At 46.5% G+C, this 280,000-nt stretch overlaps 2 protein-coding genes across 5 annotated transcripts in view; one reads left to right on the top strand and one right to left on the bottom strand.

The window, feature by feature from the left end:
- Positions 1–34,426, top strand: part of R3HCC1L (R3H domain and coiled-coil containing 1 like) — a 94,108-nt gene extending 59,682 nt beyond the window's left edge. For 3 of the 4 annotated variants that reach the window (XM_075352234.1, XM_075352235.1, XM_075352236.1), the window contains 2 exons: positions 18,489–18,629; positions 32,676–34,426. In XM_075352234.1, coding sequence (XP_075208349.1) covers positions 18,489–18,629; positions 32,676–32,728 — 194 coding nt within the window. In that variant the 3' untranslated portion in view covers positions 32,729–34,426. The remainder of the gene's footprint in view (positions 1–18,488; positions 18,630–32,675) is intronic. The other variant, XM_075352237.1, reaches the window with a different exon arrangement.
- Positions 34,427–73,441: 39,015 nt separating this feature from the next.
- Positions 73,442–197,526, bottom strand: LOXL4 (lysyl oxidase like 4). The gene is made up of 15 exons (XM_075352238.1): positions 197,459–197,526; positions 178,830–179,147; positions 168,472–168,641; positions 141,704–141,912; positions 120,340–120,378; positions 116,507–116,720; positions 112,791–112,974; positions 102,375–102,529; positions 102,108–102,275; positions 100,487–100,649; positions 99,237–99,480; positions 90,962–91,077; positions 89,444–89,580; positions 78,735–78,846; positions 73,442–74,989 (listed from the first exon to the last, which is right to left on the bottom strand). The coding sequence occupies exons 2-15, from the start codon at positions 179,101–179,103 to the stop codon at positions 74,919–74,921; spliced, it is 2,256 nt and encodes a 751-aa protein (XP_075208353.1). The 5' UTR covers positions 179,104–179,147; positions 197,459–197,526; the 3' UTR covers positions 73,442–74,918.
- Positions 197,527–280,000: the final 82,474 nt, after the last annotated feature.

Raw genomic sequence — 280,000 nt, forward strand, 5'->3', positions numbered from 1 at the left:
CCTGAACGCGTATCGCTCTCGCTTCCTCAGCAGGCTGGAGGCAAGGGTGGTAGTGCGTTCATTCCCTGATCTTAAGATTAAATACCCGTTGTCTATTAATCAGTCGGCCGGTGATGCACGTACGTCATATCAGCGCACGCGCAGTGAACAGCCTCCGGTTGTTATGACAACACCACGCAGCTCTCCAGCCTCAGTGCGCACGCCCAGGGAGAAATCTCCCGATGACGTCAATGCGCATGCGCAACGGGCATAAGGAGGCCGTGGAATGTGTATACTCGGGAAAGGCTGTCAGAGAGCGCGCGCACATACGGGCGCGCATCACCGTATAGCACAGAGAAGGTTCGTACTAATGTATCTAAATTTATCAAGTCCCTAATGGCCCAGTATACCCCGGAATAGATATATGTCCACATGAGGAATTAATTCGCATAAAGAAGAGTACATTGTTGCACCTAGAAAAGACTATCATAAGGTGCGCACATATACAGGTGCGCATCATCCTATAGCACAGAAAGGGTTTGTATAAACATATCCACATGTATCAAGTCCTTACTACCCTAATGTGCCCCAAAATAAATATATGTCCCCATAAAGAATCAATTCACATGAGAAAAAATATTTCTTTGTCGCTCCATTGGGAGACCCAGACAATTGGGTGTATAGCTTCTGCCTCTGGAGGCCACACAAAGTAATTACACTTTAAAAAGTGTAACCCCTCCCCTCTGCTATACACCCTCCCGTGCATCACGGGCCCCTCAGTTTTTTGCTTTGTGTTGAAGGAGGCACACATTCACGCAAGCTCCACGTTTTAGTCAGCAGCAGCTGCTGACTTTATCGGATGGAAGAAAAGAGGGCCCCTATGGGGCCCCCGGCATGCTCCCTTCTCACCCCACTCAGGTCGGCGGTGTTGTTAAGGTTGAGGTACCCATTGCGGGTACACAGGCTGGAGCCACATGCCGCTTTCCTTCCCCATCCCTTAGGGGCTCTGGGGAAGTGGGATCCTATCCGGTCATCCAGACACTGGGACCGGTCTCCCTCCGCAGCCCCTGGGGGAATCTGCCGGACAGGAGACGGAGTATCGTCAGGGACATGGCCCTGCATCCACAGGTACTCTGTGTCCCCGTTGGGACGGCGCATAAAGCACCTTGGGCCCGGACGCTGCAGCGACTGCGGCGGGGATATGGGTCCGGGACTACCGCGCCGACCGTGCACTGCCGGCCGGCCGCGGTTTTAACTTTAGTCCCCGGCTTTTGCGGCCTAGTATTGGATTCTCCCGCCCCCAGGCCTGCCAGTCAGGGAAAAGGGCGGGACGGTCGGTATGACGCCGACAGTGAGGGCTGGAGTACACTGAGCTGTCCTCCGCCCCCCTCACTACTCACGCTGGGGCACCAGATTCCCGCACTTTTGTGACTACGCCCACGCCTCCCTCCTCCTCAGAGAACGCCGTCAGCCATTTTTTCAGCACAGTCTGCGGTGGAGAACTTCTGGCTGCAGCTGAGGGAGACCCGGGGCAGGGAATCTGGTGGCCACACAAGCGGTTGGTAAGCCACACCGGTCTGCCGGTGCTGGACTCCCCAGAGTGCCGAACTGTATATATATATATCCTTTGTATATACATTGGCTGTTTCGGCTGTACTGTAACTTGGGGCTATATATATCCCTCAGTGTTCACGGTGATCCCTTACTGATCTCTTGGAGGACAACAACATGTCGTCTGCAAAGAGCAAGGGTACCAGGGCACAGGCTTTTTTTGCAACCTGTACCTCATGTGCGGCTATGCTACCTGCAGGTTCCACCTACCCTCATTGTGTGCAATGCTCGGCCCCTGTGACACTCACTCAGCCGGAGCCTCACGCACTGGTGGGACCCCCGGCTCAGGTAGAGACACCGGTTCCCACTGTCCAGGTGACAGGGACAGAGTTTGCAGTTTTGGCTGACAAACTGTCTGAGTCGCTTTCACAGTCCATGGCTCAGTCTATGGACAAATGGTCTGCTAAGATACTAGAAGCCTTGCAGTCCAGACCAACAACACAGATGCAGGGCACTGTGAGTTATTCGTCCCCAGGTCCCCCTCAGTTGGCGCAGCAATCTGCTCCTGAGGTGACACATAGGTCCCACGGTGAGGACTCCGACTCGGACCGCAGTCCCAGACCGGTGAAGCGGGCTCGCTGGGGACCTTCCTCCACTTCATCACGCTGCTCAGGGTCTCAGCATGAGGACTCTCTAGTGGATGAAGAGGAAAGCGCAGCTCAGGGCTCAGACCCTGACGGTGCTCTCAATCTAGATACACCTGAAGGGGACGCCATAGTAAATGACCTTATAGCGTCCATCAACCAGGTGCTAGAAATTTCTCCTCCAACTCCAACTGTAGAGGAGGCGGCTTCACAGCAGGAGAAACACCAGTTTCGGTTTCCCAAACGTACACGGAGTGCCTTTGTCGATCACTCTAATTTCAGGGATGCTGTCCAGAAGCACAGAGCATACCCGGACAAGCGTTTTACTAAGCGCCTTAATGACACACGTTATCCCTTCCCCCCGGAAGTAGTGAAGGGTTGGGCTCAGTGTCCAAAAGTGGATCCTCCAGTCTCTAGGCTGGCGGCCAGATCTGTGGTTTCAGTGGCAGATTGCTCATCGCTCAAGGATGCCACTGACAGGCAAATAGAGCTCATGATGAAATCCATCTATGAAGCCATAGGAGCATCTTTGTGTCTCTGACTTCTCAGGCGTCGGCTTTTTCGTCCTACGCCATGAACGCCGTCCTGGACTCGGTGAGCCGTTCAGCGGTAGCATCCGCCAATTTGGTGGCAGTCCGCAGAGCCATGTGGCTACGTGAATGGAAGGCAGACTCTGCCTCCAAGAAATTCTTAACCGGTTTGCCATTTTCTGGCGACCGTTTGTTTGGCGAGCAATTGGACGAAATTATTAAACAATCCAAGGGAAAGGACTCGTCCTTACCCCAGTCTAAACAAAACAAACCTCAACAGCGGAAGTTTCAATCGAGGTTTCAGTCCTTTCGGCCCTCGGCCAAGTCACGTTCCTCCACGTCAAACAGGTCGGAGAAGGGCCAGAGAAACCCTTCTGCATGGCGGTCTAAGGCACGGCCTAAAAAGACCGCCGGAGGCACCGCCACCAAGGCGGCCTCTTCATGACTCTCGGCCTCCCCAAACCGCATCCTCGGTCGGTGGCAGGCTCTCCCGCTTTTGCGACGCCTGGTGGCCACATGTCCAAGACCGATGGGTGAGAGACATTCTGTCTCACGGTTACAGGATAGAGTTCAGCTCTCGTCCTCCAACTCGTTTCTTCACAACATCTCCGCCCCCAGAGCGAGCCGCTGCACTCTTTCAGGCGGTGAATGCGCTGAAGGCAGAAGTGGTGATTCCCGTTCCCCCTCAGGAACATGGTCACGGCTTCTACTCCAACTTGTTCATGGTGCCAAAAAAGGACGGATCTTTCCGTCCCGTTCTAGACCTCAAACTGCTCAACAAGCATGTCAGCACCAGAAGGTTTCGGATGGAATCTCTCCGCTCGGTCATAGCCTCAATGTCACAAGGAGACTTCCTAGCATCGATAGACATCAAGGATGCTTATCTCCATGTGCTGATCGCACCCGAACATCAACGTTTCTTGCGTTTCGCCATTGGGGACGAGCACCTTCAGTTCGTGGCACTGCCATTCGGCTTGGCGACAGCCCCACGGGTCTTCACCAAGATCATGGCAACAGTGGTGGCGGTCCTACACTCTCAGGGCCACTCGGTGATCCCTTACTTAGACGATCTCCTAGTCAAGGCACCCTCCTGGGTGGCTTGCCAGCACAGCCTGACCATTGCCCTGGAGACTCTCCAGAGGTTCGGGTGGATCATCAATTTCCCAAAGTCAAAATTGACACCGACCCAATCCCTGACTTACCTCGGGATGGAGTTTCATACCCTGTCAGCGATAGTGAAGCTTCCGCTGGACAAACAGCGTTCACTACAGACAGGGGTCCAATCTCTTCTTCGGGGTCAGTCACACTCTTTGAGACGCCTTATGCACTTCCTAGGGAAGATGGTGGCAGCAATGGAGGCAGTTCCTTTTGCGCAGTTTCATCTGCGTCCACTTCAGTGGGACATTCTCCGCAAATGGGACAAGAGGTCGACGTCCCTCGACAGGAACGTTTCCCTGTCAAGAGCAGCCAAAACCTCCCTTCAGTGGTGGCTTCTTCCCACTTCTTTGTCGAAGGGAAAATCCTTCCTGCCCCCTTCCTGGGCTGTGGTCACGACAGACGTGAGCCTGTCAGGGTGGGGAGCGGTCTTCCTCCACCACAGGGCTCAGACGACAGACGTGAGCCTGTCAGGGTGGGGAGCGGTCTTCCTCCACCACAGGGCTCAGGGAACCTGGACTCCGACAGAGTCCTCCCTGCAGATCAACGTTCTGGAGATAAGGGTAGTGTATCTAGCCCTAAAAGCGTTCCAGCGGTGGCTGGAGGGCAGGCAGATCCGAATACAGTCGGACAACGCCACGGCGGTTGCATACATCAACCACCAGGGCGGCACACGCAGTCGTCAAGCCTTCCAAGAAGTTCGGCGGATTCTGCTGTGGGCGGAAGCCACAGCCTCCACCATCTCCGCAGTTCACATCCCGGGCGTAGAAAACTGGGAAGCAGACTTTTTCAGTCGCCAGGGCATGGACGCAGGGGAATGGTCTCTTCACCCGGACGTGTTTCAAGAGATCTGTTGCCGCTGGGGAACGCCGGACGTCGATCTAATGGCGTCTCGGCACAACAACAAAGTCCCGGCATTCATGGCACGGTCTCAGGATCACAGGGCGCTGGCGGCAGATGCGTTAGTTCAGGACTGGTCGCAGTTTCGACTACCCTATGTATTTCCGCCTCTGGCACTTCTGCCCAGAGTGTTACGCAAGATCAGGTCCGACTGCAGGCGCGCCATCCTCGTCGCTCCAGACTGGCCGAGGAGGTCGTGGTACCCGGATCTGTGGCACCTCACGGTGGGGCAACCGTGGGCACTCCCAGACCGACCAGACTTGCTGTCTCAAGGGCCATTTTTCCATCTGCGGCCCTCAACCTGACTGTGTGGCCATTGAGTCTTGGCTCCTAGCCTCATCAGGTTTATCTCAAGATGTCATTGCCACCATGAGACAGGCCAGGAAATCAACGTCCGCCAAGATCTACCACAGGACTTGGAAGATCTTCTTAGCCTGGTGCTCGGATATGGGTTTTGCTCCCTGGCCGTTTGCATTGCCCACTTTTCTTTCCTTTCTTCAATCAGGATTGGACAAGGGTTTGTCTCTTGCCTCTCTCAAGGGACAAGTGTCGGCGCTTTCAGTGTTTTTTCAAAAGCGTCTAGCCAGACTCTCGCAGGTCCGCACGTTCCTGCAGGGAGTTTGCCACATAGTCCCACCTTACAAGCGTCCGCTAGAACCCTGGGATCTTAACAAGGTGCTGACGGCTCTCCAGAAGCCACCTTTCGAGCCGATGCGGGAGATCTCTCTATCTCGCCTTTCACAGAAAGTGGCTTTCCTAGTGGCAGTCACTTCACTTAGGAGAGTGTCTGAGCTAGCAGCGCTGTCATGCAAAGTCCCCTTCCTGGTCTTTCACCAGGATAAGGTGGTCCTGCGTCCGGTCCCGGAATTTCTCCCCAAGGTGGTATATCCTCTTTTCATCTCAATCAGGATATCTCCTTGCCTTCTTTTTGCCCTCATCCAGTTCACCAATGTGAAAAGGATTTGCACTTGTTAGACCTCGTGAGAGCACTCAGAATCTACATTTCTCGCACGGCGCCCCTGCGCCGTTCGGATGCGCTCTTTGTCCTTGTCGCTGGCCAGCGTAAGGGGTCTCAGGCTTCCAAGTCAACCTTGGCTAGGTGGATCAAGGAACCGATTCTTGAAGCCTACCGTTCATCGGGGCTTCAGATTCCTTCAGGGCTTAAAGCCCATTCTACCAGGGCCGTAGGCGCGTCCTGGGCTTTGCGGCACCAGGCTACGGCTCAGCAGGTGTGTCAGGCGGCTACCTGGTCGAGTCTGCACACCTTCACTAAACACTATCAGGTGCATGCCTATGCTTCGGCAGAGGCTAGCCTAGGTAGGCAAGTCCTTCAGGCGGCAATTGCCCACCTGTAAGAGGGGGCCGGTTTCCGGCTCTTTTTATCGAGGTATGCTGTTACCCACCCAGGGATTGCTTTTGGACATCCCAATTGTCTGGGTCTCCCAATGGAGCGACAAAGAAGGGAATTTTGTTTACTTACCGTAAATTCCTTTTCTTCTAGCTCCTATTGGGAGACCCAGCACCCGCCCCTGTTCCCTTCGGGCTGTTGTTTTTTTGTGTACACATGTTGTTCATGTTCAATTGTTCTTTGGTTAATGGTTCAGTTCTCCGAACATCCTTCGGATTGAATTTACCTTAGACCAATTTATAAGTTTCCTCCTTCCTGCTTTGGCACCAAAACTGATGGGCCCGTGATGCACGGGAGGGTGTATAGCAGAGGGGAGGGGTTACACTTTTTAAAGTGTAATACTTTGTGTGGCCTCCGGAGGCAGAAGCTATACACCCAATTGTCTGGGTCTCCCAATAGGAGCTAGAAGAAAAGGAATTTACGGTAAGTAAACAAAATTCCCTTCATTGTCTATAAATAAATTGGGTGACTTATGGCTCAATTCCCATTGGACATCAAATATGCCCCATTTAATAAGACATTGTATACATTCAATACATACGGACAAATGGTAATAACATCACATCATGCCCATGTGCATGAACATATGTACATATGTCCATGCAAACAAGGCTCATCAAGGGTTTACAATGTATAAAGAGAACTGTGATGTCATATAGGTCTTGAGTGACAGAAAATTAATTTCATATGAATACATCACATACGACACCCCTATATATATGGGAACCCGGGCGCTTGGACAAGGTCACACACACAGAAAAATCATTATATAATGATTTCAATCAAAGCACATAAATAATACCATTTTTTTGATTATATTTCTATATGTATTTTTTTGTATATATATATATATATATATATATATATATTAGTATTTTTTATTGTTATCATTCATAATTTGTATGTGACCAATAATAGAATACCAGTGAGAATCATATCTCTCAATATCCTAAACACCCAGATTACCGCAGGGAAAGCAAAGGACAATTTTAGTTACCATACAGTAAACTAGATAAGTCACCAAAGACACAACATATTCCTTCAATGAACATAATACTGCCGAGGTATCTTCCTGAGAATAGATGTAAATTCACATGGACCGATGATGTTCCGAGACATCCCAACTTCATAGGGCTGTGCAGACACCGACCCGAACAATAATAATAATAATAACCTTAAGGACATTCTTGTTGACTGTCATTACGTGGCAGAAGTGACCAATCCATTTTTCTCACAACCACCTATGAGGAGGAAAGGCTGCGGTAATCTGGGTGTTTAGGATATTGAGAGATATGATTCTCACTGGTATTCTTTTATTGGTCACATACAAATTATGAATGATAACAATAAAAGATACTAATATATATATATACAAAAAAATACATATAGAAATATAATCAAAAAAATGGTATTATTTATGTGCTTTGATTGAAATCATTATATAATGATTTCTTTCTTTGTGTGTGACCTTGTCCAAGCGCCCGGGTTCCCATATATATATAGGGGTGTCGTATGTGATGTATTCATATGAAATTAATTTTCTGTCACTCAAGACCTATATGACATCACAGTTCTCTTTATACATTGTAAACCCTTGATGAGCCTTGTTTGCATGGACATATGTACATATGTTCATGCACATGGGCATGATGTGATGTTATTACCATTTGTCCGTATGTATTGAATGTATACAATGTCTTATTAAATGGGGCATATTTGATGTCCAATGGGAATTGAGCCATAAGTCACCCAATTTATTTATAGACAATATATTTTTTCTCATGTGAATTGATTCTTTATGGGGACATATATTTATTTTGGGGCACATTAGGGTAGTAAGGACTTGATACATGTGGATATGTTTATACAAACCCTTTCTGTGCTATAGGATGATTCGCACCTGTATATGTGCGCACCTTATGATAGTCTTTTCTAGGTGCAACAATGTACTCTTCTTTATGCGAATTAATTCCTCATGTGGACATATATCTATTCCGGGGTATACTGGGCCATTAGGGACTTGATAAATTTAGATAGATTAGTACGAACCTTCTCTATGCTATACGGTGATGCGCGCCCGTATGTGCGCGCGCTCTCTGACAGCCTTTCCCGAGTATACACATTCCGCGGCCTCCTTATGCCCGTTGCGCATGCGCATTGACGACATCGGGAGATTTCTCCCTGGGCGTGCGCACTGAGGCTGGAGAGCTGCGTGGTGTTGTCATAACAACCGGAGGCTGTTCACTGCGCGTGCGCCGATATGACGTACGTGCATCACCGGCCGACTGATTAATAGACAACGGGTATTTAATCTTATGATCAGGGAATGAACGCACTTCCACCCTTGCCTCCAGCCTGCTGAGGAAGCGAGAGCGATACGCGTTCAGGATTGGGAGCTGCTTTTCTTCCCCCCACAGTTTGGGCCTTTGTCTCTTTCTGTCCATAAATATGGGTAAGCCTTGATATTGTTATGAACTTCTTTACCATCTACATATAGTTTGGCAATTCCCCTTGGACAGGCTTTGAGCTTTACTTTCTCTTTATATGTGCAGCAGATGTGCTAGTTTGGTCCATCAAGGAAGACACCTTGTTACTGAGGCAGATATTTTGTTATTGCTGCTACTATAGATTATGCATATATTTTATATTGCATTTATTGATTAGGGCCCATACATATACTAACGTGGGGGGTGATTGCTGGTAGAAGTCCTCCTTATACCTCTATATATTTTGTTTATTGATGAACAATCACATTTTAGTACGTGTATGTTTTTTCTAAAATTTCAATAAAGATTGTTATACTTTGTGTGATATGTGTATATTTTAGGAGATTCTCCCTGTTTGTTTAAATAATTGAAAATTAAAAAAATGGGAATTAATGGATAGACCCTCCTAAAAATAGACACATATCACACTAAGATATAGGGTCAGTAGAAATGGAGCACTCTATACTTCTAATATGCCATAGTAAAGTGCTGGTGTAGAAACACAAAGTGTATGACTGTTAGTAAACCAATAACAAGGATGTATATGAAGGTTAGCGTAGTAAGGCTAATAGGTGATTGTGTAGTCACTATAGTAGTGCAAGCAAATCAACCGTAGTTGTGCTCAGGCCCCCAGAAGACGCGAGAGGCGAAACAGTGTCAGGGCAGATAGACACATTGGTTCAGTTGATTTGTTTGCACTACTATAGTGACTATACTAATTCCTATTAAGCCCGCTTTACACGCTGCAATGTATCTTACAATGTGTTGGTGAGGTCACGTCGTAAGTGACGCTCATCAGGCATTGTAAGGTACATTGCTGTGTGTGACAGGTACGTGCGATTGCGATTGAACGGTAAAACGTTCATCGCATACACATCGTACTTTTCTCTAGAATTGCACGTCAGGTTGTTCATCGTACCCGGGGTAGCGCACATCGCAGTGCGGCTCCCGGCCCACAATGCGGAAGGAAGGAGGTGGGCGGGATGTTTACGTCCCACTCAGCTCCGCCCCTCCGCTTCTATTGGCTGGCTGCCGCATGACATCGATGCGACGCCGAACGTCCCTCTTACTCCAGGAAGTGGACGTTCGCCGCCCACATCGAGGTCGTATGGAAGGTAAGTATGTGTGACGGGGGTTAATCGATTGTGCGGCACGTTCAACAAATTGAACGTGCCACACATACGATGGCGGCGTTGCAAATCGCATACGATATCGTATGCGAAATTGCAACGTGTAAAGCAGGCTCTAGTCTTACTACGCTGACCTTTATTAACAACCTTGTTGTCCGTTTACTAACAAAGTCATACTGACCCTATACCTTTTGTGTGATGTCTATTTTAAGAAATTCTCCCTCTTCATTCACATTTTTTTAATTTTTAATTATTTAAATAAACAGGGAGAACCTTCTAAAAATACACATACCACACAAAGATATAAGGTCAGTACAAATAGAATTGCAGCAGTCTGTACTTCTTCTAAATGTATGCTGCCGTTTCGCCTCTCGCTTCTTCTGGGGGTGCGAGTAGAACTGCGGTTGATTTGCTTGTACTACAATAGTGACTACACTATTTCCTAGTATATACACCTTTTGTTATCAGTTTACTATAAAAGTCAGACACTTTGTGATTCTACCCCAGCACTTGACTTACAGCTATACTAGGAGTATAGACTTCTCTATTTCTATTTGTACACACCCTATATCTTTGTGTGGCATGTGCCCATTTTTAGGAAGTTTTCCCTGTTTATTCTTTTAATTTTTAACTAAAAATTCTATTTTTATTTAATTAATCTGGGACATGAGTTTTCATATTTTGTCACTAGCCTCACAGTAAGAGTGTCCAATTCTACGCTCTTTCTGTGAGGCTAATGACAGAATAGGAAGACCTGTATGCCAGATTAAAAAATTAAATAAAAATACCGGATTAATGTAATCCTTAGCTCGCACTTGTCTCTGACTGTTAGGCTCCTGGCTTCTGCAGTAGCTCTTCCCCATCGCTCTGCCTGCCAGAGAAGAGTAAGCATGACCTCCCTCTCTGCGATCTAAAAGCATTAGTCAGTGAAAGCAGAATTGGATATGGCGATCGGTGCCCGAAATTAGGATACACAGGATGGTCGGGTCTTCACTGCTAGACAATAGCCCTACAGGATATTCCGCTCGTCCTGCAGCAAGGCCGGCTGCACAATCTCCCGGGGGTATTTAATCCATTATATAATGAATGAACATCTAGTTTTCCTTGCGGGCATTTATTAAATTATAGAGCTAGTCTGTTGGTCACAGTCAATTCACTGTCCGAGCTTTTAGCAGCACTTGTAAGCAAAAGGGAAAACCTCACGCTGAGGAATGAAGAGGAATTCTCCCGGGGCTCCGCATTCGTGAACTCTCTCCATTCTCTCGCTTTCAAAAACTAAAGCCGTTTCCGTGCAACAGTGATCTTGACCTGACTGTGTCCGCTGCTTGGGGAATGCAAAAAACGTCATTCTCCTAGTCAGTCCTGCTCTTTTCACGACCTTTTAAAGAAGCGTGGCAGCAGCGAAACACGCGCGTCTTTACTGCATGTTAAAATTGGGGGAAAGCTGATTCTGGATGATCCTCATCATACATAAATTATACAGTATTTTCCTGGGGCTTTTCTTTTATTTCCCCCTTCTTGTGTTCCTCTGCCCAGCTTGCTGGGTGTAAGTCAAGAATTTGAAAAAAATAATTTGGTTGGGGTCTACTCTGGGGTATCACTAGTGAGGGGAGAACCCGAACTGTAAAGTTCTGGGTCCATGCACAGACCCAAAGCATAGACTTCTCAGGGAAGTTTGTATTACTGTTCACGTTCTGCCACTCGGATAAAAAACAAAAATTAAACAAAAGTTAAAGGAAAGCAAATTGGGCATTAGAGTAGGACAGTTAGGGGTACTTTGCACGTTGCGACATTGCTACTGCGATATCGTCGGGGTCAAATCGCAAGTGACGCACATCCGGCGCCAGTAACGATGTTGCAACGTGTAAAGTCTAGATGCGCCGATAAGCAATCGCAAAAGCGTCGTAAATCGGTGATCTGTGTAGTGTCGGACATTTCCATAATGTCGCACCGATGTTGTTCCTTGTTCCTGCGGCAGCAGACATCGCTGTGTGTGAAGCCTCAGGAGCGAGGAGCATCTCCTTACCTACCTCCACCGGCTATGCGGAAGGAAGGAGGTGGGTGGGATGTTTACGTCCCGCTCATCTCCGCCCCTCCGCTTCTATTGGCCGCCTGCCGTGTGACGTCACTGTGACGCTGCACGACCCGCCTCCTTATGAAGGAGGTGGGTCGCAGGCCAGAGCGACGTCGCAGAGCAGGTAAGTGCATGTGAAGCTGCCGTAACGATAATGTTCGCTACAGCAGCTATCACTAGATATCGCATCTGCGACGCGGGCGGGTACTATCGCGCTCGGCATCGCTAGCATCGGCTAGCAATGTCGCAGCGTGCAAAGTACCCCTGACACTTACAAAGTCTCCAGCCCGGCTGCCACACTGCTTCCGGGTCCACTCATTAACCTTCATGAATATGCGCCGCTTCCCCCGCCCACCCTCTGTGACAACGTCTGTGGTTGCAGTCAGACTGTCTGCTTTATCTGTGTTGGGTATCAATATAGGGGGGACCCTATGCCATTTATTCAAATTATTTCATTTATTTTAAACTCCACAAACAATCAAAGAATCCGGCTGTGTGTCTGCAACCAATCGCAGACGCTGTCACAGAGGGTGGGCGTGGGAAGCAGTGAATATGCATGATAGTTAATGAGTGGACCCGGAAGCAGTGTGACTTTTAGTATAGCTGTCCTGCTCTAACCCCATTTTACTTACTTTAATAGCCACCTAGCTCTTACTAACATCATTTTATAGCACTAAAGTTCGGTTTCCCATAGACTTATATGGGGTTCGGCGTGCAGGCTCATTTTCGGGTTCAAGTCTGGACCCGAACAAGACTTTTCTTTTAAAGGGCCTGACCACTACTGTGACATACAGCGGAAGCAGCAGGTAGCCGGAGATGCTCAGTTCTGATGCTGCTCAGTCTTCTGGTAGCGGCTGTGGCCGGGTACCACACATCCACCTCCCATTCTACTCAATAGGAGGCAGATGTGCAGTACACGGCCACGGCTGCTATCAGAAGACGGAGCAGCTCCGGAGCTGAGCATTTCCGGCTGCCTGCTGTCACCGCCGGGACCAAAAACAGCTGATTGGCGGGAGTGCAGGGTGTCGAACCCGGCCGATCAGACATTGATGACCTAGCCTTAGGATAGACCATCAATGTCAAAGTAGTGGACAAACGCTGCAAGTCCAGTCAGACTCACCAAACCCGAACATCTGCAGATTCGCCCATCTCTAGTTATCACAATAAAGCAGCCCCTGCTGCCCTTTTAGGAGGTTCTGTCTTTTTGCCATAAATATGTATTTATTTATTTTACCTGGTGTAAGTGGCGCTTTTTTCCTGAATCTGGCTTTCTTCTCCTTTTGTGTTCCTGCTCCTTTTTCCTCCTGAGATACGTTCCCCTCTTCTTTGTTATGAATCTAGTTTTGTTATCCAAGTGGGCGTGGTTTTCTACTTTTTTTTGTGGGCGTCTTCTTCAAGCTCACACCCAGCTGGCTAATATATTAGATTTATATACAAGGAAGAGAGGACATTTCTCAGGAACAGAGAGTAGTAGGACCAGAAGAGAGACACAACTTTGGATACTGGAGAACAGCGGTGTTTTACACCAGGTTTAAAAAAAAAAGTATTATATGGCAATTGACAGATCTTCTTTAACACTTCCCTCTGTGAGTCAGGACTCAACAAGCCGCTTCCATCATGGCAGACTTATGGCTGTTTATTTGAATGGTCAATGTCGAGATGTGTGGTTTCATTTGCAGGACTCCGGTCCATCCTCCAGACTTGTAGTCTCTGACCCCTAGATGTCAGGCTCGCAAATCTATGACCTTCCGGATCCCCAGCACGGCTTTCGATTTAGCCAGGCTGGTGCAAAGTCGTCTTTGTGTCACACCACTCCGCAATGATGGCATTACGTGTCTCAGCTAATCAAAAGCTGCACCGGAGATTCCAGAAACTAAGGGATTTGGGAACCTCACAGCCAGAGACTACTGATTGGACCGGAGTCCCACTAATTGATCCACCCAACTCTGCCGATATGTAATAATCATTTGTTCCTGCAGTAGTTACTAACCATGTCATCTTATACCCTCACCCACTATTCTGTCCCCCATCAGTCTTGAATAAGAGAATATCTGCTTTAATTTAGTACTTTTATGGTATCTCTGACATGACAACTGAAAGGACTCTGCAAATAGTAAAATTGATAAGAAATTTCCCAATTGTGGTAGTTTAGGATCAAACAAATTCTATTGTTTCTCCATGGTAACAGACTACAAGCAAACCCTTTGTAGTCTGATTCAGCTTTTTCCCTTACTCGCAGGTAGTTGGTGAACAGATTTAACTCCTCTAAACTGCAGAGATCATTACATAGGTGATACAGGTTGCATGAGGAGGAATTCAAGGTTTAACTCCTCTCATGAGGTTAATGAAAATGCTTAGTGGGTGGTATCTTTATGTGCAACGGTCTGGGCTTTCTCAACCGAAAACTCTACAAACCCCCTATTCTTTGCTCAGACATCCACTAATTAGACCATTACAGCTGTTGCTTGGGAGAAAAGGGGAGGAGTTGAGGAACTTTAAGTGCAAGGAGGCGGAGACACTGCGTCTAAAGGGACTGCCCCCGAGGTACTTGGAATCTCAGGGCATTGATATGTGTCAGCTGTTGCCCCCATCACCTTTTATATAGTGTTGTAGTGGCGTCCATGCTGCTGACAAACGGTATCAGATTTACAGATGAGTAAGCAAGAAGTAGTGTGTGACTGCCGGATTAGACACCGCAGGGTGTTAGTAGTCTGGTTATATTTATTCACTAGCTGTACTACCCGGCTTTGCTCGGGTTAATAACTGCTGTTAACAAAATAGAATGTATTAACAAAAATGTATTCTGCACACAAACACCACAAAACAAATAGAAATGTAATTATTAAAAGGCAAAAACTAAGCTAATAGAAGCATTTCACAACATATATTTCAACACCACAGATATTCCACACAGATTTAACTACACTGGCCAAGTAATGTGTTCCCGGTCTGTCTCTTTCCCGGTCTGTCTCTTCCCGGTCTGTCTCTTTCCCGGTCTGTCTCTTTCCCGGTCTGTCTCTTTCCCGGTCTGTCTCTTTCCCGGTCTGTCTCTTTCCCGGTCTGTCTCTTTCCCGGTCTGTCTCTTTCCCGGTCTGTCTCTTTCCCGGTCTGTCTCTTTCCCGGTCTGTCTCTTTCCCGGTCTGTCTCTTTCCCGGTCTGTCTCTTTCCCGGTCTGTCTCTTTCCCGGTCTGTCTCTTTCCCGGTCTGTCTCTTTCCCGGTCTGTCTCTTTCCCGGTCTGTCTCTTTCCCGGTCTGTCTCTTTCCCGGTCTGTCTCTTTCCCGGTCTGTCTCTTTCCCGGTCTGTCTCTTTCCCGGTCTGTCTCTTTCCCGGTCTGTCTCTTTCCCGGTCTGTCTCTTTCCCGGTCTGTCTCTGTCTCCCGTGTCTCTTTCCCGGTCTGTCTCTTTCCCGGTCTGTCTCTTTCCCGGTCTGTCTCTTTCCCGGTCTGTCTCTTTCCCCGTCTGTCTCTTTCCCCGTCTGTCTCTTTCCCCGTCTGTCTCTTTCCCGGTCTGTCTCTTTCCCGTCTGTCTCTTTCCCCGTCTGTCTCTTTCCCCGTCTGTCTCTTTCCCCGTCTGTCTCTTTCCCCGTCTGTCTCTTTCCCCGTCTGTCTCTTTCCCCGTCTGTCTCTTTCCCCGTCTGTCTCTTTCCCCGTCTGTCTCTTTCCCCGTCTGTCTCTTTCCCCGTCTGTCTCTTTCCCCGTCTGTCTCTTTCCCCGTCTGTCTCTTTCCCCGTCTGTCTCTTTCCCCGTCTGTCTCTTTCCCCGTCTGTCTCTTTCCCCGTCTGTCTCTTTCCCCGTCTGTCTCTTTCCCCGTCTGTCTCTTTCCCCGTCTGTCTCTTTCCCCGTCTGTCTCTTTCCCCGTCTGTCTCTTTCCCCGTCTGTCTCTTTCCCCGTCTGTCTCTTTCCCCGTCTGTCTCTTTCCCCGTCTGTCTCTTTCCCCGTCTGTCTCTTTCCCCGTCTGTCTCTTTCCCCGTCTGTCTCTTTCCCCGTCTGTCTCTTTCCCCGTCTGTCTCTTTCCCCGTCTGTCTCTTTCCCCGTCTGTCTCTTTCCCCGTCTGTCTCTTTCCCCGTCTGTCTCTTTCCCCGTCTGTCTCTTTCCCCGTCTGTCTCTTTCCCCGTCTGTCTCTTTCCCCGTCTGTCTCTTTCCCCGTCTGTCTCTTTCCCCGTCTGTCTCTTTCCCCGTCTGTCTCTTTCCCCGTCTGTCTCTTTCCCCGTCTGTCTCTTTCCCCGTCTGTCTCTTTCCCCGTCTGTCTCTTTCCCCGTCTGTCTCTTTCCCCGTCTGTCTCTTTCCCCGTCTGTCTCTTTCCCCGTCTGTCTCTTTCCCCGTCTGTCTCTTTCCCCGTCTGTCTCTTTCCCCGTCTGTCTCTTTCCCCGTCTGTCTCTTTCCCCGTCTGTCTCTTTCCCCGTCTGTCTCTTTCCCCGTCTGTCTCTTTCCCCGTCTGTCTCTTTCCCCGTCTGTCTCTTTCCCCGTCTGTCTCTTTCCCCGTCTGTCTCTTTCCCCGTCTGTCTCTTTCCCCGTCTGTCTCTTTCCCCGTCTGTCTCTTTCCCCGTCTGTCTCTTTCCCCGTCTGTCTCTTTCCCCGTCTGTCTCTTTCCCCGTCTGTCTCTTTCCCCGTCTGTCTCTTTCCCCGTCTGTCTCTTTCCCCGTCTGTCTCTTTCCCCGTCTGTCTCTTTCCCCGTCTGTCTCTTTCCCCGTCTGTCTCTTTCCCCGTCTGTCTCTTTCCCCGTCTGTCTCTTTCCCCGTCTGTCTCTTTCCCCGTCTGTCTCTTTCCCCGTCTGTCTCTTTCCCCGTCTGTCTCTTTCCCCGTCTGTCTCTTTCCCCGTCTGTCTCTTTCCCCGTCTGTCTCTTTCCCCGTCTGTCTCTTTCCCCGTCTGTCTCTTTCCCCGTCTGTCTCTTTCCCCGTCTGTCTCTTTCCCCGTCTGTCTCTTTCCCCGTCTGTCTCTTTCCCCGTCTGTCTCTTTCCCCGTCTGTCTCTTTCCCCGTCTGTCTCTTTCCCCGTCTGTCTCTTTCCCCGTCTGTCTCTTTCCCCGTCTGTCTCTTTCCCCGTCTGTCTCTTTCCCCGTCTGTCTCTTTCCCCGTCTGTCTCTTTCCCCGTCTGTCTCTTTCCCCGTCTGTCTCTTTCCCCGTCTGTCTCTTTCCCCGTCTGTCTCTTTCCCCGTCTGTCTCTTTCCCCGTCTGTCTCTTTCCCCGTCTGTCTCTTTCCCCGTCTGTCTCTTTCCCCGTCTGTCTCTTTCCCCGTCTGTCTCTTTCCCCGTCTGTCTCTTTCCCCGTCTGTCTCTTTCCCCGTCTGTCTCTTTCCCCGTCTGTCTCTTTCCCCGTCTGTCTCTTTCCCCGTCTGTCTCTTTCCCCGTCTGTCTCTTTCCCCGTCTGTCTCTTTCCCCGTCTGTCTCTTTCCCCGTCTGTCTCTCTTTCCCCGTCTGTCTCTCTTTCCCCGTCTGTCTCTCTTTCCCCGTCTGTCTCTCTTTCCCCGTCTGTCTCTCTTTCCCCGTCTGTCTCTCTTTCCCCGTCTGTCTCTCTTTCCCCGTCTGTCTCTCTTTCCCCGTCTGTCTCTCTTTCCCCGTCTGTCTCTCTTTCCCCGTCTGTCTCTCTTTCCCCGTCTGTCTCTCTTTCCCCGTCTGTCTCTCTTTCCCCGTCTGTCTCTCTTTCCCCGTCTGTCTCTCTTTCCCCGTCTGTCTCTCTTTCCCCGTCTGTCTCTCTTTCCCCGTCTGTCTCTCTTTCCCCGTCTGTCTCTCTTTCCCCGTCTGTCCCTTTCCCCGTCTGTCCCTTTCCCCGTCTGTCCCTTTCCCTCTTTCCATATGTCTGTTTCTTACCCTGTCAGTCTGTCTCTTTCCCTGGCTGCATTGTGACACGCCAACATTCCATATAAGGGCGTGGCTGCGCATTCTTCTGAAGTTTTGGCTTCACTGTGGCTCCCAGCTCCATTCGCTTTAATGGAGGCAGGTTGTTTGGTGATTAACTGAAAAGCGCGGGGTTAAAATTTCCCCTCAAAACATAGCCTATGACGCCCTCCGGGTCCAGAAGCGTGAGTGTGCAAAATTTTGTGGCTGTAGCTGCGACGGTGCAGATGCCAATCCCGGACACACACACACTCAGCTTTATATATTAGATTTATATCCTGGTTCCATGGAGATGCATATTTTTTCATTGAAGCTGTATACACAAAATAGATTTTTTTTTTTTTTTATTAATTTTTCAGAATGGAAGGGATAATAAAGACTCGATTGTGATTATGGACCCTCACACTCGTTTTTATGACTATTTTTTTTTTTTTTGTTCCCTTCCAGAAACTAGCTGGTTCATTTTTTCTGATCTTTTTATTACTCCTTTGTGCTCGGGGTTTGACCCAATTATCATTCATTTTATCGCTGGATCCATAATTATCGTTCCTTAACGATACGCCGTTTTTCATTACCCAGCGAGCAGTCCGCCTGCAATTATCTCAAGTGTTACAGTAATTGCCCGACGTCTGACGAGTCTTGTATCGGTCAGGAACGAGAGCTACAAATCTGCTCGGGGTGGGCGATGGGGGGAGGGAAATTAGGATCCGAGCCGGGATATTTGCAGCAGTGGCAATTTTGTTGTTGTGCAAAATCTTGTACTTTTTTTTTCTTCTTCTTTTGTTCTTGTGTGACTTAGACTTTCTGCAGCCCGCTAAAGACCGTCCAGAAACGTCTGCGGTTCTTGCAAGGAGACTGGTGATTAGTGCCTTGGGAGTGCGAAGTACCCAAAGCCGGGCCGAAAGGGAGGCTGATCGCAAGAAACTCCAGGAAGCCAGAGGTGAGAGGAAGCAATTACATTGTGCAGAGTCTTCGGTTTGGTCGGATTTTGCCGTTAACAGCGGCCGAATCTGTCAAACTGTATTAAGTGGCACAATCTTCTCGCTGCATATGGACAAGTGCTTATCTCTCCTCCTCCTCCTCTGCCGGGAGACGAGCAAGGTCTACTACAAGGATCGTGACATCGCCGCCATTCTGCAATCAGGCGCAGCCTGACATTAAAACAATGGGGACCATTTCAGGAGACCCTGCATCCGAAATAGAAAAATGTGAAGCCACTAATTGCACAAAGAGTTTTATAGCGAAGTTCAAGTGTAAAGTTTAGTGCATTATTACGTAATATTCCGGACGGGTCCAAACTTGGTCTCTTATACAGGAAATCATCCATTATGGTGACCGTAGGTTGCGTCCCCCAGTTTTCGACATTCTCCAATGGCTTATAAATGGGCAAAGAGTGTTGTGCCAATGAGGGTCTGTTCACAATCTTTATGGTTCAATATAGATGACAGAGGAAATCGGGTTTATGCCGCGCTAAAAACCACTGATGCCGGTATATTAAAAAAATCCTTTTTTATTTAACAATCCTACGCGTTTCAGAGACATTGCTCGTCCCCTTCTTCAGGAAAAAAGAAATCATCAATGTTTTTAGCGCGGCATAAACCCGCTTTCCTCTGTCATCTATATTGAACCACGTCACCCACGGGGCCGCTGCTGAACCACGCGGACACTCACATATGCGCATAAGGGGTTGTGGCTGGCACAACCACACCAGGTAAGTGTACCTCTCTTTATATTACCAACCATCATATTGGGTAAGACCCTATTGCGCCTTTTGTTCCCATCTCCAGCTCCCACAACCTTTATGGGCATAGGGAAAAAAATGGCTGAATTTTTTACTTTTGTAAGCAAACGATTTTGGGCAGAGCTTTTATAGAAGTTTTTAGTGATGCTCATACATTTGGTTGTATTACGACTCAGCTATATTATAGCACCTATGGACGTCTAATAGGTCACGTTAAATTGCAAATATACCTTATATTTTATACTGAGGTTTTTCTCTGCTTTGTAACAAGGAGGGGAGCGGTTAAAGAGGACCAACCACCAGGATTTTCGTATATAAACTAAAGCCAGTGCTATACTGCCGCTATCAGGCTGATTCTATATATACCTTTAGTTGTGAGATCGGATGTATAGTGTCTGAAATACAGGTAAGTAAAGTTTGTGAAATGCACTGTTATTTGATTGATAGGTGCTGCAGAATATCTAATAGGTGGGTCGGGTTTTGCTAGTACTTCCTGCCCCTGTCTGTCCTTCTTCCCCCCTGTCTCTGTTAGTACAGGGGGAGGAAGGACAGACAGGGGCAGGAATAACTAGCAAAACCCGACCCACCTATTAGATATTCTGTTGCACCTATCAATCAAATAAAAGTGTATTTCACAACTTTACTTGCCTGTATTTCTGAAACTATACATTCGATCTCACAATTAAAGGGTGCTTTACACGCTGCGACATCGCTAACGATATATCGTCGGGATCACAGTGTTTGTGACGCACATCCGGCGTCGTTAGCGACATCGCAAGAATTGTAACACCTCTGAGCGACCTAAAACGATCGCAAAAAAGGTAAAAATCGTTGGTATTGGAGAGGTCGCGCCAACACCAAAAATCGTTGACAGGTGAGCAGCGAGGTTGTTTGTCGTTCCTGCGGCAGTACACATCGCTATGTGTGACACCGCAGGAACGAGGAAACTCACCGTACCTGCGTCCCGCCAGCAATGAGGAAGGAAGGAGGTGGGCGGGATATTCGGCCCGCTCATCTCCGCCCCTCATCTGCTATTGGGCGGCCACTTAGTGACGTCGCTATGACGCCGAACGAACCGCCCCCTTAGAAAGGAGGCGGTTCGCCGGTCACAGCGACGTCGCTAGGCAGGTAAGTAGTGTGACGGGTGTAAGCGATGTTGTGCGACACAGGCAGCGATTTGCCCGTGTTGCACAACCGACAGGGGCGGGTACGCTCGCTAGCGATATCGCAGCGTGTAAAGTACCCTTTAAGGTGTATATATAAAATCAGCATAATGGTGCCAAAATTGCACTGGCAATTTTTTTATTTTTTTTTAATGTCCACTTCAATATTGTCTGGAGGGTTCCTTTTTAACTTTTAGTTTTTTAAAGGGATTGTCTGGTGAAAATGGGAATCTTGTTGATTGGCAAGAAACCAAACGCTGGGACTGGCATCAATCGCTGAACGGTGAACTTTTCTTCCCGTTAGAATTGGGCATCAATGTGCGAGAATCATTCCCTATGGGGGCGGCCTCAGCTTTTTCTGGCCGCCCCATAGAGAAAAGGTGGAGCTGGCGGTCGGGCATCCAAACTTGCGCTCCATTTTTGGGACGAGGAAGTTTCCGTTCCTCCGATTTGGTGCCGGTCCTAGCAGAACACGCACCGATAAACAAGGTATCGCCAATTCTACAGATAGGTAACAACTTTTTTTTTCACTGGACATAACATCCTTTGTGTTCCCCTTTTTGGGGACTTTGATTCCGGCAGCACAGCTAGTCTGGCTGGGTAGCCGTGTGCCTGGAGAATACATATAACTGTGATCCGTAGCATGCGTGTAAGCCATACGCTGACTTGATGGCGGCGTTCTTTTCAGTCTGAGTGGCTGCACGCTTTGTGCTCTTGGCCTTATTTCGCCTCGCTGCTGTTATGAACTTGTCATTGTGACTGTCACATGTGCTGAAAAGCTGTGAAACCTTGACAGTTTCAGCTTTCCGAGGAATAAAAGGAGAAAATGAACATTGTGCTAAAGTGTATTTTTCTTAGAGGAAATATGTTCGTAGATTATTGTTTTTATTCTTATTACCAGTGGTAAAGGCTTTAGAGCAGATTATTGCTTGACAGCGCCGTGCTCCTAATTCATTATTCATTACGTCTGTGCGCTGTTTACTGGCTCCGTGCGCCTTGTTGTTTAATACGGAGGCATCCCCTTATTATCAGTGCCCTGATATCTGCACATAATGCGGACCCTGTCAATTCCTATCTTATCTGTGTGTCTTTAATTATATCTTTTACTCGCTCCATCCAGCGCATACAAAACAGCTTTGTAAGCGATGAGGAACTTAGGCAGCCATTTTTATGTCTGAGAGGCAGCTTTCTTCAACAGCAACCTTCCCTCTCATTCGTTATCTGAAGTGGAAATGGAGAATTCTCTATGTGGCTGCCAGAAAAAGCCCTTGACAGTCCTCTAGAAAATAAATGGAGCAGCAGTCATGCATAAACACTGTGGCTCCATTATTTCAACACCACCATGTTTTCACCAGAAAACTACTTTAAAGAAGCGCTCCAGTCAGTTTTTATCCTCCTAATATATTGCAATCATCACATTATATACCACTGTCTAGTTACAATTTTGCCCTTCTCCCCTCACTGTCTAACAATTGCTCATTTTACACTTCTCCCCAATTAATTCTTCTTTTTTCCAGTAGGTCTATTTTTCCCTTGTCAGATCTTTAAACTCGTCAAGAGCTGTATATTGACTAAAAGGGCCACTTAATATGGAGGTTATGGTGATCTCCTAAAACGAGCCACTCCTTGGCTAGGTCCTTCCTGGAGGGATATCTGGCTATTTTCCGTGTCGAGACTCCTAACAGAGACTCCACAGAACGTTTTGATTTGCATACTTCCCAGGGGGCAATGCACCTAGGATTTCACTGTGTTGAGTGCCTTTGCTGGCTACCGGCAGTGTTTTCTCTGGCTGGTCTCCCTGAGATCAGTGATTGTTTTGTCTTGCTGGTCTACTAGGCATTGCTCCCACCTGGCCAAAATCCTACTCCACACTCATGAGGGGCAATACCCCGAAACAGCTGTCTGTGGATGGATACCTGGCCTTGGTATTTCCCTTGTCATATCTTTAAACTCGTCAAGAGCTGGATATTGATTAAAAGGGCCACTTAATATGGTGGTTATGGTGGTCTCCTAAAACGAGCCACTCCTTGGCTAGGTCCTTCCCGGAGGGATATCTGGCTATTTTCCGTGTCGAGACTCCTAACAGAGGCTCCATGGACCTTTTTGATGTCCATTAGGTCTATGACATCCTATGATTAAAAACAGACTAGCAGAATCCTTCTAAGCTCTATGTAGAACAGTTTTTTTTCCTACATAAATCATAATTAGAATTAAAAATATAGGTCATTGAAAAAACACTTTGTAGTTCTAATGATGACTCATGCAGAGATAAAAAAAAAAAAAAAAAGACTTCTTGTTTCTACATAACTTAAAGGATTCAGTTATTCATGATTTTGTTGCTGGTGACATGTTATATTTTGCAAAGTTCTCTAATGAGCTGTATTCTTATATGAAAATTTAAATAAAACATTGAAAAGAGAAGGATTCAGTGAGTCTGTTTTTAATCATGTGATGTCTTATGCATAATGGAAAAGAGAAGAATTAACTGGGTAGAAAAGTAAAATGAGCAAAAAGTACACAGTGCTATATAATATGACTGCAATATATTACAAAGATAAAAACTTTGATGGTAATGCTTTTTCAACTCCCTTTCTATGGTTAAGGATCCGATGACCTGTCCTGTCCAGCGACTGACAGCCTTCCCTGCTTGACATACAAAGATAACGGTCAATCCCGAAGTACGCCCTGTATGTCAAACAGGGAAGTGGGAAAGTGGGGAACTCCACCCGCTCATAGGAAGGAGCACAGGACTCCACTGCTGTCAATCACTAAGAAGAACCGCCCACTGGACTCCTAAATAAAAATTAAATGAGTCACAGCTGCAATACCATAAGCAAAAAAAAAAATGGACAGAAAAATGACCTTATTGTATTTCGGACAACCTTTAAGGTAAATTCACATGTTCCATAACTTTATACCACTGTGCCATTCATCCTCATGAAGCATATCTAAATCCATGTATTTGTCAACCAAACGGCACTTTGAGGACTGGATAAATATCTTGCGTGTGTGAATTCACCCTAATGTTCCAGCATGGAGACGTGGAGTCCTGTGCTCCTTCCTATAAGCGGGTGGAGTTCCCCAGTAATGGTTTCCTGGGCTTTTAAATATATTATGGTCCAGAACCAGGTGGCACATTATGGAACAATTTCCCTGTCACTCTTCATCGTGCAATGATTGCAGTGAGTAGATATTTTTATATGATGGTGAATGTGCCTGCTGCTCCATACCACTCCGGCCCACGTCTGTATCTCCCAAGGGAGAATGGATCTGTGCACTGAATACTTTATTGTTGATTAGCTTTCTAAATGTGAAATTCAGCATCTTTCTAAGTAGCCCTCATTACCTACCATTTTGCTGCTGCAGAGTGTATAAGTCCTTCACCCAGTTGATTTGCAGAATCTGACACAAATCCATCAGAGCTCTGATTTTTGGCTCTTTCCGCTCTTCGCCTGCCTTCTGTCAGTAATAGAAATAGTAGCAGAGAGGGGGGGAGAGGAGGTTGTACATCACAGTTCAGAAAGGAGAAAAGCATCCAAGGCCAGAGATAGGGAGGGAAAACACATGAGATGTAGAAGGAGTAATCACTGCAGGATAGAAGCTGTGCTGATACATAGTGAAGACAGAGCTCACATCCAGACTGTATTACTGAGAGAGACACTCCCAGAAGAAAATTGTCTAATACTCTGAGCAAATTGTAACCTGCATATTAGCATGTCAAGAATGAAGACTGCAGACTTTATTTAATTAAATGTAACCACAACTGATGTAAAAACTAATGTCCTATGTCAAAGCTGTCCAACAAGTGAGTTAGCCCTGTTATTTGTCAGTCGCACTAGTAAGGGCCTCTGCTATAAAAATAAATACAAAGCTTGTTTTAATGCAGTTAGAATAATTTAGAACGGATCGACCTGCGAGCAACAAAAGATGTTCTTTAGAGCAATTATTTAATCACGTGTAGTGAAGTGTAACCGTGAACTAGCAGAACTGATTATTCTTCACACACGCAGGAAGAGAAATCATATATGACACTAAATTAAGTATTCAAGGAGAATGTCTGATAGCAAAACTTTCCCTATTCTATGGCAGCACTTAATATCCAAAGACCAGATGCATGAGTAAGGTGCGGATTTCCTTCCCGCTGTATCTTTATAGCACGATTATAGTCCAGAGGTCTCAAAACTCTTGAGTGTAAGTATTCACACCCTGTGGACTTGTACTCTCCCCTGCTGGTGTTTTTACCATTTTTACAGCATGAGACCCCTACACATCCCATGCACATAAAAAGAACAAACAAATCGCTTATACTTACCTAATCCCGATTCCCGGCACTGCAGCCTCCGTATCTTCTTCTATGGCGGGCCTGCAGAGGCAATGCAATGACATGATGTCCAATAGCGGTCTGCGGTTTAGGAGACGCACAGTGATAGAGGATGAAGCAAAAGCTCTGTCCTCCTATCACTGACTGACTGGTGTCGGCATCATATGACATATATGATGTAAATGCCGCTGTTCTCCTGAATCAGATGTTTTTCTATTGTTCCTGTGCCTCTCTGTTCCTCTGATACGGCCCCTTTTCTTCCTTGTATATAGATGTAGTCTTTTGTTCCTGTGCCTCTCTGTTCCTCTGATATGGCCCCTTTTCTTCCTTGTATATAGATGTAGTCTTTTGTTCCTGCGCCTCTCTGTTTCTCTGATACGGCCCCTTTTGTTCCTTGTATATAGATGTAGCCTTTTGTTCCTGCGCCTCTCTGTTCCTCTGATACAGCCCCTTTTCTTCCCTGTATATAGATGTAGTCTTTTGTTCTTGTGCCTCTCTGTTCCTCTGATACAACCCCTTTTCTTCCTTGTATATAGATGTAGTCTTTTGTTCCTGTGCCTCTCTGTTCCTCTGATACAGCCCCTTTTCTTCCCTGTATATAGATGTAGTCTTTTGTTCCTGTGCCTCTCTGTTCCTCTGATACGGCCCCTTTTCTTCCTTGTATATAGATGTAGTCTTTTGTTCCTGTGCCTCTCTGTTCCTCTGATACTGCCCCTTTTCCTCCCTGTATATAGATGTAGTCTTTTGTTCCTGTGCCTCTCTGTTCCTCTGATACAGCCCCTTTTCTTCCTTGTATATAGATGTAGTCTTTTGTTCCTGCGCCTCTCTGTTCCTCTGATATGGCCCCTTTTCTTCCCTGTATATAGATGTAGTCTTTTTTGTTCCTGCGCCTCTCTGTTCCTCTGTACGGCCCCTTTTCTTCCTTGTATATAGATGTAGTCTTTTGTTCCTGCGCCTCTCTGTTCCTCTGATACGGCCCCTTTTCTTCCCTGTATATAGATGTAGTCTTTTGTTCCTGTGCCTCTCTGTTCCTCTGATACAGCCCCTTTTCTTCCTTGTATATAGATGTAGTCTTTTGTTCCTGTGCCTCTCTGTTCCTCTGATACGGCCCCTTTTCTTCCCTGTATATAGATGTAGTCTTTTGTTCCTGTGCCTCTCTGTTCCTCTGATATGGCCCCTTTTCTTCCTTGTATATAGATGTAGTCTTTCTTTGTCGCTCCTAATTGGGAGACCCAGACAATTGGGTGTATAGCTATTGCCTCCGGAGGCCACACAAAGTATTACACTTAAAAGTGTAAGGCCCCTCCCCTTCTGGCTATACACCCCCCGTGGGATCACGGGCTGATCAGTTTTCAAGCTTTGTGCGAAGGAGGTCAGACATGCACGCATAGCTCCACTGTTTAGTCAGCAGCAGCTGCTGACTATGTCGGATGGAAGAAAAGAGGGCACATACTAGGGCCCCCAGCATGCTCCCTTCTCACCCCACTTTGTGTCGGCGGTGTTTGTTAAGGTTGAGGTACCCATTGCGGGTACGGAGGCTGGAGCCCACATGCTGCTTCCTTCCCCATCCCCCTTGGGGCTCTGGGTGAAGTGGGATTTTACCGGTCTCCAGGCACTGAGGCCGTGCTCCATCCACAGCTCCTGTGAATCGGCTGGACATGGAGCGGAGTATCTTCAGGGACATGGCCCTGCTACGTTGAGGTACTCGGTGTCCCCGTGGGGACCGCGCGCAGACACACGGCAGCACTGCTGGGTCTGTTAGTGCGCCAGCGGCGCTGCCCGCATTAGTGCCATCGCACACCACAGCGTAGCTGGGTGTGTTAGAGTATTGGGGGACTACCGCGCTAACCGCCGCTGCCATTTTTATTCAGGCGCGGCTGGGACTTGTGGTGCGCCGGGGACTTCCGCGCCGACCAGGGCTTATATGCCGGCCGCGCTTATCACTGGAGTCCCCGGCTTGTGCGGCCTAGTCTCACTTCGTTACCGCCCACAGGCCTGCCAGTCAGGGTAGGGGCGTGACGCTGCACAGCACGGCAGCGCTGAGAGCTGGGGTATGTTTTGCATACTCCACCCCTCTCACTGTCTGCACTGTGAAACCGGATTCCCGCACTTTCTCAGGCACGCCCACGGCCTCCTCCTCTACACAGGACGCTGGCAGCCATTCATGTCAGTTTTTTTCTGTAGCAAGAAAACAGACAAATTTGGGAAGACCCTGGCAGGGATTCGGATAGTCACATAACCGCTGTGAGCAGGCGTTATGCAGCACCTGTAGTGCTGACTCCACTAGTGCCGAAGTGCACATATATATATATGCTTATACGCCATACTTTGCACTGTTTGGTCGCACTTTTGTATATACCCTCCTTGATTGTTCGGAGGAGATTACAGCATATTGTCGGTGTAAAACAGGGGTGCAGAAGCACATGTTTTCTATGCAGCCTGTACAGCATGTACGGCTATACGGCCGGCAAGTTACATAGACCCCCATTGTATTCAACTCAGCGGAGTCTCTGATAATGGTCCAGGTGACGGGGACGGAGTCTGCAGTATTTACTGACAGATTTTCTGAGACTATGGCTATGATACTAGAAGCCTTGCAGTCCAGACAGGTCTCTCAGACCATGGGCACTGTTGAATCATCGCTCCCTGGTTCCCCTCAGTTGGAACAACTGCGAGCTCCGGGGGTGCCACGGGCACCCCAGAGTGACGGCTCTGACACGGACGACAGTCCCAGACGGCCTAAGCGAGCTCACTATGAGCGGCCATCGACTTCATCACACTGGAGGATCCCAGCAGGAGGACTCTCGGTGTGATGAGGCGGAAGTAGCTGCTCAGAATTCTGATCCTGAGACCGCTCTCAATCTCGATATACCTGATAGTGACGCCATAGTGAATGATCTTATAGCGTCCATCAATAAAATGTTGGATATTTCTCCCCCAGCTCCTCCAGTGGAGGAGTCAGCTTCACAGAAGGAGAAATTCCTTTTCAGGTATTCCAAGCGTAAACTTTTCTGGACCACTCTGACTTTAGAGAGGCAGTCCAGAAACACCACGCTTATCCAGATAAGCGCTTCTCCAAAGGACCCGGTGTCCCAAGGGGCACCCTCCAATCTCCAGGCTTGCGGCTAGATCCATAGTTGCAGTGCAAGATGGAGCTGCTCTTAAAGATGCCACTGACAGACGGATGGATCTCTGGTCGGAATCCATCTAGGAGACTACGACACGCCGTTGGCTCCAGCCTTCGCAGCCGTAGGGGCACTCCAAGCTATTTCAGCTTGTCTTACACAGATTGACACGGTCACACGTACATCTGTTCCACAGGTGGCATCCTTAACCTCTCAAATGTCTGCATTTGCGTCTTACGCGATTAATGCTGTACTAGACTCTACAAGCCGTACGGTAGTGGCGTCCGCTAACTCCGCGTTTTTACGTAGAGCTTGGTCGTTAAGTGAATGGAAGGCAGATTCTGCTTCCAAAAAAGTGCTTAACCAATTTGCCTTTTTCTGGTAACCGACTGTTTGGTGAGCGTTTGGATGAAATCTTTAAACAGTAAGGATTCATCCTTACCTCAGCCCAGACAACACAAACCCCAACACAGTGGTGCTCTGCTCAGGGAGTTTCTCCCTAGCCATTTGCAGCGCCTATTTTCTTTCCTTCCTGCAATCTGGGTTGGAAAAAAGGTTTGTCGCTCAGCTCCCTTAAAGGACAAGTCTCAGCGCTATCTGTATGGTTCAGAAACGCCTAACACAGCTTCCTCAGGTGCGCACGTTCCTGCAGAGGGTTTGTCATATCGTTCCCCCTTACAAGCGGCCGTTGGAGCCCTGGGATCTGAACAAGGTTCTAGTTGCTCTCCAGAAGCCGCCTTTCGGACCTATGAGGGATGTTTCCCTTCTCGTCTTTCACAGAAAGTGGCCTTTCTAGTATCGGTCACGTCTCTTCGGAGAGTGTCCGAGCTAGCAGCGCTGTCATGCAAAATCTCCCTTCCTGGTCTTTCACCAGGACAAGGTAGTTCGGCGTCCACTTCTGGAATTTCTCCCTAAGGTGGTATCCCACTTTCATCTCAATCAAGATATCACCTTACCTTCTTGGTGTCCTCATCCAGTCCATCAATTTGAAGAATGCATCTATTGGATCTGGCGAGAGCACTCAGGATCTACATTTCCCGCACGGCGCCCCTGCGCCGCTCGGATGCACTCTTGGTCTTTGTCGCTGGTCAGCGTAAAAGGTCGCAAGCTTCCAAATCCACCCTGACTCGGTGGATCAAGGAACCAATTCTTGAAACCTACCGTTCTGCTGGGCTCCCGGTTCCCTCAGGGCTGAAGGCCCATTCTACCAGAGCCGTGGGTGCGTCCTGGGCATTACGGCACCAGGATACGGCTCAGCAGGTGTGCCAGGCACCTACCTGGTCAAGTTTACACATTTTTACCAGGCATTATCAGGTGCATACCTACGCTTCGGCAGAAGCCAGCCTAGGTAGACAAGTCCTCCAAGCGGCGATTGCCCGCCTGTAGGAAAGGGCTGTTTGACGGCCCTATCACGAGGTAGTCTTTTACCCACCCAGGGACTGCTTTTGGACGTCCCAATTGTCTGGGTCTCCCAATTAGGAGCGACAAAGAAGAAGGGAATTTTGTTACTTACCGTAAATTCCTTTTCTTCTAGCTCCAATTGGGAGACCCAGCACCCGCCCTGTTTTTATTAGGGTTTTTTGGGTTTTCGGGTACACATGTTGTTCATGTGGAATGGTTTCAGTTCTCCGATGTTTCTTCGGATTGATTTGGTTTTTAAACCAGTTATTGGCTTTCCTCCTTCTTGCTTTTGCACTAAAACTGATCAGCCCGTGATCCCACGGGGGGTGTATAGCCAGAAGGGGAGGGGCCTTACACTTTTAAGTGTAATACTTTGTGTGGCCTCCGGAGGCAATAGCTATACACCCAATTGTCTGGGTCTCCCAATTGGAGCTAGAAGAAAAGGAATTTACGGTAAGTAACAAAATTCCCTTCTTTGTTCCTGTGCCTCTGTTCCTCTAATACGGCCCCTTTTCTTCCTTGTATATAGATGTAGTCTTTTGTTCCTGTGCCTCTCTGTTCCTCTGTACGGCCCCTTTTCTTCCTTGTATATAGATGTAGTCTTTTGTTCCTGCGCCTCTCTGTTCCTCTGATACAACCCCTTTTCTTCCTTGTATATAGATGTAGTCTTTTGTTCCTGTGCCTCTCTGTTCCTCTGATACAGCCCCTTTTCTTCCCTGTATATAGATGTAGTCTTTTGTTCCTGTGCCTCTCTGTTCCTCTGATACAGCCACTTTTTCTTCCTTGTATATAGATGTAGTCTTTTGTTCCTGTGCCTCTCTGTTCCTCTGTACGGCCCCTTTTCTTCCCTGTATATAGATGTAGTCTTTTGTTCCTGTGCCTCTGATACGACCCCTCTTTTTCCTGTATATAAGTCTAGTCTTAGTCTCCAACTGGGTGTGGTCATAAAGAACCTCCACAGTAGAATGGAGGACCACACCCACTTGATAACAAAACTAGATATACAAACAAAGAACGGGCCATATCTCCGTAATGGAGAAGCGCAAGAACAAATGAAAAATAGTGCCGGAATCAGGAGAACAGCGGGATTTTCACCTGCTAACAAATAAAATGTGTTTCCTAGTCTTTTGTAGCAGCGGAGGCTTTGGCTGCTCAGTCACCGGAGATCACACATGCCTGCTACCTCTGCACCCCTTGTATCTAGACTAGAGGAGATGTTTATATATAAGGCTGCTTTCACACTACGTCTTTTTAACATGCGTCCTGAACGTTTTTTTGCTGCAAAAGCGGATCCTGCTGTTACAGCAAAAAATGCATGCAAACGCATGTGTTACGTTGCAGGATCCGGTCACTGGATGTTTAGGGGCGGGCATTGGAGTCATGTGATCGGGAGTGAGGGGAACTTAAACGTGCCAGACTGGGAGCTGGCATCTGACAGCTGCGAGGCTCGTAACCAAGGTAAACATCGGGTATACTTGCTTGGATACCCGATATTTACTTTGGTTACGAGCGTCTGCAGCTGCTAGGAGCCGGGCTCCCTGCACACATTACCAACGTAAACATCGGGTAACTAAGATAAGTGGTTACCCGATATTTACCTTGGTTACGAGTGTCCGCAGCTCTCAGGTGGGAGAGAGGGAGGGGGAGAGACAGAGAGAGAGGGAGGAGAGAGATAGACTGATCACGGAGGCTGGTTTCTGGGCATGCTCAGTAGAGCAAGCAGGATCCTGCCTATCAGCATGCCAGCGTTCACATGCGTTTGCGTGCAGTATAGTCAGGATCCAGCAATTTGCAGAAGTTGGATGCAGCTCAAAAACGCTACAAGTAGCGTTTTTGAAAGATGTTAAAAAACTGCAAGTCGCTGGATCCTCACTAACGCACGCAAACGCAGGTGAACGCATGTTAACGCAAGTCCATTGCAAATGCATTGAAATGAAAACGCATTTGCACTGGATCCGTTTCTGCGTTAAAAAAACGTTCAGGACGCATGTTAGGCTGCTTTCACACTACGTCTTTTTAACATGCGTCCTGAACGTTTTTTTAACGCAGAAACGGATCCAGTGCAAATGCGTTTTCATTGCAATGCATTTGCAAAGGACTCGCGTTAACATGCGTTCACCTGCGTTTGCGTGCGTTATAGTGAGGATCCAGCGACTTGCAGTTTTTTAACATCTTTCAAAAACGCTACTTGTAGCGTTTTTGAGCTGCGTCCAACTTCTGCAAATTGCTGGATCCTGACTATACTGCACGCAAACGCATGTGAACGCTGGCGTGCTGATAGACAGGATCCTGCTTGCTCTACTGAGCATGCCCAGAACCCAGCCTCCGTGATCAGTCTATCTCTCTCCTCCCTCTGTCTCTCTCCCCCTCTCTCTCCTCCCTCTGTCTCTCTCCCCCTCTCTCTCCTCCCTCTGTCTCTCTCCCCCTCTCTCTCCTCCCTCTGTCTCTCTCCCCCTCTCTCTCCTCCCTCTGTCTCTCTCCCCCTCTCTCTCCTCCCTCTGTCTCTCTCCCCCTCTCTCTCCTCCCTCTGTCTCTCTCCCCCTCTCTCTCTGTCTCTCCCCCTCCCTCTCCTGTCTCACTCTCTCCCACCTCAGACCTGCGGACACTCGTAACCAAGGTAAATATCGGGTAACCACTTCTCTTAGTTACCCGATATTTACGTTGGTTACGTGTGCAGGGAGCCCGGCTCCTAGCAGCTGCAGACGCTTGTAACCAAAGTAAATATCGGGTATCCAAGCAAGTTACCCGATGTTTACCTTGGTTACGAGCCTCGCAGCTGTCAGATGCCGGCTCCCAGTCTGGCACGTTTAGTTCCCATCACTCCCGATCACATGACTCCAATGCCCGCCCCTAAACATCCAGTGACAGGATCCTGCAAAGTAACACATGCGTTTGCATGCATTTTTTGCTGTAAAAGCAGGATCCGCTTTTGCAGCAAAAAAACGTTCAGGACGCATGTTAAAAAGACGTAGTGTGAAAGCAGCCTAAAAAAGACGTAGTGTGAAAGCAGCCTAACCCTGGACGGATGCAAAAATTACACCCAGGACAACAGTCTTTGCTGCGTACAAAGAACAAGACAAGACTCCTAAATGGAAGGAGTTTATTCGAAAACGATGCCTTTCAGTATATCACATAAGTTTAGGACCCTTTTGAAGAATGTGAGTAAAGGTAGAAAGAAAGGAGCCATGTTGTGTATATATCTGACAGAAGTTATTTTATTTCTTTGTTCTTACAGTGCGAAAGAATCTAGAAGCAAAACAGCGGGAAGATGCCTGGGAAGGAAGGTGAAGGTGTGTGAGCGCAGCAGGGGGCGCGACAAGTCTCTGTACCATGGGGAAGAGGCCAGGACGTTGGCTGGGGACGATACACACCGGTGACCTGTTTTTATTCTCCGCCAGCCGAGCAGAGGGATTTATAAAGAGTTTGTCTTACAGAACAGACACTTGAAATTGTGTCACGCACTTAATAGTCGAGCCTGAAGGGGAAAGATGAACCTACCGAGATCATCCTGGATGGGGGTCGGATAAGAAAGAAGAAAAATATTACGATTTTTGGGAAAACAAAAGCGTTCTGATCCCATTATTTGAATGTTTCAATTTCTAATGTGATAAAGCTTATTTCTATCTGATGAATTGGAGTCTTAAAACTTCAATTTGTCCCAACGACAACACTTCCTGCCCCTATGCAGTTCATTGTTGTCAAAGGCACACTGGACCGCATACCGGAATTTCTAGTTCTTATTTCCTAAATGTATGTTAAGAAAAATAAATTTATTTTTGTCTAGGATGATCGCTTGAGGTCGGGGTACTTATGATGACACTGAATGGACATGAGCTGGAAGTGTTGTCATAGGGACAGATGGTCGATCTTTTCAAAATCCGAAAACTCTTCTCAGGAATAAAACATTTTTGTTTTAGAATTCTTATGTTCACATATTTTGTTTTTTTTGCATCAGTTTAAAAAGAAAAAATATATATATACTGTAGCATGAAAATATTCTCATTCGCTGCATGCACATTTGTGTTTGGGTGTCTTGCTCCCCGGCCTGCCCCTAACTACCTTGAATGAAACCTTAGAGAAAGGCCAGGTTCTCACGAATGTAACTCGCTGTATACGAAACGCGCGCCTCGCTGTATACGAAACGCGCGCCTCGCTGTATACGAAACGCGCGTCTCCTGACTCCATACGTGGCTATAAGACTGTCAGGTCAGGAGACCCGCGATTCAGGAGATCAGTCCAGGCACCATGGCCTGTATACCAACCGGGATATACGGTTGTTGGAACCCAACTAAAATAGGAAACATTTCCAAAAAAGTCCTTTTTGGTTGGTTTCCCTTTTATTTATTTATTTATTTATTTTTTTCCCCGGAGTTGGAGTCGACTTTTATTTTTGGTAATTAAAGGGGTTGTCCTGTTTTAAAGTCTATATTTACCACCATAAACTTTTTTTTTTTTTAATGTCTCAAAGAATTTAGCATTCATTAATTTTTGGGGTCTTTTTGTGTCTGCAGGTCCTTTGCATATCTATACATTTCCACGGTCACAGACTACAAAATACACTACATAGTCTGATCCTTTAGTCATTCTTTTTTTTCCCTTGCTCCGCTATTAGTTTGTTGTTTTTTTTTTTTTTTCTTTTCATTAATACACTTTTGTACTTACGGTAAGCAAAAAATAGAGGACTAATTCCAGGGAGCACAGTGTTTCTCTCTTGCCATGAAGTTGCATACAAGTGCATAGGTTCTGTAAACACTAAATGGTATTGAGTAATCAATGCAAAATCTCCGTATTTTTCATCGTAATGGTTGGGAGTTAGAAACATATGATTGTGAAAGTGGACAAACCCTTTAAAATAAGAAATCCAGGAGAAGGTGCAAATAAGCTAAGATTATAAATAAGTCCTTTCTTGTCCCATGGTTTCCCATTGTTCCCAGTTTGCAGTGGTGCTGTGCTGCTGTGGCCAGTAATGGTTTTAAGCAGTCGTAAGTCCGTACTAGTAATGAGCGGGCACTACCATGCTCGGGTGCTCAGTGCTCATAACTAGTGATGAGTGAGCACTACCATGCTCGGGTGCTCAGTACTCGTAACTAGTGATGAGTGGGCACTACCATGCTCAGGTGCTCAGTACTCGTAACTAGTGATGAGTGAGCACTACCATGCTCAGGTGCTTAGTACTCGTAACTAGTGATGAGCGAGCACTACCATGCTCAGGTGCTCAGTACTCGTAACTAGTGATGAGTGGGCACTACCATGCTCAGGTGCTCAGTACTCGTAACTAGTGATGAGTGAGCACTACCATGCTCAGGTGCTTAGTACTCGTAACTAGTGATGAGCGGGCACTACCATGCTCGAATTTTGTTATGCTTTGGATGCTCTGATGGAGTTTACTCAAATACCCAAATATAATGGAAGTCAAGGGGAACTCGAGCATTTTTGTTTGCGTTCCCCATTGTCTTGCATTATACTTGGGTACTTGAGTCGTGACCATCCAAGCGTTCAACTGCTTGTTACGAATACAGAGCACCTGAGCATGGTAGTACTTGCTCATCACTAGTTATGAGTACTGAGCACCCGAGCATGGTAGTGGCCGCTCATCACTAGTTACGAGTACTGAGCACCTGAGCATGTTAGTGCCTGTTCATCACTAGTTACGAGTACTGAGCACCCGAGCATGGCAGTGCCCGCTCATCACTAGTTACCAATACTGAGCACCTGCGCATGGTAGTGCCCGCTCATCACTAGTTACCAGTACTGAGCATGGTAGTGCCCGTTCATCACTAGTTACGAGTACTGAGCACCCGAGCATGGTAGTGGCCGCTCATCACTAGTTACGAGTACTGAGCACCTGAGCATGTTAGTGCCTGTTCATCACTAGTTATGAGTACTGAGCACCCGAGCATGGTAGTGCCCGCTCATCACTAGTTACCAGTACTGAGCATGGTAGTGCCCGTTCATCACTAGTTACGAGTACTGAGCACCCGAGCATGGTAGTGCCCGCTCATCACTAGTTACCAATACTGAGCACCTGCGCATGGTAGTGCCCACTCATCACTAGTTACCAGTACTGAGCATGGTAGTGCCCGTTCATCACTAGTTACGAGTACTGAGCACCCGAGCATGGTAGTGCCCGCTCATCACTAGTTACCAGTACAAAGCACCCGAGCATGGTAGTGCCCGCTCATCACTAGTTACGAGTACTGAGCACCCGAGCATGGTAGTGCCCGCTCATCACTAGTTACGAGTACCGAACACCCGAGCATGGTAGTGCCCACTCATCACTAGTTACGAGTACTGAACACCTGAGCATGGTAGTGCTCACTCATCACTAGTTAAGAGTACTGAGCACCCGAGCATGGTAGTGCCCACTCATCACTAGTTACCAGTACTGATCACCCGAGCATGGTAGTGCCCGCTCATCACTAGTTACGAGTACTGAACACCTGAGCATGGTAGTGCCCACTCATCACTAGTTACCAGTACTGATCACCCGAGCATGGTAGTGCCCGCTCATCACTAGTTACGAGTACTGAACACCTGAGCATGGTAGTGCTCACTCATCACTAGTTACGAGTACTGAGCACCCGAGCATGGTAGTGCCCGCTCATCACTAGTTACGAGTACTGAACACCCGAGCATGGTAGTGCCCACTCATCACTAGTTACGAGTACTGAACACCTGAGCATGGTAGTGCTCACTCATCACTAGTTACGAGTACTGAGCACCCGAGCATGGTAGTGCCCACTCATCACTAGTTACCAGTACTGAGCACCCGAGCATGGTAGTGCCCGCTCATCACTAGTTACGAGTACTGAGCACCCGAGCATGGTAGTGCTCACTCATCACTAGTTACGAGTACTGAGCACCCGAGCATGGTAGTGCCCACTCATCACTAGTTACCAGTACTGAGCACCCGAGCATGGTAGTGCTCGCTCATCACTAGTTACGAGTACTGAGCACCCGAGCATGGTAGTGCTCACTCATCACTAGTTACGAGTACTGAGCACCCGAGCATGGTAGTGCTCACTCATCACTAGTTATGAGCACCTAAGCACACGGAGCAGGGGGGCTTAAAGGGTAAGTATAGGATTATTTATTAGGAGAACAACCCCTTTAATTTTCAAATATCAAAGTGTAACCTTATTAAGAATTTTTGGTGAGTTAAGGACAAACAGGGGGACCGAATTCTCAAACCCGTGTGCATAAAGCCTTAGCACTGGAATCTGCAATGTATCGGACTTTACACTTTTGCTGCTTGTTGAAGTTTCTTTTATGAATCTGACCAAAGATCCGTTTTATGTTATTTTTTTTGTTTGTGTCAATCTTTGATGTTAATGCAATTTGTCAGGTAATCTTTGTGTTTTTTGATCTGCAGTGGAGTAGTAAGTTCTGCACATTTTCCTAATGTCATAAAATGTGTTGGTTATTGGGGGGGATCCAGCGTAACATTCAAGTGATAAATGACTGACTTTCTACAGGGAGTAATTATAATGAGGAGGAATCAGTGAAGTGAGAATTATTCCTCATTTAGCACAGTAAACAGCCGCCGTATGTGGCACGTGCCTGACCCGAAGCAAAATACTGCACTCGCCTCCTGCGCTCTCGAATATGTGCGATTAACATTTTTATATGGAGCCGTTTTTAACAAGTTTTATTCTGGGAGCACATTGGGGCAAAAAAAACCCTCAAAACTTAAAAGGGGTGGTCCGATGAGGACTTTCATACTCCCCTTTCGGCACCCAACATGGGTCCAATGCAGGCTCTTCCGGAAGAGATGCCTACTCCATCCATAAGTCATCAGGACCGCTGCAGCCTGTGATTGGCTGCAGTGGTATGGTGACTATAAGAGTGCACAAAAGACTATTAATTTAGACCATTGCTTAATTTTACATTTTAAAACATCACATCTGGATAATAGCCCATTGTCGCAGCCAGTTTATAGCTCACTAGTCGAAATTGTGCATCCGCACAGGTGACATTTCAGCAGCTAAAAGTGAAGGATATTTAGTGCTGATTTTTAGGGCAAATTTCCTTTTTAAAATGAGACTTCAACAGATGGCTACGCGAACACTCATCTTCCCCCGGGCTAGCAATTTTCTCTTCCACTTCCTATTGTTTCCTGAAAATAATACAGCATTGAAAAGGGCTTTATAATATATAATATAATGATATAATAAATCTGGAAAAGGAAAAAATAGAACAATTGCACTGAGATGTCTCTAATGCGGGATCTGATCGTTCAGAAAGTCTCTAAAACTGGCACAAAACGGCAATAAAATGCAGAATCCAGTAAAACACCCAAAGGTGAGACTGAACAGAGAGGAGAATGAGGCTTTATTTCCCGATTTTATGTATATTTCACTGGCCGTTTGATAACTCAGCCCTTTCATACTGGATTAAAGGAGTTTTACTATACAGCAAAGTTGGTTTAAACTCCATAGACCCTCAAACATTAGTGCCACGAACGTCCAAGTATATAAAGTGCAACTCTCTTCAAGGGGCTGTCTTATAATGGGCCTAAGGGGCATCAACTTTTGTTCTTGTGATCACTGGAGCCTCTCCCGTCAGACTTCCTACGTTCCAAGCCGTGACATGTTTTGGTTGGAGTACCCCTTTAAAGAGTACCTGTCACCAGTTTTTTACTTATTTTATTCCCTGTGATTTCCTGAGTAATCCATTTTATTTATTTTTAAATCCGTCATACGGTTCAAAAGATGTGAGCCTTTTGTTATTGCTGATTTTTGTGTTTACCAAGAGGGCGTAGCTCACAATTATATAGAGTAGCCTAAAGACACGCACCTAGGGAGTCCTGTGTGCGGCGGTCCCAGGGAGTCCTGTGTTCGGCGGTCCCAGGGAGTCCTGTGTGCGACGTTCCCAGGGAGTCCTGTGTGCGACGTTCCCAGGGAGTCCTGTGTGCGACGTTCCCAGGGAGTCCTGTGTGCGACGTTCCCAGGGAGTCCTGTGTGCGACGTTCCCAGGGAGTCCTGTGTGCGACGTTCCCAGGGAGTCCTGTGTGCGACGTTCCCAGGGAGTCCTGTGTGCGACGTTCCCAGGGAGTCCTGTGTGCGACGGTCTCAGGGAGACCTGTGTGCGACGGTCTCAGGGAGACCTGCGTTCGACGGTCTCAGGGAGACCTGCGTGCGACGGTCTCAGGGAGACCTGCGTGCGACGGTCTCAGGGAGACCTGCGTGCGACGGTCTCAGGGAGACCTGCGTGCGACGGTCCCAGGGAGTCCTGCGTGCGGCGGCCCCATGGAGCCCTGCGTGCGGCGGCCCCATGGAGCCCTGCGTGCGGCGGCCCCATGGAGCCCTGCGTGCGGCGGCCCCATGGAGTCTTGCGTGCGGCGGCCCCATGGAGTCCTGCGTGCGGCGGCCCCATGGAGTCCTGCGTGCGGCGGCCCCATGGAGTCCTGCGTGCGGCGGCCCCATGGAGTCCTGCGTGCGGCGGCCCCATGGAGTCCTGCGTGCGGCGACCCCATGGAGTCTTGCGTGCGGCTGTCCCAGGGAGTACTGCGTGCGGCGGCCCCCGGGAATCCTGCGTGCGACGGCCCTCCTTCCCCCTCGGGAATCCTGTGTGCGACGTCCCTTCTTTCACCCTCGGGAATCCTGTGAGCAACGCCCCCTCGGGAGTCCTGTGTGCAACGGCCTCATGGAGTCCTGTGAGCGGTGGCCCCAGGGAGTCCTGTGAGCAACGTCCCCCCCAGGAATCCTGTGAGCAACTGCCCCAGGCAATCCTGTGAGCCACACCCCGAAAATCCTGTGAGCGACCTCAAACCCCCCCTCCCTTAGGAATCCTGTGAGGGAGTCCAGAGACCATAAAATTGTGTGTTAGCATGTAACAAAAAAGCCAGTATATCTGAAAATTTATGGTAAGTTAAAAAAAAAAAAAGAAGAGAAAATAAGAGCAAAAGCCGGCCATTTTTAACCTGTAAATACTCAGAAAAATAACTTAGAAGTACAAGTGTATAAGGTTAAGGCAAAAAAACTTTTAAAATACAATACTTTATTAATAAGTCTTAAAAGGGAAGACTTATTAATAAAGTATTGTATTTTAGAAGTTTTTTTGCCTTAACCTTATACCATTTTTAACCTGGTGACAATTGATGTATCTCATTGAACTATTTAAGCAGGGGCGTGAGCGTCAATAGCCCCTCCAATACTCTCCCTATGTCTATAAAACATAAAAGACCTTTAATGTGCTCCTGGATAATGTTTTTCTTTTTAGGTTTTTTTTTTATATTTTTGCAGTTTTATTTAGTGTTAATTTCTCCCGCCACGTGCTAGATCAGCCGTCACTTGGATGGAGTTTGTCAGGATTGACCGCTCTTAATTATCAGACTCCTATCTAATAAGGTGATCCTATAATATGGTACCACTATTGTGATCCCAAGGCAACTGGAACTGGAAAAATGCAAATAAAACCATTCACAAAATGCACAAAAAGTCTATATTTTCCAATATTTGTGGGGGTTTTTTTCCATTTTCTCTAGTACTTTGTAGCCACATCTTTCCTTAGTAATTTATGGTATATCTTCTGTTATAGCTCCTGGAAATGTATAAATAAATTGACAACGGGGCGTTACATTCCCTTAGTCAGTGGGGTGGGGTGATCTCACTCCTGAGTTGAGTGCCACAATTGCATTGTTAGTGCCCATGCATAATGAGGAGCGGAGACCACCATAAAATAGCCCATATCCTGAAGAGAGGTTGGAATACATTATTGGATTCTAACAATAAGACTTAGTATTTCTACTTTTCTCCTAGAAAATGAAATGGTCTGGGGGAAAGTAGAGGGGAAATATACCCCTGCAAGGGGGAGTAGAGGGGAAATATACCCCTGCAAGGGGGAGTGGATGGGGAAATATACCCCTGCAAGGGCGAGTGGATGGGGAAATATACCCCTGCAAGGGGAGTGGATGGGGAAATATACCCCTGCAAGGAGGAGTGGATGGGGAAATATACCTCTGCAAGGGGGAGTGGAGGGGAAATATACCCCTGCAAGGAGGAGTGGATGGGGAAATATACCCCTGCAAGGGGGAGTGGAAGGGGAAATATACCCCTGCAAAGGGAAATGGAGGGGAAATATACCCCTGTAAGGGGGAGTGGAGGGGAAATATACCCCTGTAAGGGGGAGTGGAAGGGGAAATATACCCCTGCAAAGGGAAATGGAGGGGAAATATACCCCTGTAAGGGGGAGTGGAGGGGAAATATACCCCTGTAAGGGGGAGTAGAGGGGAAATATACCCCTGCAAGGGGGAGTGGATGGGGAAATATACCCCTGCAAGGGCGAGTGGATGGGGAAATATACCCCTGCAAGGGGGAGTGGAAGGGGAAATATACCTCTGCAAGGGGGAGTGGAGGGGAAATATACCCCTGCAAGGAGGAGTGGATGGGGAAATATACCTCTGCAAGGGGGAGTGGAGGGGAAATATACCCCTGCAAGGAGGAGTGGATGGGGAAATATACCCCTGCAAGGGGGAGTGGAAGGGGAAATATACCCCTGCAAAGGGAAATGGAGGGGAAATATACCCCTGTAAGGGGGAGTGGAGGGGAAATATACCCCTGTAAGGGGGAGTGGAGGGGAAATATACCCCTGTAAGTCCCTCCCTGAGTAACTTGGGAGCAACTAACTTTCTAAATTTCACAGTATCTTAAAACTTGGACATTTGATCTTCTACCCAGCTTTTTTAGGCTATGTGCGCACGTTGCGTACTAGCCCTGCAGAAATTTCTGCAGCGATCTGAAGAGCACACGTGCGTCACTTCTTAGAATGCAGCGCTTCGGGCAGCAGCTGAAGCGCTGCGCTCTAAGACGCCATGTGCGCACGGCCCCTTCACAATCTCCATAGACTGTGCAGGGGACGCAGGACGCATGCAGTTACGCTGCGCTACAAAGCGCAGCGTAACTGCATGAATTACGCACACGTGCGCACATAGCCTATTAGGCTGCATTGATATCGTGTTTTTTTTTTTTTTCCATGGTAGTAATGTACCTTTTTTGGTGTGATTTTCAAAAATCGCAACACAAATTGAGGTTTTACCTTGACCGTGGCAAAACAAAAAACTAAACACATTGAGGCTACAATTTGTGAAAACCTCTTTATCCTTATACGAGACCCTCTTAGTATAGAGGAGGCGGGGGCTTAATGCTGTTATTACGTCTTCTCTGCACACTCGGGGTCTTCATGTAGATTTGTAATGTTTTGTTTCTATTTCCCTGTTGGATACTTTTGAGCATTTTAGTGTATGGTATAAGATATGTAAACATTTCTCAAATTTGCAAATGTTTTATATATTTTTGTTTTATTTTTATAAAGGGTGTAACATTTACTGTTGTTATACAGATTTATTGTTTTTTTTTATTAAATTATCATTTAAAAAAAGTTTTTGAAAATGTTCCTTGTATTGTTTTTAACTTAAGAATAAACTGATGTTATAAAAATGTGTCGTCCAAAACTTTTTTGCGTACTGAAAGTGAAACTGCCCATGCTGCTTTTTCCTAGTTGCTCACATCTGTAACTGTTAGTACACAACCTGTTGAAAAGCAGAGTCTTGCTACCCTCATACCCCGCACAAGGTAAAACTGCTTTTGGTGCACATTAACAGCCTAATATTTAAAGGACCTGCCCGAATTCTATGCTCTGTAGCTTGCCATCAACTATTTTTGAGGGGGTAGTTCCTTTCATCAGCATTCTGCCTGCATTATATGTTCAGGAACATCATCTCTCTTCCAGCACTATATGTGCAGGAGCGTCATCTCTCTTCCAGCGCCATATATGTAGGAACGTCATTTCTCTTCCAGCACTATATGTGTAGGAACTTCATTCCTCTTCCAGCACTATATGTACAGGAACGTCGTCTCTTTTCTTGCACTATACATGCAGGAGCGTCATTTCTTTTCCAGCACTATATGTGCAGGAATGTAATTTGTCTTCCAGCACTATATGTGCAGGAACATCATTTTGCTTCCATCACTATAGCACTATATATGCAGGAGCGTCATCTCTCTTCCAGCACTATATGTGTAGGAACTTCATTCCTCTTCCAGGACTATGTGCAAGAACGTCCTTTCTCTTCCAGCACTATATGTGCAGGAACGTAATTTCGCTTCTAGCACTATATGCAGGAACATTATTTGTCTTCCAGCACTATATGTGCAGGAACATCATTTCGCTTCCAGTACTATATGTGCAGGAACATCATTTCGCTTCCAGTACTATATGTGCAGGAACATAATTTGTCTTCCAGCACTATAGCATTATATGTGCACGAACGTCCTTTCTCTTCCAGCACTATATGTGTAGGAACATCATTTCGCTTCCAGTACTATATGTGCAGGAATATCATTTGTCTTCCAGCACTATAGCACTATATGTGCACGAACGTCCTTTCTCTTCCAGCACTATATGTGCAGGAACGTAATTTCGCTTCTAGCACTATCTGCAGGAACGTTATTTGTCTTCTAGCACTATATGTGCAGGAACGTCATTTTGCTTCCATCACTATAGCACTATATATGCAGGAGCGTCATCTCTCTTCCAGCACTATATATGCAGGAGTGTCATCTCTCTTCCAGCACTATATGTGTAGGAACTTCATTCCTCTTCCAGAACCATGTGCAAGAACGTCCTTTCTCTTTCAGCACTATATGTGCAGGAACGTCATTTTGCTTCCAGCACTATATGTGCAGGAACCGGATTTCTCTTCCAACACTAAGTGCAGGAATAGCATTCCTTTCATCTACCAGCATGCATTGTACATGCCATAGATTTGCCTTCTCTGAACAGAAAGGCTTTCTCTGCTTTGTTTGCACTTTGACCAAGGGGAGAAGAGCAACAGACCCAGAAAGACCTGCTCCGCTTCCTGTAGAGAAAAAAGTGCGAAGAAGGGATCCGGTAAAGATAGAAAATGATGAGAGTGCGAGTATTAAAATATGATCTTTATTGTGCTTTATTTAAAATACTTATAAATATCAAACACTAAATGATGTTAGAACATGCAGCCCGTCCTGGCATTTCCAGGGTGGTCCGTTGTAATTGAGGAAGATCATGCAAGGGAAGATAGCGGAGGTCCCCTATATAGCCAGTATATTACTCAAACCCTTTTATTCTGTAAGGCGTATGGACCGGAATTTTGTTTTCTTTTCTGTTTTTATAACTTGTATATTTTTTTTTTTTTATTCTTGTTTTTATGATACTTTTTCTTATTGAATCATCATCCGATATTTTTTGGTCATGTGTCTACACCTGGACCCTCTTAATATTCCCCAAAGTGCCGATTATAATACTACACACACCGGTCACCTATAGATTCTACACCTTGCTTTTCCGTTTCCTACATATAAACCTTTATCCATCACTACATAGTAAGACGTCGTGTGAAATTGCTTTCTTTCATCAGTTTAATTCTGTTTCCCAAGGTATATCCAATATAATTAATGCATTGCGGTGAGCTTCATTTTCTGCTTAAAAAGCAAACGCCTAAAGGACCCCGTTGATCAAAAATCGGCTCCTTTTTTTTTTTTTTTTATTTTAAAGTGACTGATCATGCTACAAGTTAGGAAAATGACTATTTATATTCTGGAAGAGTAAATATTATAGCTGAAAAGATGAATACATCAAAAAGTCTTCCCCAGTAATAAAATATCCACACCCCGGCATCGTAATCACAGGTTTTCGAATAAATCTGAATTCCGAAAAGAAAAAAAGGTCAGATCTATTTCTGGGTTTAACACCTTCCCACCAAGGACATTTTTTTTTTAATTTTTTTTTATTTTAAATTTTGGTAAAACATACAGTTCTGCTCAAAAATGTACATACCCTGGCAGATTTTTTTTTGTTTCTTGGCCTTTTTTTTCACAGAATATGAATGATAAAAAAGACCAACTTTTTCCACTCATGGTTAGTGGTTGGGTGAAGCCATTTATTGTCAAACTACTGTGTTTTTCTCTTTTTAAATTATGACAATCACAAACATCCAAATGACCCTGATCACATACTCTGGTGATTTTGGCCTGATAACATCCAGGAAGTTGACACAAATGGGTTTGAATGGCTAAGGGCCGTTTCACACATCCGACTTTTCGCGGATTGCCGGATCCGACGCACTCCAGTACAGTGTGATACAGTACGACAATCTCCGGTTACATGTGGTCATATGACTGGAGCATGTGACCCGAAAGCTGCTGCTCTGCCATTGTTCTGTATCACACTGTACTGGAGTGCGTCGGATCCGGCAATCCAGCAAAATGTCCGATGTGTGAAATGGCCTTATTAAAGGTGACATCCTCACCTGTGACCTGTTTGCTTGTAATCAGTGTGTGTGCATAAAAGATGAGTGAGTTTCTGGGATCTAGAAAGACTCTTGCATATTTTATCCAGTCACTTACATTTCTGGATTGTGAGTCATGAGGAAAGCAAAGAATTGTCAACGGATTTACAGGAAAAGATAGTTGAACTGTATGAAACAGGAAAGGGATACAAACAGATATCCAAGGAATTGATAATGCCAGTCAGCAGTGTTTAAAACTGTGATTAGTAAAAGGAAAATCAGGGGCTCTGTAAAAAATCAAACCATGATCAGGTAGACCAACAAAAATTTCATCCACAACTGCCAGGAAAATTGTTCGGGATGCAATGAAAAACCCACAAGTAACTTCAGCTGAAATACAGGACTCACTGAAAACTAGCGATGTGGCCGTTTCAAGATACACAATAAGGAGGCACTTGAAGTAAAATGGGCTGCATGGGCGAGTCGCCAGAAGAAAGCCCTAACTGAACAAATGCACAAATTATCTCACCTACAATACGCCAAACAGCACAGAGACAAGCCTCCAAACTTCTGGAACAAGGTAATTTGGAGTGATGAGATCAAAAGCTAACTTTTTGGCCACAACCATAAACGTTACATTTGGAGAGGTGTCAACAAGGCCTATGATGAAGGGAAAACCATTCCTACTGTAAAGCACGGAGGTGGATCGCTGATTATGTGGGGATGTGAGCTACAAAGGCACAGGAAACTTGGTCAGAGTTGAAGGAAAGAAGAATGGAACACGTTATCAGCAAATTTGCACTCATCAGCCCAGAAGCTGCGCGTGGGACGTACCTGGACATTCCAACAAGACAATAATTCAAAACACAAGGCCAAGTCGACCTGTCTTTGGCTACAGCAGAACAAAGTGAAGGTTCTGCAGTGGCCATCTCAGTCTCCTGACCTCAATATCATTGAGCCACTCTGGGGAGAACACAAGCGCCCAGTTCATGCAAGAAAGCCCAGGAATTTACAGGAACTGGAGGCTTTTTGCCAAGAAGAATGGGCAGCTTTACCATCTGAGAAAATAAAGAGCCTCATTCACAACTACCACAAAAGACTTAAAAGCTGTCATTGATGTTAGAGGGGGCAATACACGGTGTTAACAACTGGGGTATGTGAACTTCTCATCAGGGTCATTTGGATGTTTTTGGTTGCCATTATGATTTAAAAAAGAGAAAACACAGTAGTTTGACAATAAATGGCTTCACCCAACCACTAACCAGGAGTGGAAAAAAGATTGTGTTATCATTCATAGTCTCTGGAAAAAGGGCAAAAAAGCAAAATATCTGCCGGGGTATGTAAACTTTTGAGCACTACTGTACCAGACCCCATTGCATTCGGTTACGGCCGCGCATATTAGACTTGCTGCGGCAATCTCCACCCTGCTTTTTCCGTTTGGACCTCATTATTCTTAATCTTACGTGTTGGCGCTGAGATACCTGGTAATTCTGCCTAAATGACTTTCTGCTAGAAAACACAATTTTTATTTTAATGTTTAATTCCATAAATTAACAATTCTAATTACGAGCAAAATAAATGTACTAAATATACCCATACGTGAGTGATGATTGCGGGAGATGATTGATGCCCTTTATAAAGAAGTAAGTTAAGCGTAAACTTTCTTCTCTTTGTATGAGATGAATATGAAATTGACAAGGCATAAAAATGATTCTCGGTTGTATTTAGTAATTGCCGCGCGCCCACTTGCCTGTACATCACACCATTCAGAAGAACGGCAGAGCTCTAGGTAGATGGATGAAGTGACAAAACACTTTTGCCTGTCGTGCCCTCCTCCGTCACTCCACCCTCGTCGCCTCCTCCTCTCACATGTTCTACCTAGAGGAAAGCTTTGCAGTTTAAAATAATTGTATTATGTTATTTTTTTTCTGTCTTGGTGGGTAGGAGGCAGTGAGCATGATCTGCAATGTGCAGAGGTTATTTTACAGGGAGGGTGAGGAGGGAGGTGGAGCTGAAGTTACCATCAATAATCAATGGTGGATCCGGTGTTATTTGCATCCAATTCTATAGTGGAGATTTATCACTTATTGTAATCGCGCTCTGTAATGAGATGAACTACTGACCCTGCCCCAAGAACAAGCAAAATGACAAAGCAGCGTTTGCCTATTTATCAATGTGGGAAAAAATGCAATATTTTTTTTTATTATTCTATGCAACAATGTGTAAATATAAACAGTTATTTTAAAAAATTTTGGTAATCTTTTAACAAAAATAATCTCAGAATTTGTTGCCTTTTTTTTTTACCATTTAAAACTTTTTTCATAATCTTCACAGATTTTTTTTTTTATTTTTTTCCCTACATAATGCCGCCATAGCTCATTATAGTCAAAATAATGCCTCCAAATAAAATGCAGCATCCAAACAATACCCACATAATACTGATATACAGAACCCCCAAAAATAGTCTTTAAACGTGCTAAAGGAACATAGTGAATGTAGAGCTGCATCCCTGCACTCCTCGCTCTCCCTCCATGCAGGGACATGTTCTCAACTTCTCACTGACTGCCGCGGCCAGCTCTCTCCACGCTGCCCAGCGTCCCCACAGCTCCTCATGTGGCTTCTCTCTGCCGCCCCCTCCCAGGGCTTGTGTGTGTGTGTTTGTCACAGGTCCTCCAGGAGTGCTCCTAGGACATGCGTGCACTGCAGTCTTCCTCTTAAAGGGCCAGCGCGCTACTCCTAGGAAGTGCCTTATTGCTGAGAGGCACTGGATGCTTAAGGCACGCACCCACTAGGGGAGGTGCCTGTTCATCGTCTTCAGTTAGATATGTTCTGTCTAGCTAGTTGTCAGGTCACCTGTCAGTCCTGTCTTGTTTGTCCTGTCCTGCCTGTACCAGGTCCCAGTCCGGTCTGCCCTGTTGGCACCTGGTTCCAGTAATGTCCTGCCTGTTCCAGGTCCCAGTACTGTCCTGCCTGTTGACCCCTGGTTCCAGTCCTGTCCTGCCTGTTCCTGGTCCCAGTCCATCCTGCCTGTTGGAACCTGGTTCCAGTCCTGTCCAGCCTGTACCTGGTCCCAGCCTGTCCTGTCCTGCCTGTACCTGCTATCAGCCCGTTTTGTCCTGTGGATACCTGCTACCTGTTCATCCTGCCTTGTTTGTACTAGTGACTGTGTCCATCCTGCCGTGCCATCTCCCTCAGCCACACCGGCGGTCCTAGCCTTGCTAGTGACTTTGCCAGTCCTGTCCTGCCTTCACCTGCTACCAGCCCATCCTGTCCTGTTGATACCTGCTACCTGTCCGTTTTGCCCTGTTTGTACTAGTGCCAGTGTCCATCCTGGCTGTGCCATCTGCCTCAGCCACTTCGGTGGTCCCAGCTTTACTAGTGACTCTGCCAGTCCATCCTGCCTGTGCTGTCTGCCTCAGCTGCCCTGGTGGTCCCTGTCTACACTTGATACTCAGCCTGTCTGCTCCTGTGTCCACCCCTGCCCTGGGGGCAGCTATCACAGTTCTGGTTTCTTTACCTCACTAAATGGTAAGCCTGGGGTTTCCCTATGGTCCAGTTGGTCCACTTTGGCTCACCTCAGTACCATCTCTGGCAGGGGCATTACACTGAGCGAATTACACTTCTCTATCCGATGGAGGAGTCTGGGTTTGGTGATTCCAGTAGAGCGTTCCCCGTCGGACTGCATTGTGCCCACTGTACCCTTAGGTCATGGGGGGATAATACTATGGGCTTGTTTTTCAGGGGTTGGTCTTGGTTACTTAGTTCTAGTGAAGTTGAAATCTTATTTCATTAGCACAAGACGTTCCAGATTTGTCGGAATACTTTGAGAAGGTCCTTTTCTGTTCCCAATAACTGTGCCCAGTGATCAAGCGCAATTCAGACATGGTTGGTGGAAGAACATGACAGCCGCACAGAGCCCGGACCTTAGCTCCATCCAACAACAAGAAAGAAAACTGTGAGTCCGACATCCACCCAACATCATTGTCACCTCAAAAAATGCTCTTCTGGATGAAGGGGCAAAAATTCCCTCAGCCACCTCAAAAATATTGTAGAAACTCTTCTTAGAAGAGCGTTGGAACACCCAATTTTGGGTCAAATTTGCTTTGCACTAAAGGTAAAATGTAAAAGATTATAAAACAGGGTATATACGGAACAAGGTGTTTTTGCAGAATCATTCCAAGGTAATAATGTTGTCATTTTTAGATGTACGTTTGGTCGTTGGCTGCACTTCAGAGCCGGACAAAAAAAAGTTGCATTCCTGCTTGTTGAGGTGTGAATAGTTTCTGTACAAGGCCCCTGTGTCACGTCGGCTTCTGGAACCGGTGCCCTATTTGAGGAATGAAGATTATTTAAACTATGTGTAGACACCTGAAATGGTTACCACAACCCGGACTAAAAACTGGTTGACTTTTCCCCATTTGAAGCCGAGTTTCCTGCCAGCACATTTATTAGCCGTTCCCAGTAACTAAAGTCTACATTGAAGAGCTGCCTAAACCAACTTGTCTCTTCTGCTTCCCTCTGCCAAAAAAAATCTATATCTATGTCCGCGGAGAACGGAATGTATTTCTAGTGTCTGCTCAGACGCTTTCAATTACTTATTTTTGTATTTCGGATTTTTTGTGATATTTTTCTGTAAAGTTCGACGTGGTATTTGTAGACGTTAAAGCAAAGTCATAGTTTTTGGAAATGTTTTCATTGCTTTCTCTTAGGAAAAATATTTGTGTTCGTTGCAAAAATGTTAATATGACAGATGTCGAGTATATAGCGTCAGTATATTTCCGATCTCTCTCCTGCAGGTGGTATCGGGTCCATATTAGTAGGAATGACTGCAGAAGTTTCCAACAGATTTTTTTTTCCTAGAGAAATAAGTATTTATACGATTACAAATTAATTTAGATGTAATATTAATTTTTTTATTTTTATTTTTTTTTTTTAACGGACTGTAGGCAACTTCACTGGCGGGCAAACTCCATTCATAAGTGATCATTGAGCTGATAACGATCATCACTGACAGCTGCAACTACATGCACCGTTAGCGAGGTCATGTCTAAAGGCTGCTTTAAACACTACGACATCGCTAAAGCAATCTCGTTGGGTCACGGAATTTGTGACGCACATCCGGTCGCTTTAGCGATGTCTTTGCGTGTGTGCACCTATGAGCGATTTTGAATCGTCGCAAAAACGGTCAAAATCGCTCATCGGTGACATGGGGGTCCATTCTCGAATATCGTTGCTGCTGCAGTAGCGATGTAGTTCCTCGTTGCTGCAGCACCACACATCGCTCCGTGTGACACCGCAGGAACGAGGAACCTCTCCTTACCTGCGTCCCGCCCGCAATGAGGAAGGAAGGAGGTGGGCGGGATGTAACGTCCCGCTCATCTCCGCCCCTCCGCTTCTATTGGGCGGCCGCTGTGACGCCGCACGGACCGCCCCCTTAGAAAGGAGGCGGATCGCCGGTCACAGCGACGTCGCTAGGCAGGTAAGTATGTGTGACGGGTCTGGGCGATGTTGTGCGCCACGGGCAGCGATTTGCCCGTGTCGCACAACCGATGGGGGCGGGTACCCACGCTAGCGATATTGGTACCGATATCGCAGCGTATAAAGTGGCCTTAACTCATAATGCAGTGCTATCAACTGTATTTAAAGGGAACCTGTCACCAGTTTTTTCACTATTAAACTAAAAGTATCACCTTCTGCAGCTCCTGGGCTGCATTCTATGACCCGACTTCCCTTGCAGACCCCAAAAATAACTTTAGAAAATCTAACCGCCACGTATGCCAATTACCTGATCTAGTTAGTCGGATGGGATGGGTGTCCTCTTTTTCGGCTCCTGTCCCCCCTCCTGCCGCCGTTCGCTGTCCTCCTTTCTTGAGTGACATGGATGACGCCTCCGTCATCATACACGTTGCTCTTTCGAATCTCGCGCCTGTGCAAAGTTATGTCCGCTCACGCAGGTGCGGTTCGCTCTGCCATATCGCGGGCAGAGCAGAAAACATAGTTGACCTCGCGCACGCCGGTGAGCTAAATGCTTAGGCATGAGGATTAGGTCGGGTACGAGGATGACGCAGTGATGCCTAGCACAGCGCCGACCATAATCTCGCGCCTGCGCAAATGGCTCACCAACGCGTGCGAGGGCAACTATGTTTCCTGCTCTGCCCGCAATATGGCAAAGCAAACTGCGCCTGCACGAGCGGACATGACTCTGCACAGGTGCGAGATTTGAAAGCGCAACGTGGATGATGACGGAGGCGTCATCCACGGCAATCAAGAAAGGAGGACGGCGAACAGCGGCAGGAGGGGGGACAGGAGTCGAAAAAGAGGACACCCATCCAACTAGATCAGGTAATTAGCATACGTGGCGGTTAGATTTCATAAAGTTATTTTTGGGGTCTGCAAGGGGAGTCAGGGAACAAGGTGCCCCTTCACAGAATGCAGCCCAGGAGCTGCAGAAGGTGACACTTTTAGTTTAATAGTGAAAAAAATGGTGACAGATTCCCTTTAATAAGTGTTAAACACATCGCCAATTTTCTAGTAAATATATTTCTAAAAGTTCTATTGTCATGAATTTCTCACCAGATGTCAGTAATGACCCATCCAATCCACACAGGCAAAGAAATCCAATCATTGATGTCCATAAATTAAGTTGTGTGATAATGAGAAATGACACAGGGAAAAAGTACTGCAAGAGATGTGCAAAAAGCCATGGAACGGCAAGACACCAACTGAAATCTATCAGAAATAAGAAAGCAATAATATCAGCTGATTCAACTGATGGCTAGAGAAAGGTGTCTCATTACCAAGATGCCACACAAGCAACATCTCATGATAGGTAAAACTAATGAGCTTTCTCAAGGCTATCACAACCTTCTTTGGCAAAACATACTGACAGAATTGGATACAGAAGAATTTCTAAACTACTGAAGGTTTTTGAAGGGGCCATAATCCAGAAGGGGAAAGAGCAAAATTTCACCATAAACCAGTCACGACCAAGTGCCCCAAGCAAGATGTCAGACAGAGGAGTGAAAGAATTATCAGAAGAGTTGTCCAAGAGCCAAGAACCACCTGTGTGGAACTACAGAATGACATGGAAACAGCAGGTACAATTGATTCAAAGAAAGCCATAAGTAATGAACTCAAGCTCCATGGCCTGTATGCACGCTTCTGTATGCACACTTCTGTGTGCAATCTCACCACGCAAGCCTCCATTGCTGAGAAAAAAGCATGATCAAAGTGGCTTTAGAGCTTGCTCAACAACATGTAGACAAGGTCTGCGAAATACTGGGAGAATATAGTCTGGTCAGATGAGACCAAAATTTAACTCTTTGGTTGCCATAATACTATGTTTGGAGGCCAAAAGGCAAAGCGTCCCTGAAACACCAAATACAGTAAAGTGTGGAGATGAGAACATCATGGTGTGGGGCTGTGTTTCAGCATACGGCACTGGCAAACGTCATATGACTGAAGGAAAGATGAATGGACAAATATACCTAGACATTCTTGATACAAATCTGCTGCCATCTAGCAGGATGATCAACTGGTTGCAGAGAAAGAAAATAAATCTGCTACAATGGCCTTCATAGAAGGAGCCAAGGACCTGCATGAGGTGAAGAGGGGTTTGTGTGGAAGAATGTGCCAAAATTACACCTGAGCAATGCAGGTGTCGACTAGTGTCTCCATACAGAAGGCTTCTTCAATAGTGATGGGTGAACCCGAACTGTAAAGTTCGGGGTCCCTAATGGATATCTAATGTACGTACATGGACCTCAAGTACAGACCTGTCAGGGAAACCTGTGTAATAGTTTCGATTTGGTCACCGAATAACAAAATGAAAAGGAAAAAGAAAATAAGGAATAAAGTAGGAACGCTATACTTAGAGTCTCCCAGGCAGCTGTTACACTACTTTTGGGTCCGCTCATTAACCCTCATACATATTCACTGCTTCCCCCACCCAACATCAGTCCCAGTGGGTGATTGGTTGCAGTCAGACCGTGCCTCCACCCTGTGTCAGCATCTGTGATTGGTTGGAATCACACATGCCGTCTTGCGTCTCTATAGTGGTGTAAAATTAAATAAATTAATTAAAAAATTGGCATAGGGTCCCACCATATTGTGATATACAGCGCAGATGAAGCCTACGACTACAAGCAGCAGAACCCAGCTGTATGCTTATCTTGGTTGTGTATCAAAACAAGAGGGACCCCATGCAGCTTTTTTTTTTTAATTTTAAATAAATAATTAAAAAAAAATTGTGCAGTTCCCCCCATTCCCCCTACAATTTTGATACCCAGCCATGAAAAAGCCAACAGATAGGGGTTGGTATTCTCAGCACGGGGAGGCCCATGTTTTTTGCCCCCCCCCCCAGCCTAAAAATAGCAGCCTGCAACCACCAAGAATTGTGGCATCCATTAGATGTGACAATTTCGGCCCTCTAGCCACTGCATCCTGATTGCAAAGCGTCACAATGGGGACTCTAGGGGGACCATGGGTAAGACTGCCCCTGGTTCCAACTTCTATGGGGGCATCCTACATATGATTCAATGCAATTTTCATTCATTTCTAACAATTGCTTTTACCACAGCTAGGTATAGTATTAAGGCTGGTGGTAGAGTAAAACAGGTTCCAAGAATGCAACGACGCAGTAATGGTGACTCAGTTGTGACAAGTATTTATTTTACAGAAGTAAAGAGTAATGCAGGCACCATGTAAATGACTTTCAGGAGGCAGATGAACACAACCTCAGTAGTAAATAAAACCTAAATGTGAGATTTTATATACAGCTATTGAAAACTCTACAGGTATTAACTAGTGTTACCCAACCCCGGCCTCTCAATCTGGGAAACGTCTGTGTCACTCCCAACTGATCCCCACTTCCCTCTACCTAGATGGGTCATTAGTACAAGGAATAACACAATAAGTCGGCATACAAGGCCTCACAAGGCTATGGTACAATTTGGTAAGATGGCAGTCCAATTCTAGTTAGTAACTCTCTTCATTTTAGTACCGTGCATCTGAACAGCAAGTAACGGCTCACTCGACTCTTCTATCTTATGGATCCAGTAATAGGCGTCTGGTCTTCAGTACCTGATGTGAAGTCTGGTTCTTGGTGTTTGGTCTTCGATGCTTGACCTGCGAATTCTGGACCTCAGTATCTGGTATTCGGTGCTTGTCTGGCGAAGTCTGGTCTTGATATCTGGTCTTTGGTGCTTGACCGGTGAAGTCTGATTCTCTGTATCTACCGTAGTCTTTGGTACTTGACTTGCAAAGTCTGGTTCTCTCTAGGTGCAGATCACTTTAAAGTACTTCTACAGCAGTACGGGCCATGAGGCCACTCTTTCTCAAATGTCTGTCTCAACTCAAGTCTGAAGGCTGCTTCACATGCAGCGACATCGCTAGCGATATCGCTCGTGAAAGTACCCGCCCCCGTTGTTTGTGCGTCACGGGCAAATCGCTGCCCGTGGCGCACAATATCGCTGGTACCCATCACACGTACTTACCTTCCTAGCGACGTCGCTGTGGCCGGCGAACAACCTCTTTTCTTTCTAAGGGGGGCGGTTCGTGCGGCGTCACAGGGACGTCATACGGCAGGCGTCCAATAGAATCCGATAGGGGTGGAGAGCAGCCGCATGAAAGTCACGCCCACCTCGTTGCCGGAGGACGCAGGTACGTTGTTGTTAGTCGTTCCTGGGGTGTCACACGTAGCGATGTGTGCTGCCTCAGGAACGACGAACAACCTGCGTCCTGAACCAGCAACAATTTTATGGAAATGAACGACGTGTCAACAATCAACAATAAGGTGAGTATTTTTGATCGTTAGCGATCACTCCTACGTGTCACACGCAACAACATCGCTAACGAGGCCGAATGTGCGTTAGGAATTCCGTGACCCCAACGACATCTCGTTAGCGACATCGTTGCGTGTAAAGGGGGCTTTAAGACTGCTTTACACGCAGCAACATCACTAACGATGTCGCTAACTATCGCACCCACCCCCGTCGTTTGTGCATCACGGGCAAATCGCTGCTATCACTAGTAGGAGTCACAAGCACTTACCTTCCTAACGACATCGCTATGGCCAGCGAACAATCCCTTCTTCAAGGGGGAGGTTCGTGCGGCATCACAGCGACGTCACACAGCCGGCGACCAATAGAATCCGAGGGGCGGAGAGCAGCCGCATGAACGACACCCCCACCTCGTTGCCGGAGGACGCATGAACACTGTTGTTTGTTGTTCTCGGGGTGTCACACGTAGCGATGTGTGCTGCCTCAGGAACGACGAACAACCAGCATCCACAACGAGCAACGACATTTTGAAAATAAACGACGTGTCAACATACAACGATTAGGTGAGTATTTCTGATCGTTAGCGGTGGCTCGAAGGTGTTACACGCAACGATGTCGCTAACGACGCTGGATGTGCGTCACGTATTCCGTGACCCCGACGACATATCGTTAGATATGTCGTTGCGTGTAAAGCTGCCTTTAGACCCAACTCCTTCCCTTCTTGAACATCCTGGCCATTTAGATTGGACAACTGCACCACAACCATCACCTGACCCATGGTCTTCCCCAAATTCTTTCCTTGAGTAGCACACCCTTTGTTCTTCAGTTCCTGTCTGCATGGTGCAACCAGCAGATGGTGACATTTGCTTGCAGATACTATGGGGCAGAGGCGTATCTAGGGGGGGCTGGCGGGACACGTGCCCTGGGCGCAGTGTCAGGGGGGGCGCTGTCGGGCTGCCTGATGCATCACTCTGAGTCTCCCCAGCGCCTGGGGCGGTGATGTATGCTGCCGCCCTGCGGCCGAGTTCCAGGGCCCGCAGCGCTGATGCCGGAAGCTGCAGGCTCTTAGATTCACACCTGAATGCAGCCTTCACCGCTGTGTAGGGGTTAAGTTTGTCTGTGGGCAGACCTAGCACGCACCGTGCACTGCCCTGCCATCCCACAGATGAAGGTAGATGATAGAATGTATGGGCTCCGTCCAGGTATGACTTAATTTGTCATGAAGCTGGTCACGCCCATTACCTGGAAGGAGCCCATACATTGTAGGCTCAACGCACAGAGGAAGAAAGGAGCAGCCGAGCTGTATATCCTGTCACTTCCAGTGCTGTATACCCCGCAGAACTGTCTGTCCCCTGACCCCAGTGCTGAATAGCACCCCAGAACTGTCTGTTCCCCTGACCCCAGTGCTGTATACCCTCAGAACTGTTTGTCCTCCACTCTAGTGCTGTATACCCTCAGAGCTGTTTGTCCTCCACCCCAGTGCTGTATACCCTCAGAGCTGTTTGTCCTCCACCCCAGTGCTGTATACCTCCCAGAGCTGTTTATCCCTCACCCCAGTGCTGTATGTCGCCCACTCCAGTGCAGTATACCACCCAAGAGCTGTATACTCCCAGAGCTGTATCTCTCTCCAACCCAGTGCTGTATACCCCCAGAGTTGTTTGTCACCCCACTCCAGTGCTGTATACCCCCCAAAACTATATACCTCCTCAGATCTGAATGCCCCCCTCTAGAGCTGTATGCCCCCTCTGGAGTGGTATGTCGTCCCCCCCCCCCCCCCCATTGCTGTATGTCCCCAGCCTCCCCTGTGATTTATATACAGCAGTGTCAGTGTGCTCTGTGTGTGGCTATGTCTTTTAGTCATGGCCACCAATCAGCGCGGCACACAGCAACATGCTCAGGTGGAGCTGGATGGGAGATAAGCGGGGGAGGTGGGTGAGGCTGCTGCCGGCTTCCCCATATTAATATCTGTAATGTGTCTGTGTGCATGTATGATGTGTATCTGTGTATGTCAGTGTGTATGACGGCGTATAGATTTATCTCTGTTTATATGTATTTTTGTGAATTTGTCTTTAAATATGTATGTATGCCTGTATGTGTACATATTTGTGTATGTGCGTGTCTATGTGAGGATGGGGCCCATTGAGACTCACCCATCGCCCACAAAAACCTGGAGCTGGCCCTGCCTGCAGCTGCATTTTGCCGCCCCCGTAGTGGGAGCCGGTTATTCTCTGAGTCCGGCTGTCAAGGAAAGGGGATAGCATGAAAGGATAGTGTGAAGCCATAGAAAGGAGGGGGAGTGTGATGAGGGGCACAGTATAAAGACTGGGCAGTATAAGGGGACATAGTGTAGAGGACAGTGTGAAGAGACAGTATGGAAAGTAGAAGGCACTGTGGAGGGCATGTACCATAAGAGGGACTGTGTGTGCGTCATGTTTTGTGCAAAGAATACAGTGAGGGGCCATTATTTATTCAGGGGCATAGCGTAAGGCAATGTTTTTATATGAGAGTGTTATAATCATTCTGCTATTTTTAATGGTATCATGCCAAGATGTTCTGCAAAGAGCGAAGAAGATAGAAGTCTGCAGAGATGAGCTGTGGATGTGAAAAGTCATCATGGCGTCTAGACAAGATGACTCTGATCAGAGACAGCATCATCTATAAGGTACCTGAATGTAAATGTTTATTTGTGATACTGACTAATTCTCATCATTAGGCATCAGTCCCACTTGTGCATTGCTTCCCATGCAAGATCATCAGATGCAATACATTGCTTTCCATGCAAGATCATCAGATGCAATATGACCGTCGATTCAGGCTTTGCTGCGAGCGTGAGCCGAGTGTCATGCAACTGTGATCCGATCTTGTGATCGGATCACAGCTGCGGACAAGACGAAGGAAGGGAGTAATTTCTCCCTTCTCCACGTCCTCTCTTCGTACATTGTACTGCACTCTGATTACATCCAAGTGCATTGCGATGTTTCACACGCTCCCGTAGACTTGTATGGGTGTGTGAGCTGAGAATCTCTGACACTTGCAGCATGCTGCAATTCTTTTCTCATGCCAATATATCATGCAAAATCAATTGCAGATTGACACTCGATGTTTTATCAGATTGCACTCGTCCGTGCAAAACGCAAGTGGAACTGAGGCCTTACAGTAGTTCCTGTATGGTCCACAGTCTGATGATGACTGTTAATTCCAAAGTATCTACTTACCATTGTTAAAAGGAAACTGTCACCAGGTTTTTATGCTCCCATCTGAGAGCAGCATAATGTAGAGACAGACCCTGATTCCAGTGATGTCACTTACTGGGTTGTTTGCTGTCATTTTGATAAAATCAATGTTTCTCTGCTGCTGATCTAGCAGTTATACCGAGCTGATGAATATGCTGGTCTACCTGGCAGCATGCCAAGCAGTCCTGTAATGATAATCTACTGCTGATTAAACAGTGATTTTTATCAAAACTACACTAAGCAGTACAGTAAGTGACACACTGCTAGAATCAGGATCTCTACCCCTACTTTATGCTGCTCTCAGATAAGGTGTTAAAATCCTGGTGACAGATTGCCTTTAAGGATGTATTGGAAGTTGTAGATTCCTACAATAGAAATATCTGTGTCTGACCTGACATTACAATTGATGTACCATGCTTGTGGTTCTGATGATGTATTTCTTTACTGAAGAGGGTTTTGATGCTGTTTCTGAACTGGTGGGGTTATATTGAAGTATTTCTGTACTGCTGGTGGTTGTGATGAATTTCTGTACTGCTGGTGGTTGTGATGCCGTGTTTCTGTATTGATGGGGGTTCTAATTATGTATTTCTGTACCTCTGGTGGTGCTGTTACTAGTTCTGATCCTGTACACAAGTAGCAATACATAAATTGTGAGATTTGACAACCCCTTTACTTAGAATTCGGCTATACTGTTTAATTTTATAAGTAAAGTCTTGTCCAGGTTTGAGGTGAAAGTTTCCAGTCTCTCTAGGTGACTGCAGGCTTCTGAATTCTCACAGCTTGCACTGCACATTTTTAGGATTCTCCGGTGGCATTGGCAAGAAGGGACGGTCATGTGAGCGAAAGTATGAGATTTTTATATTTCTGGCCACATTCTGATTTCACGTGTCCGGCCTTATGCGGGTTTCACATGGTACGATCTATCGTGCGATTGCACGAGCAATCGTACCCGCCCCCGTCATTTGTGCGCCACGGGCAATTAATTGCCCATGACGCACAAAGTTGTACTTACCTGCTGAGCGACCTGGCTGTGGGCGGCGAACATCCACTTCCTGAAGGGGGAGGGACGTTTGACCTCACAGCGACGTCACACAGCGGCCGGCCAATAGAAGCGGAGGGGCGGAGATGAGCGGGATGTAAACATCCCGCCCACCTCCTTCCTTCCGCATATCCGGCGGGAGCCGCGGGACGCAGGTAAGCTGTGTTCATCGTTCCCGGGGTGTCACACGGAGCGATGTGTGCTGCCCCGGTTTCGATGAACAACCGGCGCCATTAAAAATAAACAATTTTTTAAAAATAAGCGACGAGTACATGACTCACGATTTGTGAGCGATTCTGCGTCGCTCGGAGGTGTCACACGAAACGACGTTGCAAGCGATGCCGGATGTGCGTCACGAAATCCGTGACCCCGACGATGCATCGCGCGATAGCTCGTCTCGTGTGACGCCCGCATAACTCAATTCATTTTTATTGAGTGAGGCCATACATATCTAGTTGGCACGTTACCACATGTATTTAAATCCCATACTTGCAGTTTCGTGACCTCCCACTCTCACCGCCGGCACCAGAGAATCCTGACAGTGTGCAGTGTGAGAATTCAGAAGTCTACAGTCACATAGAGTGACACACAGTGACTGCAGATTTTTATCTCAAACCTGGAGAAGCCCTTTACTTAGAAAATTAAACAGTGTAGCCCAATCCTAACAGCATGTAATATACTCCCTGTCAGGATTCAGCTCTGCTTGTTGGTTCCAGCAGATCACACATGGCCTCTCCATTCATATGTGATTTTCATACTTGCATGAGACAATTAGCTTTTCTTCCTATGTTTCTCTTTCAACATTGAGAGAATTATTAAGAGCAGCTCGTCATCACGTGACTAAGTGTACAAATCACATATGAATAATTGGTCACATGGGGGGGCGCCAAATTGAATTCTTGCCCCGGGTGCCGGAAAGCCTAGATACACCTCTGCTATGGGGTGTAGGATGCATGTATATTCTGGCTGCCATCCCCATACATTTGGGTTAGGGATATGGTAATAAAACAGTTACATTACCCAATAATGAACTGGAGGAAGGGAACATCCGACCACAGGTTAGAGGGCACAGAGTACTTGAATTGCGCCACACGATAGCAAACATACACTAAGCCACTAATTTGAATGTATCTAAGAGTAAGGATGTGAATAACAGGAAATGGAGAAGCTAAACAGGAAAGTGATGTAGAATACATAACTGCATAATAAGTATCGACACTCCCAGCATCCACCCAGCTAAGCCACATCCCCTAAACAAGTCTTTGTTCCAAAAGTGAAATCTCATATCCTAAGAACTTTTTGGCAGGCCGGAAGACATAAATTCTATCCTTTCTTTAACAGTTACTGTACGATTATATAATGGAGGCGTCGAGAATTGTCATGAGGTGTCTCTTCCAGATTTAAGAAGTGTCCTCTACTTCCCCTTCCTTCTCTTTTGGTTATAATTAACGGTCCACACAAACTTTTTGTCCTTTTTGAAGTTTACATTATAGAACGTTTCCTAATGATATTTTTGTGGTTTTATAAATATGTACATATGCCACGGATATGCCGGGGATGGTAATTTCGAGCTGAACCCCAATGAGGTGGTCACTGCTTGTTGTGTATGTTTTAATGATAATATTGTGATATCATTAAAGCGTCTTTTGAAGCTTCCTCATTATCCGCAGATCACACAGTCACATATTTAGGTGGGTGTCACAGATAACTCGTGTACATCTCTAAATCCATTTTTTGCTGTGTCTGGTTTTGGTTTTTTGTTTCAACTTCTTCAAACGTTTTTATTTATTATTATTATTTAAGGCTAGCGAAGACCCTGATGTGTAATGTGGTTTTACGCCTCCCTTCAGATATCTTTTGCAAACAATATGACTAAAGGAATAGATACACTTGTTATACCTGGGGCAGTTTGATGAGGCAGAGGATGAGGCGGATTCTCTCCTGCGCCGCACACACTGCATTGTAAGAGGATGGACTGTGGCTGTCGTGTTCCTACAAGTTCCTGAAGACACTAATGGCGTCATTGTATTGATATGTTGTATAATGCCAATGTCTTGTGTCATTTGAATTGTGAAATATTCTATTGTGATGTAGACTTTAATAATAAACAGTATCTCACAAAAAGTGAGTACACCCCTCACATTTTTCTAAATATGTAAAAATGACCAAAATGAGCCCAAAGTGTGAATATTTTGTGTGGCCGCCATTATTTTCAAGCTCTGCCTAACTCTCTTGGGCAATGGAGGTCACTAGAGCATCACAAGAGCCGCTGGATTCTCTTCCATCCTCCATGACGACATCACGGAGCTGGTGGATGTTAGAGAACTTGTGCTCCTTCACCGTCCGTTTGGGGAGGCTCCACAGATGTTCCATAGGGTTTAGGTCTGGAAACGCTTGGCCAGCATTTTTACCCTCCGTTTCTTTAGCTGGCATTGGTTGTCTTGAATGTGCATTGGGATCATTACCAGTGGCGTAACTAGAATTTGATGGAATTTGGTGTAAAATTTGGATCTAGGCTTTCCCCCTGCGCATGTTGGTCAGATGTACGTATACATTTACCGTTGTAACTCATTTAATAACATGCAAGTTGTCCTCACCCCCATTATATAGTAATGCCCTCCATCTTGTTCTGATGTACTAATTTCTTGTCTCCTTCCTGATAAATGAGCCCCCTATTCTGGTAAATGTCCCCCATCCTGGTAAAAATGTCCCTTATCATGGCATATATATTGCCATCCTGGTATATAGCTCCCCCATCCTAGGCTCCTTTCTGGCAAATATGTCCCTCTATCCTGGTAAATGTCGACCCATCCTGGTATGTATAGCCCCACCCTCTTATATATGTCCCCCATCGTAGGCCACATTCTGGTATATATGTCCTCATCCTCGTAAATTTTCCCCATCCTGGGCCCTTCCTGGTATATATGTCCAGTTTCTGGTATATATGTCCTCCTACCGCCTACTGGGCTTCTCCTGGGTACCTTCTGGTATATACTATCCCCCTCATGATATGTCCCCCTCCTGGTAATTTATGTCTTTGTTCTGTCTCTAATGCAAAAAAAAAAAAAAAATCATTGTATTCACCCCTCCCTGACTCCCACGTTGAACAGTTTACTCCTCTGTAGCCAGCGGGCAGTGGCTGGTAGCTTTCATCGGCGTCGATACTATGGCAACAGATCATGTTATTGTCTTGCGCCACCATCATTCACAAGGATGCAGATGAAAGCTGCCACTTCTGTTTGGCTGGCAACATGTATCGCACTGCAGGGACCTGACTGGTATCAGCACTGTGATGCATTTCAGCTGCATGTGCGGTCTCAGATGCACATCCAGGTGAAGCAGGGATCAAACTAATGAATGTGTTCACACTTCCAGCAAAAGTGACAAAATGTGCACTGGGCCTGAGCTCAGGACTTACAATACCAAACAATAGATCCAGGGGGTATCAGATCCAAGGAAATCCTGGCAAGTCCCAAAGAAGTAACGAGTTCTTTGGCGACTGACAGTCACCCAGAAAAGATCACCTCAGGAACAGGATAAGTCATGTTGCAAGCCGATGACACCAGAGATATTTTGCTGGACACAGATCTCCCTTTGGCAGTAATCTCCACTCTCCTGATACTTAGCATTCAGTCTTTATCAGTCCAGGAACCCCTGAGCAGCGCAATGAGAGACGGCCACCATACATCTGTATCCTCCAGGCTTGTGCTGCAAACTCTTCCTTTTCACTTTCATTTTTCTTCCACACAAAATCCTTCATCCAGACTGACCAGAGACCCCTTTGGTGGATAGGAGGAGACACCGTAGAGAGCAAGCCCACACTCTCACACTCCCACCACCATGCTTGACTGTACGCAGGACACTCTTGTCTCGGTCTTCCTCACCTGGTTACCACTACACACGCTTGACACCATGTGAACCAAATAAATTTATCTTGGTCTCATCAGACCACAGGACACGGTTCCAGTAATCCACATACTCGGTCTGCTTGTCATCAGAAAACTGCAGGCTTTCTTGTGAATCATCTTTAGAAGAGGCTTTCTTCTGGGACAACAGCCATGCAGACCAGTTGAATGCAGTGTGCAGCAGTGCATGGTCTGAGCACTGAAAGGCGGACCCCCTCACCCCTTTAACCTTTGCAGCAATGCTGGTAGCACTCATACGTCTATTCTGAAAAGACGACCTCTGGATAGGACGCTGAGCACATGCAACCAACTTCTTTGGTTGACCATGGTAACTCCTTTTCTCATTGGAATCTGTCTTGTTAAACCACTGTATGGTCTTGGCCACCATGCTGCAGGTCAGTTTCGGGGTATTGGCAATCTTTTTATAGCCTCGGCCATCTTTATGTAGAGCAGCAATTCTTTTTTTTTTTTTCCAGATCCTCAAAGAATTCTTTGCCATGAGGAGTCACGTTGAACTTGCACCTACCAGTACGAGAGTGTGAGTGAGTGATCAACTCAAATTTACCACTCTTGCTCCCCATTCAGACATGAGACATTGTAACACTAATGATAGTCACATGAGACCGGGGAGGGCAATGGCTTATTGGGTACAATTTTGCCATTTTAACTTTTGTTGCTAGCGGTTTAGACATTGCTGGCTGTGTGAGTTAAAGTACATCATATTTACACTGTTATACAAGCTGCACACTGACACTGTACATTGTATCACTGGGTCAGAACTTCAGTGTTGTCTCAAGAAACAATAAAATAAAATATTTACAAAAATGTGAGGGATGTACTCACTTTTGTGAGGTACTGTGTATGTAGTAATGATAGGTAATGTGTAAAGTATAATGTGTAGCAGTGGTATAGGTAAGAATGTAATGATAAGGTACGATATTTTGTACGAGGTCTGCCCATCAACAGAAAGCAGGGTGAGAAGTGGTTAAATGCTGGGACTAGCCCACCCTGGAAGGGGTCAGCTGAAAGAGACAGTGACTGTTCATTCTAGTAGAGCCTAGGAACACTTAGTGATCAAACTGGTATTCTGTCGATGGTGAAGCTCACATACAGTGACTGGTTTGAGGCAACGGAGATAAGGAGACAGAAGGTAAGATATCGTGTACATCAAGTGTGCATGGAGACACAGGGTGTGAACAGTGTTGAAACTAGAGACCGAATGAAGTTGCTCATGACTACCACTTCATGCTACTCTATATGAAATATCTGGTCCTGGCTGGGTTTATGGACTTTTGTTGTGCAGGTTGGGAACTCATGTAGGCCCCATACTCCCGCTGACATCAGCTGATCGAGACCAAATGATGACTCGCACTCACAAGAAGACCAACAGTTTACTTCACACAACAATGCTTTACTGTACAGTTCATCCTGTTTCACCATTTTACATTCCAGATAGCGGGAACATATTATTTGGCACATTACAGTTTTACTCAGCATCATCAGACACCATTCAACTTCCCTGTGGGTTGCTTGAATTCTAACTGGGGTCGATTAGGCCTAGTGCAACCCAGGCCAGCGTTATAGTACACAACGCGATGGTCACCTTCCCATCCTGCAGTCCCATGAACAGTCTCCTTAAGGGTTCATCATGACCGGAGTTAAGCTTTGCATTCCAGGGTGTCTGTCGGGAAACTGCGCGGTTGGTAGACTAGGTTCACACCTGAGTTAAGGTTAACTCGGTACCTTGATGGTAAAAGGGTCTGGCCAGTAGTGTCCTGCTGCACCAGTAGAGATCACCCGGTAGCTTGACGGTTAAAGGGCCTGGCTATTTGGGTTCCTCAGACTCCGGCAGTTCCACAACCAGTCTCCTTAAGGGTCCATCATGACCAAAGTAAAGGTTTGCAATCCTGGATGTCTAGTGGGAAACTGCTTGGCTGGTAGACTAGGTTCACACCTCAGTTAAGTTCAGCCTACTACCTTGGTTGGGTAAAGGGCCTGGCCAGTAGTGTCTTGTACCAGTAGAGATCATTCGGTACCTTGTAGTTTAAAGGGCCTGGGTACTAGGGTTCATCTGTGACTACTCCATTCGAGGATCGGTCTCTAGTTACAATAATGTTCACACCTTGTTTCTCCATCCACACTTAAGGTTCATGCTATCTTGCCTCCTGTTTCCTCTCCTTCGTTGGAACAAACCACCCACTGTATGCGACCTTTGCGACCATCTGACTACTGGTCTGTCACGTTTGCTCAATAGGCCTTCACTGGCTCTGCTAGAATGAACCATCACTTTCCCTGTCAGTTGTCCCCTCCCAGGATGGGTTAGTCACAGCAGTTAACTACTTGTGACCCCTCTGTCTATTGCTGGGCATACCTCTTAAAAAACATCTTAGCTCGTCATGACATTCTTGCCTATAACACTGCTATACATTATACCTTACATATCACATATCATTACTACATACACAGTATTACATTCTACATCACAATACAATACATTACAATTCAGAAGACATTCACACTACACAAAATAATACGTTGATGTGATTTGTGTCTTCAGGGTCAGGAACACGACAAGCACAGTCAACAACACGTACAGCTTCACCCCTTAAGAATTAGTAGGTTGTTGTTTTGTTTTTTTCCAATTTTTGGGCTTTACCATATGAGTGCTTGGTATTGGGAGCGCCCTCCAATCGGAACGTTTACCACCCATTCTGTACTGGTGGCCTCAAATTTAGTGACATGTTCCCCTTGAAGAATATTATGGGACTGTTGTACCCTAAATTATGCTTTTTTTTTTTTTTTTAACCATTTTATTCCAGGCAATATTCCTAGTTTTTCCCTCTCTGATTGCTTTCCCAGCTCGGGCATTGCAATAACTGACTTTTCTTTCCAGTTGAACATTAGTCAGAATTACAGAGCAGAATCCTACTCTAGAAAATTGCATCTCCTTGATGAGCAAATTCTAAGCTGAAAAAAAAAATTGATTGAACAAAATCTTACTGTTACCAGGAAAAGAATTGTATAAGTAGGCACGCCGCTACCGATGAGTTCATCATGGAGAAACCTGCCCGGCTCTGACGTTCTTTGACCCTTTCATTCTTCATTCAATAATATTTAAAATCAGTTTATAAAAAAAATATGTTCAAACTGAAATAATTTTTTTTCCTAAATTTCAATTTTTTTTTAATTGGTTCAAATTCTTCTGAGACTCCTTGCCCCAAACACATCTAAACATCATGGTGGACGTGGTCGATAAACCATTGGAGCAGCCTGGTCATTGTATATAAGGAAAAGAAGAACGTAAAGTGAACAGATCTTACTGAGACTCATGGATGTTTAGTCCTATCAGGGACTAAGCTGACCCTTCTATTCCCCACAAACTCCCGCCCTTACAAGGGCTGTCCACAACTGGCCCTGTTGTGACTGACTGGAGAAAAGCGGGCACCTCTACAACCAACGGTGGCTCAACACCGAGCTCATCATCAAACATTGATACCTGGCTGAATAGGGATGAGCTCAGTGTTGAGCCACCATTGGTTTAATGAAAGTAAATTGCATTTTTTTTACCCCCAAAAACATGCATTGTGGATAAAGCAAAACAAAATGAAAAACAAACAAAATTTTTATATATATATATATATATATATATATATATATATATATATATATATATATATATATATATATATATATATATATATATATATATATATATATATATATATATAAAATATTTGCTGCTCAAAAAGATAAAGGGAACACCTTAAAGGAGTTGTCCGACATTAGCTTAACAAAAATGTTTGAGTTTATCTGTGCTGTATTGTCATATAAATCACACCTACATTGTTATTTTTTGTTTTCTAACTTTTGTTCTTCTTGAATTATCCCTTTATTCTCAGCAGTTTCTTGTTTACATTGAGATCCAGCAAACATGACCACTTCCTGTGCTGAACCTCAGTCAGAGCTGTCACCACCCACCCCAGTGTCCAGCCCCACCCCAGTGTCCAGCCTCACCCTCTGCCCGCCCCCTGCACACACATTCCCTGTCAGTATATTCTGCCCCAGCACCTGACCTGGTATCACTACAGCATTGCAAATAACAGCCCCACATCGGGCTCTGCACCGCACACATATGGCTCTGCACCCGCACCCGCACACATATGGCTCTGCACACGCACACATATGGCTCTGCACCGCACACGCACACATATGGCTCTGCACCGCACACATATGGCTCTGTACCGCACACGCACACATATGGCTCTGTACCGCACACATATGGCTCTGCACACGCACAGATATGGCTCTGCACCGCACACGCACACATATGGCTCTGCACCGCAAACGCACACACATGGCTCTGCACATGCACACATATGGCTCTGCACCGCACACGCACACATATGGCTCTGTACCGCACACGCACACATATGGCTCTGTACCGCACACGCACACATATGGCTCTGCACACATATGGCTCTGCACCGCACACGCACACATATGGCTCTGTACCGCACACGCACACATATGGCTCTGTACCGCACACGCACACATATGGCTCTGCACACGCACACATATGGCTCTGCACCGCACACGCACACATATGGCTCTGTACCGCACACATATGGCTCTGCACTGCACACGCACACATATGGCTCTGCACACGCACCCATGGCTCTGCACCGCACACGCACACATATGGCTCTGCACACGCACACATATGGCTCTTCACCGCACACATATGGCTCTGTACCGCACATGCACACATATGGCTCTGCACCGCACACGCACACATATGGTTCTGCACCGCACACATATGGCTCTGTACTGCACACGCACACATATGGCTCTGCACCGCACACATATGGCTCTGCACACGCACACACATGGCTCTGCACATGCACACATATGGCTCTGCACCGTACACGCACACATGGCTCTGCACACGCACACATATGGCTCTGCACACGCACACATGGCTCTGTACCGCACACGCACACATATGGCTCTGCACCGCACACGCACACATATGGCTCTGTACTGCACACATATGGCTCTGCACCGCACACACACACATATGGCTCTGCACACGCACACACATGGCTCTGCACCGCACACATGGCTCTGCACACGCACACATATGGCTCTGCACCGTACACGCACACATGGCTCTGCACACGCACACATATGGCTCTGCACACGCACACATATGGCTCTGCAACCCCCCCCATCCCCATCGGGAACACATGTGGAGTACATACTCACCCGTCCTCTGTCCCCGCCGCTCCTGCACGTTCGTCTGCTGTCTGTGCTCTGAACATATCATCACAGTAGTGACGTCACCGCTGTGCTGAAGAGAGCACAGACAGCCGGAGGGACAGTGATGAGAAGCAGCGCTGCGCTGCTTCTCATCAGCACTTTCAAATGTATCAGCATCGGTGATCTGTGATGCCGGTACATTTGAATGTGCGATCCTGAGCAGGGGGCCCGGTGCTGGAGCTGACACCACGGCAGCCGCCGCCAGGCCCCGCCCCCAGGGCACGGACCCCACAGCAGTGCAGGGGGAGGTTACTGGAGGTGCGGGGGAATGTGTGGGAGGGTGCAGGGAAGGGGGCGGGGCTCATCACACTTTACAGCCCAGCAGGGAGGCGACATGCTGTTCCACATTTGCATGTCAACATGGCCCTACCCATGTTGACATGAAATGACCGGAAGCAGCAAAATCGCGGCAGGAGCGGTCACATGACCGCTCTGAGCCGGGGGAGAGGGGCTGACAGCAGGGCAGGTAAGTGGTCTCTATCTACTTACCTGCCCCAATGTAGCCCAATAGGGTAATAAAAAAAAAATGTCAAAGAAGCCGGATAACCCCTTTAAGCAAGGATTTTGTATTTTGGTGTTCCCTTTATTTTTTGACGTGTGTGTGTGTATATGTGTATATATATATATATATATATATATATATATATATATATATATATATATATATATATATATATATATAGATAGATAGATAGATAGATAGATAGATAGATAGATAGATAGATAATGTGTATATATAATGTTGGTGTTTTTTCTTTTTTCCTAAAATGCATGTATTTTGGGGTATAAATTTTAGCAATTTATTTCCATTGGTAGGCAAAGAGAGACCCCAACATCAATGATGTATCACTTAGATATCTGGGTGCAGCAGTTCCGACACAATCTGTGTTTTTAGATTTAGCAATGCAGCACAGCTGAAAAAGATAAGCCTGCCCACACCAGGCTCTCTATGCACAATGTCTATAGACAGTGAGCTGCTTATCTCAAAAGCGTGTGTTGGATTTTGAAGTATTTTGAGCAATGATAATCTCCATAAGCTAAAACAGTCCTTGCAAGTAAACGACAGCACAGAGTTTGATAAGAGAGGCATTGCTGAAACCTTGTTTAACCCCCTTCAGAAAGCTATCTTTAGATTACATAGTAAAAACCTGCTGACTGATTCCCTTTAAAAATTTTGCACCATTTGCCTTCTGTAGCCTGTGTGTTGCACTGTCTATTGCTGGCTGCAGAATGAGTTACCTGAGAATCTGTCAGTCAGCCCACTGTCTGACAGTTTGTAACTCTTTTTTCTGAGCTCCTCCCAGCTGATTTATGATCACAGATTACTTCAAAGGAGTGAAATAAAGCGCCTGTAAAGCCAAGGGTGCAACATTTGAGTATTTTACTTCAGGATTTGTAAGCCTTGCTCCAGACAAGTGTATAGAATGGGTGCTTCCGACTAGAGGGTAGAAATGGAGGGAAAACAAGCGGGTGGAAATGTGTATTTAAATGATGAGCCCCGCCATGATGCACTGAACGCCTGTACATGGTGTGTACAGTCATTCTGTGCTGACAGAGGCCCTTTAAACTAGTCGTACAGCTGAAGAGGTCCTAGAATAAGAAGAAAAATCATACCTGTCTTGTAATAATCCGATGCCCCTGCCCTGGGAAATAAAGCCATGAAAATTACCCTTGAAGTAGATGGGGGAGGGGTGCTGATGTAGAGCAAGTGGACGGACACGCCACCCATACACTTACAGGTTAATTCACATCTGGCTTCAAAGCTTCATTTCTCTGGACACGCACATCCCATCATTACAAGACGGGTATCATTTATATTGTTCCACTATGAGATATACAGTTATACTTTTTGTTTAAGTAGTAAAAATGTCCTTTAAGGAAACAATGCAGAGGAGCTGAAGGCTGCAATCAAAGCAACTTGGGCTTCCATAACACCTCAGCAGTGCCACAGGCTGATCGCCTCCTGCCACATTGCCGCATTGATGCAGGAATTCATGCAAAAGGACCCGACCAAGTATTGAGGCATTTACTGTACAGACTTTTCAGGAGGCGCCAACATTTCTAAGTGCAAAATCATTTTTTCAGTTGGTCTTATATAATATTATAATTTTCTGAGATAATGACTTTTGAATTTTCATTGGCTGTAAGCCATAATCATCAACATTAACAGAAATAAACATGTGAAATAGATCCCTCTGTGTGTAATGACTCTATCTAATATATAGGAATAGATCCCTCTGTGTGTAATGCCTCTATATAATATATAGGAATAGATCCCTCTGTGTGTAATGACTCTATACAGTCTGTCCACCGCCATTAACTTGAGAACGGCGGCAGCTATAGGCATAGAAGTGGTGTCTAGGTATAGTAAAGTACTTTGTAATTCACTTTTTTTTCTCTATCTCGTTCCGTTTTTGAGATAAAAATGCTAACTCTGTTGTTTTCCACCAGGTGGCGCTATAGGTGGTTTCATTGCGTAGCGCATGGCTACTTTACTATACCTAGACATCACTTCTATGCCTATAGCTGCCATCGTTCTCAAGTTAATGGCGGTGGATAGGGTATGGGTGGACACACTGTCTGTGTGTGTATATGTACAGTACAGACCAAATGTTTGGACACATCTTTTCATCTCTAGAAGAACTGTTAAGAGGAGACTTTGTGCAGCAGGCCTTCATGATAAAATAGCTGCTATGAAACCACTGCTAAGGACAGGCAACAAGCAGAAGAGACTTGTTTAGGCTAAAGAACACAAGGAATGGACATTAGACCAGTGGAAATCTGTGCTTTGGTCTGATGAGTCCAAATGTGAGATCTTTGGATCCAACCACCGTGTCTTTATAGAAAAGGTGAACGGATGGACTCTACATGGCTGGTTCCCACCGTGAAGCATGGAGGAGGAGGTGTGATGGTGACACTGTTGGGAATTTATTCAAAATTGAAGGCATACAGAACGAGCATGGCTACCACAGCATCTTGCATCGGTGTGTTATTCCATCAAGTTTGCATTTAGTTGGACCATCATTTATTTTTCAACAGGACAATGACCCCAAACACACCTCCAGGCTGTGTGAGGGCTATTTGACTAAGAAGGAGAGTGATGGGGTGCTACGCCAGATGATCTGGCCTCCACAGTCACCAGACCTGAACCCAATCGAGATGGTTTGGGGTGAGCTGGACCGCAGAGTGAAAGCAAAAGGGCCAACAAGTGCTAAGCATCTCTGGGAACTCCTTCAAGACTGTTGGAAGACCATTTCCGGTGACTACCTCTTGAAGCTCATCAAGAGAATGCCAAGAGTGTGCAAAGCAGTAATCAAAGCAAAAGGTGGCTACTTTGAAGAACCTAGAATATAAGACATGTTTTCAGTTGTTTCACACTTTTTTGTTAAGTATTTCATTCCACATGTTTTACGGTAATTCATAGTTTTGATGCCTTCAATGTGAATCTACCATTTTCAGAGTCCTGAAAATAAAGAAAACTCTTTAAATGAGAAGGTGTGTGCAAACGTTTGGACTGTACTGTATATAATATACACACACTGTGCAGAATTATCAGGCAAGTTGTATTTTAGAGGATTTTTTTTAATATGGATCAACAACTATGTTCTCAATCGACCCAAAAGACTCATAAATAGCTTAAGCTTAATATTTTTGGAAGTTGGAGTGGTTTTTTTTAGATTTTGCTATCTTAGGAGGATATCTGTTTGTGCAGGTAACTATTACTGTGCAGAATTATTAGGCAACTTAATAAATACCAAATCTATTCCCATCTCACTTGTTTATTTTCACCAGGTAAACCAATATAACTGCACAAAATATAGAAATAAACATTTCTGACATGCAAAAACAAAACCCCAAAAAATTAGTGATCAATATAGCCCCCTTTCTTTCTGATGACACTCAGCAGCCGACCATCCATAGATCCTGTCATTGCTTCATCTGTTTACGATCAACATTGCGTGCAGCAGCCACCACAGCCTCCAGACACTGTTCCCAGAGGTGGACTGTTTCCCTCCCTGTAAATCTCACATTTTATGAGGGACCACAGGTTCTCTATGGGGTTCAGATCAGGTGAACAAGGGGGCCATGTCATTATTTTTTCATCTTTTAGACCTTTACTGGCCAGCCCCGCTGTGGAGTAGTTGAATGCATGTGATGGAGCATTGTCCTGCATGAAAATCATGTTTTTCTTGAACGATACCGAATTCTTCCTGTACCACTGCTTGAAGAAGTTGTCTTCCAGAAACTGGCAGTAGGTCTGGGAGTTGAGCTTCACCCCATCCTCAACCCGAAAAGGTTCCACAAGTTGATCTTTGATGATACCAGCCCATACCAGTGCCCACCTCCACCTTGCTGGCGTCTGAGTCGGAGTGGAGCTCTCTGCCCTTTACTGATCCAGCCTCTGGCCCATCCATCTGGCCCATCAAGAGTCATTCTCATTTCATCAGTCCATAAAACCTTTGAAAAATCAGTCTTAAGATATTTCTTGGCCCAGTCTTGACGTTTTATCTTACGTTTCTTGTTCTAAGGTGGTAGTTTTTCAGCCTTCCTTACCTTGGCCATGTCCCTGAGTATGGCACACCTTGTGCTTTTTGATACTCCAGTAACGTTGCAGCTCTGAAATATGGCCAAACTGGTGGCAAATGGCATCTTGGCAGCTTCACGCTTGATTCTCCTCAATTCATGGGCAGTTATTTTGCGCCTTTTTTGCCCAACACGCTTCTTGTTCGGTGATCACGCTTCAAAAGTTTGGCAATTTCCAGACTGCTACATTCCTCTACAAGACATCTCACAATTTTGGACTTTTCAGAGCCCGTCAAATCTCTCCTCTGACCCATTTTGCCAAAGGAAAGAAAGTTGCCTAATAATTAAGCACCCCTTATATAGGGTGTTGATGTCATTACACCGCACCCCTCCTCATTACAGAGATGCACATCACCTGATTTACGTAGTTGGCTCTCAGCCTATACAGCTTGGAGTAGGACAACATGTATAAAGAGTATCATGTGATCAAAATACTCATTTGCCTAACATTTCTGCACACAGTGTGTGTGTGTATATGTATATGTATATGTGTGTGTATATATATATATATATATATATATATATATATATACCATACTCAGTTTGATGGCTGAAGACTCAAGAGACAATAATCTTTACTTAGAAACTGATTGTCATGTGTGAATGTGGTATTTGTTTTTCTTTGAGGACAGGAAAAGCAGTGAAAAAAAGCAATTACAACGATCCCTTCATTTGTAGAAATCCTTCCGTCATTGCAATAGTGTGTTAACCCCTAAGTAAACTGTTCCTTCGATGCTTTTATGTCTTACAATACAGACGTAGATATGTACCGTAATCATTTGTCAAGTACAAAAGCCGCTCAATCATGGTAATAACTTTGTATAATTTATTTTTTTTCTAGAAACATGATTCATTCTTTGTGAAATAGTCTATGTAATGGTCTTCATCTGCAGATTTTATTAAATAGTTTGGATGAAATTGGATGAATTGTCTACAGGTTTTATGACAAATGCGGACTGCGCCTTTAGGAGAAACTCCGATCATCACAAAATGTTGCACTGGTCACCTCCATGTAGGATACCATCGATGATCTGGTCTGAACACTAAAGACTGGATATACAGGATATATAAATACTACACTTTTGGATTATTTAAAAAGAATGTAAACTCTTATTTTTATTTTTAAGAATTTTGTCCAGAATGTAAAATGATCAAACTTTGCAAATCACTTTATCAGGAGATTTGTCTTTATTCATGTGAAAAAACGATCTCAGTCTATTCAGCTGTATTGATATCAACACATATTTGGAGTACAGATGATGGCAGTGAAAGGTGAAAGGGTCAGCAGTGCGCCTCTCTCCTTCTCCGAGTGTTGTGCTTATCAGAACAATTTCCTGCAGCAGCTTCTTCTCAGAGTTAATGACACACGAATACTGCGCTGAACCTGTCACTGCCATCATCTGTACTCCAGTTCTGATATCAATGCAGCTAGTCCAACTAAAACCTCATTTTTTTATACATGATACAGCCAGGCTCCTTTCTGTTAGGCCTTGCATATTCGAGTCCTGTCCCTGTATGGGCGTCATCTAATAGGCTGCGGGCTTGTGTTTGTGCATCTGCATGTGTGAACAGCGCTCTATGCAAGTCATCAGTGTGAAGTTTTACCATTTAGCATATTTTGGAAGTGTGTGATTTGCTCCTGCACCTTTGATGCCGCCACTTAACGGGGGTTTAGCTGCATCCTGCTAGAGTACTAGTTTTTGGCCCGGGCGATGTTCATTGCTCCCATTCTTTGCTGTAAGTGATATCAATGTGGCAGAAAAACAAACTGGGAAAAGGAGCGCTTTGGAAATTACTTATATCTAATTTTTTGGAGGAAGACAAGTCCCCTAATAAAGTTAATTGCAATAATAGAAAAATATATATATAAAAAGGATTAAAAAAAAAAAAATGCTATTCTTTAAGTCGCATAATGCATAATTTGCAGTCTGAATTTTCCAAAATGTTCTATTCTGAGTAGAGTTTCACTTAATCTGCCCTGAAAAGTAAAGTAATAAAACATTCGGCTGACACATACTCAAACAGTATGGAATGAACATTTTTGATTGCGAAAAATCAGTCATCCTTCAGTTTCAAAGGTAATTTTTTTTGCAAAATGTTTTTTTTAAAAAAAAAAAAAAAATTAATTATTGTGAGCATTCTGCAATACTTGACTGATCCTCTAGATCCATCCCTGTCCCCAGCTCGGTTGCCTTGCTTGTTAATTGCCATGGGGCAAATTCTAAGGGCCCTTATATGATGTGGAGAGACCTGACCTGCCCCCTGTATTTTAGATGGGAACGTTTTTGGGTTCAATCTCTTATATCAAAATGTAATTATCGATTTAGGATGTTTTTCTTCCACATCGGATGCATCTACACAAGATTGTTTGTGAGTCTTTGCTGGTTCTCAAATTCTTCTTCCAGGTCTGTACTGTAGGCATCACCTGACGGGAGAAAAAAAGAAACCGGTGGTGTGCTTTAAGAGGTTTATATAATTTATGTAATACATTTTTTAAAGACCTGTCATCACATCAAAAGAGTACATTTTCTGCTCTTACGTTACTTCTGTGGCCCCCAAATATTCAATTTTTTTTAATATGCCATATGGTTTCATAGATATGAGGTTTTTTTTTATAGTATTTAGTAAGAGGGTGTGTCTCACATGATCCTCTAGGGCGTGGCTAACAGGCTCCTCAGGGGTGTGTCTATAGGCTGCTCTACATAATTATCATGTGGGTAATATACTGCTTGGGCAGTAATATATAATAATAATAATATTTATTCATTTATATAGCGATATTAATTCTACAGCGCTTTACATACATCAGCAACACTGTCCCCATTGGGACTCACAATCTAGAGTCCCTATCTGTATGTCTTATGAGTGTGGGAGAAAACCGGAGAACCCAGAGGAAACCCACGCAAACACGGGGAGAACATACAAACTCCTTGCAGATGGGGTCCTTGGTGGGATATGAACCCAGGACCCCAGCGCTGCAAGACCACTGAGCCACCGTGCTGCCCTTTATGTAATAAACTTTTTAAAGACCTGTCATCACATCAAAAGTGTACATTTTCTGCTCTTACGTTACTTCTGTGGCCCCCAAATATTCAATTTATTTAATATGCCATATGATTTCATAGATATGAGGGTTTTTTTTTATAGTATTTAGTAAGAGGGTGTGTCACAGGATCCTCGGGGGCGTGTCTATAGGCTGCTCTACATAATTATGTGGGTAATATACTGCTTGGGCAGTAATATGTATATAATAATAATATTTATTCATTTATATAGCGCTGTTAATTACACAGCACTTTACATACATTGGCAACACTGTCCCCATTGGTGCTCACAATCTAGAGTCCCTATCTGTATGTCTTATGAGTGTGGGAGGAAACTGGAGAACCCGGAGGAAACCCACGCAAACACGGGGAGAACATACAAACTCCTTGCAGATGGTGTCCTTGGTGGGATTTGAACCCAGGACCCCAGCGCTGCAAGACTGCAGTGCTAACCACTGAGCCACCGTGCTGCCCTTTATGTAATAAACTTTTTAAAGACCTGTCATCACATCAAAAGTGTCCATTTTTTGCTCTAACGTTACTTCTGTGACCCCCAAATATTAATTTTTTTTAATATGCCATATGGTTTCATAGATATGAGTTTTTCCTAGTATTTAGTAAGAGGGTGTGTCTCACAGGATCCTCTAGGGCGTGTCTAACAGGATCCTTGGGGGTGTGTCTATATGCTCTACATAATGATCATGTGGGTAATATACTGCTTGGGCAGTAGACACACTTTGTAGGGTGAAGGACAATAGCACATACAGGTGCTGTGGGGCTCCTAAAGAGACGGGACCTATTAATGATTGGCCTTATTTTAACAGGTGGTGATAAGCTTCTCAGAGATGCGCTATCCAATTTTACCAAGTATATACAAGTCATTAATATGAGATGGGCATAGCAAAAATTTGGCGTGCAGGTGATTAGGAATGTGCCGGTGTCAAGCAGCTGCTTAAAGGGGTCTATTTTTTAACATTGCTGTATTGCTCACTTCCATGTAAAAGTGTCCATAAATGTTAGACAGCGGTTGACTCACCCATTTCGGTAGGACTGGCCGACCACCTAATATGTCTAAGAAAATATGTAATTTGCACCATACTTTATTAATAAATTATCAAGTCTGGTGCATTAAGTGGGGGTTTAATCCCTGGTCCATATCTAAATGGACACCTCCACAGATAGTATAAATCCAGAAAATCCGAGGCACCAAGCGTGATCCTTATAAAAACGTGATCTTTATGCCATAATATTAAAACAAGTCATAACAGTGAGGAGACAAAACAATGTTTCGGCCGTATCTGGCCTTTCTTAAGCCTAATACTGTTACCTCTACAGATGGTGCTGAAGATCATACACAAACTAGATTACTGTATATGTGTAGTGTTAGTTGTTCAAATAACAATGGACGAAAAAAAGAAAAAAAAAAGGATTGGGCATGTTGAACGTGAATATGCCCAATCTTTCAAGAAGTATAACTTAAGAGCATATGCAATGTAGATCAAATAACAAGTGCCAGTTATTCAGATGTCATTCAAATTGAGGAAAAAAGGATTGGGCATGTTCAACTTCTATATGCCCAATCCTTTAAGAAGGATAACTTAATATCATACACAAAGTAGATCACGTAATAGGTGCTAGTTTGAATGACATTCAAATTGAGGAAAATAGGATAGGGCATGTTCAACTTCTATGTGCCCAATCCATAAAGAAGGATACCTTAAGATCATGCGCAAAGTAGATCACATAATATGTGCTAGTTGTTCGGATGACATTCAAATTGAGGAAAGAAGGATTGGGCATATTGAACTTCAATATGCCCAATTCTTCAAGATCATACGTAAAGTTGATCACTTAATATGTACTATGTGTTTGGATGACATTCAAATTGAGGAAAAAAGGATTGGGCATGTTCAACTTCTATATGCCCAATCCTTTAAGAAGGATAACTTAAGATCATACGCAAAGTAGATCACATAATATGTGCTACTTGGTTGGATAACATTCAAATTGAGGAAAACAGGATTGAACATGTTGAACATTAATATGCCCAATCCCTCAAGAAGGATACCTTAAAGGGAACCCGTCACCAGATTTGGCGACTATAAGCTGTGGCCACCACCAGTGAGCTCTTATATACAGTATGTTAGAATGCTGTATATAAGAGCCCAGGCCACTGTGTAGAACGTAAAAATCACATTATAATACTCACCTAAACGGTTGGTACAGTGCAGATGGGTGTCTCCGTTCTCCTGGTGCGGTGTATCCTCTTTCGGCCATCTTTGTCCTCTTTCTTCTGAAGCCAGGGTGCATGACGCATCCTACGTCATGTACACACACCGGTATTGAGGTCCTGAGCAGGGCAGATCAAAGTATTATAGTGCGCCTGCGCGGGACCTCAATGCCACAGCATGAGCATGACTTAGGATGCGTCATGCACCCTTGCTTCAGAAGAAGGAGGACAAAGATGGCCTAAAGAGGAGGCGCCGATACCTGAATACGGAGACACCCATCTGACCCATCTGCAGCGTACCGACCGTTTAGGTGAGTATTATAAAGTCATTTTTAAATTCTACACAGCGGCCTGGGCTCTTATACGAGTATACAGCATTCTAACATACTGTATATAAGATCCCACTAGTGGTGGCCGCAGCTTATAGTCACCAAATCTGGTGACAGGCTCCCTTTAAGACCATATGCAAAGTAGATCAATAAAATATGTGCTAGTTGTTCGGATGATATTCAAATTGAGGAACGAAGGATTGGACATGTTGAACTTTAATATGCTCAATCCTTCAAGAAGGGTACCTTAAGATCATATGTAAAGTAGATCACCTAATATGTGCTGGTTGTTCAAATAACATTCAAATTGAGGAAAGAAGGATTGGACATGTTGAACTTCATTATGCGCAATCATTCAAGAAGGGTACCTTAAGATCATATGTAAAGTAGATCACCTAATATGTGCTAGTTGTTCGGATGACATTCAAATTGAGGAAAGAAGGATTGGACATGTTGAGATGCCTAATCCTTCAAGAAGAATAAGCCTTGACCAGAGCGGATTAAGAATACAACTAATAAAGGTGTAGCCAAGTGTCTCCTGTGCCCAATGTTCACAATCAGCCTTACCTGTGTGACACCCATGCATCCATATACGATGGCCGTCATACTTGCACCGACATCTCATCACGTTATTTCTGAAATCTGATTCTGCTACTTCAAATTTTGGGTTCAACACGACCTATAAATAATGAGGAAGAAGCGTCCGCGGCTCAATATTATTCATTTTACAACATGAGAAATAAAATTCTGCAATCTAATAGACTCGATAGGAATTCCATTCATCCAATCTGCTGGATGCATCGGACAGGCTAATATGGCTGTAAACCTTAGACCCAAGGTCAGCACATACAGTATTCTGTTAATGGGCCCGTTATATATCAAACAGCTGCACAATGAATTGTATCTTTACCCCGGTGACATTGTGGGTAATGACTATAGATTTATGAAGAGTAATGCGGCGCAGGAGACCGGGCCGGGGAGAGAGGGGTTTTGGTCATATTTATTTCATCTAACTTGCAAAGTAACATAAAAAAAAATTCTGGTCTCTATAATAGAAGGTGATTTACCGTCACCCGGGGTACTCAGAATGCATTCTTACAAACAGTCTAGCTTTTTTAGAGAACATCTTTGTACTTTTTGTTGCACCCGCAGCTCGTTTTCTTATATTTGAGTGGATTTCTTTGACCAGTTTGTCATAAATCCATAGCACAGTACCATAATGGCTCATACTGGACCTCTTTGTGCCAACTAAGCCACCACCACCACCACGCTATTCTTTACTTTTTACTGTACAATTCTATATATTTTTGAAGGAGAAGCAAAAAAAACCTTCAACACATTCTGGAGGATGCAATCCCAGGGGGTAGGGGGAGCAGGAAAGTCATACAATGTGCAATCACAAATAATGTGTGACGCTAGGTACAGGGAAGTACCAAGCGAGCAGGTAAAGGCAAAGGAAGGGGGAGATATTCCCCCTTCCTTTACCTTTTTGCTGCTCGCTTGGTACTTCCCTGTACCTAGCGGGAAGCATTATTTGTTATTGCACATTGTATGACTATCCTGCTCCCCCTACCCCCTGGGATTGCATCCTCCAGAATGTGTTGAAGGTTTTTTTTTCACTTCTCCTTAAAAAAATATATAGAATTGTAATGGTGACCTCTGACCAAACCTACTGCTGGTCCCTGGGGTCCCTCACCATCCTAGATAAGTTTCACACCTATGTGCTGAGCTGGATACCTGACCCTAGGTATCCCAAGTGCTGGACCCTAAATAGGGAACAGGTGGGATGAGCTCTTCATCAACCTCACTATACACTAGAGAAGACACAAGGAGGACACAAAGGGAGAAAGTGCATGAACTACTTATCCACAGATGACTCAGGAAGAAGTTCAACAAAGTGTCAGCAACAATACTACAGATGAGAGCAAGACGCCTGCTTGCATCCAAAGCTTGAATTAACTAAATAATATCACCTGCACAAAATGAGGGAAAGTGGGAGTATTTACACACAAAGGGAATACTGAAAATCAGCAGCTGGATGGAAGGAGAGCTCCGCTGGGTCCTAAAGGGAAATAGATGAAAATCCAGCTGGAAAGCTACCTAGTACAATGAATAATAACAGCAGGAACAATAGAAAATCAGGGAGCATTCAGTCAAACGCTGTGACCTTCTATTGTCAGAAACCACATGACTGTCACCCACCCGTGACATAATGTCCATGAGAAATGGAAAAATGCCAAATACTACTAAAATCCCAGTTAAACTTTATGGTGGTATAGTAGATATCCAAGGTAGAAGAAATCTGGTTTAGTGCCACACTGAAATCACGGATTCCAAGGTTAATTTGATTCCTTTATTGTTTATACAGGTCAACGCGTTTCAGAGATATCTCCATCTCCTTCATCAGGACATCAAAGGAACATTGTTCCTGATGAAGGAGATGGAGATATCTCTGAAACGCGTTGACCTGTATAACAATAAAGCAATCAAATTAATCTTGGAATCCGTGATTTTAGCGCGGCACTAAATCCGATTTCTTCTACCTTGGGTATCTATGTTTACTCCTCGGGGCTGCGGCTGATCACCACTTCTACATGTTTATTAAGGAGTTGTGACTGTTTCACAACCCGCAAAGTTTAGTGTGCCTTATCTGATAACTATCAATTTCCATACTGGGTAAGACCCTATTTCGCTTCTCTGTTCCACAGTTATTTTTTCCAGTATGGTATTATAAGCAGATGTTGTGGAGACACGGGGCTCAGAGGGTGCTCTCGTCCACTAAAACCCGCGGCCTTTATAAAGACAGCGTGGCTCAGGGCTCATCCCAACTGAACGCCGGCCTCCCTAACCGTGGGCGTAACACTACTCAGACAACACAGGGTGAGGAAACCACAATAATTAGACTTTATTGGATCCCCAAACAATTAACGGCACATAACACATAACCAGCAAAACACACAAATGTAACAGGCAACAGAGTCTCACCCTTCCGCTGGCTCACCAGGGATTTAGAATGTCCATGCCTCACAGGTTCCAGGGCTACTTACTCCAATCCAGCAGCACCCCGCTTTCGGCGGGCACCCACTGTGACTGGAATAACGCCAGATTTAGGAAGCTGGCTGAGGTCTGCAAAGTCTGTAACAGGTGACTGAACTGTCCCAACCTGAGTGTCCTCCTTAGGTAGTCCTGGTATGATGGTACAATCCTGGCAGCCGGGGTTGAAATCCCTAGACTGTGGATATGGTCTCCAACCGGAACCGGAGACCCTAGATTGAAGCCATAAGATATACTGATCCTCTAGTCAGCTCCAAAGAGCTTAGACTGGATCCATCAGCATCCAACAACAACCTGGTGGCTTAAAGAAGTCCCTTTTATAGCCACAGCCTTCCACTTAGATACACTGAGTCCTCATCGATTGGTTGGACAAGATCGCCTCTCCCATTGGATGAATCTCAAGCTGCATAGACAATGTTCATCCAAAGGATGTCTACAGAAAGACTGAGGGTATACATGTAGTCTGGAAGTCACAGACTAGATAATGGCTACTAAGGTAATTTACATTAGATTAGCAATACACAACTCCATTACAATGAATGCTCAGAGGGGCCTGGCAGACACAATGGTTTAGCAAACATGAGTTAACAAAAACTTCCAAGAGTCTTGTAGAAAGAATGAGGGCTTATCCCCCATCTATACACACAGAAGAACAATAGTCTGGCTGAATTTTAAGAAACTTTAACCCATGCTAGGCATTGGGTGTCCATGTCGTCACAGATGTGTCCAAAAATTATCTGAGGATGTGGATGAGGTATGCCTCCGGCGTATTGTTGTGTGTATACAAAATGGCAAAACAAAATCGATAAATTGCAAGGAAAGAAGGTAGAAAACACAATGGTGAAAATAAAATAATGGGACTAAGACATTATAAATAGAGGATAAGGAGTATATACATGATAACGGGATACGTTACCTAAATTGAGGAGCATCACAAGGGGAAAAAAAATGGCGCTAAAGATGCCAAAGTAAAAAGGGGGAATAACCAGAGATTGTGGTAATGAGGAAGTATCCATAGTAGCAGAGAGAAGTAACAAGAAGGCATGGTGGATGCAAAGTAATATAGGAGGAAGACACCAAGACACCGTATACAAGAGAATAAAGCAAGCAAGTGCTAAGATAAGTGGAATCATTGAATATGTGACATGTAAAACTGTATTACTGTTATATAGACTACACTACTAAAATGAAGGTACTTGGAGAACAAATTGCCAAATTCACAAGAGCCCATCAGCCATGACAAGGTGCATGTTTCTTTGATGGGACCCTAAACCTAATATATATCAGACATGCTTCTCCCAAGCTAAAAACCTAGAAATACAGTACAGACCAAAAGTTTGGACGCACCTTCTCATTCAAAGAGTTTTCAGGACTCTGAAAATTGTAGATTCACATTGAAGGCATCAAAACTATGAATTAAAACATGTGGAATGAAATACTTAAAAAAAGTGTGAAACAGCTGAAAATATGACTTGTATTCTAGCTTCTTCAAAGTAGCCACCTTTTGCTTTGATTACTGCTTTGCACACTCTTGGCATTCTCTTGATGAGCTTCAAGAGGTAGTCACCGGAAATGGTCTTCTAACAGTCTTGCCTTCACTCTGCGGTCCAGCTCACCCCAAACCATCTCGACTCGGTTCAGGTCTGGTGACTGTGGAGACCAGGTCATCTGGCGTAGCACCCCATCACTCTCCTTCTTAGTCAAATAGCCCTTACACAGCCTAGAGGTGTGTTTGGGGCCATTGTCCTATTGAAAAATAAATGATGGTCCAACTAAACGCAAACCGGATGGAATAGCACGCCGCTGCAAGATGCTGTGGTAGCCATGCTGGTTCAGTATGCCTTCAATTTTAAATAAATACCCAACAGTGTCACCAGCAAAGCACCCCCACACCATCACATCGAGTCCTCCATGCTTCACGGTGGGAACCAGACATGTAGAGTCCATCCGTTCACCTTTTCTACAAAGACACGGTGGTTGGATCCAAAGATCTCGAATTTGGACTCATCAGACCAAAGCACAGATTTCCACTGGTCTAATGTCCATTCCTTGTGTTCTTTAGCCCAAACAAGTCTCTTCTGATTGTTGCCTGTCCTTAGCAGTGGTTTCCTAGCAGCTATTTTACCATGAAGGCCTGCTGCACAAAGTCTCCTCTTAACAGTTGTTCTAGAGATGAGAAGGTGTGTCCAAACTTTTGATCTGTACTGTATACAAGACATGTAGGATCCAGCACTAATTAAAAACCGTGAGAATGGTTTAATCATCTGTAGAGTCAATCACTTCTGATCATACGGCTATAAGGTACGCCTTGTTGTGGCTGTTGGGCACATGTGAATTGGTCAATTTGTGCCTTCATTTCATAAATATATTCTATAAAATGCAGTTTACATTTCATATATTTGATGTTTGCTCATATTTTGGTGCTCACAGAGGCGGCTATATTCTTTGGTTTGTACAGTATGCAGTCACAGCAGCTTGCACCTATTCACACTTTCTTTATTCTGTTCGGAGGGGACGGTCAGCTTTTTGTTTTTTTTGTGGCCAGCAGTGCTGACCGTGCTGCGACCAGAGTGTGTAATTGGGTGGGTACCATGGGATATTGTACTGCTGTAGTCAGTGATTGTATATATGTATACTTTGCACAGTGTTTCTCCATTTCATTCTAGCGTCTCTTGCAGATGAAGATCTGGGAGAAGATGTAACTCCGCACTGTGTCGCCAAATTCATGTGTCCTTGTGGATTTTTTTTATCACACCTATCTATTTTCCTTGAGTAAAGAAGATCCTCCACTTTACAAATCGGAGTGAACACAATTTACTAGAATCACGACACAAATGGCACAATCACTGCAACGGAGCGCCCGGATGACCCACTGCATGCGCTGGCTTATAAGTATGTGGCTTTTGAGAAAGTTTTTAAATAAAAGCATATATGTAATGCTGGGGGCGGAAGCAAAGGAGCAAAGACATAACATGGTGGTTTAATGTGGAAAATCAAAGCAACTAGTGCACATTTTGCTCATTCGATGAAGTCTCAATCACCCGAATATTATAAGGGCTCCATATTTAGCCCAATTAGACCCATCTGCTCCTTATTTCTGATGATCAAATGATCGGTGACCAAATCCAGGCTGTGTTATTGAGAGCTGATGGAAGCTGTGATGAACCTCAATGTCTCTCCTGGATTCTCATCAGTCTTCTCTCATAATCTTTCTCAGTCTAATGGGCTCGAAATTTTACCTATAGACGTGTCCACCTTTTCCTTATTCAGAATGTGGAAAGTCTCAAGATGCAAATCGTTACAATAATGTGACAGACTAGAAAACCCCTAGCAAACTTCAATACCCAACACAACCACTGGGTTACTAATCATAGATACTGTGTTTCTCCGAAATTAAGACTGGGGCTTATATTATTTTTTTGTTCCGAAAGATGGGCTAGAGCTTATTCTCAGGGGATGTCTTTTTTTCCCCATGAACAACAATCCACATTTATTTAAATCCATCCATCCTTCCTTCCTTCCCTCCCAGTCAATCAGTCAGTCAATCCTTCCTTCCCAGTCCTGCATACCAGCCTTTCTTCCTTCCTTCCCAGTCCTAAATACCAACCTTCCATCCTTCCTTCCTTCCCAGTCCTGCATACCAGCCTTTCTTCCTTCCTTCCCAGTCCTAAATACCAAGCTTCCATCCTTCCTTTCCTTCCTTCCTTCCTTCCCAGTCCTGCATACCAGCCTTTGCTTCCTTCCTTCCCAGTCCTAAATACCAAGCTTCCATCCTTCCTTTCCTTCCTTCCCTCCTTCCTGTCCTGCATATCAGCTTTTCCTCCTATCTTCCTTCCTTCCGTCCTGTCCTGCATACCAACCTTTCCTCCTTCCTTCCTTCCCAGTCCTGCATACCAGCCTTTCCTCCTTCCTTCCTGTCCTGCATACCAGCCTTTCCTCCTTCCTTCCTGTCCTGCATACAAGCCTTTCCTTCCTTCCTTCCTGTCCTGCATTCCAGCCTTTCCTCCTTCCTTCCTGTCCTGCATTCCAGCCTTTCCTCCTTCCTTCCTGTCCTGCATTCCAGCCTTTCCTCCTTCCTTCCTGTCCTGCATACCAGCCTTTCCTTCTTCCTTCCTGTCCTGCATTCCTGCATTCCAGCCTTCCTTCCTTCTTGTTCTGCATTCCAGCCTTCCTTCCTTCCTGTCCTGCATTCCAGCCTTTCTTCCTTCCTGTCCTGCATTCCAGCCTTCCTTCCTTCCTGTCCTGCATTCCAGCCTTCCCTCTTCCTTCCTTCCTGTCCTGCATTCCAGCCTTCCTTCCTTCCTTCCTGTGCTGCATTCCAGCCTTCCTTCCTTCCTGTCCTGCATACCAGCCTTCCTTCCTGTCCTGCATTCCAGCCTTCCTTCCTTCCTTCCTGTCCTGCATTCCAGCCTTCCTTCCTTCCTTCCTGTCCTGCATTCCAGCCTTTCCTCCTTCCTTCCCAGTCCTGCATACCAGCCTTTCCTTCTTTCCTTCCTTCCTTCCTTCCCTGTCCTGCATACCAGCCTTTCCTTCCTTCCTTCCATCCTGTCCTGCATTCCAGCCTTTCCTCCTTCCTTCCCAGTCCTGCATACCAGCCTTTCCTTCTTTCCTTCCTTCCTTCCTGTCCTGCATTCCAGCCTTTCCTCCTTCCTTCCTTCCTGTCCTGCATTCCAGCCTTTCCTCCTTCCTTCCTGTCCTGCATTCCAGCCTTTCCTCCTTCCTTCCTGTCCTGCATTCCTGCATTCCAGCCTTCCTTCCTTCTTGTCCTGCATTCCAGCCTTCCTTCCTTCCTTCCTGTCCTGCATTCCAGCCTTCCTTCCTTCCTGTCCTGCATTCCAGCCTTCCTTCCTTCCTGTCCTGCATTCCAGCCTTCCTTCCTTCCTGTCCTGCATTCCAGCCTTCCTTCCTTCCTGTCCTGCATTCCAGCCTTCCCTCTTCCTTCCTTCCTTCCTGTCCTGCATTCCAGCCTTCCTTCCTTCCTTCCTGTGCTGCATTCCAGCCTTCCTTCCTTCCTGTCCTGCATTCCAGCCTTCCTTCCTTCCTTCCTGTGCTGCATTCCAGCCTTCCTTCCTTCCTGTCCTGCATACCAGCCTTCCTTCCTTCCTGTCCTGCATTCCAGCCTTCCTTCCTTCCTGTCCTGCATTCCAGCCTTCCTTCCTTCCTGTCCTGCATTCCAGCCTTCCTTCTTTCCTGTCCTGCATTCCAGCCTTCCTTCCTTCCTGTCCTGCATTCCAGCCTTCCTTCCTTCCTGTCCTGCATTCCAGCCTTCCTTCCTTCCTTCCTGTCCTGCATTCCAGTCTTCCCTCCTTCCTTCCTGTCCTGCATTCCAGCCTTCCCTCCTTCCTTCCTGTCCTGCATTCCAGCCTTCCCTCCATCCTTCCTGTCCTGTATTCCAGCCTTCCTTTTTTCCTGTCCTGCATTCCAGCCTTCCCTCCTTCCTTCCTGTCCTGCATTCCAGCCTTCCTTCCTTCCTGTCCTGCATTCCAGCCTTCCTTCCTGTCCTGCATTCCAGCCTTCCCTCCTTCCTTCCTGTCCTGCATTCCAGCCTTCCCTCCTTCCTTCCTGTCCTGCATTCCAGCCTTCCCTCCTTCCTTCCTGTCCTGCATTCCAGCCTTCCCTCCTTCCTTCCTGTCCTGCATTCCAGCCTTCCTTCCTTCCTGTCCTGCATTCCAGCCTTCCCTGCATTCCAGCCTTCCTTCCTTCCTTCCTGTCCTGCATTCCAGCTTTCCCTCCTTCCCTCCTGTCCTGCATTCCAGCCTTCCTTCCTTCCTGTCCTGCATTCCAGCCTTCCCTGCATTCCAGCCTTCCTTCCTTCCTTCCTGTCCTGCATTCCAGCTTTCCCTCCTTCCCTCCTGTCCTGCATTCCAGCCTTCCTTCCTTCATGTCCTGCATTCCAGCCTTCCCTGCATTCCAGCCTTCCTTCCTTCCTGTCCTGCATTCCAGCTTTCCCTCCTTCCCTCCTGTCCTGCATTCCAGCCTTCCCTCCTTCCTTCCTGTCCTGCATTCCAGCCTTCCTTCCTTCCTGTCCTGCATTCCAGCCTTCCTTCCTTCCTGTCCTGCATTCCAGCCTTCCTTCCTTCCTGTCCTGCATTCCAGCCTTCCTTCCTTCCTGTCCTGCATTCCAGCCTTCCTTCCTTCCTGTCCTGCATTCCAGCCTTCCTTCCTTCCTGTCCTGCATTCCAGCCTTCCTTCCTTCCTGTCCTGCATACCAGCCTTTCTTCGGTTCAGTTCTTTTAGACACCATTAAGAGACCTTTGGTCACATGACTGTGAAGTCATCAAAGGTCTTTAAACAATCTTAGCCTCGGAATACAACTGCTGGGGTCTGTAAGAGAGTGGGGACCCTGATAAATTGAACAGTTTGACTCCCCCTAAAGCCGGCCCTGACATTAACTAGGGCTTATTTTTGGAGTAGGGCATATATTTCAAGCAAACTCCAAAAATCCAGTAAAATCACGTTAGGGCTTATTTTCAGGGAAACACGGTACATATAGCGTAAACATCTCCTTATGGAGTATCCAGTTTATTTCAAAGCTTGTGATCTGGGATCTTTTTAGTAAGGAGGAAATGTGCAGTATTATCCATTCATTGCATATTACTGGCATAGCCCCCGACCATCCTGCCATGCTTACACCCTAAACCGATAATTTACAGTCCGCTTCCTTCTATTTCGGAATCATAAAGACCTTAAACTATCTGCAGTCACAATATCTTGGCCGGGAGCCCCTACAATCGCTCGTCAGCAAACAAAGCATGCTACGTTCTGTACAGGACCTGTCACGGTAATGACTGACACAAACAGGCGGCTGCACGCATATTCCTGCATATTAAGTAACCCGCGATATGTCAGTGGAGTCGTCTCATTCCAGGATATTACAAACAGCCTGTAACTTTAAATAGAAAAGACGTGAACATGAAACAAAGTATCTGTCACATTCACAGGATCCAAATTTTATGCTTCGCTTCTCATCGCTAAGACATATGCATAATGAGCCCCACGGATAGAAGCAAGTGCCGACGAAAAGTAGATCAACCAATCTCAAGGTCAGACCTCATGAACATGCAAAAATTATAGTGCCTTGAAAAAGTATTCAACCCCCTAAATACCGTGCCTTACAGAAGTATTCAACTCCCTAAATACTGAACCTTTTAAGAAATGACCCCAATACAGATTGTCCCCAACAGATTTACATTATTCAGTGCCTTTCAAAAGTATGCAACCCCCTAAATTTTGAACCTATTAAGAAATGACCCTAATACAGATTGTCCCCAACAGATTTACATTATACAGTGCCTTTCAAAAGTATGCAACCCCCTAAATATTGAACCTATTAAGAAATGACCCTAATACAGATTGTCCCCAACAGATTTACATTATACAGTGCCTTTCAAAAGTATTCAACCCCCTAAATACTGAACTTTTTAAAAAAATGACCCTACTACAGATTGTCCGGAACAGATTTAAATTATACAGTGCCTTGCAAAAGTATTGAACCCTCTAAATACTGAACCTATTAAGAAATGACCCTAATACAGATTGTCCCCAACAGATTTAAATTATACAGTGTCTTGCAAAAGTATTGAACCCTCTAAATACTGAACCTATTAAGAAATGACCCTAATACAGATTGTCCCCAACAGATTTAAATTATACAGTGTCTTGCAAAAGTATTCAACCCCCTAAATACTGAACCTGTTAAGAATAACCCTAACACAGATGATCCCTGGCAGCTTTTTATTGAAATTTACCTTGACCTTGTAAAGAAAAAAAGAACCCAACAATGCCCATGAACCATATCCTTTAAGGACAAACTGTAAGGCTGGAAGAAAGCTGTAAAAATGTAGAAAAAGATTAACCCCTTCATCCTTAAAGGGAATCTGTCACCAGGTTTTTGCCACCTAATCTGAGAGCAGCGTAACATAGGGACAGAGATCCTGATTCCAGTGATGTGTCACTTACTGGGCTGCTTAGTGTAGTTTTGATAAAATCACTGTTTAATCAGCAGTAGGTTATCATTACAGGACTACTTGGCTCTGTCTATAAGCTCTGTATAACTGCTAAATCTGCAGCAGAGAAAACATTGATTTTATCAAAATTACAGCACACAGCTCAGTAAGTGACACATCGCTGGAATCAGGGTCTCTGTCTCTACATTATCCTGCTCTCAGATGGGGGAGCAAAAACCTGGCGACATATTCCTTTAATATGCAAGACCCTCTCACCTGAAATATATAGTCCCCAGCGCGGACATCTGTGATATCCACCCACTGGCAGTCAATGTCGTGCCGATAGGTATCCCAACAACCCACGGTTATTCCTTGTTCACCGAAGTTGGCGCATTCATACCTCTTCTGTATTCCTGTATATTAAAGGCAGCGTTATATTCACACTATCTGAGACATGCAGCTTAGCGTTCTACTATTCCCGACCCTGACGAGTATCAATTAGTAGAGGAGATGAAAGGGAGAAAGAAACGTATTCCAGTTTACAGGCGCTTATGTATAAAATTATCATCACAAAATAACAAAAGGTGAGTTAAAAGTATAAAGTATAAAGTACAAGTGAAAATGCTGAGAGAGCCATATTTATATAGACCCTGGAAGGTTGCTATAGACGTTTTCTATACTTCATAACAATTATGAGAGCACAGTGGATAAAAATAATAATAAAAAAGAACAATACAAAACACAAAAATAAGCTTTTTACCCAACTCATAAAAATTGTGAGTGCCTAACTATTAGAACTTAGCACTTCTAATACCGTAGTTTCTATTCTGGAGGACTTAATTTATTACAACTGCATATATGTGAATTGGCTGCGTGCAATACCGCATTTCTCCTCCAGTGGCCACTGCAGGGGAAACGTGTAGCTAACCACAGCTTTTCCCTGGCGATCACAAGTGATCAATGTGGATTTCTACCGCCAAACCTACAATAATAACGTGATCTCCAGTCTGTTTGCTGCTCACTATATGGATAGGGCACTGTCCTTCCCTAAGGATTATTCCTATTTCTAATCATTTACATTTTTAAAGGGGAAGAGATGAACTTGCCGCTCCAGCTGAGAAGTCATATGGCGGAGAGCATGAATATCTATCAGGCTTGTTCTATGGTAAGGGAAGGTTATGGTCAACAATGCACTGGCACTTCGATGAAAGGTCCAATTAACCCCTTCCTAACCTTGCACCCTCCCGATCGTCATGGGGTCCATTCACCCCTATGGGGCTCACTGCCCTTCTTTGTTATTGGAAACGGTCAACAAGCTTCATATTAACTATACCCTAATATATTCTTAGAGCTCCTATAATGTAGTGGTAAACTAAGCTTTTCCTACATGAAACACAATGCTGGTTCAGCTTTAACACTAGAACTACTGAGGTAGTCATTTTGACTACTTTGCACTATGTATTTCTATATAGGTGTCACGAGTCCAGTAGTTCTAGTGTTAAAGCTTACAGTCAGGGGCGGAAAAATCGCGGTCACAGGGATCGCAACCATGACAGGGCCCGCCAGTCCCTGCTTCAGCTGGATGTGCGTTCGAGATCGCACCAGCGTACCCCACATATCTGACCATATATTGTGCTTTTGTTTCCTCCCATCCAGATCCTAAAGGAAGGCTATTGTAAAGTAAACTGAACTTTCATCAGTAGTAACCTTTGGGTCAAGGGTTTGAGTTTGGATCTGGTAGAATATATGAAGCTGACCTATATGATGCGCTATGGCGTATGTTTCTGTACATACCTTTTCCACAGTTGGTGTCTTCTAAGCAGAAACTAGCTTTATGTCCTTCAGCAACTTTGGACCCATTCAATGTCAGGAGGTCGTAGTAGGTGAAAACTTCGATACTGTGATAATGCCTATAGGAAAAGATGTGACAGTCATGTGTGCCGCTCTATGGTGGCAGGAATAGCACATACAGCAGAGCATCGGTTACGCTAATTACTGGGTGTTGCAGATCCTGTGCTCGGAGTCTATGTACAGAGACGTTCAGGACCAGGGAATATAAAGAGAATCCACCCACCCTGAGCTCTAAAATATCTCCCAGCATGTGTGCATTGTACAGACGCGAGGGATGTGTAATCGTGCGGCTCCTGATTTATGGGGAATAAAAATAGCGAATATGAGAGGAGGAAAATTCCAGATTTGACAATATCTGGTAATATGGTGTGGAATGGGCAGAAGGAAATCACAAAGCATGCAGCAAAGTAAACACATATTATATACATCATTCAACCTAAAACACTACATGGAAAAAGGGTATGAGACATGTCCTCCACCGACAAGTGTAACTAGAAAAAAACGGATTTATATGGAAGAGAATGGGACAGACTCTATCCTCAGTTCAGTAGCATTTAAGGCTTAAAGGATAGTCTCATCTTTGCAAATAAGGTACAGACCGGGTGTAACTGATGTGTTTCCCTTGGCAAATATAAGACAAACTGGTTGCTATGGACCAACGTTCCCTGGAAACATATTAGAACACCAGCTTGAGAAGGACTTGTTTCTTCACACAACATAGGAGAAAAAAAAATTGTTGCTATGGACTCACTTCTCCTTGAAACATATGAAACAAACTGGTATTTATGGACTCATTTCCCTTCACAAAATATGTGACAACAAACTGGTTGCTGTGGACTCACATTTCCTAGAAATACACAAAACAACTGGTTACTATGGACTCATGTCTCCTCACAACATATTAGAAAACCTGGTTGCTATGGACTTACATCTCCTGGAAACATTAAACAAACTGGTTGCTATGGACTTGTTTCTCCTGTCAACATATGACACCAACGTTTGCTATTGACTCAATTCTCATTGGAAACATAAGAAACAAACTGGTTGCTATGGGCTCACTTCCCCTGGAAACATACACAACAAACTGGTTGCTATGGACTTGTTGCTTGTGGCAACATATGAAGCCAACTTTTGCTGAGAACTATCTTCTTCTGGAAACAGATGAAACAAACTGGTTTCTATGGACTTATTTCCCTTCAGAAAACATGAGACAAACTGGTTGCTATGGACTGACATTTCCTGGAAACACAAAAAAATGGGTTGCTAAGGACTCATGTCTCCTCACAACATTGCTAACTAGTGATGAGTGAGCACTACCATGCTTGAGTGCTCGGCACTCATAATGAGCAGTGTTGTGAGTGTCAGTTATGCTTTAGCTGCTGTGAGGCTCCCTCTTGTGGCCAGGAGTGGTTTGGTCAGAGACCAGGTGTGCTGGAGCAATGGGCGTTTCCATTGCTTACTCTCTGCTTATTTAAACCTTGGTCTGCTAGCAGGCTGAGCCGGTTGTTATTTGTTCTTTAGTTTACCAGCCTTCTCATCTTGCTCCAGACCACATCTACCCCAGATAAGTGCTTTTTTTCTTTCTTATGTTGTTTTGTTCTTTTTGTTCTTATCTGGGTTTGTCATTTACTGTGGTCATTGTCAGTTCATTTGCATGCAGGGATCTTCCCTCTCAGTTGCTTAGCTGGGAAGCTCCCTGCAGCTATTTTTAGAGTTTTGCTCCTATAAGTTCATGTGTTTGTTGCTTCTTGAATTTGTAATTGTTCCTGTTTTCTGTTCATTGGTATGACAAGAGCACCTGATATAGGACGGAGTTCAGATTGTGCGATCTGAGGAGGTATTTGGATTTTTGTAGGGTTTTTCTCTGGCCACCATCAGCCCCTTTCCAATTTAGTCAATGGGGCCTCACCTTTGCTAATCCTAAGATCCATCTGTGTATTGTGTTTTCCTATATCACCGTAGTCTTTGAATGTGGGGGGCTTGCTATACCTTTGCGGTCTATTTCTGAGGCACAGAGTTATTCATCTTTCCTTCCTTTAGGATAGCTAGTTCTCCGGCTGGGTTCGCGGTGCATAGGATGTTAGTTCACCCCTCAGCTACTTCTAGTGTAAGGGGATGGCGGCCAGATTAGTTGCCAATGCTCTTGTCACCTTTTTTGCCAATGATCTATTGTGATCTTCCATGGTTCCGGATCATAACAGAGCAGTTTGATGCTCGAATGGGTGCGACTTGAGTACCCAATATAATGGAAGTAAATAGGGAACTTGAGCATTTTTCGGGGAAATCTTACAGAAAAATGCCCAAGTTACCCATTGACTTCCATTGTACTTAATACTGAAGTCGTGCCCATTCAAGCATCCAACTGCTCATTACGAGTGCCGAGCACCCGAACATGGTAGTGCTCGCTCATCACTAGTTACGAGTACTGAGCACCCGAGCATGGTAGTGCCCGCTCATCACTAGTTACGAGTACTGAGCACCCGAGCATGGGAGTGCCCGCTCATCACTAGTTACGAGTACTGAGCACACGAGCATGGTAGTGTCCGCTCATCACTAGTTACGAGTACTGAGCACCTGAGCATGGTAGTGCTCACTCATCACTAGTTACTAGTACTGAGCACCTGAGCATGGTAGTGCCTGCTCATCACTAGTTACGAGTACTGAGCACCCGAGCATGGGAGTGCCCGCTCATCACTAGTTACGAGTACTGAGCACACGAGCATGGTAGTGTCCGCTCATCACTAGTTACGAGTACTGAGCACCCGAGCATGGTAGTGCTCACTCATCATTAGTTATGAGTACTGAGCACCTGAGCATGGTAGTGCCCGCTCATCACTAGTTTCGAGTACTGAGCACCCGAGCATGGTAGTGCCCGCTCATCACTAGTTACTAGTACTGAGAACCCGAGCATGGTAGTGCTCACTCATCACTAGTTACTAGTACTGAGCACCCGAGCATGGTAGTGCCCGCTCATCACTAGTTACGAGTACTGAGCACCTGAGCATGGTAGTGCCCGCTCATCACTAGTTACGAGTACTGAGCACCCGAGCATGGTAGTGCCCGCTCATCACTAGTTACTAGTACTGAGCATCTGAGCATGGTAGTGCCCGCTCATCACTAGTTACGAGTACTGAGCACCTGAGCATGGTAGTGCCCGCTCATCACTAGTTACGAGTACTGAGCACCGAGCATGGTAGTGCCCGCTCATCACTAGTTACGAGTACTGAGCACCTGAACATGGTAGTGCCCGCTCATCACTAGTTACGAGTACTGAGCACCCGAGCATGGTAGTGTCCACTCATCACTAAAAAATATCTCCCAACAGAGTCAAATTTTTAATAATGATGAGTGAGTTTGCTCGCAACTGTTCATTACTCAATCGAGCATCTGGGTTCTTGGGTGCAAATCGAGTATTGAGCATAATGGAAGTCAATGGGAAACTTGAACGTTTTTATCCGATGCTCGATCGAGTAACAAGCAGTGGCGAGCACTCTCACGCAACACTAAATTTATTTTCAAAAAAGCTGTAATTTTTTGTGCCACACTTTTTAGGATATTCTGAGCTAACAACAAAGGTATGATAGTAGACCCTGCTTGCGACCATATGTCCATACACTGGCACACGTATATACCTGTAATGGGAAGGCTCGAACCCTGTAGTAAACATTCTCTATGGTTTTACCTTTTGCTGCGGTGGAATCTACAACGAGTTAAATGACAAATCTCGCTCTAGTTTATTGTGTGAGTCACATACTTTTGTTTCTTTTTTTTTTCTTGTTATTTTGTTAAAGCCAAAAAAACAAACAATAAAAAAACCAGGCGCCATTATTTCATCTGTCACCGTCTCGAATGTCTGTTTGTTGATTTTTCAATGTGTCGAATTCAGAGCGGAGATGAAGGTGCGCAACAAAATATTTGTTCTTAAGAAGGCAGCCCACCATCTCGGGGTGTAATGTAGTGTTTTGTGCATTATGTCAGCTCCGGTTTTGGTATTCCTCTGAAGCTAATTGGTGGAGCAGGCAGCCGTGGGCTCTTGGCTCTGATGGAACATGCTGGGGGGAGCTTATATTAGCGATGCACATTTTTTTGTTTTTTTTCTGCTTATAGAAATCACTTTCCCGGCGCTTCGACGTTGCCTGCTGCTCCTGACAAGTTACTGCTGTGAAAAAAGCCTCGTTAGAAAGAAACTTATCTGACATTATCACAACTTCGTATTATTCTCTTCAGCGTGAGCTCCTTCCGCGGCTCAAAATCCAATATAATCAAAGGAAATATAATTGGACCTTTGTGCTAGTTTTGTAATTTTATCCCGGACATTAAGATGAACGGCGGGATGTAAAGGATCAGCGATACAAAGTGATGTTAAAACTGACAGATACCTCGCAGTATATACAGTTTGTCACTAATTTACATATCACATTTACATATTTAGAAACTAAAAACATTTATCCTTAAATGTTCAAAAAATATAGTTTAGATTAAATTAGTCGTTCCTTAAGGATTTCTTCTATGCATTTAATTTGCCTAATTGTGATGGTCTCTTGATATCCTACTTGTCAGTACTCATAGACGACCGCTTTCCAAGTGCAAATTTTCGAGTATATTTAGAACTAGTTGTAGTACCCGGCATTGCCCGGGACAGTAACTGTCTCTGTCTCTCTCCCGGTCTCTGTCTGTGTCGCTGTCTGTCTGTCTCTCTGTCTCTTTCCTTGTCTGTCTGTGTCTTTGGCTCTGTCTGTCTGTTTCTATCTGTCTGTCTTTGCATCAGTCTATCTTTCTCTTTCTCTGTGTCTGTCTGTCTCTCTATCTGTGTCTGTGTCTGTCTCTCTCTTTCCCCGTCTGTCTCTTTCCCTGACTGTCTCTTTCAAGGTCTGTCTTTTTCCCCATCTGTCTTTGTCTGTCTCTTTCCCCGTCGTCTGTCTCTTTCCCCGTAGTCTGTCTCTTTCCCCGTCGTCTGTCTCTTTCCCCGTCGTCTGTCTCTTTCCCCGTCGTCTGTCTCTTTCCCCGTCGTCTGTCTCTTTCCCCGTCGTCTGTCTCTTTCCCCGTCGTCTGTCTCTTTCCCCGTCGTCTGTCTCTTTCCCCGTCGTCTGTCTCTTTCCCCGTCGTCTGTCTCTTTCCCCGTCGTCTGTCTCTTTCCCCGTCGTCTGTCTCTTTCTCCGTCGTCTGTCTCTTTCTCCGTCGTCTGTCTCTTTCTCCGTCGTCTGTCTCTTTCTCCGTCGTCTGTCTCTTTCTCCGTCGTCTGTCTCTTTCTCCATCGTCTGTCTCTTTCCCCGTCTGTCTCTTTCATGGTTTGTCTCTTTCATGGTCTGTCTTTGTCAGTCTCTTTCCAGGTCTGTCTCTTTCCAGGACTGTCTCTTTCCAGGTCTGTCTCTTTCCCCGACTGTCTCTTTCCCCGACTGTCTCTTTCCCCGACTGTCTCTTTCCCCGACTGTCTCTTTCCCCGACTGTCTCTTTCCCCGACTGTCTCTTTCCCCGACTGTCTCTTTCCCCGACTGTCTCTTTCCCCGACTGTCTCTTTCCCCGACTGTCTCTTTCCCCGACTGTCTCTTTCCCCGACTGTCTCTGACTCTCTTTCAAGGTCTGTCTCTTTCAAGGTCTGTCTCTTTCAAGGTCTGTCTCTTTCAAGGTCTGTCTCTGTCTGTCGTCTCTTTTTCTCTCTCTGTCTGTCGTCTGTCTCGCTCTCTGTCTGTCGTCTCTGTCTCTATCCCCCCACCGACATCATATTACCTCACACATAAGCTTATTATACTAACAATATCCTTTGTTCCTATAGCAACCAATCACAGCTGCTATTAACGTGTAGTTCCAGGCTCCATTCACTTTAATGGAGGCAGGATTTTTGGAGAGTAACTGTAAAGCACGGGGTTAAGTTTTCCTTTCAAAACATAGTCTATGGCGCTCCCTGGGTCACATGAGGCGTCTGTGTAAAATTTTGTTATTGTAAATGCGACGGTGCGGATTCCTTTAACGGACATACACACACACATACATACACTCACTGAGCTTTGTATATTAGATTTCGTATGCTAGATTCACAAGTCACTGAGTGTAAATCAGCTTCTCGATCATCTGACAATTAACTTCACATCTAGACTTGGTGCTCCTCCTTTGACTTAGAAGGAACCGATCACCCCTTGGCAGGTTCTTTCCTCCTAGGAGAGAGCTCATTTGCATTTTTTAAAGGAACTGCCAGTGTATAGTTAACTGGTCTCTTTAAGAATTGCAAGACTTGTATCGACTCTCACCTAATCTCTGGGACAACAATAAGTTAAAGGATTTTCTCATCTTCTGAAATGGGTAAAATTGCGACGCGCTTGTAAATAGAAGCAACTTTTCTAATTCATTTCTTATTAAAGAAAGGAAGAAAATTTAATTTCATTGTTTACTGCTTGTTGCCTAAGTTACCGACCTCTGCTGCATTCTATCAGAGTTGGTTTCCTAGGCAAGGAGCACAGCGCTTGCAAGCTCTTTCTAATACAGCTTGCAAGTGCTTCTCTAACTGGCTTATCTATTGTTTCGGCCAGTCTTCCAATACTACTGAATCAACGCCACAGTACACAGACGCGTAGAGTACACAGTTCAGGTCAACAATGCAGCCATGCTGGAGGATTAAACTGTCAATCATCAGGAGCGCACCACTTCTACATGGGAAGCAGGAAACTGGGAGGAAGGGGAGCAGCGTACTCCTGAAGATTACATTTTAGAAAACTCCTTTAACAGAGAAAGGTTCCATTTTCAAGGCCATGGATTTTTCAGAATAGAGACTAATTACAATGAATGTTTTGGAGGACTCAGAATATTCATGTGTTACACAAGTTGCCCATTTATTTTAAAGGGTTTGTCCACTACTTGCACAACTCTTCTCAATCCCTATTTTTCCCCACAGTAAAATAATAACACTTAAGGCCCAGTCACACACAGAGATAAATCTGCGGCAGATCTGTGGTTGCAGTGAAATTGTGGACAATCAGTGGCAGGCTTGTGGCTGTGTACAAATGGAACAATATGTCCATGATTTCACTGCAACCACAGATCTGCCAAAGATGTATCTCTGTGTGTGACGGGGCCTTTATACATATCTATGGAGCCAGCACCATTCCAGGGGTGTTTCCTCCGGCTCTCCCTGGGATTGCCTGACATATTTGTGTCACATGGTCCCTGCAACCATTCAGTGCTTGCTTCACTATCCCCTTCTTCAGATATAACTGACATATGGAGAAAGTGAGAAAACATCCGCAGCTCTCACTTCCTCCGAATGTCTGATTTGTCAGAAGGGGGAAGGAGTTAGGCTATGTGCGCAATAGACGTTTTTTACTTCGTTTTTGCGGTGTGTTTTTCGTCTTAAAACTGCATGACTTTGCTTCCCCAGCAAAGTCTATGACTTTTCATTTTTGTTGTCTGCACACAGCTTCTTTTTAAAGCTGCGCTTTCGAAGTGAAAAAAAAATGGACATGTGAATTCTTTTCTGCGTTTTGCTGCGTTTTTCCACCCATCCAATGCATTGGAAAAACGCAGCAAAATGCAACCAAAAACGCTGCGTTTTTGCCACGGGTGCATTTTTGTGTGTTTTTTTGCGGCCAAAAACACAGCGTTTTTGAGAAGTGCAAAAACATCCTACTGCGCACATAGCCTAAATCTCTGATTAGCCTAATTGTTTACCCCTAGTAAAATAACAACGCCTAATTTTACCTCCGGTGCCTACACCATTCTAGGGAGGTTTGCACTGACTCTCCCATGAATTGCGTGACGTTGTTATATCACGCAATCCCTGGGAGATGCAGTGCCGACCTCGCTGGAATGGTGCCGGCACCGGAGATTAATATAGGTGTTGTTATTTTACTATGTAGAAACATAGAGATTAAGAATGGGTTGTCCGAATAGTGGACAACCCCTTTAAGTGACACTATGTAAGACTTAATCTCCCATATGGTGGCGCTGTAGGGAATTTGAAAACATATTTCCAGGTCACCCAACAGATTATTAATGGAAACCCCAGTAGCTAGGTGATCATTGCAAATAGAGATGAGCGAAACTGAGGTTCGATGTTCGGAGTTTGGGTTCGGAAGCTTCCAAAAACCCATTTACCCTCCGAAACAAACTTCCAAAGGTTCGCTCATCTCTAATTGGGGACTGACCGCTAGGTCAGGGGGAGTTATGAACTGCATGAAATTATCAGACACGTTAATTGCATGAGTTTCACCCTTTAAGCCATGCTTACCTGTGACACTCGTGCCATACCCATGTGTGTCTCCCATTTCGAGGAGTGAAGTCCGCCCTTCCAATGTTGTGTATTTGTGAAGAGAAGCGTAAAAGTCTTCGATGTCCGTAGGGCCAGGACATGTCATCTGCAGACTTGGACAAGCACTCTTCCTCGTGAGCGCACTCCAACATGCTCAGCGGTCGGTCCTCGAGGTAGGACGACTCCTGCACCAACTGTGCATTGAGGATGAGGTCTGGCGCATCTAACAAGAAATGCAGACGTTACTCCATATGCAATCAGAAAAAGGCAAATCCGCATTTTGATTATTTTTTCTTTACAAGGTTGACTGTATGCATTGATTCATTAGATATTTTTATAGGTTCAGTTTTTACGAACACAAAGATTCCAAATTTACTTTTTTTAAATTTTGGAAAAAGTGATTTAAATTTTTTAATGTACTTTTTTATTATTTACATTTTAAAATTGAATCTGCGATAGTTCGATCACTAATACTCTATAGTGAAATACTTCAGTATTACAGAATATTGTAAAATTACTGATCTCCTAAGAAGCACAAAAATGGTGAAGAGAGACCCCCAATTATCATGTCATCACACCGGCTCATCAGTTAATAGAATTTTAATAAGTTAAACAGCAACGATTGGAGCTCACTCTGGTCGCTGCTGTTAGCAGAAGGTGCTGCCTGTGTAAAACAGCCGTTACCTGCTGCATATGGAGCAAGGTCGGCATGTCACACGTTGGGAAGGTGTTAATACGGTGAAGGGTCAAAAAGACGAACTGAGGGGATTGAAATGGCTATTCCATACACCCCTTCTGCTGTATATATTAGATTGTTGATCCTTCCTCACATGTCCATCACAATTTTCCATTGAAGTGAATGGAAAGAGCCGCACATGCATTGCCACCTCTACCTTGATCTTAATATCTGGTTGATATGCCATAGAGTCTAAACAGGAACACTCCTTTATGTCTACTGTTGATCTCCTCATTTCTACAGTAATATGATGTGGCAATGTGTGGGGCTTCCCTGATAGGATTATAGGCACATATTGGTGGCTCAAAGGCTACAATATTTGATGCTATTCCACAAATGTAAATGATACGAATATTGTGGCATATGTCATTAATTTCTACTGGTGGCACTGGTAGAGGAAGGCAGACAATGGCTCAGCTACTGCCATCAATATAGGGGAAAATCTCGAATCACTCAATCCCAACGTTTACAAAACACCCCTGATCCAACTTACATTCCGTGCAGGTAACTCCGGCGGAACGGCGCCCCCCTCCTCGTGGACAGTGTACAACACTATGGTGGCGGCAATGCTGAATAAACATCTCTGTACCCAAGCAGCGCACACCGCTCATCACAACGTCCTCGGCGCCAGGAGTTCCTTGCCAGTACCAGGTCTCCTAGTGTGATCATAGGAAAGCGCAATGTAATTATCCGTGATTCCATATTCTTCTGCTCAGTACTAGCGTCTCATGTCATGTAATATGGGGCCAACAGACCATGAGATATATAATTTCATATTATATATATATATATATATATATATATATATATATATATATATATATATATATATATATATATATAAAAATATATATACACACACACATACTTTGTGGATGTGGATCTATACATTGTGGTTTAGACTAGCAACCTCTCTCACGCGCACTCTCTTTTGAGGGCATTTCAATATTGTTTTTTATTTCTAGGTGATTTCCCCTGTAACAGGGGCTGGTATATTAGTACCAGTTGCAGGTAAAATTCACCTTTCTGTCTGTACAGAAGAGCTAATCTTGGTCTGGTGAGATCCAGCTGCTCAAACTCCCTCCCACCACACATGGCTAGAGTAGGAAGCGCCATTAGTGCTTCCTACTCAGTATCCATAGCACTGTGTATACAGCAACCAGGAAGGCAGTGATGGTAATAAACTGTCTCTGTCTTATCTTAACATGGCTGGAGCAGGAAGCGCCATTAGTGCTTCCTAATCTGTATCAATAGCACTGTGTATACAGCAATCAGGAAGGCAGAGATGGTAATAAACAGTCTCTGTCTTATCTTAAGGGATTTCAGCTGTCTGTAGCTGCACAATCTACACCTATAATACCAGCTGCATGGTCTTTATTTTAAGTACACCCTTGCATCCATCTGATATAGATCCCAGCTAAGAGATTTTTCATATCTTTACTAAAGTATCATGATGACATTTTATAAAACGCTGGCTTGTCTAACTATCCCAATTCAAGGTACAAGGATCCTTAAAGGGACAGATGCTGGCTTATCTGGTAGACCTGTTGAAGTGCTTGTTTAGCATGAAAGGGCTGTCGTCTGCTGTGCCGTGCATCCCTCCCCCCTCCCCTCTGCTGTTTTTACATTTTACCGGATGCTGAAATAAACGGATTCATTGGTATACGGCAGCCCGGTGAGTGCCCTCCACTTCTTTTGCTTCGTTGCTGACTTATACATCACCTGCAATAGGGGGCACTAGAGAGCCAGATTCTCCCAACTTGATGGTCTCCACAAGGAGAAACAGTACCACCTAGACATGGAAAGCCTTTCTTCTAAACAACCTGTATCCTGATCTGCACTGATGAGTGGTATGAATGAAGGAACAGCAGTCTCCAAATGGAGGTCTTCAGTTTTGGAAAAGACTCTTAGCTACACGTCCTTGTCATGCTGCAAGAATTTTTAAGGGGTCAGACTAACTTATATGATGGTATCCTCTGATGGGTGGCACTGGACCTCCAGCTTTCTTTACACTGGAGGAGAGTTCATTTGCATGCGCTTTTGAGTAAGAATAACAATAAATCCTACTTTTTATATGTCAGTATTAGCAATGATACTATAGATTGGTTCCTTACTTGTATGGCATGATTGGCAAATCCCAGTCCTAGCTGCCGACACACCACCATGGCTTCATTAATGCCCCACAGTTCTGCACATATGGCTCCCCATTTCTTTGCACCTCTGACAACCATCTGGACCTCCACTTTACCTTCCTCGGTTGACCTTCCTCCTACCAAGCGTATCTGAAAAAGTGATATTAGAAAGTTACCATATTTAATTACTGGATTACATATAAATAAATGTATTCAGTCTGCAAATGATGCACCGTGACCGACACCTACCTGGTCTCCATATCCCATCTGAGCAACATTGCACCTCACAGCCGCATCTTCTTCATGTTGGCAGCCGGCGATACTCGCCTCCTTGAACTTGCATTCTGTAATGGACTTTTCCTGACCCGTGCAGAGCACCTCATTCATGTGTATTGGACCTAATCCTAAAAACACAGGAAGAGACACACGAGAACATCAGAAAAAGCATTGGATACAAAATCACAATTTCCATCTTCCTGCAATAATATTCCATCTAATGTAATACTGAAAAAGAGCTGAGAATATTCCAAACTACTGCACATAGTAGGCGGAGTATACCACACTACTGCACATAGTAGGCGGAGTCTACCAAACTACTGCACATAGCAGGCGGAGTATACCAAACTACTGCACATAGTAGGCGAAGTATACCAAACTACTGCACATAGCAGGCGGAGTCAACCAAACTACTGCACATAGTAGGCAGAGTATACCAAACTACTGCACATAGTAGGCGAAGTATACCAAACTACTGCACATAGCAGGCAGAGTATACCAAACTACTGCACATAGTAGGCGAAGTATACCAAACTACTGCACATAGTTGGCGGAGTCAACCAAACTACTGCACATAGCAGGCGGAGTATACCAAACTACTGCACATAGTAGGTGTCTACCAAACTACTGCACATAAAAGGCAGAGTCTACCAAACTACTGCACATAGTAGGTGTCTACCAAACTACTGCACATAAAAGGCAGAGTCTACCAAACTACTGCACATAGTAGGCGGAGTCTACCAAACTACTGCACATAGTAGGCGGAGTCAACCAAACTACTGCACATAGTAGGCAGAGTCTACCACACTACTGAACATAGTAAGCGGAGTCTACCAAACTACTGCACATAGTAGGCGAAGTATACCAAACTACTGCACATAGTAGGCGAAGTATACCAAACTACTGCACATAGCAGGCGGAGCATACCAAACTACTGCACATAGCAGGCGGAGTATACCAAACTACTGCACATAGCAGGCGGAGTATACCAAACTACTGCACATAGTAGGCGAAGTATACCAAACTACTGCACATAGTAGGCATAGTCTACCAAACTACTGCACATAGTAAGCGGAGTCTAACAAACTACTGCACATAGTAGGCGAAGTATACCAAACTACTGCACATAGCAGGCGGAGTCTACCAAACTACTGCACATAGTAGGGGGAGTCTACCAAACTACTGCACATAGTAGGCGGAGTCTACCAAACTACTGCACATAGCAGGCGGAGTCCAACAAACTACTGAACATAGTAGGCGGAGTATACCAAACTACTGCACATAGTAGGGGGAGTCTATCAAACTACTGCACATAGCAGGCGGAGCCCACCAAACTACTGCACATAGCAGGCGGAGTATACCAAACTACTGCACATAGTAGGCGGAGTCTACCAAACTACTGCACATAGTAGGCAGAGTCTACCAAACTACTGCACATAGTAGGCGGAGTCTACCAAACTACTGCACATAGTAGGCGGAGTCTACCAAACTACTGCACATAGTAGGCAGAGTCTACCAAACTACTGCACATAGTAGGCAGAGTCTACCAAACTACTGCACATAGTAAGCGGAGTCTACCAAACTACTGCACATAGTAGGCAGAGTCTACCAAACTACTGCACATAGTAGGCGGAGTCTACAAAACTACTGCACATAGTAGGCAGAGTCTAGCAAACTACTGCACATAGCAGGCGGAGTCTACCAAACTACTGCACATAGCAGGCGGAGTATACCAAACTACTGCACATAGTAGGCGAAGTATACCAAACTACTGCACATAGTTGGCGGAGTCAACCAAACTACTGCACATAGTAGGAGTCTACCAAACTACTGCACATAGTAGGCAGAGTATACCAAACTACTGCACATAGTAGGCGAAGTATACCAAACTACTGCACATAGCAGGCAGAGTATACCAAACTACTGCACATAGTAGGCGAAGTATACCAAACTACTGCACATAGTTGGCGGAGTCAACCAAACTACTGCACATAGCAGGCGGAGTATACCAAACTACTGCACATAGTAGGTGTCTACCAAACTACTGCACATAAAAGGCAGAGTCTACCAAACTACTGCACATAGTAGGCGGAGTCTACCAAACTACTGCACATAGTAGGCGGAGTCAACCAAACTACTGCACATAGTAGGCAGAGTCTACCAAACTACTGCACATAGTAGGCGGAGTCTACCAAACTACTGCACATAGTAGGCGAAGTATACCAAACTACTGCACATAGTAGGCGAAGTATACCAAACTACTGCACATAGCAGGCGGAGTATACCAAACTACTGCACATAGCAGGCGGAGTATACCAAACTACTGCACATAGCAGGCGGAGTATACCAAACTACTGCACATAGTAGGCGAAGTATACCAAACTACTGCACATAGTAGGCATAGTCTACCAAACTACTGCACATAGTAAGCGGAGTCTAACAAACTACTGCACATAGTAGGCGAAGTATACCAAACTACTGCACATAGCAGGCGGAGTATACCAAACTACTGCACATAGTTGGCGGAGTCAACCAAACTACTACACATAGTAGGCAGAGTCTACCAAACTACTGCACATAGTAAGCAGAGTCTACCAAACTACTGCACATAGTAGGCGGAGTCTACCAAACTACTGCACATAGTAGGCGGAGTCTACCAAACTACTGCACATAGTAGGCAGAGTCTACCAAACTACTGCACATAGTAAGCAGAGTCTACCAAACTACTGCACATAGTAGGCAGAGTCTACCAAACTACTGCACATAGTAAGCGGAGTCTACCAAACTACTGCACATAGTAAGCGGAGTCTACCAAACTACTGCACATAGTAGGCAGAGTCTACCAAACTACTGCACATAGTAGGCGGAGTCTACCAAACTACTGCACATAGTAGGCAGAGTCTACCAAACTACTGCACATAGTAGGCAGAGTCTACCAAACTACTGCACATAGTAGGCAGAGTCTACCAAACTACTGCACATAGCAGGCGGAATATACCAAACTACTGCACATAGCAGGCGGAGTATACCAAACTACTGCACATAGTAGGTGTCTACCAAACTACTGCACATAGTAGGTGTCTACCAAACTACTGCACATAAAAGGCAGAGTCTACCAAACTACTGCACATAGTAGGTGGAGTCTACCAAACTACTGCACATAGTAGGCGGAGTCTACCACACTACTGCACATAGTAGGCGAAGTATACCAAACTACTGCACATAGTAGGCGAAGTATACCAAACTACTGCACATAGCAGGTGGAGTATACCAAACTACTGCACATAGCAGGCAGAGTATACCAAACTACTGCACATAGTAGGCAGAGTCTACCAAACTACTGCACATAGTAAGCGGAGTCTACCAAACTACTGCACATAGTAGGCAAAGTATACCAAACTACTGCACATAGCAGGCGGAGTATACCAAACTACTGCACATAGTTGGCGGAGTCAACCAAACTACTACACATAGTAGGCAGAGTCTACCAAACTACTGCACATAGTAGGCGGAGTCTACCAAACTACTGCACATAGTAGGTGTCTACCAAACTACTGCACATAGTAGGCGGAGTCTACCAAACTACTGCACATATAGTAGATGGAGTCTACCAATCTTCTTGCACGTTTCTACCAGTAAGCGGAGTATTGTACAGATTTCTACCAAACAACACTCCATGTGATCAGAAATGGTACTGCATGCCTCAATACCACATTGACCAATGCTGCTCTTCGCCACATTAGATTTTCATAGCGACTATAGTATCTTATACAGTTGATACTTCAGCATTGCTCCCTTGCTCTCCAGACTTTGCCAGAACCTCAGCTACATACAGAAAATAGATGGCTTCTGTGCAATAGCAGCAAATTGGCCCCAGCTCTCGGCTTAGCTAAGAGCACCCTCCACCTTCATGGACTGGACATGAAGGGTACCTTACCCGCAGAATTATGTATGTTGAATTTGCAATAGGTACCAGTCCCGGACATATGGGTGCAATTTTAGAGATCTTATTCACATGCTGGTGAACATTTCAGCACAAAATTGACCTTTGGTGCAGATTTAAAAAGATATAAGATTTTCATAGCTGATCATATATTACATATGTACGTGCACATTTTGTGTGTGAATATTGGTAATTTTTCTCAAGAATTTGCACGGAGAAAACCCACCGTGTAATGCACGTTGCTGAAAATTTCTGCACGAAATTTGATCCATGGTGCAGATTCTTTTGTATGGAGTTCACTGTGGACTTTGCCTTTTACCGTGCAAAGTGTGAAATCAACATCAAATCTGCAACATAATCTACTTTGACATTGATGGTGTATCCTTAGGATAGGTCGTCAATGTCTGATCGGCCGGGGTCCGACACCCCTCAACCGCGCTGATCAGGTGACCTTGGTGCCGTCGGCGGAAGCAGGCGGCCGGAAGTGGTCAGTTCTGGCTCCATCTTCGGATAGCGGCTGCAGCTGGGTACTACACATCCGCCTCCTATTCTACTCAATAGGAGGAGGCTGTGCAGTACCCGCCCGTGGCCGCTATCAAAAGACAGAGCCGCTCCAGAACTGAGCATTTCCAGCTGCCTTCTGCCACCATCGGATCTGAGGAATGTTGGACCCCGGCCGATCAAACATTGATGGCTTATCCTAAGGATAGCCCATTAGTGTCATGTAGTGGACAACCTCTTTAAAGGCTTTTTATGGGGAGTCTAATAAAATGCATCAAATTTTTTGCCACCTATTCTGAGAGCAACATGACAAAGGAAAAGAGACTCTGATTCCAGCGATGTGTCACTTACTGGGCTGCTTAGTGTAGTTTTGATAAAATCACTGTTTAATCAGCAGTAGATTATCATTACAGGACTACATGGCGTGCTGCAGGTAGTCCAGCATATTCATGAGCTCTGGATAACTGCTAGATCTACAGCAATGAAAACATTGATTTAATCAAAATGACAGCGAACAGCTCAGTAAGTGACACCACTGGAATCAGGGTCTCTGTCTCTAAATCATGCTGCTCTCAGATGGGGGAGCAAAAACCTGGTGACAGATTCCCTTTAAGAAAAAATGGCAACAAAAAACTAATAGCTCAAAAGTAAAAAGTAAAATTATTGTCCAGCAATTGTGTCTTCATAAAATCATCCTTTATAAGAAGTCCATTAAAATTGATGATTTGTGCTGAGCAATATTCCAAAGGTAAAAATGAAGGTGCACATAGAAGCTATCTAGAGATACGCATTTCGGGCATGGTCCTTAGTCATTGTATAGAATGTGCAAATGAGTGAACTGTTAAACTGATTTTCAGCACGAAAAAAATGCAGTGGGAAAAACTGCAGCATTTATGCTAAGTGGGAACAAAGGCTTAAAATGGCAGTGGGGCCCATAAAATAGCAATGGGATCCATAAAGTGGCAGTGGGGCCCATAAAGTGGCAGTGGGGCCCATAAAGTAGCGGTTGGACACAAAGTGGCAGTAGGGCCCATGAAGTGGCAGTGGGGCCCATAAAGTAGCAGTGGGGCCTATAAAGTAGCAGAAGGACACATAACATGGCAGTGGGGCTCATAAAGTGGCAGTGGGACACATAAAATGGCAGTGGGACACATAACGTGGCAGTGGGACACATAAAGTGGCAGTAGGACCCATAAAATGGCAGTGGGGCTATAAAGTGGCAGTGGGGCCCATAAAGTGGCAGTGGGGCCCATAAAGTAGCAGTGGGACACAAAGTGGCAGTGGGGCCCATAAAGTGGCAGTGGGGCCCATAAAGTGGCAGTGGGGCCCATAAAGTAGCAGTGGGGCCCATAAAGTGGCAGTGGGGCCCATAAAGTGGCTGTGGGGCCCATAAAGTGGCTGTGGGGCCCATAAAGTAGCAGTGGGACACATAAAGTGGCAGTGGGGCCCATAAAGTGGCAGTGGGACACATAAAGTGGCAGTGGGGCTATAAAGTGGCAGTGGAGCCCATAAAGTGGCAGTGGGACACATAAAATGGCAGTGGGGTCCATAAAGTGGCAGTGGGACACAAAGTGGCACTGGGGCCCATAAAGTGGCAGTGGGACACATAAAGTGACAGTGGGGCCCATGAAGTGGCAGTGGGGCCCATGAAGTGGCAGTGGGGCCTATAAAGTAGCAGAAGGACACATAACATGGCAGTGGGGCTCATAAAGTGGCAGTGGGACACATAAAATGGCAGTGGGACACATAAAATGGCAGTGGGACACATAACATGGCAGTGGGACACATAAAGTGGCAGTGGGGCTATAAAGTGGCAGTGGGGCCCATAAAGTGGCAGTGGGGCCCATAAAGTAGCAGTGGGACACAAAGTGGCAGTGGGGCCCATAAAGTGGCAGTGGGACCCATAAAGTGGCAGTGGGGCCCATAAAGTGGCAGTGGGACACATAAAGTGGCAGTGGGGCTATAAAGTGGCAGTGGGGCTATAAAATGGCAGTGGGGCCCATAAAGTAGCAGAGGGACACATAAAGTGGCAGTGGGGCCCATAAAGTGGCAGTGGAGCCCATAAAGTGTCAGTGGGACACATAAAATGGCAGTGGGGCTCATAAAGTGGCAGTGGGATACATAAAATGGCAGTGGGACTCATTTTTTGATATTCATGGATTTCTCTGAAGGCAGCGACCTGGGATCTGATGAGGAAGCTCTGCACCTCCAGGATGGGTGTAAGGGTGAAGGCATCAGACATGGCAGATATAGAAGGATGAGCGCCAGGGGCGTAACGACCGCGGTCGCAGCGGTCGCCACTGCGACCGGGCCCGCAGGGTTTTAGGGGCCCGGCAGCCGCTCTGCAGAGCCGGCTCCTCTCTGTAACAGAGGAGATGCGCTGTGTAGTGGCCGACTACGCGACCGCCAGGGGGCCGGCCTGTGAGTCAGGGGGCCCGGTGTCAGCAGGGGGCAGAGGGGCCCCCTGACCTGGAGAGACCCACCAGGCGTTTCTGAGCTGCGGCAGAGCAGAAGCGCTCCTGCACAGCAGACGAAATCCATCCTTCCAGGACCTGCGATGATGTCATGCCCATGTGACTGTGTGGGAGGAGACACAGGATTGCCGGGCAGAAAGCATCAGAAGATACGGATTCCTGAAGGAGACATGGACACATGATGACTGGTAATGAGAAAAGAGGGGGCACGAGGGGGAGGGGAGTGCAGGGTGAGTGGCATATGAGGGCTGCAGACTGTGACAGAAGAATGTGAAGGGGTGCAGAGTGTTTGAGAGGGGTAAGTTGGGGTACAGGCAGGGTGAGATATGTGGGGCAGGGTGTGTGACATATGGGGGTGTAGTGTGTGTGCTATGGGGGGTGCAGGCTGTATGGGGAGCAGTGTGTGTGACATATGGGGGCAGGGTCATAACTACCGTGGTTGCAGGGGTCAAAAGGAGAAGAGAGGTACTTGTTTTTTTATTTTGCTGGCTCCATGACACATGGAGGCCTGGAGGGGCCTTGCTGCATGACACATGGAGGCCTGGAGGGGCCTTGCTGCATGACACATGGAGGCCTGGAGGGGCCTGGCTGCATGACATGGAGGCCTGGAGGGTCCTGGCTGCATGACATGGAGGCCTGGGGGCCTGGCTGCATGACACATGGAGGCCTGGAGGGGCCTTGCTGCATGACACATGGAGGCCTGGAGGGGCCTTGCTGCATGACACATGGAGGCCTGGAGGGGCCTGGCTGCATGACATGGAGGCCTGGAGGGTCCTGGCTGCATGACATGGAGGCCTGGGGGCCTGGCTGCATGACACATGGAGGGCCTGGGGTGGCTGGCTGCATGACACATGGAGGCCCTGGGGTGGCTGACTGCATGACACATGGAGGCCTGGAGGGGCCTGGCTGCATGACACATGGAGGCCTGGAGGGGCCTGGCTGCATGACACATGGAGGCCTGGAGGGGCCTGGCTGCATGACACATGGAGGCCTGGAGGGGCCTGGCTGCATGACACATGGAGGCCTGGAGGGGCCTGGCTGCATTACACATGGATGCCTGGAGGGTCCTGGCTGCATGACATGGAGGCCTGAGGGCCTGGCTGCATGACACATGGAGGCCCTGGAGGGGCCTGGCTGCATGACACATGGAGGCCCTGGGGTGGCTGGCTGCATGACACATGGAGGTCTATGGGACTGCATAAAAAACATGAAGGACACCTTATACATGGACTAGGGGTACATTATACATGGAGGAGTATGGGGCTGCATAATACAATATGAAAATTGATGGGGCTGGATTATAATACATATAGGACTATGGGGGCTGCATTATAATATATGGAGGACTATGGAGGCTACCTTATACATGGACTATGGAAGTGCATTATAAAACATGGAGGACTATGTGGTGCAGTATAATATATGGAGAACTATGGGGTGAATTTTAATACATGGAGAACTATGGGAAATGCATTATAATTGAAGGGCTACTTTATACATGGAGGATTATGGGGGTGCATTATAATATATGGAGGGCTATGTATCTGCATTCTAATATATGAAGGGTTATGTGAGACCCTTTATACAATTATTTGGAAGGCTATGTGGGGGCTGTTATAGTATTTTGAGAACTTTATACAGGGGGGACAAAGATACAAGTATGGGATGGAAATGTTTTGTGCTGAGGGAAAAAGGCTCTTTCCCTCAGCAGCCAACTTTCCCATGCTCTGCTATACATCTCTCAGCACCCAGCTTTCCCATGTTCTGATATACATCTCTCAGCACCCAGCTTTCCCATGTTCTGATATACATCTCTCAGCACCCAGCTTTCTCATGCTCTGATATGGGAAAGCTGGGTGCTGAGGACAAGATAAATATCAGAACATAGGAAAGCTGGGTGCTGATAGAGGGATTTCAGGGTGCTGTGGGTGAGAGCCAAGTGTCAGCGTCATTATCCTGTACCCCGAGTGTCAGTGTCATTATCCCTTACCCCATACCTCCAACCGTCCCGGATACAGCGGGACTTTCACGCTTTACGTTGTTTGTCCCGTTGCCACGATCGGGACGGCCGGCTCCCGGGCTCCGCCCACCCACTCTCTCTCCGCCTCCCTGCTTTTCCCTCCTACCATCCCAGTAGACGTGGCATAACAGAGAGGAGCGCTGCCTGTGCTGCTGCTGGTACAGTAAAATCTCCCCAGCGCTGATTTCCCTCCCTCCCCCCCCCTCACCCCCGGCCGGAGCCTCTCTGTGCGGTCGGCCGGCCGCCTGTCTGTGCGGTCGGCCGGCCGCCTTTCTGTGCGGGCGCCCCCCGGCCGCCTGTCTGTGCGGGCGCCCCCCGGCTGCCTGTCTGTGTGGGCGCCCCCCGGCCGCCTGTCTGTGCGGGCGCCCCCCTGCCGCCTGTCTGTGCGGGCGCCCCCCTGCCGCCTGTCTGTGCGGGCGCCCCCCTGCCGCCTGTCTGTGAAGGCGACCGGCCACCTCACTGTGTGGGCGACCGGCCGCCTCACTGTGGCTCCCTGCGTGTCCATGCTGGAGGCCCGCCGGCTGCCTGCGTGTCCATGCTGGAGGCCCGCCGGCTGCCTGCGTGTCCATGCTGGAGGCCCGCCGGCTGCCTGCGTGTCCATGCTGAATGGGTGTGGATGGGGAGTGGATATGGGCGTGACTGTGAAATGGGTGTGGTTAGGGGGCGTGGCCTAAAAATTTGCCGCGGCACGCTACGCGCGCCGCAAACTTTGTCCTTCTTTTCCTTCTTTAAAAGTTGGGAGGTATGCCTTACCCCAAGTGTCTGTGTATGTGGAGGGGGGGCCCAGGTCTAAACTTTGCACCGGGGCCCATCCAACTCTAGTTACGCCACTGATGAGCGCCATTGTTGCGTGCCGTGTCAGTACAGCCTTATTGCACTGCCCAGCAAAATGAGTTTTATTGCAGCCACGTCTATGACAAAAATAAAACCGATACATTGTATTGAATAATTTGCTTCTATTTCTAATTCACCCCCGGCACAAATAAATTGCAGGCCTTTCTTGTAACACAGGGATAACGAGGAAAAATGGCAGCAACAAAACAGATAATAAACACTGTGTGAAGATAAAAGCCGCGCGCACGGAAAACATTTCCAAGTAGAAAGAAAAATTAATGGTTGAAATGTGATTTGATTAAAAACCACTTTCTCGAGGAAACTGCGCTGAAGAAATAAGTCTTATTGTGGATATTTTTTTTTTAATAAATATTTGCATAGAGCCATTTAGCAAACTGGGATATTTCTGTTTCTCACATCCGCTGCCAAGTCTAATAGTTTACTGCTCCGTGTATAATTACTGGCCTGCTGTAACGCGCGCAACGTTAGTGCAGTAATTATATTATCATAAAAGTTATACTACTCATTCATTACCGCGGAACAGGCCGGGTTAATAAAGTTTCACAGGGAGTGTGTTAATAAGAAATATTACAATCATTGTAATGTTATATTCTTACCTTGTCCCAATTGGGCTCCTAACACAGCCTCTTTAGCGGATCCATAACCCAGCTCCCGGCACACAACGCTCGCCGACAGAAGATTCCATTTATCGTCACATACTGTTCCCCATTTGCCGTTTTTTAACACCTCTACTCTGCCCTCCCCGGCATGAGGCCCGGACCGCAACCTAACAAGAGGCTCCTATAGACAAAAAGATTAATGTGTGTGAGGACATGTATATATTTAATGTGGATCTGTAGGGTCTGTATACGAGGTTTGTGAGTCCTGCTTCCTCCAACCCTTCGTAGTGAAAGCCTGTGAGTACTGCTTCTCTCACCCACTCAGAGAAAGCCTGTGAGCCCTGCTTCCTACACCTACTCATAAAGAAAGCCTGTGAGTCCTGCTTCCTACACCTACTCATAAAGAAAGCCTGTGAGTCCTGCTTCCTCCACCCACTCATAGAGAAAGCCTGTGGGTCCTGCTTCCTACACCCACTCATAAAGAAAGCCTGTGAGTCCTGCTTCCTCCACCCACTCATAGAGAAAGCCTGTGAGTCCTGCTTCCTCCACCCACTCATAGAGAAAGCCTGTGAGTCCTGCTTCCTACACCCACTCAGAGAGAAAGCCTGTGAGTACTGATTCCTCCACCCACTCATAGAGAAAGCCTGTGAGTCCTGCTTCCTCCACCCACTCATAGAGAAAGCCTGTGAGTCCTGCTTCCTCCACCCACTCATAGAGAAAGCCTGTGAGTCCTGCTTCCTACACCCACTCAGAGAGAAAGCCTGTGAGTACTGCTTCCTCCACCCATTCATAGAGAAAGCCTGTGGGTCCTGCTTCCTACACCCACTCATAAAGAAAGCCTGTGAGTCCTGCTTCCTCCACCCACACATAGAGAAAGCCTGTGAGTCCTGCTTCCTCCACCCACTCATAGAGAAATCATGTGAGTCCTGCTTCTGTCACCCACTCATAGAGGAAGCCTGTGAGTCCTGCTTCCTCCACCCACACATAGAGAAAGCCTGTGAGTCCTGCTTCCACCCACTCATAGAGAAAGCCTGTGAGTCCTGCTTCCTACACCCACTCATAGAGAAAGCCGGTGAGTCCTGCTTCCTCCACCCACTCATAGAGAAAGCCTGTGAGTCCTGCTTCCTCTACCCACTCATAGAGAAAGCCTGTGAGTCCTGCTTCCTCCACCCATTCATAGAGAAAGCCTGTGAGTCCTGCTTCCTCCACCCACTCATAGAGAAAGCCTGTGAGTCCTGCTTCCTCTACCCACTCATAGAGAAAGCCTGTGAGTCCTGCTTCCTCTACCCACTCATAGAGAAAGCCTGTGAGTCCTGCTTCCTCCAACCACTCATACAGAAAGCCTGTGAGTCCTGCTTCCTCCACCCACTCATAGAGAAAGCCTGTGAGTCCTGCTTCCTCTACCCACTCATAGAGAAAGCCTGTGAGCCCTGCTTCCTCCACCCACTCAGAGAAATCCTGTGAGTCCTGCTTCCTCCACCCACTCATAGAGAAAGCCTGTGAGTCCTGCTTCCTCCACCCACACATAGAGAAAGCCTGTGAGTCCTGCTTCCTCCACCCATTCATAGAGAAAGCCTGTGAGTCCTCCTTCCTCCAACCACTCATACAGAAAGCCTGTGAGCCCTGCTTCCTCCACCCACTCAGAGAAATCCTGTGAGTCCTGCTTCCTCCACCCATTCATAGAGAAAGCCTGTGAGTCCTCCTTCCTCCAACCACTCATACAGAAAGCCTGTGAGCCCTGCTTCCTCCACCCACTCAGAGAAATCCTGTGAGTCCTGCTTCCTCCACCCACTCATAGAGAAAGCCTGTGAGTCCTGCTTCCTCCACCCACACATAGAGAAAGCCTGTGAGTCCTGCTTCCTCCACCCACTCATAGAGAAAGCCTGTGAGTCCTGCTTCCTCCACCCACTCATAGAGAAAGCCTGTGAGCCCTGCTTCCTCCACCCACTCATAGAGAATACCTATGAGTCCTGCTTCCTACACCCACACATAGAGAAAGCCTGTGAGTCCTGCTTCCTCCACCCACTCATAGAGAATACCTATGAGTCCTGCTTCCTACACCCACACATAGAGAAAGCCTGTGAGTCCTGCTTCCTCCAAACACTCAGAGAAATCCTGTGAGTCCTCCTTCCTCCACCCACTCATAGAGAAAGCCGGTGAGTCCTGCTTCCTCCACCCACTCATAGAGAAAGCCTGTGAGTCCTGCTTCCTCTACCCACTCATAGAGAAAGCCTGTGAGTCCTGCTTCCTCCACCCATTCATAGAGAAAGCCTGTGAGTCCTGCTTCCTCCACCCACTCATAGAGAAAGCCTGTGAGTCCTGCTTCCTCTACCCACTCATAGAGAAAGCCTGTGAGTCCTGCTTCCTCTACCCACTCATAGAGAAAGCCTGTGAGTCCTGCTTCCTCCAACCACTCATACAGAAAGCCTGTGAGTCCTGCTTCCTCCACCCACTCATAGAGAAAGCCTGTGAGTCCTGCTTCCTCTACCCACTCATAGAGAAAGCCTGTGAGCCCTGCTTCCTCCACCCACTCAGAGAAATCCTGTGAGTCCTGCTTCCTCCACCCACTCATAGAGAAAGCCTGTGAGTCCTGCTTCCTCCACCCACACATAGAGAAAGCCTGTGAGTCCTGCTTCCTCCACCCATTCATAGAGAAAGCCTGTGAGTCCTCCTTCCTCCAACCACTCATACAGAAAGCCTGTGAGCCCTGCTTCCTCCACCCACTCAGAGAAATCCTGTGAGTCCTGCTTCCTCCACCCATTCATAGAGAAAGCCTGTGAGTCCTCCTTCCTCCAACCACTCATACAGAAAGCCTGTGAGCCCTGCTTCCTCCACCCACTCAGAGAAATCCTGTGAGTCCTGCTTCCTCCACCCACTCATAGAGAAAGCCTGTGAGTCCTGCTTCCTCCACCCACACATAGAGAAAGCCTGTGAGTCCTGCTTCCTCCACCCACTCATAGAGAAAGCCTGTGAGTCCTGCTTCCTCCACCCACTCATAGAGAAAGCCTGTGAGCCCTGCTTCCTCCACCCACTCATAGAGAATACCTATGAGTCCTGCTTCCTACACCCACACATAGAGAAAGCCTGTGAGTCCTGCTTCCTCCACCCACTCATAGAGAATACCTATGAGTCCTGCTTCCTACACCCACACATAGAGAAAGCCTGTGAGTCCTGCTTCCTCCAAACACTCAGAGAAATCCTGTGAGTCCTCCTTCCTCCACCCACTCATAGAGAAAGCCTGTGAGTCCTGCTTCTCCACCCTCTCATAGAGAAAGCCTGTGAGTCCTGCTTCTCCACCCACTCATAGAGAAACCCTGTGAAAAAACTATGCATCCACGCCCTCTTATAAATAAATCCTGTCAATCATTGTGTGTGGGGCGGAGGATTCACAGGCTTTCTAAACGAGTTGTTGGGAACAGCAGGACTCATCATCGGCTTGCTATATGAGTCTTAAGAGTATTTTTCCTGAAAATAGAGAAATGAAATAATAGAAAAGTGTAAATCCTCAAGCTCAGCATCTTTCCTGTATCTTATGCTGCTCTCGGTCAGGAAAACTGCTAGAGCCGCTTTGACATAGCGATACATGCTGCGGGAGCTGGAATTGTGAGGGTTTGCAACTTTCCAATCCTCTGTACCAGTATATATATTACATGTAGGATTAGATTGTTACATGATGATGATTTATTACAGATTGGATGAGACAAGGCTCCTACCATCGTCTTAAACGCCTTCTTAAAGTTGTTTGTGCTTCCAATTCCAGAGTTGGGGGAACCCACACATTTCACGATTGCATGCATCCCATTCCTACACGCAGACTTAAATGGTTTGGGAGAAACTTGGACTTTGCAGTTGGCTAGATGAGGTTCTGTCCCTGAGCAGCTCACTTTGTGGATCCAGAACATTTTCCTCTGACTTTGCATCTTCAGCCTGAGAGAGAAGATTAGTGCGTTGAGTAAAGTTGAAGACAATGTGTCCTTCCATGTTATCAAATGAAAAAAAGAAAGAAAAATACATGACCCTGGAATTGTAGATTCCGGAATTTCCCCCAACGACATTCCACTCCCCCGTTCCCCTTTTATCTAAGGTTACTTTCACACTTGCGTTCAGCGCAGTCCGTCACTATGGAGAATAGCGCAGTCCGGTAACGCACTGCGCTATTCTCCATAGACTTGTATGGACGACGCACTGTAACGCAAGTGTCAGCGTTGCATCCGCTGGACAGCATCGTTATTTTGACGCTGCTTCGGGCAGAAGGAACGCAGCATGTAACTTTTTTTGAGCGACGGAAACCTTTTTTTTGACTGCGCATGCTCATTTTTTTTTTTTTTTTTTTTTTAAAATCACAGAAACTTTATTTTGTTTCTCGGTGGCCAAACGTTCAGCTGAGCGCCCGGCCGCTGGCATGTGAGAGCGCTCAGCTGAGCGCCCGGCCGCCGGCATGTGAGAGCGCTCAGCTGAGCGCCCGGCTGCCGGCATGTGAGAGCGCTCAGCTGAGCACCCGGCCGCCGGCTATTGAGAGGGCTCAGCTGAGCGCCCGGCCGCCGGCATGTGAGAGCGCTCAGCTGAGCGCCCGGCCGCCGGCTATTGAGAGGGCTCAGCTGAGCGCCCGACCGCCGGCATGTGAGAGCTCTCAGCTGAGCGCCCGGCCCCCGGCATGTGAGAGCGCTCAGCTGAGCGCCCGGCCGCCAGCATGTGAGAGCACTCAGCTGAGCGTCCGGCAGCCGGCTATTGAGAGCTCTCAGCTGAGCGCCCGACCGCTGGGTGATCAGCTGATTGTTCACAATAGTCTGCTGCCGGTAAAACTGTAAAGAAGAAAAAAAAATAAAAAAAGCTTTCCGTTGTTTTGTATGATCCGTTGCATCCGTTGTGCCATTATATGCAACGCATCCGTTGCATCCGTCACACAACGCAATGCAAAGGATGCCGTTCAACGCAAGTGTGAAACTAGCCTAATACAACCTACTCAGACACTATTTTTGGATAATTTTGGCCATAGCAGCCATTTTATTAAACCAATACATAACAGAAAAAATACAGTGAAAAACTAGGTCCTAGGTAAGCTATAAAACCCTGGTGATTCACGTAACCAAACTGTAAACCAACTTGTTCCCAGCCGTTACCCACACCGGCACGGGAGCACCAAAACAACAAGTGTTTTTTTTTTCCATTAACCAAAATTCTGCCGGGATCCCCCCCAAAACACCAGTTAACCAACCATTCCTTGCTAATGAGGGGATCAATACCCAGATGGATCCACCGGACCAATTTAAACAACTTCAATGACCCTCCAAAAACTGCTCAAGGCCACTACGACACGATAACTCCCCTTCTAAACTTGACAACCCACTCGTAAACAAGATTTTCCCAGGAGGGCAGGTGGGACTCTCACGTTGTCCCAAAAAAGCAGGAATGGTGCCGCTTCACCCCCGTTTCGCATTTTAAAACCCTGTAGGGAGGGCCCACGCCCACTCCTCCCGCCACGAGAGAACCTCTCCTCCATTCCAATCCAGGTCATGCTTGCCTTGGCCCATGGCCCATGGGGTAGTGCTACGGCCTGTCTATATTTAGCACTTTAAGGTTTCTGCTTGTTATCACTGGATGGAATCATTCCAGTGTAACCAACCTTTCATAAAACCTACCTGTGTTACAATGTACCATGTGTTCTCAAAAATAAGCCCTACTCCGAAAATAAGCCCGACCTGGAATTTTCGGCCTTTTTGGAGCATGCTTACAATATATGCCATACTCCAAAAATAAGCCGTAGTTGCAGTTCAATAATGAAGTGTCCAGGTAGATAACAAAAGTTAAAGAATACTGCATTAAAGAAAGCAGACCCCCCGCCCCCCCCAAAGACTACAGATAAGACAGCCCCAAAAGAAAGGTAACTGCTCCAAAAGGGAAAAGAGACACTCCCAAAAGAGAAAAGACATCCCCCAAAAGAGAAAAGACACCCTTCCAAAAGAGAAAAGACACCCTTCCAAAAGAGAAAAGACACCCCCCAAAAGAGAAAAGACACCCTTCCAAAAGAGAAAAGACACCCCCCAAAAGAGAAAAAACATCCCCCAAAAGAGAAAAGACACCCCCCAAAAGAGAAAAAACATCCCCCAAAAGAGAAAAGACACCCTTCCAAAAGAGAAAAGACACCCTTCCAAAAGAGAAAAGACATCCCCCAAAAGAGAAAAGACACCCTTCCAAAAGAGAAAAGACACCCTTCCAAAAGAGAAAAGACATCCCCCAAAAGAGAAAAGACACCCTTCCAAAAGAGAAAAAACATCCCCCAAAAGAGAAAAGACACCCTTCCAAAAGAGAAAAGACACCCTTCCAAAAGAGAAAAGACATCCCCCAAAAGAGAAAAGACACCCTTCCAAAAGAGAAAAGACACCCCCCAAAAGAGAAAAAACATCCCCCAAAAGAGAAAAGACACCCCCCAAAAGAGAAAAAACATCCCCCAAAAGAGAAAAGACACCCCCAAAAGAGAAAAGACATCCCCCAAAAGAGAAAATAGTCCCAAAAGAAAGCAAACAGCCCCCCTAAAAGATTGCACTCAGACCCCGAACATTTACAGTTGGCAAACACCTACAAAGGATGGACTCACACAGTGATCTGCATCGTTATCAGGTCCCATGCCAACACACACACACACACATACACACACACATCAGGTTCCTCCGCTCTCACACGTACACAGTGTGGAACACAGGAGGACCTAGGAGCAACGAATATGTCAGAGTTCTGGTAAGTGAGATTCTCCTGGGGGTGTCTGACTTATTTTCATAGTAGATAGTAGTAGAATCGGGTGTCCAAGCCGCACCAATGACTAGTCGATCATGGAAGTAGGAGATAATTGTAACTTTAATTAAGCATAGGTCAACGCGTTTCAGAAGCCACCGCTTCCTTCCTCAGGACAAAGATAGCAACAGTACAACAAATGAGATTTGTTGTACTTTTGCTATCTTTGTCCTGAGGAAGGAAGCGGTGGCTTCTGAAACGCGTTGACCTATGCTTAATTAAAGTTACAATTATCTCCTACTTCCATGATCGACTAGTCATTGGCGCGGCTTGGACACCCGATTCTACTACTCTCTTCTATCTGCCAAACCCGGGGACCGCTGCCGTGACTGTGGAGTTACATAGATGCGATTATAGGCGTTGTGACTGTCACAACCCCTATAGGTGAGTACCACTACCCCTTTTGACATCCCCCCAATCTACCGGGGTAAGACCCTATTGCGCTTCTTTTTCCACAGTTTTTTTTTATTTTCATAGTAAACTTACCCCAAACCGTGTTTCCCCAAAAATAAGACATACCCTGGAAATAATTTTTACAAAAAATACTATAAAGCAGTGTCTTATTTTGGGGAAACTCGGTATCTGTGCAAGTAAGAGCTTTCCATACTAAGTATGTTAATGTATTTGGGGATATCCTGCACTGAGACATTATAAATGTAAAGAATGTTTCCACTCAATGACAACAAAAAAAGTAAATGCTGATTATAATTGATTGGAACTCGACATTCAATGGATTAAAAGTTTTAAAAGTTTTTACCTGGACTTTGGCGCTTTGATCTTCATATTCCAGAGTTTCCTGTAATAATAAATACAAATCAATGTAATCATGTCGGGATGAGTTTGTATTCTGCAACTGTGCTCTGCATAGGCTACAACCATTATATAGAAACTTAGTGTGATGAAGAGAGCTTTGTTATCTCGGTCACTGCCCATGATCAAAACCTATTCACAATACCAATGCACTACAAAACTGTCACGGTTCCGCTGTGCGGAGCATCTTGCACACTGGTGATGCTCTCCTGTACTGAGGAGCCGGCAGTTACAGGTTTCCTTTGTGCAGAGCATTTTGCATTTGGAGATGCTCTGCTGTGTTTCTTTGAGCATTTGCTGACAGGTTGCTTGACAGCCCAGGATTCCATGCAGGATCTGGGAGGTGCTTATTCAGGTGTTCGTGGTAATTGCTCTGTTCCCAGAACTTCGATAGTCGTACTCTCTGGTTCTGAAGTTGTGCTCTTGGCTCCTGTTTGTGCTTGTGTTCTGATCTAGGCTTTCTGACCCCGCACTGTTTATTGACCTGTCTCTGCCCGCTCCATGTTCTTGTCATTACCTTCTAGCTTCTGACCTCAGACCACTACCTGACCACATCTCTGTCTGCTCCCGATTCTTGTCGTTACCTCCTGGCTTCTGACCTCGGACCATTACCTGACCACATCTCTGTCTGCTCCCTATTCTTGTCGTTACCTCCTGGCTTCTGACCTCGGACCATTACCTGACCACATCTTTGTCTGCTCCCTATTCTTGTCGTTACCTCCTGGCTTCTGACCTCGGACCATTACCTGACCACATCTCTGTCTGCTCCCTATTCTTGTCTTTACCTCCTGGCTTCTGACCTCAGACCACTACCTGACCACATCTCTGTCTACTCCCTAAATCTAATACGTACTCTCCTGGAATTCTTGGCCTGTGACTTGACTGCGTTTCTAATTACTCCCTGAGTCCTGTTGTATCCTCCTGTTTTTTTATCCTGGCTTGTCTGACTACCCTTCCATTCATACTGTCCGTAGATAGTGACTAGAATCACAAAAACACAGCAAGCCCACCTGATAAAGGCAGAGGCAACACAGGTGCAAAATACCCATAAAATAAGCACTCACATGTCATAGACGGATCAGTTGCTTATTATTACAATTGCACATGGATAGCTCTTATAGGGTGCCAGTCACACAGATAAGGGTAGTGTCCCATACCGGCTTACACTCCCATGCTATACAATCAGACAGGCTGGCCAGCACTCTGAAAGTGCACCCCTCATGGACTGACACTCTGGTTTCTCCCACCAACAGTGTACAGCTGCACCCTACAAGGTAGGAAAAATAGATGAGGGATTAGTTTATATTTTGGCCAAATTACCCAAGCCTTATATGTGAACATTTATAATATTAGACAACCCCCTTCATATGACGGTATAGTAAAGGGCTCAACACAGAACAGAGCAGTATACATGTCAACAGTCCTGATTGTTTTTAAATAGTCCTGGCAAATTTTGAGAGAAGGGGAGACGGGGTAAAGTTTACATAAACCCCACTGACAAATTGGTGATCAATGGTGGGATTGGGGGCATTTCTGGAGGTCTTTGGACCAACGGCAGAGCTTCAAACATCTGCAAATTGGCAAAAGCAGTGCTGGTATCAATTGTTTTTCACCATCCTGGGCCCATTAAGAAGTAGTTATCCAAAAGTAGATAACCCCTTTAAATCCTCTTACATAGTTACATATGTAAAAGGATTTAAAGGGGTTATCCACTTTTGGATAACTATTTCTTAATGGGCCCAGGATGGTGAAAAAAATTGCTAATCACCTCCTGAAAGAGGTCTGCTCCTCGATACTCAACACATATTTCATCCATATACTTCCAAACTTTTGCCAATTGGTTGCAGCAATCACTTAACGCTGCTGCCTGATGACCCAGAACTGGCACAGCGCTCTGCTTTGTGTAGTGGCAGTAAATGGTACTGCAGCTCACAATCATGAAAATCTAGTTGAACAGTGATATCAGTCCTATCCTATGTTATATGGAATTGTTTATGACCAGAATCCAATGCCGAAAATATGGCTACAATCCATATGGCCTCTACTTCCCACAAGACCCTTCGAATCAATACGACCGCCAGAAACTACACAACCGCTATACATCATTCATACGGTATAAGCAGCTTATTTACAGCCGCCGAACATCCGTACGGAGCGAGAAACTATCCCGTTAATTAAAGCATCCATAAACATTTTGCCTTCCCGAAACTTTTAATTAAATGTGTATTAATATTTAAGACTTGTGATATTTAATTTACGTTCAGTGATGAGAACGGTAAATGTTAATTGTTCCTGAAGAACAGACACCGAAACCACGAGATTAAAGCGATATCACTCCATAAAGCCGCACATAAGAAAAACATCTGTAGGAAAGTAAAGTGTGATACATCAGTCACAGGGGCGCGCGGAAACCTATCAGGAGGGATTAAAGAAGCAGAAAGTGGTTATTATAGAAGGCAGAGATTTCCTGTAAATCATCATCATCATCATCATAACAGTGTAATATAAAGGCTCGAAACTGAAGTGGCTGATAATAGAGAACAATCGAGTACACAAAAAACTTTAGGTTGTGTCCCACAGGGGATGGCTACATCCATCGCGCCAAGTCTATAGAGCTTTGATGCAGCAGCGCTCTGCTACTCTGCTCAATGTCTCTGATCCCCGATCACAACTATTGGCCTGGTATGGATCTCCTTACAACTGAACTCCAACACTCTCAAGGGGATGGACAAACCAGGGGAGATGTAAACCCAAAAATCCACAGGTCCCAATACAGGCTAGTACTTGCCCTAGACCTGATTTGTCCCTGCCTGACAGCAGCGGTTGGCACCCTAAGATCATGTAAAGTCCTTTACGGCTGACCCTGAGTGTCCTTAAATGCACCCTAAGCTATAAACCAAGTATAATACAGGGCTAGGAATGTGTAAACACAGTCATACAGGAATTATGGAATACAAGAAATCAAAAACAATAGCAGAATATGTGGAAACCCTCCCAAACCTAAAATGATATAAAGTAGGAGATAACTCGAAAGGGATTCACACAAACAAACTGCAGGGAATAACAATAGCAATGTCTCAGTTAGAAAACCTTAACTGAGGAGCTGGGACTTCATCCAACCAGAAATATAGCCAACACTAAAGGGTGCTTTACACGCTGCGACATCGCTAACGATATATCGTCGGGGTCACGTTGTTAGTGACGCACATCCGGCATCGTTAGCGACATCGCAGCGTGTGACAGCTAGGAGCGACGATCAACAATCTCAAAAACATCAAAAATCGTTGATTGTTGACACGTCACTCCTTTTCATAATATCGTTGGTGGTGCATGCCGCTGGTTGTTCGTTGTTCCTGCGGCATCACACATCGCTGTGTGTGACACCATGGCAGCGACGAACATTTCCTTACCTGCCTCCACCGGCAATGCGGAAGGAAGGAGGTGGGCGAGATGTTCCGGCCGCTCATCTCCGCCCCTCCTCTTCTATTGGGCTGCCGTTTTGTGACACCGCTGTGACGCCGAACACACCTCACCCTTGAAGGAGGGATTGTTCGGCGGTCACAGCGACGTCGCTGAACAGGTATGTGCGTGTGACGCTGCCGTAGCGATATTGTTCACTACGGCAGCGATCACCAAATGTTGCACAAAAGACGGGGGCGGGTGCTATCGCCCGCAACATCGCAGCGATGTCACAGCGTGTAAAGCACCCTTAAGTCATGTGAGTAGTGAGAATAATTTAGCCCTTCTCAAGATGTGATTGGGCAAACCAATTGAGAAAGTGCGCACCTGAATAAAAGTGAAACAGGAAGGCAGAGAATAAGAAAGAAAGACAAGAGATCCTTCAGCAGTTGCACCAACACACAACAGGCTGACGTCCAACCAAGAGGAAAACCGACCAACAATCAAATATCACTGGTTCAAAATTAGCCCTTTCCAAGATGTGATTGGGCAAACCAAGTGAGAAAGTGCACACCTGAATAGAAGTGAAATAGGAAGGCAGAGAATGAGAAAGGAAGACAGGAGATCCTTCAGCAGTTGGACCAACACAAAACAGGCTGTGTTCCAGCCAAGAGAGAAACCGACCAACAATCAAGTATCACCGGTTCAAAATTAGCCCTTTCCACGATGTGATTGAGCAAACCAAGTGAGAAAGTGCACACCTGAATAGAAGTGAAACAGGAGGGCAGAGAATGAAAAAGACAGGAGATCCTTCAGCAGTTGGATCAACACAAAACAGACTGTGGTTGGACCAAGAGGGAAACCGACCAACAGAGATCACCAGTTTGAACCTCAGAATGGAGCCATGACAAGTCATCTCTCCATGTCTACTACAGATCACAGAGCAATGACAGTGCACAGCCAATTCTCTCTGCTCTGCAACCTGAATGGATTGACAGCTCTTGGGCAAAGCAAATAACGCATCCACAACCCAGTAATAATACCCCCTGAGTGGCCCCTTAAATAAATAATGCCCCCTGAATGCCTCTTAAAACAAGTACTGTATCCCCAGTAATAATGCCCCCTGAGTGCCTCCCTAAAATAAATAATTCCGTGAGTGCCTCCTTCAAACAAATATTGCCACTGAGTGCCCCCGGCAAGTTATCCTAGTGACAGTGCCCTGGCACAAGTGATGACATTGAGCTGCTGGCTCTGGGACATGGATCCCTTGTAGGCTGCAGATTGACAGCAGTTGGCGGATTACTGGATGGACTGTGGTGGAATATGGACATTGGACATTTGGCTCCATCTAACCAATGGACACCTGTTTTTTGAACCACAATCATTTCAAAATTTTGTGTGTCCATATTTTTGTTAAAATTTGTAACTTTTGGCACTTTTCAAAATCTTTTTAAAAAAAAGGGTGTGGTCTAAAATGAGGAGCGAAACCTTCACAGACCGGGAGATGTACTACACTGGAAATAATAGAAAATGTACTGCCTGCAGCTACCACTAGGGGGAGCTAAGGAGCTCACTGCATACTATTAATAATTGGAACACAATGAAAAAGTGGAATACAGTTAGCTCCCTCTAGTGGTGGCTGCTGGTAGTCCATTTTTTTATCATTTAATTCAGTGACTATGCAGGAGGTTTGGAGCTTTTTTTTTATGAAAAAAACAGAGCTCCGACTTTAAAGAAATTAATGAGAACAACTCATGGGAAATAAATGTGACCTAGGTGGAGATTCCTCTGACAACACGTGGTATTTTAAGCATTTACTGAATGTTTTTACTGGAATACAAATTTGCTTTTTTCCTACCTTGGTAAATTAGTAACTGCTCAACTAGATTAAAATACCTCTGAATATAAGCAAAGAAGTTGTCAACCGCGGCCCCTGCAGAGACACTGCGAAAAATTGCTGACTACAGGTGTTTTATATCATCACAGAAAAGAAATACTGAGACCAGATGGCCTCTCCTCCTGCTTCTCTCCTTCTCCTGCTTCTCTCCTCCAGTTTAAAGTTTCTATAGCAACTTTTCCAGCAAAAAGCAAAAACGTCTAATGAAACCTGGAATACGACTGTTCATCTGTGATGAGACGGAAAACTAATGTACTCCAAAGCTTAGAATTCTTATGAAAAACAATTAGTGTCAGTTACACATCAGCAAAATAATACATCAAGAGATGGATAGAGGGATAGATAGATAGAGGGGTAGATAGATAGATAGATAGATATTTAGATAGATAGATAGATAGAGGGATAGATAGATAGATAGATAGAGGGATAGATAGCTAGATGGAGAGATAGATTGAGGGATAGATAGATAGATAGATAGATAGAGGGATAGAGGGGTAGATAGATAGATAGATAGAGGGATAGAGGGGTAGATAGATAGATAGATAGATATTTAGATAGATAGATAGATAGATAGAGAGATAGATAGAGGGATAGATAGATGGATAGATAGATAGATAGATATTTAGATAGATCGATAGATAGATAGATAGATAGATAGAGGGGTAGATAGATAGATAGAGGGATAGATAGAGAGATAGAGAGATAGATAGATAGATAGATAGAGGGGTAGATAGATAGATAGATAGAGGGATAGATAGAGAGATAGAGAGATAGATAGATAGATAGATAGATATTAAGATAGATAGATAGATAGATAGAGGGATAGATAGATAGATATATAGATAGATAGATAGATATTTAGATAGATAGATAGATAGATAGAGGGGTAGATAGATAGATAGATAAATATTAGGATATATAGATAGATAGATAGATAGATATTAGGATATATAGATAGATATTAGGATAGATAGATAGATAGATAGATAGATAGATAGATAGATAGATAGATAGATAGATATTAGGATAGATGATAGATAGATACCCTTGTTTTCCCAAAAATAAGACAGGATCTTATACTATTGTTGGCTCCAAAATATGCGCTAGGGCTTATTTTCAGGGCATGTATTATATTTTCCCATGAACAACAATCCACATTACAGTACCCTTGAACAAAAAATCATCAACATTTATTCAAATCTAATCAGTCATCACATCCTGGAACATCAACATCTTGTGTTACTCCTATTACTGGGTCAGATGCACATTTTCTTATCTGATCCGCTATTCTCATGGTGCAGAACCCGTCCTATAGGGGTGGGTACATATTATATTTTACAAAGGTTTAAATTACCTGCTTATCCTCTATGTACTGCTAAGATTACGCTCAAAATAAAGCAGACAGCCCTTAAAAGAATCGCACTTACCAGACCCCAAACAATTAGAGTTGGCAAGTGAATGGGCTCTCCCATACAGATCTGCATCGCTGTCAGGCCCCCCTGCGTGCTACAACGGCCGGCTCCCCCTGGTGATTGCAAACAGTATCACTCATGTGGAGTGATACTGGTACCCAATCTATTTGTGAGAGCTGCAGTGCATTGGCAAGGAACCTGACAGTGATGCAGATCTCTGTGTGAGAGCCCATCCACCATCAGCACTTGTCAACTGTAATTTTTTGGGATCTGGTTGTGCAATTTTTTTTATTTTTTTTTTGGAGGGGGGGGTCACGCTTTCTTTTGAGGATGTCTGTCTGCATTGAGAAAAAAATCCTTCTGTATTCTTTAACTTTTTTAGTTGCTTAGACACTTCCTCATGAAACCACAGCTAGGGCTTATTTTTTTGGGGTAAGGTTTGTGTTATAAGCATATGCAAAAAAAAACAAAAAAATCCTACTGGGGCTTATTTTTGGGTACGTCTTATTTTTTGGGAAACAGGGTAGATAGATAGACATTAAGGTAGTTAGATACAGGAATAGATAGATAGATAGATAGATAGATAGATAGATAGATATTAGGATAGATAGATAGATAGATATTAGGATAGATAGATAGATAGATAGATAGATAGATAGATAGATAGATAGATAGATAGATGGATACATCGATAGTTAGATAGATAAATAGATAGATAGATAGTTAGATACATGGATGGATAGATGGATAGATACAGTGCCTACAAGTAGTATTCAACCCCCTGCAGATTTAGCAGGTTTACACATTCGGAATTAACTTGGCATTGTGACATTTGGACTGTAGATCAGCCTGGAAGTGTGAAAGGCACTGCAGCAAAAAAGAATGTTATTTTTTTTTCTTATTTTTTTTTTAAAATTGATAAAAGTTTATTCAGAGGGTCATTTATTATTCAACCCCTCAAACCACCAGAATTCTGTTTGGTTCCCCTAAAGTATTAAAAAGTATTTCAGGGACAAAGAACAATGAGCTTCACATGTTTGGATTAATTATCTCTTTTTCCAGCCTTTTCTGACTAATTAAGACCCTCCCCGTGAACAGCACTCATACATGGTCAACATGGGAAAGACAAAGGAGCATTCCAAGGCCATCAGAGACAAGATCGTGGAGGGTCACAAGGCTGGCAAGGGGTACAAAACCCTTTCCAAGGAGTTGGGCCTACCTGTCTCCACTGTTGGGAGCATCATCCGGAAGTGGAAGGCTTATGGAACTACTGTTAGCCTTCCACGGCCTGGACAGCCTTTGAAAGTTTCCTCCCATGCCGAGGCCAGGCTTGTCCGAAGAGTCAAGGCTAACCCAAGGACAACAAAGAAGGAGCTCCAGGAAGATCTCATGGCAGTGGGGACATTGGTTTCAGTCAATACCATAAGTAACGTACTCCACCGCAATGGTCTCCGTAAGGTACCTTTACTTTCAAAGCGTCATGTCAAGGCTCGTCTACAGTTTGCTCATGATCACTTGGAGGACTCTGAGACAGACTGGTTCATGGTTCTCTGGTCTGATGAGACCAAGATCGAGATCTTTGGTGCCAACCACACACGTGACGTTTGGAGACTGGATGGCACTGCATACGACCCCAAGAATACCATCCCTACAGTCAAGCATGGTGGTGGCAGCATCATGCTGTGGGGCTGTTTCTCAGCCAAGGGGCCTGGCCATCTGGTCCGCATCCATGGGAAGATGGATAGCATGGCCTACCTGGAGATTTTGGCCAAGAACCTCCGTTCCTCCATCAAGTATCTTAAGATGGGTCGTCATTTCATCTTCCAACAAGACAACGACCCAAAGCACACAGCCAAGAAAACCAAGGCCTTGTTCAAGAGGGAAAAATCAAGGTGTTGCAGTGGCCTAGTCAGTCTCCTGACCTTAACCCAATTGAAAACTTGTGAAAGGAGCTCAAGATTAAAGTCCATATGAGACACCCAAAGAACCTAGATAACTTGGAGAAGATCTGCATGGAGGAGTGGGCCAAGATAACTCCAGAGACCTGTGCCGGCCTGATCAGGTCTTATAAAAGACGATTATTAGCTGTAATTGCAAACAAGGGTTATTCCACAAAATATTAAACCTAGGGGTTGAATAATAATTGACCCACACTTTTATGTTTAAAATTTATTAAAATTTAACTGAGCAACATAACTTGTTGGTTTGTAAGATTTATGCATCTGTTAATAAATCCTGCTCTTGTTTGAAGTTTGCAGGCTCTAACTTATTTGCATCTTATCAAACCTGCTAAATCTGCAGGGGGTTGAATACTACTTGTAGGCACTGTACATGGGTAGAGAGACAGACAGATAGATAGATAGATAGATAGAGGGATAGATAGATGGATAGATAGATAGAGGGGTAGATAGATAGATAGATAGATAGAGGGATAGATAGATAGATAGATAGATAGATAGATAGATAAATGGATAGATAGACAGACAGAGAGATAGATAGATAGATAGATAGATAGATAGATAGATAGATACTAGGATAGATAGATAGAGGGATAAAGAGATAGATAGATAGATAGATAGATAGAGGGATAGATAGATAGATAGATAGATAGATAAATACTAGGATAGATAGATAGAGGGATAAAGGGATAGATAGATAGATAGATAGAGGGATAGATAGATAGATAGATAAATACTAGGATAGATAGATAGAGGGATAGAGAGATAGATAGAGGGATAGATAGATAGAGGGATTGATATATAGATGGATAGATGGATAGATAGATAGATAGAGGGATAGATAGATAGATAGATAGATAGATAAATACTAGGATAGATAGATAGAGGGATAGAGAGATAGATAGATAGAGGGATAGATAGATAGAGGGATTGATATATAGATGGATAGATAGATAGATAGATAGAGGGATAGATAGATAGATAGATAGATAGATAAATAGATGTAACCATTCTATGAGGGTATTATTTGAACTCTGAATGGCAGTACTCAGTGGCGTAACTAGAGTTTGATGAACCCTGGTGCAAAGTTTGGACCTGGCCCCCCTCCACGTACACCAACACTCGTGGCCAGATAGCGGCCGCGTGGACTGCCACTGAACAGCGCAGCTCCTCTCTCACAATGGGGAGCCGGCTGCTGATCTGCAGGACGGGCACCGGGCCCCTAACCCTGCGGGCACGGTCGCGATGGCAACCTCGTTACACCCCTGGCAGTACTGTACACACACAGTTCTATCTGCCAGGGTCATGTGACCGCTGTGCGGTATTATTATTTGGATACAGTATAGATGCATTATTTACAGTATGCACTGCTTGGTGTTAATATTATATGTTTTATGTAGACAGTGTATACGAGTATTATTTGGTGTTTCGTATCCATCATATCTATTCTTCTCTGAATGCGGCTGTTTGTGATCTGCTGTCAAACTACGTCCCCCATCATGCCCTGAGAGCCATTATTAGCTGGAGAGCCCCACGTTACAGAACGCTGAATGCAAAGTCCCGAATCTTTACAATTAGACCCGATTCAACAATGGATACAATGAGTAACAATTTGCTAGACGGTCATTTAGCTTTTATAATAGAAATCCCCCCAATGTCCTCAGACTGCCCTCCTGAACCGCTGAGGAGCATTGTCCTTTTAGCCATTTAAAGCACATGCACATTGTGGTGCGGACATACATACAATTACAGCCAACCATACACTACACTTAGCATTTGCCAACAGCACTCTTCTAAATAACAGGCCAGCCGGCTAATGACACCGTGCTGCATGTGGCCCGCGGAACCATTAACTCATTTGTGCCAATGAGTCTGAAAGGTCACACAGTCTCCGCAGTCACACCACGCCGTACAATGGCCTGTATTGCTCTTTATATGATTATTATGCCTTCATATTTAGCTTCACTTTTGGAGGTGCTATTATTAAGCACTTTGAATATGCCGGAGTGGGCCCGGGCAATACAGCGAGAGCAGAACATGTTGTGGACGGCAATAAGTGCTGCCCTGTGCGGCCGTCCTGAGAGCAGACACCGTAATAAGGTCACATTAATTCAGGAAAAATAGCATTAGAGAACATTTATGGGATAATACGATATAAGTAGATGCCAAAGGTCTAAAATAAAATCCAAAAATCCAAAAGAATAAGATTTTTTTTCTGTAAAGCTTTCAAAACTTTTTCAACTTTTTATTCCTTTATGGAAAAGTTTGGTGGCCCCCCATTAGCACTCATCTCCAATCTCTGGGATATTAAGCAGGTGACCCCTTCGTGAAGAAGTGTAGTGGACACCATGGCCCTGATTCATCAAAGCAATTCAGGTGTAAACTGGTAAGAAAAGTCTCCAACATTTTGGCAGAACTGAGTTGAGACTGTTGACCTTTTCACGTCAGTTTTTCACAGTTCTGCCAAAATGGGCAGAGTTAAGGCAGGAAAAGGGTATGACGAGGGTATGACGGCACCACTTGTCTAATTCATGAAATGCTGCGCCGTTCCTTACTCCAGAAATCTTACTCCAGTCAGTGACTGGAGTAATTTTTCTGCCGTCCTCCATAGAGGCGCACGTCAGTCATGAAACACTCCAGCTTCATGAAGAGGCACGCACCTCTTACAATTTACTTGGGCCTGCTCCACCTTTATCCATGGTCAGACACTGTGAAAGCCAGTTCTGACATTGTGCTGGTGTGTGTGGCCTTGCTGCATATGCTGGCACCTGGACTGCATTTATTCGCAGTTATGTGTCTTTGCAACATGGGAGCGGTTCTGAGATGTCACAGGTATATGTGTTGCTTTTATATGGTTCTGCTTATTAAAATATTTAGGCGGCCGTATGGCACAATGGTAAATTATATAATATAGAGTAGGACCCCCCTATTGAGATTTGTCGTGACGTGGCAGGGGTGGCTCAAATTATTGATCAATTGTTTGTTAAAAATCTCATTTGCATTATAGTACAGTAGGAATGAATTTGTGAAGTTTACACTTTTTATTTGTTGCATCAAATTCGTAGGCAGTGCTGACTCCCCCTCTCTATAATGAGTAGTGCTGGGCAGTCCGGCTCTTTTTGGTGATCCAGTTCCCATTGCTCCGCTCACCAAAAAGAGCCAACTCTTTCGGATTGTTCTTGGCTCCCCATTAAATATATGTTCACCCCGGGTGAACACATCTTTAAGATTATACTAATGCCATTGAAACCCCGCGGGGTTTCGTCCCTTGAACATTGATGTTTTATGCCCAGTGAGAGCCGTTAAGACAATTTAGTGGCTCTCACTGGGGATCCGACTCCTATAAGTCACAGCCGGAAGCCGGATCTTTGTGTCAGATAGTTTGCGTCCAACACATCACTAGCAGACAGTGTGAGAGAGTTTCAGGACATGCAGAGGGACACACACAGGAGAGTCGGTTTCCAGTCTGCTAGAAGACGTCGCCTGATGAGCCCAGCTGTCCAGAGAATTGTTGGAAGAGAAGTGGTGCATCGCCCTCCCGGAGTGAAGTGCGCACCACCATATCGGAGCCGAGCGGAGCGGTCCCGCAGACAGTGCTGTGAGAGTACGCCCGGGTGTAGCGGTTAAGGAACCATGGTAGGCCTCCACAGTCAGAGTGCGGAATCCACATAATCCCTTTAGGGGAGACCAGTTAGGATAGAGGACAGAGCAGGATTGTTTAATGTTGAATATATGCATATCGCTGTACTGCTGTTAAACTATATTGTATGTTGTACTAGTTGTGTCGACCTGGGCAGTCGCTTCAGCTGAAGAGTATACTTTGTACAGAGCGATGTTTTCCCGCCTTTACTCCTTTTTTCCCCTCTCGGTATTCCCTGTAAATAAACATTCTCCCTGGTTTATCCGTTAATCCCGAGCCCTCGGTCCATTGCTCAACATCCAGGTTTCTTCCCTGTGCCGTATCCGTCCATTTCAACAACTTTACTGCTCCCTCCACACCTCCTGGTACGGTCTGCCGACTGATACTCAAGTCGAGCCCTTCCGAGCGTCCGACCTGCTCGATTTGAGTAAAGCGCATCCGAGTGTTTTAGTCCTCGCTCACCACTAGTTATGATGTATGAAAAAAAATTGCTAAGTTTAAAAAAAGTAAATATTATTCAAAAATTTTATATAAACATTGATCATAGATTCCTTTTTAGCTTTAGTGATCGGCTCTGTGGAACAGTTTTTCTTTATCAAACACTTAAAAATAAAATTTCACCGTATCAAAACGAGACGACAATAGATTTCACGAGACCAAAAAATTGCGAAGAACTTGGCAATTCAGAAGTGGAAATAGAGAAAGCCGAGTTCGGTGAACTATATCAGGGTTCAATTTTAACTTCAACTAAACACTTCAACTTCTCCAGATTCTCAGTTTTCGGCTGGGAGCTTTATTATAAATTCTCACGCAGATAGCAATGAATCGAAGATGAGAGACCTATGATGTAGCCAAATCTATTTGTCGGGAGAACAATTCTGAGGTTTGCTCAGATAATTAATGTTCCAGTCTCGCTGAGAGTTATCTCCTGCAAGACAGAAATTGACCTGTCTCCTGCTACAGTATTGAAAATGTACATCCTCCTCATTCTGCTTACTCAGTCCTTGGCAGCCATTTCCACCCTGACTGCAGAAAAGGAACCGCCATCCCCCTCCGACGGTAATCGCACAATGACTGCTCACTGCAACACGCTAACAACATGCTACTTGGTGTCAGGATGGAAACTAAGAGGATCCGGAAGGACGGGAAGAAAGGAGCTGCTAAAATTACAGCCAGGTATATTATGCTCTGAAACACTCCGGCATTTCAGTGAAAAAAGATATACTTAAAGGGATTGTCCACTACTTGGAGAACCCCTTCTCACTCCTCTTGTTCGCCCCTGTGAAAATAAATAAGCTTATACCCCCCTCCAATGTTAGCGTGATTCCTGAAACCGCATTCCCGGCACCCGCGTGATATTGTTATGACATGCGGGCCCCACAACCAATCAGTACCATATTTCTTTACCCCGCCTTTGCACATTTGAGCAGGAAGTCAGCACAGCGCTCACGGGACTTGGGCAATCGGGAATAGCCGTGTAAAGTTCTGTGATTGTCACATCTAATGGATGTAACAATTCAAGGTGGCTGCAGGCTGATATTTTTAGGCTGGGGGGGCCCAATAAGCATGGGTCTCCCCAGCCTGAGAATACCAGCCTCCAGCTGTTGGGCTTTATCATGGCCGGCTATCAAAATTTGGGAGTTGTGCTGCACACCTTTTTTTTTTTTAATTAATTTATTTAAAGAATTTTACAAAGCTGCAAATGATTCCTCTTATTTTGATACACAGCCAAGATAAGCTCACACCTGGGGGCTGCAGCCTGTAGCCTGTGGTGGGCATCATATTATGGGGGACCCTCAATCATTTTATTTATTTATTTATTTTTATACCACGATAGTGACCCATAGACAGGGTCTGTGATTGGTTGCAGTCAGACGCTGTCACACAGGCTGGGGGTGTATCTGACTACAACCAACCACAGGTGCCAAGACGGCCGGTAAGCGGGGAAAGCAGTGAATATGCATGAAGGTAAATGAGCGGCCCTGGAAAAAGAGTGAGCAGTCCAAAAGCAGTTACTGCCTCGCCTTAGACTTGGTAATACCCCTATCCCTCCTACCACCATTTTTAAGCACCAGATTCTGGTCCCCATAGACTTATATGTGGACTGGTGTCAGGCCAGGTATCTGGGATCAATTCTGGTCCAGAATTGATTTTTTTCTTTCTGCCAATACCGGATATCTGCAAGTTCGCCCACTAGTCGTGGGGCCCATATGTCATAATAATGTCATGTAGGCTCCGGGAACACAGCTTCAGACATCGCTGGAACTGCACCGGCACCAGAGGGGAGTATAGGTTTATTTATTTTTACGGTGGCGAACATAGAGAATGAGTAGGGGTTGTCCAAGTAGTGGACAACCCCTTTAAAAGATTTGGCCGCCTCTTCCCAGCACTACTTATAAGTATAGGCAAAGGAGAGACCTGTCAATCACTTGCAGCTGCACTGAGAAGAGCCGGCCAGGCGGTAATGCCAGGTTAATGTGGTCTCTGGCTACGGCCGGATCTTCAAAGTATCTCTTCTCTGAAACGCTCTATTATACCTGGCTGCAATTCATGCTGCTCACGGTTTTGGTCACTCACAGTCTCTTCAATAAAATATCCTGAGATTAATTTATCCTCAAGGAATGTAAAAAGAAAAAAAAATCAAATATAGCACCTGGAAATAGAGACTCTTCAGCCAAATATAATGTACTTTAAAGGATTGGAATAAGTTGCAATACCAGAAATAACCTGTGGATAGGGTGGCGCTGTTTTTGGAAGAAAGTCATTTTTTTTAATCCCCTACAACTTTTATTCATTAATTCTTTCCTAGGCTAATTTTTATGACTATACAGTATTTGCTTTGTGGAGGGCTTGGTAATAACTAATACCGTATGGCTGGATCCACAGGATAGGTGCGGACCACGGCTCCACTCACTGTCTGTAGAAGTGGTGGTCGTCGCACTATTCTTATCATTTACCCCAGGATTTTGGGCCCTTGTTCTCATTTTAAAAACAGTTAAATACAGTCATGGCCAAAAGTCTTGGCACCCTTGAAATGGTTCCAGAAATTGAAGTATTTCTCCCAGAAAATTATTGCAATTACACATGTTTTGTTATACACATGATTATTTCCTTTATGTGTATTAAAACAACAGAAAAAAAATGGGTAAAAAAAAGCCAAGTTGGACATAATTTCTCAGTAAACCCCTAAATTGGCCGGTCAAAATTGTTGTCCCCCTCATCTTAATATTTGGTTGCACACCCTTTACCCTGTGGAATAAATAACTGCAATCAGTCGCTCCCTATACCCGTCCACAAGCTTCTTCCTCCTCTCACCTGGAATCTCGGACTCTTCTTTATAAACTCCTCCAGGTCTCATACTTGAAGGCGTCTTCTCCCAACAGCAATTATAAGATCTCTCCACAGGTGTTAATGAGATTTAGATCTGGACTCATTGCTGCCACTTCAGATCTCTCCAGTGCTTTGTTTCCATCCATTTCTGGGGGCTTCATAAAGTGTTTGGGGTCATTGTCCTGCTATTGACTCATGAACTAGGACACAAACCCAGCAGCTTCCTGACATTGGGCACTACATTGTGACCCAAAATCCTTAGGCAATCTTCAGATTTCATGACGTCTTGCACACAATTAAGTCCCCAAATGCCAGAGGCAGCAAAAAAAAACAAACATCTCTGACCTCCACCATGTGTGACTGTAGGTACTGTGTTCTTTTCTTTGTAGGTCTCATTCCATTTTTGGTAAGCAATAGACTGATGTGCTTTACCAAAAAGCTCAATCTTGTTCTCATCTGTTCACAAGACTCTTTCCCAGAAGTATTTTGGTTACTTACGTACATTTTAGTAAACTGCAGTCTAGCTTTTTTTTTGTCTGTGTCAGCAATGGGGTCCTCCTGTGCCTCCTCCATAGCATTTAATTTTATTCAAGAGTGGATGGATAGTTCGCTCTGACATTGATGCCCCCTGAGCCTGCAGGACAGCTTGAATTTCTTTGGACCTTGATTGGGGCTTATCCACCATATGGACTATCTTGCATTGCAGCCTTTTAGCAATTTTTCTCCTCCGTCCACGTCCAAGTAGATTAACTACAGTGCCATGGGTTGTAAACTTCCTGATTATGTTGTGCTCCATGGATAAAGGAACATCAAGATCTCTGGAGAGGGACTTGTAACCTTGAAATTGTTTATATTTTTCAACAATTTTGGTTCTGACGTACTCAGACAGTTCTCTCCTCCTCTTTCTGTTCTCCATGCTTATTGTGGCACGCACAGACACACAATGCAAAGATTGAGTCAACTTCTTCCCTTTCTATCTGTTTTCAGGTGTGATTTTAATATTGCCCACACCTGTTACTTGCTACAGGTGAGTTTGAATGAGCATCACATGGTTGATAGAAAGTTATTTACCCACAATTTTGGAAAAGTGGCAACAATTTTGTCTGCCCTATTTGTTTTTTTTGTGCGAAATTATGTCCAATTTGCCTTTTTTTCTCTGTGTTTTTTTGAGTTATTCCAATATACACACAAATAAATTAAACAATTGCAATACTTTTTTGGGAGAAACACTTAATTATCTGGCACAATTTCAAGGGAGCCAAAACGTTCGGCCATGACAGTAATTAATGGCAAATGACAGGTCCTCTTTAAAGGGGTTTCTTCCCGCTGCAGTGTAAGCTTTGCTCTCCCTCTCCAGGTCCAGCAGTGAGTATCTGCTGCCATTCCTGGTGTCTGTTATTATCTGCAGCGCTGCAGCCAATCAGTGAGCTCAGCGCCTCTGAGTGGCTAGTGCCATCATTGCGGACAGAGAGCTGCTAAGCTCACTGATTGTCATCATGATGTCAGCACTGCATTCAATAACAGACACTGGGAGTAGCAACGTTGAACCAGGTGAGGGTGAGTAAAGCACACTTTGTTTTTAATTTGTTTTAATCAAACTGCAGGCTGGGGGTACAGGGGTTTTTCAAAAACAGAAGTAGGGAGGGCTGCGGATATTTAAATTAATAATTACTGATGTATGAACATTTTCCATTAACCCTATGATGACCATTACAATAAACACTGAATCAGACTGCTCTTTCTAGGTCAGGAGAAAGTGAATGTTCTTTCTAGTGATTTCTTCATTGCTGTGTGATCAGTATTTAACATCTCAGGAATCGTTTTGCATCATATTCTCACTGTCTCCATGGCACTTTAGTAAAAGGTGAAATAATCAGATCCATGGAGGTCTGAGTCCTGGCACCCCCGCTGATCCGCTGTTATAAGCTCTGTCGGCAGCCAGATGTAAACAGTGTATAGAGCGTAAAACTACAGCTCTGTATGTGGCTTAGTTGATGCTGTCAGGTACTGAAAATAAGTCATTATTCTCTTAATAGGAGCTGATCTGCAGTACCGGCAGTGGCCACCAAAGAGTGTATGGCGCTGTGGTGTTGCACACTGCAAACTGATTCCATACCGCTGATCATGGAGGTGCTGAGTGTCAGACTCTGACTGATGGCCTATTGTACGGATATTTCATCAATATAAAAGTAGTGGACAACCCCTTTAAATTAATGATTTGCTTTTTTTTTTTTTTTTTTTTTTTTTAGAACTTGCATTTGCCGGGAATTAAACCCAAGGTTCATATTACGGAAAGGAGAAGCTCCAACATTGAACCAAAGGCTTCACTGCTGTGTGTGAGAGAGTTGAATCTTCCTAAGGACCTAAATAGAACTCTTCTTCTTTACAGGCACAATGTACTGATAGCTACAAAAATATTTTTATGTATTATGAGTTTAATAAAAAAAATAATATTCAGAGATTTATTTTTTTTGTCCCAAAAAGGTAATCATTTTTGTAATAAAATGTTGTTTTTTTTTTTAAATAAGTGACACAAACCGGTAAATACCATTTAAATGTGTCGTATCCTTGTAATTGTAAATGTCCAATGAACCTATAGGAAGACCTAATGGTGAATGTAATAGTATCAATAAGACACAACAAAACTACTGAATACTGGAAGATGCAGCAAGGAAGATACAATCTTTGTAGGAAAATATGCAATAAAACAAATTTAAGCTAAGAATCGGCACATAAAAAAAATGTCAAAGCTTTTGCCCTTTGTAAAGACCAAAAATTTTGCGTTAAATAAAAAAGGCCCATATCTATGGCAGATTTAATAAAGAAAAAAGACAAAAAAATTGAATACTCCGGAGAGCAGCAGGAATAAAAAGAGCAAAAACTGACTGCTTATAACCTGCTGACAGGTCCTCCTTAAGACGTTATCTCACCTTACTAATCACTACAGGAGAAAACCATCAGCGCATGTGTAGTGCTCCTGAACCCTTCAGGGCATTACTAGGTACTGCATCCTGTCATGAATGCAGGGCCTACCCCCAGGGACCTGGAAGCTCAATGCCAATACCAATCAAAACACACAACATCCCCAGTTCCCTCACCCAAATAGGGATGACTGACTACTTGGGTACCCAATGGATGGCCACCTAGGGGTGGAGCGGATCCAATCCACTAGCCAACAACCCGGGGGGAGGAGTGTGAAGTGACAAGGGAAGGAGACGGACGTGTTTCAGGATGGGGTCGTGTAACTGTGACCTGACAGGTACAGGTGAGTGGTTGCCAGGGAGGGTACAACGAGGTACCCCTGAAACCAAGGCAACGACGGGGCACAGGGCCCTAGGTTAGGTGAAAGCTCCAAGCTGCCTAACAAATACCTGCACAGTGAGGGGAACTTCAAGGACCTCACTGACCCAAGAATCCGGGGGCACCAGCAGTAAAGATTGAGCCAGGGACTGGACCAGAGCACCGACCCTACAGGGTTCACACTGCCCGCCGTACGGACCAGAGCCTGACAACAAACAGGAGGGGATTCCCAGACGCTCCAAGCTACGGGGTTCCACAAAACGACAGAGAGGTGCGGGGGGAAAGAAGCCGTCAGGTTACCACACCGGCACTGGGACTACAAGGACCAGTCGTCTGAACCAGCCGTCCAGCGTCATCACCTGCTGTGAGTAAAACCTGAGTTGCACTGCATCCCCATCGTGTGGTCTCTGTCCTTTCTACGCCGCAACCCCATCATCTACACCCTGGGGCTCAGCCCTACTTGTGGAGGGCCCAACATCCCAGCTGCCATCACCCCCAGCCCCAGTGGACATAAACTGTGCAGTGACGGCTCCAACTATTTAGCCGTAACCCGTAAGTGGCGTCATGACATAAACCCTTTCATCTCCCCTGTATATATCCCCCTTTTAAAAGGGTCCCCAGGGTCACAAAACCGGGCAACGGCCATAGCACACCTGTGACACAGCATCCTTGTATTTATACGGCCCGGCACAGAGTACCCCATAGCCCTGGGCGACACACATGCGCAGTCATTTTTCCATTCTAGCGGAGCTCAACAGGGCCCTTTTCTTGGAATCACTGGGGGGCCCAAAGGTAGGACCCTCGAAAATCAGCAAGTCAACATCTATCCTGTCATTCGGTGATAAAAGGATTGTGTAAATTCACCAAGTTAGCTCCATTTTTGCCAATTTTTTAGGAAGGGGAGATTCCGGAGATGGAAACATTTGTTGCATAACCATGCCTCCTACTTAAAGCTTACACTCCTTATATGCCACATTTTCCCCCCATATGTGTATCTGGAAGCTGAGCTCCGTCCATGGATTATTCTCGGGTGTTTAGCGTTTGCTTTCCAGGATTTTCGGGAGGCTCCGGCGTCACCCAGGACTTTTGCCAAATTGACTGGCGTGTTTCCCATTTCTCCGGGAGCCACGTGGCATGTGCGTATTATTGACTATCTATGTGAAAATATCCATTCAAGGTGCATGGAAAGGTGGCCAACAACCCCTCCAGGCGTAATAGTGGCTCCCATGAATGTTGTCACCCAGTGTCTCCTATATATATATATAGGAATCCAAAATACCTAGGCGCGCAATGCCGGGCGTGTTCTGTCTGGACGGAATGTGACAATAAGACACTTCCAGCCTCCAAGAAAGTCTTTAAGGATAGAAAAAACAACCAGTACAAGAGTAAATTACATAGGACTGCCCATAAGAATAGCACACTCATCTGATGCAGGAATTAGACACTCAGCTCTTCCCAACCACAGGCTTTTCCTGTGAGATCAGATGTATAATTAGTGTTTGCCGCTGATGGAGGGTTTGCAGAATTGCGGACAACAAACGTGGCTACTGTGTAACGCGAGGGTAGTAATAGAGCGTCCTCACAAGACATCCGACCTGCAGGAACATGTGGAGGATCATGGTCCCCGTCAGTATGAGATTTACAAGATGGGTTCTGCAAACAGTTAAAATGAGAACTACATGGCGCATGCGCAGAATGTATCCACAGACAGGAAACACCCCTGTGCCAAACAGTATATGGGTCCTTTGCAGCCTTAGAGCTCATCATAAGTCACACTTCCACCTCTTTTGGTGCCGATAGTGGCCCCCTTACCTCTTGGGTTCCCAAATTGCACCAATATGTCAACCATACTGCGATACAGAAGGTTTCCTTGACAATAAGATTCCTGATGGAATCCTCAGAGATCAGCTGTAATCCGTGGAGAAACTTGACAGGGTTCACTTCACCTACAGCAGCTCCACAGGAGAAATGAAGCATTGCACAGTGTCCACCGTTGGAATGGAGAGGTCACTGCGCATGCGCACCATTGCTCCATTCATTCTCTATAGGATTGCCGGAGATAGTTGAGTTCAGCACTCTGATTATTCCAACAGTCCCATAGAGAGTGAAAAGTGAAAAAAGCGATGATGCTTGCACATGCGCAGCCACTGCTCAATCCTCGTTCTCTGGATTTTTGGAGTTCAGCAGGTCTGCAGGTTATCACCTCTCTTTGGAGAGTTGAAAAACGTTTTGCAGCTCCAGGAGCAATTGATCGGAGCGGCAGCGGGATGTCGACCCGATATTGCAGCTTGCAACCGCTGATGATGGCGCAAGCGCAGCTGAAAGGCAAAAAGCTGAAAACTAATGCTTCATACAAGTAATAGGGGGAGCCTTACCTGTAAAACTTTATGTTGGGTTGAACTTCTCCAGGAAACCCCATCATCCCACACACCACCCTGCTGTTATCGATGGTCCAGCCGTGGTCACAGACCTGACGCCACCGGCCGTGATGTTTCACTTCTACGATGCCCTCTGTGACGGGGAGGCTTGCCTTGGCGCGGGCAGAGATTGGCTTAATTCTCACCTCCTCAATTTTCTTTGTGTGCTGAAAGAGTTAAATAAATAAGCATAATGCAATCACTATACACTGCTTTATTTAGGAATAAAATACCACAGTAACAGTGAAGACTGACACGACTAACACTGTATGGCACTTTTTGCATGGTGTATAGAAGCATTATTTCTGCATCGCATGACACTTATATATGTATTATATGGCAGCATTACTTATGTGTGTATTATATGGCAGCATTACTTGTGTGTATTATATGGCAGCATTACTTATGTGTGTATTATATGGCAGCATTACATGTGTGTATTATATGGCAGCATTAGTTATGTGTGTATTATATGGCAGCATTAGTTATGTGTGTATTATATGGCAGCATTACTTGTGTGTATTATATAGCAGCATTATTTATGTGTGTATTATATGGTAGGATTACTTGTGTGTATTATATGGCAGCATTAGTTATGTGTGTATTATATGGCAGCATTACTTGTGTGTATTATATGGCAGCATTACTTATGTGTGTATTATATGGCAGCATTACATGTGTGTATTATATGGCAGCATTAGTTATGTGTGTATTATATGGCAGCATTACTTGTGTGTATTATATGGCAGCATTACTTATGTGTGTATTATATGGCAGCATTACATGTGTGTATTATATGGCAGCATTAGTTATGTGTGTATTATATGGCAGCATTACTTGTGTGTATTATATGGCAGCATTATTTATGTGTGTTTTATATGGCAGGATTACTTGTGTGTATTATATGGCAGCATTAGTTATGTGTGTATTATATGGCAACATTAGTTATGTGTGTATTATATGGCAGCATTACTTATGTCTGGATTATATGGCAGTATTACTTGTGTGTATTATATGGCAGCATCAGTTATATGTGTATTATATGGCAGCATTAGTTATGTGCATATTATATTATTATTATTTATTATTATAGTGCCATCAATTCCATGGCGCTTTACATGTGAAAGGGGTATACATAATAGGGATAAGTATAATAATCATAAACAATACAAGGCACAGACTTGTACAGGAGGATAGAGGTCCCTGCCTGCGAGGGCTTTATATGGCAGTATTACTTGTGTGTATTATATGGCAGCATTAGTTATGTGTGTATTATATGTCACCATTAGTAATGTGTGTATTATATGACAGCATTAGTTATGTGTGAGGTTCTGCAGCAAAGTGTGGAGTTGTAGATAAGTGCATAGTTTAAGCACAATCTCATAGTGGTGACATAAGAACATAGTTTGAATTTATCCTTATACATTTACCATTGTTTTTTTTTTCTTTGTTTTTCTACCTTTTCTGTACTGTTTATCCCCATTTAATAGCGGCTCCATGGACAATGCTACCAGGTGTGTATCTTGTCAGATGTATGCATGCCTTGAGCAGCCGTTCGAGGGTGAGTATGTCTGCACTCGATGCAAGCATGTTGCATATTTGCAAGCCCAGGTAACTAATCTCAATATGCAGCTTGCAACACTCAGGGGCATTGCAAACCTGGAAAGGAGTTTAGAGCTCACTGAGCTTTTTCTGGCTGGGGCCAGTGATATGGAGGAGGGTGGAGATGGGGAAGGTCAGGACCCAGAGGTAGGTAGCTGGGTAACAGTTAAGGCCCCGTCACACACAGAGATAAATCTTTGGCAGATCTGTGGTTGCAGTGAAATCATGGACATATTGTTCCATTTGTACACAGCCTCAAACCTGGCACTGATTGTCCACAATTTCACTGCAATCACAGATCAGCCGCATATTTATCTCTGTGTGTGACAGGGCCTTTAGAAGAAGAGGTAGGGGGAAAAGTGTCAGGGAGCCTAGTCCTGATCTGGCACAACCTAGTAAATATGCCTGTTTGGCTGATATTAAGAATGAAGGGCCAGGACAAGGGTCACTACAGCAGGATGTTGCTCCTAGCAACCAGGAAAACAACTGCTGTAGGAAGGAGGGAAATAGGAGTGCAGCAAAGCCCAGACAGATGTTGGTGGTCGGGGACTCTATAATTAGGCGGACAGACAGGGTCATCTGTCACCGAGACTGTGAATGCCGAACAGTGTGTTGTCTGCCGGGTGCTCGGGTTCGGCATATTGTGGATCGGATAGACAGATTGCTGGGTGGGGCTGGGGAAAACCCAGAGGTCATGTGCACATTGGTACTAATGACAAAGTTAGAGGCAGGTGGAAGGTCCTTAAAAATGATTATAGGGAACTAGGAGAGAAGCTGAAGTCCACGACCTCCAAGGTGGGGTTTTCAGAAATACTACCGGTGCCACGAGCGTCAATAGAAAGACAGCGGGAGCTTAGGGAGATAAATACGTGGCTTAGAAATTTGTGCAGGTAGGAAGGGTTCGGGTTCATGGAGAACTGGGCCGACTTCTCAGTCGGCTACAGGCTCTACGGTAGGGACGGGCTGCACCTCAATGGGGAAGGTGCAGCTGTGCTGGGGAGAAAATGGTCAGACGGATGGAGGAGCTTTTAAGCTAGGATATGGGGTGAGGGAGGGAGTGTAGTGGAGCAAATAAGGGGATAGATAGAGCAGATAGAGACAGTGACACGGTAGGGGTCAACGAAGGATTAGGGGGGCTGGGACATACAAGGAACATAGGGAGGCTAGGAGTAATAAATGTGTTAATACTATTAAATGTCTACTGGCAAATGCAAGAAGTCTTGCAAACAAAATGAATGAATTGGAGACTCTTATGTCAACCATGGAATATGATGTGGTGGGCATTACGGAAACCTGGCTGGATGAAAGCCATGACTCGATGACAAACATACAGGGTTATACTAGGAAGGACAGGAAAGACAAAAAAGGTGGTGGGTTGTGTATATTTATCAAATCTAACCTAAAACCTGTGTCGAATGATGACATTGGGGGAAACTGCAACAATGTAGAGTCAGTATGGGTAAATGTACATGGGGAGGGGAATAATGGAAAAATGCTAGTTGGAGTTTGCTATAAGCCTCCTAACATATCTGAACAGGTAGAGGGCGAAATGCTGCAACAAATTGAAAAGGCAGCTAATAATGATAATCGGGTTCTTATTATGGGGGATTTCAACTATCCAAACATTCAGTGGGACATAGAATCTTCTGGTTGTGCTAAAAGCTGTAAGTTCTTATCTACTATTCAAGACAATTTCCTCTCTCAGGTGGTAGATGAACTGACGAGGAGAGATAATCTGCTAGATCTGGTCCTGTCAAATAGACCGGATACAATTTCAGATCTACAGGTCCGGGAGCACTTGGGCACCAGCGATCATAATATAGTAAGCTTCAACGTAATATTCAATAGAACATGTCAAAGAGGAAATGCTAAAACCTGGAATTTTAGGAAAGCTGATTTCAACAAATTAAGGGAAGAGCTTAAATGTGTAGATTGGGACAAAGTCATAGTAAATGGGGATACTGAACATAAATGGGGTAAGTTTAAGGATATACTGCTATAGTCCTGTAAAAAACGTATACCCTCTGGTAATAAAATGTCCAGGAATAAAAAGAAACCACTATGGATAAATAAGACTGTACAAAGTATAATAAAACAAAAACAAAGGGCATTTAAAATCTTGAAGGCTGAGAATACAGAAATAGCATTTCAAGAGTATAAAGATATCAATAGGAAATGTAAAAAAGAAATCAAACAAGCAAAACTAGCTACTGAAACAAAAATCGCCAATGACATTAATATAAATCCCAAAATCTTTCATAAATAGATTAATGTCAAAAGGAAAACAAAGGATGGTATCGGCCCTTTAAAATATAATAACAAGTTAGTTCTAGAGGACAAATAAAAGACTGAGATATTAAACAGGCACTTATCTGTGTTTACCAAGGAACTGACTGTACCAGGCATCATTCAACAAGTGAAAAATAAAAGTTCACCAGCCGATATAATTAATTTAACACAAGAAGAAGTACGCCTACATCTGGGTAAATTAAACATTGACAAATTCCCCGGGCCAGATGGCATTCATCCACGAATATTGAGGGAATTGAGCTCCATAATCGACAGACCACTGTATCTCATCTTTTTAGACTCGCTTGTACCAGGGTTGGTGCCTCAGGATTGGAGGATTGCTGATGTAGTACCGATATTTAAGAAAGGTAAGAGGGTAGATCCAGGCAACTACCGTCCAGTAAGCCTGACATCAGTAGTGTGCAAAGTTTTTGAGGGCATTTTAAGGGATGACATGCAAAAATATGTTGCAGAAAATAATATAAAAACTGACAGACAGCATGGATTCATGAAAGATAAGTCGTGTCTAACCAACCTGTTGGGGTTCTATGAGGGGGTAAGTGCAAACCTGGATATTGGTAATGCAGTTGATGTGAGTTATTTGGACTTTGCAAAGGCATTTGATACTGTACCACATAATAGCCTTATACTAAAGCTCCAGAAGCAAGGACTGGGGGAAACTATATGCAACTGGGTAAGGAATTGGCTAAAAGATAGGAAACAAAGAGTAGTCATAAATGGAACATTCTCTAAATGGGCTATAGTCAGCAGTGGGAGCCGCAGGGATCTGTGCTAGGACCGATTCTTTTTAATCTCTTTATTAATGACCTTGTGGATGGGATTGATAGTAAAGTGTCAGTCTTTGCTGATGACACCAAACTATGTAGGATATTAAAAACTGAGCTTGATAGTACAATATTATTAATTATTAATGCTTTTGAGCACTTTATGATTCAGTATGGTACTTTAGTATGAAGACAGATAGGGGTATTACTGCATGGTATGAGGTTTGAGACACGATGTATAGCACAATTTTATGGGCACTGTATGGTGCTGTAGTATAGGAAACATTTGGTGGTATTATTTTCACACTGCATGGTTCTGTTATTTTAATACCGTGATGTGCTCGCTCATCACTAGTTACGAGCACCCGAGCATGGTAGTGCTCACTCATCACTAGTTACGAGTACTGAGCACCCGATCATAGTAGTGCCCGCTCATCACTAGTTACGAGTACTGAGCACCCGAGCATGGTAGTGCTCACGCATCACTAGTTACGAGTACCGAGCACCCGAGCATGGTAGTGCCCGCTCATCACTAGTTACGAGTACTGAGCACCCGAGCATGGTAGTGCCCACTCATCACTAGTTACGAGTACTGAGCACCCGAGCATGGTAGTGCTCGCTCATCACTAGTTACGAGTACTGAGCACCCGAGCATGGTAGTGCCCGCTCATCACTAGTTACGAGCACCCGAGCATGGTAGTGCTCACTCATCACTAGTTACGAGTACTGAGCACCCGATCATGGTAGTGCTCACTTACCACTAGTTACGAGTACTGAGCACCCGATCATAGTAGTGCCCGCTCATCACTAGTTACGAGTACTGAGCACCCGAGCATGGTAGTGCTCACGCATCACTAGTTACGAGTACCGGGCACCCGAGCAGGGTAGTGCCTGCTCATCACTAGTTACGAGTATTGAGCACCAAAGCATGGTAGTGCCCACTCATCACTAGTTACGAGTACTGAGCACCCGAGCATGGTAGTGCTCACTCATCACTAGTTACCAGTACAGAGCACTCGAGCATGGTAGTGTCCGCTCATCACTAGTTACTGTGCACCCGAGCATGGTAGTGCCCACTCATCACTAGTTACGAGTACTGAGCACCCGAGCATGGTAGTGCTCACTCATCACTAGTTACCAGTACAGAGCACTCGAGTGTGGCGCCCTGGACAAGCCAGGGGCCACAGAGCACAACACCCACACACCCCACACTCCCAGCAGACACACCTAGGTCAGACACAAAACCCTTGTTGCCTTCCTCCAGGGGCTGATGTTCACACCAGGGGGTGGGCCAGGCGGTTGGCCTCGCCCAACGAGGAGTTCACAGTCCTGGAGGCGGGAAAAGAAGACAGTTGAGATTAGTTTTGGAGGTGAAGGTGGAAGGAAGAGAAGTGGTAGTGGAGCAACTAACTGACTGCGTCCGGGTGTGTGGCCCGGGCGGTACAGCAAGGTTGGCAGACGGTGGTGACCGTCTGCAGGAGTGGCTGATTGGAGTCTACCGTAAGGACCGTGGACGGGCGGTGACCCGGCGGTACCGGACCGGTACGCAAAGAGAAGCCAGCACCATCTGGCAGGGGCTTACGGACCCCGGCAAGGCTAGGAGTCGCCGTGAATTTGCCGAATTCGTTAGTGAAGGGAACCTCCTGGGTTTCCCAACAGCCAAGGTCCGACAGAAGGCAACAGTCCAACCAAGAGAGGGAGACACCGCCACCGCCAAGGCAACCGTTTCTCAGGGCCAGAGCCTGCTAGCAAAAGGGGCTCCTCCAGCCCATATCCAAGCTGGGGAGCGGATTACCGGTAGGAACCCATTGGAACCAACTACCGTGCATAGGTGCAGGGAAAGGCAGTCACCATCAACCTGCCGGGAGAAACAACACCGCAGCCGTCTGTGGGACCCGTCCATCCAGCCGTGTGTTTTACTGAGAACTGTGTCCTCATCATTGGCTGAGTGAGTACCACCGTGCCATGCGGCACAGCGCTGCCCCCGCGACCCTGCACCTCACCAGGCTCCGTAACCCGCCTGCCATCCATCCCTACCCCCATCACTGGGCCCCGGGACAACAAACCCCCTACCCACGGAGGGGAGAACTAACACCAAAGCTGCTCCCTGTCACCGCTCCCGGGATCCCCGTCCAGAGCAGCGGTGGTGTCACTAATATCACCACAACCGTGGGTGGCGTCACAGACAATAATCAAAAACCCCACAATCAAAATCCCCTTTTCACTCACGGGCGAGGAACGCCGCTCGAGTCCCCGAGATCCGGCCCACCGCTCGAGCCACCACCGAGCAGCGGCACCAGCAGCGGCCGGACCCGAGCAGTGGGAGAGCGTAGCGTCCCCTCCTCCGCCCGCAACAACTTGGCGTCACGAACAGGATCCTACCGTTCTACCAACTGGTGGAAGTGCGCCTTGTGTGACCGGCGGAGGTGTCCGGCCGGAAAATTTGTGAAGCCGCCATCTTGGGCGCGAAGAATTCCCGCTCGAGCGTCTCCTCGAGTAGTGGAGGCACGAAGGCCAAAATCCCGCCCCTGTAGAGGAGGAGCCGGAAAGAGACTAAAGGCTGCTTTACACGGGTCGATCTATTGTGCGATGCATCGTTGGGGTCACGGATTTTGTGACGCACTTCCGTCATTCGTAACGACATCTCCTCATGTGACAGCTCCTTGCGAGTTCAACCGATGCCTAATCGTTTGAAATTCGGCCATCGTGTACTCATCGTTTAATTCCATAAAATCGGTCAGTTTAGTCTTAATGAACGACACATTGCAAAGTGTGACACCGTGTAATCGGCCATCCTCGTAGTTGTTTGTGACGTCAGTAAACGTTCAGGGCGTATTTGTGGTTTTAAATAATCACGCCTAATCTAATCGGATTGGTTGTAGCAGATGCGTTTTGATTGGTTATTACTGTTATAAAAGACGGCGCTGTAGTCATGTGTGAACATTCATCCTTGGCGTCATGCACAGTGTTTTATAGTGCATTACTCCTAATTTTTCTTACGTTATTTTGTTCGCTGGATTTTCCGACCTCACTCCTTGTATACCTTTTTTGTGGTAAGTTGTTATATGCCAATCTTTCCTTTTTTGATCAAAATCGACATTTGGCATCATTATAATGTGTGTGTTTTATATATTTTAAGGTAACAGGATGTTCAGCAATGTCGAAACTGACATTTTATCTGTGGGTCTCCTTATGACCGAGATATTGCAGGAGGAGGAGGAAATGGACCAAAATACACGTATGAATCCTCGCCCCAAAAGATTATGGTCACGTCAATGGCTGCTTCGAAGGGATGAGATATCCCACGTGCGTCTAGTTCATGATTTACAGGAACGCAATCCGCATGATTACCGCAACTATCTACGTATGTCGGAAGAATCTTTCTCATTAGTCCTGACGCGTATCAGCCCATACATAAAGCGCAGAGATACTTTAATGCGTAAGGCTGTTCCTGCGGAAGAAAGGTTGCTGGTGACATTGCGCTATCTTGCCACTGGCCGTAGCCTCACTGATTTACAATATTCTGCCGGTATTTCGAGATCCCTATTAAGTTCATTAATTCCGGAGACTTGTCAGGCAATAATACATGCGTTAGCAGATTTCATGCCTTTCCCCAAGACAACTTCAGAATGGTCTGATATAGCTCATAATTTTGCGACGAGGTGGCAATTGCCCCATTTTCTGACTCCTGAATGGAAAGCACACTTGTTGATGACTTTGGAATCTCTTGATCTCTTGTGAAGTCAAGTAGATCAAAATACCACAGCCGTGGGACATAAAGATCGGCAGTCGCAGCCCCTGAACGTCGTGACTCCTCGACTTTATTTAGTTCCTTTTTATATACAGTGCGTATTCCTTGTATTTTTTTCTTGATAAGATTTACATCCACAGGCTCATTAGGAAAATGGTTTTTAAAGATAGTAATCAGATCCGCATAAGCTGCTTGTTTGATGCGTTCGTTACTATATTCAGGCGATTTTATTTTCCAAAGACAGGTTAATGTGCGATATTTTTCAATGAAATCACGCAAAAATAATTCGTTTTGATGAGCCGTCATCTGTGAAAGATTATATGAGAACATTTTATTTGACACTGTTATAATAAACATGTAATATGTTTTTATTTTTAAAATAACAAAAAAGAGAAAAAAAAACAAAAACATTATTATGTTTCAAAAAACATAATACACGATAAAACCTACACAAATAACAATAAAAAATAAACATTAAAAAAAAAAAAAAAAAAATGTGAACGGCTAAATGACACAATAAATAAACCATACAAAAACTAATATAACCCACCTTTGGAGGATAGATACTCTGAATTCGTCATAAACCAGACCACAAACAAGATTGATGCTAAGGACACACGAGGCAACAAAGACAGGCGCAGAAGCGAAACTATATATATGGTATGTAACCAATCAACCACATTAGCAGAACTGGATTGAGCAGGTCAGAAGAATTCAGGGCGTGCAACAATCCAGACAACGTCACGGAGGGCTGTATAGTTTGCCTAATTACGCCCATACAAAAGACAGATTGACCAAAGGAAAACATGTGTGAAGCCTTTTGGACGTCCGCCATGGCCAATCAATATATCGATGAGCGCTTTGTGGTCGTTTGACAACACTCAACGTGTGACGCATGGACAAATACCTATCAGCGATACAAACAAAAAAAAAAAAAAAAGACTTTGCCAAATAAATCGCACGATGGATTGACTCGTGTAAAGCAGCCTTAAGGGAGACGGAAACAAGATGTCTGCGCCCGACGAAGCTGCTGGAGGAGCGGCGGACGCAGCTGCGGGAGCACCCGTAGATGGGAATGGGCCTGCCCAGGTCCCAGCCGCGTTGGCGGGGGGGCGCCGCGGCCTCAGCTCTCGCCCAGGTGATGCTGTTCTCTTTGCCCTATGTGCCCGGAGCTGCCTGGCTACCGCAGTACGATGGGAAACCTGATGCCTTGCAGGTTTTCCGGAAAAAACTTAGTCCGCTGCTAGAACCGTACCCCCTGACTGATAAGCAACGTGCAGCGCTAGTGCTGGGGTAGCTAACCGGCGCAGCTGAGCAAGAGGCGGAGACCTGGGCCGAGGGGGACTGGTCCTCTGTAGCCACCATATTTGAAAAGCTGCAGACTGCATTTGAGACCCGTACCGAGGCAGAGTTGTGGATGCAGTTCTATCAATGCCGACAACGGCCCGCAGATAGCATTCGGGACTATGCCCTGCGCCTGCAAACCGCACTCCGCACACTGAAGCGGGTGGACACCATCAACAGTGTGGACAGTAACAAAATGTTAAGTGAGCAGTTTGTGCAGGGGATGAGGTCCTCAGAGGACTGCAAACAGCTTCGGCTGTGGGCCCTAGAATACCCTGACGTGGACTTTGCCGTATTAAAGGAAAGGGGCCATCAAAGCTCTGCAACCCCCCGCATGTGAAGCTCCTGAGCCAGCCCCGTGGCCGGTTGAGACTGCTCCCGTCGTGGTGGCACCTACCCCATCAGCACCTCCAGTGCCTGCAGCCCCAAGCGGAACGATGGAAGAGCTCGCTGCTCAAGTTCGTCGCATGGATGGGGACCTCGCTAAGATTCTCGCCGCACTCCAGCCTCCGACTAGATCCCAGGCCCCAGTGAAGATGCAGTTCGCCGACAGCCCTGAGGACGTCCCCTGGATGCAGCGGAGAAGGGCCAATGACTCACGGAACGGGCCCCCAATCTGTTACAGGTGCAGCAAACCCTGTCACTACTCCCGACGGTGTCCGTTAAACGAGCAACCCCTGGGGCCACGGGCCAATCCTCAGGAGTAGAACCCCATGGCCCCCCAGACTGGCGGGACCGGTACATCGGGGCCCGGCCTATCATCCCCGTGGCTGTGGACGGCATACCGGTAATGGCTCTCCTGGACACTGGATCACAGGTAACCACCATACCATACACACTGTATCAACGGTATTGGGGAAAAGACGAGCTGGCTCCCCCAGATGCCAGTATAACACTGATTGCTGCTGATGGACTCCCATTGACCCAAGTGGGATACAAACAAGTGGCCATGACTGTGGGGCGAGCTGAACTGCAACACCAGGGTATGATTGTGATAATGAATGAACCCAGTGATCATAACCCGAAGGTAGTGCTAGGGACCAACGTGATGGAGCACTGTATGAGTGATGTGCTGACCCTACTGCAGCAGCTGGCCGCCACGGCAGCGGGGAGCCGACAGAGAGCTGTGCAGCGTGAGATCCGAGCCTTGATGTACCGCCAACATGTGAACTCGACAGGAGGAGAGATTGGTGGGGTGAGAGTGATGGATGTTGCCCCTTTGATTGTGCCTCCCAGGAGCGAGATGATGATGATTTGGTGTAGGGCAGCGGTAGGGCCCCAGGGGCGTGACTACCCCACCATGATAGAGCCCATGCCCTCTGAACACTGGCCCACATTAATGGCTGCCCGAGGGGTGGTAGATGTAAAGAAGAGGAGAGTGCCCGTGAGGGTGCTGAACTGTGGGGAGGAAGAAGTCAGGCTTCCCCGGTACGCTACTCTTGCCAAGTTGTTCACCTTGGATCCCCATACCATCCACGAGGCCATTCCCCCAACCTCACCACCTACTGCCAGCACTCACCCATCCCAAGGGGAGTTAGACGAGTGGTGTCGACAGCTACACCTAGGCACTGACGATACCCCTACACATCACAAAGAAGGGGTATACCGGGTGGTACGGGAGTATGAGCGGGTTTTTAGCAAACATCCCCTAGACTTTGGGCAGATTAAAGGGCTCCAACACCATATCCCCACCGGTGAGCACCCCCCTATCAAAGAGAGGTACAGGCCTATTCCCCCTGCACACTACCAATGTGCCAAGGACATGTTGAGGAACATGAAGTAGGCAGGGGTTATTAGGGACAGCTGTAGTCCCTGGGCCGCCCCGTTGGTACTGGTTAAGAAGAAGGATGGCACCATGCGGATGTGTGTGGATTACCGAAAAATTAACCAGATAACACATAAGGATGCTTATCCTCTGCCCCGTATTGAGGAATCTCTGGCTGCGCTGAGAACCGCTAATTACCTTTCCACCCTTGACCTCACCAGTGGGTACTGGCAGGTGGCTGTGGCACCAGAAGACCGCGAGAAGACTGCATTTGCTACCCCTATGGGACTCTGCGAGTTTAATAGCATGCCGTTCGGGCTGTGCAATGCCCCTGGAACCTTCCAACGGCTGATGGAATGCTGTCTGGGGCATCTAAACTTTGAAACCGTCCTGCTGTACCTGGATGATGTGATTGTGTACTCCCAGACATATGAAGCCCACCTGGAGCACCTAGCTGAGGTGTTCGCGTCCCTTGCCAAATATAGGATGAAAGCCCTCAAAGTGTCATCTGCTAAAACCCAGAGTGCAGTACCTAGGGCATGTGGTCGGTGCAGAAGGTGTCGCCCCTGATCCCGAGAAAATCACCGCCATTCAGGACTGGCTGAGGCCGACCATGGTGAAGGAGGTGAGGCAGTTCCTGGGCCTGGTGGGGTATTACCGTCGCTTCATCAAGGGGTACACGAAGATGGCTGCCCCCATGCAAGACCTCCTTGTGGGACAGACAAAAGGTGGTAGACCCCTAGGAGCCCCATTGGTGTGGGAAGAAAGGCATGAGGAATCCTTCCGTCAGCTGAGAGCGGCCCTGACCGGAGAAGAAATCCTAGCATATCCTGATTACAACCACCCCTTCATCCTTTACACCGATGTCAGCAATGTAGGCTTAGGGGCAGTCCTATCCCAGGTCCAGGACGGAAAAGAAAAAGTGATTGCTTATGCCAGCCGGAAGCTCCGACCGACGGAGAGGAACCCTGAGAACTACAGCTCTTTCAAGCTTGAACTCCTGGCGCTGGTGTAGGCTATCACCGAGCGGTTTCGCCATTATCTGGCAGCAGCTAAGTTTACCGCTTTCACGGATAATAACCCGCTGACCCACCTGGACACTGCCAAGCTGGGCGCGTTGGAACAGCGGTGGGTGGCTAGGCTAGCCAACTACGATTTCACCATCAAGTACAGGGCTGGCCGTGCCAACGTTAATGCCGATGCACTCTCTCGGATGGCCCACTTGTTGGAAGAAGGGCCTGAGGAAGACCACCTCGAAGAGATTGAGCTGCCCGCATTTCATCAGCCACCGACTGAGAAGGTGCATGTCTATCAACAACGGGTAAGCCTGGACCCGCTGCCCAGTCAGGAGTAGCAAGCAGCTCAGGACCAGGCACCGCTGTTCGCTTAGTCAAGATCTTGGTGGAGCAAGGCGCTGCTGGAATAGACCCTGCCACTCCAGCTGAAGCCCAACGCCTGTGGCGAGAACGGACCCGGCTGTATCTACACCAGGGGAAATTGTACCGTGAGCTGATTAACCCGAAGACTCGTGAGAAAATCCGCCAGTTGGTGATTCCCCAAGCTAATGTGCCCACCGTCCTACAAGCATACCGTGATGGTGCCGGACACTTCGGATGGAAGAAACTGGAAATGCTGTTGAGAGAGTGGTTCTATTGGAGCGGGATGCGGGAGTTTGTAGAGGCCTGGTGCCGAGAGTGTGGCCCTTGCACGCTGAGAAGGAAGGACGAGGCCAGCCAGAAGGCGCCCCTACACCCGATCGTTACACATCAACCACTGGAGCTGGTCGCCCTGGACCATGTAAGCTCACCCCCAGCCGAAGTGGGTACACCTACGCTCTAACCATAGTAGACCACTATTCAAGGTTCATGGTGGTTGTCCCAGTCAAAGACCTAACTGGCCGTACCGCCGCTAGAGCGTTCCAGGCTTATTTCTGCCGACCACATGCATACCCTGAGAAGGTGCTTACTGACCAAAGCCCGGCCTTTGAAGCAGAGGTGTTCCATGAGTTTTGTCAGTTGTACGGCTGCAAGAAGATCCGGACCACGCCTTACCATGCCCAAACCAACGGCATGTGTGAGAAGATGAACCACTTGGTCTTGGGCCTCCTCAAGACGTTGCCGCTAGAAGAACGGAACCAGTGGCCGGAGAAGCTACCTGACTTGGTCGATAAGTACAACAATATCCCTTCCAGCTCAACGAAGTGCACCCCAGCATACCTGATGAGGGCTCGCCCCGGCCGGCTGCCGGTGGACCTGGAAATGGGATTGGAAGCCCCAGAAGCACTCCCTTCGACAGCTGAATGGGACACCCGGCGGAGGGTGCAGTACCGACAGATTCAGGAATATGTTGAGAAGAACTTGAGTCGCAGTCGGGAACAACAGAAGCAGCGCTTCAACCAGAAGGCGTCTTCTGGCCCTTTCCAGCCTGGAGATGTAGTGCTGAAGCGTTAGAGGAGGACCCACAAGCTGGATGATCAATGGGAGCAAACCCCATATGTCATACAGCCCACAGGATGGGAAGATGGGAAGGCCTACGAGATCAGTCGAGACCAAGGGGGCACTTTGGCCACGGTTTCCCGGGACCATCTAAAGAGGTGCCCACCAGCATTGAGTGCAGCGGCTGAAGTTCCGATTCCTAAACCGACGGAGAAGGCAAAAGAGGTAATCCACACCGTGATGGGTGACTTCCCAGCGGACTGGCCTACACAGAATGGCGCGGTGATTCTTCCAGTGATACTGTTCCCACAACCCGTGGATGAGGAAGTGATGGAAGTGGTCGGCCATGAGCCAGTGCCCAGGGATAAACCTGTACCCAGCTCCCCTATGCCTCCGCCTGACCCACACGATAGCAGGGAAGAAAAACTGATTGCTCCCTCTGCCCCACTGCCTGTCCCCACTGACACAGGACCCCGGAGGTCCACTCGTCCCAACCTAGGTAGACCCCCACTTAGGTACAGGGAAACTACTCTTTAAAAGGAAAAATTGTGTGTGTGTTAAAAGTACCGTTTGAAAGTTTGAAAATGAAAAGAATGAATAATTGATGAAAAGTTACCTGATTGTCAACGTGATTTGCACCGGTCATTGCCGGCAACTGGTCCCCGTTGGGACCCCCCTTTACCATTTGCATAAGGAACGCCTTATGAACAGGCCCGAGAACTAGCAGGGCAACCACAAACTAGTGGCATGTAAATAATAATGTTGTTGTGGCTTTCACCGTTACCGCCTCCGGAGAGGCAGATTGGAGGAAGGGCCCGCAGTGGAGCAGGCTGGGGCCCAGCCACCACCAGAACCGGTGGCGATCCTCTGGGGGTTTCAGGGGTTCCCCATGGACGCGGGTCCCCTGAAAATGACAGAACCCGCTCGGGCAACTTGTGCTGGACTGGGGTCAAGGGGTGCTGCCTGTTTGCTTAGGGGCAGCATCAGGGCCAGGTTGCTTGGGTGGGAGAGAGCGGAAGCCGTAATCGTTTCGTAACGTTTAAGTAAGAGTACCTCCCGATGTGGGAAGATGTTATTATAAATGTAATCTGTGTTTCACCATTTTTTCTATATTTTCCAGTTTGTGAAAATAAAACCGGTGATGGACGGGCAGCCCGCGGACAGTCTGCATTTAACTAAGGGGGAATGTGGCGCCCTGGACAAGCCAGGGGCCACAGAGCACAACACCCACACACCCCACACTCCCAGCAGGCACACCTAGGTCAGACACAAAACCCTTGTTGCCTTCCTCCAGGGGCTGATGTTCACACCAGGGGGTGGGCCAGGCGGTTGGCACCACCCACCGAGGAGTTCACAGTCTTGGAGGCGGGAAAAGAAGACAGTTGAGATTAGTTTTGGAGGTGAAGGTGGAAGGAAGAGAAGTGGTAGTGGAGCAACTAACTGACGGCGTCCGGGTGTGTGGCCCGGGCGGTACAGCAAGGTTGGCAGACGGTGGTGACCGTCTGCAGGAGTGGCTGATTGGAGTCTACCGTAAGGACCGTGGACAGGCGGTAGCCCGGCGGTACCGGACCGGTACGCAAAGAGAAGCCAGCACCATCTGGCAGGGGCTTACGGACCCCGGCAAGGCTAGGAGTCGCCATGAATTTGCCGAATTCGTTAATGAAGGGAACCTCCTGGGTTTCCCAACAGCCAAGTCCCGACAGAAGGCAACAGTCCAACCAAGAGAGGGAGACACCGCCACCGCCAAGGCAACCGTTTCTCAGTGCCAGAGCCTGCGGGCAAAAGGGGCTCCTCCAGCCCATATCCAAGCTGGGGAGCGGGTTACTGGTGGGAACCCATTGGAACCATCTACCATACATAGGTGCAGGGAAAGGCAGTCACCATCAACCTGCCGGGAGAAACAACACCGCAGCCGTCTGTGGGACCCGTCCATCCAGCCGTCTGTTGTACCGAGAACTGTGTCCTCATCATTGGCTGAGTGAGTACCACCGTGCCGTGCGGCACAGCGCTGCCCCCGCGACCCTGCACCTCACCAGGCCCCGTAACCCGCCTGCCATCCATCCCTACCCCCATCACCGGGCCCCGGGACAACCAACCCCCTACCCACGGAGGGGAGAACTAACAACAAAGCTGCTCCCTGTCACCGCTCCCGGGATCCCCATCCAGAGCAGCGGTGGTGTCACTAATATCACCACAACCGTGGGTGGCGTCACGGACAATAATCAAAACCCCCACAATCAAAATCCCCTTTTCACTCACGGGCGAGGAACGCCGCTCGAGTCCCCGGGATCCGGCCCACCGCTCGAGCCACCACCGAGCAGCGGCACCAGCAGCGGCCGGACCCGAGCAGTGGGAGAGCGTAGCGTCCCCTCCTCCGCCCGCGACACGAGCATGGTAGTGCCCGCTCATCACTAGTTACGAGTACTGAGTGTGACGCCCTGGACTAGCCAGGTAGTCACAAACATACCAACACACACCCCCACCCTAGGCAGTTACAGCAGCCAAACACAAAACCCTTGTTGCCTCCCTCCAGGGTCTGATGTCCACACCAGGTGGGGCGGAGCCAGGCGGTTGGCCCCACCCACCGATGAGTTCACAGGCCTGGAGGCGGGAAAAGAGACAGATCAGTTTAGGAGGTGAAAGTGAGAGGAGTGAACACTTGGGTGTCTGGGTTGGAGCCCAAACACTAACAGCAAGGTTGGCAGACAGTGGTGGCCATCTGCAGGAGTTAGTGGAACTCCACAGAGCTGTAAGGACCGGGGTCGAGCGTCAACCCGCCGTTACCGGACCGGGGAACGGAGTGAAGCTAAGCACACAGGCAGGGCCATCGGACCCCGACCAGGCTTTGAGCCGCCATCAATAGTCAAATCCGAATGTGACAGGAACCCCAGGGGTTTCTCAACTATAAAGTCCCGATTGAAGGCAACCGTCCACCCAGAGAGGATGTACAGCCACCGCCACAGGCTAGAGATCCAAGGGCCAGCGCCTGCGGGCAAAACGGGCTCCTACGGCACCTATACGCCGGGGAGCGGACTACCGATGGGCAACCACAGGAGTCAAGAACATTTTCAAAGGTGCAGGGAAAGACAGCCACCATCAGCCGTCCGGGGAGAGCACAACAACAACACTGCAGCCGGCTGCGGGACCCGTCCATCCGGCTGTTTTGGTTTACCAGAGACTTTGTCATTGATTGTCTGAGTGAGTACACCAGTGCCGTCCGGCACCGCGCCGCGCAGTCCCTGCACCCCAGCCATCCGGCCTCCCCGTAACACCATCGGGCCCCGGGATCACCAACCCCTGCCCGCGGAGGGGACAACATCTCAGCTGCTCCCTACCATCTCTCCCGGGATCCCCGTTACCAGCAGCGGTGGTGCCATTATCACCACGACCCGTGGGTGGCGTCACGAACAATCTCCCTAACCAAACCACCCCTTTCACTCACGGGCGAGGAGCGCTGCTCATGTCCCCGGGTCCGGTCCACCGCTCGAGCCACCGAGCAGCAGCAGAAGGCCCGGACCCGAGCGTGGCGAGCGCGTCCCCTACGCCCGCGACACTGAGCACCCGAGCATGGTAGTGCTCACTCATCACTAGTTACGAGTACTGAGCACCCGAGCATGGTAGTGCCCGCTCATCACTAGTTACGAGTACTGAGCACCCGAGCATGGTAGTGCTCACTCATCACTAGTTACGAGTACTGAGCACCCGAGCATGGTAGTGCTCACTCATCACTAGTTACGAGTACTGAGCACCCGAGCATTGTAGTGCCCGCTCATCACTAGTTATTTCATGTAAAAATTGTAATGAGGGGGTGGTGAATCTGGATCGTCACCATGATGTGACACATTTCTCTCTGCTACATCTTCGGCAGAGATTTCATCTATGTGTCATCATCAATGTTCCACCGTTGCTCATTTTTCTTGGTGAGTAAAATCTTCTGATTTGTCATGACATGACTGATCTCCTGCGGTGCGATCTTTGGAGACGTTTTTGGAATGCCTCAGAGGCGAGGAAACCCCACTGGTATGTGAGGCCGGGGTGGAGTGAGGTAATGCAGGCGCATGTGTGAAGCCCCGCCGGTGTTGTATCAGTGCATACCTTCAGGGACTCCACGTAGCTGGTGCTGGTCACAGGTAGGGAATCTTCAGTTTTGATCGTGACGCCACTCTCAGTATTTGCGGTCAGAGGGGACCGCCACTGCAGGTTAGAGGACGCCTGGGGCTGATGGTGGGTGCAGTCGGGTGTAGTAGCCTCCTGAGAGTGAGGCAAGCCCCAGGGCCCTTTGTAAAGCTGTAGTACCACAAGTCGCAGAATGACCACACACAGGCAGAGTGTCTTTCAGGGTTTTTACTCACTTCAGGTGGCAGGGTGAGTAACCCGGGCGTAGCTGGGATGAACCAGGTGGGAACCAGGTATCCTTCCGGCTGACTGTATGAGGGTGACTACAAACTCGCCTTCCTTAGCCCTTGGTGGTTTGGGGTGACCCCGACTTTGAGTCCCTATGGGGGTCACCCAGGGAAGATGCTCCAAGCCTCTCTCCCCTTCTTGTTTTGCCGTGTGCTTGTTCCCCGGGCCAGGCCACTCCAGCCTCTTGCCTCCTGTGACCTATGGGCCCTACTTGCGGTTACGTGGCTGCGGCTTTTGTAGTTGTGGTGTGGGCTGTAAGAGCCCCACACCGGCAGGTTTAGCAGGGAAAGGTGAATCTATCCTCGCTTCGGGATCTGCCGCCCGGTTGGGCCTGGTGCTCTCTAGAAGTCTCCGTACTTCCCACTCCGTGCACTCTCTAGCTGAAGCTGGCTTTCAGGCAGCACTTCTAGTTGACCGTTCTCCCCCGTCTGTAGCCACTGCGCGGGCGCTGTTAGACAGCATCAGCCCCACAGGTCTGCTCCTCACTGAGCCCTCTGGAGATCTGCTCTAACCGACTCACTGGTGGGTTTTTCCATCTCTGCTCTTTCTGCTGACATCTCCTCAGTCCGAGCTCCCAGCTCTAACTAACTCCTCCTATCTCTCTTTCCTTCCCCACTTGTGTCTGCCTACGCCACCTAGCAACCAGACTCTCCACCACACCCCTTGAGAGGAGATGGAGGCTCTCGCCCCCTCCACTATTCCAGTGAAGGCGTAGGCTCTGCCCCCTCCTGGGATCCCCAGGGGTCCTCTCAAAGGTACATGTGTGAGACCTGATCACTATGCGCCTGTGTTCCACACCCCGGTCAGCCATCTGGATTACCTGTATTGTACTGTCCCCAGCATGGGTGCAGTACTCAGTGGTGCCTGACCAGGTCAGGGGCGCCACATTCCCCCTTAGTTATCACCAGCACGTCCTCGGGCTGCAAGACAACATTTTAAAATGCATAAAACATTAAAACATGTAAAACATTTAAAAGCACCAGGTATCAGACATCACCACCCTCCACCCACAAGTCCGTTAACCCACCCAAAACCCTCTCAGGAGGCAGGTCACCGGTCCTGTTGGTAACCAGGTCTGGGCCATCCGTTTCCCCAGACCTTTCCTCCAATCTTCCTCTCCCGTTGGCCGCGACTTCAGCCACTTCTGGCAGGATGTAGAGGCGGCTTTCATGGGCTGGTGGTTTCAGGGTATACCTGGCCTGGTGGATCCGCGCCGTCAGCCTCTTCTGGCAGGATTCAGAGGCGGCCTCCACAGTTGGTGCTGGCCAGGTACCCTCTTTGTGGTGGTGAGCCAAGGCCCCATAAACAGGCGTGCTCTCTGGTCGCAGGTGAGCCAAGGCCCTTTTCTACGGACGGGCCCCCCCTGGTTGCAGACGAGCCAAGCCCCTAAGCAGGCTGGCCCTGGTGGTGGTGCCACTGGTGTAACTATTTACACTGCGAGAGTTTGTGGCTATAGCAAGTTCATAGCCTTAAGTTTGTTTCTCACAATAGTTTTTGTGGGCGCATTTCTTAAACGTTGCAAACAAAACTTTTCAAACTTTAACTGGTCAAAACAGTAACTTCTTACTTTCCTTTACTTTACTCCTCTTTTTCACTAGGGCGAGGGCACGTTGGGCACTGGCACCTGTGACTTTCTTGCTCTTTGCCTCTTTCTTCATCTGTAGGATCTTTATCTTTCCGTTCTTGGTCTTCATCTGTTTCTACATCTGGTTCTTTATCTCCATCTTGTCTTTCTTGTCTTTCTTGTCTTTCTTGTCTTTCTTGTCTTTCTTGTCTTTCTTGTCTTTCTTGTCTTTCTTGTCTTTCTTGTCTTTCTTGTCTTTCTTGTCTTTCTTGTCTTTCTTGTCTTTCTTGTTGCATGGGATGGCTGTAGGGTTTGTTGGGACATAGCGTTACGTCAAGTGCGTACAATCCCCTTTCACCTTGGTGCATGGTAAACTGTACCAAATCTCCCATTTTCAGATTTCTGCAAGGGTGTCCTCTTGGCAGATGAGCGTTCACATCTCTGCGGTTTACAAATATCCCTTCTTTTATTCCTGGTGCTACAATGAAGCCATAACCACTTTTCAAGTTGAAATCTTCCACTATGCCATAACACAGGGGTCCTCTAGCCTGGGCTTTGGACTCTCTCAACAAACGCTTCTCCTTTAGGTCTCTGGCGGTGACTGCTCTCTGTTCAGGAGACTGTGGTGCTGGAGCAAACTGTGTTCTTCTGCGCCGTGTCTTGCGGGCTGGATCCATGCTTGTGGGCTCCCAGGTGAAGCTCTTAGGCAGCTCTTCTTCTGCAGAGGGGGTCAGGTCCTCCTCGTCCCAGCGGGAGTATGGCAGCATTTCCGGCTCTGAGTAGGAGTCTGCTGCGGCTGGCGTCGGAGTTAGCCCTTCTGCCTCCTGGCCTCCTCTCCCCCTTAGTTCTTCCTGGCACTCCAGCTGTGGCAGTGCCGGGGATGGATGCTCTTCAGCCGGCCCAGGTGAGGGACTCCTTGGTGTAGCTGCTGCAGGAGTTAGCAGGAGACTCTTTGGGGTATGCGGAGGGGGTATGTACTGGCTCACCAACCATTGTGGAAATTTGGCCTCCAGGTCAGCCCTCATCTGCCAATATGCAGGGTCTTCACCCACCGTGGGCTGCCTATCAGGAACCTCTGTGGACCGGGGAGCGGTGTCTGCTCTGGCCTTACAGGCCGGGGTAAATGCTGAGGTAGTCTTTTCTTGGCGGGCCGCGCCTGGCATGGCGGCGGCCTGGTCTTGGCGGGCCGCGCCCTGGATGGCGGCGGCCTGGTCTTGGCGGGCCGCGCCCTGGATGGCGGCGGCCTGGTCTTGGCGGGCCGCGCCTGGCATGGCGGCGGCCTGGATCAGTGTCGCTGTTGCAGGGGGCTCTGTGCAGGCTGGGCTGGACGTCGCTGCAGCAGTCTGGGCTTGGCGGGCCGCGCCCTGTATGGCGGCGGCCTGGTCTTGGCGGGCCGCGCCCAGGATGGCGGCGGCCTGGTCCTGGCGGGCCGGGCAGGGCATCGCTGCAGGGACTGGGTCTTGGTGGGCCGAGCAGGGCATCGCTGCAGCCGCTGGGGCTTGGAGGGCCGCACCTGGCGTGGCTGCGGCCTGCTTCAGCGTCGCCGCACCGGACGCCTCTTCAGGGACCGCGGACGTGGCAGCAGGGGTCGGGGCACTTGCGCGGGCCGGGGCATCATTCGACTCACCCGTTGTTGGTAGCACTGGGGTCTGCGTCGTCGCCGTCCCGCCTGACACCCGGCGCGCAGCTCTCCCTTCATAGGCCCGAACCGCCGCGGTCATCTCCTGCAGTTCCATCCGTTCCTCCCGAATCTGCTCCACGACCCGGGTCTCCAGCCGGTTGCAAAACTGGGCCAGCTCTCGGTACCACCAGGCAGCGGAGCCTGGTTCTGGGTTCCTGCGGTCAGACGCCATTTCTTCTGCGCCGTCTTCTGCACGGTCTCCCAGCAGTGGACTCTTCGCTGCCTCCTGTAACAAGCTGTCCAGTTTCTGCTCTGCCTCTTTCAGTAGCTCCGCTCCCAGCAGCAGGCTTGTGGCTCTCTTTCCTTCCCGCCGTCTCTCGACGCTTCCACTCTCATAGCTGGCAAGGTCAGAACTCTGCAGGGGATCTCTGGGTAGCCACACCTCTTCGTGGGCGGTAACTTCTTCCAGCGCGGGCTGCTGTTGTTTTTCAGCGCGCTTTTCATGGTGGCAATATGGCGGCGCTTCCAATTTTTCAAGCGGACCGCCCAGGCACATGGTCACCTGTCTGGACAGGTCTAGTCCTTATCCTGTTCGTGACGCCAGATGTGAAGCCCCGCCGGTGTTGTATCAGTGCATACCTTCAGGGACTCCACGTAGCTGGTGCTGGTCACAGGTAGGGAATCTTCAGTTTTGATCGTGACGCCACTCTCAGTATTTGCGGTCAGAGGGGACCGCCACTGCAGGTTAGAGGACGCCTGGGGCTGATGGTGGGTGCAGTCGGGTGTAGTAGCCTCCTGAGAGTGAGGCAAGCCCCAGGGCCCTTTGTAAAGCTGTAGTACCACAAGTCGCAGAATGACCACACACAGGCAGAGTGTCTTTCAGGGTTTTTACTCACTTCAGGTGGCAGGGTGAGTAACCCGGGCGTAGCTGGGATGAACCAGGTGGGAACCAGGTATCCTTCCGGCTGACTGTATGAGGGTGACTACAAACTCGCCTTCCTTAGCCCTTGGTGGTTTGGGGTGACCCCGACTTTGAGTCCCTATGGGGGTCACCCAGGGAAGATGCTCCAAGCCTCTCTCCCCTTCTTGTTTTGCCGTGTGCTTGTTCCCCGGGCCAGGCCACTCCAGCCTCTTGCCTCCTGTGACCTATGGGCCCTACTTGCGGTTACGTGGCTGCGGCTTTTGTAGTTGTGGTGTGGGCTGTAAGAGCCCCACACCGGCAGGTTTAGCAGGGAAAGGTGAATCTATCCTCGCTTCGGGATCTGCCGCCCGGTTGGGCCTGGTGCTCTCTAGAAGTCTCCGTACTTCCCACTCCGTGCACTCTCTAGCTGAAGCTGGCTTTCAGGCAGCACTTCTAGTTGACCGTTCTCCCCCGTCTGTAGCCACTGCGCGGGCGCTGTTAGACAGCATCAGCCCCACAGGTCTGCTCCTCACTGAGCCCTCTGGAGATCTGCTCTAACCGACTCACTGGTGGGTTTTTCCATCTCTGCTCTTTCTGCTGACATCTCCTCAGTCCGAGCTCCCAGCTCTAACTAACTCCTCCTATCTCTCTTTCCTTCCCCACTTGTGTCTGCCTACGCCACCTAGCAACCAGACTCTCCACCACACCCCTTGAGAGGAGATGGAGGCTCTCGCCCCCTCCACTATTCCAGTGAAGGCGTAGGCTCTGCCCCCTCCTGGGATCCCCAGGGGTCCTCTCAAAGGTACATGTGTGAGACCTGATCACTATGCGCCTGTGTTCCACACCCCGGTCAGCCATCTGGATTACCTGTATTGTACTGTCCCCAGCATGGGTGCAGTACTCAGTGGTGCCTGACCAGGTCAGGGGCGCCACACATGCACTATGACACTATTCATACACACAAGTCTCGGCCTTTTTACCGTCAGTCGGACTCTGTGCACGTTTGTTGCTCTTGGGTCTCGGCCAAAGTGAACATTGCTATTTTCATGCGGCCGGAGCGGGCGCAGCGTGCCAAAAAGCCATATTTTAGTGACATGTCCCATGTGCCTCTTCACTTCACTGACAACCACATAAATTTAACCCCTTTATTCCACAGGTGTTTTCGGCCTTAGTGGCCATAGACTTTCCGGGCTTCTGTGGCAGTGACTTTATGAAGGAGTGCTATTATGCAGCTCCAGGAGCAGAAATCGAAAACCATCCAGAATTATATGGTGTTTGGAAAGTGAATTGCAGTATTGTGTGGAAATACTACATATTATTTTTGCACTATATGGAGGTATTATGTGAACTCTATATGGCAGTGTTAACTTGGCACAATATGGTGGTATTATGCAGCTTGTATATGGTAAATTAATCTTGGCACTATATTGTGGTATTATGTGTTCTGTATATGGCAATATTATTTTGGAATTATATAATGGTACTATGTGCGCTGTATATGGCAGTAGTATCTAGACAGTATATTGTGGTATTGTGTGTGCTGTAGTTAGCTATATAATTTTGGAACCATATGGAGGTATTATGTGAACTCTATAAGGCAGTGTTGTGCTGTCACTATATGGTGGTATTATGCATGTTGTATATTGCGATATTATTTTGGCACTATATTGTGGTATACATGTTGGCTGTACATGGCAATAACATCTTAGCACTGTATGACTGTATTATGAGGGTTGTATATGGAAGTATTATATTGGCTTTCAATGGTGGTATTACTTGATGTATATATTCCAGCAAAATATTGAGGTTTTATGTAGGTTGTATAGGCAATATTATTTTGACACTATATGGTGTTTTTATGTGGGTTGTACATGGCACTATGACCTCTGCACTATATGGTGATATACATATATTATCTTGGTAGTACATAATGGTATTATGAGGCTTGTACATGGCAGTGCTGTCTTAGCTCTATATGGAAGTATTATGTGGATTGTACATGGCAGTGCTGTCTTGGCTCTATATGGTAGTATTATGTGGGTTGTATTTGGCAGTATTATCTTAGCACTATATGGTGACATACCTGTTGGCTGTAGATGGCAGTGTCATCTTGGTACTATATGATGGTATTATGAGGGTTGTATATGGAAGTATTATATTGCTTTTATGTGGTGGTATTACGTGGTGTATATATTCTAGCAAAATACTGAGGTTTTATGTAGGTGGTATATGGCAATATTATCTTGTTTTTATATGGCGGTATTATATAGGCTTGAGTTATAGTAAAAGAAGTAGTTGGGGGATCCTTTTCTACTTTATAAAACTAGCCCTATCATGAACCTCATGCACAAAGATCTATTACTCTATATTATTTCAGCACTATATGGTGGTATATTGAGGTCAGTATGTCGCGGGCGGGGAGGAGGGTGTCAACGCTGCGCTCTCCCACTGCTCGGGTCCGGCCGCCGCCGCTCTGCGGCTACTGCTGCTTGGTGGCTCGAGCTATAGGCCGGATCCCGGGGACTCGAGCGGCGCTCCTCGCCCGTGAGTGAAAGGGGTGTTTTTGTTGGTGGGGGATTTGATTAATGTTCGTGACGCCACCCACGGTTGTGGTGATTGTGTGGACACCACCGCTGCTCTGTCTGGGGATCCCGGGAGCGATGGTATGGAGCAGCTAGATGTTGGTTTGCCCCTCCGTGGGTAGGGGTTTTGGTAGTCCCGGGGCCCAATGATGGGGAGGTCAGGATGGTGGACAGGCGGGTTATGGGGCCTGTGGAGGTGCAGGGACGCAGGGGTAGCGCTGTGCCGCACGGCACGGAGGTACTCACTCAGCCCAAGGATGATGACACAGTTCACGGTAAACAAACGGCTGGTTGGACGGGTCCCTCGGACGGCTACGGTGCTGATGTTCCCTGCAGTAACCCGCTCCCCAGCTTGGATATGAGCCGGGGGAGCCCCTCTCTTGCCCGCAGGTGCTGGCCCTGGGAAACTGGTGCCTTGGCGGTGTCTCCCCTTCACGGTTGGACTGTTGCCTTCAATCGGGACTTTGCTGCTGGGAGACCCGGAGGTCCCCTTCACTGACGGATTTGGCAAATTATGGCGACTCCTAGCCTTGCCGGGATCCGAAAGGCCCCTGCCACTGGTGCTGGCTTCTCTTTGTATACCGCTCCGGTACCGCCGGGCCACCACCCGTCCACGGTCCTTACGGCAACCTCCGATCAGCCTCTCCTGCAGACGGTCACCACCGTCTGCCAACCTTGCTGTCTCAGTCCGGGGCACACACCCGGACTAACTTCAGGCTTTTCAACTGTCACTTTCTCTGTCACTACTCTCACTGTCCTCCTTCTCCTTCCTCTCACTCTGAACTCTCCAACTGCACCGAACTCTACTGCCTGGTTTTCCCGCCTCCAGGACTGTGAACTCCTTGGTGGGCGAGCCAACCGCCTGGCCCACCCCCTGGTGTGGACATCAGCCCCTGGAGGAGGGCAACAAGGATTTGTGTTTTGACTTTGGTGTGCCTGCAGGGAATGTGGGGTGTGTGGTGGTGTTGTGACCTGTGACCCCTGGCTTGCCCAGGGCGTCACAAGTAGACTGTATGGCAGCATTAATTTACAGAATGATGTGAACTGTAAATAGCAGTATCACTGATACTATGTGACTGTGGGCAGAAATGATGGAAAAATGCCTGCAAAAAGCAAGAGGTCAGTGTGGAGGAGGAGGGAGGCTGTATGGTCAGGTCTCTACACCTTGAAAGGTGTTCCTGCTATGTAGTAGTTACAATCTACAATAGGTTTTACAAGGAAGGAATATCAGTGACCATCAACTGGGTCATGGACGGTCAAGACTCATGGATACTATGGAGAGCGAAGTATGGCCGTCAGGTCTCATCTCACAAAAGAACTTGTGAAAAAAATGACTGGCTAGGGTAGAAAGGTGTCAGATCGGGCAGAGCGTAGCGGCATGTTCTGTATACCGGTCCGAGCACCAGTGCTGATCCAGCTCTACCGCCGAGAGTCTGCAAAGGACGTATGAGGAGGACAGGGGCATGCAACCATGGAAGAAGGTGGTATTAATATGGCACTATACAGCAGTGGTTCCTAAACCAAGTGTTCCCTATTCAAATAACATCTCCTGTGCCAGCATAGAAAGCAGCGCACCGATCACCAAACCAAATGCTGTCACCGGGGCCGGTATTTTCTATTACTAGTTTTGCAGACAATAAGAGGCCATTATTCGCGTTGTGCAGGTCACACTGTGCTGCTCACCTGTGCAGCGATGGATTGAGGCAGATCCGATGGCCTCAGGCGAGTTGTCGAGCACAAGATGCCCACGTCCTCGGAGTGCTTGCAGTCAGTGACACCCCAGCCGTTAGATTCACATTCTGCCAGAGAGCTCTCTGCACCGGAGCAGCGCACGTTATCCAGCCAGATGGGACCTGAGGAACCAAAAATATTGCATCTCTAACCAATATGAACTAGAACATCTATACTGTAATCTATGTATAATATTAAGTTCTATACTGTGTATAATACTCACATGTCCTCAGAAATTTCACAATTCTCCTTCTCCATTTCCTAATATTTCCATTCTGAGCCATTCATTGTCACATTTAAGAAATGATAAGCAACTATATTTGTATATTATATTATATATCCTATATTATACTCCAGAGCTGCACTCACTATTCTGCTGGTGCAGTCACTGTCTACATATATCATGTTACTTATTGTTCTGTCCCCACTTAAAGGCGATGGAAGGTGCGTAGTTGTGAGAGGTTGTGAGAATCTTACCTTCGTTTTTCCTATAGGTGGGGCAGACAGGACCAGAGCGCTCCAGAGTGAAAACATGCACATGCTGAGATGAAACAATGGTGGTTTATTTTCTCCAAAGGTTAGGACATGCAGAGTGCAGTAATCCAAGTACTTGGCATTGTAATTCTCCAGTGATGCTTGCCTCTGTAGCTACTACGTGGTCAGAAGACTTTGCTCCTAGTAGCTGCAATCCAATATGGGATGTTGTTCTCACAAACTCTGCTTTGGAAATGAACATCCCAGGATGTGATGCAAGAGGGTCATCAGACACTCCCATGGGCTGGACAAAAGAAACAGAGGAGCCGAAAGGTCTGACCAGTAGATGGCAGCAGAGACAAGCATGAAAAACATTAAATAACAGTTTTAACTAAGACAAATAGAAACAGCACACTCCCCGTCTGAAATTCACTTTGGGGATTTCACTATTGAGTCCATAATACAACCTGAAAGGAAAGGCATGTTAAATGCAAAAACAAGCTCAATTGAGTCCAAAACAAGAAGGATGGCTCAAAGTTCAGGTCCGGTAGCGTTCATCCTGTAGGGACGCCCTCTATGGGCAAAAGCAGAACAAGTTTGTGGATTGGCCTTGCAAAGGTCTTCGTCTCACCTTTCCTGATGACCTTTAGCTCCACCATCCGAAAATTGCCGTCCTGACTAGGCAGTATCCTAGTAATTAGTCCCATAGGCCAGTCAGTCCTTTCTGTGGTCTGATCTTTCATGAGGACTAGGTCTCCTTCCTTGAGGTTCGGCTTGGGATGTCGCCACTTCTTTCTTCCTTGAAGAATGATGAGGTATTCCTTCCTCCATCGGTTCCAGAAGTAGTCAGCCAAGTATTGAACCCGTTTCCAGTGTTTTTGATAAGTGTTCGCATGGGTGAACTCTCCGCTGGGCATTACCGCGTTGTCAGTTTTTTGGGTAATGAGAATAGTAGGAGTTAATATGGTTGGTGTTTCTGGATCCATGGTCACCGGCACAAGGGGTCTTGAATTGATAATGGCTGAGACTTCAGCAAAAAGAGTGACTAGAGTCTCATGTGTGAGTCTTGAGGAATTGACGTCTATTAGCATGGAGTTCAAGATGTTGCGTGAAATCCCGATCATCCTCTCCCAGGAGCCTCCCATGTGAGAACTGTGAGGGGGATTGAAGATCCAGGTGCAACCTTTCTCTGCCAGCTGATCTTGGATAGGTTTGGTGTCGATGTTCAGTTCTCTACATGCACCGACGAAGTTGCTTCCACGGTCAGACCTCAGCTGTTTCACTGGTCCTCTGATGGCAAAGAACCTTCTCAAGGCGTTGATTAGGCTGGAGGTATCCATGGACTCTAACACCTCAATGTGAACGGCTCGAACACTCATGCAGGTGAATAACACAGCCCACCGCTTGCTGTTTGCTTGGCCTCCGCGAGTTCTGCGTGTGGACACCATGCATGGTCCGAAAACGTCTAGGCCCACGTAGGTGAAAGGTGGCTCTGTGGAAAGTCTGTCTGTAGGCAAGTCAGCCATTTGCTGGTACAGTTGTTTTCCTCTCGCTTTACGACAGTGCACACAATCGTGTAGTATTTGTGCTACACGTCTCTTCATTCCAATAATCCAGAGGCCTGCAGACCGTAAAGCACCTTCTGTAATTTGCCTGCCTTGGTGTTCAGTCTTTTCATGGTGGTGTCGGATCAGCAAGACTGTAACATGGTGTTTGTTGGGAATGATGAGAGGATTTTGTTCTGCAACTCCAAGATGAGCCTGATTTAAACGACCACCAACTCTCAGTAAGCCGAAACTGTCGATGACTGGGTTTAAATTGGCGAGAGGACTTCTTAATGGAATCTGCTGTTTGTTGTATAAACACTTCCATTCTATGGCGAATTCACTCTGTTGGAGGTGGCATATTATGAGGGACTCACTATGGGAGATGTCCTCAGCAGAAAGGGCTTTGTGGCAGACATGCCAGCGATGACCGTCTTTGTTTTTAAGGTCCGTACGACAGCATCTGGCGATATGCACTAACCTAGCAACAGTCCTGACGAGCCTCATCCAGCTGGAGAAACGTTCAAAACGTTGGCAACCGAGGTTGGAAGTTTTTTCTGCACTGGTGGCCAGGGTATTGACTTCAGCTCGGACATCTGGATCGTTGTCCGGATCTAGGATGCTGAAGGCTTCCTGGACACCTTCTTCTGACTATCTCAGCAGGAACTCTGGACCTGTAAGCCAAGAAGAGTTAGCAAAAGAACTTATAGACATAGGTCTAGTTGCGTGATCTGCTGGATTCAGTTCAGCTGGTACAGGTTCTGCTAGGTTGTTGCGGACTTCCTTGTCCATAAAGGCGACGCTATGTTCTCTCATTTCAGGCTTGCTGTTCATGGAACGCTGAAGAGAGTTACATCTAGTCTGAGCTTGAGCTCGGTTGTTTGGGAGTCTTACCCTGGTAGATCGGAAGGGTAATGGAGAGACCCAATGGTTGGCTTTGTCTTTAGAAAACTCACAGTCCATTATTCCGATGAATTCTCTGTCCTCTACTGACAAGGCTACTTTATCGTCGTCCTTGGTTGTGTGAAAGACTGATCTTCCCAAGTTGTCGATATGCAGAGAAGAAGCGATGTCAGGTAGCTGTATTGTGTCTGGAGACTTCTCTTTCACTCCATAGTGATGAGGACATGGCTTTAAGCAGGTTGTGCGCCCATCTTCATGCACATAAGTCTTGAAGGAATCAATTTCTGATCGATCAACGCACACATTTCCTATGACTACCCATCCCAAGTCCAGTCTCTGGGCGTGTGGTGCATAGTCAGGCCCATTACACTGCTGTCGCACCTTGTGTACCCTTAGATTGTCTCTGCCGAGCAGGAGTAGAATCTCTGCGTTACTGTCCAGAGGTGGGATAACACTAGCGAGGTGTCTTAGGTGTGGTTGATGAAATGCAGCTTCTGGGGTAGGAATTTCATTCCTGTGGCTGGGTATTTGGTCACATTCAACGAGCGTTGGTAGAGGTATTTCAGTCTTCCCATTGATAGGAGAAGCAATGAATCCCTGGGCTCTTCTGCCGCTAGTCTCTATGTGACCCGAGCAGGTGTTCAAGGTGTAGGGTTCTGATGGTCCATTAATTCCGAAGGCTTCAAAGAATTTGGTTCCTGCTAGGGACCAGTTGCTTTGGTCGTCTATGGTGGCATACACCTTCATTGCCTTTTCTGGATGTCCCTCGGGATAAACCTTGATGAGGCATATTCAGGCACAACATTTCTGTGTTTGGCCCTCTCCACATACCTCTGAACATGAGCAGGAGACGGCTGTGGTGGTGTCAGTCTGATTCTTGGGCTCCCCGCCATGACTTGGAGTGGGAGTGGTGGTGACTGCAGCCGGTGTGTCTCTAGCTAGCTGGGTTGGGTGCATGGCTGAAACGTGTTTTTCACTATGACACTCCTCACACTTGATGATGGATTTACAGTCCTTGGCCATGTGCTCAAGTGATGCACAGCATTTGAAACACATCCCAAGCTCTGTGAGGACTTTCTTGCGCTCCTGTAGGGTTTTGGATCTAAACCCTCTGCACTTGTTCAGTGAATGCGGTTTTTTATGGATGGGACATTCTTGATTGAAAGACTTATCTCGTGATGAGACGGTGTTCTGTTTATCTGTGCGTGCTGCAGGTGATGGCAGCTTAGTCTTCCTGACACTCACAGTGTTCTTAATGTCTCTGCGTTTGTGTATGGCACCTTCATACCTTGATGATGATGATGTTGCAGCTGCCGAAGTGTTGAACTCTAGGAAGTCGAGGCTGGGGTCGTTCCTCATCTGGGCCTGCTCGTCAATGAACTTGCAGAAGTGAATAAATTGGGGAAAGGTGACATCATGCATTCTTTTGTGCCTTGAGACTGACGTTGCCCATTTCTCCTGCAGACTGTATGGCAGCTTCACCACGATTGGGTTCACTCCATGGGCTGTATCCAGGTAGCACAGCCCAGACAGACGAGGATCTCTTTTGGCGAGCTCCAGCTCCATGAGCAGATCACTTAGGTCTTGAAGCTTGTGGACTTCTTTAAGGTTGATCTTTGGGATGTCCTGCAGTCTCTTCAATAGGGCTTTCTCTATTGCTTCTGCGCTGCCAAAGGTGCGTTCCAATCTCTGCCATGCAGCAGCGAGACCTGCTTCTGCTTGTCCCACATAGACGGTTCTGAGGCTCTTGATACGGTTTGTAGAGCCTGGGCCCAACCACTTGATCAGGAGGTCGAGCTCCTGTTCTGCAGTGAAGTTGAGATTGGCGATGGCTGCCTTGAAAGTTGCTTTCCAGGCCCTGTAGCTCTCTGCATGATCATCAAATTTCGTGAGACTAGTGTTGATTAGCTCTCTGCTCACCATGAACCTGGCAAACTCAGACATATCTGATTTCTCACCACTTGTTGCCACGACGACTCGTGATGCCCCTGGGGCATATGGGCTGCCTGGCTTGAATGGATGAGATGTTCCCGGGTAAAATGACGTTGCTGCAGGGTTGAGCTGTGGTTTAGCCTCTGTAGATTCTGATGACCGCTGCTTGAGCTGTGGAAGTGGGTCAGGAAACACTTGGTTGCCATCTTGCTGTGGTGACTGTGTTTGAGAGGGCACCTCTTGGTCACTGTTATTAATTTGTTCGGGTGCTTTAGGTGGCACTGGCACTGGTAGAGGTAAGTTGGAGGTTTCGGTGTTGTCGGCTTGGACGGTACTGCAAACCGGGGTTGCTACAGGTAACTGATTCAGTACATAGTCTCTTGTGCGATCAACTGGATTGTCTGCTTCCAGTGGTGGCGAGTGAGCTGGATCAGGACCTTGGATCAATGCTTGCTCAAGTAGTCTCACTTTAGCTAGCGCAACTTCCTCTTCCATCTGTGACCGAATAATCTTTATCCGAGCCTCCGCTTCTGCCCTTTTGGCTTCCGCTTTAGCAGCTTCTGCTTTTGCATGGGCTTCTGCTTTAGCGGCTTCTGCTTTTGCAAGGGCTTCTGCTTTAGCAGCTTCTGCTTTTGCAAGGGCTTCTGCTTCTGCCCTTTTGGCTTCTGCTTTAGCGGCTTCTGCTTTTGCAAGGGCTTCTGCTTCAGTCCTTTTGGCTTCTTCCTCTACTTCTCTTTCTGTGAAGGAACATCTCACCTTGGATTCCTCTGCTCTTATGCGGGCCTCTAGTATCCTGTCGCTCAGGGCTGAGCTTCTTGAGGATGATGACCCGGATGACCGAGAGGAACGTCATGATGAGGTTGATCGGTGTGATCTGGTTTCTTGCTGGTGAGAGATACGGTGTTCGGCCTCGTCTATGGCATCTTGCACCTTGGCATCTCTTTCCTTGTCTACCTCTTCTGCCTTGCTCAGGTCTGAAAGAGCTTCATCAATTTTAGAGTCTTTTAGAAAGGTAATGTACCTTGTTGACAGTCTCTTGTATCTTTCATGAGCTGTGTTCAGCCGTTCCAGAGCGGCTTGTAAGCATGCGGCATCACCTGATGAGGATTCAAGTCTTGACATGTAATAGGTGACTCGTTCCCACTGTTCTTCCAGGTGTTCACATAGCTCATCTTTCATAGTGTGATAGTTTTCAGTGGCCTTTATCATGGGTTTGGAAGAGCGCTTCGGTCGGACAACTTGGTCTGCTGAAAGCGTGGGCTCTGCCTCCTGGGCTTCATAATGGACAGTATCAGATTGTATTTGCTCTGTTTCAGCAGTGGGGAACTGTCCAAGGTCTTTTTCGGCCAATTTTGATTTAAGGTGTACTGTCTCTTTAAGAAACTTGACTTTTGAATAGGGGTCCAAAAATCGTTGTGCAGCTCTGCAAGGACTCCCTAATGAGATTCCCAAGGTGTCTTTAGTAAAACTTGGGGTTCGCAGTGCAGCGATGTGCAGTAATGGGGTATAATGTACTGCAAGTCTATAGAAGGGGTAAGGCTAGAGGGAAACAGCAGGTGCATAAACTGTCCCTTTACAATGCAAGCAGAGGTGACACAGGACGTGGCAGATGGGAGAGCTTCCCCTTAGGCTATGTGCGCACTAGGCGTTTTTTTCACGCTGCGTTTTTATGTGCGTTTATGTCTAAAAAACGCACCCGCGGCTAAAAAAAACGCGGCAAAAACGCATGCGTTTTTGCCGCGATTTGGTGCGTTTTTTGCTGCGTTTTTGCTCACTGCGTTTTTAATCAGTGCACAATGCCATTAAAGATTGTTGATGAAAAAAAAAAAAAAAAAAAGGTCTGATGTCATTTCCTTCTTCAAAATGTTCATTGTATGCAGGAGAGCAGACAGCAGCTGCAGAACTACAAGTCTCAGCATCCTCCATTCACTAGTGTATGCAGGAGAGCAGACAGCAGCTGTAGAACTACAAGTCTCAGCATCCTCCATTCACTAGTGTATGCAGGAGAGCAGACAGCAGCTGCAGAACTACAAGTCTCAGCATCCTCCATTCACTAGTGTATGCAGGAGAGCAGACAGCAGCTGCAGAACTACAAGTCTCAGCATCCTCCATTCACTAGTGTATGCAGAAGATCAGAGAGCAGCTGCAGAACTACAAGTCTCAGCATCCTCCATTCACTAGTGTATGCAGGAGAGCAGACAGAAGCTGCAGAACTACAAGTCTCAGCATCCTCCATTCACTAGTGTATGCAGGAGAGCAGACAGAAGCTGCAGAACTACAAGGCTCAGCAGCCTCCATCCAGGACTGTATGCAGTTTTTTGCCCAAAAAGAAAAAAAAATGACGTGGGCTTCGCCATATTTTTGTATGCTAGCCGGGTACAGCAGGCAGGTACGGGCTGCCCCCAACCCCCAGCTGCCTATTTGTACCCGGCTGGGAACCAAAAATATAGAGAAGCCCTTTTTTTTTAATTATTTCATGAAATAATTAAAAAAAAAAAATGACGTGGGCTTCGCCTAATTTTTGAGTCCAGCCGGGTACAACTAGGCAGCTGGGGATTGGAATCTACAGTGCAGGGTGCCCATGCTTTCTGGGCACCCCCACTGCGAATTGCAGTCCGCAACCACCCCAGAAAATGGCGCTTTCATAGAAGCGCCATCTTCTGGCGCTGTATCCAACTCTTCTAGCTGCCCTGATGCCGGGTGGCTAGCTAGGTAATAATGGGGTTAGGGCTAGCTGTATATTATCAGCTAGCCCTAAGCCCGAAATTCATGGTGTCACGCCAATATTAGACATGGCCACCATGAATTTCTAGTAAAGATAAAAAAAAAACACAACACACAGAAAAATATTTTTATTAGAAATAAAACACAACACAATTAGTGACTCCATCTTTATTGAAATAAACCCCCCTCCGCAGTAATCCTGGGTCAGGGTCCCGCGCCGTCCAATCCGGATCCAATATCATCTGATCGGTTTGCTGGAAGGCAAAGCGATCAGATGATGTGTCAGGTTCAAGTGCCTGAATCACATCACACATCAGCTGATTGTATAAAAGCCGATTATACAATCAGCTGATGCATCAGTAGAAAAAAAAAAAAAAAATAATACTCACTTATGTGCTGTGCTGATTACCGGCAGCTCCTGGAGCGATCGATTGGACAGGAGTCTGATCCCGTCCGATCGCTGCAAGAGCTGCCGGTAATCAGCTGATGAAGTCCCCTGACAGCAGGATCAGCTGATAGCCGGCCGGGCGCGAAAAAGCCGGCGACACCGTGATCAGCTGATGCGTCAGGTGACTGCATCAGGTGATCAGCGCCAGGTCCTGCAAGCAAGGTCCTGCCCCGGGGAGACTGCACACAGCCAGAGCGGCGGGACCGGGAGGAGCTGGGAGCGGGCATGGCATCGGGACCCTGCAGACAGGTGAGTATATGACTTTTTTTTTTTTTCTACTGTTCACTTTGGTTTTCGCCGCTGCCTCCACCTCCCGCCCAGACATGGCGCCGCACGGAGCTGACATGCACAGGACGGGAGGTGGAGGCAGCGGTGACGGTACCGGGAGGATTCACGCTTCTGTGTTTACCAACAGAAGGAATCCTCTTCCTGTACACGTCACTGTAGTGCCCACCCCTTGCGTGTATAGCTGCGTTTTTAGTCATAGAAACGCGGCTATATGCGTTTTTCATTGCGTTTTTAACATCTCATTGAATTCAATGAGTGAAAAACGCAGTGGAAAACGCAGAAATAATTGACATGCTGCGTTTTTGTGGTCACCACAAAAACGCAGCTAAAAAAAAACGCTGTGTGAGGACAGCACTTCTGAAAACCCATTGACATTGCTGGGGAAGCAATGTCACTGCGTTTTCAGCACAAAAACGCGGTAAAAAACGCCGCTAAAAACGCGGCAAAAACGCCTAGTGCGCACATAGCCTTAGGCTTGTCCAGGCATGCACTGTGCAGGCAGACTAGTGCACAAGGCTTGTTGCTAGGCAGATTACGTGGGAAGTTACAGGGTTCTTAGGGATCTGTAGCCGGGGTATTGAGCTCTTAAGCAGTCTTCTGACTGTTCTGTCCCCACTTAAAGGCAATGGAAGGTGCGTAGTTGTGAGAGGTTGTGAGAATCTTACCTTCGTTTTTCCTATAGGTAGGGCAGACAGGACCAGAGCGCTCCAGAGTGAAAACATGCACATGCTGAGATGAAACAATGGTGGTTTATTTTCTCCAAAGGTTAGGACATGCAGAGTGCAGTAATCCAAGTACCTGGCATTGAAATTCTCAGTGATGCTTGCCTCTGAAGCTACTACGTGGTCAGAAGACTTTGCTCCTAGTAGCTCCAATCCAATATGGGATGTTGTTCTCACAAACTCTGCTTTGGAAATGAACATCCCAGGATGTGATGCAAGAGGGTCATCAGACACTCCCATGGGCTGGACAAAAGAAACAGAGGAGCCGAAAGGTCTGACCAGTAGATGGCAGCAGAGACAAGCATGAAAAACATTAAATAACAGTTTTAACTAAGACAAATAGAAACAGCACACTTATCCTATACTGATCCTGAGCTACATACTATATTATACCCAAGAGTTGCACTCACTATTTTGCTGGGGCAGACACTATGTACATACATTACATTACGTATCCGGTACTGATCCTGAGTTACATCCTGCATTATACTCCAGAGCTGCACTCACTATTCTGCTGGGGCAAACACTATGTACATACATTACATTACTTATGTTGCATTATACTCCAGAGCTGCACTCACTATTCTGCAGGTGCAGTCAATGTGTACCCTGTATTGATCCCAAGTTACATCCTGAATTATACCCCAGAGCTGCACTCACTATTCTTCCCCTCCCACCAAAAAAAAGGAAAATTGCCTCAAGTGTCGATGGTAGATGGGCTCTCACACAGAGCTCTGCGTCACTGTCAGGTCCCTCACCACTCCAGCTGCAGCTCTGGCAAGCAGATTGGGTACCAGTATCACTCTGCACGAGTGATACTGGTTCCGGTCACCAGGGGGAGCCAATGCTGTAGAGTGCAGTGGGACCTGGCAGTGATGCATATTTGTATGTGAGAGCCCATTCACTTGTCAACTATATAAGACATCCCCTGAAAATAAGCCCTAGCGCATCTGTTGAAGCAAAAAAAAAATATTTAAGACCCTGTCTTATTTTCGAGGCAATACGGTATTTCTTTGTTTGAGGAAGCAAATTACCAAAAACAAACCATGATTCTGGCATTTACCTCCTTACCTAACCCCTTAGATGATGTGGTTTCTATTTACCGCACCATCCAAGTAGTTGAATTGTTCAATTCTCAGCAGTGATGGAAGAATGCCACCCAATCCAGCTCAAACACGTGCTCTGCCTTCATGATTGACGCACCCTAGGTTTTACCTCCCATAGGTCCAATATGTATGATGATATGTTGTATTATTTTATAAATGATGCATTTACCTTCTCCTTGCCCATATTTTGCACTATGTGCCCAATTCAAGGCCATTTCGAAGCCCAGCTGCTTGCAGACCACATGAGCCACCTCTATGTTGAAGTCGTCGTCGCATACAGTGCCCCATTGACCATTATAAAGAACCTCCAGGCGACCTTCATTGGGGACTCTCGACGTCCCGGCTAATCTCAGCTGGATTTGCGGTGCTCCTGCCTGGAGCTGTTGCCGGCATAAGTCTATCAGTGACGTAATAAATATTAATATGAGCTGGGACACTTTCATGACTCACAGGGAATATAGTGGATGAAGGATTTCTGAATTTGCACCTATGGAAAAAAAAAAATAGGATCAAAATCAATACTACTACCACAATGGTTAGGCATTGATGTGATGAGCGGGCACTACCATGCACAGGTGCTCGGTACTTGTAACTAGTGATGAGTGAGCACTACCATGCTCGGGTGCTCAGTACTGGTAACTAGTGATGAGTGAGCACTACCATGCTCGGGTGCTCAGTACTCGTAACTAGTGATGAGTGAGCACTACCATGCTCGGGTGCTCAGTACTCGTAACTAGTGATGAGCGGGCACTACCATGCTCGGGTGCTCAGTACTCGTAACTAGTGATGAGCGAGCACTACCATGCTCGGGTGCTCAGTACTCGTAACTAGTGATGAGCGAGCACTACCATGCTCAGGTGCTCGGTACTTGTAACTAGTGATGAGCGGGCACTACCATGCTCGGGTGCTCAGTACTCGTAACTAGTGATGAGCGGGCACTACCATGCTCAGGTGCTTGGTACTTGTAACTAGTGATGAGCGGGCACTACCATGCTCGGGTGCTCTGTACTGGTAACTAGTGATGAGCGGGCACTACCATGCTCAGGTGCTCAGTACTCGTAACTAGTGATGAGCGAGCACTACCATGCTCAGGTGCTCAGTACTCGTAACTAGTGATGAGCGGGCACTACCATGCTCGGGTGCTCAGTACTCGTAACTAGTGATGAGCGAGCACTACCATGCTCGGGAGTTTAGCACTAATAACAAGAAGTTGGATGCTTGAATGGACGCGACTCAATTATCCGAGTATAATGGAAGATACATAGTTACTGAGGTTGAAAAAAGACCTAGGTCCATCTAGTTCAACCTTCCTCCACCAGTTCTACATTTGGTCACTAAGTCATTTATAACCAACAATGTTGTTTACTGAGGAAATCCTCCAGCCCTTTTTTAAAAGCTGTTATAGTATCTGCCATTACTACCTCTTGTGGTAGTGTATTCCACAGTCTGACCGCTCTAACTGTAAAGAACCCTTTCCTATTTAGCTGCCGGAATCGCTTTTCTTCCACTCGCAGTGAGTGCCCCCTGGTCCTTAGTATTGTCTCTGGAAGGAATAAGTCTTGTGCCAGTCCTTTATATTGAGCACACATGTATTTATACATATAAATGAGATCTCCTCTGAGACGTCTTTTTTCTAAGCTAAACATATATAAGTTTTTCAACCTCTCATCATATGGGCGGCCTCCATTCCTTGTAGTAGTCTAGTTGTTGCCTTTGAACTGACTCTAACTTCTGAATGTCCTTCTCAAAATGTGGAGCCCAAAACTGGATCCCATATTCCAGATGTGGCCTTACAAGTGATTTATAGAGGGGTAATAATACGTTGGGATCACGGGATCTAATCTCTCTTTTTATACACCCTAGAATCTTGTTTGCTTTAGCAGCTGCTGCCTGACATTGAGTGCTGCTGCTCAGCTTATTTGTAATGAGAATACCCAAGTCCTTCTCCTGTTCTGTAGTCTCGAGTTTACTTCCATTTAATGTATACGCAGCTATAGGATTACTCCGTCCTAGGTGCATTACTTTACATTCATCAACATTAAATCTCATTTGCCAAGTATCTGCCCATTCTGACATCTTATCCAGATCTTTTTGTAATATTGTACTATCAAGGTCAGCTTTTAATAACCTACATAGTTTGGTGTCATCAGCAAAGACTGACACTTTACTATCAATCCCATCCACAAGGTCATTAATAAAGAGATTAAAAAGAATCGGTCCTAGCACAGATCCCTGCGGCCCCCACTGCTGACTATGGCCCATTTAGAGAATGTTCCATTTATGACTACTCTTTGTTTCCTATCTTTTAGCCAGTTCCTTACCCAGTTGCATATAGTTTACCCTAGTCCTTGCTTCTGGGGCTTTAGTATAAGGCTATTATGTGGTACAGTATCAAATGCCTTTGCAAAGTCCAAATAAATCACATCAGCTGCATTACCAATATCCAGGTTTGCACTTACCCCCTCATAGAACCCCAACAGGTTGGTTAGACACGACTTATCTTTCATGAATCCATGCTGTTTGTCAGTTATTATATTATTTTCTGCAGTATATTTTTGCTTGTCATCCCTTAAAATGCCCTCAAAAACTTTTCATACTACTGAAGTCAGGCTTACTGGACGGTAGTTGCCTGGATCTATCCTCTTCCTTTCTTAAATATCGGTACCACATCAGCAATCCTCCAATCCTGAGGCACCAACCCTGTTACAAGCGAGTCTAAAAAGATGAGATACAGCGGTCTGTTGATTATGAAGCTCAATTCCCTCAATATTCGTGGATGAATGCCATCTGGCCTGGGGATTTGTCAATGTTTAATTTACTCAGGCGCAGGCGTACTTCTTCTTGTGTTAAATTAATTATATCGGGTGGTGAGGGTGGGGAACTTTGATTTTTCACTTGTTGAATGATCCCTGGTACAGTCAGTTCCTTGGTGAACACAGATGAGAAATGCCTGGTTAATATCTCAGTCTTTTGTTTGTCCTCTTTAACTAACTTGTTATTATATTTTAAGGGGCCGATACTATCCTTTGTTTTCCTTTTGGTATTAATGTATTATCCATGTAGTAATGGATTTATTTTAATGTCATTGGCGATTTTTATTTCAGTAGCTAATTTTGCTAATGGGGAATTAAAGCAATTTTCTGGAAAATTGACTTTCATTATACTCGGATACTTGATTTGCGCCCATACCATTTTAGTTAGAAGGATCTACTGAAAATGATGTGATCACAAGGTATCATGCAGCTGGGACACCAGAGATGGATTGTAATCTCCCTGCAGTGCCTCCACAGGGCAAATTAAGTATTACATGTTGCATATTGAGAGTAATCAGCTGTCCATATTGTCTATGAAGGCATTGGGTCTTACAAAGGAGATAATAATTACAAATACTGGATCCTTTTATTCAGATTTGCCAAATATTGTATTTATATGATTCTTCTATTTCAGATTTCCATTTTTACAGCGCAACAGAAGTAGAAAAATGATCAATTTTCCTGGGATCAAAAGTCTGCACCCCACAGAGGAGCCGGAGGTCTGAGCCCATACTGGCCCTCCGTGAGCTTTCCCAGGAATGATAGTGTGACGCCCTGGACTATCCAGGTAGTCACAGTTAGGCCCTTGCACTACACTCATCCCCAAATAAGGTGACAGCAGCCAACCTATTAAACCCTAGTCACCTCACTCTGGATTTGATGTCCACACCAGGGGGGCAGTGCCAGGCGGTTGGCCACGCCCTACGAGGAGTTCACATGCCCAGAGGCAGGAAAAACACGTTAGATGAGACTAAGTTAGGGAGTGAAGGAGTCAAGTTCAAGAGCAGACCTGGTCCCAGGTCTGCTACTGTCTAACACCTGTGTCCTGGGTAGGCGCCCGGGCACTTTGGCTAGGAGGCAGACGGTGGTGGCAGTCTGCAGGAGCCGGGAAGACAGCCCGGTGGAACCGTAGGTAGCTGGGACAGGGTAGTGGCCCGCCGGTACCGAACCGGGGAACCAGCTGGAAACCGGAGCACAAGTGGGGGTACCCTGAAACGCAGTCCCGAATCTACCGGACCCCGTTAATTAACTGATTGAGGTCTGGACTTTAGTTCCCCCTGCCCACGGAGGGGTTAACATCACAAGCTGCCCCCAACATCTCCCCCGGGGTGCCCAGTAACCGGCAGCGGTGGTGCCTACATTCACCACAACCCGTGGGTGGCGTCACGAACTCTAACCTAAAAACCACCTTTCAACACGCCAGCCCCCTTTCAGAGCGACGTGACCCCCAGTCCGGAGACGCTCGAGCCACCGACACACGAGCCCGGATCCAAGCGTTTCGGCTGCAGCCGAGCGCGGGGCGGTACAATAGCACTAAGGAACGACTGAGTTCAATTTTAACACCAGGACGGTGCAGAAATGTTTAATTACTGTGGAGTTTTTCCTGTCGCAGGTGGAAACGCTCTTTAATTTAATCCTCTTTTTAGCATTAGTCCATTAACTACTGTACCTCAGTCAGTAACCGGACGAGAAACTTGCCTCCAGCTGATGGGCAATAATCGCTCTGGTCACATTTATTACTTTGCTTAACAAACCATCCCTCCATGTTTTTTAGAGGGGAGCAGTTATGATGGAGCAGCAATAAGTTAGGATCATTAGGGACTGAATAACCCATAGAGGCGCTCGTAACAGGACTGACCCTGCGGCTGCCAGGCTTCATCACATCACATAACTAGGAAATATGCTCCAAAAACCACAGCATCTCCAACACACGAGAGCGGCGCGGATATAAAAGATGAAGATACTCCGCATGATACTACGACATATAATGTTTAGCACAGTCCTTCCTTAATTGGTGACAGGCAAAAACTCCTTCAAAAAATTCTCCTCCTTCTTGGGAGTTTTTGGAGGAGTTTTTCTTTTCCTGAAGAAGTGTTGAAAAGCTTTGGAGGAGGTTTTTTTTCTCTCAGTGTCTTTTTATTTTTACAGCATTTTGATTGGACATTATCTATTTTGGAGTGAAATCCATTAGGATCCGCTTCAAAGAAGGGACTTGCATTTTTTTTTTGTTCCCCAAGCATTTTTCAAAACTTTTCACAAATCAAAAAACAATCATATATCCTAAGGGATTAAAATGTGTTTGCCTTATTCGGTAGTCCAGTGGCCGGTCCTTCTCAGTAGTGATAGCATACAGTGATAAAGTAACTAAAATTAGGAGTCCAGTGGGTGGTCCTAAGTAAATTACTCCATACAGTGATAGCTTAATTAAAATTAGGACTCCAGTGGGTGATCCTAAGTAAATGACTGCATACAGTGATAGCTTAAGATTAGGAGTCCAGTGGGCGGTCCTTCTAAGTAAATGACTGCATACACTGATAGATTAGTTACAATTAATAGTCCAGTGGGCGGTCCTTCTAAGTAAATGACCACATACAGTGATAAATTAGCTATAATTAGTAGTCCAGTGGGTGGCCCTCAGTAAATGACCTCATACAGTGATAGCTTCATTAAAATTAGGAGTCCAGTGGGCGGTCTATCTAAGTAAATGACCGCATACAGGGATAGCTCAATTAAAATTAGGAGTCCAGTGGGTGATGCTTCTAAGTAAGTGACCGCATACTGTGATAGCTTCATTAAAATTAGGAGTCATGTGGGCGGTGCTTCTAAGTAAATGACCATATACCGTAATAGCTTAAATTAAAATTAGGAGTCCTGTGGGTGGTTTTTTAAGTAAATGACCGTATACAGTGATAGCTCAATTAAGATTAGGAGTCTAGTGGGCGGTCCTTTGAAGTAAATGACCGCATACAGGGGTACCCCAATTAAAATTAGGAGTCCAGTGGGCGGTCCTTCTAAGTAAATGACCGTATACAGTGATAGCTCAATTAAGATTAGGAGTCCAGTGGGCGGTCCTTTGAAGTAAATGACTGCATACAGTGATAGCTTAATTAAGATTAGGAGTCCAATGGGTGGTCCTTTGAAGTAAATGACCACATACAGTGATATCTTCAATAAAATTAGGAATTTAGTGGGGGGTCCTAAGTAAATTACCGAACAAAGTCATAGCTTAATTAAGATTAGGAGTCCAGTGGGTGGTCCTTCTAAATAAATTATCGCATACAGTGATAGCTTAATTAAAAGTAGGAGTCTAGTGGGCGGTCCTTCTAAGTAAATGACCACATAAAATGATAACTTAATTAAGATTAGGAGTCCAGTGGGCGGTCCTTCTACGTAAATGACCGCATACAGTGATAGTTTAATTAAAATTAGGAGTCAAGTAGGCAGTCCTAAGTAAATAACTCTATACAGCATAATTAAAATTAGGAGTCCAGTGGGTGGTCCTCTTCAGTGATTGACAGCTATTTCTGGCAATACAAAATAGGACCGCCCACTGGACTCCTAAGTTTAAATAAGAGTTGGGATTATACATGGAGTCCAAGTTCAACTATTTTTTCATAAATCTATAAATCAATCCTTCAGCTCCTTCTGCTTTGTGCCTGCAGCTAGAACTGGATCTGCAATGTGACAAGTTCCCTTTAAGAAAAAAAATCACTAAATATTGGACCTAAAAATGGCAGTGTATTAAAAGAGGAACATTCATTTTATTTATTTTTTTCTAACATCCCAGGAAGACGTTTTTGGGGGATTTTTTAAAGTAGGTGACATCAAATCACGTTCCAAGCAAAAGTAAAATGAGATCCTATAGAGTAAAAGTATACAGATTTGGTGTATCCATTCCCCGCTGTTTCTCATTATTACAATGCAGGTGTCAGTCTTCACTGCAGTACCGGTATTCTATTTATGAATTACAAAGATCTGGATGAGCTCTGCTGTTGCTTCTGCCCAAATCTGCCGCCTGGAATTGAGAGAATGGGTAACGATAGAATTTAGGGTAAGCTGAATTATTCGGACCACAGACGAGTACGTGGATGTCCTGGGGCAGATATAGCTTTTCTTCCTTGTAGATGAGAGCTCATTTCCATACTTGTTTACTTATGGATCATTCCCAGTAAATAGATGCTAATACTACAATGGGTTTTTAGCTTGGGATGATCCGATAAGTCACAGCTGCGATACGGAGGATGCACATATTTATTATTAGAGAACCATGGGTTAATGAGGCGGTTAATATGTTAGTGTCGCGGGCGGGGAGGGGACGCTGCGCTCACCACGCTCGGGTCCGGCGCTGCTGCTCGGTGGCTCGAGCGGTGGGCCGGATCTGGGGACTCGAGCGGCGCTCCTCGCCCGTGAGTGAAAAGGGGTGGTGGTTGGTTTGGGGAATTTAGTCCGTGACGCCACCCACAGGTTGTGGTGAAGATGGGCACCACCGCTGCTGGTGACGGGGATCCCGGGAGCGATGGTGGGGAGCAGCTGGGATGTTGTTTTCCCCCTCTGTGGGTAGGGCTCGGTGGTCCCGGGCCCCGGTGTTGAGACGGGGAGGCAGGATTGGTGAGGTGCAGGGTTGCAGGGACAGCGCGGCGCGGTGCCGGATGGCACTGGTGTACTCACTCAGTAAGAAATGCACAAAGTCCTCGGTAAACCAAACGGCTGGATGGACGGGTCCCGCAGCCGGCTGCAGTGTCTCTCCCCGGACAGGTGATGGTGGCTGTCTTTCCCTACACCTCTGTGTACTTGTTTGACTACGATAGATTCCCAACGGTAGTCCGCTCCCCGGTGTATGGGTGCCGGAAGAGCCGTTTGCCCGCAGGCGCTGGCCCTTGGGTCTCTAGCCTTAGGCGGTAGCTGTATACCCTCACGATGTGGGTGGTTGCCTTCTAACGGGTCTTTGGCTGTTAGGAAACCCCTGGGGTTCCGGTCACACTCGGATTTGGCTGTTGACGGCGGCTCCAAGCCTAGCCGGGGTTCGATGGCCCTGCCTGTGTGTGCTGGCTTCACTTCGCTCCCCGGTCAGTACCGGCGGGCCGTCGCCTGTCCCTGGTCCTACGGTTCTGCGTCGATTCACCACTCCTGCAGGCGGCCACCTCCGTCTGCCAACCTTGCTGTCAGTGCCTGGGCCACAAACACAGACACTCTCCACTTCACTCCTCTCGTTTCAACCTCCTCAACTCAACTCCTAACTGAACTGAACTGGACTGGACATCAGACCCTGGGGGGAGGCAACAAGGATTTTGTGTTTGGCTAATGTTACTGTCTAGTGGGGGGGTGGGGTGTTACCTGTGACGACCTGGCTAGTCCAGGGCGCCACATTAGCCTTCGGCTGGTGATCCCTCGGCAGAGTTAAAATGTAATCGCTAGTGAAATATTAGGATTATCCCAGTTGTTAAAGGGGTTTGCAATCTGCAGGATAGGTGATCACCTAATGATTGGTAGGGGTCTAACTGCTGGGATCGGCAATGATTGGCAAAATGGTGCACTTTTATCCCCATTACAAATCATAGCAGCAGATTGGATGCCCGGCTGATCCTCCACTCGTTCCTAATGGGACTGCCAGAAAAAGCTGAATGGAGCGGCAGTCAAGCATGTGCACATAGCTGACCACTGCCAGGGATAAAAGTTCCCCAATCTGCTGATTGCTGTGCATCATGTGGATCGGTGGCATCTTATTTTCACAGGACCATCCCTTTAACTTTTTAAGAATTTAAGAAGAGGGAAAATAACTCAAAAGCTTATGTCCTAAATTATAGATCAGCTATAATTCTGATCTAAATAGACCTACAGATATTGGAGATGGCTGTAAAAAGCCATGAAATCTGTCATCCACCATTAAATATATAACCTGAGCATGAAGAATAAAATACCTGATGATTAGCCACCAGGTATGGTATTCCACATTTTTGGAATGACATATCATTAATTAGACTGAATTGAATTCTGCAGAGGATAGAGAAGAGGATGGACACTGTAGAAGAGGAATATGTTAATGATGTGGCGTGTATGGAGAGGGGGAACCCAACCTTTATTGATCTCATGCCCTTTGTTACCGGCTAGTTAGAACTTGTGCATTATCCCATAGAAGAAATGTATATGTGAAGCCCCGCAGGTGTTGTATCAGTGCATACCTTCAGGGACTCCACGTAGCTGGTGCTGGTCACAGGTAGGGAATCTTCAGTTTTTGATCGTGACGCCACTCTCAGTATTTGCGGTCAGAGGGGACCGCCACTGCAGGTTAGAGGACGCCTGGGGCTGATGGTGGGTGCAGTCGGGTGTAGTAGCCTCCTGAGAGTGAGGCAAGCCCCAGGGCCCTTTGTAAAGCTGTAGTACCACAAGTCGCAGAATGACCACACACAGGCAGAGTGTCTTTCAGGGTTTTTACTCACTTCAGGTGGCAGGGTGAGTAACCCGGGCGTAGCTGGGATGAACCAGGTGGGAACCAGGTATCCTTCCGGCTGACTGTATGAGGGTGACTACAAACTCGCCTTCCTTAGCCCTTGGTGGTTTGGGGTGACCCCGACTTTGAGTCCCTATGGGGGTCACCCAGGGAAGATGCTCCAAGCCTCTCTCCCCTTCTTGTGTTGCCGTGTGCTTGTTCCCCGGGCCAGGCCACTCCAGCCTCTTGCCTCCTGTGACCTATGGGCCCTACTTGCGGTTACGTGGCTGCGGCTTTTGGTTGTTGTGGTGTGGGCTGTAAGAGCCCCACACCGGCAGGTTTAGCAGGGAAAGGTGAATCTATCCTCGCTTCGGGATCTGCCGCCCGGTTGGGCCTGGTGCTCTCTAGAAGTCTCCTTACTTCCCACTCCGTGCACTCTCTAGCTGAAGCTGGCTTTCAGGCAGCACTCCTAGTTGACCGTTCTCCCCCGTCTGTAGCCACTGCGCGGGCGCTGTTAGACAGCATCAGCCCCACAGGTCTGCTCCTCACTGAGCCCTCTGGAGTTCTCTGCTCTAACTGACTCACTGCTCCTCCTCTCCTGTTCTTGCCTACGCCACCTAGCAACCAGACTCTCCACCACACCCCTTGAGAGGAGATGGAGGCTTTTTAACCCCCTGCCACTATTCCAGTGGAGGTATAGGCTTTGCCCCCTCCTGGGATCCCCAGGGGTCCTCTCATGGGTACATGTGTGAGACCTGATCACTATGCGCCTGTGTTCCACACCCCTATCAGCCATCTGGATTACCTGTATTGTACTGTCCCCAGCATGGGTGCAGTACTCAGTGGTGCCTGACCAGGTCAGGGGCGCCACATTCCCCCTTAGTTATCACCAGCACGTCCTCGGGCTGCAAGACAACATTTTAAAATGCATAAAACATTAAAACATGTAAAACATTTTTAAAACCACCAGGTATCAGACATCACCACCCTCCACCCACAAGTCCGTTAACCCACCCAAAACCCTCTCAGGAGGCAGGTCACCGGTCCTGTTGGTAACCAGGTCTGGGCCATCTACTTCCCCAGACCTTTCCTCCAATCTTCCTCTCCCGTTGGCCGCGACTTCAGCCACTTCTGGCAGGATGTAGAGGCGGCTTTCATGGGCTGGTGGTTTCAGGGTATACCTGGCCTGGTGGATCCGCGCCGTCAGCCTCTTCTGGCAGGATGCAGAGGTGGCCTCCACAGTTGGTGCTGACCAGGTACCCTCTTTGTGGTGGTGAGCCAAGGCCCCATAAACAGGCGTGCTCTCTGGTCGCAGGTGAGCCAAGGCCCTTTTCTACGGACGGGCCCCCCTGGTTGCAGACGAGCCAAGCCCCTAAACAGGCTGGCCCTGGTGGTGGTGCCACTGGTGTAACTATTTACACTGCGAGAGTTTGTGGCTATAGCAAGTTCATAGCCTTAAGTTTATTTCTCACAATAGTTTTTGTGGGCACATTCTTGAACTTTAAAACGTTGCAAACAAAACTTTCAAAACTTTAACTTCTGTACTTCTTTTCTGTACTTTACTTTACTCCTCTTTTTCACTAGGGCGAGGGCACGTTGGGCACTGGCACCTGTGACTTTCTTGCTCTTTGTCTCTTTCTTCATCTGTAGTTGCCTCATCTATAGGTTCTTTATCTTTCCTTTCTTGGTCTTCGTCTGTTTCCTTTTCTGCATCTGTTTCTTTATCTCTGTCTTGTCTTTCTTGTCTTTCTTGTCTTTCTTGTCTTTCTTGTCTTTCTTGTTGCAGGGGATGGCTGTAAGGTTTGTTGGGACATAGCGTTACGCCCAGAGCATACAATCCTCTTTCGCCTTGATGCAGGGTGAACTGAACGGAATCTCCCATCTTTAGATTTCTGCAAGGGTGTCCTCTTGGCAGATGAGCGTTCACATCTCTGCGGTTTACAAATATCCCTTCTTTTATTCCTGGTGCTACAATGAAGCCATAACCACTTTTCAAGTTGAAATCTTCCACTACGCCATAACACAGGGGTCCTCTAGCCTGGGCTTTGGACTCTCTCAACAAACGCTTCTCCTTTAGGTCTCTGGCGGTGACTGCTCTCTGTTCAGGAGACTGTGGTGCTGGAGCAAACTGTGTTCTTCTGCGCCGTGTCCTGCGGGCTGGATCCATGCCTGTGGGCTCCCAGGTGAAGCTCTTAGGCAGCTCTTCTTCTGCAGAGGGGGTCAGGTCCTCCTCGTCCCAGCGGGAGTATGGCAGCATTTCCGGCTCTGAATACACAACTGCTACTGGTGACACTGGAGTCGGAGTCAACCCTTCTGCTCCCTGGCCTCCTCTCCCCCTTAGTTCTTCCTGGCACTCCAGCTGTGGCAGTGCCGGGGATGGATGCTCTTCAGCCGGCCCAGGTGAGGGACTCTTTGGTGTAGCTGCAGCAGGAGTTAGCAGGAGACTCTTTGGGGTATGCGGAGGGGGTATGTACTGGCTCACCAGCCATTGTGGAAATTTGGCCTCCAGGTCAGCCTTCATCTGCCAATATGCAGGGTCTTCACCCACCGTGGGCTGCCTATCAGGGACCTCTGTGGACCGGGGAGCGGTGTCTGCTCTGGCCTTACAGGCCGGGGTAAATGCTGAGGTAGTCTTTTCTTGGCGGGCCGCGCCCTGTATGGCGGCGGCCTGGTCTTGGCGGGCCGCGCCCTGTATGGCGGCGGCCTGGTCTTGGCGGGCCGCGCCTGGCATGGCGGCGGCCTGGATCAGTGTCGCTGTTGCAGGGGGCTCTGTGCAGGCTGGGCTGGACGTCGCTGCAGCAGTCTGGGCTTGGCGGGCCGCGCCCTGTATGGCGGCGGCCTGGTCTTGGCGGGCCGCGCCCAGGATGGCGGCGGCCTGGTCCTGGCGGGCCGGGCAGGGCATCGCTGCAGGGACTGGGTCTTGGTGGGCCAAGCAGGGCATCGCTGCAGCCGCTGGGGCCTGGAGGGCCGCACCTGGCGTGGCTGCGGCCTGCTTCAGCGTCGCCGCACCGGACGCCTCTTCAGGGACCGCGGACGTGGCAGCAGGGGTCGGGGCACTTGCGCGGGCCGGGGCATCATTCGACTCACCCGTTGTTGGTAGCACTGGGGTCTGCGTCGTCGCCGTCCCGCCTGACACCCGGCATGCAGCTCTCCCTTCATAGGCCCGAACCGCCGCGGTCAGCTCCTGCAGTTCCATCCGTTCCTCCCGAATCTGCTCCACGACCCGGGTCTCCAGCCGGTTGCAAAACTGGGCCAGCTCTCGGTACCACCAGGCAGCGGAGCCTGGTTCTGGGTTCCTGCGGTCAGACGCCATTTCTTCCGCGCCGTCTTCTGCACGGTCTCCCAGCAGTGGACTCTTCGCTGCCTCCTGTAACAAGCTGTCCAGTTTCTGCTCTGCCTCTTTCAGCAGCTCCGCTCCCAGCAGCAGGCTTGTGGCTCTCTTTCCTTCCCGCCGTCTCTCGACGCTTCCACTCTCATAGCTGGCAAGGTCAGAACTCTGCAGGGGATCTCTGGGTAGCCACACCTCTTCGTGGGCGGTAACTTCTCCCAGCGCGGGCTGCTGTTGTTTTTCAGCGCGCTTTTCATGGTGGCAATATGGCGGCGCTTCCAATTTTTCAAGCGGACCGCCCCGGCACATGGTCACCTGTCTGGACAGGTCTAGTCCTTATCCTGTTCGTGACGCCAGATGTGAAGCCCCGCAGGTGTTGTATCAGTGCATACCTTCAGGGACTCCACGTAGCTGGTGCTGGTCACAGGTAGGGAATCTTCAGTTTTTGATCGTGACGCCACTCTCAGTATTTGCGGTCAGAGGGGACCGCCACTGCAGGTTAGAGGACGCCTGGGGCTGATGGTGGGTGCAGTCGGGTGTAGTAGCCTCCTGAGAGTGAGGCAAGCCCCAGGGCCCTTTGTAAAGCTGTAGTACCACAAGTCGCAGAATGACCACACACAGGCAGAGTGTCTTTCAGGGTTTTTACTCACTTCAGGTGGCAGGGTGAGTAACCCGGGCGTAGCTGGGATGAACCAGGTGGGAACCAGGTATCCTTCCGGCTGACTGTATGAGGGTGACTACAAACTCGCCTTCCTTAGCCCTTGGTGGTTTGGGGTGACCCCGACTTTGAGTCCCTATGGGGGTCACCCAGGGAAGATGCTCCAAGCCTCTCTCCCCTTCTTGTGTTGCCGTGTGCTTGTTCCCCGGGCCAGGCCACTCCAGCCTCTTGCCTCCTGTGACCTATGGGCCCTACTTGCGGTTACGTGGCTGCGGCTTTTGGTTGTTGTGGTGTGGGCTGTAAGAGCCCCACACCGGCAGGTTTAGCAGGGAAAGGTGAATCTATCCTCGCTTCGGGATCTGCCGCCCGGTTGGGCCTGGTGCTCTCTAGAAGTCTCCTTACTTCCCACTCCGTGCACTCTCTAGCTGAAGCTGGCTTTCAGGCAGCACTCCTAGTTGACCGTTCTCCCCCGTCTGTAGCCACTGCGCGGGCGCTGTTAGACAGCATCAGCCCCACAGGTCTGCTCCTCACTGAGCCCTCTGGAGTTCTCTGCTCTAACTGACTCACTGCCCCTCCTCTCCTGTTCTTGCCTACGCCACCTAGCAACCAGACTCTCCACCACACCCCTTGAGAGGAGATGGAGGCTTTTTAACCCCCTGCCACTATTCCAGTGGAGGTATAGGCTTTGCCCCCTCCTGGGATCCCCAGGGGTCCTCTCATGGGTACATGTGTGAGACCTGATCACTATGCGCCTGTGTTCCACACCCCTATCAGCCATCTGGATTACCTGTATTGTACTGTCCCCAGCATGGGTGCAGTACTCAGTGGTGCCTGACCAGGTCAGGGGCGCCACATATATAGATCCGGATAATTGGTAGTGGGAATGAGCCATCCTACAAACGCTCGTCTAAAGGGGCCAAGGGTGAACGTGCGAGGTTCTCTGCTCTATATGTCATGGATGGTTTCTACTAAGTTGCGATTTCCTTTGGAATAAACAGAAAACCATAAAGGTTTGGCAGTTCTTATATAGATGGAGGGGTTTGTGCGACCACAAGTCAGAATAGAAGGGAACAAACATGAGAATGTCGCCCGCAGAGAGGAGGGAGGAGAAGGAAAAAACAAGGAAGGGTGTTTATATCTGTGTCTCAAGGGTCGATCAGAAAACTCAGCCCCATAACTCCAAAATATATGTGGACCCACTGGTCAAGTTTGGATCTTTCCCAATCCTAAATGTTGTGGGTGTCAATCACAGCTGCACACCAATGGGTACTGTGCTGTGCTCATGGAGATATTAGTACATACCAGTGTATCCAAATGCCATTATCCCTCTTAGGCTACATTCACATGACTGTCCCGTTTTTGCGGTCCGCAAAAAACGGTCCTGTTTTTCCACGGATATATCCATGTGACATCCGTATCCATTCCATTCCGAATATGGTCCGTGTACCATCCGCGTGCCTTCCGAGTTTTTTCGCGGACCGCAAGAAAAACGGAAGGAGAGTTACATACAGTCAAAAGCTAGAAATATACATAGCTGGCTAGCTAGCTGGCTAGATAGACGGATGGATGGATGGATGGAGGGATAGATGAATGGAATGTTCCACTCCCTGCATTTTGTAATCTTGCACCCTTTAGTGCCTTTCATTAGTCTTGTACTTAGCTAAAAAAATAAATAAATAATTTAAAAAAATGATGTTGGGTCCTCCCTATAATTTGTAGCCAACTAAGGTGAAGCAGACAGCGGCAGCCTGCAGGCCGCAGCTGGAAGCTTCACCTTGGCTGGTAATCCAAAACAGAGGGCACCCCATGCTGTTATTTTATATTAAATTAAATAAATAATTTAAAACAAAAAACATGAGCTGCCCCCAAATTGAATCACCAGCCAAGATAAAGCGGACAGCTGTGCTCTGGTACTCTCAGGCTGGGGGGGTCCACGGTTATTGGACCCTCTCTAGCCTAAAAATAGCAGGACGCAGCCGCCCCAGAACTGGCTCATCCATTAGATGCACCAATCCTGGCGCTTCGCACAGGCTCATCCCATTGCCCTGGTGCGGAGACAAATGGGGTAATATATGAGGTTGATACCAGGTGTGTAATGTCACCAGGCATCAAGCCCTGGCATTTGTGATGTCACAGCGTCTTTCAGTTACCAAACGACAAACAAATTTTTATTTGAAAAAAATTCCCCAACACATTCCCTCTTTCACCAATTTATTAAAAAGAAAAAAAAAATCTGGGTCTGGCGTAATCCAATAAGGGGGTTCCACGACGAACCATACTCACTGTCCCAGTCAATGAAGAACAGAATGCTCACCATTGGCTGGGAGAGCAGTGCAGTGACCTAAGCTAACATCATTAGGTCAGGCCACATCACTGCAAGCCATGATGAGCGCTGACGTCATGAGGTTAGCTGAGTTCATGACCTGCGGTGATGAACTATGCTGAACTCATGACGTCAGCGCTCATCACTGAGTTCAATGACCATCGCAATCTCACTCTCACCGCGAGTCTCGCAGGAGCCCATGACGTCACCGCTAGTTACAGTCTCAGGCCACCCCCGAGACTTGAGGTGATATCGCTGCGGGCATGGAAATCAGTGACAAGCGCTGATGTCACTAGATCAGCGAAGATCGTCACAGCAGGTAATGATTTTATCTAACCTACTGATATTGGTACTCGTCATCCCCGAAGCTGCTTGCACACTGCTGTGCGAGTAGATGCTGACACACTGCTGTGTGAGCAGCTGTGGGGCTGCCACGGGAGTGGAACACAGACTGCAGGGGCACTGATAGACGGAAGCCACACGGAAGTGCTTCTGTGTGGTTTCCGGGGATTTTGCGGACACATTGACTTGTATTGAGTCACGGTCCACATTTGCGGAACAGAATAGGACATGTTCCATAATAACAGAACGGACATACGAACACCGATGTGTTTTTTATAGAAACTGATGGCACTTGAAGTGTGCACCACAAAAAAAACCTGTTAACCCACCCACGGAAGTGCTTTGTTTATGGCTGGCTGTATGCGGGCGGAGACCCGAACTGCCCAATTAGTGACTTCCATTGTGGTTCAGGTCAAGTCCGGGTCCTAAACTGAATTTTATCTAAAGTCCAGCTGAACCCAGTGAAGCAAAATTCCACTGGTCCAATTATCCCTACAGTTCAACGCCAGGGTGGATTTGCCTAGGTAATTATTATGGACATGTGTTCCTTATACTATACCTCATCCTAGACCACTTTTGTCAATCACTATGTCTCATTCTGGATACTTCTCTGTGTCTCATAAGAGGCATCTTTTAATCTGTTTTTTTTTATTATGTTCAATAAAGTATTATTGATTTTATCTGTCCATTTTTTCTTTTCAATTTAGTCCTGGAAGTTCTTCCCATTCCTGAGCAGTTGTGTTGCCAAATAACTCAACTGCCAGAAGTGACTGTCATGATGTAACTGTTGTATAACAAGGGATCTCCCTCATGCTAGAGGACCCTAGGCAGTCTCTAACCTCAGGGTTACTCCTATTGGTGGATGTGATGGTGTGATATTGTGGGTTGTATATCATTTTGTGTAGGTTCGTATTTTAGGCATGGTGCTCTGTCCATTCTATGTATTATTTGTCCTGTCTGCAGGGTTATAACACCCTGCAGTTCTTCTGTCCCTATGTGTGGGGGAGGGGGGCCTGGAATCCACCCAAACTCTTTGTTTACCTGGGAGATTATTCAATCAGGCTGGGAAGGACAAGAGACAAGCAGGAAGATTAATCCTCTGGGGGAAAAGCTGCGGTTACAGGCAGTCCAGAGAGCTGTTGAGAAACCCCGATTTCCCTGGAAAATGACTGCTGGAGTATTGTGACTCATCCCTGGGACATTTATCCCATTACTGGACTACTTTACCCTCTATGTGGTGGATTATTTTATGGACCTTCTGTCTTGCTTGGAATAAATGTTCTTTGGATTGCTCAATCATCTCTCACTCTGTTGATTGTGTGATATTGAAGAAGGACCCTGTGACAGTGGAGATGCCTGAATCCTGTTCCTGGCCCTTCTCCTAACCAGATCAAATGTGATACCCCCCCTTCCACCAGGGAAGGACGGGACAAGAGTATGATGTTAACCACAGATAAAGACAGACAAGAGAAAACCAAAACTCTGACACCCTGCATACACACACACACACACACACAGGATTAGATAATAAGAGATTCAGGAGAAAACACAAGAGTAGCAAGAAAGCTACAAAAGACAGCAGGGGTAAAGTCCATAACTGCACAAAGCAAAAAGCACTACTTCCACCAGATAGTCTGGAACACCATACACCACCAGACCAAGTAAGATAAACTATAGCTGGCATGGATGGAAGGATTCAACCAGCATAAATAGGAGGGGAGAAGATGTGATTGGCTTCCCAACATCATGCGATCAAAGGAGATTAACAAGCAGACTAGCAGAGATTAACTCGACAGCCGAGTCTGCCTGCATTAATCCCAGACACAAGAGAACTTTTCAGGCGGAGTGTCACAATCTGTAATCTGAACAGAATCTAATGTGGCCATGACAGTTGGCAAATTTTGTAAAATTCTCCACATGACATTGACGTAATCGGATGGTATCGTGCACATCCTGGGGACACCGGAGCCTTGGGTGCCGCCATCATCCAAGAGGGCATCATGCTGAATGTGTACCACATGTGAGCTAGGGTAAGCAAACGTTATAATCTGATCTCCATAACTGTTTATACTCCTGATGAAGTTGTGTGTAATAACGAAACGTGCATTGAGGATACATCTAGGGAAATAGTGAGTTATTATTATACCATCATGATGACAGGTACTATACTCTGAATAACACATTTATTAGTGTTGCACTGTATATTCAAGTCTCTTTAGCTTTCCTGATATATTTTTTATCTCATATATATTACTTATAAGTATTATGCTGTATGATTTGACTTGCTAAGTATAATTACACTATATAGGCACCAGGACTTTCCATATGCCATTTTCTATTACTATATATAATAATTTTACCCATCCCGCACCCTGTGTGTCTATTTTGTTTCAACTTAATTTAAAGTATTGTAAACGCCCTCCTTTTCTTTTATCTTCTTATTATCTGCTTTTTATTATTAAAATATATTTTTACGTACAGTATATTAGCAATTTTTTGCCATCATATCTAATTAAGAACTGTAATTGATATGCTATGTCCTTATATCTACATGAATGGACCCGAGGAAGCGTATTCATACGCGAAACAGCCGTCGTCTGTGAGGGGGCTCGCTGTCTGCTCTGCTCCTGCCACTTTTACTGCACCTTATCCTAATAAAGAAATTTGCTGGATTTCGGTGAGTGCCGTCCCTTTCCTGAATTGGATTCGGTTACTGAATGTTATGTTGCATTGGACGTGCACCTCGTCACCAGCTACGTGGAGAATCCCTGTCCACACCTTGGATTTTTGCAATTGCTGATGTGAGTGGGTGGCTTGGTGCGGCATCTCCCCTCTGTTGATTTTCTGTTTCAAATCCTACTTGGAACATATAGAGAACACCTCACATGCGGATAATCGGGGACTCACCTGCTCAGACTTTCTCAACGCACCCAGAGGTCTCTTCAGTGTAAGACAATGTGTTGCGATTTCTTCACTTTACATGGAGGATTTCTTGGTTCCTCTAGTAGCAATGTAGACTTTCCACAAGTAGAGTTACATTCATGAGATCTCCTTACAGAGGATCAGGCAGAAGGAAATGTCTTGCACACATTTGCAGGATTCTGTAATAAAGAAGATGAGATTTAGGACATATGAGAAGACCAGTGATCCTCCCATGATCTTATGCATCCTACTGCATGTAGGATGTTTCGTGAGGAAGAGTGAAGTCAGGGCGACCTGGCTCTTCTTGTGTGGACAACATTGTGCCTGATCATTAGTAGTCAGCAGACAGTGAGGTCACGACGATCATAAATACATCAGTCAACAAGGGATTGTCAAAAATACAACTATCACCATTATTTTCTCTTGAAGGTTCTGCACAGAGGATGAGTTTGGAGGATGCACAACATCTTACTACAGGAAAATACAACCTCCGTGGGCTGCCATAAATCTCCTTTGAGTACAACCACGATCCCCAACCTGTGGCTTACCAACAGCTGCAAAACTTGTAGTTTCATGATAGCTGGAGAGCAACAGGCTAAAGACCACCATTAGTGAGGTATATTCCATCAAGACATTTCTTGCTCAACCCCTGCCCATGACCTTTTCTATGACCTACAGCAGAGTGGAGATGAGCGATCCTGATCGGTAAAGATCGGAAAATGATAAAATCGTACGATCGTTGGCCAGTTGGTGGGAATGGACATCTGAACATTTACCGCAAAAGTCGTTGATCTTGCCAAGGATCGGTAAATGTTCGGATGGAAAAAAACATCCTCTCCATGCCAATCAGAGTCATGTCAAGTATTGGCATAGCTGTGATTGCCACGGTAAAATAAATCACAGCCATGTCAAGCATTGGCATGGCCGTGATTAACCACTGTAAAAAAAAAAAAAAGGAATGAAAAGGGTTACAACAGTACATGCTTACTGAGTCTACCGCAGCTACAGCGCTAGTTCCAGGGTGGATAATTATCCCTCATCCATATTCCCCGCCCACCGGTGTCTCTGATTGACTGCAGTCAGACTGCACCCACAGACAGTGTCTGTGATTATTTGAAATCACAATTACTGTCTGTGTCATTATAATGGTGTAAAATAAATATATAAAAATGTCATAGAGTCCCCTGTATTGATAAAAGCACAGATAAAGCCCATGGCTACAGGCTGCAGTCTCCAGCCCTGCACTTATCGTGCCTGTGTATCAAATAAGAGGAGCCGCATGATAAAGCCCAACAGCTGGGGGTTGGTATTCTCAGGCTGGGGAGGCCCGTAGTTATTGCCTCCCCCCAGCCAAACAATAGCAGTCTGCAGCCATCCAGGATTGTTGCATCCATTAGATGTGACAATCTTGGAACTTTACCTGGCTCATCCCAATTGCTCTGGTGCCGTGGCAATCTGGGTAATAAGGAGTTATTCGCAGCTCATAGCTACCACTAAGCCCTAGATTAGTATGGAAGGTGTCTATGAGACACCCCCCCCCCGCATTACTAATCTGTAAGTGAAAAGAAAAAAACACAATCACCAAAAAAATTCTTTATTTGTAATAAAATACAAAAAGTGTTTTTGTATATTTCTTTTCATTTACATATTAGTAATGCGGGGGTCTCATAGACGCCTCCCATTACTAATCTAGGGCTAGTGGCAGCTGTGAGCTGCCATTAGCTCCTTATTGCCCCGATTGCCACTGCACCAGGGCAAGGCTGCACCAGGGTGGCTGTAAGCTGCTATTTTTGGTGCACTACATCCGATCACACTGTTGTTACCCCATTGTAAGCCAAACGAACACTGCAAGCGACTCGCACTAGGCTGACCACCAAGCATACCAAAGCACAGCAATGCTCGTGTGAGTGGTTTGCATACATAAAGCATCTGAACTCCGAACCCGAACTCTATTTTTTTTTGTAAAGTCTGTGTTTGATACAAACACCGAACCCTGAGGGTACAGTACTTCTGTTTATTACCTGAAAACACATTGATTTTAAAGGTTGATTCCTAACATAACAAGTAAAATTGCTGATTGATGGGGGTCTGACTGTGGGCCCCCTGCCAATCTCATGTATTGGACTTTTATATCCTGAAAATAGAGCTGTGCAGTCCAGTCTTTAATGTAGTGTAGGGTCTACATTGATTGTCTATGGAACTGTCAGAGAAAGCTGAGCTCTGATATTAACAGCAGTCCCATAGACAATGAATGGACATGAGGCCAAACATGTGCTGCTCCTCTACATTGAAGGCGGACTACGCAGACCCCCATTCTCAGTATTTCCAAGGAGCCCAGCAGTTGATCAACAACATAACTTGCTAATATTTTGGGAATATCCCTTTATATAATGCTTCATTTCTCCTGTAGAGGCGCTGTAGAATAATTGAACACAAGGTGCCAGATTCTATTTCCTAAAGATTTTCACCTGAATAGCAGTCGCTGATTGGCTGCAGTGGTTACGAGACATAACAATTTAATGTAATACAGCTCCGACATTGCAGAAGGGTGCCAGTCCGTATGTGTGGACTTTGAGGCTGCTTGTCCGTATGTGTGGACTTTCAGACTGCCTGTCCCTATGGGTGTACTTTGAGGCTGCCTGTCCGTATGGGTGGACTTTGAAGTTGCCTGTTCATATGGGTGGACTTTGAGGCTGCCTGTCCGTATGGGTGGACTTTGAGGCTGCCTGTCCGTATGGGTGGACTTTGAGGCTGCCTGTCCGTATGGGTGGACTTTGAGGCTGCCTGTCCGTATGTGTGGACTTTGAAGTTGCCTGTCCGTATGGGTGGACTATGAGGCTGCCTGTCCGTATGGGTGGACTTTGAAGTTGCCTGTCCGTATGGGTGGACTTTGAGGCTGCCTGTCCGTATGGGTGGACTTTAAGGCTTCCTGTCCGTATGTGTGGACTTTCAGACTGCATGTCCGGATGTTTGGACTTTGAGGCTGCCTGTCCGCATGTGTGGACTTTCAGACTGCCTGTCCCTATGGGTGGACTTTGAAGTTGCCTGTCCCTATGGGTGGACTTTGAGGCTGCCTGTCCGTATGGGTGGACTTTGAGGCTGCCTGTCCGTATGGGTGGTCTTTGAGGCTGCCTGTCCGTATGGGTGGTCTTTAAGGCTTCCTGTCCGTATGTGTGGACTTTCAGACTGCATGTCCGGATGTTTGAACTTTAAAGCTGCCTGTCCGTATGGGTGGACTTTAAGGCTTCCTGTCCGTATGTGTGGACTTTCAGACTGCCTGTCCGTATGGGTGGACTTTGAAGTTGCCTGTCCGTATGGGTGGACTTTCAGGCTGCCTGTCCGTATCGGTGGACTTTGAGGCTGCCTGTCCGTATGGGTGGACTTTGAGGCTGTCTGTCCGTATGGGTGGACTTTGAGGTTGCCTGTCCATATGGGTGGACTTTGAGGCTGCCTGTCCGTATGGGTGGACTTTGAGGCTGCCTGTCCGTATGGGTGGACTTTTTTTTATTCTATGGGGGACACAAAATCAGTTGAGAAAGATAAGTCCAAAATTGAACAACCCCTTTAAGGCTGATCATTGAAAAAGTCCCAGAAGCTGGAAACCTTTTGATCAACTTATCATTAGGGTGACCTATTTGTCAAAAAATGAAAAAAATGAAAGAAATTAAACTTTTTCTATAAAACTGTTTCCACCACATTCTGAATATTTTTCTATGAGACCCCCTTGGGACAGGATTCTAGGAACAGGACGGAAACACAATCTTCAGACCCCAACCCTCGGCGATTCGATCTATTAATTAATTATAATTCTTCTTATATCAAATCCAAATTTTTGCTTTCTCCCTCACATCTTTTTTTTTTTATCTCGTTACCTAGAATGTGAACGGAATAGAAAATCGACTCTGGGCTATTATTAACTTTTTTTTTCCTCCAAGAAGATGCCGCCTCGTTCAGACATAACTCATAAGGGTCAATTTATATCAGTTTGGAAAGTCTCTCGACGCCGTATTTCATAAAGTCTTTTTACCCAATACACAAATGCAAAAAAGCTTTGAACTTCGTTCTATTTTTTTCTTTTTTCGAGAGATCACGTCGGGAATATTAAGACAATGGCACAAAACTAATAGAGAAGAAGAATAAGAAGTAAAGCAGCACATTGTGAATACAAAGCAAAATGACAAAAAAAAAAAAGAATATGCAAAAATTCAATAAAAGTTTAAACTCACGGATGAAGTGGTTTAGGAGCCGCCGGGTAACTCGGAGAGATTTTTTTCGCTGGATGCCAAAATTCCAGCTTCGTTCCCTCTTCCTCAAATATACACTCGCAGGCTGGGATGACTGGCCGGCTTTCACAGGGATGTTTGTTCCTACAGTCTCTGCGCAGCTTTCGGTGCCCTCCCACTTAATTCAAGGTAGACCGTCAGAACTTCCACGGAAAGGTATTCCGCAGCCTCTTATTGCCCCCTCAAGGCCCAACACCCTGTGACAAATATATTCCAGCAAATGACAAACTGCAGCCCTTTTATAAACTGACATTCTTCGCAGTAGATCCTTGTAAATTCGCTATGAAAAAGATGTAGCAGAGCTGAGTTTGTCAGATGCAGCGGAGTTATTTTTCTATTGGTCTGAGGATGCACAAAAAAAGTAGTAAATAACTTCACCATTACTTTACACATAAGAAGCAATTCAGCTCTGCTACATCTTATACCACTAAAGAGGTTTTCCGGTGGAAACAATTTATTAACTATCCACAATGTAGGATTATACTTATCGATCTGTGGGGGTCTCATCACTGGGGGCAGCCCTTTTATCCCATTAAGGCCATGTGCGCACGTTGCGTTCTGCCGAATGCAGCTTTTTCACGTTTTTGTTTTTTTTTACTTACACGCTGCGGAATAGAATGCAACGTGCGCACATGGCCTAAAACCCATGATCCACCGCTGCTCTATTCACCCCTAAGGCTATGTGCCCACGCTGCAAAAAATGCGCGGATTTTACCGCGGATTTCTCGCGGAAAAGCCGCAGATTTTCCAGAAATCTGCAGCACAGCTACTCCCCAGCCATTTCTATGGCATTTGGGAAATGCAGTGCCCACGCTGCTAATTTTTCCGCAGCGGAAATCGTGCGGATTTTCGTGCGGAAAAATCTGCAGCATGTCAATTATTGTTGCGGATTTTGCCTATTCAATTGGATTAAAAAAAACGCAAATCCGCAACAAAATCCGCGTCAAATCTGCATCAAATCCGCACCTATGAAAAGGTGCGGATTCCGGGGGAAAGCTGCGGATTTTGATGCAGAAAAATCCGCAGATACAGAGTCCCGTGGGCACATAGGGCTGCTGTGCTTGGAACTATGTTTTTTCTGGCAGCCCCAAAGAGAATGAATGGAGCAGCCAGTGAAGGTGTTAAGTGCTCTGGGCATGACAGAGCACTTCCAGAGCCTGTCTCCTGAGGATAATATAAGCCTCTTTAGTTTCTGTGTAATGTCAGGGTGCAGGCAAGAAAATCAGGCAGTGAGTTATTGAGGTTAGTGCTGGGTGGGCTGATGCTCGAGAATGCAGCAACAGATATAAAATATCATGAAATGGTTTTACATGTTGAAGACCTGCATGCTCACATTTTGGAGAGTTGATCTACAGAGGCTGGTGCTGAGTGGGCTAGTGCTGGGTGGGCTGATGTTTGAAAATGCAGCAACAGATATAAGATATAGAGGTGTCAATGGATTTATATTTTGAAGACCTGCATGCCCAAATTTGGGGGGATGGTCTACAGAGGCTGGTGCTGGGTGGGTTGGTGCTCAAGAATGCAGCGACAGATATAAAATATCAAGGTGTCAATGGTTTTACATGTTGAAGACCTGCATTCCCATATTTGAGGGAGTTGATCTACAAAGGCTGGTGCTGGGTGGGCTGGTGCTCAGGAAGGCAGCAACAGATAGAAGATATCAAGGTGTCAGTGGCTTTAAATATTGGGGACCTGCATGCCCATATTTGGGGGAGTTGATCTACAGAGGCTGGTGCTGGGTGGGCTGATTTTTGAGACTGCAGCAACAGATAAGATATCAAGGTGTCAATGGATTTACATTTCAAAGACCTGCATGCCCATATTTGGGATTTGGGGGAGTTAATCTACAGACGTTGGTGCTGGGTGGGTTGATGCCCGAGAATGCAACAACAGATAAAAGGTGTCAATGGATTTAAGATTTGGAAGATCTGCATGCCCATATTGGGGGGGGTTATTTTCAGAGGCTGGTGCTGGGTGGGTTGGTGCTCGAGAATGCAGCAACAGATAGAAAATATAAAGGTGTCAATGGATTTACATTTCAAAGATTTGCATGCTTGTATTTGGGGGGGTTGATCTCCCTGATTGATTCCCTTTAAGGCTGGGTTCATACTCTACGTATTTGGTGTGGAATTTACATGCATATTTTTAGCATGTAAAATCCACAGCATTTTACAGTACCAGCAAAGTGGATGAGCTTTAAGTTGATCACATTCACATGCTGCGTTTTTCTTTTTTTTTTTTGCTGAATCTGGCACAAAAGTTGCTTTATATTGTGTCATCCAATGCGCGGCATTTCAATAGTTTTTGCAGAAATGCACCAGTATGTGCGGAAATCATGTTACAAGTGTGGCATCGGGGCATTCTGGGACCAGAAGATCACAGTGCATTAAGGATCACAGATCCTCTTTAGTGCCCACTCGCCAGTTACATTGAGTTGGAGTGTATTTAATTCCATGCAGTACTGCATTTCTATCCTGCAGTGATCTAACAGGTAGTTGTAACTTCAGCTGCAGCGACTCCCTTCTGCTATAAATATCCACTCAACACTCTTGACTATGCTGGCTATAGCTCATAGCTATGCTGACCATGTTGCAGGAACAGTGGTGTTGTTACTATTGCAGCTGCAAAGTTTCCTATGGAAGAATCCAAGGAATAAGCACACAAGCGTTTTTGTCTCTTTTCCTACCCGTTTGTCTTCCTTGTGTTGTCTTATTGTACTAACGTCTCGCTGGCCTTCACTAGTCAGGGTGGGTTCAGGGCCAGCAAGGGCCTAGGCACGTGACTGGCGTACAAGGGGAAGGACCCGTCTAGGAATGTTAGGGAGTGCAGGGGTCAGATGAGTGTTAGGAAGTGACCACACTCCCATCTCCCTAGCACCAAGGACTACCGTTGCATCGTTTCTCTGGTGCACCCTTTGTGTTGTGTCGCTCACCTGGTGGCCTCCCCTCCCTCAGCGTGACATTACCCCGGTGTTCCTGCTGTGTTGCGCCGCTTGTTGATCATTGCAGAAAAGATGAGTGGATTTCAGTTTAGCAATCTGCACCAACATTCCAACCTAGTTCACACCTTACATATATATTCTGTAGGAGAACCTGTCAGAAAGTGTTCAATTTCCCTGCAGCGCCTCCGCAGGAGGAAGGAGACATTACATGATATTGAGTTAAATCAGTTGGATGTCACTGGAGTCAATCGAGACATTCATCATATTATCTGCTGATGTAAAAGATAAGATAAGGACTAAAGACGTGAATACTTTTGCAACACATTTCAGTTTTAGTTTGCTTTTTTTCTAGCAGTAACATGCCCTGTACGTGCAACACACGCCGTGTTCGCAGGACGGGAAATGACACCAGATGCACCTCTGACTCGCAGGCCTGTGGTTAGCTGCAGCTGAGAGGTGCTAAACATTCCCGCCCCGAACACATCCCATAATGAACAGTCCAGCATTCATACACCTCCTGGAGATAACAGCTTTTATACATTTTATTACATTGGCCGAGCTTAAGATTTCTCCCTTTTAATCAGATGTCTGTTTTGCAAAAGAAACCACAGAAAGCAAAACTAAACATGTAATTAATGTACTCTTAGAAAAATATACATACCAACACATAGCCAGAGGAGGCCCGGTGTAGGGCAAGAAATAGGGACCACCCGCTGACCCCACAGATTCAGTTATAGCTTAAACCAGAGACATTTTTATATTTGCAATTTCAAAAGGATGAAAAAAATAAACAAAAACAATGTAATTACGAAGAAGCACTTTAAAGGGAATATGTCAATACATTTTTACATCTGGAAATAATGGTACGGTTGGGTAGGTGCTTGTTCCCCAAACAAAATGACACCTTTTTTTTAAAGAGATCCGATATACCAGTCATGAGAAAACTAGAGTAGAAGCCATATGCAAATTAAGCAGGGCGTGCACTGGGGGCGTGTCAGCTGCTTTTTCTACCCTTTTTCACTTCCTGTCAGATTTGAATATGGGACTTCACTAAATTTCTCATGACTGACACATCTGATCTCTACAAAAAATATATAATTTTTATTAAGGAACAAGTGTCTATACAGCCACAGGTTCTCTTTAAGGTCATTGTGGTTAGATACACATACACCTCCTCTACCCCGAAGGACCCCTCTAAAATTTTTTGTAACTGCACTTTTGCTTTTGGTCTTCCATATCTGTATCCTAAAAGTGTATATATAGTGTAGTGATACAGTATTTTATCATCATCGCATGTGACGGGCCCACGGGGTCTGGGGGGTTACTCGTCACCGGGCCGGTGTGGGGGGTGGGATGTCACAGCGGCCAGGCCCGGTTCCATGACCCTGGCGGTGTCAATAAAGATGGATGAAGGGAATATTTACAGGGGAGAAGAGTTTGTATTTGTAACGCCACCTGTGGTCTGCGGCTAATATAGGAGCCGCCGCTGCGGGAGGTATCCTCTGGGGCAGATGGTAGCGCAGCTCGGTTGGTGCAGCTCTCCACAGGCAGAGCTCAGGCCCCAGGGATGTTGGGAGTTGTGGTCTTTGTGATTTAACGTTAGGCTGCAGGACTGAGGACGCCGGTAATAACTGGACAACAAAGGGGCTGAAGTTTCCTTTACCTTTACTTGGCAGATGTTATTACAGGCCCGGGCATCTGGTCCAGAGGACAATGAGGGTCCGGTCAGCCTGGAGGCAATGAAGAGATTCACCTTGCAGGTGGGTTGGAGGCCTTTCTTGTTGCGCTAAGTGTGTGAGTCTCTGTGGCTTGGAGCCGGACAGTGACCCCCTTCCTAGTTGTTGTTGCTGTTTGTCCTTTCCCTTTTGGCGGGCAGCACAAGCCGGTTACGGGTACCGCCTGTGTAGCTACGGCCCCGAACTCTATCTAGCTACTTCACCTTTGGGTGTTCTTTTGGGCCAGGGGACTAGAAATCTCCTGCCCTCCAGGCTTCACTGATGGGGCTTTAGCACTCAACAGTCCAGGACCCTGGGGTCCTGCTTACTGTGCCTAGTCCTGGGAGAGCTATGTGAGACAGCTCTCTATCAGCGACCGTCTGTACTGTTCGCCTCTGATGGTCTGAAGTGTTTTACTTTCTGTTGCTGTGTGTGTGACTGTAAAGCTGGGGCCACACGGGGCACTAGTGCGATCCTCGCATGACACTCGGCTCACGCTGGCAGCACAGCAGGAGCAGAGTGTCATGCTAGTGTCCATGCGACTGAGGTCCAACTGTGCGAGCGGACCTCAGTTGCGGGGGGGGGCCCGGCTCTGAGGAGGGGCGGGTGGGATTTATCTTCCTCTCATCTCCGTAGCCAGCTATTGTGATTGTCGCTCTGCACGCATGGTATACCGGTGTACCGCGAGTGTAGTACGATTTTTCTCTCGCCCCATTCACTTGAATGGGTGCGAGAGAAAAGAGTCTCGTATTACAATCACAGCATGCTGCGATTGTTTTCTCGGTCCGATTAGGGCTGAGAAAATAATCGCTCATGTGCACTGACACACAGGCTAACATTGGTCCGAGTAGAATGCGATGTTTTATCGCACTCCACTCGCACTGATTTTCTCGCCGTGTGGCTTAGGCTTAACTCCTCCTCTAGACCAGTATACAGAGGGAAGCTCCCCTCAAAATCGGCTCTTGAGCTCCCCCTACTGGTCTAGAGTTAGGAAATGTGTATTAGTGGACCTAGCATGGGAGACCCCCTCCTTGCCTAGAGGCATGGCATCACCCCCTGTGAGGAGGACAACACCACTGTGGCTCCCAAACCTTTGGGGTGCCACATATGAATAGACCCTAAAAATGCATAAATGCTGAGCAACTTTTTCACATATTTTATTGAGAAGGGCATAGGCATAACTTAAAGATTTTGGGCACCAATGTACAATATGCAACAAGGGCCCCACCTACTATATGTTATTTAGCGTATACCGTAGAGGTCTTCTGTTGAGGTCGTATTCCAAAAATGTGGATCCACGAAACTGCAATCTGCTAGGTCCCGGTAGACCAACATGCGGAGTCTGTGGGCTTCACTTTTTAGACTCAAGAAAGAGGTTTGTACTTCCTGCAGAATGAGCTCCCAACTGCCATCTCAGGAATAGTCATGGGTGAGCAATAGCGGATGGTATATCGATAACGTAATCAGTAATTGCATGCTTCCTCCCAACAGTTGCAAATTTTGGCAATGACTCTACTGTGCCGGGCAGTAGGGGCATGCTCCACTTTAGTGATTGAACAAGGAGCCTTGGTGAATGAGAAAAGATTACATCACTACTTTGCCCAAGCTATGCCGGGAAAAGACAGAGCGGAGAGCTGAGAATGGGGGAAAGGTTTTTCCGGTTTGGGACCACTCCCAGTCCCTTTATATGCCCTCTGCTACCAGCAAAGGGTGCCAGTTATTCTTTTCTATTTGGATGCTGGGCCAGGAGGTGGAAGGAGCTGCTGAAAACCCTCTGTTGAACTTGCTGTGGTGCCTGCAGTCTTGGTGCTGACTGCAGTAGTTTACCATTGTGTTTCCCACTGTCTGTCTTCTTCCCCTGGTGTGTTGTTCTAGTGCAGCATTGGGGCTTGTGTCCCTTACCTTCCCTCTCACTAGCCAGGACTATTGTAGGGTCACTCAGGGCTTCAGGTTCCTGCTCAGCAACAGGTGAGGAACCAGTATAGGGACTGGCTAGGAGTGCAGGCTACAGCGGCAGGTAAGTGGAGGAGGTGTCCATCTTCCCTCTCACTAGTATCAGGGCCCACCATTGTTAAAGTGTCCCCGATGTACCCCTTGTTTGTCGTAGTATTACCACTGTTAAGTTGTGTGCTTGGCATCACTCCAGACCTTCCCACATCATGACAAAAGGGTACTGTGTGTGCATCATACTGTGTTGGGAGCATTGAGGGCATTTTTATGTGGGGCATCATAAGGTAGTGTTGGCACATCCTAATGTGTGTGAGGGATTATCATACTGAATAGTGGACATTGAGGACATCGTTATGTGTTTGTGGCATCAAAGTTTGTGGAGGTTTTGGGGGGATATCATAATATGTGTTGGGGGCATCATACGGTGTGTGTAAAGGGGCACTGTAGGGGCATTATTGTGTGGGGGGGTATAGGGGCAACATACTTTAGGACACAATAACAGTGGTATCAAACTATGTGGGATCAGTAAGGGGATTCACAAGCGGCAATATTTCAGATTAATTAAATTGACTGGGTGGGGTTAGGGATGTTGTTTAACTATAAGATTTTTTTTTGCTCCTCAATGTTTCCCATCCTTCAAAATTAGGAAGTATGATAACAGAACCAAGGAATTACTAATGGGACCATCTGAAGCATAGTAATGAAGAGTTAGAGTTAGGAATAAGCAACATATATCAGTCACACAATCCGAAAGACAAGAGCGAAATCAGTAGTCAAACATACCATACCAACACCAGGTAAAGGTGAACCGAAACAGGAGACAACACCTTGTGTCTTTAAAGCCACGAGACCTGATATCATCAACGCAACACAGCTGACCATGGTTGCATTCGATAAAACATGCTGAGATTCACAGCTGCCTCTAAAAGGTTAAACAGCAGCGATAGGAGTAAAGAGTTACATCCAAATGCACAAAGGAGTTAAAGAGGACACAATCATTTCCAACTTTCCTATATATTTAGATGTATTACCCCCATGTCCTTGATGGATATTCAATTTTGGTCCCAATTTTGGCTTTCTTTGCTTCATTCCCTAGTTTTGATTTTGATACTTGTTTTTTTCACTCCTGTTTTTAATCTTTCGTTTCTACATCTGCTTCTCAACCTTCAGCTTTTTACATCCTGACCTCTTTCTGGAAAATGAATTTTGGCCATTTTTCAGTCTGTGCTAATTCGGCAACCATAAACCGGAAATCTGACGGGAAAATCCATATCTTCTTAAAGGGTTTAAGGGTTAAGAGCACGGAGGTTTCCAAGACTTCAGACCCTCGACTCTCCAATGCCAATCTCATTGCACCTTATAAGATTCAAGTCTTCGACGAGAAATCAAAATTCCTTTTTACGTACATGGAACCAACTCAAGAAGAAATTGGACAAGGAACATTATCACACTCGAAGCAGGCTCTAGGAGATGTATAGACTCTGGTCATAAATCGATGACTCTGTGGAGCAGTAATGTCACCTTCACATTAGATTAGACCGTCCTGGCCATTCTCCTCTGACCGGTCTCTCTAATTTGTTTTTACTCCCCAGCTATGGTGTCCATAAGGTTTTTTTACCTGAAGCCACCTTTATGAGGAACAACATTTTCTTAGATACCCTAACCAGCCAGTCTGGCACCATCAATCATTGTATAATCGATCCCTAGCAGGGCATAATTTCTAGTGATTGGTGTAAAGAACAACCCAACCTATTGACCATGTGTGTAGGCTTCCCCAAGTCTGTAGGCTTCCCCAAGTCTGTAGGCTTCCCCAAGTCTGTAGGCATCACCAAGTCTATAGGCATCACCAAGTCTGTAGGCATCACCAAGTCTGTAGGCATCACCAAGTCTGTAGGCATCACCAAGTCTGTAGGCATCACCAAGTCTGTAGGCATCACCAAGTCTGTAGGCATCACCAAATCTGTAGGCATCACCAAATCTGTAGGCATCACCAAATCTTTAGGCATCACCAAATCTTTAGGCATCACCAAATCTGTAGGCATCACCAAATCTGTAGGCTTCACCAAATCTGTAGGCTTCACCAAGTCTGTAGGCTTCACCAAGTCTGTAGGCTTCACCCGTTCTATAGGCTTCACCAAATCTGTAGGCTTCACCAAGTCTGTAGGCTTCACTATGTCTGTAGGCTTGATGTATGAATGACTCATTATATATTGGCATTAGTAACATTACGGAATATTATAGTGATTATATGGAAATATTTTTTGGATATCTGTACTATAAAGCTGGATTTACTACTGTGATATGAAAAGTTGTCTGTGAGTTTTGAAATACAGAATCACTTTGCATTCCTAAGGACTACGGGGACATGACCTGTTCTACATACCAGAAGTATGTCATGCATGCATGGTTATCCTCGAAACATTAAAATCAAGATTTATTGAAACTCTTGAGACTAACTTACAACAATGGTAGAATTGTCTAAGGCATAACATATGACTACATCACAGCTTGGCACTTTCCACAAGCAGGAACTTTACTCTTTCAAATCCCTGTCAAAAACTTCTCAACCAGCCAACCAGTCTCCTACTCTGCACTGATGAGGGGTAAAAACCCTGAAACAGCTGTCTGCAAATGGAGATTCTGGTTTGGCTTCATAACGTAAGTCATGTAGCAAAGAGGGTCAACATTGACCTGTAGAATTACTACTTCCAATAGGTGGCATTTTTCTTCAGTGAAATGTCAATTTACACACATGGTCAAAATTGTTGGTACCCCTCGTTTAATGAAAGAAATACCCACAATGGTCACAGAAATAACTTGAAGCTGACAAAAGTAATAAATAAAAATTCTAGGAAAATGAACAAATGAAAGTCTGACATTGCTCTTCTGCTTCCACGGAATTAAAAAAAAACTCATGAAACAGACCTGGACAGAAATTATGGTACCCCTGAAAATAATGTGACAAAAGGGACATGTTAAATCAATTATTATCAATTATCAATAATTAGCATCACAGGTGTCTACAATCTTGTAATTAGTCAGTGGGCCTTTATATAGGGCTACAGATACTCACTGTGCTGTTTGGTGACATGGTGTGTACCACACTCAACATGGACCAGAGGAAGCAAAGCAAAGAGTTGTCTCAGGAGATTAGAAAGAAAATTATAGACAAGCATGTTAAAGGTAAAGGTTACAAGACCATCTCCAAGCAGCTTGATGTTCCTGTGACTACAGTTGCACATATTATTAAAATTGTCTCTCCAGGAAAGGAGACAAACTCTAGCGCAGCGCCACCTATTGGAAGTAGTGATCCTAAAAGTCACAAGTGGATTTTTAACAATCCTTTGCATATGACTTAGGATATATATGCCAGATCAGAATCCCAATTTGCAGACACGGTGTTTCGGGGTGCTTGCCCCTCGTCAGTGCAAAGTATGGGGTGTCTGATCTGGCTCTGAGAAGATATGTGGGGACCACTATTCTCCTTAAGGAGACTTGGCTAAGTCATATGCAAAGGATTGTTAAAAATCCACTTGTGACTTTTAGGATCGCTGCTTCCAATAGGTGGTGCTGCGCTAGAGTTTGTCTCCTTTCCTGGAGAGACAATTTAAATAATTCCCAGAGGGGCATTGCAGCTATAAGTCCCCTTACTGGCAGCCAGAGTGGCTTACAAAGTCTCCTTAAGGAGAATAGTGTTCCCCTCGTGGTCCCCACATATTATTAAGAAATTTAAGATACATGGGACTGTACCCAATGACAAATCAAAGAGACAGATAATACGAATACAAAAGAGCCCAGAAGAACTTCTAAAGAGATTATAGGTGAACTTCAAGCGCATGGAACATCAGTGCCAGATCACACCATGCGTTGTTGTTTGAGCCAAAGTGGACTTCATGGGAGATGACCAAGGAGGACACCATTGTTGAAAAGAAAAAAAAACAAAACATAAAAATGCCAGACTGTAATTTGCTAAACTACATGTTGACAAGCCATAAAGCTTCTGGGAGAATGTCCTATGGACAGATGAGACAAAAATTGAACTTTTGGCAAGGCACATCAGCTCTATGTTCACAGAAGGAAAAATGAAGCATATCAAGAAAAGAACACTGTCCCTACTGTGAAACATGGAGGAGGCTCTATTATGTTCTGGGGCTGCTTTGCTGCATCTGGCAAAGGGTGTCTTGAATTTGTGCAGGGCACAATGAAATCTCAACACTATCAAGGGATTCTAGAGAGAGATGTGCTGCCCAGTGTCAGAAAGCTTGGTCTCAGTAGCAGGTCATGGGTCTTGAAACAAGATAATGACCCAAGGAAAAAGGAAAGGAAAAAGGAAAGGAAAAGGGAAAGGAAAAGGGAAAGGAAAAGGGAAAGGAAAAGGGAAAGGAAAAGGGAAAGGAAAAGGGAAAGGAAAAGGGAAAGGAAAAGGGAAAGGAAAAGGGAAAGGAAAAAGGAAAGAGGAAAGGAAAGAGGAAAGGAAAGAGGAAAGGAAAAAGGAAAGGAAAGAGGAAAGGGGAAAGAAAAGGAAAGGAAAGGATGATTTCTGTCTGGGCCTATTTAATGAGTTTTATTTTTTTTTAAATTCTGTGAAAGCAGAAAAGCAATGTCTGACTTTCATTTGTTCATTGTCATAGATTTTTTTATTTATTATTACTTTTGCAGATTCAAGTTATTTCTGTCACCATTGTGGGTTTTTCTTTCATTAAACGAGGGGTACCAACAATTTTAACCATGTCTGTTAATATATCAGAAAGAGTTAAAATAGCAACCTGTATTGCATATATTTACTAATGACCCTTATTGCAAATACCACCATCAGATTGAGTATTTCTGGTGCTGCTTCGGGACTTAATTAAAATATGAATCCTTGAATAGCCCAATGCCAGTAGGAGGCTTGAAAGCTTTGCCATGGACAACATCACAAATAATCAAGGATGAATTGAGGTCTATGACGGCAGAACTTTGTGCATGAGGTTGTATGGAAGAATACAGAATCCCTTAGACTGTGCAATTAGGACCAGACAAAGGTAGATTAGGGCCCCGTAGATTATATATGCTTGATCACACCTCCATACAACTTGGAGGTTATATGATTTCTTATAGGGTCATGTTCATAGTTCCTATACTGTTTCAATTTCTCCTTGACAAAATATAGCAAGTAAAAAGGGATTGTACATGTTGGATTTCAATATGCCCAATCTTTTGTTCGCATAGCTGGTTCAATGTATCTTATTATCCTCTTCTCATTGAAAACTCATGCAGCTGAGTCCTCCATGTAAATTTGGTAGTCAGGAAGAATAGATGTTGACCAAAAAAAGTAAGGTCAATTGACGGCTATTGAATGTGGAGATCTAATTTCTACAATATTGTTTTCACCCAATGGAGTCTGAAAAGGGAAGCACACATCCGAAAATGAGATTTGAGATATGTTGTACTTTTGCAGGACCTTATGAGCTCTTTTACGAGTCCTACTAGATCTTCTATGGCTTAAAAGGCTTATTAAAAGGGAGCGATGATTCGAAAATAACCAATTTTTTAAATCAGATTTTTACGTTAAATTAATACTTTAAATTTTGATAAAAATCAGAAGTTAGCAAATTTCACACTGATTAGGGCTTTTTTTAGACTCTAACTTCTTGTTCTTTCAAGAAATTTACTTGTATATTAAGCAATAAAAAGTCTCTGATCCGATCTATTATATTGATGCGTGTGCAATAGTCATTGTGAAGGGAGGGGGTGCATGTTGAGCTGTAACATCGCCTGGGTTTTGGTTGTATATAGAGGTGTTACCGCTCATTGTAATCCTGGCTATGATGATAAGGAGACTGCTGAAAACTCTTCCTGAAAGTAGAAGAAATCGAGGTGTTACCTGTCACTGTAATCTTGCCTCTGATGATAAGGAGACTGCTGAAAACTCCTTCTGAATGTACAAAAAGTAGAAGCGTTACCTGTCATTGTAATCCTGCCTCTGATAATAAGGAGACTGCTGATAACTCTTTTTGAAAAGTACAAGAATTGGAGGTGTTACCTGTCATTGTAATCTTACCTCTGATAAGGAGACTGCTGGAAACTCTTCCTGAAAGTACATGAAGTGTAGGTGTTACCTGTCATTGTAATCCTGCCTTTGATGATAAGGTGACCGATGAAAACTCTTCCTGAAAGTACAAGAAGTGAAAGTGCTACCTGTCATTCTAATCTTGCCTCTGATGACAAGGAGACTGCTGAAAAGTTTTCCTGAAAGTAGTATAAGTGGAAGTTTTACCTGTCATTGCAATCCTGCCTCTGATGACAAGGAGACTGCTGAAAACTCTTCCTGAAAGTACAAGAAGTGGAGGTGTTACCTATCATTGTAATCCTGCCCCTGATGATAAGACTTCTGAAAACTCTTCTTGAAAGTACAAGAAATGGATGTGTTACCTGTCATTGTAATCCTGCCTCTGATGATAAGGAGAACGAAGAAAAAAAATATTATTCAGCTCACCCGTATATGTATCCGCTCAGTTCAGGTGGGATGCAGGATGTCCACCGGACAGGCAGGTCCGTAGAGGCAATAGCAAGGAGCTCCTGCTTATGATTAAGGACTTATCTATATTCCAACTGTCCGAAACGCGTCAAGCCATGATTTTTTTCATGGAACCGATGATGTTTTTCTTGGATTTTTAATCATTGAATAAAGTTTCTACATTTTTATATATTTTTCGTTGGATTTATATTTTTGCTATCCTGGAATTGGTGCTGAGTCCCATCCTGTCTCCTTGCTCTGATGATAAGGAGACTGCTGAAAAGTCTTCCTGAAAGTAGTATAAGTGGAGGTGTTTCCTGTCATTGTCATATTGCCTCTGATGATAAGGAGACTGCTGAAAACTCTTCCTGAAAGTACTATAAATGGAGATGTTACCTGTCATTGTCATATTGCCTCTGATGATAAGGAGACTGCTGAAAACTCTTCCTGAAAGTACAAGAAGTGGATGTGTTACCTGTCATTGTAATCCTGCCTTTGATGATGAGACTGCTGAAAACTCTTCCTGAAAGTACAAGAAGTAGAACTCTAAAAAAAAAAAGCCCAAGTAACCAGTGTGGAAATTGCAAGATTTCCAATTTTGTTGTTTAATAAAGATAGTAAAAAAAACAGTAAAAAATATATATACGAGTAATAGAAAAAATAATTTACACAAAAATTCATTTTCTGATGATAGCGTCCTTTTAAGATTTTTTGATTATTTTAATCTGCAGCACTTCATAGACGCGCTTGTTATTAAAACTTGCAAGGCAGGTAAATAATTGCACAGAGATGGCTATTTTCCGAAGAAAACACATACTACTTCTGATTTCTATTTTCTTTCATGTTCTTGAATGATGAGGATCCTTCACTGCCTGCGCTTAATGTGCTCCTCGCAAGTAACGGAAAACCAACGCCAGCTTCAAGGACGGAGCTCTGTACGAGGGAAGGATCGGGCTCCACTACTTCTCTGTCTTACATTACTGTTCTGAGGCTTTTTAATGGAAATGTACTGCACAGAAGTGACACGTTATTAAAATCTAATGGCACAGATAATGCAAACAATTTCACAGCAATCGCACGGGAAACAGGTTTTCGAGAACTAAGGAATAAGGATGCCATAAATAATACGGCATTGGTTAAGCTGCGCATGGTAATCTGTATGTTACATATATCATAAGCAAGTCATTAGCAATTAGCTTCTAAAAAAGAAGGTGGATCATAAAAATGGTGCAGGTTGCGTCAAGAGCGCTGTAATGACGCTCTGAGCTTCAAAAATTTGGTGCCACTCACTAGCTGAGAAGAACATATCTGTATTTCTTACATCACTTCATTAATGCCAATATTTTGAACCAAAAAACAAATGTGGCATATTTTTATGACTTAGCTGGGCAACGTTTGATGAAATGGGATCGTTGTGGGACCTCATGTGGATTACGTCGTACCTGGGTGTTTTGGGGGAAAATAATTTGGAGAAAGAGGGCAGGATTTTTTTGTATTTTATATAAAGGATTTTTTCAGTGTTTGTGTTTTTTTTCTTTTCTTTTGCATGATTAGTAATGAGGGTGGGGGTCTCATAAATGCCTTCCATTACTAATCTAGGGCTTAGTGGCAGCTGTGACCTGTCATTAATCCCTTATATTACCCCGATTGCACCACACCAGAGCTGTCGGGTTGAGCCGGGTAAAGTGTTGGAATTGTCACACATAATAGATGCAAAAATTCTGGGCTGCTGCAGGCTGCTATTTTTAGGCTGGGGGGCCAATAACCATGGGCTTCTCAGCATGAGAATACCAGCCCCCAGCTGTCGGCTTTATCATGGCTGGGTATCAAAATTGAGCGGACCGCACGCTGGTATTTTTAATTCTTCATTTAAATAATTTTTTAAAGAAAAAGCTGCATAGGGTCCCTCATTTTGATACACAGCCAAGATAAGTGCACAGCTGGGGGCTGCAGCCAATATAGGGGGACCCTATGCCAATTTATTTATTTTTTACACCACTACATCGATGGTATGGACTGCTGCGCTGCTCCGCCTCTGCACATCACCGACAGCCGCACTAATATACATTCAACATTAAGTACATTTATATCACAACCCTGTACAATAGGGGACACACTACTTAATAGAAGTGGGAGCGAATTGACCACCTCCTACATGCCTCCCTTTATAAATCTGGCAGTCCTCGACCAGAACTTTACTAAAAAAAACACAGGCACGTTAAAACATTTTTTTTATTTTTGAGTCCACTTAACCATCTGGGTACCAGGCGATAACACATAAAAGAGTCTCAAAACAGGCCTCCCTTCGGCGACAAACCTTCCTCTACCATAGGTAGAACATGCACCTGCCCAGCAGGGCACAATGCAGCAGAGCCCAGGACCCACTCCTCAGGGTCCACAGATCCTTTCTCCTCCTCTCTTCCCTGCGGAGGCCAGTGCTACAAAAACAAAAAAAAATGTCCCAAAGCACCAAGGCTAAAGTTCCACGGGGGAAAAAGTCCTTGGGAACATGAGGGCAAAGGCTTTGGGACAAAGGGTCAATGTCCGCAGGGCCAGGGTAGAGTCCATGGAACAAAGGGGCAATGTTCACGGGGCAGTGTCCACGGGCAGGGAATGAGTGGACTCGGCACCTCCCAATGTCTTGGCATTTCAGCAGAGGGGAGTGTAGCAAGCGCAAAACACATTGAGGAGTGGGAATAATCAAACAAAACAGTACCTTCAACTATGATAGCCCTCAGGAATGCAGAACGATTCCTCTTCTCCCGGTACAACAGCCAAACAAGGGCTTAGCGTTGCTTGCTCCAACTATGCACTAAGCTTTACACTGCAGCCGCCTTCATATTCATCGTGGTTGTCAGAGTCTCCTGTATCGGATCCCAAACTTGACAAGGGGATCTCCAACTCCATCAGGCCTCCTTGCCGCAGTGCCTCTTCCAGTCCATATGCCTGGGGCCTCCAAAGAGCCAACGCCTTTCACACTCAGGCCACACTCCATATGGCTCTGGGCCTCCAGCGCTTTATGTATAAGTCCCAGAATAGACAAAAAAAATCATAAAATGATGATGGGAAAAAATGTTTATAGTATATCACTGAGAACTTTCCCACATATTCCTCACTGATGCACTATATATTTTTTTTTCACATCATCAATTTATGATTTTGTGGCAGTAAAAAAATTTAAATTGGATTTATGTTCCACTAATGTCATCCACTGGGGTTGAAAAGTCAGGACCAATCCAAGAGTTGTTCATTGTGAGATCAGTCAGCATGTCAGCATTTTCAGTTAGGATGCGCCTATCAATTGTTATGCCCATGGTGGCACCGAAAATGCATGGAATCAATTTAAGCATCAACAGAGCTGTGACTGTGGCCTGCAAGTCTCTGATTTGGTTCAAGGCTGAATCAAGTAAAATTCTGAGTAATGGTCACCTGATGGTCACATAAAGATTTGGAGTGAGAGCTGCATGATAACCCTTTTGATATGGGAGAAAAAGGACAAGAAAAATAATAAACCATGAACTCTATACCCTTTTGGTGTGGAAGGGATGCAACAGAATACAAGAGAAAAAAAAAAAAACATTTGAATTGGCTTATGTTCTGCTAATGTCATCCACTGGGGTTGAGAAGTCCTTGTTCATGTTAAGAACAGTCAGCATTTTCATTTGACAGGCGGATGCACCTAATAATTATTATGCTCCCGGTGGTGCTAAAATCCCACGGAATGAACTGAAGCAGGGAGGGAGCAGTGACTGCGGCCTGCGAGCCTCAGATTTGGCTCAGCTCTGTGTAAAAAAACCCCAACTAAATAAATATAAAGATGCATTCATACAATGGGGGAACGGCCCAAATGCACATCTTGTGTGAATAATTAAACAAAGGACTTGTCATGTTCTTTCCTCTGGGATGGGGTGGAGAGGTTCACCCCACGGTTCAAGAACTTTCATTGGCAAAGGTCTCCAAGGAGATAAAAAAAAGTTTGGAAACCCCTGCTTCAATATATTTGAACCCTGTCTGATGACCTGAGCCGGCACAGGAGGAAATGCCGCCCACCTTAACAGGAGCAAAATTGGAGTTGGATGGCTGAAGGCCCATGTTGTGCCATTTGTACCCTGAGTAGTGGCCTCCAGGACTCCTTGTTGTTGGCCAAAGAAGTCCCACTTCTTCTAGATGTAAATGTTTTCTGAGGCCCTACTCTACTTATTTTTTGCAGCCTTTGCTTTACCAGTCTAGGAGTCGCCTTACAAATGGGAAAAAAAATGTTTTCTGAGGCCATCCTCTACATGTATTCCAGGGTGTATTGCAATCCCTCACAATTTTTTTAGGCCTTGCACTTAGGCTTCACCAGTCTAGGAGTCCCACTGCTTACAAATGGGAAAAAAAATCTGAAATGTCAAGCACACTATTCCTTTTTTTTACCCTGACTGAAATGGAAAAATGCTGCATTTTTTTGAAAGAAGGAGCATGTTAATGATTTCAGAATTTTTGCAGCTTTTTTTCCCACAATTGAAAGCAACGAGTGTGCAAAAATGCCGCAAAAACGCTAATGTGCGAACATAGCCTAAGGGGTGAAATATGCATTTTTTTCTCTTTAGTTAAATTTTCCTTATATACAAGTCATTATACCGGTAAAAATTTTTCCTAACATTTTTTTCCTCTAAAATCCATCTTCAGTTTGGGGTGTTTCATTGTCAGTCAGTAAAACTAGCATAATACTCAGACAACATTGTTCCCAGCAGTGACCTAGGAGTCAGATATATCCAGGTGTCTTCCCCATACTGTTCACAGTCCATTTGAGCAGTGCTTCCATCCATTTTAGTGATTTCACTGCCGCCCAGACCTCCAGGTAGGGTCTGCTAGAAAAATGCTCGAGATTCCCATTGGCGTCCATTATACTCGTTACTCGAGACGAGCGCCCAAGGATTCCGATTTGATCATTTCAAGTAACAAGAACTCAAGAATTTTAGTGCTCGCCCATCATAAATTATCAGCCTTCCTCCAATCCCAAGGCACGACCCTGATACAAAAGAGTCTAAGAAGATCAGATACAGCAGTCTGTTGAGATGTGATGTGTATGGCCAGTCTTAGAGGGTCAACTAAAATGTGCCGAAATTGTATTTTGACAGGATGATAGGGTAGGGAGATCAGGACAAAAAGTAGCAAAAATAAGATCCAACAATTGGCCATTTAGTCAACAGATCTCTCAATCAAGAGGATAACACAATAAAGGACTAGAAAACAGAACAAAGAAAGAAAATACATTATTGTTCCTTGTTATACTCTTAAAGATGATGTTGAATGATGAGGACCATTGACCGCATGACCTGTACCAAGGCCACATCTAATGCACAGCCAAAGACTAAAAACAACACAAAACAAATCTCTGAGATGAATGACTGGCACTAACCACTTGTAGACTAAAGTATTTACAGTCAGAGAAAAAAACCCCTCCGTCATGACCATAGCAAGAACGTTTCTTTAAAGTTGCCCTTGAGCTTTCCGATGGTCCATAGATCTTAGACACAAGAAATAAAAAGATGAGAAGTGGCATCAACAGGATTGGAAGAAAGTCAAGTAGTAAAGACGGGCAAAGTAAATCAACAGTTTGTGTAAGACCTTCAAAATCAAGAAGGCTGGAAACAGAGATATACAGGGTAGAACAGGATGCCTTGTTGGGGCCAAGTTCTGGCACATCGGTGGGTCTAATGGTCCAGCAGAAGACAACCTCATTTGAAGGTGACAACTACTTGCACATAGGGTCTGTTTCTTATGGGTAGATTCACAAATAACATAAAGAGTAGCCATGCACGCTAGGTCTGTGCAGTCAACATTGCTTTATATCTTCATGTTATGGGGTGGAGAGCATCCCAGGGTGGACCCACTGGGCCATGACTGGACTCCCCCGAAGGAGCAACCAGCCGCTAACCCCTATACAGGGATTGTGTGGCATGCCAACAGAGGGCCTAAATGCACAACTGCCAGGGAGTGGGAGATAGTCTCTTACGGACTGATAAAGTCCATCAATGTCTGGTGCAGGAGTGTTCACATGTGGCAGCACTGAGATGGTAACTTGGACTTCGTGGCTCGGATGTGATCACACGGAAGGTAGTGGCTATGACGTGACAGCACAGAGGTAGCGGCTCTGGTATGGCAGCACGGAGGTAGTAGCTCAGACGTGGAAGCACGAAGGTGATGGTAGTGAGCACCCAACAGAAAAATGTTGCTTCCTGGTATCAGCTATGTTGGCTGAGGCCCTGCCCCTTCTGGTCACATGTGTATGACCTCACCACAACTCCTGCAAGTCAAAATTTAAATCGATCATAAAATACTTATGCTAATTCTAACAGGGGGAGGGGATAACTATGAATACCCCCAGATATTATCTGATCCTCAGCTGCTGTCATTCAAGAATCTGCTGATTTTCTAAACTTTACTTTCTTGGATTTCAAAACCTGAGCTGACCACTAAAGGTATATAGACAATCAGCCTGATAGTGCCAGTATAGCACTGGCTTTAGGTTATATACGAAAATCCTGGTGATTGGTTTCCCTTTAAGGAGTTTTCTCAGTTGTCGCCGAACATAGCATCTGCTTAGCTGTTGTGATATCCCGGTGTCTGTGGTTATCTTTCTTTTAGTGACCAGCGACCTGTTGTCTGCACTATATAAAAGGTTCCCTGGTGTGACTTTCTCCTTCCCTTTTGGTTTATTCCCTCCGGTGTCTTCTTGTCTCCCCTCTGTGGATATTTGAGGTGTGAGTTTAAGATTTTTCCCCTTGTCTTTGTCTTGTAGGAAGTTTATTACTTTGTGTTCTTCTTCTACTTCTGGGTGTGGGGATATTAGGTCAGGTCCCAGCAGGAGACAGGGCCAGTTCGAGGGCCCGGACCTCTCTACCTTCAAGGGTACCTCTGGGGTGAAGGTGAGCGCACGGGTCCCAGTCTTAGGGCCAGCATAGGTCACTCTATGTCCCCTAATCACCCGTGACAGTATAATGGCCACTAGTGGAGGAACATCTGACCAAGTCCCCAACACATCTGTGAACATAAAGCTAAAGTAAAAAAAAGTATCATCTCCTTCCGCAGCCAGTAATAGTAAGTATGTTGTAGCCTGAGGTTAGAGTCCACTACTATAGGGGATACCAAGTTTGGAGGTAACAGAAGCTTAGGAGTGAAACTTTGAGTTTTTTACCACTAATATATAACCAAACATTTTGCACAAAAGTTGCCAGCAAAAGAAGATTTCAATATAAACCCTTCCTTATAAAAGCATCTGGGTATTTCCAAACGCTGGTGATACATTTATGCTAAGTGTTAACTTGATGTGCTTCTTCAAGAGTCCATGAAGTCCAAGATAGAAGCTCCAACATCTCGGACATACAATGTCTACAAAATACCAAGTAAATAAATGATTAATAATACAATTATACTCACATGGTGTGGCTTCAAGCTTCTTGGAGACCTCTTTGTCTTCTCATCGGAATGTCTTTCTTTGCAATTTGTTCTGTTTTTCCTATCTTGTAAACTTCCATTGCTCTCAATATCTTTGAGAAGACTCGTCATCAGGATGTTGTCCAAGAAGCCCCCAGAACTTCCATCCTATATGTTCAACCAAGAACATTATGTCCCAAGAACAGGACTCCCTTTTGAGAGAAGTCTGTTGTTTATCCATTGAGGGCCCAGATGGGCAACTTCATCTTTTATGTCCGTATTGTCGGACAGTGTTTCCTGCTTTGCTACATATGGATTCCATGTTGTCTTCTTCTTGACCTCTGAGGTTGAAGTTATGAAAACACAGATGATAACATCCTGCAGATTCTTTCTTGTTGCTCTACACCACTTGCTGTCGACGTGCATTGCTTTATGCAGGTACCTCCGTTCGAGCAGTAGTCTCCAAGTCTGGCACAGAGACCCCGATTCCAGGAATGTGTTACTTATGGGGCGCCTTGTTGTAGTTTCGTTAAAATCACTGTTTTATCAGCAGGTTATCACTAGAGGTCTAGTAAATCTGCTGACATGTAGTCCTCCATATTCATGAGCTCTGGGTAACGCCGCCACCAGCACTGATTGGTAACCTACTGCCTATGCACAGCATATGTCGAGGGCGGGGGCCAGTCCTCTGTCACGGGAGCTGCTTGGGGGATAACGCTCGGGTCCGGTACCTTCTCCTTGGTGGCTCGAGTGGGGCCGGACCCGGGGCTCGAGCAGCGCTCCTCACCCATGAGTGAAAAGGGGGATTGGATTTTGGGTAAAGTTCTGATTGTCCATGACGCCACCCGTGGTGTGCGGTGAGGTAACGGAGCACCGCCGCTGCCGGTTAAAGGATCCCGGGGATGGTGGTGGGCAGCAAGGTGGTGATTTCCCTCCACGGGTAGGGTGTTGGTGTCCCGGGACCCCGGTGAAGTGGTTGGTGCAGGGAGGAGAAGGCGACCGCCTGGAAGCCGTGCACCCGGTTGGACGGGGGGATGTTGTTACTCACAGTTCGCTTTGCAAGAAACTCTCACAGAGTCAGGAATTAACTAGGAATTGCTGGTGTCCGTAAGTCCTCGGCGGGTGTTATTCGGATCCCAGCTCGGTACAGCAGGCCCCTTTTCTTGCTCTGCAGCTAGAAACCTCTTTCTCCTTCCCTGTTCTCCACTCTCTCTCTTTCCTCCTCCTCAGCTGCGAACGGGGGGCCTACTCCCCTGCAGTGATCCGGGCCCTCTCTTGGTACCGGCGGGCCACTAGCCTGCCCCGCTCACCTCAGGTCCCTTCCTCATGCTTCCCTCCTCCACAGCAGCCGGGAGCTTTCACACTCCAGTCTGCTCTGTTCACTCTCCTTTCACACACTACTCCAGCCCCTCCCCTGCAGCTGAGTTTAGCTCCTACACTGGGGGGAGGGGTGTGTCTGCAGAACTGTACCAGTGTGGGATCAGATTACCAAGGAGGATTAACCCTGCGACTACCTGGTTTTGCCAGGGCATCATACATACACAAAGCTGCCAATCAGGGCTGTGGGCGGGGTTATACAGAGCGCAGCATTCAGAGAACTGGTAGTTCTGAAGAAGATAGGGCAGGGATTTTATCAAAACTTCAGCAAGCAGCCCAGTAAGTGACACATCACTAGTATCAGGGCCTCAGCCTCTACATTATGCTGCTCTCAAATTACATAGCAAAAACCTTGTGACAGATTCCCTTTAACATATCAGCAATTGGATAAAGACTGCAAAAAAAACAGGATTTACAATAAATAGGTTCTAGACATCAAATATAGTTAATAGCATTTTACATGGATGAGAATTACCAGCAGCAGCCAGTGTGGTTTTGAATGGCCAGGCAAAAAAAAAAAGAAAGAACATTACATGAAAGCTTTGAGGAATAATTTATTTTTGTCATAGATACAAATGATACACACAATGCCTTCCATTACTTGGATCAGTGTCTAGCCCAGCGAAAATGTACGGCCCGCACAAAAACGCATCAAGCCCTGAAATATAGAAAAAATGCAAGTCTTACATTACATTATAGGACTTTACTTAGAAGCCTATTTTATAATAAATATTTACATTTTATATTATTTTATGCAAAATTGTTAAAAAAAATGTATACAAAAAATATATAGAAATATAAAATACAAACGATAGATACATAAAAGATAATAAAAATCTAAAATGAAAGGGGAAATTCACCAGCAGAATTGGCCATGTTGCATCTAGAGGACATAGACGTGTGCCACAAGGAGGTTTTTACAAACATCGCTGACTGTCATGGTGGTGTCAGGAATGGATCTCTGGAGACTACAGATTCCTGTTCTCTGCCTGATAACTTCTCTGATGTCTGATCAGCACAGGGAAACTCAGGCGTCGATCAAAAGACTTAAGGTTCATAGGCAGGCTAGCAAGAGTTAATCTCTGCTGGGATGCTTGTTAGTCTCCTTTGATCACATGCTGTGGGGAGCCAGTCACATTCACTCCCCTCCTATATATGCTGGCTGGACACTTCCTTTAATGCCAGCTATAGCTTCTCTATATTGGTCTGGTGAGGCGTTGTGATCCAGGCTTACTGGTGGTTCATTGAAGTGTTAACCCTTGTTGTCAATTTGTTCAATATATTTTAAAGCCATTACAAGCTTCTTCTGCAAGAAAAAGAAATACAGTGATCTTACCTTGGAAAGTCTTCAGCAGCAGTGTGGAGTGAACACGTCTTCTGTTCTTTTTTTACAGGTTAGTAAAGGGAGACGGTATGGCGAGGGGCCGTATACTATACACTGGGAGTGAGGAGCCAGATGTTCTACACTGGGCAATGGACCGGACATTATATACCCAGGATTTGAGGGGCCAGATGTTATATACTAGGGGCGAGAGGCTGGAAATTACAGACTGGTGGTGAGGGGCCAGAGGTTATACACCGTGGGTGAGGGGCCAAAAGTTATACACTGGTGGTGAGAGGCCAGAGGTTATACAATGGTGGTGAGGGGCCAAAAGTTATATACTCTGGGCAAGGGTACAGAGGTTACACACTGGTGACGAGAGGCCAAAGGTTGTGCACCAGGAAGAGGGGCCAGAGAATGTACACCAGGGCGAGGGACCAGAGGGTATACCACCGAGGGAGAGGGGCCAGAGGTTATACACCAGAGGAGAGGGGCCGGATTTTGTAAACCGGGGAAGAGGAGCCAGAGGTTATACACTGGGGGAGAGGGGCCAGATGTTGTAAACCGGGGAAGAGGGGCCATAGGTTATACACTGGGGGAGAGGGGCCGGAGGTTATACACTGGGGGAGAGGGGCCAGAGGTTATACACTGCGGGAGAGGGGCCAGATGTTGTAAACCAGGGAAGAGGGGCCAGATGTTGTAAACCGGGGAAGAGGAGCCATAGGTTATACACTGGGGGAGAGGGGCCAGATGTTGTAAACCAGGGAAGAGAAGCCAGAGGTTATACACTGGGGGATAGGGGCCAGATGTTGTAAACCGGGGAAGAGGCGCCATAGGTTATACACTGGGGGAGAGGGGCCGGAGATTATACACTGCGGGAGAGGGGCCAGATGTTGTAAACCAGGGAAGAGGGGCCAGATGTTGTAAACCGGGGAAGAGGCGCCATAGGTTATACACTGCGGGAGAGGGGCTGGAGGTTATACACTGCGGGAGAGGGGCCAGATGTTGTAAACCAGGGAAGAGGGGCCAGATGTTGTAAACCGGGGAAGAGGAGCCATAGGTTATACAATGAGGGAGAGGGGCCGGAGGTTATACACTGGGGGTGAGGAGCTGGATGTTATACACTGGTGGTGAGGGGCTAAAAGTTATACACCAGTGGTGAGGGGTCAGAGATTATATACTGGTGGCAAGGGGCTGGATGTTATACCCTGGAAACAATGGATGGAATGAAAAAAAAAAACAGAATTCAATGATTAGGAAGGGGCGCGATACTTTTCTTCATATAATATCTGTGTATGTTAGTTAACAATAAAAAATACATATATAAAAACAAGTGAAAAGGAGGCAAAAACGTACAGTATATGTGCAATCTGTGTACTGAGATGCTCACTGAGTCCTTGCATTAGCAACTGGAGCTGCCTAGTGAACAAGCCTATATTGGCTAACAGTCCACCCCCCCTCATCTGAAATCAAATTGTTCCAAAATGACATAAAAGCTGTCATAAAGCAGCGATCCGTGCCATGAACTACTGCACATTTTCATCCTTGTATTGAAAATACAGCGGACGTTCCTGCTGAGGCCACATTACTTCTAAGATGGACTGATCTTTGACTGTGAAACATGCCACAACAGCAAGTAGGCGTAATCAGCACCGGAAAAAAATAAAAAAGCGCCTACTCCAGCAGAAGAAAATCAATTGGCCAGTGAGGCCTAAGTTCACTTCGCTTTACTCGTCAAAGTATGGTAAATCAAGTGTGGACGTGCTTCTTTATTTTCTCGTTGACACGTTGGGTTGAGTATGTGCCATCTCCAAGGAGCCGTCTATTGTCAGAGGAGGAAGAACTGGAGAAGATCTCGCTTGTCGCGCAAACAAAGTACACCTGAATTTTCTCCGAAACATGACCGGCCAAGATGAACCCGTCAAGAGCCATCATCCTGGCATCACGTAAAAAAAAGGTTGAAACTAAACGTTCCACCGTTCCGCTCTTGTTGCTTTTTTTTTTCTAATTTTTCAACTATTTTCTTTTTTATTTGCTTTTATGTAGTTGCATATTTCTTGTTTTTTTTTTTAGAACATTGTTTGTTTTATTTTTACACCTACCATGTGTAAAGACGTGAGATCATGGCCTCAAATATATAGTTCTCCAAAGTGGTTTCCTGACCCCAGAAAGCCAATAATAAAGGCGGCATTCACATGTGCGCCAAGTGTTATTCTGCTAAAGTAGATGAATCAGAAACGGACTGTTTATTTTCAGTGGTTGCTGCTTTTAGTGGTTTTTTTTACATTCTGATGAAAGGAAACATGTAACATGAAAGAAAGATATTGAAACATATTTTGGATTTTTAGATGTTTGGGAAATACTTTGCTGTTTATTGATTGCTGGTCCGAAAGCATGACGGATATAAGTGATGGTGGTGGAGATACTAATACAACGGCCAAAAAGACATTCCCAGACGACGCAGGATGCTGCAACAAAACACAAAGTTCTGTATGTTTTACACAGGGACAGGTTTGGGGGGCGGCAAACTGGGCAATTACCAAGGGCCACCTTTTCTAAGTGAAGTCCTGGGGCAATCTGAGATTAGACCATGTAAACCTTAACAGCAGAAGCGTAACAATTGGGGTCGCAACGCCCGTTTCAGCTGGATGTGCATCTGAGCGTGCGCATCCAGCTTAAATTCCTCACAGCACAGAGACCCGTTGGGCTCCTGCACTGCGATGTGCTGACTGCCAATTAAGGCTATGAATATTCGCTGCTCCCCATGCCTATAATCTAGGGCATGGGGAGCAGAGACTATGCCAGCACCTGGCAGGTGACTGTGCTGTAAGTGGTCACGCCAAGCATGACAGTGGCATTGCGGCATGCCAACACCAGAGGACGACACCGGGGGAGCTGGGAGAAGGTGAGTATAATCGTTTATTCTGTTTACTGTGTGCGGCGCCCAAGGGTATAATATGTACCAGGATGCGGTCAGGATGGGGACATAAAACAGTCTGGAGTCATTATGAAAACATGTATACCAGAATGGGGTCATTATGGGGACATGTATACAAGGATGGGGCCATTATGGGGACATGTATACAAGGATGGGGCCATTATGGAGACATGTACTGTATACAACAATGGGGCCATTATGGAGACATGTATATGTGACGCCCTGGGCAAGCCAGGGGTCACAGGTCATAACACCACCACACCCTACACCCCAGCTAGGAACAGCAAGGCTAACCCAAAATCCTTGTTGCCTTCCTCCAGGGGCTGATGTTCACACCAGGGGGTGGGCCAAGCGGTTGGCTCCGCCCACCAAGGAGTTCACAGCCCTGGAGGCGGGAAAACCAGGCAGATAGAGTTTGGACAGGAAGAAGAACAGAGTCAAGTGAGGGAAGTGAAAGTGAGTGGAAGCAAGATGAGTTTAGGAGGAGGAAGTAGAAGGAGTAAACAGTGAGAGTAGAGACAGTGGAAAGTGACGGTTGTAAAGCCTGAAGTTGGTTCGGGTGTGTGCCCCGGACAGTGACAGCAAGGTCAGCAGACGGCGGTGATAGTCTGCAGGGGGACTGCTCGGAGGTTGCTGGAAGGACCGCGGACGGGTGGTGACCCGGCGGTCTGGAGCAGTATACGAAAAACAGTCAGCACCAGGGCAGGGGCCTTTCGGATCCCGGCAACGCTAGGAGTCGCCATAATTTGCCAAATCCGTCAGTGAAGGGGACGACTGTCTTCTAACAACCAAGTCCCGATTGAAGGCAACAGTCCGACCGTAACAGAGAGACACCGCCACCGCCAGGGCACCAGTTTCTCAGGGCCAGCGCCTGCGGGCAAGAGAAATGGGGCTCCTCCGGCTCATATCCAGGCCGGGGAGTGGGGTAACCGGTGGGAATCCATCGCTAGCAACAACCGTATGTAGGTGCAAGAAAAAGGGACCGTCACCGTCACCTACTGGGGAAAGCAAGTGCAGCCATCCGTGGGAACCGTCTTTCCAGCCGTGTGTTTTATCGAGAACTGTGTCATCGTCTCAGGCTGAGTGAGTACCACAGTGCCTCAAGGCACAGAGCTGCCCCCGCGTCCCTGCACCCCACCAAGCCCTGCATCACCCACCTCATCACTGGGCCCCGGGACAACCAACCCCCCTACCCACGGAGGGGAGGACTCACATCTAGCTGCTCCATACCACCACTCCCGGGATCCCCATACAGAGCAGCGGTGGTGTCAACAAAATCACCACAACCGTGGGTGGCGTCACGGACAATAAACAATCCCCACACCCAAACCCCTTCACTCACGGGCGAGGAGCGCCGCTCGAGTCCCCGGGATCCGGCCCATCGCTCGAGCCACCGAGCAGCGGCAGGCCGCAGCAGCCGCGGCAGCCGGACCCGAGCAGTGGGAGAGCGCGGCGTCCCCTCCTCCGCCCGCGACATATACAAGGATGGGGCCATTATGGGGACATGTATTCCAGGCTGGAGCCATTATGGAGACATGTATACCAGAATGATTCCATTATGGAGCCATGTATACTGGGATGGGGCCATTAAAGGGACATGAATACAAGGATGGAGCCATTATGGGGACATGTATTCCTGGCTGGAGCCATTATGGAGACATGTATTCCAGGCTGGAGCCATTATGGAGACATGTATTCCAGGCTGGAGCCATTATGGAGACATGTATACCATAATGAGGCCATTATGGAGCCATGTATACCGGGATGGGGCCATTATAGGGACATGAATACAAGGATGGGGCAATTATGGGGACATGTATACAAGGATGGGGCCATTATGGGGACATGTATACCAGAATGAGGCCATTATGGAGCCATGTATACTGGGATGGGGCCATTATAGGGACATGAATACAAGATGAGGCCATTATGGGGACATGTATACAAGGATGGGGCCATTATGGGGACATGTATACAAGGATGGGGCCATTATGGGGACATGTATACAAGGATGGGGCCATGTATACAAGGATGAGGCCATGTATATAAGGATGAGGCCATTATGGAGACATGTATAGAAGTATGGGAACATATATACCAGAATGGGGCCAGTATGGGGACATGTATACCAGGATGGGGATATATATACCAGCATGGTCCATGATGAGGACATAAACACCAGGATATAGCCATGATGGGTTTTCAGTACAAAAATTTACTATAAAAAGATTGATAAGTACAGGTTTGATATCTGGGACTCCCACTATCTTGAATACTTACCAACTTTCAAATGTTGTCATCTAGGAGAGGTCAAGTTTACTGTGCCCCTGGCTCCTTATAGCTCATCCTATAACCGCCATTATATCTCACACTCCCGCCAAAACAGTTCTCCCACAATATTTTCAACCCTTTTAGTGCCTAGATAGTCACCTCACGAAATGCTCAAGAAACTGGAGTCAATATTTGGACAAGGTGGATCAGACAGACTGAGAAAGCTGCAGTCAATCAGTGGCTGCAGATTGGATGCAGTGGTCACGTGATGCCCAGAGACCAGGGGATACAAAGTAGTGAGTGCATAGTAATGACGCGAGAAAGCGAGGTAAGAATCAGGTGAGATTTTTACCCACTGTGGGTCCATTGAGAATTGGGATAGCACTTAACGTCGGTGCACCCTTGTAATAAAAAGTCATAGTTTGTCCCGGACAAGCCCTTTAATAAAATGCACATGAAATGCGAGAAATAAGGCGCTTGTAACACAGATTTGAAAGCTTCGTTCTGTATCTTTGCATCCAGCATTTTGTACGACGGCAACAATTACATTTCTTAATAAACATATGTTCAGCTCGCTTTAAAGAGGGAAAGCTCTGGGATGTGTGTTAATTATTTGATGCCACGTTCATTAACCTCAGTTGTTATGGGAATAGCAATTAAAATGAGATTCAGGAGCTATGAAGACAAAATGTGAAAGCCGCATCCCCAACGTAATATATGTTTACATGAACATCTATAAAGTGCTCAATTTTACATCACGGCGTTTTTCTCCAGATATCCATGTTCTCCTTTCCTATCCAGACCCCATCTGGACACCAGTCTAGAGGGCTGCATCCAAAAAACCCACAGCTAATTTATTTTTGCAATAAATATCAAAAAGTGTGGGTGTCTGGCATCATTCAGCCCAGTGTCCCCCAAAATCCATCATTAAATACAGAGCTCAACAAGATGAGGGGGATGCAGCTGCAGCTATTCTGTCTTTGTGTTGAGAGAGGGAGGAGGATTAGATTACAGACCGCATGGAGAAGGACCCTTCACCAGGTCAAAAGTATCTAGTTCTTTTATCTGTCTGGCTCACAGGGTAATAATACAGAGCGACGTAAAGACACGCCCAGAGGAGCCTGCGAGCCACATGCTCCGAGAAGCCTATGAGACACGTGCCCCTAGGAGCCTGCAAGCTACACACCCTGAGGAGCCCGAAAGAGACGGTCTCCGAGGAGCCCGCGAGCCATGCGCCCCAAGGAGCGCCCCGATAAACCTGAGAGCCATGACCCCAATGAACCTGCGAGCCATGCCCCCAATGAACCTAGGAGCCATGCCCCAATAAACATGCGAGCCACGTCCCCATGAACCTGCGAGCCACACTCAGATGAACTTACGAACCACACCCAGATGAACCTACGAGACACCCCCCGATGAACCTGCGAGCCACGCCCTTATAAACTTGCGAAACATGTCCCTATGGCCCTGCGAGCAATGCCCTCGATGACCCTGTGAGCCACGCACCCCAAGAAGTGCCCAATAATCCTGAGAGCTATGCCCAGATGAACCTGCGAGCCACGCCCCCAATGAACCTGCAAGCAATTCCCAATACACCCGCAAGCCACGCCCACAATGAAACTGGAAGCCACGCTCCCAATGAACCTTCAAACCACGCCCCCCAATGAACCTGCAAGCCACACCCCCAATGAACCTGTCAGCCACACCCACGATGAACCTGCGAGCCACGCCCTCGATGAACCTGCGAGCCACTCCCCCAAGGGTCCAGTGAGCCATGCGCCCTTGTAAAAGACCATATAAATTAATGCTAAATAAAAACGCCCCATATCTCTGGACCAAATGGCGGATAAAAAAAGAAATAAAAAGAGCAGTGGAAATAAAATAAGAACTAAAAGTTTAATTCTACTCCACAGATCAGGGGGTCTGTTTTTAATACTAATTTTTAGTCTTTAACAAGGGGCGTGGCTTACAGATCCTCTGGGGCGTGTCTTTAGGCGGCACTGCATTATTAGCCTATGAGCAACGCCCTCTTGATAAAAATCATAAAAATAAGCACTAAATTAAAAGAACCATAGAGTTATGGTGGATAAAGGTAAAAAATCCCCGACAAACTCAGGAGGGGAGCAGCTGGAATAAAGTAAGAAAAAACAGTTAAGTCTCTAAATAACAACATTGTCCCTGGTAGAAACCAAATCCCTCAGGCTTTGGTCCTGTAACTTCATATCTTTTGGAACAAATAAGACATTAAATTAACGTTTTTTTCCACATTTTTCCTCTTGCATTAAAGGGCCTTTATTGATGTTCTTTTACATCTCACCAGACCCCTTAAATACATGACCCGGACCACACCCTTTAATACAGACAACCCCCATCCACATCCCTAAATACATACATGACCCAGTCTACAATCCCAAAGATAGACCCCCCAGACCACTTCCCTAAATAAAAGCATACCCTAGATCAGACCTGTAAAGAAAGACCCCAGAACAGACCCCTAAACAAATACAAATGCATGCCCTGGACCAGACCTGAAAATGACTATAGACCCAGGCTCACACCCTAAATAAATACCAACACCAAACCCCAAATTTAGACCTTAAACCAGGCCTTTTAAATAACTACGTACCCTAGGCCCCTTCAAGAAATACAAACCTTGAAGATGACCCCCTAAAAAACTCCAGTCCCCCCATTTTATTCCCAAAATCCAAACCCCAAACAAAAACCCCTAAATTAATTCAGATTCTTTGAAGACCACTGCTGAGGCAGGACTCAGGGCCTTTACATCAATACAGACCTTTCAGAACACCACCTGAACAGACCACAACTCTAAATCAAGACTGATCAGCCCCCCATAAAGAAACAATCCAGACAGGAATTACCTAACAAAACTAGGCCCCAGTCAAACTATAGCCACAAATAAATCCAGACCCCTGGTCTTACCTCCTTTATAAATACATTCTACTCTAGACCCCTTAAACAAATACAGACTCAGGCAATTACTTGCACATACTGCCCCTCCTTCCTGCAGTTCTCTCTGCTTGTCATAATGTAGTCGGCAACAATGGCCGGTTGGGTGAAGACTGCAGAAATCAGGACAGTTGAGTATTTGGTCAGGACAGGAGTCAGGACCTATCACCCTGGAGACTCTATTGCTCTTCTAGGAATCCAATTTTCACAAGGATGCTTAAGGGACAGCGAACAAGTATGCTGTAGATACAATGTTTGAGAATTTTCCAAAATCTAAAGCCTTGTGATGTCAGATTATAGGATTTTACTCCACACATGATAGCGCATTACATATTAGTCCAAGGGAAGTAACTCTCCATTGCCTCTTCTTTTACTGTATTGTTTGCTTTACATTTGACTGTCACGATCTTCTCTTTTTGAGATTAATGACAGGCTCAGGGTTAGACGTACGTTTATCATCTGAGGCCATACACATTAAATGTGTGTTTTTATTTTGGCAGTCACAGGGTTAATGTTAGTTCTCCTTGATAGCAGGTAGCTCATTAACCCTGCCCAGATGATTTCTCTGATGACCACTTCCAGTCTGGATAAAAACCCTCTGTTTGCTACAGAGGGTGCCGGTTATTCAGTTCAATCTGGAGCTAGGCCTGGAGTTGTGAGGACGTTGTTTTTGTCGTCTGCCAGTTAGGCAGTTTTGTTACTTTCTCCTTTGCTTTGTTGCCCCTCACTGTACACCTTTTGTAGTTCCCTGGTGTTGGTTTTAGGTGTGCGTAAGTCTTGTCATTACCCCTATTTGTCTGTATTGGTTGGTGGGGTTTTTGACTTCTGTCCTAGCCCTTCCCCTTGGGTGGTGTGTTGTGGTGGGGGTCTTACCATCAGGGTCAAGAACAGGAGATAAGGAGACACTGGGGGCTTAGACCTCGCTACCTTCAAGTATACCTCTGGGTTGAGGGATAGCCTAGGGTATGCATAGTCTGAGGGCCAGCGAATGGGCTCTCTTCCAGTCACCACTTTCTGTCACTAACACGACATTGCCTGAATTTTCCTGGCCTGTCCGGACTCCACTACACAGCGGTTCTACATGAATCAGCATGGGTTAACACACATAATGATGTATTAAAGGGAAATGGTCAGCAGGATTTCGCCAGCCTCCCCCAAACTATTTATATGCGCATAAGCTCTTTCACAGACAAGTCTTGCAATATTTTTACATGGTTAGTCCATTCTTCCATTACTGAGAAATCAGAATTTTAATTTGTATGCAAATGAGGCTGAAGAGCTATAGGTAGATCTGGAGCCTCTGTCACTCCAGCTCTATTCCCCAGCCAGCAATACTTCTTCCTGCTTGACTGCCAGCCATTAGCTGTGTGACCTTAGATAAAAGAGTGATCAGTGAAGCAGGAGGCAGTGTGGCGCCCCAGGACCTGGTCGCCACAACAGCATTGCCCCTCCAAGGGTGATGCTGAGCCTGGAGGTAATTGGGAGGTCTATTGGCCAGTAAGTTTACATCCAACGCAGTTTCTCCCTCAGGCCAGCAGGGGGAGCTCTGAACCTGGAGTTCCAGGGAGCATTCCTTAAGTCTGACCTGAGGGAGGAGTTAGCAGTCAGTCTGTAGAGAGAAGTCATAGCAAGCAGACGCAGAGTAGTGTTGTCCTGCGAACTGGGGCCTGGAGCTGGAGTAGCTTGGCCCAGTGAAGCAGGAGGAGCAGAGAGGCACAGAAGAGACTCGGACATCGGAGTCTGTGGTTGCCAGGGTGTAAAATACTCCCTGGTAGCCGAATCCGAAGGGCAGGAGAGCTGCAAGCCCCCTGGCCCAGAAGCAATCTGAAGGTACAGCTGCATCCCAAGGGCCCGGTGTGGACTCCAGCAGAGAAGCACCAGAGAGGGCCTGCGCAGCCTACCACACAGGGAGAGGGACGTACCACCGGTCCCAGCAGCAAGAGGGCCATTGCCAATCCAGAGAGCAGGGTCCTATAACAGTAAAGAAAGAACAGGAGTAGGTCTCATACTCATCTGGCCAAAAAGATACCTCAGTTACTTCCAGGCCGGCCAGAGCCCTCTACCACCTGTAACAGTCTCCCAGGACTAACCGTTTGCACAGTAAAAGAGGAGAAGGTAAAGAAACTACTGTTTGTGCCTGTTTCTTTCACTGCCTGTCGGCCCTGCACCGTATTATTCACACATCACACCATAGCCTCTCACGAGCACCAACTGTTGCCCCCGGGTACCGCTCCACCTGTGGGGAGCAGGACCACCCAAGCTACCATACCATCAGCCCCGGAGGCCCCATACAGCAGCGGCGGCTTAATAGCCGCAAACCACAGGTGGCGTCACGACAACCATAAAGTTTATTCAATATCCACTTTAATTGACACCCACCAGGGCCACGGAGTCGGGCCCAGCCACCACTGACGTCCCCCGGACTAGTCCGGCCCGGCACCGGGTGTCCCATAGCCCTGGGGTGGGCGAGTCAGCAGTGGCAGTGGTGAGTGAATAGAGCTGGAGTGACGGAGGCTTCAGATCAACAAGTAGCATATAAATTCAAACACTGATTTCTCAGTAATGGAGGAACAGACTGGCCATATAAAGGTATTGCTGGACTCGCCTTTAAAAGAGCTACATTCTGATAAATAGTCTGGGGTGTGAAATCCTGCTGATTATGGCGATAACGCATTTCTGCTTTTAGTGTTAAACTGATGCATTGTGAAAGCAGCTGTAATTTATCCTCCCCCGTGTGCCTTCATTTCTTGGAATTGTTAAGGTTTATCTATTTTAGAGCTTCTTAAATTTATACAGGTGTAAATAAATACAATATACACAGACGTCTTAAGGAAACCGTACACGCTGGAACACGCCGAACACATTTAGACTGTGAGCCCCAATGGGGACAGTGAAGATCACATCTGTAAAGCTGCGGAATATGATGGCGCTATATATAAGGAAAAACAAATAAATAGTTGAGGACGAAACGGTGTAATCATCACCTGTAAGAAGGGAGCGATCGTTATTACAATGTGATGCACAAACTCGTTACTAAGGACTCGAAAACAATAATTGTGACGTAACGTTTACAAATGGAGTTCCTAGACATACCGGTCACTCCAATAAGTGAGCAAATAATGAAGAAGACAGATTTCCTCCGTCGATGACAGCAGCTTTCTGAAAATCTGGAATTACGTCAAAAATTGGATTTCCAGATTTAAACGAACATCCTACACTCCGGTTTCCAAGAAAAACATTATCCTTGGAAAGTCATAAAAGAGTCTACGAAAGGGCGAAAAACCTCGCACCTAGAAGATTGTCTTACTCCAAAAGCAAACGATAAAAAGGAAGAAGGAATTTTTAATAAATCGCATATGATCATTACAAACATTGGCATATTTCGAGGAGAGATATTGGCCCCCGTTTACCCCCTTTTTACCAAGAAGACTAGTTGTAACATTCAGAAGAGGCCCCCAATTTGCGGAATATAATTGTATCTAGCCGACAAAACCTGGAAAAATTGTACACCGTATAACCTCCTGAACAAAGTGCAAAAAGAAGAAAGGGTTAAACGAAAAAAAAACATTTTGAACTGGAGAATCTTTCAAAATGAAACATCACCCAACCGGATTGTCAATCTAAATACCATATTTTTCGGATTATAAGACGCACTTTTCCTCCAAAAATTTGAGGGGAAAATGATGGGTGCGTCTTATAAGCTGAATGTAGCTTAATGGGAGGCAGGGGCAATCCTGCAGCTGCAGGCACTGTGCTGCGGGCTGCGAGGCAGGGGCCATGTCAGCGGTGCAGGCTTCAAACAAAGGCTCCAGGAGCCAGCGCGTGCACAGATTACGCTCTCGGCTCCAGATCTCATCTGTGCACGCGCCGCCTCCGGGCCCATTGATCTCCCAGTAGCGGATTTAAGGAAAATGGCACCCAGAGGTGGCGCGTGCGCAGATGAGATCTCGGCTTGTCATTGAAACGATAGCTCAATCTGTGCATGCGCCAACTCCTGGCGCCATTTCTTAGAAGCCTGCACCGCCGACAGTTTCTTGGTGTTTTCCTACCTCACAGTGCCACCGCCAGCAGCGAGTATCTGGGCCCTCTCCGTATCGCCTGCTCCACCACCACCCCTGCCTCCTGTGACCCCACTCCAACACCACTGCTGCCCCTCACTGGTAAGAAACCACCGGATTATAAAACGGACCCCTTTTTTTCTCTAAATTTGGGATGCATTTTATAATCAGGTGCATCTTATAAACTGAAAAATACAGTATGTCATTTATCTTAGGGTGCGTGCCCACGATCAGTGGTTGCAGCCTTTTGGATGTAGCTGCGTCCAAAATGCTACGTTGCACAGTACAAGCACAGTGGACCGGATTTCTAGAAATCCCGTGCCCACTGTGCTTGTTTTTTCCGCAGTAAACACAGACGTGCGGTGCGTGTTTCCAGACCGCAGCATATCAATTGTTTGCATGCGTCCGCCATAGGTAGAACACAAGAGAGAGACCGCAGCGCACTGAGCCCTGATCGTGGGTACGAGCAGCTGCGGTATCCTGCGGAGGAGACTTGCAAACCCGCAGGTCAGGACCCGTTGCGTCCAGGTCGCAGTGAGTACTGATCGTGGGCACAAACCCTTACAGAATAGACCTGTGGAAAACAATATGTCGGGAGGACGAGTCCAACAAAGACTGCACAGATTCACATAGCACCATTGAAAATAGAGGAGATTTTTGCTTGATTAATATCAACCACTGAAGTTCACGTCCTGCACTGAAAATCTATAATTGTAGACAAGGAAATTATAAAAAGAACAGCAATGTCACACTTTGTTTTGCATGTTCCTTGGATTCCTTGTGCAATCCCCCAGTGAGAGAAATTAAAAACACTTTCTTTAAAAATATATATTTTTATGTGCTGTACGTCCTAGGTCACCTCCCTCCCTTTGATGTGGACTGACGTGCTAAGCCCACATCTTTCCCAGCACATGTCTGCTGATCTGATTGTAGATCCACCCTTGCCAGTTAACCCCTTAGATCACGCTGTCTAAAACCTGCTTTACGTGTTGCAATTTCGCATACGATATCGTATGCGATTTGCAACACCCCCATCGTATGTGTGGCACGTTCAATATGTTGAACGTGCCGCACAAACGATTAACCCCCGTCACACGTACTTACCTTCCATACGACCTCGCTGTGGGCGGCGAACGTCCACTTCCTGGAGTGGGAGGGACGTTCAGAGTCACATGGACGTCACGTGGCAGCTGGCTAATAGAAGCAGAGGGGCGGAGCTGAGCAGGACGTAAACATCCCGCCCACCGGGAGCCGCGGGATCCGCATTGTGGACCGGGAGCCGCGGGAGGCAGGTAAGATCTGTTCTTCGTTCCCGGGGTGTCACACACTGCAATGTGTGCTACCCCGGGTACGATGAACAATCTGACGTGCAATTCTAGAGAAAGGTACGATGTGCGTGCGATGAACGCTTTACCGTTCAATCGCAATCGCACGTACCTGTCACACACTGCAATGTACCTTACGATGCCGGATGTGCGTCACTTACGACGTGACCCCGCCGACACATTGTAAGATTCATTGCAGCGTGTAAAGCAGGCTTAAGTCTGACTGTGTGATCTAACATGCACTGGCAGGGATCGCACTGTTCCCCGCCATCATCAGCAGTCCAGTGACTCAGTCACAGGGCACCAATACCTTGTCATGACAGCATGGGGTCAGATCATGTCATGGGGCAGCCGCCACCGTCTAACCCAGTGTTTCTCAACTCCAGTCCTCAAGACCCACCAACAGATCATGTTTTCAGGTTTTCCTCAATGTTAGACAGGGAATAATTCCATCACCTGTGCAACATTAAGGAAATCCTGAAAACATGATTGAGGAAAACCTGAAAAGATGATCTGTTGGTGGGTCTTGAGGACTGGAGTTGAGAAACACTGGTCTAACCGTTTAGATGGCACCGTTTTTCTTGACTGTGGCACCTAAGGGTCTAAAAGACAGTGTTCAGTTATGTCTAATCCTGGCCTCTATAGCAAAGTCTCAGCTTTACTCTATAGGTTTTCCCCACTGTGTATGTCCGAGGCTCATCTCTGTAGCTCAGTCTGCTGTACAGATATATTAAAAAATGGATTGGCACAACATTTTAGATGACAAAAAAAAAAAAAAAAAAAAGGCATCAACTTAAGACTATTTTTTATGGCAATCCTAATGAGTAAGATATGCCATATTAATTAAGAGACATGCGCTTATTTAATGAATTTGGTAAATTTTCAACTGTCATGCACTACTTGAAGAGATGAGCTCAAGTCAGTGTCTGGCATACATTTTTGTATTAAATTTACCCCACTTTTGTGACACCAATTATGATTAATTTGTCAGGTGTGCTTGGCTACATTCTTCCCCCATTTTCAAAACGTTGGTAGGGCTGGCCCATGACTTTGAGTTTTGAAAAGATTTAGCAAAATTTCGAGCAATTTTATACCAAGATTATGTCACACGAAGGCAGGATGATGCCCAGCATGCGGCGCACAGGAAGGGAAATAGGTAAAAAGGGGATCTTGCGATAGGGAGATGGGGCTATGAGTGACCCTTAAACACACACCTAAAGCTGAACCCTGCACTATGTATTGTTACTAGACAGGTTCTTCCCCCTGTGCGCGATCACATACCTATGCCCATTCTGACCCTGGGTTAGCCCTTGCTAGTGAGCTGGGCAGTCAGACTCTAGTCTTACTATTACACAAAGACAAATCAAAAAAGTCCGTGGAGCCTCTGTTAGGAGTCTCGACACAGAAACTAGCCAGATATCCCTCCGGGAAGGATCTAGTCAAGTAGTGGCTCTTTTTAGGAGACCACCATAACCACCATATTAAGTGGGCCTTTTAGTCAATATCCAACTCTTTGACAAGTTTAAAGATATGGCAAGGGAAATACCAAGGCCAGGTATCCATCAACAGACAGCTCTTTCGGGGTATTGCCCCTCATCAGTGTGGAGTAGGATTCTGGCCACATTACACAAAGACAATACAGGGAGAGAGACAAACACCTGGAAATAAAACAACAAATAAACTGGCTTCCACAAGGACAAATTCTCCCGATAAGTCAGCATAGAAGAACTATCACTGGCAAAAGTGAATTTCAAAAAAGAAGGGGAGTGGCATTAAAGTGCAGTAGCTGAGATTAGAGCTAAATGCAATCTTGGCAGAATCTAAACTGAACCCTTAACCCATTCAGCACCAAATAAAGTTAAATTTGCTCTACTCAGGTTGAAGAGTGTGACGACATGGACTCTCATGGGTTAAAGTTTCTTAAAATCCAGCCAGACAGCATGATAGATTGTCTATAGACGGGGGAGAAGTCCCTCATTGTTTTTACAAGACTCTTGTTGACTCAATGTAATTGTGTTAGACATTGAAAGCCAGAGGTATTGTTCTCCAGACTTTTCCAGTAACCATTGTATTGTAGTTGTGTATTGCTAATGTGATTACCTTAGTAGCCATTGTCTAGTCGGTGACTCCCAGATTACATGTACATCTTCAGTCTTTCTACCCATATCATTTAAATGATCATTGTCTATGCAGCTTGAGATTCATCCAATGGGAGAGGCGATCTTGTCCAACCAATCGATGAGGACGCAGTGTATCTAAGTGGAAGGCTGTGGCTATAAAAGGGACTTCTTTAAGCCACCAGGGTGAATGAAGGTTGATGGATGCTGATGGATCCAGTCTAAGCTCTTTGGAGCTGACTAGAGGATCAGGATATCTTATGGCTTCAATCTAGGGACTCCGGACCCGGTTGGAGACCATATCCACAGCCTAGGGATTTCGACTCCGGCTGCCAGGATTTTAACATCAAACCAGGTCTACCTAAGGAGGACACTCAGGTTGGGACAGTTCAGTCACCTGTTATAGACTTTGCAGACCTCAGACAGCTTGGAACCTGTGAGGCATGGACATTCTAAATCCCTGGTGAGCCAGTGGAAGGGTGAGACTCTGTTGCCTGTTACATTTGTGTGTTTTGCTGGTTATGTGTTATGTGCTGTTAATTGGTTGGGGATCCAATAAAGTCTAATTATTGTGGTTCCCTCACCCTGTGTTGTCTGAGTAGTGTTACGCCCACGGTTAAGGAGGCCGGCGTTCAGTTGGGATGAGCCCTGAGCCATGCTGTCTTTCTAAAGGCGGCGGGTTTTAGTGGACGAGAGCACCCACTGAGCCCCGTGTCTCCACAAAGAGAACCTATGATCTGCTCGAGACTACAGAACAGGAGAAAGACTTGGGTATTATGGTTACAAGTAAGCTGAGAAGCAGCACTCAATGTCAGGCAGCAGCTGCTAAAGGAAACAAGATTTTAGGGTGGATAAACAGATTCAATCCCGTGATCCCAACGTATTGTTGCCCCTCTATAAATCACTTGTAAGGCCACATCTGGAATATGGGATCCAGTTTTGGGCTCCACATTTTAAAATGGACATTCAGAAGTTAGAGTCAGTTCAAAGGTGGCAACTAGATTATTACAAAGAATAGAGGCCGCCCAAATGATGAGAGGTTGGAAAAGCTGGGCTTAATTTGTCTTACAAAAAGACGTCTCAGAGGAGATCTCATTTATATGAATAAATACATGTGTGGTCAATATAAAGGACTGGCACATGACTTATTCCTTCCAAAGACAATACTAAGGACCAGGGGGCACTCACTGCGAGTGGAAGAAAAGCGATTCCGACAGCTAAATAGGAAAGGGTTCTTTACAGTTAGAGCAGTCAGACTGTGGAATGCCCTACCACAAGAGGTAGTAATGGCAGATACTAGAACAGCTTTTAAAAAAAGGGCTGGCATTGCAGGTTATAAATAATCTAAGGATAGATAATTGCATGAGAAAAGTTGAACTTGATGGACTTGTGTCATTTTACATCCTATAGAACCAAGTCACTGTAGCTACACTTTATTTCTTAAAGCACCATTCCAGTGTTTTTTTTTATGCACCACTAGAGTGGTTCTTTATATGTAAACTCGCTCACCCCAATCTTATACTCACCTGTCACCATCTTCATCTGTTATTGCTGCCTCTTCCGTTGGTCTCCAGCAATTTGTGACCTGCTGGCAGCTCCACTGTTTCATGGAAGCACCGGAGGTGACAACTCAATACAAGTCTATGGAGGCCTCATTCTGGCCTTCATGGACTTGCTTTAAGCACTTGTTACATAACTTCTTACTTCTGTACTGGGAGCAGTGAGAACCGCAGGTACTGTGCTAGGACCGATTCTTTTTAATCTCATTATTAACGACCTTGTGGATGGGATTGAGGGTATAGGGTCAGTCTTTGCTGACAACACCAAACTATGTAGGATATTAAAAATGGACCTTGATAGTACAATATTACAAAACATTCTGGCTCTTATAGACTTGCTTTGAGCACTTGTTGAATAACTTCTTACTTCTGCACTGGGAACAGTGAGGACCACAAGGATTTGTGCTAGGACCGATTCTTTTTAATCTCTTATTAACTACCTTGTGGATGGGATTGAGGGTATAGGATCAGGCTTTGCTGACAACACCAAACTATGTAGGATATTAAAAATGGACCTTGATAGTACAATATTACAAAACATTCTGGCTCTTATAGACTTGCTTTGAGCACTTGTTGAATAACGTCTTACTTCTGTACTGGTAGCAGTGGGGACTGCAGGGATCTGTGCTAGGACCAATTCTTTTTAATCTCTTATTAACTACCTTGTGGATGGGATTGAGGGTATAGGGTCAGTCTTTGCTGACAACACCAAACTATGTAGGATATTAAAAATGGACCTTGATAGTACAATATTACAAAACATTCTGGCTCTTAACGCCTTGCTTTGAGCATTTTTGATCTAACTTCTTACTTCTGACCAGTCAGAAGTTACAGTCACAAATTGATGCCGCGGGACCGTTGATAAAAAAGTGAAGACACCGGAAGCTGAATATATGACGGGGGCTTAGAGGTAAAGTGGCACTCCAGTGCTGAAAAACAAACAAATGCTGAAGTGGTGCTTTAGTAAAGATAAGTCTTATCGTACTGCAGTCATATTGGAGGGTCCAGCAGAGGCTTTTATTTTCAGAATGCGGCTGAGAACGCCTAGCAAACATTTCCATTAAGTTTCCATTAAGAAACGGCACGATGTGGGGGAAAGAAGAGTGAAATTGTCAGCAGGAGAGTAAACCCAAAATAGATACTATATAGTAGATATTTACAGATATGGATCACATATTCTTGTTTTCTACCTCTGGACGAGGATCAGAGTAGGGCTATATCTTGAAGTTTGTTGCGTCCTTGTACTGATCCTCTTATATGAGTCAAGGGGTGCGACTGCAACCCCTGCATCTATGCATCTACTATAGCTACCCCCCCTCCCGATCAAAGGGACAAACTTCATCATCTGGTGACGGGCTGGATCCTCATACCATTCTTTAGCCAAGGTATGGGATTTAGCATTCTTTTGACCTCCTGCAGATAGGGGAGAGGCTCCTGCTGCAGACATTAATCTTACAGCCACATACAGAGGATGGCGAGAAGGAAAACAGGGTCATGGGTGATCTAAGGCATACAGAGAAGAGTTTCATATATGTAGATATAAATACAGTATAGCACAAAAGTAAGTACACCCCTCACATTCTTGTAAATATTTTATCTTTTCATGGGGCAACACTGAAGCTCTGACCCTGTGATGCAATGTACAGTGTCAGTGCGCAGCTTGTATAACAGGGTAAATTCGGTGTCCTATAATTAACACAACACACAGCCATTAATGTCTAAACTGCTGGAAACAAAAATGAGTACACCCCTAAGTGAATATGGGCAAGTTGTACCCAAAGTGTGAATATCTTGTGTGGCCGTCATTATTTTCCAGCTCTGCCCTAACTCTCTGGAGCATGAAGGGCACTAGATCTTCACAGGAGCTGCTGGATCTTGTTTCATCTTCCATGATAACATCACGGAGCTGGTGGATGTTACAGACCTTGCGCTCCTCCACCTTCCGTTTGAGGGTGCCCCACAGATGCTCCATAGGGTTTAGGTCTGGAGACGCTTGGCCGGTCTAGCACCTTTACATCATGTTGAAATATGAATGGAGGGGATCATGCTGTTCTTCAGTATGTCACAGTAAATGTTGGCATTCATGGTTCCGTCAATGAACTGTAGCCCACACATCCAGCAGCACTTGTGCAGCTCCAAACCATGACCTCCCACCACCCTGCCTGACTGTAGGCATGACACATTTGTCGTTGTACTCCTCAGGTGGTTGCCGCCACACACGTTTGACACCATCTGAACCAAATAAGTTTATCTTAATCTCATCAGACCACAGGACATGGTTCCAGTAATCCATGTCCTTAGTCTGCTTGTCATCAGCAAACTATTTGTGAGCTTTCTTGTGCATCATCTTTAGAAAAGGCTTCCTTCTGGGATGAAAACCATGCAGAGCAATGTGAGGCAGTGTGCAGAATATTGTCTGAGCACTGAGAAGCAGACCAACCCACCCCTGTAACCTCTGCAGCAATGCAGGCAGCACTCATACGTCTATTCTGAAAAGTTGACCTCTGGATATCATGCTGAGCTTGTGCTTCTTTGGTCGACCATGGCGAGGCCTCTTCTGAGTGAATCCTGTCTTGTTAAACTGCTGTATGGTCTTGGCCACCGTGCTGTAGCTCAGTGTCAGGGTGTTGACAATCTTCTTATGCCTCCACCATCTTTATGTCGAGCAACAATTCTTTATCAGCTCCTCAGAGAATTCTTTGCCATGAGGAGCCATGTTGAACTTCCAGTGACCAGTATGAGAGAGTGTGTGAGGGATAACACCAAATATAACACCCCCGCTCCCCATTCACACCTGAGACCTTGTAACACTAATGAGTCACATGACACCAGGGAGGGAAAATGGCTAATTGGGCACAATTTTGACATGTTCACTTAGGGGTGTACTCACTTTTAGTTTCAGGGATTTTGATATTAGTGGCTGTGTGTTGAGTTATTTAGAGGACACCAAATTTATAAAATATAAGAAGGAACTTGTCAGTTTGTTCCAGAAATATTTCCTCCATTCTCGCCCCTATCGCCCCTAATTATATTTATTAATACAAAAACTACCAGATAGGGTGGTGTGAACTGGCACCTAAGAGGGCTGTTTTTTAACTATGGTGCCTCCTTTGCTTTCAGAGTGTTTCTGAAGTATAGCCATGATTATTTTTCTACCTCCTTCACCCACATCACATGTGGTTCAGATGTCGGCCCAGGTCCCTCCATGACGGGCACCACCCAAGGTAAAATCGATGACTTTGGGCTCTTGTGTAACTTTTTTTCTTGCCTTTCAGAAGGATTTAAAAATAAGTTTGACCCAGTAAGTGCGAGTGCCAGTCCACACAGGCGACCTGTGTTCTGGCCGCTCGGTAACACTGTACGTCCTCTTAGACATTCCAAAGGAACGAAAATACATTTTTGGAAAAAAAACGTCTGGGTTTGGGCCGGTTAAGTACCTGTTTACCCTCCGTAGCGGAGTTTGATCTTTTCCACTTTTTCCGGTGCGGAGAGCAAACACATCCACAATGTATTATTCACAAACCTGTCTCGGTCTGGCAGAAGTGGCTGAGTCAGATGCTGGACAGACGCTCACATCCAGAGCTGGGATTTCATTACACCCTCCAGTGGTTATAGGTCCATAATGACTCCAGCATTGATGGGAGTCGTCAGCCGGGGAAGCCTCCAGGCAAGCTGTATTTACAAGAAAACCACATTGGATGGGAAGAAGAACTAATGTCATTATCAGTGAAAGTTAAATAATCCACTTTACAGGAAAGGAGCAGAGAATTAGCACATTTTTTTGAATTAATAATATTTGTGCATAATTTTAGAAGTACAATCATTCATACAATACGTATCCTGTATTATCCTCCAGAGCTGCACTCACTATTCTGTTGGTGCAGTCACTGTGTACATACATTATTTATCCTGTATAATACTCCAGAGCTGCACTCACTATTCTGCTGGTGAAGTCACTGTGTACATACATTATTTATCCTGTATAATACTCCAGAGCTGCACTCACTATTCTGCTGGTGCAGTCCCTGTGTACATTCATTACATTACTTATCCTGTACTGATCCTGAGTTACCTCCTGGATTATACTCTAGAGCTGCAAGTAAAAAGGTTTTGGTACCATGTTAGCCAGTTGAAAAATTATTGAATGTTCACAGTGAGAGGAACAAAATTATAATCACCAGTTCCTAATTTTGTTCCTCTCACTGAGAACATTCAATAATACTCCAGAGCTGCACTCACTATTTTACTGGTGTAGTCCCTGTATCCATACATTACTTATCCCACACTGATCCTGAGTTACCTCTTGTGTTATACTCCAGAGCGGCACTCACTATTGTAATGGTGCAGTCACTGTTTACATACATTACATTACTTATCCTTTATTATACTCCAGAGCTGCACTCACTATTCTGCTGGTGCAGTCACTGTGTACATACATTACATTACTTATCCTGTACTGATCCTGAGTTACCTCTTGTGTTATACTCCAGAGCTGCACTCACTATTTTAATGGTGCAGTCACTGTGTACATACATTACGTTACTTATCCTTTATTATACTCCAGAGCTGCACTCACTATTCTGCTGGTGCAGTCCCTGTGTACATACATTACATCACTTATCCTGCACTGATCCTGAGTTACATCCTGTATGATACTCCAGAGCTGCACTCACTATTCTGCTGGTGCAGTCATTGTGTACATACATTACATTACTTATCCTGTACTGATCCTGAGTTATATCCTGTATTATACTCCAGAGCTGCACTCACTATTCTGCTGGTGCAGTCACTGTGTACATACATTACGTTACTTATCCTTTATTATACTCCAGAGCTGCACTCACTATTCTGCTGGTGCAGTCCCTGTGTACATACATTACATCACTTATCCTGCACTGATCCTGAGTTACATCCTGTATGATACTCCAGAGCTGCACTCACTATTCTGCTGGTGCAGTCATTGTGTACATACATTACATTACTTATCCTGTACTGATCCTGAGTTATATCCTGTATTATACTCCAGAGCTGCACTCACTATTCTGCTGGTGCAGTCACTGTGTACATACATTACTGATCCTGCATTACCTTCTGTATTATACTCCAGAGCTGCACTCACAATATTGTAAATTTTAAAGCTGAAGTTCCCCAAATTACTTGTAAGCTCAGTAGTTACACAGAGATTTTCATTCTGGGAAGTATCATACCAAACACCAGACACTGTACTGTAACTAAAGGCTGTTAGGTTGGCCAATGAACATTAGCTATCTGCCAGCTCATGTCTCATGAATGGGGAGAGAGGAGTACGCCACTGCCAGAAAATATGGTGGTAGCGTTTCTCCAGAACAAAAGGATTGGGCAGGTCAAAATCCAACAGTCCCATCATAATAATAATTATAATAAATTATATGGCACCAACATATTCCGCAGCATTGTACAATTAAGCCGGGACATGTACAGACAATAATCACAATACAGAGTAACACGTCAACAGTTACAGGAGGAGTGAGGGTCCTGCTTACAACCTATGAGGAAATGGGGGAGGAGGGGGACAATATTTAGAAGGGGTTAGTCATGTGACATAAATAATGTTTTTCAAATAAAGCTGCATGATCCGGTCATCAGCCAGTATTGGTCAAAGTGTAGTTACCAGGTGTCATTGGGTGCACGGAGGATGAATAAGAGGGACCAGACTGTGAGGAAAATTTAGAAAGATGGAGCAGGGGAGAATTAGATTAGCGAGTTGAGGTGATAGGCCTGTCTAAAGAGATGTGTTTTTAAAGCACACTTAAAATGTGGGATCTAGGTATTAATTTGATCGTCTGGTGTAGAGCATTCCAGAAAACTTGCACAGCACAAGAGAAGTCTTGGAGACCAAAGTGGGAGGTTCAGATTGTGAAGGATGTTAGCTATAGATTAGTTACAGAATGGAGAGCGCGGGTAGGGTGATAGACAGAGATGAGGAAGGAGATGAGGGGCTGCTGATAAGTCTTTGGCTTTACCCAGAAAGAAACGAGATAGGATGATGAAACTTTACATTTATTTCACATACTCTCCACTGATGACAACACACTTCTTACATCGGTATTCTAAGTTCTGCAAGCCTAGCAAAAAGAAGGATTTTGATTGTTCCTCTAACCAGGCATCTGTAGCAGCCATGGCATCAGAAAGGGTGTGAAAATTGGTACCTTGAGGTGTTTCTTCAGGTTTGGAAACAAATGATAGTCGGAGGGAGCTAGATCTGGTGAATAAGGTGGGTGGTCAACAGCTGGAAGCCCGGCTCTGCCAGTTTTGCCGTGGTCGCTTGTGCAGTGTGAGCAGAGGCGTTGTCTTGCAGGAACATGATTCCTTTGGACAGCTTGCCGCGCCTTTTATCCTTCAGAGCTGCCTTCAATTGGTTCAAAAGTTCAATGTAATACCTTGCATTGATGGTGGAACCCTTTTGAAGGTAGTCCACTAGCAGCACACCCTCCTTATCCCAGAACACAGACGCCATCACCTTAGTGACTGATTTCTGCACCCTGAATTTCTTTGGATGAGGAGAACCACTGTGCCTCCACTCTTTTGATTGCACCTTGTTTTCAGGGTCATACAAATAAATCCAGGTCTCATTTATAGTGACCAGTCGCTCCAGGAAGTTCTTATCAGTCCGGAAACGCTGACAAATGGCCCGGGAAGTTTTCACTCGCATGCTTCTCTGATCTGTTGTCAAACATTTGGGGACCCACTTTGCAGATCGCTTCCTCATGTCTAAATATTCATGGATAATGACACAAACACGTTCACGGGAAATCGCAATGATGTCTGCTATTGCTTTAGCTGAAATTCGTGGATTCTCCAGTATGAGGTTGTGCACAGCATCGACGATCTCCGGAACATCAACCACTCTCGGTCGTCCAGGACGTTCCTCATCATTGGGGCTGAAGTGGCCAGTTTTAAATTTGGCAACCCAGTTGTTAACTGTGGAATATGAAGGGCATTGATCCCCCAATGTCTGCGACATATCACCATGAATATCCTTCGTGGAATTTCCTTGCAGAAACATGAATTTTATCATCCTCTGCTCTCAGTTGCTGTGAATATCGCATTAGACTCTGCCTTGTTGTTTTCCTGCAAACGTAGAACACTGTTGCCATAAGCAACAAACACAAAATTTTGAAAACATATTAGACATATAAGGCTTTCATGTAATGTAACATTCGTTACCATAAAAAAAACAAAAAAGATCACAAAGCCAAAGACATATCAGCAGCCCTTCTTTGACTCTCCCTGCAAAGGGAAAAAAACTGCCTAAGGGTATGTGCGCACGTTGCTTTTTACCTGCTTTTTTGCTGCTTTTTCTTCTGCGCTGTTTAATGCCAAAATGGATGTGTTCTTCTATTCAAGCAAAGTCTATGGGAATTTGGGTTTCTTGTTCACACTATGTTGTTCAAAATGCTGCCTTTTTGTGGCAGAACTTTGGTCAAAAACTCAGCTTTTCAAAGAAGCAACATGTCAATTGTTTTTGCCATTTGGGTTTTGCACTGCAAAGCTGAGTTTTTGACCAAAGTTCGGCCACAAAAAGGCAGCATTTTGAACAACATAGTGTGAACAAGAAACCCAAATTCCCATAGACTTTGCTTGAATAGAAGAACACATCCATTTTGGCATTAAACAGCGCAGAAGAAAAAGCAGCAAAAAAGCAGGTAAAAAGCAGGTAAAAAGCAACGTGCGCACATACCCTAAACCATCACTTGCTGTATGCGTCAGACAAGTATCATCGGTGTCGGCGGCAGTAGGTAGCTTATTTTTTTTCCTTGTATTTTATAAGGGTGGTCCACCTCTGAAGACGTTTTTTACTTAAATACTTGTATTTTTGCTAAAAATAAAACCAACAATTTCTGCAAATCGAATTCTAAATATTGCATCGTTTGCTTTCTGTATCCTTTGTGTTCCATTGTGTATTGCAAGCTAAAAAAATAAGTAATCAAAGAATCCATCAGCGAGTTCATTCTGATAGTTCAGCAGGAGATTTTGTTACGTTTTGGGGTTTTTTTTGGGGGGGGCGGAGTTTAAGCTCCTCTCATCTGATTTATGACTATATAATGTGCCAGGAAGGAAAAGCCAAAAATTGGTGCAAATTTTTTTTATGGAAACCGAACTGAGAAAATTATTTTTAACTACTAATGCATACATTTAAGGGGAAAAAAAAGTCACCCAAGGTGGACATCCCCTTTATATGGTAAATTTATATAAATTACATTAGGCGATACAGTTTGCTAAAGTCTAGATAAAAGTCAGTAGAACATGTAGATTCATCCATGTAAGACTGGACAGATAATTTGTAGCGTCAGCCCTAAATACTCTACGGGGGCCGCGCGGCTTTCAATTGACCTCTGTAGCTTGGATAATGGAGTCAACGCTCACATTTCGTATTAATTACCATTAAGAACCAGTATCTTGTGTAGAGGATCCGCGCTATAAACTTTACGAGCAGGGAGATGTTTATAAACCTCTCCTTCACGTGGATACAGCGCTTCCACTTTTAAAAGTTTATGTAATGTTTTATGGCCTGCTTGTAAAATAGATAAAGACGGAGCGTATGTAACGTATGTAATGTATGCTCAGCCCGGGCCTACAAGACGGCACCGGTGCCAGATACAACCGCCGCACATACGAGGCAGGAGGAATCCGGAGAGGAAAGGTCTCGTTAGTCACGTTACATGCACGTCTATAAAAAATCATTAAAATTTGTGTATTTGTTTGTAAATATGTATTTTTTCATTTAGTTTTTATTTAAGAAACTATCCTGGGCACAGTCTTTTTGGAGACAGTATTGTCTGTATATGTGGCACCCTATGGTTAAGTAGCCACTGTAAGGCCCTGTGCGCACGCTGCGGATTTATTCGCGGATTTGCTGCAGAAAATGTGTATAACATTGCTGCAGTCATTCCCCAGCAAATCCTATGGGTTTTAAAAAATGCTGTGCGCACACTGCGGGTTTTTTTTATACCCGTGGATTTACTCGTTAGACAATGAGAAAGGAAGAGAGGAGGCACTGAAATATGCAAAATTGGTAATTTATTAGACATCAAAAGACATAAATACTACAAGTAGAAAAAATCATCAGTAAAAAATTATGATGGTTTTTGCATGAAAATGTGAAATAATGAAGCCACAGGGGGTAGGTGGGAACATAGGATTATACCGAGAACACAATGATGAACCTACAGCCACCAAACCTGAACCATGCCAGGAGAACAGCTGAAGGGCTAGTCGTGGATCGGAGAGGTGTATAGTTATCACAGGGATAAAAGGATAAGTAATCCCTGGAAGGGTAAATTAGAACCTTTAAATGGCAATAGTGACACATTTATTAAGATACACCGCCGAGCCATGAGCCAGCCCTGGAGCCATCCAGAAATGAAAAGTAGCCGTGGAACATGGAGGTGAGGCCGCAAAAAACTCAACTAAAGCAACCCACACAAAAGTGAAGTGAGGGCTGTCACTAATGGGCATATGTAGTCGTAAAGCACAAGAGTGAGGCTGTAATAGAATAAGGTATATAAAACATGACCGATCTATAAATGCCCATAAGGGACGCTCGAGCCACTAAATGAATAGTCGTGGATTGAGAGGTATGTGTGAACATGGGGCACAAATGAGACTATAGTAAAAATCTTGATAGTATAGCCCATAGGGTACACACTACCAATCATGTAGTCGTGGATTGAGAGGGTTGCAAAAAATGGAATATATGGAGTAACAGCGGCCCACCAAGTAGTCTATAGGAAACTGTTTCTGGTATGAAAGTGAGTGAATAGAAGTAAAGAACAATGGCGCCAGTGCCGAACACAGCAGCAATCAGGAGTAACTACCCCATATGCATAGACCTGTGAAGACAGGAAAAGCTAGGGGCAAAGAATAATAACATGCTGCTGCGTTGGGCAGTGGCGTGACGTAAAAGGTGAGAAAAGAATGACAAGGAAGTGAAAAGGAAAAAACAGTGAATGAGTAAGAGATACCAGAAAGGTTACCTAATGACTGGCTGGACGGGAAGGTGGAGAGGAGACTTCCTTCAACGACCGTTTCGCTTCAGGCGCTTTTTCAAGAAGATGGTGTATGTAGGAGTGCCGGCGCCATATAAGCAGTCCGGCACAGGTGTATTGGATCATGATGGATTTTAGATCGCTAGTGCGCATGCGTCGGCGGCGGAGGCCAGAGACCGAAGCACAACAAAGAATCACCATACAGAGGGCGCATGCGCGGGAGGACGGACGTCTCCACAACTCACGCGCATGCGCCCCAGGCAATCAGTGTCACGCAATCGACCCCCGGCAGTCAGCCTGCCGACAGACGTGCGCGATCAAACCAGTAAGGGAAGATGAGTATTTTGCATGTAAAAATGACTAACATAGAGGGCCAGAAACAACATTAGAAAGCTGGATGCACCATATGAAACAAAAATGATGGCCACAGCAGTCGAGGATGGATCCAATCTTTATGAAGTTTCAGGGATCCACCAATGAGAGGAAAAAGGATGAGGAAATCCTAGGGACATCATGGCCACAATATAGATAAAAGCAGGGAATACCTAAAAATAAAACATATGCAAAAATGGTAGAAGAGAAATTAGCATGAAACAAAGAAAAATTAAAAACAACATAAAAACAACAATTGTGTTCACTGAGGTGATGGAACAAGAGGTCAAAGAAGACCATATAATAAGAAGGGGAAAAATATAATCAATGTAGGTACATAAAAGGACTACAATTTTCCCCTTAAAAAAGGGGGTATTGTTACCCCCTCTTGTTTGAGGATCCAATAAGGGCAGTTCAGGGATACGCATTAGGTGGAGAGAAGGGGGAAAAAAAAAAAAAAAAAAAAAAAAAAATTTTTTTTTTTTTTTTTCCCCCCTTCTCTCCACCTAATGCGTATCCCTGAACTGCCCTTATTGGATCCTCAAACAAGAGGGGGTAACAATACCCCCTTTTTTAAGGGGAAAATTGTAGTCCTTTTATGTACCTACATTGATTATATTTTTCCCCTTCTTATTATATGGTCTTCTTTGACCTCTTGTTCCATCACCTCAGTGAACACAATTGTTGTTTTTATGTTGTTTTTAATTTTTCTTTGTTTCATGCTAATTTCTCTTCTACCATTTTTGCATATGTTTTATTTTTAGGTATTCCCTGCTTTTATCTATATTGTGGCCATGATGTCCCTAGGATTTCCTCATCCTTTTTCCTCTCATTGGTGGATCCCTGAAACTTCATAAAGATTGGATCCATCCTCGACTGCTGTGGCCATCATTTTTGTTTCATATGGTGCATCCAGCTTTCTAATGTTGTTTCTGGCCCTCTATGTTAGTCATTTTTACATGCAAAATACTCATCTTCCCTTACTGGTTTGATCGCGCACGTCTGTCGGCAGGCTGACTGCCGGGGGTCGATTGCGTGACACTGATTGCCTGGGGCGCATGCGCGTGAGTTGTGGAGACGTCCGTCCTCCCGCGCATGCGCCCTCTGTATGGTGATTCTTTGTTGTGCTTCGGTCTCTGGCCTCCGCCGCCGACGCATGCGCACTAGCGATCTAAAATCCATCATGATCCAATACACCTGTGCCGGACTGCTTATATGGCGCCGGCACTCCTACATACACCATCTTCTTGAAAAAGCGCCTGAAGCGAAACGGTCGTTGAAGGAAGTCTCCTCTCCACCTTCCCGTCCAGCCAGTCATTAGGTAACCTTTCTGGTATCTCTTACTCATTCACTGTTTTTTCCTTTTCACTTCCTTGTCATTCTTTTCTCACCTTTTACGTCACGCCACTGCCCAACGCAGCAGCATGTTATTATTCTTTGCCCCTAGCTTTTCCTGTCTTCACAGGTCTATGCATATGGGGTAGTTACTCCTGATTGCTGCTGTGTTCGGCACTGGCGCCATTGTTCTTTACTTCTATTCACTCACTTTCATACCAGAAACAGTTTCCTATAGACTACTTGGTGGGCCGCTGTTACTCCATATATTCCATTTTTTGCAACCCTCTCAATCCACGACTACATGATTGGTAGTGTGTACCCTATGGGCTATACTATCAAGATTTTTACTATAGTCTCATTTGTGCCCCATGTTCACACATACCTCTCAATCCACGACTATTCATTCAGTGGCTCGAGCGTCCCTTATGGGCATTTATAGATCGGTCATGTTTTATATACCTTATTCTATTACAGCCTCACTCTTGTGCTTTACGACTACATATGCCCATTAGTGACAGCCCTCACTTCACTTTTGTGTGGGTTGCTTTAGTTGAGTTTTTTGCGGCCTCACCTCCATGTTCCACGGCTACTTTTCATTTCTGGATGGCTCCAGGGCTGGCTCATGGCTCGGCGGTGTATCTTAATAAATGTGTCACTATTGCCATTTAAAGGTTCTAATTTACCCTTCCAGGGATTACTTATCCTTTTATCCCTGTGATAACTATACACCTCTCCGATCCACGACTAGCCCTTCAGCTGTTCTCCTGGCATGGTTCAGGTTTGGTGGCTGTAGGTTCATCATTGTGTTCTCGGTATAATCCTATGTTCCCACCTACCCCCTGTGGCTTCATTATTTCACATTTTCATGCAAAAACCATCATAATTTTTTACTGATGATTTTTTCTACTTGTAGTATTTATGTCTTTTGATGTCTAATAAATTACTAATTTTGCATATTTCAGTGCCTCCTCTCTTCCTTTCTCATTGTCTAACATGTTTTGTTTGGAAGTTGGCACCCCTCCTGAGGGAATTTTCTGTGTTTTTCCCTCAGAGTATTAACTAGCCATGTATTGCTTGTTCATTCCGTGGATTTACTCGCGGATTTTCCGCTGCAGAATTAATGAGCATGTCACTTCTTTTCCGCAGGTACCTGAAGTTTTTACCATAGATAAGGTTAAAAATCTGCGGGGACCAACCTGCGGAAAATCCGCGGTAAATCCGCAATAAATTCGCAGCAAAAATGCGGGTGCGAGTTTCTTGCAGAGGCTCCAGTGTTTCCTTAAGAAAAGGGCACTTTTGTGGCGCCCCTGACCTGGTCAGGCACCACTGAGTACTGCACCCATGCTGGGGACAGTACAATACAGGTAATCCAGAAGGCTGACAGGGGTGTGGAACACAGGCGCATAGTGATCAGGTCTCACACATGTACCCATGAGAGGACCCCTGGGGATCCCAGGAGGGGGCAAAGCCTATACCTCCACTGGAATAGTGGCAGGGGGTTAAAAAGCCTCCATCTCCTCTCAAGGGGTGTGGTGGAGAGTCTGGTTGCTAGGTGGCGTAGGCAAGAACAGGAGAGGAGGAGCAGTGAGTCAGTTAGAGCAGAGAACTCCAGAGGGCTCGGTGAGGAGCAGACCTGTGGGGCAGATGCTGTCTAACAGCGCCCGCGCAGTGACTACAGACGGGGGAGAACGGTCAACTAGAAGTGCTGCCTGAAAGCCAGCTTCAGCTAGAGAGTGCACGGAGTGGGAAGTACGGAGACTTCTAGAGAGCACCAGGCCCAACCGGGCGGCAGATCCCGAAGCGAGGATAGATTCACCTTTCCCTGCTAAACCTGCCGGTGTGGGGCTCTTACAGCCCACACCACAACAACCAAAAGCCGCAGCCACGTAACCGCAAGTAGGGCCCATAGGTCACAGGAGGCAAGAGGCTGGAGTGGCCTGGCCCGGGGAACAAGCACACGGCAAAACAAGAAGGGGAGAGAGGCTTGGAGCATCTTCCCTGGGTGACCCCCATAGGGACTCAAAGTCGGGGTCACCCCAAACCACCAAGGGCTAAGGAAGGCGAGTTTGTAGTCACCCTCATACAGTCAGCCGGAAGGATACCTGGTTCCCACCTGGTTCATCCCTGCTACGCCCGGGTTACTCACCCTGCCACCTGAAGTGAGTAAAAACCCTGAAAGACACTCTGCCTGTGTGTGGTCATTCTGCGACTTGTGGTACTACAGCTTTACAAAGGGCCCTGGGGCTTGCCTCACTCTCAGGAGGCTACTACACCCGACTGCACCCACCATCAGCCCCAGGTGCCTCCTAATCTGCAGTGGCGGTCCCCTCTGACCGCAAATCTGAGAGTGGCGTCACGATCAAAACTGAAGATTCCCTACCTGTGACCAGCACCAGCTACGTGGAGTCCCTGAAGGTATGCACTGATACAGCACCGGCGGGGCTTCACATCTGGCGTCACGAACAGGATAAGGACTAGACCTGTTCAGACAGGTGACCATGTGCCTGGGCGGTCCGCTTGAAAAATTGGAAGCGCCGCCATATTGCCACCATGAAAAGCGCGCTGAAAAACAACAGCAGCCCGCGCTGGAAGAAGTTACCGCCCACGAAGAGGTGTGGCTACCCAGAGATCCCCTGCAGAGTTCTGACCTTGCCAGCTATGAGAGTGGAAGCGTCGAGAGACGGCGGGAAGGAAAGGAAGCCACAAGCCTGCTGCTGGGAGAGGAGCTGCTGAAAGAGGCAGAGCAGAAACTGGACAGCTTGTTACAGGAGGCAGCGAAGAGTCCACTGCTGGGAGACCGTGCAGAAGACGGCGCAGAAGAAATGGCGTCTGACCGCAGGAACCCAGAACCAGGCTCCGCTGCCTGGTGGTACCGAGAGCTGGCCCAGTTTTGCAACCGGCTGGAGACCCGGGTCGTGGAGCAGATTCGGGAGGAACGGATGGAACTGCAGGAGCTGACCGCGGCGGTTCGGGCCTATGAAGGGAGAGCTGCATGCCGAGTGTCAGACAGGACGGCGACGACGCAGACCCCGATGCTGCCACCGGTGGGTGAGTCGAATGATGCCCCGGCCCGCGCAAGTGCCCCGACCCCTGCTGCCACGTCCGCGGTCCCCGAAGAGGCGCCCGGCGCGGCGACGCTGAACCAGGCCGCAGCCACGCCAGGTGCGGCCCGCCAAGCCCCGGCCGCCGCAGCGATGCCCTGCTCGGCCCGCCAAGCCCCGGCCGCCGCAGCGATGCCCTGCTCGGCCCGCCAAGACCAGGCCGCCGCCAAACAGGGCGCGGCCCGCCAAGACCAGGCCGCCGCCATGCCGGGCGCGGCCCGCCAAGACCAGGCCGCCGCCATGCCGGGCGCGGCCCGCCAAGACCAGGCCGCCGCCAAACAGGGCGCGGCCCGCCAAGACCAGGCCGCCGCCATGCCGGGCGCGGCCCGCCAAGACCAGGCCGCCGCCAAACAGGGCGCGGCCCGCCAAGACCAGGCCGCCGCCATGCCGGGCGCGGCCCGCCAAGACCAGGCCGCCGCCAAACAGGGCGCGGCCCGCCAAGACCAGGCCGCCGCCATGCCGGGCGCGGCCCGCCAAGACCAGGCCGCCGCCATGCCGGGCGCGGCCCGCCAAGACCAGGCCGCCGCCAAACAGGGCGCGGCCCGCCAAGACCAGGCCGCCGCCATACAGGGCGCGGCCCGCCAAGACCAGGCCGCCGCCATGCTAGGCGCGGCCCGCCAAGGAAAGACTACCTCAGCATTTACCCCGGCCTGTAAGGCCAGAGCTGACACTGCTCCCCAGTCCCCGGAGGTCTCTGATAGGAAGCCCACGCTGGAGGAAGAATACTGGCAGATGAGGGCCGACATGGAGGCCAAGTTTCCCCAGTGGTTGGTGGATCTGTACCTGCGCCCCCCATGCACCCCTGAGGAGATTCAGATAACCCCTGCAGCTACACCAGAGAGTCCCCCGCATGGGCCAGAAGGAGAAAGTCCATCCCCAGTCCTGCCATCAGAGGAGTGCCAGGAAGAACTAAGGGGGAGAGGAGGCCAGGAGGCAGAAGGGCTAACTCCGACGCCAGCCGCAGCAGACTCCTACTCAGAGCCGGAGATGCTGCCATACTCCCGCTGGGACGAGGAGGACCTGACACCGTCTGCAGACGAAGATCAGCCCAAAGACCTCACCTGGGAGTTTGTGAGCTGCCCGCTACAGAATCCAGCCCGCAAGACACGGCGCAGAAGAACACAGTTTGCTCCAGCACCACAGTCTCCTGAACAGAGAGCAGTCACCGCCAGAGACCTAAAGGAGAAGCGTTTGTTGAGAGAGTCCAAAGCCCAGGCTAGAGGACCCCTGTGTTATGGCGTAGTGGAAGATTTCAACTTGAAAAGTGGTTATGGCTTCATTGTAGCACCAGGAATAAAAGAAGGGATATTTGTAAACCGCAGAGATGTGAACGCTCATCTGCCAAGAGGACACCCTTGCAGAAATCTGAAAATGGGAGATTTGGTACAGTTTACCATGCACCAAGGTGAAAGGGGATTGTACGCACTTGATGTAACCTTATGTCCCAACAAACCTTACAGTCATCCCATGCCACAAGAAAGACAAGAAAGACAAGAAAGACAAGAAAGACAAGAAAGACAAGATAGAGATAAAGAACCAGATGTAGAAACAGATGAAGACCAAGAACGGAAAGATAAAGATCCTACAGATGAAGAAAGAGACAAAGAGCAAGAAAGTCACAGGTGCCAGTGCCCAACGTGCCCTCGCCCTAGTGAAAAAGAGGAGTAAAGTAAAGTACAGAAAAGAAGTACAGAAGTTAAAGTTTTGAAAGTTTTGTTTGCAACGTTAAAGAAATGCGCCCACAAAAACTATTGTGAGAAACAAACTTAAGGCTATGAACTTGCTATAGCCACAAACTCTCGCAGTGTAAATAGTTACACCAGTGGCACCACCACCAGGGCCAGCCTGTTTAGGGGCTTGGCTCGTCTGCAACCAGTGGGGCCCGTCCGTAGAAAAGGGCCTTGGCTCACCTGCGACCAGAGAGCACGCCTGTTTATGGGGCCTTGGCTCACCACCACAAAGAGGGTACCTGGTCAGCACCAACTGTGGAGGCCGCCTCTGCATCCTGCCAGAAGAGGTTGAAGGCGCGGATCCACCAGGCCAGGTATACCCTGAAACCACCAGCCCATGAAAGCCGCCTCTACATCCTGCCAGAAGTGGCTGAAGTCGCGGCCAACGGGAGAGGAAGATTGGAGGAAAGGTCTGGGGAAGTAGATGGCCCAGATCTGGTTACCAAAAGGACCGGTGACCTGCCTCCTGAGAGGGTTTTGGGTGGGTTAACGGACTTGTGGGTGGAGGGTGGTGATGTCTGATACCTGGTGCTTTTAAATGTTTTACATGTTTTAATGTTTTATGCATTTTAAAATGTTGTCTTGCAGCCCGAGGACGTGCTGGTGATAACTAAGGGGGAATGTGGCGCCCCTGACCTGGTCAGGCACCACTGAGTACTGCACCCATGCTGGGGACAGTACAATACAGGTAATCCAGAAGGCTGACAGGGGTGTGGAACACAGGCGCATAGTGATCAGGTCTCACACATGTACCCATGAGAGGACCCCTGGGGATCCCAGGAGGGGGCAAAGCCTATACCTCCACTGGAATAGTGGCAGGGGGTTAAAAAGCCTCCATCTCCTCTCAAGGGGTGTGGTGGAGAGTCTGGTTGCTAGGTGGCGTAGGCAAGAACAGGAGAGGAGGAGCAGTGAGTCAGTTAGAGCAGAGAACTCCAGAGGGCTCGGTGAGGAGCAGACCTGTGGGGCAGATGCTGTCTAACAGCGCCCGCGCAGTGACTACAGACGGGGGAGAACGGTCAACTAGAAGTGCTGCCTGAAAGCCAGCTTCAGCTAGAGAGTGCACGGAGTGGGAAGTACGGAGACTTCTAGAGAGCACCAGGCCCAACCGGGCGGCAGATCCCGAAGCGAGGATAGATTCACCTTTCCCTGCTAAACCTGCCGGTGTGGGGCTCTTACAGCCCACACCACAACAACCAAAAGCCGCAGCCACGTAACCGCAAGTAGGGCCCATAGGTCACAGGAGGCAAGAGGCTGGAGTGGCCTGGCCCGGGGAACAAGCACACGGCAAAACAAGAAGGGGAGAGAGGCTTGGAGCATCTTCCCTGGGTGACCCCCATAGGGACTCAAAGTCGGGGTCACCCCAAACCACCAAGGGCTAAGGAAGGCGAGTTTGTAGTCACCCTCATACAGTCAGCCGGAAGGATACCTGGTTCCCACCTGGTTCATCCCTGCTACGCCCGGGTTACTCACCCTGCCACCTGAAGTGAGTAAAAACCCTGAAAGACACTCTGCCTGTGTGTGGTCATTCTGCGACTTGTGGTACTACAGCTTTACAAAGGGCCCTGGGGCTTGCCTCACTCTCAGGAGGCTACTACACCCGACTGCACCCACCATCAGCCCCAGGTGCCTCCTAATCTGCAGTGGCGGTCCCCTCTGACCGCAAATCTGAGAGTGGCGTCACGATCAAAACTGAAGATTCCCTACCTGTGACCAGCACCAGCTACGTGGAGTCCCTGAAGGTATGCACTGATACAGCACCGGCGGGGCTTCACACTTTCTAGTGTGCACATGGCCTTAAGGCCCTGTTACACGCAACGACATCGCTAACGAGATATCGCTGGGGTCACGGAATTCGTGACGCACATCCGGCCTCATTAGCGACGTTGTTGCGTGTGACACCTACGAGCGACCGCTAACGATCCCAAATACTCACAATATTGTTGATTGTTGACACGTCGTTCATTTTCAAAATATCGTTGTTCGTTTTGGACGCAGGTTGTTCGTCGTTCCTGAGGCAGCACACATCGCTAAGTTTGACACCCCAGGAACGAGGAACATCACCGTACCAGCGTCCTCCGGCAACGAGGTGGGAGTGATGTTCATTCGGCTGCTCTCTGCCCCTCCGCTTCTATTGGTGGCCTGCTGTGACACCGCACAAAAAACCCTTAAAAAAGAGGTTGTTTGCCGGCCACAGCGACGTCGTTAGGAAGGTAAGTTCGTGTGACGTGTACCTGCGATATTGTGCGCCACGGGCAGCGATTTGCCCGTGACGCACAAACGACGGGGGTGGGTTCTATCGCTAGCGACGGCGCTGCGTGTAAAGCAGCCTTTACACCTGGTAGGTGCAGGAAGGGATTTCCACATTAGGAGAATTCACATGACGCACGTACACAGACTCATCACAACAGTCCACTATACCGTAGTTAGGGCCTAGTGCAGCCGAGCTTGTATAGTGCTGAGCACTGTCCCTGAATCCAGCCGGGGGGTGGACCTTAGTGGGTGAGGTGTCTGAGGTGAGTGGGCGGGAAGCCACTTCGTTCCAGTCAGAGCGATTCAAAAGAGGCAGTGGACAGTCAGTCGAGTGGAGTGTGAGAGTTCCTGTGTGATGGTCGGACGTGAGGCGATACAGAAAAGGGGCGAAGGGACCAGTTCACTTCACCCCAGAAGAAGCAACCCGGATACCGGAGTCCGAGTCTGCACAGGTTCAGTCAGGCCCAGCAGAAAGATCGAAGAGCGAAGGGGACTTCAGTCTCCTGGCGCAGGAACACTTGTAGTGTGTCACCCAGGGAATGGGGTACTCGGTCCTGGGCAGTGTTTAGCTGGGGAATGTCACTTTGGTGGTGGCCGTTACCCGGTCCTGTGCTCTTTTTAATGGGGAGTATTTACAGGGGAGAATAAAGTCATTTGTGTGACGCCACCTGCGTGTTGCGGTTTGTATTGTGGAACCGCCGCTGCTGAAGTGGTTACTCCCAGGGCTGGTGGTAATGGCAGCTGTGGTGGTAGGCCTTCCGCAGGTAGGGCTGAGCCTGGAAGGTTTATGGTGGAGTAGTAAGGGAGACCACACCGGGGTTATAATTAACAGTCTCTACTCACTCGTGGGCCCATGGACGGCTGGCTCAGGTCCCTGTAGTTCCAGTGCCAGTTGATGACTCAGTTGCTCTGTCCCCGTAGCATGGAGCGTTTGGGGTCCGACTGTCCCTTTGCAGTGGCAGTCTCCTTCTCCGTACAGTGGGCAGTGTGGACCCTGTAGAGAGGTATGTGTCCGAACCCGGATCCTTGCTTTACTGCTGGTGCCCCTGGATCTGTGGGTCAGAGAGGTTCCCACACTGTGCAGGTATTTGCCAGGCCGTCTGAAACTGTCACCTGACCTAGGGCCCTGTGCCCCGTGCGTGCTTTGGTCCCAGCGGTACTCAGGTGTACCTGCCTGGCGACCACTCTCCTGTGTCCCCGGGTCAGCGTTACACGACCCAGGTCTCAGGCACCTCTTTACACTTTCACTTCTACTGCTTCTCTGCCTGCAGTCCCCTCCCACCAGAATGTCTAGTTCCCTGGTTTGGCTCCGCCCTCTACGTGGCCATCCCCTTGTGTGACTAGGCAGTGCCCCCTGGTGTGGAGTGATAAGTAGAATTTTGGTGTGTGTGGGTGTTTCTGGCACTGGTGTTCCAGGTCCCAGGGGGTAGGTTCTGCATCCCCATGAGGATGCAGTTCCCTATAGTGCCCTGAGTGTCTCAGGGGCATTACAGTAGCACCGCCATTAATAGAGCCAGGGATCACAGCAAAGTTAGTGGTACCCAGGAGAACAGTATACAAGTGAGAGATACAAGAGAGGTCTGGGCCAGGTTTTAGACAGCCCAGCACTTAAACAAACATACAGTAACAAGGAGGCCTCATAATTCACAAATGTGGAAATCCTAACTGCCACGCGACCACTCGGATTGTACCCAGGACTTATGTCGCGGGCGGAGGAGGGGACGCCGCGCTCTCCCACTGCTCGGGTCCGGCTGCCGCGGCTGCTGCGGCCTGCTGCTGCTCTGTGGCTCGAGCGATGGGCCGGATCCCGGGGACTCTTGCGGCGCTCCTCGCCCGTGAGTGAAAGGGGGTTTGGGTGTGGGGATTGTTTATTGTCCGTGACGCCACCCACGGTTGTGGTGATTGAGTGTACACCACCGCTGCTCTGGCTGGGGATCCCGGGAGTGATGGTATGGAGCAGCCAGTTGTTGTGTTGCCCCTCCGTGGGTAGGGGTTGGTGATCCCGGGGCCCAGTGATGGAGTTGGGATGGTGGACAGGCGGGTATGGGGCCTGTGGAGGTGCAGGGGCGCAGGGGCAGCGCTGTGCCGCACGGCACGGAGGTACTCACTCAGCCAGTAAACACGACACAGTTCTCGGTAAACAAACGGCTGGTTGGACGGGTCCCTCAGACGGTTACGTTGCCGATGTCCCCTGCAGTTGACGGTGACGGTCTCTTCCCTGCACCTATGTGTTGTTGTTTGGTAGCGATGGGTTCCCACCGGTAACCCGCTCCCCAGCTTGGATATGAACCGGAGGAGCTCCACTCTTGCCCGCAGGCGCTGGCCCTGGGAAATTGGTGCCTTGGCGGTGGCGATGTCTCCCCTTAACGGTTGGACTGTGGCCTTCAAATGGGACTTGGTTGTTGGGAGACAGTCGTCCCCTTCACTGACGGATTTGGCAAATTATGGCCCTGGTGCTGACTGCTCTTTGTATACCCATCCGGTACCGCCGGGTCACCACCCGTCCACGGTCCTTTCGGCAACCTCCAATCAGTCTCGCCTGCAGACGGTCACCGCCGTCTGCCAACCTTGCTGTCTCAGTCCGGGGCACACACCCGGACCAACTTCAGGCTTCTTGCTGTCACTTTCTCTGTCACTTTCAACTCTCCTCTTACTGTTTACTCCTTCTCCTTCAAACTCCCTAACTGATCTGCCTGGTTTTCCCGCTTCCAGAGCTGTGAACTCCTTGGTGGGTGGAGCCAACCGCCTGGCCCACCCCCTGGTGTGGACACCAGCTCCTGGAGGAAGGCAACAAGGATTTTAAGTTTTGACTTTGTGTGTACCTGCAGGGAATGTGGGGTGCATGTGGTGTTGTGACCTGTGACCCCTGGCTTGCCCAGGGCGTCACACTTAACTTTGCCAACAACGTCAGTCAAGGTACAGAAAGAAAGACCCGGTGTGTGTGTGTGTGTGTGTGTGAGTTATTATCAAAAGGTACAGCTCTCACTATGGACTTAGTTTGCCTGAACATGGGGAGCCGCACATCAGTGGCCTTGAAGAAACCGGGATCAAGACTCGTGTAGTAAGCTGCCTCCTTGTGTGCATAAGCTTGATCCTTCCCAAGGGCCCTGGGGACATCGCTCCATCTACAGGAAACGTGACAAACTAGCTGCTTTATCATCACCCGGAGGTCTGCAAGCAGCGTCGGTAACATTACCGGGAACCGTAGGTGGCGTCACAAGACACTTATTTTTACTATTTTTTTTCACAGGACTTCTTTTAACTGCCCCTAGGGCCACGGGACCGGGCAAAGCCAGCTGTGACAATCCCCTGAAAACTAAAAGCCTGGGACCGGGTACCCCACAGCCCTAGGTCAGGCAAATACATAGGGGTGTATACGGTGCCATATGATTAGTGCTGCTTCACTGTATTATCAGCAAAATACAATTCCTGTGTTCCAGTGCAAAGATTGCACCCGGAACCTTAATGTAATAGATGGGCCCCATGCTCGCGACTGGTGTAGGGGTAGCGAGCAGGATTAGAGGACCCACTGGACAAAGGGGGAACCCAGGATTACACTTTAGTGGGAGAGGTTTAACTAAGCGCCTACTGAGAGGCGGATGCCAGGTACCACTCTCAGGGCCGTGACTGGGACTGTGGCACCCTAGGGCTCTGCACCCTGAACTGCGCTGGTACTGAGGGAACTATTGAGCTCAACCTCCAACTACCATGTTGCTCCTTTTTCTCACCAACTCCACTGGTCGTCTCCTGTTTCTTCCTGTCTTTTTAGTAAGGCTACGTTCACACATCAGTTTTTTGGCGTCAGGCACAATCCGGCGTGTGTCTGATGCAACGGATCCGGCGCAGAATATGCAAAAATGGATGCGCCTGATCCTTTTTTTGATGGCTCCAGTATACCTGATCCGTCAAAAAACGAATCCGGCGCGTCTGTTTTTTGCATCCGTTTCGTCCGTTTTTTTTTTTTGCTGGATTTGTTTTTTTTTTTTTTAATAAATTGGAGCATGGTCAGTTTAACAAATGGGGATATAACTGATCCGACGCCGGATCAGTTTTATCCGTTTTTTTCCGGATTGTGCCCGATGGAAAAAAACTTATGTGTAAACATAGCCTAAGGCAGAGCAAAATGTCGCGGCACAGGGCTGCACTTTTACTGCGCATGTGGATGACATGGGATGCATCAGCCACATCAATCAAGGCCAGAGAAGATGGCGCAGACCACAGCTGTCCATCAGACCAGATCATGGGGAGACTTATAAAAGGTATATTTGGGGACATGGATGTGGAGTTGGGGCTTATACACAGAATGATGGACTGCAGTGGTGACTTTAATTTATATTGGGAAAATCCCTTTAAGCGAAAATACTTCCCATTTTAGCTTCTTTGCTTTAATGACTGCCTGTGTCAGTCTCCACTTAAGGTCTGGACTTCTATTCATGAACTAGGAGGCTCAGGATGAAACAAATCTATAGGAGTGATTATAAAACTATCTATAGATTAATTTAAATCACCTATCAGACTAATCGGTCTCATTTTCAGCACTAGAGGGGTTAAGTTTCCATTTCCTCCGATGCCTGCATGCGTCGCATAGAAGAAATGAATGGCCGCCTGTAAGCGTGTAAGGTGCGGCTGTGTTTTCCTCCCTTCTGTTCATTGTACACTGTTTAATTGGAAGCTAAGGGCTTAAAATGTCCGTAAAAGAAAAGTTGAAAGGTATAAAAATATAGTCCGGTACTGTGAAGGAGAACATGTTTTTAGTGGGCAGTGATGTAATGCACGGACTGTGGAATGCACATGACCTGAATGGGGCTCTGTACCCGCAGTGCCCAGCCCAACGCCAGGCACGAGCGCAGCCAATCATCAACCTCCGCACACTGTGTCTGTACGGGAAATGTTATATTATAACCGTACAATTATCACCACTTTGTCAGGGCAGAACCTATAACATTGGTCAAAATTAAAAAAAGAAAAAAAAAATAGCTATGGAGTCCAAGGATTTCTTCCACCCTCTCTATTTGTTTTGCACATTCCTTAAATTTGGTGGAGGATGCGGGCAGAGGGGGGGGGGGTAATAACATGGCACGAATGCTCTTCAGAGAATACATATCTCAATCACTGATTGCAGTGGGTATATGGCTGCCATACCATGCATACTGTACTCTAGCTGGAATCTCCTCTAAGAAGTAAGTACACCCCTATTGTGTTAGTAGTACTCACAGATCAGAGCAGCCTTTCTAGTTGCATGGCCGACGCCTGTGCAGCTTGTAAACTCCATCCAGTGAAAGAGCTCATCTGGTTATACCATATCAATCCATAGGATCGGTCATCCGTAGGAGATTGGTAGTGGTGGCCGACTGTCAGCAGACCCCTACTAATCAGCTGTTCTACACAGTACCTGGCAGCAGCCACTACACAGTGTCGCAACACTCTGCAGGCCCACTCCATGTGTTCTCATTGGCCGGAGCCATTTTCATCTGATCGGACGGCGTCCTTAGTGTCTCATCTCCCATTGATGACCGATAATATGAATTATGGAATGATAAAAAAGGGGAAGATGGAAGGGAATAACTACAGGATATGGACTTTTCTGGAAGAAGCTGCATACACAAAACAATAGGATTCTTTAAGGTCATTTATAAAGTTACTTTGTTTTTCAATCTAGCTACAATGAATTAATACCAATTGGTTACAAAAGTATTCACACCTCTAAAACTGATCTTCGGTGGCTGCAACCTATTGCAGTAATTCCAATATTTTGCATTCTTATTCTTGCAAAATATTGGAAGATGCAAATCATTTTGGACTGGAATTTTTTCTATTTCTCCGTTCCTGCCAGAGTTGATATCGGTGTGAAGAGATTTCCTGCAAATCCCTCTTCACTCGCGGAGAAATGGTCAGGTCTTCAGACGGCTTTGTGCCAGAATGTGTGAAATGTGTGCACCACCTTCATTATTCAGAAAACATGTGAGACGTTAATGAGCATTTGTGAGAATGAAGGGTAATTCTGTAAAATTACAAATTCTGGACATTTGTATGAAGAGTTTACAGTAGATTTCAATTTCAAATTCTATTTTCTTGAGACTAATGGTGAATCTGCTACAGGTTTATGAATTGTACCATGTTCACACAGTTTAAAGAGAATCTGCCAGCAGGTTTTTGCTATGTAATCCAAGGGCAGCCAGCGATAGAGGCTGAGTCACTGATTGCAGCAGTGTGTCACTTATTAGGCTAGGTGCTGTTTTCATACAATGATAATCTTCTATCGGTGCATGGACTAAAGCTTACACTGTAGACCGACCATGCCCCTTAATCTGATAGGCAGCTCACTGTCACTATCCAATGTACATAGAGAGGCTGGTGTGGGCAGGGTTAGCGTTCTGAGCTCTGCTGCATTGCTACATCTTAATACTGATTTTGTCATAACTGCTGCACCCAGTAAATTAAGTGATACATTGTTGGAATCAGGGTCTCATTTCCTACATCATGCTGCTGTACCGTCCCCCCGTGTCAGCGGCCGAGCCGCGGTGGCTTAAGGGGTCTCCAGATGTGGGGGGGTCCGCACGGACACTCGAATGAAAGGGGGGCTATATACAGGGGGGGTTTTGGAAAGTTTGTGACGCCACCCACGGTGCGTGGTAATGTGAGGGACCACCACTGCAGTTGGGGAGCCCGGTGATGATGATGTGGCAGCCTGATGTTTAACCCCTCCGTGGGTAGGGGGTGTGTGTCCCGGGGCCAGTCGGACAGTTGGTGAATGGGTGCCGCTAGGGTAGGAACAGGGGTATCCTAGTGTACTCACTCAGTCCAGGAATAACCACACCAACAGCTTGTAAACAAGAATTCTGAGCACCACTGCAGCTTGTAGGGAGCACGCTGGGGTTCGTGCACTTGGTGTTGCTGTTGATCTGCGGCCCTGTCCCTGGCACCTCTGTCTCTGTTTGACCCGTTGGTATAAAACTCTTCGAGTCCCGCTCACTCGTATGGCTAACGGAGAGAGCTTGCTCTCAGGGTTCACACGTAGGAATTCTTTGGACTGTATTGGGAAGGTCCTATCCCATGGGTGCGCTAGTACCCCGATTTTGTAGCAGGTTGGGGATGACACTTGAAGTCTTCATCCCCGTCAGGTAAATTACTGGAACGCGTGAAGCTACTTTCCGGTCTAGGGTCCACGTACCCCGTCATGCACTGGCCCCTGCCCGGTGGTAGCTCAAAGCCGCCGGCCACCCTCCTCGGCAGTCCGTGCTCCTTGACACTGTCCCCCTGCGACCGGGGTTCCAGCTCCTACCAGGCCCAGACCAACATCTGCCACCTAGTACACAGAAGCTCTCCTCCGTGACCTCTCCTCACGAGAGCCACCACTACACCTCCTCTCTTTTCACTCTCCACTGCTCAACCCTCCAAGCTCAACTCCCCGAGCTCAACTGTCACTGTCCTCACTTTCTCCTCACCAACCCCCCCCCCATGTGGGCGGCCCTATTCCCTTCAGGCTCCCCAATGGTGTGTCTGGTAGGTTAAAGTGGGACGTGTTCCTAGGATTTTGATTGGCCAAGTTGTTAGCAACACCAAAGGACCAGGATCCGTAACCAAGGAGGGTGGATACTGTGCTGAAGGGCAGATTGCACAATACCCTGTGACGACCTGATAGGCCAGGGCGTCACACTGCTCTTAGATGAGGAACCAAAAACTGGTAACAGATTCCCTTTAAAGGGGTTTTCCAGGTTTTTACATAAATATATGATTGATGGAGTTCTAAATCCAAACCGCCCATCAATCAGTACATTAAATGAACACACAATCATAACTATGCAAGGGCGAATGACATCCTTCACTTCAGTATTTGATACAGCGCCATCTATGAATATGTGGCAGAGTCTGGTACTGCAGCTCAAACCATTAAAGTGAATAGGGCTGAGCTACAGGGCAGACACCGTGCTGGTGCTCCAGAAAGAACCAGTGCCCCTTGGTTTTGAGAATATGTGGGCTCAGATTAACTTCTATGGATAATCAATCAATTTGATACCCTGTAACACCACTTTCATATATCAATAGCACAAGTCTCACTTGTAACCTGATAATTTGCTACAATATATCAGTGTAGATCACCCATAGCGGTCATTATCCACCATATATTCCAGTTTTCAGCTGCTGAATGTAATCGAGAAAGCTCCCAGTCACTGACAGCAATCAAATGATTTGAAACTGGGGAGTAATTGAGACAAAATATGGAAATTGTATCATCCCCTCCCTGACAATATTCTGCGTTCAAAAAGATGTATAGTTTGTTTAAAAAAAAAAAAAAATTGCCAACTTTTTTCCGCCCTTTTGCACAAGATCTGGCACTTTTAATTTTATATATATATATATATATATATATATATATAAATAATAATTGATTGGAGCGCAGCAAAACGAGGCGTGTCCTGACACAGCACCACACGTCCTATAATGTACGCCGGAAAACTGCAGTATAATGTAACTGAAATCTAAGATCCCGGCCAGTGGAGATGGGATTTGGAGCAAGAACAGACAAAAGAGGATACAAATTGATTAAAAAGTGCACAACATTTGGTGCAGCTTATCCCAACGGGATGTGGGTTCAAGACTGGCCTACAAGACGCCCCTTGATAAATTCCCCCCAATGTATAATAGAAAGTTGCACAAAGTTTAAAAAAAAAAAGCGAACAAGCTTAATGTATATAAGACACTGTAAACAATCCCTACTAACCAATAAATCTAACACGTCCTATAAAGCCCTGGACAAAGTACTATGTTGTAGGAATATCGACTGGAACAAGTGGAGGATCCTATTTGTACATCCCCATCTCTAAAGAATCTGGTGATCAGGCGATCATCAGGAAATTGTAGGTGGCTGCATATTGCTCCTGCAGTGGCCTCTGCTGGAGAAGTGTGGTATTACAAGGTACCATTCACCACCCTATAGATCAGGAGCTGCTCTATGCAGTGGCCTCTGCTGGAGAAGTGTGGTATTACAAGGTACCATTCACCACCCTATAGATCAGGAGCTGCTCTATGCAGTGGCCTCTGCTGGAGAAGTGTGGTATTACAAGGTACCATTCACCACCCTATAGATCAGGAGCTGTTCTGTGCAGTGGCCTCTGCTGGAGAAGTGTGGTATTACAGGTACCATTCACCACCCTATAGATCAGGAGCTGCTCTGTACAGTGGCCTCTGCTGGAGAAGTGTGGTATTACAGGTACCATTCACCACCCTATAGATCAGGAGCTGCTCTGTACAGTGGCCTCTGCTGGAGAAGTGTGGTATTACAGGTACCATTCACCACCCTATAGATCAGGAGCTGCTCTGTGCAGTGGCCTCTGCTGGAGAAGTGTGGTATTACAGGTACCATTCACCACCCTATAGATCAAGAGCTGCTCTGTGCAGTGGCCTCTGCTGGAGAAGTGTGGTATTACAGGTACCATTCACCACCCTATAGATCAAGAGCTGCTCTGTGCAGTGGCCTCTGCTGGAGAAGTGTGGTATTACAGGTACCATTCACCACCCTATAGATCAGGAGCTGCTCTGTACAGTGGCCTCTGCTGGAGAAGTGTGGTATTACAGGTACCATTCACCACCCTATAGATCAAGAGCTGCTCTGTGCAGTGGCCTCTGCTGGAGAAGTGTGGTATTACAGGTACCATTCATCACCCTATAGATCAGGAGCTGTTCTGTGCAGTGGCCTCTGCTGGAGAAGTGTGGTATTACAGGTACCATTCACCACCCTATAGATCAGGAGCTGCTCTGTGCAGTGGCCTCTGCTGGAGAAGTGTGGTATTACAAGGTACCATTCACCACCCTATAGATCAGGAGCTGTTCTGTACAGAGGCCTCTGCTGGAGAAGTGTGGTATTACAAGGTACCATTCACCACCCTATAGATCAGGAGCTGCTCTGTACAGTGGCCTCTGCTGGAGAAGTGTGGTATTACAGGTACCATTCACCACCCTATAGATCAGGAGCTGCTCTGTACAGTGGCCTCTGCTGGAGAAGTGTGGTATTACAGGTACCATTCACCACCCTATAGATCAGGAGCTCCTCTGTGCAGTGGCCTCTGCTGGAGAAGTGTGGTATTACAAGGTACCATTCACCACCCTATAGATCAGGAGCTGTTCTGTACAGAGGCCTCTGCTGGAGAAGTGTGGTATTACAAGGTACCATTCACCACCCTATAGATCAGGAGCTGCTCTGTACAGTGGCCTCTGCTGGAGAAGTGTGGTATTACAGGTACCATTCACCACCCTATAGATCAGGAGCTGCTCTGTACAGTGGCCTCTGCTGGAGAAGTGTGGTATTACAGGTACCATTCACCACCCTATAGATCAAGAGCTGCTCTGTACAGTGGCCTCTGCTGGAGAAGTGTGGTATTACAAGGTACCATTCACCACCCTATAGATCAAGAGCTGCTCTGTACAGTGGCCTCTGCTGGAGAAGTGTGGTATTACAAGGTACCATTCACCACCCTATAGATCAGGAGCTGCTCTGTGCAGTGGCCTCTGCTGGAGAAGTGTGGTATTACAAGGTACCATTCACCACCCTATAGATCAGGAGCTGCTCTGTGCAGTGGCCTCTGCTGGAGAAGTGTGGTATTACAAGGTACCATTCACCACCCTATAGATCAAGAGCTGCTCTGTACAGTGGCCTCTGCTGGAGAAGTGTGGTATTACAAGGTACCATTCACCACCCTATAGATCAAGAGCTGCTCTGTACAGTGGCCTCTGCTGGAGAAGTGTGGTATTACAAGGTACCATCCATCACCCTATAGATCAGGAGCTGCTCTGTACAGTGGCCTCTGCTGGAGAAGTGTGGTATTACAAGGTACCATTCACCACCCTATAGATCAGGAGCTGCTCTGTACAGTGGCCTCTGCTGGAGAAGTGTGGTATTACAAGGTACCATTCACCACCCTATAGATCAGGAGCTGCTCTGTACAGTGGCCTCTGCTGGAGAAGTGTGGTATTACAGGTACCATTCATCACCCTATAAATCAGGAGCTGCTCTGTACAGTGGCCTCTGCTGGAGAAGTGTGGTATTACAAGGTACCATTCATCACTCTATAGATCAGGAGCTGCTCTGTACAGTGGCCTCTGCTGGAGAAGTGTGGTATTACAGGTACCATTCATCACTCTATAGATCAGGAGCTGCTCTGTGCAGTGGCCTCTGCTGGAGAAGTGTGGTATTACAAGGTACCATTCACCATCCCTCAGATCAGGAGCTGCTCTGTACAGTGGCCTCTGCTGGAGAAGTGTGGTATTACAGGTACCATTCATCACCCTATAGATCAGGAGCTGCTCTGTACAGTGGCCTCTGCTGGAGAAGTGTGGTATTACAGGTACCATTCACCACCCTATAAATCAGGAGCTGCTCTGTGCAGTGGCCTCTGCTGGAGAAGTGTGGTATTACAAGGTACCATTCACCACCCTATAGATCAGGAGCTGCTCTGTACAGTGGCCTCTGCTGGAGAAGTGTGGTATTACAAGGTACCATTCACCACCCTATAGATCAGGAGCTGCTCTGTGCAGTGGCCTCTGCTGGAGAAGTGTGGTATTACAAGGTACCATTCATCACCCTATAAATCAGGAGCTGCTCTGTCTCTGCTGGAGAAGTGTGGGATTACAAGGTACCATCCATCACCCTATAGATCAGGAGCTGCTCTGTGCAGTGGCCTCTGCTGGAGAAGTGTGGTATTACAGGTACCATTCATCACCCTATAGATCAGGAGGTGCTCTGTGCAGTGGCCTCTGCTGGAGAAGTGTGGTATTACAAGGTACCATTCACCACCCTATAGATCAGGAGCTGCTCTGTGCAGTGGCATCTGCTGGAGAAGTGTGGTATTACAGGTACCATTCACCACCATATAGATCAGGAGCTGCTCTGTGCAGTGGCCTCTGCTGGAGAAGTGTGGTATTACAAGGTACCATTCACCACCCTATAGATCAGGAGCTGCTCTGTGCAGTGGCCTCTGCTGGAGAAGTGTGGTATTACAGGTACCATTCACCACCCTATAGATCAGGAGCTGCTCTGTGCAGTGGCCTCTGCTGGAGAAGTGTGGTATTACAAGGTACCATTCACCACCCTATAGATCAGGAGCTGCTCTGTGCAGTGGCCTCTGCTGGAGAAGTGTGGTATTACAAGGTACCATTCACCACCCTATAGATCAGGAGCTGCTCTGTGCAGTGGCCTCTGCTGGAGAAGTGTGGTATTACAAGGTACCATCCATCACCCTATAGATCAGGAGCTGCTCTGTACAGTGGCCTCTGCTGGAGAAGTGTGGTATTACAGGTACCATTCACCACCCTATAGATCAGGAGCTGCTCTGTACAGTGGCCTCTGCTGGAGAAGTGTGGTATTACAAGGTACCATCCATCACCCTATAGATCAGGAGCTGCTCTGTGCAGTGGCCTCTGCTGGAGAAGTGTGGTATTACAGGTACCATCCATCACTCTATAGATCAGGAGCTGCTCTGTGCAGTGGCCTCTGCTGGAGAAGTGTGGTATTACAAGGTACCATCCATCACTCTATAGATCAGGAGCTGCTCTGTACAGTGGCCTCTGCTGGAGAAGTGTGGTATTACAAGGTACCATTCATTACCCTATAGATCAGGAGCTGCTCTGTGCAGTGGCCTCTGCTGGAGAAGTGTGGTATTACAAGGTACCATTCATCACTCTATAGATCAGGAGCTGCTCTGTGCAGGGGCTCTTCCTTTCTGATCTACAAAGACACGTTGAGGAGAGGACCCCCTATTTGACGCTCACATGCACTAAACAGAGCATATGGACATTGAATATAGTGTTTTGAGACATTCTAAGCCGGTAAAATGGTGCAAAAGGTCACTTTTAATTTAGAATTAACTCTTTCATGTTTTAGAATCTATTAAAACAAAAAATAAAAAAAAAAATCTAAAAATGCAAATTAAGCAATATTGTTTCTTGGAAGTGTCCTTATCCTTCCCCGTTTAATCTGTAACCATTCCTTATCTTCAGTTCCCTCCTTCTCGGAGATCATGTCCCTGTATATTTTTGCCTTATTGATTCCTGTCTTAGGAGATGATAATACTCGGTTGCCAAAGGAACAGTTAATTGGCTCTGTACTACTTATCATCCGATCATCGCCACATAAATAATATAGTATCGTGCCTCCTTGGGGGGGCATTTATTTTCTATTGCTCTGAATCTACACATCGCAGTCTGGCTTTTTAACTAATGTTGTTCAGAAGGCATTTTCATAAGAAGTCATTTCTTCCAGATGCTCAATTTGGAATTGTAGGGGATCGGGGCGGACAGACTAAGTAAATTAGCTAAATTATTAATGTGTTAAATTGTTTACCAGTTACGTCAACATAAACAAATGCTATCCTTGGGTGCACCAACACCAAAGCAAAAACTAAGGTATTAGGTTTAAACCGGCTGTGCAAAAAGTGAGCAATGAGGTCACCACCTGCAAAAAGTGAGCAATGAGGTCACCACCTGCAAAAAGTGAGCGATGAGGTCACCACCTGCAAAAAGTGAGCGATGAGGTCACCACCTGCAAAAAGTGAGCGATGAGGTCACCACCTGCAAAAAGTGAGTAATGAGGTCACCACCTGCAAAAAGTGAGCAATGAGGTCACCACCTGCAAAAAGTGAGCAATGAGGTCACCACCTGCAAAAAGTGAGCGATGAGGTCACCACCTGCAAAAAGTGAGCGATGAGGTCACCACCTGCAAAAAGTGAGCGATGAGGTCACCACCTGCAAAAAGTGAGCAATGAGGTCACCACCTGCAAAAAGTGAGCAATGAGGTCACCACCTGCAAAAAGTGAGCAATGAGGTCACCACCTGCAAAAAGTGAGCAATGAGGTCACCACCTGCAAAAAGTGAGCAATGAGGTCACCACCTGCAAAAAGTGAGCAATGAGGTCACCACCTGCAAAAAGTGAGCAATGAGGTCACCACCTGCAAAAAGTGAGCAATGAGGTCACCACCTGCAAAAAGTGAGCAATGAGGTCACCACCTGCAAAAAGTGAGCAATGAGGTCACCACCTGCAAAAAGTGAGCGATGAGGTCACCACCTGCAAAAAGTGAGCGATGAGGTCACCACCTGCAAAAAGTGAGCGATGATGTCACCACCTGCAAAAAGTGAGCGATGATGTCACCACCTGCAAAAAGTGAGTGATGATGTCACCACCTGCAAAAAGTAAGTGATGATGTCACCACCTGCAAAAAGTGAGTGATGATGTCACCACCTGCAAAAAGTGAGTGATGATGTCACCACCTGCAAAAAGTGAGTGATGATGTCACCACCTGTAAGAAGTGAGTAATGACTTCACTTCCCTGTCACACACGTGATTAGCAGGATTTACCTAGTACCTGGTAAACTCCCAGATGTTATTACAACACACAGGGAACACACTGCATATCGATACAGAGGTCCCTGCCGCTAGGGAGAGGGGGCACCTCCTGAAATTACCTCAAGCAGACTCCTGAGCTCCCTAGCGTCCCTATACAGGTTCTTGCAACCTTTCGCCGAGCCGCATACCTTGGGCCTCAGGTAGCCCTCCACTCACCATGCCTAGTGCGTAGGCCAACGAGATTACTAGACTCACCACTACAATACAGAAACACAAGGGAAGGAATACAAACAGGGGAAATAGATATGCAAGGAAGAGACACTCCAGGCTGTTTCAGTGCAGAATACACCACTGATGCACACAACACGACAGGCTCCTTCCAGAGCAGGCTCCTTCCAAAGTGGACCCCATAGAAATGAGGGATTCAGTTTCTATCACAGGCATTATGTGATCAGATCACAAAACTTAAATAGGGCAGGGAAGTGATCCCAAAGAGCCACACCTGAGAATGACAGCTACAGCCAGCAGCCAGGTAAGAAAGGGTGCTTAACCCTTACAGCACCACAAGCAAGGTGAGGTTATCAAAAAACAGTAGTGAACCTGCCAGCAGCGAGGTGCTGTGACCTTCTAACACCAGATTCACTCAGGGTCTCCCTCAAGCGAAATATACTCATGACATTTCCTTCTTATAATACTAAGTAATGATGTCAGCACCTGTAAAAAGTAAGTGATGTTACTTCCTTGCTTATACTAAGTAATTATGTCACTTTACCTGTAAAAAGTGAGTAATGATGTCACTTCTCTTCCTAGAATAAAAAATGTGAATAATGAGGTTACTTCCTTGCTTATAATAATGATGTAACTTCCCTTGCTATAATACTAAGTAATGATGTCACCACCTGTAAAAAGTGAGTGATGTCACTTCCTGATGTTTCTACCTTCCCTTTAATACTACGCAATGTCGTCACTTCACCTGTACCAAGTGAGTAATGAGGTCAGAAAAAAGGCGCTACTGATGTCACTTCCTCTCCTGTTGTAGGAGGGACACACAAACCCCAAATGACATTGAACCAAATAGTGGAAATTATCTTGAATTTCTATATTCTAGAGACATGATCCAGATCTCTTTGTGAAGATCTTAGTATTCAAGTATATATAAAGGGAGGAGGAAATAGTTGTAGCAGGAGCTCTAAAGCAAAATTTCAAACAGTGTCTCATGGTTAGTTTCCACTAATGGTCTTTTTTTATGGGGATAGAAGAACCTTTTTACACTAGTGAGAATATGTTTCTATTATAGTTTTTCTTCTGGAGGAAGTTCCCTCCTAGTATTGGCTCCTCTCCTGCACAGCTCTTCCCTAGATCCACAGGGGCGGAGCCAATAGAACCCTCTACAGGTTCCAAGAATGCAAGAATGGAATCAGCATGTGGGAAAAGAAAGGGGGGTGAAAGGGGGGGGGGGAGGTGGAAAATGGGGGGGTGGGGGGGGATGGAAAATGGGGGGGTGGGGGGGAGATGGAAAATGGGTGAAGGGGAAAAGAAGAAGGGAGGAGGAAAAAGGGAGAAGGATGAAAAAGGAGGGGAGGAGGAAAAAGGGGGGGGCTGGAAGATGAGGAAAAAGGGGGGGAGAGGAGGAAAAAGGGGGGGGAGAGGAGGAAAAAGGGGGAGGGAGAGGAGGAAAAAGGGGGAGGGAGAGGAGGAAAAAGGGGGAGGGAGAGGAGGAAAAAGGGGGAGGGAGAGGAGGAAAAAGGGGGGGGGGAGAAGGAAAAAGGGGGGGGAGAAGGAAAAAGGGGGGGAGGAAAAAGGGGTAAAGGGGGTAAAATGGAAAAGGGGGAAAAAAGGCGGGAGGGGAAAGGAGGGGAGAGGGGGAAAAATGGTGGAAAGTGGGGGAAGGGGTGGAGAGGGGAAAAGGATAAGGGGAGGTGGAGACAGGAGAGGGAAATTTCCTGTTTCCGCACTTTCCCTGAGAAGTGTGTAAAGGGGGCTGGCTGACTGCTTATTTCAATACTCTAATCAATCCTATTCCATGTCTATGCACCTACTATGCCTTTAAGACATTCTGCTGAATACTTGAGAAAACACCATATACTGTAAGGTAGGCATAAAAAAAAAACCCTAAAGTACTCTTGAAAAAGAGTAGTCTTTTGCAATTTATACAGATCCTGCATACTGTGCGCACGGGGCTCGGCTTCCTTTCCTCTGACGCGCCCCTCCCGTCCGCATTACATGGAATCGCTCGCTCTGAACGCCTCAAGGACACAATTATTTAAAGCACCGGCTCTTGTGGAATAATTGAGAACACCAAAATAAACAGCCGGGCTGTCAGGTTATCAGTGCCCGTCAGGGAGAATATTAGGTGTGTGAGCAGCTATTGACACTACTGATTTTACGTCCAATAGGGATCGCTCAGACGTTATTGGCGCAGCCGATCAATGAGCGCCATCCTCTTTTTAATTTCGAGTCGCATGAAAGTGCTAAACAAAGGAAAGTGTATGCCAAAGAGCCTGGAGACAACGGATCAGAACCAGAACACTGAGAGAACAGTGTGATGTCCAGAGGAGAATAGTTAAAATTAATGGTTGTCCACGATTAGAAACATTTTTTCCAGAATACAGGACACTGACAGCATATATTCTTCAAGCCCCTTGAGTAAGGGATAGCCAATATTAAAAAAAAAACCAAAAAACCCCCACAGCTATTTTCTTTTACAAACAGCGCCACTCCTGTCCACAGGCTGTGTCTGGTATTGCAGTTCTGCTTAATTGACGTTAAATAGTGGGGAGTGATACCACACACAACCTGTGGACAGGTGAGACGCCAGTTATTTAAATTCCACCCATCCCTACCCAAAAAAATGGAGTTAATACCATAGATAGTACTTAGCAACTACAAAGAGGCAGATGCTTAATCCTAATCACTCCCCACAGCCAAGAACGGAAGGTAAGAACGTTCCAACAGTCATCAGCTCCATATTCATGATCTCCGGGGTTCCAGCAGCCAAACACCTCCTCCACACATCAATTATGCTATCTGGATGATGGATTTCTTGCTATATGTTAAAAACCCCATTTCACATAATACTGTGCAATTTGTATTTACTGTACAGTAGCCTGCCTCTCCTTGTTGCACATACTTGTTTAGGTCATATTAAAGTGAATTTGGAGACACAGAGGGGAGTTTGGTAGGAGAGAGCACCCAGTGTGCATGAATACAGTTTCTGGCTAAATTGCATTTGGAAAATCTGCGACATATTATATGGCCATGGTATTAACGTGCTCTTAATGCACATATACAAATTATACTCCAGCTCATCCTTTTGCTTCCTTTGCATATCACTGCAGTAGCAAAGTGGATGACATTTCATAAATGTGCAGAATATATATAGCTTTTCCCCGTTGAAAACGTTCACCCTTTCCAGGACATGTAACACCTGCAGAATTGCCACAGATCTGTTCCAAAATGTGCAGCCAAAATTTAGTACAAGTGAACGTTTCATACGACCGACCTTCATGATCCAAGTATGGACCGGTCACGGAGCTCCAGTTCTGAACTCCAACAGATTCATATTTTAAAATAAATATTATATATATATGTGCTTCTAAAGGGAATCAGTCAGCAGGATTTTGCTATGTAAGGACAGGATGCTGCAGAGGTTGAAAAACAAATCATCTGTGCCTCTCTTATCAGACTGTGTGCTTTTGTTTACAAAAAGCTTCATCACCTAGTGATGATCATTGCTGGAGTACAATGTCACACGCACTGCAGTCCAGCACATCACCTCCTGTGATTGACACCTCACTGTCAATGTACAATCTCTATTGTAGGCGGTGAAGCTTTCTCAGCTCTGCTGCTTTGCTAAATTGTGTCAGAACGGCTGCACCCAGTAATCTAAGGCCCGTTTCACACATCCAGCATTTCACCGGATCCGGCACACATTCAGTACAGTACATTCACAGTGGAAGCGCGACACCATATGGACAAATGCGGGTGTGCATGAAGCACACAACCGCATGGTGTCGCGCTTCCACTGTAAATTAATCTACTGTACTGCATGCGTGCCGGATCCGGTGAAATGCCGGATGTGTGAAATGGCCCTAAGTGCTATATGGTTGGATTCAGGGTCTCTTTGCCTACATGATACTGCTCTTAAATGAGATGGCAAAAACCTGCTGATGGTTTCCTGATTTTAAAGGGTATCTAACAGCCGTTTTGGAGAGCAGTGTGTAGCCAGACAATGTTGAACGTGTGAAAACAGTCCAAGGCGATGTATACGTGGCGCCTTTATATTCGCTTTTGGGCGGAATTCATCAAAACAGTCAAAACGGAATGTTCCGTGTAATGTCCCGTCTTTTCTTTCCTCTGCTCGGAAGCCACTTAACAGTGCAGAGTGAAAGATAGTAGCGGCAGAGCCACTTTAGGGACAACGGTGAAGCCACTTCAGGAAAAGGCCCACCAGCGGTTCCCTGAAGCGGTTCCTCCTGGGATAACTGAACAGCAGCCCCTGCGCCTAAGAGACGCCGTCTGTACTGAGATTAGGAGTAGGAAGGCGGCTAGGCTTCTTTCACCTGGGGCAAAAATCTATCAGGATTTAACCGCTTGTTCATGATGCCCAAACCACGCGCAGTATGAAACA

The sequence above is a fragment of the Anomaloglossus baeobatrachus genome, chromosome 5 (assembly GCF_048569485.1).
Source record: "Anomaloglossus baeobatrachus isolate aAnoBae1 chromosome 5, aAnoBae1.hap1, whole genome shotgun sequence".
Lineage (NCBI taxonomy): Eukaryota > Metazoa > Chordata > Amphibia > Anura > Aromobatidae > Anomaloglossus > Anomaloglossus baeobatrachus.

What these genes read in the sequence shown, in the direction of transcription:
- LOXL4 (XM_075352238.1), bottom strand. Translation starts at nt 179,103, where the DNA reads ATGAAAGTGTCCCAGCTCATATTAATATTTATTACGTCACTGATAGAC. An exon ending in CCCAACATAAAGTTTTACAG is followed by an intron (nt 120,379 to 141,703) that starts GTAAGGCTCCCC and finishes TTATTATTACAG; the next exon opens with GAAACTCTGGAATATGAAGA. An exon ending in CTGGGGACTATATATTTCAG is followed by an intron (nt 78,847 to 89,443) that starts GTGAGAGGGTCT and finishes CATTATTTATAG; the next exon opens with GTCGTGTTGAACCCAAAATT.